Here is a 288,358-nt window from a genome sequence, read left to right as displayed (position 1 = left end):
GGCATGCAGAAAATTAGAAGAAACCCATGCAGATAAATTATTAATTCAAGCTCTACCGTTTTTTTTTTGTTTTTATTTTTTTTTAATGGTATGTCTACTGCAATCACATGGGAAAAGTAACTACATTTACATACTGTGAATAGTTTTTTTTTAGATTATGTTTTTGGGCATTTTAAGCCTTTATTTATAGAGGACAGCAGACGAAATGAAAGGGGAGAGAGGGGGGGGGGATGACATGCAGCAACGGGTCGCAGGTCGGAGTCGAACCCGGGCCCACTGCGTTGAGGAGTAAACCTCTATATATGGGCACCCGCTCTACCAACTGAGCTTTCTGGGCGCCCGTGAATCGTTTTTGAATCGAATCTTGAGCCTAAAAAAATCAATATCGAATCGTGGCATTTTCTGAATCGTGCACCCCTATTGTTTAGTCAATGAAATCTACTTGTTTTTTAAATTTGTAAAGGAAATGTCCCAGCGAGGCTCACAGGGGATACATTCAAGAATATATGCAAGTAAAGGAAAGTTAACACCAGGGTGCTAATGCTTTTGATTCTAATTGCCAGTAGATTGTCTAAGTTGCAGTTTTTTCCTGCTACACAATGATTTCCCAAACAACATATATAAAGACATGGCTTGGGACAATTGCTTTCAAGTACATAACAGTAATTGCTACTACAGTATTCATTAAAAAAAATGAGACACAGCTTTTAAGTTATAATTAGCCAGATGGGGAAATTAATTTAACATCATGGAATTTCTGATTTTAGCTTATTCTGTTTTTAAATGACAGAGTAGCTTTCTGCAGTGCCATTAAAACCCTTTAGCCCGTCGTTATTATGCTCATCCTGCAAAGGCATTTATCAAATGTATATTCAGAGGAAGTCTATATAATAATGCAGATCACGCAGCACCAAGAGACCCTGGTTTCTTTGATTACAGCTGCAGTCAGAGCATTATATTTATAGATTTCAACATAAATTCAAAAATCAAATGTCCGATGTCTAACCAACACTAATTTTTCCCATCACTGTGACTCTATTGTAAACTGTTCTTGGTAAAACTTAAATTATTTCAATTTCAAACTTTAAAAAATAAGGCACAAGACTAGAAAAAAAAACTTGACACAATGACATGCCAGCATGCATAAAAAGGAAAGGGTGTAACAAGTCTACGGAAAAACATTAAAGAAAAAACAAATCACACTCATTGACATTGATGGATCTGTGAAAAACACTAACATGTTCATGCAAGCAAATTAATTCGGTAGGTATTGAGGTTTCTCTCTGCTAACAAATCACACATCGTACAAGCCATGCCTTTTTCATGATGTTAAATTATCCTGATGCAATACAGGAAATGCATTCCCTTAATGCAATATTGATACTGATTGAATATTGAACACTAATACACCATTGTAATGGAATAAGGCACTGTTTTGGGAAGGCATTTCCTGCTTAATGTTTATTAGAAAATCTTATTCGAGCTCTTAACTCACCTTCCTGGGTAAAAGGTGTTGAGCTTAAACTAGTATTCAAAGACAAATGCTCCACAAGTTCTTTTCATCCAGTTAACCGCAAGCCATTGAAGAAGAAATTTAACAATCACCACCTTGCAAAACAATGGTACTGATACAGGGGTATAATAACTATGTACAAAAGGCAAAACTCAAATGATTGTTAACAGGAATACTCACATGTCAAATTCTGAATGCAAGATGTGGGGAAAGAAGCTACGTGTTAAAGATTTCTCTAAATAAATACCTCGACGTGAAACTCTGCCTTAATACAGATTTCACATCGTTACCCCTGAATGATGATTAATATGGAAAATACTCGCACTATTATCTGCTAAAATAAAAGATTCTGATATTAAGCAAGAACTTCAAGCAACAACTTGGATGCATCCCAAAGCTTTCCCCCTTCATCTGCTTTTCTCCACTCTTTAAATGGAAGACACTAGGGACAGTTTCTTTTCCTCACTTTCAACAAAAAGGAACCTTTGCTGTTAAAGCAGTCCTATCAAAATACTTCAATCCAATCAAGAACACAACTTAGAAAACAGCACTCTTGTATGCAGACCATAATCCACGCTGGTAGCTGCACGTGCATTTATGTGAGCTTTTAGGATGCATCCTTTAGCTGCAGCTCTATGGACAGCCATTTATTTAAAAAGGGTAAAGCTGGAGATATTCCATATTTTTCTTATTCTCAACAAATCCCTTGAAAACACAGTACCCAACAATGTGGTAGTCCCATCTCTTTAATACTTTCCAACTTCTCTTCTCTACCAGGTCTGTGGCACTCTGCTCTAACATACACTCATTTAAATAAAAAAAGGATATTCCTATAATAGCTGAGCACTGTAGTTTTTAGCAAATGTCACTCAAAACAGTGGGCTATTTTAAGCAGCAGTTGGTGCCCTATTGTATTTCCAGCAGCAGGACAGTGCATGTGGGATTGACTCAAAATAAACTACAGTGCCTGTGTTAATCGTAATAAAGGAACATTGATGTTTTTCAGTTTTTGGACAACAATAGAGCTTTATGGCACAGAAACCATACATTATGCTTTAGATACGTCGAATACTTTTTGATAGGGTCAATTCTTTTAGGTCTGATAGGTCTTTAGATGGGATCTGATAATAATTAAATATTGCCAGAGTTACCCTTTAAATGTTGCACATCAACATCCCTATAATGTCACGACTTGGGGATGTCACCCCAAAATTGCTGGGTCAGATGCAGTACAACACCCCAGGAAGGGTGGGGTACAGTGATTTGCTCTAGGACACTTCAGCAAGGCAGATGCTTACCTAACCACTGATATACCGCCTAATTTTATTTAGTTTATATAGTTTAAATATAAAACCACATCATCTTAACTGGACTAAAGCCATCACCAAGCCCAAATTTGTAAATAACTGCTTAACGTTAGATTCACTGAGGAAATAGGTCCTGTTTAAAAAGGACTTTACACCTGAAAACAACGCAACACTTTCACTAAAGTTCAGAAATGTTTAACTGTTAATGTCATGGAGAAAAACCTGTCGTGCAAGATGTTAAACAAATAAAGAAAGGCAGTTTAACATAGCTGTCATCATCAAAACGTGTGCCCTACTAACCCTTAACAGCCATCTTTCATCTTGTAACGTTAGCTAGCTAGTATGAAACGAAACCGAGTGGGATACGTAATAACGCGTCAGTCGGAGGCTTAGCATTTAACACGACAACAAAATAACGCTTTTAAATGTGACACTAAATCATTAGTTGTTTTTTTAAACTTTGACATTAATATAAAACGTCAGTGTAGAACAGCGGCCACTGAAGCCGGTGTCCAGCCGGCGTGACAGCCGCTCTGGGAAGCGTTAGCACTAGCGTGCTGCCCCATTCAGCTAGCCGTTAGCTAGTTAGCCTCGGGTAACACGCCGAGAGAGACCCTGCTGTCTGTTAACCAGCGAGCATTCATTCATTTCCCAAAATGTCTCTTCAGTGAATCCCAAGATTAATCGCCGGCTGTCAGTCAGCGTTAACGTTACTTACTGCTGTGTTTTCTTTATCGTCGGTGTGAGACCAGGCCGGTGGACAATACGCGTGTTTCTCCAGCTAGTGAGTGACAACGGGAAGGAGGAAGAGGAGGAAGCAAGGAGGAGGAAGCAAGGAGAAGGAAGCAAGGAGGAGCGGTGATTGTGTGATCTTAGAGGATAGGAGAGGGGGAGAGTTATGAATCATTAATATTTCCTGATTCCCCATGTTAAATCTTATGTATTGTTGACAGTCAATGATGATAATAATTATAGCTTTATTTATATAGCACCTTTTAAAAACAAAGTTACAAAGTGCTTTAAAAAGATAGAGGTAAATAGATAGATAGATAGATAGATAGATAGATACAACAATATACAATAATGTAACAACAAATACCATTGGTAAATCTTAAAATCAATTCTAAAACTCACAGGTAACCAGTGAAGGGCAGCAATGATTGGTGTTGTATATGATGTTGTAAAATTAGATGAAACTAAATACCTCAAAGGGCTTTTTATGAGTGCAGTATTTTACATAATAAAGACATAGATGGGAACTACATTTACTTAAAAGGACCATTTTCTGTATTTTTTTTTTTAACCTTTGTCCTAGCTTTTACCGTTTATGACATGGCATGTGTTGCTGTAAAACTTTACTCATTTCTCCAAATCTTAATGCAGTGCCGAGTAAGAAGTAAGTACATAAGTAAGACTTTAAGCCAGTGGTGGAAGAAGTATTCTGAACTCTTTTCTTAAGTAAAAGTAGCAATAGCAGTGCAAAAATACTCCATTACAAGTAAAAGTCCTGCATTCAAAATCTTACCTAAGTAAAAGCACATTTTACTTTAAAGTATTAGGTAATGTATATTACATTATTTGAATTATAATTGCTGATGCATTAATGTGTACATCGGTTTAATATTGCAGCTGCTATATGTGGAGCTAATTCCAACTATTTTATATACTGCTGGGTAGCCTAATCTATAATAATGTATCATAATATATTAGTTGAAAATGTGGATCTGCCAAGAAACTAGTAACTAAAGTTGTCAAAGAAATGAAGTGGAGTAAAAAGTACAATATTGGCTTCCAAAATGAAGTGGAGTAGAAGTATAAAGTGGCATAAAAATTGAAATACTTGGGTACAAGTACCTCAAATGTGTACTTAAGTACAGCACTTGAGTAAATCAAATTACATTCCACCACTGTGTTTAGCCTATAATTTATTCTCTTGAAATAGAAATTAGATTCTCATTGTTTTATATTATTTTTTCAGGAATATATTTAAACCTTTTGTTATTTCTAATGGCTGCACAACAATCATTTAGTGTGACTTCTCTTTATAGGTTATATAAAAGCAAGTCAAACTATAACAGATTTAGGAGCTGTTCTGGAGATTTCAATCATATCATATTTTATTCATCTGCAGAAGATCATTAAATGATCCACTCCACAGGTTAATAAAGATCACGATATACAATTAAAAGCTCCAGAACAGCTGCTAAATGGACCTTTGGTGAGATTAGGGCTGTAACACAGGGTTGTTGTCATTACTGGTTAATAAATAATTTTAAAGTTATTTTCTTGATAAATCCATTAAACGTTTGGTCAATAGCAGTTTCCTGAAGCCCAATGTGACATCTCAGAATTGCATGTTTTCTCTGACAAACAATCCAAACCCCCAAAATATTAAATTTATAATTATATAGTATATAAGACAGAGAAAAGCAGAAACTCCATACGCTAGATGCTAGATCTCAACTGAACTCTTAACAAAAATAAGGCACTGCACAAAGGGATCCAGTTCAAAGGACACTTTATGAAAACCCATTCTACACTCAGCATCATGGATCATGAATATTTTTCTCAACATTGTGTTATACACAAAGCTAGCTACTAGAAGTTAACTACACTGGGAAAAAACTACCAGTCATGATCATTCTTAAATCATCCTAAATTTAAGTTGTATGCTTCATTTGGCCAAATATGAAAATGGTGCCTAATACAAGATTCACAGTGTGGGCCAGGATAACCTCCACACGGCTCTCACCTCTGACTTCACAAGCAAACATGGAGGTGGCGGAGCTAAAGCTGCTAACAACAGCAACAGTGCTGACAAAGCCAACAGTGTTAATGGGGGTTAGCTCACAAGTTTGCTGCTATATTAATTTTCTGAATGTCGTATATAGCACCTGTAGATACTATATTTAAGTAGAATTAAATACCGGTACATCCACACATTTTACTTTCATTCTATACGCCACATTACATGCACATAACCCAATCATGGCTAGCAAGGCCTTATTATAAAGTTGCTTCTTGGACTGATCGATGCTTCAGAGTATAGTTTGATTAATGTCTGAAGTCTCCCTTTCTACGTTACTCTGGGACACCAGTGTTTCCTTCTGTATTCAAGCTCACAGGCTAACATGGCCTTCAATAAATGTACTGTGTGCATCTTACTGTGATTACGATAGCCACAAATATTTGAGTAATCAAATTTGGTTACTTGCCATACTGCCTAAATTAGAATAGATTGGATTATTGGTGTACATGTAAAAGAAGCCATTCTCTCAAAATAAATCACAAGGTCATGATCAATTCATTTACTTCACTTACGTCAATGTTATTCACCAATTCATTTTTGCTCACAACAAATCCCTCTGGTGAAAGACCTAAAGAACAAGTATAAACTGCAGTTGTTCAAGGGAGGAAAACAATTAAGGTAAAAATTAAATAAAAGTGACAAGTGTTGCTTTGTCTTTGTGTTCCATAGTGAAGTTGATCCAAAAAGTCAGTTTGTTGTCAGGCTTGAAGTAAGTCCATTGAGTAGTTATTTCAGGCAAACAGCTGCCCTCATTTACTGGACCCTGCTGCTGACTTTCGGCCAAGCTCCCTGGCTCTCTCGGTGGCGGATTCCACAGCGCTCATGGTCGCCGCCCTCATACCACCCTGTTCCAGGGTGTGAAGCCCGTAGATGGTTGTTCCACCTGGGGTGCAGACCTCAGAGCGGAGCTGAGCCGGATGCTTCCCGGACTCACGTAACAATCTCCCAGCACCCTGCAACAGATAGAATAGAGACTAAAATAATGATGGTGGGTTCAAATATTGCGCAGGCATTCAGAAAACACAGTATTCTTAGCAATATCAAAATTGCTGATGTTGCTACAGTGAAACAAAAGCACACACAGAGTAAAACTGACCAGAACAGTTTGAGATGCGATGCTGTGTGCCAGAGCACTTGGCATTCCCATTTTAACAGCTCCTTCTGCCAACGCTTCAGCAAACAGATACACCTGCAGAGGGATCACATACATCAGAGTCAAAAGGTGCACAAAGCAAGAGTGGTTTTGTCTTTATATTACTGCAAAATCAGTGTTTTAAATATTTGACAGTGCTTTTCTGACCTTCCTTTTATTTGTGTTTTTAAATCCAATGGATGGAAGGGCATTTTCAAGAAATAGACTATGGCGTTCAGTCTGCCACTTTCTTGCCATGCTGCATTCATATTCTGTAGTAATGTAATGCAGGCTTTTCTTATCAATATGCATTAAAACTTAACAATAATGTATTCTGACAATAAAAGCTGATCTAAGTTTACTGTGATTATGTAATGTGAGGAACTTTCATGTCTCTGCAAGTTGTAGTGAAATGAGTTGAAACCAGTTTGAATATGTAAGGTAGGAAAACATAAATCTAAAACACTATCCAGCATGTTTTTTTTAGTTTTTTTTTAGAAAAGGCTAGTAGTTTCTCTATTTTCTAAAACTTATTATCAATCAACATGAATGTCTTTGTTTTGCCATAGTCCTATTACAATAGTCTGCAAGCAGTTACAAAGACTTCCTTCTAAACTAGTCTATATCCACGACGTTCCACTTCCGGGATTGCTCTGGTGCCGCTGGAAATTTCGCCGGATGTCCGTTACCTTCCTATTTCTTGGTGTTGGCTTTCTAATTGCCGGTGGATTTGTGAAGAGTATGGTTAACTGCTCCTCAGATCTCTGCAGGGTAAATCCAGACAGCTAGCTAGACTATCTGTCCAATCTGAGTTTTCTGTTGCACGACTAAAACAGCTTTTGAACGTACACAAGTTCCACCAAAACAAGTTCCTTCCCGAGGCTATTTTCCAGAGGCAACGTTGCTCCATCCGGCGCTAAGCGCCGCCCAAGACAATTGTGAGTGGTTTTAAAGAAATGCCAATAAACCAGAGCATTTTTTTCTCCCATCGCGGAATGCTGTGTGGACTGGCCAGACCCTGCTATGCAGCGCTGTGGAGGGAAGGTCTGGCAACGCGAGACTACTTCTGAACAAACCATGCAATCCTGGGACACTCACGAACGCAACTCCACTCCCGCTCAGTCCAGTGTGGATGTCGATCCAGGCCTCAGGTCCCTCCTCCACCAAACCACATCGGTGCAACAAGGAGCGAAGAAGAGCTCCGTCCTCCTGTTTTGCATGGGACCCCCTTGCAAACAGGAGAGCCCCTTCCTGAACCAAACATGGGAGATTTGGCATCAGCCTGATGGCAACGGAATTCTCTGGCAGGAGCTTGAGATTAAAAGAGAAAAAAAGAAATATTACTCATCTTTAGATCACCACAGAACCACCATTTAGTTTGAAAAAACATTAAACATGGGCCCTCACCTCTTCCAATGTTGCCAGTGTTACTCCAGCTGCAACAGACACAACAATGTGTCGGTCAGTGACGTGTAGTGAGATCTCATTGAGAACTAGTGGAACCAGGTGAGGTTTGACTGCTACAAAAACCACATCTGACCCACAGACCACCTCTATGTTTGAGTGAGTGACGGCAATCCCGAGCTCCTGAAAGCCAATGGGAGGGATGTTACTGACCCACATATCCAACATGCCCACAGGTAAAGCAGAATAAACACCTCACCTTGTATTAGTGTGTAAGGTATTAATAAAATGCAGCACACAGAGGACCACTACACAGAGAGGCAGGTGTTCGGTCAAATCATTTGTGCATCACATTCTTAATTTGACATTAATTCATGTCAAATTAGTGTCAAGTAATTAACATAACAGTAAGAACTGAAGTTTCAGTTGTTAAGGCTACTTTGATTAGCTAAAAAGAAAAAGCACCCAGAGCTATACCAGCAGGCTACTGGCTGTGTTTTAGTACTGATACAAATACTTAATTTATTCTTTCAATCAAATATTAAGTAATCAAATAAGGGTTGGATCTGAATATTCGACTATTCATTCGTTGGGTAGGTATTCGATTTTCCTTCCTTCAATACTGTAAAGAAGTTGGGACAAATTCCACTTTTGGAGAAACACAACCCCACGTCACGCTGCGGCGGCCAGTCATGTAACCGGCGATCAGACTTGTCAGTCTGCTCTGAGGCGAAGTCAGAGTCCTGTACAGTATACAGGAAACATCACTCCCTCTATCGCTGCCACACGTTTTAAAACACTAAAAAACTAAACACAAGCACTGAACTGCCCAGGAGTTTCCTTCAACAACAAAGCACAGTCCCTCCGTCTCTTTTCTTTCTCTCTTTCTGCGTGTAATGAAGCTGCCTTCAAGTGCTATCAGAAAACAGTAATTGTGAAATATAGGTCTATTTGTGCTACATTGGAGGGTTAAATAACACAATAAAACTTCACACAAGTGTCACTCCCACCGCCTGCGGCGATGGCTTTTGTTGGTCTGAACGTGCCCCAAGTTCTGATCGGTCAGCTTTTCTCCATTTTATATCATTGTAAATCTAATATATTTTGATTACGGACAAGCTAATTGAAAATGTCACCCTGGGCTCTTGGTAATTGAGATGGATTGTGACGACAGCAAACTGCATATCTTTATTTTTTGGACGAATAACAAATTGTATACATCACCTTGGCATTACTTAAATTATTAGTGGCATTTTTCACTGTTTTCTGACATTTTATAGACAAATCAAGTAATCAAGAAATTAATTAATAGCAAATTAATGGATATTTTTTGTTGCAGTCCTTATTCGTTAAGTTTTATATTTGGACTGAAATATCTGGATAACGTCAGCACAATGTTGTGTTAACTAAAACATCCCTAAAAGGTGCTGTAGGTAGGATTGGGAAGATCCAGGACTTAGCCAAAAAATTTGAACATCAACAACTTATCAGTCCCTCCCCCCTTTCTGCTAAAGCCCAAAATTGTCTCCTAAGCCCCTCCCCCCACAAGGGAGAATGAATGTGTGTGCATGAGCAGTGAACGCAGTTAGACACCCCCCCCTGGCCCTGATTGGTGCATCTGAACAGGGAGCGGTGGATTTTTGCAAATCACACTACAGGCTGGAGGTGGTGCCAGAGGAGCCAGATATTTTTTTTTTTTTTTTAAATTACCTGCTACATGTATCTACTGGAACATAGGGTCAGTTTCAGCAAATATGACAGAAAGTTAGTTTTATAAGTCTTACCTATTGCACCTTTAAATATACATTTTATTGGGTGACTGATTGCTTAACATTATGCTCTGTTAACTCATGCACACAAATGCCTAATTTGAGAACATGAATTGCTAATTTCTGCAAGGGAGTTACTAATTTGTAGCCCGAAACTACTATATTATGTGCACAAACGTGACACCTGCACTCCTCCGAAGAAACAGAACAAGGTCAGCATAACAATAGATTGGTTTGCAGGTCAACCATCCATTCCCATAGAACCTGATCTTAAAAACAGTAACCATGATCCTAACCATATAACCACCATGATCCTATCCATATCTGCTCACTGTCCTGCAATCTAACCCATCCTACTGAGAACTGACAGAAAAGTAAAGGAACAGAAGTACCTGAAAGCGTCCCAGGTTCCTGGATGATGGTGCGCTCACTTTGACATTTACAGGAAGAACATTTCCTTTAATGGGAACACACAAAAGACTGTTAACTCTTTTATTTTAAGCAGCTCTGGTCTCTGTTTCAACGACTCTCTCCTGACTTACCAGACAAGATGCCCTTTGCGATGCCGAAGGCCATGTTCCCTGCACCAATAAAGCCAATCTTCAGCTGCGAGTCCATCTCAGGGTCCATTTTGATCTAAAGAAAAGGAAAGAACAGATTTGAGGGTAAACATCAACAACATGCTTAATTATAGTTTAAAAATCACCTTAAAACTTGGGGTGTGAATCACAGGACAACCTACGACACTATCATGATACGTTTCCCACACATCCATCACGATTCTGTTATATACGATAATACTGCAAGACAATTCAAGCTGCCACGATTACTATTTTGATAATTGACTTATTGTTTTAGTTATTTCTTCAAGCAAATATGCCAATGTCGGACATTTTAGAGACAAAACAATCTAAAAAATAATCAGCAGAATAATCGATGAAAAAAGCCCTAAAGACAATCAATCAATGACCCTATGTTAAATATATAAAAATATATTTTTATATATTTAAAATATATTTTTAACTGAATCAAAAAAAAAACATTGCTTAAAACTGTATCTTTTCTTTAAAATCGAGAATCGGTTATATATGTATTAGTTGTATTTAGGGGTTTTACAGAATACCAAGAATATCCCTGAAATTGAAAAAAAAACTGAACTGCCATTTAGAATATCTCCACACCTGAAAAATGTCTAAATGAGACAGGGCTGCCTCATTGTAACGTACATCATAATTTTAATGTGTGCAAATACAATTAAATAGAATAATTAAAAACAGCATTTTAACTTTGCCCAATCCATTATCCAAATGCTTACAACACTACAGCAGATATCATAAAAATTCACCAAATAAAGTATTGTGATTCAGTACTACTGTGCTGGATAACTTCCAGTAAAATGCGTAGATTTGGGACTCTTGTACCAAAACATGTGGCCAGAGACCATTGGTGCCAATGCATCAACACCATATAGCGACAGAGAGATGCTATTAGATTGTCGACTGTGTTAACATGGGCACAAGAAACCGGATTACAGTGAGAAATCAGGTTAAGGCAAGAAATTAGATAAAAGTTAAATCCTGTGTGACAGTTGGTCAGTAATCACATTTCTCCCCCTCCCCCATAACTGCTGCCACAGCGTAGCTTCCCTCTCCTGGGTCTCTTTTTTTTTTTTTAATATCATGCAACTGCATCCTTAACCCAGATAAGATACAGTCTGCCTGTAAATCAGATGTCTTTCTTGATCTTGTAACCTGATGATGTTTCTGAAAGCAGGTTACTGCTCAGAGCCGGGAGCACACTGATATGAAATGCATCTGCAGTAAACAAACAGAAGGCATCATGGTATTGGTATCTGACAGAAAATGCATCAATAAACTATTTTGAGTCGATAATTTGTTGTCCTGAAATTCCAAACATTTGTTACAGCTCGATAAATGTGAGGATTTGATGCTTTTCTTTGATATGATTGTGAATTGATTATCTTTGGGTTTTCTTTTCAACTGTTGGGTTGTCGAAGAGGCCACGCGAGGCTCTGAGAACGTGTGATGGGCATTTTTCATCCTTTCCCACATTTTGACTTAAAAAGAAGAAAAAAAAAAAAAAAACGGAGCGACGGAACGACAGCGGAGAGACTGCTACAGACCTATATATATGGCAAAAAAACAACAAAAAAACAAACAAAAAACGAACTTGTCTTCTGGTATCAGAGTAGTGTATGGCTATATGTTGAAGAAATTATTTTTAACACCCCTTTTTGAGACATCTGGTCCAAGGTAGAACTAATGCAGTTTTTATACCACAGCACTGCAACAAATCCTACCTTCATAAATGATATGTTATGTTCTGCTTTTGTTGAAATGTTTATTTTAGTAGTGGTTTATATTCAGTCTACCCATATTGATATGGACAGAATATTAGAAACATCTCTGGTAATATAGGAAAATAGAATTCAACATCACCACACAGTTGAATTAACACCTCTCTAAAACACAATAATCGTCACAGAAGTAGAATTTCTTGCAGGACTTTTGGATTTGACTGCATTAGTTTTAGTTAGGTGCATCTAGTTCATGAGGGTATATCAGAACAACCCAGAGACATGTTCACAATAGGCACACAGTTGGGTAATGAATGCATGCATCTAGACCAGTGGTTCACAAAGTGGGGTCCAGGGACCCCCAGGGGTCCTTGAGGGAGTCCCCAGCAAAACAGGGAATGTTGTATGTGGGTTTCATACACTATCTTTAATAAAACATCTAAAAAGCAAAAATCTGATTTGTGTCAGTTTAGGGGTCCTTGACATGAAAAGGTTTGGGAACCACCGACCTAGACAACTCGATGGAAGTAATGGAATCACGGTTATGATCTTATGACAAGACTACATCGCATACACGGCACGGCATCACCCCTACAATTAAACCCAGGTTCTGGGTGGAATTGTCCGGGCAGGGCTGCGGCCAGTGCAGCATTGATGCTTCTCCGTCCGAGTCCTCTGTCACTTCATCATTTCTGTCAGAGTTGACCCCAGCTCCGACCAGGGGGTGTCTGGACTCCATGATAGCTATCATCGTCTTTTCATACCGCCACCAACCTTGTATTTTGGTCGGTGCCGGGGAATTGGGTTCTCTCTTGCACTTGTAGTACGCACTTTTAAGAAGTTTCCAGCGAAACTTTAATTGGTCCACAGATCGGTGGTAGCCGGCCGCTGTCATTCTCCTGTGTGCCACCTTGAAGAGTTTGTTATTCCTCACTTTCCTCCCGTCTAAGCATTTCTTCATGTCCAGCTCCTTGAGGATTTCCAGAAATAACTCCGTCTCCTTCACGTCCCAGTTCTGTTTCTTGATACCGGAGTCGTCCATTGTTGTGGAAACGTAGCCTGACTAACGTTAGCTCGACGGCTAGCTAGTAAACGTCTGCCCAACACGAATGTTCACACGGCTAGGTTGCTAATTAAATACTAGCATGTCTAGTGTGGTAGGGGCAGAGCGGTGATGTTTCTTTCTTGCATTTTAGCATGTACTCTACAGGTCGAGGAAAGGCGTGCCGATAAAATGTTAAAAACCATGTCTTTAAAAACCACGATAGCAAAAAAAACAGCCCCGCTGCTGCATCTAGCTAGCTATAGCGACAAAATAATCCAGCACAGATTAGAAATATTAATGCACGTGTTACTTGTTGATTGGACAACCATAAAATAACACGGAGTCACACAAACGCGATGCTGTGAATAAACACCGGCTAACGTTTATAAACGTTGGTGGTAGGATATTTATTCACCTGATGTTTCAGATTTCCTGACGTCCAACGTTTAGTAAAAACTCAAACTGCAGTGGGATTTAAACTGCCTGTGCTGTCAAATCGGTAACACCCGGAGCATCCACACCAACCAGCTAAATTCCAGTGAACTATCGGTGGGTTTGTTTTCGACGTCTCTCCTGCTGCGTCAGGTGGGCGGCGCCTTCATACGTCCCCAGCCACCCATTCCACACTATGTTCCCGCACATTTACCATTCCGTTTCAGCCGTGATATAAATCTAACACACTCCATGTCCGTCCCCTGCAAAAATGCGAGCAATTCCATTGGCTGTGTCCTCGTCCTATAGGACGAAGAGATGGTGGACAAAAAAAAAATAAGAATTAAATGTCATTCCCATCAGCTGTGTGTGAGGGAGACAGCGCCAACAAGGACCTGCAAAATTAAACCGGTACATCATTTAAAAATATTTAAATGTGTGCGTTTAATCGGGCGTGTTTTTAATGGCAAGGTGTACTTTTCAGTTATTTTACTCGTATATATTGCTGTTACAAGTGAGTGTTTTGAATGTGCTGAAAATCTATTAGATTTTTAACTGGGTTTACTTATTTCCTATTTTCTTATGCACACTGAGGAAAGCATGGGTGATGAGCTCCCGGTGCTTAAAACTGATGGGAAATCTTATTCACAGTTGCGTCCTGTTAGATTTGAATTCGTTTTATTCAGAACCTGTCGTGTCTTTTCCGCATTAGTAAAATATAATTCTGTATTTTATTTTATAATGTTGTATTCTGGGTCTACAGGAGGTAGGCTACTGTGTTGGAGTGCCTGTGCAGCATTGCAGACATGCCTGGGCAAGCCTCCTCAGTGTGGTCTTCATTCAAACATGTGAATATATGAATGAATGAATTAGTTTTAATTATTGTGTCACCATGCCCACTCCGCATGGTTGTACAAGACCCCGTAATTTCATATAAACCAGATCCAGAATGCTGCATAATGTGCATATACTTTTTCAAACAATCGTTCAAACATATTGTGTTGCTGTCGCCATCTAGCGATATCCTCAAAATCTGGACATTTTAGGTTATATAGCTTAACACTTCTCCTGCAAATTACAGGTGATTTTTTTTTTTTTTTTTTTTTTTTTGAAAGAGTTCTTTTAATATTGAGATTTAGATAAAAAGTAAGCAGTTATACACTGTATGTGTCGGATATGTTTTTTTTTTTTTGGTAAAGCCAGAAAACAATCTTAATCTCTGCCATTTCTATCAAGAGTGACAGATATTTGGTTAAAATACTATTAATAGTACGTTTTTAAAATAAAACAATAAAAAAAAGCTTTAATAATGAAAACATTGTTTTTCCCAAACTGTTTGTACATATTTTAAGTGACAAAAAAAAGCTGAGTGATGATTCGTTATGTATTCTTACTGTGTTCTGTTCCAGACATGGCTCATCTCCTGATCCACCGCCTGTATTTCCTGCTGATCAGCATTCTGGCCTGTCAGTGTCCTGCAGTCAGCGGGCTGTTTGAGTGGCTGAAGGAGGCCTCGGCTCCTCCACCAGCAGCACCAGCAGCACCTCCACCAGCAGCAGCAGTTCCAGCACTTCTTGCAAAGGATGCTCAGTTTGAGATGGCTACAACAGATGAGAGGTTTTTGTCTGAGGCAAAGCAGATGGAGCTGAGCCCGTTAGACAGCTGTCATTTCAAGGTAAACTTGAAATTCAGGGTTTCTCAGTCTTTGGCCCAGAATCCACTTTTGCAAACAGGGTCAAAGACTTGTTGATTTGTGTGATTTTATATGTAAGGCTGCAACTAATAAACATTTGGTTAATCATCGATTAATCTAATAAGGTCCTCAATCAAACCTGAAGGTGATGTCTTCAAATTGCTTCTTTTGATAACCAACCGTCTGAGACACACACACACACACACACACACACACACACACACACACACACACACACACACACACACACACACACACACACACACAGTGCGTTTCACTATCTTTGTGGGGACCCGTCATTGACATAATGCATTCCCTAGCCCCTTACCCTAACCTTAACCATCACAACTAAGTGCCTAACCTTAACCCTTACCCTCACCCTAACCATAACCTAATTCTAATCCTAAAACCAAGTCTTAACCCTCAAACAGCCCTTTGAAGTTGTGGGGTCCAGCATTTTGGCCCTACAAAGCTACCTGGACCCCACAAGTATACTGTATTCCTGGTTTTTGGGCCCCACGAATATAGTTACACACACACACAGAACCTTATGTTTTTAAATATTGGAACCAGCTAATTGTTTGGGATTTTTGCTAAAATTGTGTAAAAGGTGACAAGACAACCTAAGATCTGTCATGAGATATTTTGTGATTTTTAAAAATGCAATTACAGTTTAAAAGTTAAACACTGCTGTAAAGACTTTTCCATCTTTGGACCTTTTCATGAAATGGCGGCAGTCCTCGAAGCTTTGTTTGCCATAGCAACCGTAGGCCTACGCATCCACTGGTTTGTCCTTTTTATATTTGAATGAAGCGCTGTGCTCCGTCGTAGGTGGTTGCCCAGCTGAAGGCGAGCTGTGAAAGCCTCCCAGAGGAGCAGCTTGCGAAGCTTGGAGTCGTACTGTTTAACTGCCAGGCAGAGGTTGAGGGGCGCCAGACCTACCCATGCACAGAGGAAATGGTAAAATACACAGTTAGGATTACATTTTATTTTCAAAATATTGTGTTTTTAAACTTTGTGATGCTATTTTAAATCTACTGTTGTTGTTGTTTCAGACTATAAAAGAGTGCACAGCAGACATGGATTCAGACACATGGAATGCTTACCACATAGTGAGCAACAGAGCGCGCTCTGTTTGCTACGCGACTCGCCAGCAGCTCTTCCGGCGCAGAGCAGAGCACACTGTCAACGCGCTCATCTCGACAGCCACGAGCCAGCTAGACGCAATGAAGGGCCTCAAGGTAGATTTTAGTTTTCGGTCACCTTTTTTAAATCTTCATGTGCACAGTATGCAGGTTGATTTTGCTTTGATCTGCGTTTTGTGACAGGAGGGCCAGCTGGAGCTGAAGGAACTGACCGCAGCCTCCTTGGACAAGCTGCTGGATGGTCACAGTGCTCTGCAGGAACAACAGGGGAAACTGTATGAGGGCCAGGGGCAAATGGAGAGCTCACTGAGGGACAACTTGGAGCGTCTGGGCCAGGAAAAAGCCCTCATCGCCTCTGGACAGGAACTGGTAGCCCAGCTCATTCAGGGCATTACAAAGAGAATGGGTGAGAGCTTTCATGTGTTCATGCATCTCACACTGCAAAAGTATTTTTAGCATTTAGTATATTTGGCACATAATTAGAGTCATACATTAGTTTTGATTAGGGCTGCAAATTACGATTATTTTCACTGTCGATTAATCTGTATTTTCTTGATTTTCTCGACTTTAGATCGTTTGTTCTATAAAATGTCAGAAAATAGTCGATCAGTGTTTTTCCTAGCCCACGATGACGTCCTCAAACGTCTTGTTTTGTCCACAACTCAAAGATAATCAGTATACTGTCACACAGGAGTGAAGAAACAATAAAATAGTCACATTTAAGAAGCTGGAATCCGATAATCTTTACATTAAAAAAATAACTCAAACCGATTTTAATTATCAAAATAGGTAACTTAATAGTTGACAAGGAATCGATTTAATCTTTTCAGCTCTAGTTTAGACAAGTATGGTAATGATTGAATTGTGCTTGTCTGAAGTGTCGACATACCAAAATGTGTGCCTGCATTGCTGTGTGGCTACTTTTAAATAATCAAATGTTTATAAATCTTTATCTGCATCAAAATAAGCATGATTGATTGATAGACAGACAGATTTGGTAACACTTTACTTGAAGGTATCTACATAAGACTGACATGACACTGTCATGACACATGAACCCTAACTCTAACCCTATTCCTAACTTGTCGTGACAAAAACTGAATGACACTTAAAGAAGCCTTATGTCATAAATGTTTGACTTGTTTATGTTTGACACATTCATGACAATGTCATGTCACTCTTATGTAGATACCTTCAAGTAAAGTGTAACCAATTTTTTTTTTTTTTTTTTTGTGTGTGTGAATAAACTAGTTAATTTTATTCCTCAAAGAAATAGTCTATATGACAGTTTCATGTCCTGAATGAGTTCTATTCTGCCCCTTCAAAATAAAAATCTAACAAAATACTGAGCTATAATTCCGATTTGTTGTTGGACAGAAACACTAGATATTTATCGACTGCCTTCCTGTCTTTTTTTTTTTTTTTTTTCTTTTGTATTAAGAGAATGTGAGTGAGCATCTGCAGATCCAGGGCTCGGAGGTGCAGGACAGCCACAAGGCGATTGTTAAAGACCTCGCAGATGTTAGACACCAAGCTCAGGACATCCACCAAAAGATTGGTAATCAAAACGGAGCATCACAAATCTAAATTCATCACATCTTTTTTTTTTTTTTTTTTTTTTTTTTTAAACGTTTCGTTAAAATGTCAATTTCTTGTGGCTGATCAGATCACAGTATGTTGGAGTTTCTGCAGTACCAGGACCAGACCTCGCAGTACTACACTGACCTGATGAACAAACTGGAGCGCATGAACAGGACCCTGGGAGCCACGCTGCACTACCTGGACAACATGCAGAGCCGCATCGAGGAGAGGCTCCACATGATCCAGGGCTACCTCGGTTGGGCAGGTGAGACAGAACACCCACGGTGCAGTGACCACGTTTGTCCACATTTGTCATGTTTTCTACAAAATAATTTGTTGATTTAAATAACAATTTTGGGGTCTGACATCTATGATGAACTGTAGTGGCGATTTGTCCTCAGATTGAACAAAACAAACTTAAAAACTCAAAGTCAAACAGCCACTGAGGCACCGAAGGAGTGAATCTTACGCAGCGATAAAAACGTTCATTGTCCAGGCAGAGATGGCATTTTGTGAGGTTTATTTATCCAGTTCTCGGCAAACAAACATTTTAAACAAAGGAACAATAGGCTCTGATAAAAAACCATCAGCCCTCGCCGGTGTCTACATAACTGATCACCCATATACTCACCTAAAGGATTAATAGGAACACATGTTAAATTTCATGTTAATTAAATTATCTAATCAACCAATCACATGGCAGCTGCTTCAATGCATTTAGGGGTGTGGTCCAGGTCTAGACAATCTCCTGAACTCCAAACTGAATGTCAGAATGGGAAAGAAAGGTGATCTAAGCAACTTTGAGCGTGGCATGGTTGTTGGTGCCAGACGGGCTGGTCTGAGTATTTATATATATCTGCTCAGTTACTGGGATTTTCACGCACAACCATTTCTAGGGTTTACAAAGAATGGTCTGAAAAAGGAAAAACATCCAGTATGCGGCAGTCCTGTGGGCAAAAATGCCTCGTTGATGCTAGAGGTCAGAGGAGAATGGGCCGAGTGATTCATGCTGATAGAAGATCAACTTTAACTCAAATAACCACTCGTTACAGCCAAGGTATGCAGCCAAGCATTTGTGAAGCCACAACAGGCACAACCTTGAGGCGGATGGGCTACACCAGCAGAAGACCCCACCGGGTACCACTCATCGCCACTAAAAATAGGAAAATGAGGCTACAATTTGCACGAGCTCACCAAAATTGGACAGTTGAAGACTGTAAAAATGTTGCCTGGTCTGATGAGTCTCAATTTCTGTTGAGACATTCAGATGGTAGAGTCAGAATTTGGCATAAACAGAATGAGAACATGGATCCGTCATGCCTTGTTACCACTGGGCAGGCTGGTGGTGGTGTAATGGTGTGGGGGATCCCTTTCGCCTTCAGAACTGCCTTAATTCTTTGTGGCATTGATTCAACAAGGTGCCGGAAGCATTCTTTAGAAATGTTGGCCCATATTGATAGGATAGGGTCAAACACAGTATTAGTATGGTGTTCCTAATAATCCTTTAGGTGAGTGTATGTAGACTTCACCTGGTGGCTAAGGTTGCGTGGTACTTTCAAAACAAAAGCACTAGCAGATACTTAAAATAATAAATATAAATTATTATTATAATATAAACAAGGTTATGTAGCTGTATGATTCAAGCAAAACAGAAATTAAATAAATATTTAACTATTAAATATAACCAAACAATGAATAGCTCCAACATGAACCATTAAATACACTATGCATTGAGTTGAAATGATTTGATCACCATTCCAGTAATTTTTTTTTAAAAGCAAAAAATGCCAAACATTCTCTTCCAGCATCTCAAATGTGAGGATTTTTTTTTTTTTTTATTTTTTTTTTCCTTTTGTCGTATATAATATATGAAATATCTGTTTGAGTTTTGGACTCGGCTTGTTTTGTTTGAGAAAACAAAACTTATTATGATGGCCCATTTTTTTTTTTTTTGACAATTTGTCATTTCAGACAAAACAAAAGAATAAATCAGCAGACTGACTGATGATAAAAAATAAACATCAATTGAATCTTTAATCAAATCAAAAGTAGATCTCAGTGGAATCTTAGGGTTTTATGGATTCAGTTCAAGAAAATATATTATTCATAAAAACATGTTTTTGACTTTTAGTATAATAACCAACATTGTATAAATCTAAGATTTCTAAAAGCATCTTTTCCTACAAAGTCTGCAAAAAATCAACTTTCATTAAAAAAAAAAATGTATTCAAATAATTGTTTATTGCACATGAACACCCCAGAAGTGTGGTAACGGACCCCTCCAGTCAACCATTAGGATGATCACATCAGCCAAATATCATCCTCTGTAGTCGGAGATGTCCTAAAAAAAAAAAAACACTTAAATATGGCTATGATTTTTATTTCCCTTGTGCTTCTTGTGATTACAGGTTTGAGCCTGACCGCCATGTGGACGTGTATTGCACATACGGGCTACTTCGTCATGGGTGCAGTCCTGCAGACGTTCCTGCGTTGTCCAGGTTTCTCTCGAGCCATGCTGCTGCTCGCCGTGCCTCTTAACGCAGTGGCCGAGGTCAACCAGCAGCCGGCGCTGGATCTCCCCTGCCTCAGCCTGCTGCTGCTCATTCTCTCTCTGGGTACATACGTAAAGCTGCTCCCAAGGCAAACACAATGTCTCCAGTAGTCTCATTCCTTTCTCACAATGTTTCTTTTGTTCACATCTGCAGGGCAGTGGTTTGCGAGTCATTTGTGGGTGTGCTTTCAGTCCAGAGGAAAACCAGCCGCCCCGCTGCCGCTGGCCTCATGGGCCATCGTGGAGCCACAGAAACCAGGATCATCCAGCTCATCCTCGTATCCGCCGTCCTCTACACCGCAGAAGTGAGTCTGCGGAGTTCATTACATACCGTCTATGCTGCAACTGATCATTTTTATTAGCAAACAATTGTTTTGCCTATAAAATGTCCAATAATTGTTAAAAAATGCTCTGTATAGTGGCCGGGTTGGCTCGGTTGGTGGAGCGGGTGCACGTGTGGAGGTTGACTCCTCGACGCAGCGGCCGCGGATTTGACTCCGACCTGCGTCCCTTTGCTGCGTGTCATTCACCTCTCTCCCCTTTCATGTCTTCATCTGTCCTGTGTAAATAAAGGCCTAAAAATGCCCCAAAAAATAATCTTTAAAAAAAAAAAAAAGAAATGCTCTGTATAATTTCCCTGAGCCCAAGTTGACATCAAACGTTCTTCGTTTATATGTCTAACAAAGATATTGGGTGTACAATGATACAAACATACTTGTTTGTATGGCATTTTTGCTAAGAAGTGACACAAACCATTAATCATCAAAGTAGTTGCTGATTCATTTTACATGTATCCCCTGAGTTTGATGCAGATCCTAAATTAGAAACGTCTGGAGTTGCTATCACTAAAACACAATTTTCAACAATTGTGCAGCATTATGGGAGATGGGTGCTCTTATTTCTTTAACTTCTTTTGTTTCAGAGATGAAAATGATGGCTCTATCGATCAAGACGACCTGTTGAATCAGGACAGCTTCATATCTGGTATGAAATATGAATATAAACTATTGTACCTTAACAGTAAAAAAAAAAAAAAAAAAAAATTACAAATTGGCACCTTTTTATTTCAGTTACTCATATTTGCACTCACTTATGTCTTTGCCTACAGGTAACTTTGGCGTATCAGCAGCGTCTCCCCTTCACAGGAAGCCAATCCCAGAGTCCAGGTTTACGCCAATCATTGGCACACCCAATCACTCCACTCCCAGGCTTGTACCACAGCCAGTTCTTTCAAAGGTGAGCAAATCGAGTTAAAGTCATACCATCGCTGTTAGGTGAAAACCTTTGTGTCCAAAACTGTTGTTTTTCAAGAAACGAAGAAAAAGGCTAATTTGAAAACATTGAGCTATTTACCTCAGACGAAGTCAGACAACATCGACCCGTCACAGAGTGACCAACAGCATTGATTAATGGAACAAATTAAATGACAAAATATGGAGATACAAGGTTTCTGCCTGACAGCGAAGATATGAAGGAAATTCAGTACCTCATGAACTAATAAAATTTGCCTTTACAAATGTTGCGTATTTATTTTTTTTTTTTTTTGTAGGCTCTGGTTGCCGATATCCCCCTTAGAAACCTGGGAGGTGTTTTTGATTTTGTAACCGACTCGCATGATTTCATGAACGACTCCCGAAGTGCGAGTCCTACCCCGTCAGTAGTCAGCAACAGGTCAGAGTTTTGCCTTAAACACTAACAAGCAAGTGTTACTAATTGATTAGGCCTTTTTCAACTGTTGTTCTTTACTAAAAAATAATTGACTTTTTTTTCTTGTCTCGGCAGCTCTTTATCAGGCCGTCAGCTGTGCAATGGTATCACAAAAACAGGGAAGGTCTGTAAGAAGAGAGCCGTGCTAGGACAGGACTACTGCAGAATCCATGAAGGGGGGCACACCTCCTATGTTGCTAAATGAGCACTGCATTTCTTTTTAGACTACATATGTTTTAAATATATTTTTACTGCCATGTTTAACGGTTCATTTAAGTAAACACAATTTGATTACCCATGGATCTGTCTGTATTCAAACAGAGCAACTTTTTTTGATAGTGCCTTCTCTGCAAAAATGTTTTTATCAACTCTTATTGTGATGTCATTTTAAGTTCTGCCTGCCTGTTTATTTTTAAGTTAATAAATTATTTCTTTACCATGAATCAGTCTGGACTTCTCATACCTGTCAGAAATCTCAGCCTGTGGCATACTACTTAAAGATTCAGCCAAGAAACTTAAGACATTACTGATATAAAACATTTAATTTGCTCAGTGCAAATATACTGAGTAAAAAAAAAACATTCAATGCACTATTCAAACAGCACATAACATTTTTGTTCAATAAATACAGTGAATTAAGAACTTAACCCTTAAAGAGTTAGTGAGGAAAATAAGTATTTGAACACCCTGCTATTTTGCAAGTTCTCCCACTTAGAAATCATGGAGGGGTCTGAAATTGTCATCGTAGGTGCATGTCCACTGTGAGAGACATCTAAAAAAAAAAAAAAAATCCAGAAATCACAATGTATGATTTTTTTTTAACTATTTGTATGATACAGCTGCAAATAAGTATTTGAACACCTGAGAAAATCAATGTTAATATTTGGTACAGTAGCCTTTGTTTGCAATTACAGAGGTCAAATGTTTCCTGTAGGTTTTCACACACTGCAGGAGGGATTTTGGCCCACTCCTCCACACAGATCTTCTCTAGATCAGTCAGGTTTCTGGGCTGTCGCTGAGAAACACGGAGTTTGAGCTCCCTCCAAAGATTCTCTATTGGGTTTAGGTCTGGAGACTGGCTAGGCCACGCCAGAACCTTGATATGCTTCTTACAGAGCCACTCCTTGGTTATCCTGGCTGTGTGCTTCGGGTCATTGTCATGTTGGAAGACCCAGCCTCGACCCATCTTCAATGCTCTAACTGAGGGAAGGAGGTTGTTCCCCAAAATCTCGCAATACATGGCCCCGGTCATCCTCTCCTTAATACAGTGCAGTCGCCCTGTCCCATGTGCAGAAAAACACCCCCAAAGCATGATGCTACCACCCCCATGCTTCACAGTAGGGATGGTGTTCTTGGGATGGTACTCATCATTCTTCTTCCTCCAAACACGGTTAGTGGAATTATGACCAAAAAGTTCTATTTTGGTCTCATCTGACCACATGACTTTCTCCCATGACTCCTCTGGATCATCCAAATGGTCATTGGCAAACTTAAGACGGGCCTTGACATGTGCTGGTTTAAGCAGGGGAACCGTCCGTGCCATGCATGATTTCAAACCATGACGTCTTAGTGTATTACCAACAGTAACCTTGGAAACGGTGGTCCCAGATCTTTTCAGGTCATTGACCAGCTCCTCCCGTGTAGTTCTGGGCTGATTTCTCACCTTTCTTAGGATCATTGAGACCCCACGAGGTGAGATCTTGCATGGAGCCCCAGTCCGAGGGAGATTGACAGTCATGTTTAGCTTCTTCCATTTTCTAATGATTGCTCCAACAGTGGACCTTTTTTCACCAAGCTGCTTGGCAATTTCCCCGTAGCCCCTTTCCAGCCTTGTGGAGGTGTACAATTTTGTCTCTAGTGTCTTTGGACAGCTCTTTGGTCTTGGCCATGTTAGTAGTTGGATTCTTACTGATTGTATGGGGTGGACAGGTGTCTTTATGCAGCTAACGACCTCAAACAGGGGCATCTAATTTAGGATAATAAATGGAGTGGAGGTGGACATTTTAAAGGCAGACTAACAGGTCTTTGAGGGTCAGAATTCTAGCTGATAGACAGGTGTTCAAATACTTATTTGCAGCTGTATCATACAAATAAATAGTTAAAAAATCATATATTGTGATTTCTGGATTTTTTTTTTTTAGATTATGTCTCTCACAGTGGACATGCACCTACGATGACAATTTCAGACCCCTCCATGATTTCTAAGTGGGAGAACTTGCAAAATAGCAGGGTGTTCAAATACTTATTTTCCTCACTGTAAGTGATAAATGCTGAAAAAGACTAATCCCGACAGATTGAACCCCTAATTAACTTTACTTATAATTATGAACACTGCCATAGTTAACATATTCTACATACAGGTCGGTAGACAAATTGTTTTATACTTTCTATTAAGAGAAATGTTGCAGACTTGAATTCAAAGTGATATAAACTCAGCAAAAAAAGAAACGCCCCTTTTTCAGGACACTGTATTTTAAAGATACTTTTGTAATAATCAAAAACTTTAGAGATCTTCATTGTAAAGGGTTTAAACAATGTTTTCCATGCTTGTCCAATGAACTATAAACAACTAATGGACATGCACCTGTTGAACGGTCAAAAAGACAATAACAGCTTGCAGGCGGTAGGCAATTAAGGTCACAGTTATAAGAAAATTAGGAAAGTAAAGAGACCCATCTACTGACTGTGAAAAACACCAAAAGAAAGAGGCCCAGGGTCCCTGCTAATCTGCGTGAACGTGCCTCAGGCACGGTGCAAGGAGGCATGAGGACAGCAGATGTGGCCAGGGCAATACATTGCAATGTCCCTACTGTGAGACGCCTAAGACAGCGCTACAGGGAGACAGGAAGCACAGCTGATCGTCCTCGCAGTGGCAGACCACGTGTAACAACACCTGCATAGGATCGGTACGTCCGAATGTCACGCCTGCAGGACAGGTACAGGACGGCAACAACGACCGCAAGAACTGGCCAGTCTGGTGCAGTACATGAGGAGGAGATGTACTGCAGTACTTAATGCAGCTGGTGGCCACACCAGATACTGAGGGCTACTTTTGATTTTGTTCAGTTTATGTCTTAGTTGTTAAATCTTTTAATGTTCATACAAATATTTGCATATGTTAAGTTTATTTAAAATATAAAAGCGGTTGAAAGTGACAGGACGTTTCTTGTTTTGCTGAGTATATTTAGTCTAGCTCACTGAGTGGCTGAATCTAACTGGAACACACAATTCAGCCACATCCATCTACCTTTGCACATGAGCCACCTTGTTTTCTCCCAGCCCTCTCCACCTTTGCCATCCCCACGTCCTCTTCCAACAGAGCGGGTCATAGATCGACTTTGTACCAAATTCATTGGCAGAGCGTTCACTTCCTGGCTGCGTCATAGTTGGCAACAAACCAATCACAGGTTTCCTTTAAAGCTGTTAGTTAAAACAAGAAGAATAAGTGAAGACAGGCAGCAGATGTAGTCAAAACATGCTTCTTTTCATTTTTACCAAGTATTTAAAATGTCTGCACTGCTGGAATTCACACACACACACACACACACACACACACACACACACACACACACACACACACACACACACACACACACAATTAGTCAGTCCCACCTTGTTTGAAGGGTGTGAAGGTGAAGTCCGGCAGGTAGCGGTGCAGCTTTGCATTGCTGGCTGTCTTTTTGAACTGGCCGTCTGCTTTACTGGTATCAAACTGGAGGTCAAAGGTCAAGGAAACTACAGGGAACTGATGGTTAGAAATCTGATTCAAGAGGAAGGTGCACCGTGTTGAGTCGCCTCAAATCTGGAACATGGACTTTATATTGTAAACCTCTAAAAACTTGCTGTGATGACATTGATTAACTTAGCGTGATCACAAGGATACCACCACTTCTCCTTTAAAGTCCAGTGCTTGCACAACTGCTTCTGCAGCTTCTTTGATGGACACTTCATCCTCCTCTCCAACTGGAACCAGCAGACACAACACAGGTTTTACTACGGATGTAATTCACCTTTCACTATCGATATGCTGTGTATAAGGACTTACCAGAGAGAATGATTGGATCGACCTCTGAATACTCTCTCAAAACCCACAGGAAGAGACGAGCCAGGTCCAAAGAGTAGATGAACTGTCTTCTGGGAGTGCCGGAGCCCCAGACCACCAGGGGCTTCCCCTCCTCTGATCATAAACACAAACGAGTACACAATTTATATGACTTCATGTATCCCTACTATACCCTACGAGTTCAATGCATGGGATTGGTATCAGCGCTGTTACTAATCTTATATTAAATATTGTTCTTCAGTCACAGTCATTAAATAAATGGTAACAACACAACTTAGTAAACGTAATAAGGTTTGCAGACACCTTAAAAGAATGTATGAAAGTATCTGATAGTAGTGATGTGGAGTTCTAGTCTTATTACTGATCTAAGATCACAGTGAGGTGGAAATTTTAAATTGAAAAAAGAAAAAAAAAAGAGCATTAATAGACTTACTTTGAGCAATGTAAGCTTTGTGAATGAGGCCTGGCAGCACATGACCATCCTCAATGCTGAAGTTGTCATGGGGACCAAACACATTAGTGGGAATCACAGCTGTATAGCAACTCCCATGCTGCTGGAAATACGCCCTGTGAAACATACAAACAGTTTTACAGACAATTCTTATTCTATGTGACAGTGTAAATGTACTAAACATGCAAAACCAACAACAGAGTTCCCACCTGTTATGAACATCAATCATTCTCTTTGCATAGGCATAGCCGAAGTTCGACTCATGAGGTGGACCGTTGTGGATCTTGTGCAAAGATGTAAAGTAAAGTTAGTTGCCATTTACAAATGTGCCGATACTTGCCAGCTAAGAGCACACATAGGGGCCTTTTACCATGGTCTCGTCGATAGGGTAGGTGGTTTTATCCGGAAAGATGCAGGTGGACAGGCAGGAAACAACCTTGACCGCGCCAACTTCATGTGCTGCCTGCAGCACGTTATCGTTGATGTAGACATTGTTTCTCTGGAGGGGACAGATACAGCATTCATTATTCTATTACCCAACAAGGTCTTCTTAGCCTTAACACATATCCAACAACCTTTTTCAAACATATGTGCTGATTTATTAGATTCAAGATACAAGATACTTTATTTTCATTGTATGAACACAACGAAATTACGTTGATGTCAGTCAGTCCAATTAATAAAAACAAGATAAAAACTAATAATAAAAAAAAGATAAAAGCAATATACAATTAGCATTGATAGTAGAAGCGTGACTTTCTCATACCCAAAAGTCCAGGTTGTACTTCATGTTCTTGAAAAGCCCCCCAACCATAGCAGCCAGATGAATGACGTGGGTCGGCCGATATTTTTCAAACTCTGCCCGTGTCTCCTCCATGTTCCTGAAGAAATGCCACAATAACACAGAATGCTGAAAGTGCAGAGACAGTCTCCAAATTGTGTGCATTAGTAGTAACAAATACATGTGTTTGCATGTTTGCAGTAGCTAAAGAAAGTATGCTCTCACATGAGGTTGGCATCTTTGGAGGAGAGAAATATCCATTCTTCCCCTTCCTTGGCTCCCCCCTCCTCTTTGACCACATGCTGTATAGCCCTGCCCACCAAGCCGGATCCTCCTGTCACCAACACCCTCAATGGAGGGGTGTGATCACCCTGACAGCTCATCTAGACAAAGCAAAACACAAAAAGATTTAATGGGTCACAAATATAATACAAACAAAATAAGATATGAGTGTTTGCATATGATTGTGAATCTATATTTCGTTTCACAAAGGAGCAGGTAATATGGCACTGACGGCTCCCTGATAGTGTCTACAGGTGGGTGCGTTGGGTCAGGTAAATGCCACGTCATGCAACAGTTGAGTGCAGAGGATACATATATTCTTTACAAGCCCCAAGCAAGACGTTTGATTAACTATCAAACAAAACAAACAGAGAGCAATTGAAAAGAGCCTTTGCCAGCAAACGTTATGTTGTTTACAACTTACAGAAACACTTAACTTGTATATAGACATTTTATTCGTGTGGTTGTGATTGTTTTCTGTGTAACGTTAGGTATATGAACAATGCAAAAATCAAACTCCTTGTATGTGCAAACATAACGTCAGTGGCGGCCCGAGCCGTTTGGGGGCCCTAAGCAGAATTTGATTTGGGGGGCCCCTCCCACCACACGGAGTCACCTGTGCTTGACGATTATTGACACAAATGGCCCGCTATAATGTTACATTGTAAATTAATACAGTGAGGTTAGGTATTAATACAGTGACGGATTATGAACTACTGTCTCCCTGGGCACAGATGGATAAGGACACCCCCCCCCCCCCCCCCCCCCCCCTATTTGTGCAATAGTGGGTGCAAACGGGGAGGGGGGGGGGGGGGTCTGTGGGTACTCCCCCAGAAAATTCAGAATTTGGTAGATGTGATTTCCTGTATTCTGGTGCATTTTTGAGATGGTCAGCTGGAGAAGGGCAATACCTACATTTGTTCAGATTCATAGCCTTTTGCTTTTTGACATTTTGAGGTAGTGACTTCACCTAACTACTTGGGCTTCAGGGCCCCTTGACCTCTTGGGCCCGGTAGGCTCATTCAGTAATCCATCCTTGCTCACATGCCAAAAATGTTTTGGGGCTCCCCTCTAGACTTCTGACCCCCCTGGGCTTGGTAAACCCCTGTATTAATATAGTTGTTATTTACGCCAAACCAGTCACCTTTTAACCTTAGAGGGTACTAAAATCACAGATTTATTTTAAACTTTCATATTCAAAGTGAAGCACGAAGTGTGGTTTACTGAAGTTGAATTAAAAAAATAACAAAATACAACAGGATTTCTATTTGTTGTAAACAAGTATATCAGTTTAATGACTTGTTTTTCAACAGACCTTTGAACAAATGTGCAAATGTGCATTACATGAGCAATCTTCAACTACAAAATAAAAGGGTCAATCAAGCCAAACTCACATTAGAAACCCTATATTGTTAACTAACGTAAACTATAGCTAACTTAACGTTGGTTAACTAGCTTACCTCTATTTTCGGATGACGTAGCCTATAACAACGAAATCCCAAGACCAACTTGTTTGTTGTTACCTGCTCATTAGAGATGACCACTGTCCAGAACTGGGTTGTGCAAAGCCAGCCAGACAAGCTAACGTTATTAGCCAAAGTTGATGTGCTAGCAGGTAACCGCTGTAACATTCATTCCTTTCAGCGAGTGACGCTACATAAACTAACTAAACATGAATGTGACAACTATGTCGCAAGTAAATTATATAACTTCTAATAAATTATAAGTATGCTTCCCTTCTAGAGCAGTAAAACAATGTTAACTCCGAGCTTAACAAATAACGGTAAGTAGCTGGCTCTCACCCGTTAGCTGTAAACTAGCTACATGGACAGCAAACTAGAGAGCCAGATAGAATGTAGAACTCGGATTCCGGTTATAACCTTCAAAATAAAGTTTTATTGATGAACAGCCGGGTCGTTTTCGTGCCTCAAATAGACACCCTGAAGTGCTGCAATTATTCTCAAAGTGAAAAGATATTAAACATACATGTTTTTCATACTACTATTTTTCTTACAGTATTTTGATATTTTGATAGGATTTTTTACTTTTACTTTTTTATGAATATACGCTTTCCGGTTTTTCTTTCACGCTGCAAGACCTGCAGTTTTTTATCTGCTCATACTAACAACAGTTGTTGACTGTACACAACTTCATTGTCTGTCAGGAAAATATCCAGAACAAATCTTTCAGTGGTGGACTGTAACTAGCCTAGTACATTTCTTTGATTACTGTAGGCTATGACAAATTTGAGGTACTTGTACATTTAATAATAATAATTTATACTCGTTATTCATCCCCAATGGGGAAATTACAATTTACACTCTGTTGTTGTTACACACAGGCCTGAAATACACACACACATGCTCAGGTCCTTTTACATGCACTAATGGAGAGATGTCAGAGTGAGCTGCGACTGCTGAACAGGCATCCTGAGCAGTTCGGGGGTGTTGGTTCAGTGCCTTGCTCAAGGGCACAATGGCAGTGCCCAGGAGGTGAATTGGCTCTCCAGCTACCAGTGTATTTACCAGCTACCAGTGTATTTCAGCCTGACGGGGACTTGAACCAGCAAACCTCCGGTTCCCAACCCAACGCCCTACGGACTGAGCTGCCATTACTTGAGTATTTCCATTTTATGATACTTTTATTCCTATCCATATCAGAGGCAAATATTGTACTTTTGACTCCACTACATTTATTTGATAACTTTAATCCTGATTCAGATTATTAGGGCCTATAGTCTTCGTAATACAATCAACTAATTAATTATGATGTATTATTCTATACTACTACTACACCACTTTACATTAGATCTACCTTATGCTTGAAATTAATCACTATTTATAATCCAATGACATAATATTAATCTGAAATGGGCCATTCTGCATAATAAGTAGGCGACTTTTACTTTTGGTACTTTTGATGCTAATACTTTTGCTTATAATCAAGTAACATTTTGAATGCAGCTTTTTACTTGTAACAGAAAAAATCTATTTCTATGTTTTTTACCCTATGGTATTGCTACTTTTAAAACATCTACACGCACTACCAAATTCAGACAAAACTATCTCGGTAAAAAAGGCCTATGAAATACAATTAGTTTTTTTTTTTTTTTATCATGAGCCATAAATCTCCTCATGAATGAAAACTAAAAAGTTTGGTGTACACCAAACTTTTCAGTTTTCATTCATATTTATATTCACATTATTTTTTACACTAAGAAAAGTACTACAATAAAGTTATGTAAAAAAATGTAAGTAATCAAATAAGTGTCATATTACTTAAAATTATTACTATGTTCACCGGTAATGTTTATATGCAGGTTCAAAAAATCCAAGCTATTCTATATTTATATATTATATTCAAGCTATCCTTTCTAAGGAGGTGGAGTTCATAATCCAAGCTGTATATACTGATAGAGGCACACCAACAGAGATGGCCTTTTTTACACTTTGCTCTGGCTGGTGCAATGACCTGTTCTCACCTATAAAGGTCAGCAGTTAGTAACTCTTGATGTCTGAGGGATGCCCCTTAAGAGAACAGCAGCTCACTTTAAAAAGCTGGATCATATATTGACTTATTGTAACATGAGAAAAAAATGCAGACATGAAAGCGGCTTTTTCTGCTATGTTAACAAAAGGTCGATTTTGATCTCACCGGGAACATCATCCAATAGGTCAGTTTGTCCAAATATAACAATCTTAGTACTATTTTTATTAAGATTGAGAAACTTTCAATCCATTTTAAGTTTTGATGTGGTGTTCATTCTGTTAACAAAAATGATCAGTTTAGCCAAATTACAAATACATTTGTTTTCTTTTTTTTTCTTCTTTTTATTATAACGCATTCATTCAACCAAAAATACTTATTTACTGGAATAGGATTCCAGTGCAAATGCAAACAAATAATGCAGTTCTTCAATTGGCAAAACATCACAGAAAATTAAGCTTTCATTTTAAGGATTTTGCACATTTTTTATTTGAATTGGCCCAACATCTTCTTCTGCTGGTTCTGTCTACTGAGGAGACGAGAACCTGCCGAGGAAGAGGATGGACTTGGTCTTATTGTGCCTGATGAAGAAGAGGAAGGGGTGGTCCGCTGTGAAGTGTTCCTCCCTCAACATACAGAATGCTATCATGCCTGCTGTGGCTGCAGCCGCCTCCGTCCCCTCCTCGTTCACCTCCACAAAGGCCTTGTGGGCCACCGTAGACAGAAAGAGTCCTCGATCGCCGTTCATGCCGGACAAATCGGCCTTCGCCGCACAGAACACGTCTTTCATGCCCAGTTTGTACAGAGGCTCACTCAGCTCGTAGTCTTCCTCCAGCTTGAACTTGGGCAGGTGAACCAGGACTTCTGAGTGGACGTCCATGTTTTCCCTGTTGGTCCATTCGTCCAGCTTCTCCCTTGTTAGCTCAGTCTCCAGCTGGAACACACACACACACACACACACACACACACACACACACACACACACACACACACACACACACACACACACACACACACACACACACACACACACACACACACACACACACACACACACACACACACACACACACACACACACAGTATTGTATGACATTGAGATCAAGATCTCTTTTGCGAGATCCAAAACCATGGGTAATTTCAGAGTTATTATTCTGCGTATTAGTTGATATCGATTCTAAACTTTTCCAAGAGTGCAAATGGTTCATAATGTATGCATCACAGCTTGTATTCGTAAATATGAGCACATTACCCACGTCTTAGCTTCACTCCACTGGCTGCCCGTATATTTTAGGATCCATTTTAAAATGAATTTACTTGTGTTTAAATCCCTAAATGGTCCTACCTGTCCGAGCTGCTTCACCCCTACACACCGACCTGTAGGGCTGTTCCCTCTTAGTCGATTAGTCGACTAATCACTCGTTTTGGTCTTAGTCAACTTAGATTTCTTTAGTCGATTAGTCATGTTTTATGCTTTTTTCATGCTGAATGACTTATTTCCAAGAAACGTACGAGCACATCTCTGGTAAACACAAGAATTAAAGTGGTGCTTTTGCATGACTCTTTGCAGATCTGTCGATTAAATCAACTAATCGATTAGTCGATACGATTGAATGAGTGTTAGTCGACTAAGAATTTCTTTAAATAATGCACAGCCCTACCGACCTGCTCACTCAGGTCAGCTGAACAACTGCGCCTGAGTGTCCCTAAAACGAAGCGGAAACTTAAAGGGGATCGTGCCTTTGCTGTGGCAGCTCCAAAAATATGGAATGACCTACCTCTGCCTATTAGACAGGCTTCCTCACTGTCTAATTTAAAATCTCTTCTTAAAACCCACCTTTTTTCCTTGGCCTTTCCCAACTGAGGCTGACATTTTTGTGCAAAATGTTTACTGTGATACTGTTTCATGTTTTAAATGTTAAATGTTAAATGTTTTAAATGACTTCTACTTTGTTCTGTACAGCACCTTGTGCAACGTTGGTTGCTTTTTAAAGTGCTTTATAAATACATTTTGATTGTTTGATTCTTTTACATTCCTTGCAAGCCTAGTTAGTTGCTTCTGGGCTGTGTACCTTCAGCAGAGGGTCAGAGCCGTCCGCGGACTCCTCAGGCAGCAGGATGAACATGCTGAGCTCCTCATCCACGTACGGCAGCTCCAGGACCTGCAGACCGAGCTCAGGAATGTAGTTGTAGGGCAGCTTCTTCATCTGGTACATCATCTGGACCGGCTTGGCCTCATTCTGATGTGCAAGAAACAAAAATTTAAAGATGATCCGAACACGTTAGAAAGTTTGAATTTAGTTTCTAGATGTTCAGTTCCTCATTTGTTAAATGGTGTTCCTGTATCTAGTGTTCATGTCTTTATGCTGCACACTTCACCTGGTTGACTTTAAAGGTCATCTCTTTGGTGTTTGCCACATCAAAGCGATTCATCCAGTTGCCCTTGAAGTAGATAGCATTAACCAGAGCCAATCTTGTCATAGGGGTGACTGTTCCTGGCTTCAGAAGATCTTTGATCTTATCTGAAAGGGAATACACAGACAAAGCAACCATTTAACACTGATTCACAGAAGACCCTATCAAGTGATCGCTGTCGCTGGTCCAATTAGGATTACTCACTTTCTGTCTGCTGCTCGACCCAGCTGTTGATCTCCGCTCTGCACGCCTCTGAAGCCCCGATGAAATCAACAGCCTTCAGGTCTGCCTGGTAGTGCTTCTGCGTGGCGTTGAGGAATTGCTGCAGAGAGTGGATAACGTCTTATCAATTCAGTCATTATAAAGTTATCGATTCAATAACAGGGTCTTCTGTGATGAGTGAACACCGAAAACTCACCGGGAGGAAGTTGGCGGTAGTTTCTCCGTAGAGACGGTTGGCTAGTTTCAGGATGTATGATGCAGATGGCGAGTTGATGTCAGCGTTCAGTGTCTGGAAGTCTGTGTGGACGCCTTCACCAGAGCTGAATGAGAGGGCCTGTGTGCACGTTTGGAACAACACACATTATTTTGGGATCAAAAAATTGTTACAGGTAGTGAAAAGTAAGAATATTACACTGTTCTATGAGCTATGATACCTTTACAGCTTGTAAGACTTTTGCTAGAAATTTAAAAAATGTGGTTAGTGGAGAAAAATTACCCTCAACTTACTGATACATTTGCAGGTTATATGATGCGTAATATTGTCAAGCATCTATGCTGTACATGATGTGTAGTGTTGCTTCCCATGGCTGTTACACTGTATATAAGCTTAATAATAGATATTCTCTATGTGCCTTTTAGTTGCTTGTAATTCTAATGTTCAGTCATGTCTGTTGTTTTAATATTATTAAATGTATGTGCCTGCTCTACATATTATACACTATAAGGCCAAATGTATGCAGACAGGCATGCCCCCATACTTGTGTGTACTTTTGTGCACTTTGGATCTAGGGCTGTTTTTTTAATGGTATGAGCTAGATCACTTAGTTTTAAATAAGGGGAAGCTTAATGCTAAAGTATACAATTCCAACTTTGTGTCAATGGTTTGGGGAAGGCTCTTTCCTGTTGTCCCTGCACAAAACCAGGAATATAAAGAAATTATTTTCCTAATTTGGTGTGAAATAACTGAACTGGCGTGCACGGAGCCCCGACCTCAACCCTATCCCACACCTTCGGGATGAACTACAATGCCGACTAGGAGCCAGGCCTAATCGCCCAACATCAGCGGCCGGACTCACTCATGCGCTTGTAATTAGGATCAAAACTTTGCAGCCAAGTTTTAAAGTCTGGTGGGAAGACTTGCCAGAGGAGTGGAGGCTGTTATAGCAGCAGATGAATGCTGTGTTTGCTAATGTTTCGAGTATTGAGTCGTCATTCATCATCAACCTGCTGAACCACTGCAGATGAAGGTTTGCCATTTTGGCTAAAGAGAACACATTTCTATTACAGAGGTCATTAATCAAAATAAAATACAAATAACAAAGGATTTACTATACTTCAGTAGTAAACAGGTTTTACGAACTGAAACAGTAACTCTTTGTTCAACTTCCAGTTTTTATAACCTTCTGCTTTTAAGCAACCAGTACGTTACTCGTTTCAGAGGTGCTTACTGAGGTCAAAGTACAGGTATCGTAAGACTTTGCCTGTCTGAAGACACGCCTTTCAGTCTTTGCATACAATACACACCTTAGCCAACAGCCTGAACTTCAGAGCTCACAAAATGTTTAATGGAAACAGGCCTGGTCGACTGCATTTCGTAATGTTTATTACTTTTTATGACTGGGCTAGAAGTGGAGGCGGAGGTGCATGTAATAGAGAGACAGTGTGCTGACCTGTGCCATCTGAGCAGCAGTGTCTCCTTCAGCACCCAGGTAAACCATAGCCAGGGCCGAGCTGATGCTCAGCGGGGAGACGAAGATGTTCCCGGTGGGATTTGCTTGGCTCAGAGTGCGGAACAGCTCCAAGGCAAAACCTGTGTTTGAGCTGCTGATGGCGGCCATAACTGATGATGTACGGTTTTCCTGTAATGAAGGAAATCGGTTTATAAGTCCATTTTGTAAAATACATTTTAGGACAGATTTTCATGTTAACAGAAATGCACCTAAATTATATTTCATAATTGGTGTCTAAATGAAACAAACTGTAACCTAAATACATTTTTCATCATACACAATTGACAACACCCACCAGGAAAGAGAGGCTTTACAGTCCTTCAAACTAAGGGATTAAGGGATAATTGATTGTTCACCTATTTACTTTGGTTGCACATTACCTCCTTCTCCATCCCTCTTATCTTTATTGTTAACATAAAATAAAGGCAAAATGCAAAACATTATCTGCAAAGTTTTGTTGCAAGTAATGTGTAACCTGTGAAACCCTCATACATATCTCTACCTAGAAAAAAGGAAGACTGAAATATGCTTTTAGAAAACAAATTATTCAATACATATCCATAAAGCTTCCCCTCCCCCCTTTTGTTAATGCACCAATTAAATGTAGCCCACCTGTGGTTCGGTGGTGCCATTTTACCCACAGCAGGTGATGTTGACACAATTTTTTTGGCCCTAAAATCATTTGAATGATCTATTTGCACATGCAGCCTATTGGCATTGTGGTCACCTGGGCCCAGTTTTTCAAAATAGTTAATCTGGATCAAATTGATACAGATTTGGAAATCCCATGTTTTGCTCTTTATCACCTGATCCAACTTACTTTTATGACTTTTATTTCAGGATTACCAAATCCTGTTTACCAGAGCCGTAAATGGAACCAACAGTGTAGTCTACTGGCTTAGCAAAGAACAACAGGTAGGCAAAATACTGGTGGTCACAAATAGCCATAGTTTGTTTTAATTTTAAGAAACAGAAAAGCTGTAATAAACAAAAACATTTGACATTCCTTATTTTGTTATGTTAAATAGCAAAACAAAAACAATACTATCCAATAGTCCATATATCATTAGATGTGACAACATGCATCAGTAAACCTTTATTTTATGATAAATGATTAAACCAATATTGGACCAAATAGATCCCAAACCGAGTTCCAAGTTTTGAAAAAACCCAAAGGGCAGGTTTGATCCAGATCAAATGTAAAATCGGATTACATGATCTGATCTTGTTCGGAATCCCTCTTTTGCTTTTGAAAAACCCATTTCCAAGATCTGATCCAATCCGTGATCCTAAATCCCACTGGATTACTTTTGAAAAACTGGGCTCTGGATGATCATCCAAGACACTGTGATGTGTACATCCACCTCCACCATGGTTTAACCACTAGGTTTAAGATATATTTAAAGGGAATTCCGCATTTACAGCGAGTTTATACCGGGTGATTCAAAACATGATTCAGGTATTGAACTTTTTTAACTTGACAGTTTCACAAAATCTGAACGCATTTATTAATAAAGTTGATACAAAACGGTGTGTGTACGTCTCTGACTATAGTGGCAGTTTTCACACGGTCGGACACCCGGAAATAAACACCCAGTACACACGACCATCTTTAAATAGCACATTGGCCACACTAGCTGGTGTGAAGTACGCAGAGCACCATAGATATCAGCAGGTTAAAGCTACATGATAACACAGTCCGTGTGTGTTTCAGGCCTATTAGCTAACGTTGTTACATTACCTGGTGGTCCCGCGACGACTGAGGCACGCTCTGCTCGCACGCACTTAACGTGTGGAAAAGTGAAAGCAAAACGTAAAAAAGTAAAAAAGTCCGAAAAAGTCCCCTAGAAATAGAGACACCACAAAGTGCAGGGCCAGTGGTTAAACCCAGAAGTCTACCGCTTCTCATTTATACGGAACACAAACAGTGGTGTGGGTGGGACGCGTGACTGGGCGATAAATCACTGACTGGTGACAAATACATGCCTAATGTCCAGATACTGAGGTCAGCGCTGTGGAAAAGTTTGAACAACATTTACACCAGTTCTTAAACCACTTTTAATATTGAAATTATTATTTATTGAATTAATTATTGTTTTTTTTTTTGCTATCCGATGACTGCGGATGGGTGAAGGCAGGGCCATAACCAGGGTTTTAGATCCTCCAGCAGAACCCCACCCATCTCACACATTTCTGTCTAGCCACCCACACCAAACTCTGTACAAATTTCAGAGTATTTAAAAACCACAACATTTCACATTTAATATAAGCATTTAACAGTTCAATCTTATCTCCCAACATGAGTCTAAATGTTTGATCAAAGCCTTCTCTTCACTGCCAAGTAGATTCAAAATGTTTATTGTCACACCGGTTACACAAGTACAGATATGTAAAAATGCTTATACTGGGAAGCTTTATTTGAAAAACAGTAAGGAGCTAATGTAAGGGACACATTAAAGTAACAAATATATACAATAACAATTCTAAGAGGCAATGAAAGAAAACCAGTAAATAAAAAGACAATAGGCTATAATAAAATATTGGAAATGCCAAGTCCTTTATTTAGGTGGTAGTTTTTTTTGCCCACAAACAGACATTATTTTTATTTAAATATTGGAATCATCTAAAAAGTGTTATATGTGTGAAATCCTGTCATATAAAAGCCTCGTATGTCATGTCCTGTTACACTGATATGAAAATATGTTTTAAAAAAATTGTAATAAATGATTAATACAAGTACACCTCTGCCGTCATCGTGACAATTATGAAATATTTCGCAATGTGTCATATTTTATGTTGCTCAGATACAGTGGTGGAATGAAACAGTACATTTACTCGAGTACTGTACTCAAATACAATTTTAAAATGCTTGTACTTGAGTATCAGCATTGTAGTCTATATACTTCTACTTTATTTCAGAGGAAAATATTGTACTTTTTACTCCACTACATATATCTGACATCTAGTTACACGCAATTATTTTTTTTCTTATTAATACAAAACATAATCAACACATAAATTATATACAAGTATAGATTAAGCTACTTGTGAAAATATATATATATATTATTCTGAAAAGCCTATTTTAACTTTTGAGGCTTGAAGTACATTTTTGGACTGCTAATACTTTTCTACTTCCACTTCTTACTTAAGTAAAACATCTCAGTATTTCTTCCACCACTGCTCAGATCTTAAAGCCAGATGTTTTCCAACACATTCATAATTGCAGTAACATAATCCTTCTCTTTTTGGAGCCCAGAAAAAAAGCAAGACAAGTTTGAAAAAGAGACCGATTGAGATTACATGAGCACAGTGGAATGTGATGTTTACTTTGGGGTCTTCAGGTTTCATAAACAGTCTGCCTTACTAAAAATACTATGGGTTACTTCTTGGAATACTGAGCCAAGTGAAAGGGAATCTCCAGGCATTTTATTTTTGTTCATTTTGAATTGAAAACCTTCGGAGATGAACAAATATGTACCCTATTTGAATAATTCAAATCATGTTATTGAACATCACTTTAACTTCTTGCTATACTCAACCTGACGCTTAGTGTACAGTATATAGCTGTTTCCTTTCTCTTTGGCTGAAGGTAGAACTTTGAATAAATACTTTTTATGTAAAAGGGCGTGAGCCAAGGCAGAGTAGAGGTTGTTCTTTTGAAACGTGTGTTGAAAGGTGTGTCTGTGTGATTTACTATAGAGATTATATCTTGTCTCCACCCGTCATGCAGACATACAGTATAGCCTTGACAACCACTGAAACATGATAACATTTATGATTCATACAACTCTTGGACTCCAGACCTCTCTGTTACATAACCACCATCCTATAGCCTGAGCCTTTATAGTATAGAAGCCCTCCTCCCCTATGTCTTCCTTACACAAGTACACAAAACAGTACTTTAGTATGGGAAATATAGATGATGTTTCACCCCTGTAACAAACCATGCCGTACTGCTCAATGCATCGGTGTTAAATAAGTACATTTTGCCAAACTAAATTACATTCAAGTTAAAGATGCTGTAGGTAGGATTGTGAAGATCCAGGACTTAGCCAACAAATTTGAACATCAACAACTTCTCAGTCCCTCCTCCCTTTCTGCTAAAGCCCAAAACGGTCTCCTAAGCCCCTCCCCCCACAAGGGAGAATGAATGCGTGTGCATGAGCAGTGATTGACACGCAATTAGACACCCCCCCCCTGGCCCTGATTGGTGCATCTGAACAGGGAGCTGTGGATTTTTGCAAATCACACTACAGGCTGTAGGTGGTGCCAGAGTAGCTGGATTTCTTTTTAATTACCTGCTTCATGTAGTTCTACTGGAACATAGGGTCAGTTTCAGCAAATATGACAGAAAGTTAGTTTTATAAGTCTTACCTACTGCACCTTTAAAGAAGTTTCCTAATTTAAGTCTGGAAGTCTAAAAAAGCCTAAGAATCTGACCAAGGATCTAATGTCAACACTCGATACTTGCCGCTTCACAAAAGGTGAAAAAAGAGAAACATTTACTAAAAGTTCATTTTTTCGCTACTAAATTAATTGCTCAGTTCAGGACACTTTCCCTTCTTACAGAAAGTGGAACATTAACAGTAAAAAACTTAAATAATTACAAGAATGAACAGAGAAACTCAGAGATGTCACATTTATTTCTAAGAAGGCTTAAGCCTACTAATTGTTAAGAAGAAAATGCAAATACTGAATACTGATACTGAAATGAATACAAATGAGTGAAATGTTAAAACATTTTAAAAATGCTAAATGATTGTTGTTGTTGTGTTTACTACTCCTTTTTGGTGGTCCTTGGTGGCCCAATGAACAAAGCCAATCAATGCACAATGCAAACAGAGAGGGCTAAACATATGTATTCCACTAGAGGGAGCCAGAGGGATGTGCCGTCACGGGAAGATGCCTACTCTTCTACACTTGATGCATGTGTATTATAAAACTGTCAGTGCATCATCCCACATTAAGCATGGACAAATTAAGAAAAAGGTTTTTTCCACAAGCTTGCACTACCTGGCTGGTATTACTACAGTATGTTTGAATGACGTGTCTAAGTGAGGGTTTGGTCCTCAGGGTTTTCTGCATTAGGAGTTTGAGTGAAGATTTAAAAATGAAATTAGAAGAGAACATATTGGCGGGTCAATGTATAATATTGAACTTATTAATCATTCAGTTTGACATATTTTTTGACTTGAATTAGACACTGTAATTGGTCTAAAAGGCACATTCATGCATTGCAGCTGCAGTCAAGTAAACATCATCATTCACTGTTTTGGCTATTATTTAAAATAGTCTATTATTTGATATATTATTAAAAAAAATATGTAGGAACCAAAGTTGACTTAATCCTAGAGTTGTGTTTGTATCTGCTAATGTTTAAATTTCTATATTAGTACAGTGGTTTGCTGTTAATGTACATTGTATTCACCAAAAAGTATTGGATATAATTAGGCCTTTATTGTGACAGATCTTATTTCCTTTGTTTCTATGTTTTTTGACTACTGTGATGGTGCCCTGTTCTGGTCAGATAGAAGAAAACCGTGGGTCAGTGGGTCAGTGGGAGTCACAGAGCAAAAAGATTTGTTTGACCGTAACGTAACATAATGTAGTGTAACATAAAATAAAAGTTGGAAAGTTAGAACAATAAGTTAGACATTTTCAATGTGGATTCCTTTTGGAGAGATGCGTGGGGAAATGTTTGGATGAAAATAGAAGACTTGGCTGTACAGGAAACTTATAAATTCACAAAAAGCAACGACCTGATGTGACGTCTATTCTCTGGTTCCGTGAGTGCAAACATATTAACGAAATGAGTGGAAATAAATGTTGGAACGAGTCAAGACCAATCATGCCTACTGCTAACACTCTGAAGTGGATTTGGTTTAATTTTGCCACTACAAATTATTTTATTTCTATGTTACTGTTTTTTTATATTCCACATGGTGGGGGTCTTTGTGCTAATTTGTAAATGACTGTTTGAGGAATCTTATCTGCATGAGAATAAACTTATTTTCAGATTTCGTGGGGAACTCCACTGCAATCCTCCCCAGCTTGTCCTCACACTAACACCCCTCTCTGAGTGTGGGAAACTCACATGCCAGCCTCAGTCCTTCCTCCATTTCGGAGGTGTTCTGTTCCTGCAGTTGACGTTGGCATTTCCATTAGCAGCAGGATCTTTTGTCCTGTCAACATGGTCCATCATCACAAGGCCCCAATATGTTCATTTACCCATCATACGTGAAGGGAAACTGAACGTGAAAACAGGGTTAGCCTTGAGAAAGTTAAGGGCAATGTACAACAAAAGTACATGTGCAACTAACTAGCAGCAGCAGGAAAGCTACTCAGGCTATATACTTGCACAGACAACAAATCTCAGCTGTGGGGTCAGGACCACACATGGGGTCCCCTTTAACTGAACAAGAATTTGATGGTGGCACACTTCTCTGTTGAAAATGTTCCACTTGACAGGAGAGAGGGCCTGTTGGCAGAGTATATGACATTTCATAAATCTCATCATTGATATTCAGACTTATTTACGAGTGTGAGATGAAATTGTAGCAGCTTGCCACCAGCATGCGCTTGCTGGGGTGTGTGTGTGTGTGTGTGTGTGTGTGTGTGTGTGTGTGTGTGTGTGTATTTCATTCTTTAACTCACTTTACCTTTGTCCTTCAGCAGGCAAATGAACAACACTCTAATGCCCCAGACCAGCAGTTAACAGTTATAAACTCTGGGGGACCATGGCTTAAATGGTCCCTTCGAGCAGGACAAATTACAAAACAAATAGAGGCCTGTATCCCCTAAAGCCTGCTTGCTGTGCTGCGGCAGCCGTGACACAGGAGGCCTAAGCTGGAAAAACAAAAGTCTGTATAAGGTGGTGTTGTGGAAAAAATGTAAGAGTAAACAGATGCAATGTGATCAGTTGTTTGTTCCACGACAATGTTGGATGTCGGTTTAAAGTCAAGGTTGAATAGCTTAACCTGTACTGAACAGGAGTTTATGAGGCATCAAATATAACTTGATCCCAACCCTGAGCTGTCCTTGGTAGTATTAGTTCTTGGACGAAGCCAGAGGTCACAGTTTTATCTGGTCTCTTACTCTGGCCTTACTTCACCTTTTAAAGCTAAATAAAAGGAGAAGTAATATTGTTTGGGAAAGGCGCAGAATTGCTTTCTTTTCAAAAGTGAAATAAAGAAGATCGATATCGAGATTAGTGAGTTTCAGTTTCAGTTCATTATTTTAGCTCTTCGGCCCACAACTTTACTGTTCTGATTCACTCTCACCGCGTTCCTAGCGTTGTTTTTGGCCACAGCAGGCAGCTGTTTTCAGTGAAAACGCTCTAAAAATCTATGGTACAGCAGAAAGACAAAGTTAGCAACTAGCTGGTGAACATAGTGGAGCATTTAGCTGCTAAAGAGCCATATATTCCCATCAATAGTTGGTGTGGAGAGCAAAAACAACTGATCTGAAGAACTGAGCTACTGTAGTGAATACTGGACTTCTGCCACATGGTCAGAAACATGAATCCAAATAAATGATTGGGTTGCTCATTAACAGCTGGATGTGTAAATAAGCAACTGTTTTCTAACAAGTTTACCATATCAACTTAAAAAGTAATGTTTCTACTTCCTGCAAGTGGCCAAAAGAAACCAATCGATTGTAGATTTAATAATAGAGCTTGAGTTAGGACTAGGGTTGGGTACCGAACTCAGTACTTTTTTGGGTACCGACAGAATTACGTCGGTACTACCGAGGACCAATTGACGCTAAATCAAACGGTACCAAATTTCGGTACACATGCACACGCACGCAAAGGTGCAGACGGAGTAAACTCGAGCAAACTACGTCGGCTCTGCATTTTTGTTGAAGTCACAGTGAGTCACGGCAATGCCAATAAAGTGGTTTTAAGTGTGGTTACTGTTTTTCAAGCGATATGATATTAATGGCGAGGCGAAAGCGGTCGCGGTGCTGTTGACGTTACACTTCCTCTGAGACAAGCCGGCACAACACTGGTTTCTATGCCCTGGTGACTGACTGACAGGCTGAGGTTGTAAAGCAAGGCAACTTTATTTACTACAGCACCTTTCAGAAACAAAGCAATTGAAAGTGCTTTACATAAAACATTAAAGAGCAATTAAAAACGGCGATGATGAAAATAAAACAGGCTTAAAAAGAATATACAAATACAAGAATAAAAGTTACAGTGAGTAAGAAATGAATATTCAATTTAATAGGTTGGGGTTTTATTTTTATGTTTAATTTCTTTAGAGTGTAAAATATTCTAAACATAAAACATAATGTTCTAAGTAAATAGGATAAATAGGTTTGGAATTATTTTTACAACTGAAATAATTTTTTTTTAATTACAGAGGGAAAGTACCAAATAAAGGTACCATTGGGTACCAGAACCGAATTTCAGGACATGTTTAACCTAGCTTTCCATTGGATGTAGCAAGGGTAGCTGTTTTCCCCTGCGTCTAGTTTTTATGCCAACCTAGGTTAACCACGTCCAGACTCCATCTCCTTACTTCAGCTAAAAGAGGCAGAAAAGCTCCGTAGAGCTGCATAGTCGGGTGATAATCCTCTGTTGGTTCATCACCCAGTCACATTACATGGAGTCATTTAATTAATAAAATAAATATTATTATTACATTTGTGCAGTGAAGGTGAACTGTTCACGCATGGCGGGTCAGTGAGTGCAAGTCTGTATCTGCAAGACTACAAAATGTGTGTGGGTGTCTCTATATCTGACTGAATACATAGGGTAGCATGGTGAATAGTTCATGACATAACACCAGATATCAACTTAGCTGCATGTTCACAACACTGACCTCAGCTTAATGCATGACTCTGGTGAAAGCTCCCCTTAGATGCAATTAAATAAGGTGTTACAGACGTGATACAGATTCTGGAGAGATTCAGCTGCTCAGTTTGAACCAACAGAAGCTTAACATCGTGTACCAGGTCTTTCTGTGCTTGCTCAGATTTCTCTGGCTATTTAGCTAAGCACTTAAGACATCCGACAAGGAAACTTTGTAATTACACGCTCTTATCTGCAGAATTCCATTACATGTTGCTGCTAGAGAATACACACCTTAGATGGTAACATGGGCCATCAGCAGTCAGTGCTGTAGATGTGAAATAAATTAGGATCATTCAGCAAAGCACAGATTGGTCCAAGAATAAAGTGAACACGTGTGCAGTAAGTTTCTATGATTCAGTGAGGCAGTGGCTTGCAAAGTTTAGCCCAATTTTCCTGAAATTACAAAGGTGTCATGTTGACTGTATAGTAAGCAGCCATGCTCACCTACGTGTCCTATTATAAAAAAAGAAAGGAGCTAGGTGGAGGTTGTAGTACAAAGTTTTTATCTGTCAGACAATCTTAATTTCAGCTTCATCACCGAACACCAGATATTTTCCACAACAAGGTAAACAGTAAACAGTACCTAATTATAATAAAGTGGACCTGCACGTGCTCTGTGCAGTGTGAAAGCAGGTAAATGTTAGAATAGCAAATTAAGATACGGAAAATCTATATTTTTCATCATAAAGTGATGGAAATTTGTCTTGAATATGGCTCACAAATAAAAACACACAGTACACATCAAATAAAATAATATTATGAATATTTAAAAAAAAAATACATGACTGTGCAAAAAGAAGTAAAGTGGACATGCTGTATTTGCAAAGTTCTCCACTGCTTGTTAATGTTATAGTTGAATGCCTGGTGCTGTACTTCAGGAGTCGCTCTGACAGAGGAGCGCCGGCTTCTGTTTTTTTTTAATCCTGTTTACAATATAAAGTAACAAAATACCAATTTATTCATTTAAATGCACTTGTCTAATACAGTTGTATGTAGTAATTAAACAACCAATGTGCACAGCAGCTGTTGTCTCTCTTCAACATGGAGAAACAGCTGGAGTTCCTGGTTTACCAGTCTATATATTTACCACTCCATCATCACTTGACTGTAATGAGGCAGTAGAAGAACCATAAATGTGCTGCAGATTTCTAGACGTGAGATGACGTCAGCGTACTGCATTAACCATCCCCATCCTCAATTAATGCACTTCAGGTCAAGGCTAACACGGGTGCCCTCAATTCTGTCGGCCAATGGAAGAAGCCTCTGCAGCCGACCGTGGTGGTCAGCTGGCACGCCGGCCTCATTGTGTGCCCACACAGCTGTGACCTTCTCAGGTATCGCCAAGGAATCTGCCCTCCTGATTGAGATTCCAGGTAAGATTAAGTGCAGCTTCTGAAAATCTGTGTCAAGTTTACAGTGTGTCAACCGTCAGCCTCCAAAGTCTGCATCTTTTGTTTTGCAGCTTGAGTGCAGTCGGCGCCTGGATGCGATGTCAGTGAACCTTGCAGAAATCGTGATATGATACATCTTTAAAACTCTACCGCAACCACACCGGTCGGTTTACGCAGCATATTAGGCTGAAAATACCTCGCACTAAAAGCAGCTCTTAAACTTGACCTGACTGTTTGCTGCATGTCACCCAGTGTGTCTGCTTCATGACTTACTGTCTTGGAAACTGTGTTTAAATGGCTCTATCTTACAATGTGTTAATCGCAAGAATTTCTGGATTTATGAGATATTGTCGGCTCAGTTTGTCTGACTTGACTTGTCTGCGTTTGTTTATATGTCTGTCAGCAGGATTACTGGCCTGATTTCCATGAAACTTGTTGGAAGGGTGTAGCATGGGCCAAGGAAGAACCCATTAAATTTAGAGCGGATCCAATTCACGGGGCGGATACACAAATTAAATTACATTTACTGTTAACATTGCCAGATCTGGATTCATGCAGAGATTAATCGGAGAAATGAGTTCCCAACTGGGAAAATTCACACTGCATTAAGTGAGTTAAAAGGTTTTCGATAAGTAATAAGTAAAATCCAATATTTTGAGTAAAATCCAATATTTTCTTTACTCTGCACAAAACTGAAAAGATAAAGATACAATAAGAGCAGATGAAATTGCCACCTACTTTTCAACCTAATTTGCCTTGATCCACATTAATAGTCCAATTTAAAATGTAGAGAAGTTGATACATTTTCTTGAAAAGAAAAACGCTGACTATCTATCTAACATCATTAAAAGGAAGATTTTCCTCTCAAGTTTTTTTTTTTAGTTGATGGTCTTTTGGTATGTCATGGTATTTACTGTGTGTATAAATGAATAACAGATGCTTTGTGGCTGTGTGTTAAAAGCAGACATGCTGGTCCTTGAAAGACCCAGTTTGAACCAGACTATGGGGGGGTGAAGGCAGGTGGTGTTGGTCAGGTCAACCAGCAGCTGTTTCTTTAACTGTGTTATCATTTGCTTGCTTTTTTTTGTCCTTTTAAATTTTATTTACAGATACAGAATTCACAGCTGTTCCTGTCGTTAAACAGAATGTTGCGTTTCAGGTCTGAACAACAGAGTGTCTGGCCCACTTTATCTTATCTCACAGTGACTTACGGAGCTGTTCATGGAAGCTCTAGCTTTGAGTGTTACTGTTTTTTTGTGTGACATACACAGAGTGTGACAATAGTTGTCATATTTCCTGTGCCAAACACTACTATTGTCCCAAGATAATCTAATTGAGTGTGAGCTAAATATAGCGCAAGTGGAATACAAACATTTGGCCCAGGGCGACACTTTTGGCCCAATGTAAAGTACTGTTAAACCCCCACAGCAACTGGCACGAGTGTCGCCAATTAGCACAGAGGGAGAAGGTAGAGAGACATGAGGGCGACAGAGGGGTGACGGAGACTAAGGAATGAGCTCACTAATGATAAGGTCAGGAGAACAACAAATGATGGTGATAAACACAACAGATGATAATGAGACAATCCTGCGAAAGGCTGGTGCATGGAAGGAACTCGTGTTTCATTACAAAATGTTGTTTATTGTTGCCGTAATTCCACACAGGCTCCTAATCCATTCATTGAATATAATTATTCGATTCATGAAAATATTTGGGGGATTTCAAGTTACTTAATGAGCATAATAAAAGTGAGTTTGACTGTTAGAGAGAAACTAAGTTCTTTGTGTTTGTGTAGTTAGTGTATGTATTTGTATATGTATATATTTGTATATATGTATGTATGCCCTGTGAGATGAGCCTTTGGTTTAACTATGTGCTGTTATACACGGTTTATTTGTTATTTTATTTTATTAGATGAATAGGCAAGATACATTAGCAGAAAATCTTCTCTAAATAGACTGATGCCATATATCATCGCATTTATAGTCTAAACTAATTTGCAAGGCTTGTCCCTCCGTCCTGGTTAAACAGATTAAAGACAGATCAAAGCTGCTATAATCAATATATTTATATCAACTCTGGCTCAAATGACTATGCACATGCAAAAGCTGTCGCACATAGTGATGAAGCCACAGGTAATTATCACCCGACTTTGCAGTTGCCCTCAGCTCTACAGAGCGTCTTTCAATTCTGTTTTCTGACCTGCAACTTTACTGTTTCGGGTTGACTCTAACTGCTCTCATCAGTATAGTTACAGGGTTTTCCCTATGAGGCTTAGGCGCAGCACCCAAGCCGTTTTGAGCTCCACCTGAGCCAAATGTATGTAATAAGTTTTGTCTTTAAACTTTTTGAGGGTTATTTTTTTTTTTTGTCTGCTCTTGCTTTTCCAACGTTTAAGACACAGATATGGTAACAATAATGGTCCAATAGTGGAGCATTTGGCAGCTAAAGAGATATTTCCCCAGGAGTTGGTGGAGGAATAGAGCTAAAAGGAGGGTGAATATTGGGCTTAAATGAATGCTCATGTTGCTCCATGATATCGCCAAATAAACTTACCGATAATGTGCTAACTGCATATTTACACTGCTTTCAAGTGGCCAAAAAAATCTGTTACTGCTGGTTTAAACAAAAAGTACAACAACCCCACTCTGTATCTTTGCTCCTTCAGCCCCCCTGTGTCCCCCATGCTGTATATCGCTCTCTCTCAGTCTATCATCCCTCCTCTTCCAGAGACACATGGTACTCTGGCATGCCACTCATTCCTTTATAACAAGCCACATTCTCTGGAACACTTCCTTTGCTCTGTCCCTGTTTGTGGTCCCTGGGTCCCAGAGCAGACCTCCCCCCTCCTCCTCCCACACACCCTCTCTTTCCCTCACCCGCCCCCTCTGGTGCTTATCCCTGGGAGTCTGTGACTCCCACTGCAGAGAGCCACAGGCAGCCAGAGCTTCCCAATGAGCTGTCTCTCCTGATCAGTCTGTATGCCAGTCACGCTGGATCAATTCATCCTAGCTGCCTGGTGTGTGTAGGAAGGAAAAGAGCATCCAGCACCAGGACCTAAAAACACCAACCAGTGGAGGAATAGAAGAAACCTGGAGAGCAACCTTCATCACACCCATGAGAGACATGGGAGGAAAGGAAAAGAAGATTGTGGTTATTGCAAATGTGCCCAACTACCAAGGGTGAGTCTTCTGTTGCAACTCACTGTCTTGACTGTCCCTAATTGGATTAGTTTGACATTTATGGCCTGACTATTTGTGTTATTCTTCAGAAATGCAAAGCAATCTTAAACTTGCATAATGACCATGTTTTGAATTCTAACACCTGTTTTCCCGTGGTATCACTTACACACAGAGCAGGGTGCCACTCGTCAAGTTACCTGGTACACTGATTAATCTGGCGCTCATTTATTGTACTTCACAGTTTAGGTTTGAAATATTTTTAAAAATGTCGTAATTATTTTAAATATGTTGCGTTCAAAGACAAAAACTAAACAGCCTAAGTTATTTATTTTGGCAAATAAATCTTCAAAAAATATCTCCTATATCCCACTGTCAGGGTTGTGTCACAGTGACTCATTAGCTCAACAAACTGGGAAAAAACAAGTTTTTCCCTAATAAAAAAAAAAAAGGTGAGAGAATCATTTGCTTTATTCTGGGTTACTGAGTCCAATGCTGGTTCATACACAATTTTGGTGCAAAGCAGATTGCAACTCTATCTGCTGTGGACTAAAATAAGGGCTCTGCTTTGTTCTTGGCGAGATAGAAAAGCACATTGAGTGGAAGCTCTACAGTTACACTTCTGCAGAGGTTGCAGAGTTGTTTCCAGTGTGACTGATTGGAGGGGCAGTGGGCATCGAATATTAGGGCACCAATGTGTGAGTGTGTGTATATATATATATGCATACTGTATAGCAGTGTGTGTAACAGTAGTGTGATCCAATGTGATGACCGTGCAGGGTCTGTGCATTTTCTGATAAGCCTGTAGTTAATGTAGTCATATATACGCTGTGTATGGGTTTATTTATGTGTGTGTATTGTATATGGCACATGCAGCAGAATTCCATGGTCGCCCGGGTTCGTTAACAATTTGGCCCCCTTCACAAGGGAACATCCTCTGTCCAACTATTTGCATTGGACACTTCAGAGAGCAATGGCGGTGATACGTTGATCTTAATGAGTTGGCTCAAGCCGCGTTGAAAGCTGCAACAAGCTGGCAGGCTGGAAAGAGGGAATGTTGAGTTTAGACGTGGAAAAATAACCTGTTGATCACTTGATATTATCCTGACGGGCAGTCAACGTGTTTAATTTGATGCCCATTAATTTGAGAAGTGGCTACGGGGTCACTTGAGGTCCCGCTCTAATGAGTGTGGGCTGGGAAATATGTACTTTTTTTTTTTCTTATGGAGGTTGCAGTTGAACACTATGTTCTTTAGCAGAGGCAATAAGGAGATCAACACTTGAGGCCCTTTAGCCCTTTGACCTCATACAGTACATGTTTACTGGGTTTTACTGACTTTTATATTTTAACTTTAAATTGTTGCTTACTTTTCCTGACATTTGGTTGGATGATACTGTTCTGTACTAGTCTAGGCTCTTCTTCACACACACGCGCATGCGCGCGCGCGCACACACGCACGCAGGCACCCACTGTCCTGGCCCGATACTTAAAAAAGACCCCTAATCTACTCTGTTGCTGTTTCTGTAGCAATCTCACATGTAACAAACAAAGCCTAGCAGAGTTAGCCCCTGGATTACTTACACACTTAAGTATAAGTATATACATGGACGCACACACATGTGAACACAACACAAGCAACGATGCATGCAGCAGACTATGTGGCTACCCTCGCCACTTAATGTTATCTTAGCTTGAGAGTGACTGCAATGTCTGTTTGCCTAGCAGCGGATTCACAAAGCAGAAGTTGAGACGATTCCTAGACTTTCATTTCAGAATATGCCACATAAAATGTTGACTGGGCAGAACTAGCTCACCCTGACGTACTGTGCAATATTCAAGCCTGGCATGTTATTCTACACCGGTCAGATCAAGAGGCCAACTCAGAAATAAAATTTTATTTCTATGGGCCCACTGCTGTGCCAGATAAAAATAAATAATTTATAGCGTATTTCAAATGTGGAGACACTGCCAGTTTGAATATTTATTTCATATTTTATTACATGAACATATTCGTACAGCCATTAACTCTACTTTGTAAAATTATATTTTTAGTGTGAAGACACTGGATATTTTGGAAAATACGCTTGTTGGCCATCTTACGAACACTAACAATTTGCTTTCGGTGCATTTATTGCTCTCTTATTTACATGTTTCACCTTATAAGCGAGCTTTTTTTAGAGTTGAAAGAGTAGAAAGCAAAGCTCTCCCTGCAAATAGCTGTTGATAATCAAACGCAAAAGCAAGGACAACTGCGTAAGCTAACTGCTTGTTAAACCACATTTTCTACATGTTGCAAGGCTAGCCGTTTTCCCCTGCTTCCAGTCTTTGAGCTAAGCTAGGCTAAAACAAACTCATGTTGGAAGAAACTGATTTGCATCTTGTTATCTAAGACAGTAAGTACCAGTTTTTACAAATGTTGGCGTGGCTAAATTGTTTAGATTTTGTTAGGTTCACCTTTTTGTAGGAATTTCACTCATTTCTTATATGTAAAAAGCTCTTATGTAAAAAAAGACCACCATTTTTGTACATATATTTTTACTGCACCCTTTCTGACCCCAGTACCATGCCATGCCATTTACAAGACATAAAGAAGAGTGACACAGAGGAGTGTTGTATTGAGTGTCACCTGTTGCTACCGTCTCTAATAGTGTCTCTCTTTTTAATGCTCTCCATTGTCCACAGCTTGTACCATTAGCCTGTTACAATAAACCCACAGCTATGTAAAGACTTTGATACAGCATTTGGCCACAGTCCTAAACATGGAGAAATTATTTTACAATACCAAAAACATCCTGACGGCTGTCCCCTCCAATTAGCATTATTGTCATAATCAACACTTATCGTGTATATGTTTTTCAAATTCCTTTAACCCCCATAGACAGCCAGTATAAATAGATTTAGATAGATAGTCATCACATTGATGTTTCCTCTCATCACTATGTGGTACATTTGGCATTTTAGAGGGGATTTAAACGATGCCGACCCCCCCCTTCTTTTTTTCTCCGGCTCATCTAAACATACACTAGTGGACTCACAGTCCTTAGGGGTGTCCATGATTCATTGCTACTTTAAGAGTTATGAGACACATGCGGGTCTTCCTATCAGTTACATGGAAGGATTATGATGGAGAAGACAGATAGGAACCCCCCTGCCATTTTATAGAAGGGATTACAAAGGGCCGCCAAGCAAAGTAAAGGACATACACAAACTACAGCATTGCTTGGACAGTGACACGCTCTCTACTAGCACGCATAAAACACAGCCACATACCATACACGATATCCTTATGTGGTCAAAGCAACAAAGTCAAAGAGTCAAAGTCTATTCAGCTTTAATTCATGTCTGCCTGGTAACAAGCACTGCGAAAGCTCCTGCATCCTAATGGTTTTTCATCCATGGGCAGTTTCCATTTCTGGTGATAACGTGCCCCTTGACCCTCGCCTTGTACTACGAGGCACCCAAAATAAAACTCTTTAAAGTGAATGACGCAGAAGCATCAGGGCTCCCCAGGGCTGTGAGGCATTTCAGCTCCAGCCGACAACGTCAAAACAGCCATGAGAGTTTTGAAAAGCCCTCTTTAAAACACCAAATTTAAAGTTAGTAACAGGTTGGGTGGCGGTCAGGTCGGACAACTGTTGTGTCTCACAGTTGAGTGGTGGAGGAACTACTCAGCTCCTTTACTATGTAAAACATAACTGTAAAAATACTACAAATAAAATCTGCAATCAGATCTCATGTATTACCAGTAAAATGTACTTAAATATCATAGTCATTAAGAAGAACTGTCCCTTTAAAAGTGTAATATTATGAACATGAATCAGTAATCATAAATGTGGCGATTTCTGTTCATTCAGATAAGATTAAAAGAAAGTTCTGTTCTGTTCTGTGTATGACACAGCTTCTTGTGGAACTACCATTATAGGGCTGGGACGGTTACCGCATTACCGCGGTCACATGACGCCTACCGCGGGTCTGAGCTCGTCACCGTCATCACCGCAAAAAAACATTGGCCTGCACATGTGTGCACGTTGTGTGTAATGACATGGATTCATTGAGTCTAATGACATGAATTCAATGATTCTAATGACATGGATTCAATCATTCTAACGACATGGATTGCGTCTGATGACATTGTGTCTTACATGGATTCAAGGTTTTCTCAACAAAACTTATCATCAAAAGATGGAGCAAATCCGACCTTTCGCGAGTTGGGGAGTGCAATGTTCCATGGCACATAACATTCCATTCGTGTTGACTATTAGGCCTACGTATATGCGAGAGTAGCCTACCTGTGTAATGTCTTGTCGGAGAAATGTTGCCTTTCCTACCGTGCATTACGGTAGGAAAGGCAAAGACATGTCTCCGTTCTCAGCTGAGGTATAGGCTACACATTAACGTTACAGCTGCAGTGTTTACCATTGCACATTAGCCTAGCAGCTTACAGAGTTTCCTTCCGTTTATAGCTTTTCCCGATAAAACGGCACAGTTGAATTTCAGCATGCATGCACGTTTCGTAGCCTAAAACAGAGCGGCTTATATTGAGAGAGCAACAAGTTAGCGAACTGCCGAGTCGCCCTCTCGGCTCTCTGTCTGCTCAGCTGCTAGACGGGCTGCACTCGGGCTGAAACATGTTGTAAGGTTTAAGCCGATGTTTTTTGGGGGTAACGCCATTCACTTTACTGGCAGTATTGACAATAGATAAAGCCACCGTGTCTTGTTGTTTTATTGTTCACTTTTAACTCACTTTACATCAACTTTGCTATCTCTTTTTCCTCTCGCTTTTCCTCACAGCGGCTACTCTCCGTTACCGCTCACTCTCCTTGCGCGACCACACGGGCACTGACGTCACTCACTTAAGGCACCCTGCCATTTTCGCCCGTAAGGGGGTTGCGGTATACCGCACTACCGCGGGAATTTCTTGCTTTTCAACCACGGTAAGAAAAAATCCATACCGTCCCAGCCCTACTATTAGCATGTATCAGTTTTGTAAGAAGTCTGTTCACTTAGGCACAAATACCTACTTTGTAAATGCTAGCAGCTTATGAGAGATGTGGAATTTAATGATTGAGAGAGCTTTGTTATGATGTGTAACGTGTTCTGCAGGGTACATTTGGCCTCTCAGAGAAATTAAGTTTGTTTACATAAAAAGCTACATCTGCCTTGTGGTGTAAAATCCCTTAGAGATTTTAGGACTTCTCTTCACAACTGTATACAACATTTTCAGACTTTATCTAGACATGTTCCATTGTTTTAACTTTACGAATTCTAACACTATAAAAATACCCTGTCATAAATGCGGTAATTCAAATCATTCTACCTTGTGCCATGCACATTTTAATTAACATTATTAATCAATGATGTGTAAATGTATCTGCAAAGTTGATGCACCTGCAGCCTAAACCCATTCCTTCCTATCCATAGGACAATAAATAATAAAATATGTCCTATAAAATTAAAGTACAAGATTTTGAAGTTGTGACAACTGTAAATAAATCACCAAGTGTAAAAAGGCCAACATTAACATTGACAGGTGGATCCCTGGCCACTCTTTCAGTTTTAGCACTGGAGTGAAATCCTACCCTTAGATGCTGAAGAACAGCCCTGGCTGCTACATACAGTGTGCATCAGGGGTTCATGCACTGGGCTGAAACTACAGCCACTCTCTGACCTCTGTAATTGTCAAGCAAAGGCAGGACATTTACACTCTGGAGGTATAAATATCTCCAGTGATCTTTCATGACTCCCCCAGAGGCTCAACAGGTAGAGCGCAGCAGAAAGCCAGCTGTCACCAGCAGGCGTCAGAGCGGATTTCCCCACCAAATAATCAGTCATCCCACTTGGATCAGGGATAGTGCAGATATACTGTTGCCCACTGGAGGGCTGAGGCAAAGCATATGGTGTGAACTGCTTTTTTAACAGTGCAGATAAGAGTTGGGTAATGGATTAGGCTAGATATTTTGCTTATATGAATGCAGTAATTTCTTTCTTTGAATGACCATGGTTGCATTACGCAAGAGAAAGCATTGTTGCAAACAGTGAGCAGGACTGCTTTATGGCAGTATTGGATCTACAGGAGTTTTGCAGGTATTTGATTAACTGTTAGCCAAAAAAAAAAAGCCTTCTGGATAGTTTATCTACATATTGTTTTTAAAGTTACTGTAACTTTTAAATGTTTCTGAAACTGTAATTTTTCATCTGATGATCATAAATGACCTGTAACAGCAGACGAGACTAACAGTGAAAAGAACGCTATTTGTATAGACTTTTTATTAATACCTTTGCCCGGGTCCGATTTTTCCCACAAAGTCACAAAATGATTTACGGCAAGTAGACCGGCTCTACAGAAACATATTCTGACTGGTCACAGATTTTGGTTCAACACCGGAAAAGCCTGTGTTATTGTATCCACCCAGGTAAAAGGTAGCAGGAGTTTTCTTTATATAGGCCTTATTGTATATTGTATAATGTAGAAGTTATCTGTTGTAGCTATGGCTGATACTGGGGCAGGGCCATCACAGAATAAAGGAAATTAAACAAAGAACAACTAAAAGCTTAAAGGGAAAGTGACAGACGACGGGCGAGTCAACTTCGGTCAGGCTTTCAACAGATGGAGACAATTACGGGTTTGTAAATAATTCAAATTGGCCCTTAGGTATGTAATATGTCTATTTCAATCATAAATAACTTTACAATAGGCAATGTGGTTGTATGTCAGTAGCCTATATTAAATTACATCCCCCTTCCATTTAGCGCCCGTTTCTTTTTTAAATTCCTTTTCAGTCCGTGTTTGTGTTGGCCTGTATTATCTTTTCCCCTTGTCCCCTCTGTACTTGTGTAAAGCGTCCATGGGTTTCATGAAATGCACTATATAATCTAAGTTATTATTACGTTTGTTGCTCCGACAAACTCTTAATGCTTTGGCTTGTGACACTGAGACAGTGATATTGTTACCCGGATTAGCTCATGTTCCATCCAGGCTAAGTATGCAACCAAGGGGGTAAACTTCTCCTTGGAACGCGTAGCTCCTATGGCGCCATTTTGATGCTACCAAGCCATCACCTCCCGTTAGCATTCCATTGACTGCCATTCATTTTGGCGCCACTTTGACAGTGAATAACTTTACATCTGAAGTGTTTAAAGACTCTATTTGTCCATTGTTTATTTGTAAAGAAACACGACAATGTATAAAAGGCTCCATTACCTTGTACCTCACGTTATGGCTCCGTAGCAGACGTTTTTGTAAAAATAGGCTAACGATTGTGTCATAACCACGCGACTTTCTGTCGCACAGTAGAGGAATTACCGTATAGTACAGGAGAAGCTCGCAGGCAGTTTCGACTTACAGCTGCTTAAGTGTAATTACTAATGTTAACTAGCATTTTAGTTAGCAATAATTAGCCTGTGCCTATGTTATCTCCGTACATATACCTGTGCTCTCCGTCTCTGCAAGATTGGGAATGATTGAGATTTCTCTTGGCACAGCTACCAGAAGACTTACAACTTTCAGACAGGTTGCTCACGGCACATTTACGTCGTCTCTCTCAGTTGGAGGCTGCGCAGTAACGCTCAGCGCTCACCGGAAAAGTGCTTCTAATATCCTTCACTGGTCTCCGTCCAGAGACACGGGATCTGTTGGTCCATTTTATATATGTCAATGTTTGCAACACTTGAAATGCAACAATGCGTCTGTAACTTCTTCTCTTATTGTAAATTAATGATTTTCCGTCTGATCAAAACATTCATCGCAACTATACGACCTCCCGGTAACGCTAACTCAGTCTAGCACTGTAAAGAAAAGATCTTTACAACAGCACTAAAAAAACACTACCGCTTTCCTCCAAAGCGGCCGCTAGAATCAACACAAACTGAAAGTTACAAATAGCCACTTTAGATTGAATGTTCACTTTATTTATACTTTATTGATTATAGCATTGATTATTGCGCAGATTATTTTCTTTATTAATCATTTTGTCTATAAAATGTTTGCTTGTTTTGCCTGATCAACTATCCAAAATCCAAATATATTAAATTTGCAAAGATTTAAACCTAGAAAAAGCATCACATTCTCACATTTAAGAAACTGGAACCAGCTCTTTTTTTTGGATGTTTTGTGTCATAGAAGATGTAACAGAATAATCGTCAAAATGTATGTCCTGTAGATAAACTAATTGCTTTGCTTCATATTTCACAGCTGTTGTGTTGATGGATTCATGGTTAATATAATGATATATTTTAAAGGTTGATAAACTGCTTGTTGTAATTTCAGGTCAGACAAGAAGACTCTGTGTAATGAATCTGTTTCTGGCAAGAAAAGTGTAAAAGTCCCATCATCTGCCGTACCACCACCCATACCCATGTCACCCATCGTTGAAAAGATGGAGGGGCTGAAGGCCATCCGCAACCGCAGCAACAGCCTCCGTCTGGGCCGACTGGCCTTCTACCGGCACCTGGAGAAGGTGGAGACCATGCGCTGCTTCTGGGAGCTCAAACATGTGGAGCTGGAGGGAAGAAACCAGCAGGTAACATGCACTGCCTGTATTCTCCTGGCCCTTATCACATTAAAGCAGTACAATCACTCCCTGAGAACTGGGGTTGATCAGATAAATCAGTGATTCCTGTCTATGTGAACAGAAAATAGCACGGCTTTCCCTACTTCCTTTTAACCATCCTCCTTTAGTTTGACTAGATTAAATTCCTACAAACTGATACGCATATTTTGGGTTACTTAGTTGAACTATATCAATTATTGATCAATTAACCATTGCTAGATTTTTTAGGTTCATCAGAAAGCCGGTATTTATGGGACTGAGACTGCATGAGAAAGACTGAAATAAAGCGCCGCAAACACTATTCCGGTTCTCGGCACCTGTTAGCAGGCACAACATGCCCTGACAGATGGACTACAACAAGCTCACTAGAGGGAGCTGCAGATCTTTTAATTTTTTTTTAATGTCTGTTTGAACCTCCTCAACTCACAGCCTACCACACACAAACTCATGCAGTAAACCACAGACTGACATGAATGTTTGGCGCTTGGTCAACGCACATAGATCTAGTTGCCACAAGATGGCGGCCTTGGGCCAGTTTGCTTGCTCGTTTAGAAAACCATGCCTTGCACTCTTGAGTTACTGTTAATGTCAGTCACTGTCAAGATGTTAGATGTTAATTTTTGAATTGTCCTGTTTCAGAAATGTGATACGCCTTGACACTGAAGCTGACATCACATTTACTGAGTACAAAGTGGTTTTCATTTATGGGGTTGATTACTGAGTTGATTGGGAGCTATTTAACTGCTATAAATATAAACACACGTGAAAGTCTGTATTCAAACACCTGGATGTGATTGACATCGAGGAAGACATAAGCTTAAACATGTCCATCAGTAGATGGAAAATGTACAGTACTTGTGTTTAATATAGAGTATATAAAGTTATTTAATATACAGTATGAAGTTAAATGTGTTTTTTTCATAAGCAAGTGGCCATTTTTTCCAATAAAAGCAAAGTAAACTGAAGTGTACAAGTTGCCAGGTGGTACAATTTGTTGTACTCATTGTTGGATTGCAGCTTTTCTTTAAAATTACATTTGCACAAGGCCTTATCGTAATTTCCACCTTTTTGTGACCAGTTCAGAAGTTTAATAAAAAGATATAACCTATGAAGTAAGACCTTTAACTGGCCAGAGAACATGTACACATATATGTATTGTCTCTATAGAGTCCAGCAGCTGTGCGATCTCAGTGTAGCCCCTGTAAGCCTTAACTCTAAGTGGAGAAAAGTGTTTTTTACATTATGTTGGGGATTTGGTTCATTTCTTTTTTTTTTGTCTTGTCTGTAACTATAAATCAGTGGTGCTTTCAAAGTGACCACCAGGGAGCGCTGAGGGAAATGTTCCAGTTACATGGGTGTGTCATGTGATTTTAGATCCTCAGCCTTTCATAGTACCCAGTGAATAACTCTCTCACCTTCCTCTCTATCGCTAAACTCCAACCTCAATTGCACCTTTGCTCCACCACCTGTCCTTCTATTTCCTGCTCTCCATCCTCCACCCACCTGCTGTTTGCACTCTTGACACTTTGACTACGACAAACTGTTCTACACATCAGAAACATGCAGATCAGCCACCAGATCCAACAGATTCATTAACAAACGCTGTCACTCCAGCCCTGCTCTGTGCAGAGGTTCTCCTCAGATTCCCTCAGGGGAATATTTTCTCTCCCAGGGGTCCTGCTCTGTAACCCCTTTGACCCTCTAACCCACCCCACCTGCTGCTGCTTGTTAAATCAAGCTTGCTTTGGACTGTTTCAGAATCTTGTAGAAATATTCAAACTAAAGCAACATTTTTTTTTACAAAATGCCTGCCTGAACAAACTTGAAATATGAAAGTTCTGGGAGAAGTGTGCCGTTTTCTAGATGAAGTGGCAATGACCAATAACAATTGGCACTCTCTACAGTGGGATCATGAATGAAATAATCAAATTTCAGTTTGTACATATTTCTATATAATTTCCTGAGGTTGTCAGATCACTTCAAAGAACACAAAAAATGTCTTAAAAATGGTGTCAAGGCACCAAGGTTAAAAGTCCTTCACAGTTTAAACCGACAAATTTGGCAGGTCATGGGGAGGGATCTGATCTGGTCTTATTCCACTATTCAGTATAAATCATCAACTACAGTGGCAATTCTAAGATTAAACCTTTAGTGGGGTGCATGCAAAAGGGTTAAACCACAGACAAAGGCGGGAGTTTGGCACAACCTCCACCGATTGGCCAACACTATGTTTCTGTTAACTCTTTCCTTGACTGGATTACAAGTGCATAGCGTCGGTGACAGCGACACAGGATATTAAACCTGTTTCAAGCCCTTTGAACTTGTAATTGTTTGTCTTCTGTCACTAACAGACAAGTTTGCCATCTCTAACTTGAAGCACAAAAATGTATTTAAAAAAATAATATTTAATTTTTAGGGGGGCTGAGGATAATAAAATGTATAAGTCCTCCTTTCTCTCACACAGTGTGGACATACTGTTGTAGTTCCCAGCAAAAGACAACTACTTGTCTTGTTTTCACCTGTGCAACATGTGGCCACAGAAAGGATAAACTTGGCACCACATGTTTACATGCATGCGTGATTGTCAACTCGCTGCATGCACACGATTGTGTCAGTTTGTGAGGTACAGAGAGGCAAAGCAACTGTCTGACAGATATACTTAGGAGAATGCATGCATGCATGCATGAAGTGCTGTGTCCTAAGTTAAAGGATACCGCAGGGGTCTCACTAACATGCCAGCAGCAAAAGGAGTGCATCTGATTCTGCGTAAAGCAACGACACCCTGAACCCAACACCACCTGTCCCCTTCTCGTCTCAGAGACAGCATGTTCTCTCCTTTTAGGTCCTGGGTGGCGGGTGAATGGTTGGCTGGGTGGGCAGGTGGCTTGACAGCACAGACCCCCTGTTCTTGTCCGAGTCTGTAGCGAACAAGACACTGAGTATTCAATGCACAGCCACAGTAGCCCGACTATTTCATAATGAACGCCCGCTCTCTTTCCCAATGTCTACAACTTGTTGCCCGCCACCTGAGACTCCTTCGCCACGGGCGCTAGAGGGGCTGAGATAAGACAGACAGCCTGTGCAGGTGGACATCAGGGACTGGAAGAGGAAGGTTTCCATCATGGAGAACCTCCTAAAGGATAAAGATATTTGGATATTAGGGAGTGTGTGTCTGGTGGCCACTTTCCTGTGGGGACGGCTGTGGAAATTATTCTCCACCAAGAAGAGAGGAAGGACCACAGCGTCTGCAGACACACAGGTAATATAGCGAGAGACGGTCTGTGCACCTGTGCTGCAGGTGAATTTGGGAATATGCCAAAAGTTCATTCAATCTGAATGAATAGAAGGTTGTAAATAATTTAAGAAATCAACAAATCTTTGTTTATTGTACTCATGTTGAGGATAATGGCAGAGGCTGACAAGCTGCAGGCCTGCATGAACTGGAAATTTTATACTTTAAGAAATTATCACATTTTCCTCCGTCCTAATGAGGCCTTAATGCCAAAGTGATGCAAACTAGATTGCTTCCTTTCTAGTCACTTTGACAGATTTGACCCAAGCTGTTATTGTTTGTTGCCTTCGCCAAGGAAGTAATGTTTTCCTGTTTGTTTGTCTGATAAATAGCAGGGAAATTTAAAAACCTGATTATAATGAAATTTGGCAAGTGGTTGTCTACCATGACGTGTATTTTGATGCAGATCTTAATGATGAGTCTCCCTGGACCATAAGTGTCAACAGGTTATTGTCCAGTCAGGCCTTGTCAATGTTTTTCTCTGCAATCACAATTTTTCTGGAGTTTACAGTAAGTAAGAGGAAGGGCAGAATTACAAACGTGGAAAACTATTTCTATTTCCATTAATAAAAAATAAACAGATTTAGAGGATCGGAAGCATTGGAAGATGTATAAGCTATCTGACTACTTTCTAAATCATATTTCTTTTGCTGCATTTAGACCTCCATACCTCATGGCAAAGCTCTGGCTAGTGGAGCGGAGCAGTATCTGGAGACACTGCATGTAGGTGGCTTGATTATCATATCTGACTTTGGAAAGAAGACTCTGGAATATCTGAGCCCAGCAATGCTGGTGTTATCTGTGGGTGGCCTAGTTTCTGCTTTCACTCCAAGAATAGGAGTTGTGTTCCTGGTGATGTGAAAAGGCTAACATGTTTCAGAACTGGTCTTCCCCTGGATAAAGTAGAGCATTGCTGACTGTACGGACTACAGCTGTTTTAACTGTGCAATGGCAGTAAAACTAATCAGCTGAGGTATCCCTGGCATCTGTAACCTGGAACCTTCTGTTGTTGCGTTGAACTGCTGAAGTGAACTAGCCTGACAAGCCAGACCCACATCAAGATGTTGGGTCTGGGAACTCACCATTGACAGAGCTCAATCAGAGGGGTGGGATAAGCGGTTGTTTTTCAAATTCCCTCTGCACGCAATAGGATAGTGCTACAACTTGGCAGAGCAACGAAGAAGGTAGCGAAGCTAGTTGATAGATTAAACTTTTGCCGTATCCAGTCGGCAAAACTCCGAACACATCTTCCTTTTTAAGAATGATTTCAGTGCCGTTCTTTGTTCTTTTCTCAAAGAAAAGCTTAACTCCAAGTCTTCCAGAAGACTGCTGTTCCCAGCAGCAGCAGCCATAAGCCCGCCTACCGACTCTATACACGATGCGATTGGCCTGACCAGAATTTGGTTTTCCAGCTCGCAAGCCAACAGAGTGCCTAGACCCCCCTGGCTGCAAAATAAATTTGCAGCCACTAGGGTGCGTCTAGATTTCTAGGCTAGAAGTGAACTGAACATGTTGCGTTTGCCAAAACAATGCAACAATAATCTTTGGCATCCATCTGTAGCCAGTGTGTGTGAGCTTGGGACAGTCATTGGAAAACTTAACGTCATCTGACATCTGACATGCGTCACAGACTTGTCACCAGTAGTGATGTTCACTCCACTACTCCATCCTGGCAAGCCTGTGCCCTCTATGCTACACATACCGTGTCCAGTATAAACCAGTTTATTACTTAATCCAGCAGGAAGCAAATGTAATTGACTCCTCATAAAGCGAGAGCTGTGGTGCTTTGAGCAGTTAAAGCCTGTCAGCTCGATATTTTTATTAGTCTTCTTGTCTCCGCTGACAGTGGGCTTATTACCACTAGATTTATAACTCTATTTATCGTTTCTACTACCCAACCCAGGACAGTTTAATCCAAATGTGTCTAGATGTTATCAGCACAGGCTTTAAGATAAATAAAGTTGTGATAAATAATAGATCAGACTGATCTGAGGGGATTTAAATTCAAGTTTGAACTTTGAGTTAAAGTTCCCTGTTTCTTAGCCGGCTTCTAATTAACTTTCTTTACTTTATACTCAATTTCTGATTTCTGTAGCCATGTTTCATTCATGCTAAATCCCCACCAACCTGAACCTACATGTGGTAGCATGTTCACTTGAACTTCAACTTCAGGTTCACACACAAAAAGCCAGCCTGCAGCATCCTGGGAAAAACAAAGCGACAGCGTCAGTTATATGTTAACCAGGCAGAAAACCCCACATATTTCTGTGAATCTTTGCAGGTTCATGAGAATGAGATCAGATTGTGCGCCTCTTCATTATATTCAATAGGGGTGGGAATCTCTTGGCACCTCACGATTCGATTCCGATTCAGAGGCCAACGATTTGATTCTAAACCGATTATTGATGCATCTCGATGCAGCAATGTTTTTTACGTACATTTCCATGCGTGATTTTTAAATCACGCATGGATTAGCAAACTCTGAGTTTGCTACTCAGAGTTTGCTAATCACTTCCTAGACAAAGCAGCTAGACAAAGCTTAGATTTGGACATATATTTGTCACACACAAGTTTTAATAAAATTTTTTGTCTACTGAGGTTTTTGTTTGGTAGTCGTTCCATGCTTAAGCCTTAAACATGCTTGTGAAAGTCACCTTCTCTCTCAGTAATCTTCCATGTCAGAGGCTCAGTCATGTTTAAAGGTGGAGAATTGTCTTCTTAGAACATCAAACATGAGGTGGTCAGATGTCATGTGATAAAGTAGATGAACAGCCTATATGTGTTTTGCCTAATTATTTTATCTATGTCTTATTAGATCATGTGTATATATACAAAATTTAATTATTTTTCCTTTTGGCCATTTTTGTGTGTTTTTTTCTGCACTCTTGCCTAAACTCAAAGTTGTTGTCCATTATCCCATCCTCTTTCAGTCACTCGGTTTTCTGATTTGTACTTGTCTGGAGACCGTAACTTTTAAATAAAAATCAACACATTTAAATCGATTATTAACTTATCTGAATCGAGAATCGAATCGTTCTAGAGAGAATCGCGATGCATCTAAGAATCGATTATTTTTCCCACCCCTAATATTCAATGCTCTGTTGTTTGTGTCCATGCAACAGAGACTTTAATGATTCTATTTAACTGAAATAATGTTTTTTTATGCTATGGATGGAGTTCTGCTACGGAGATAAAATGCTTGCAAGGACGGAGATCATTTTAGTCTCAAAACGCTGTTTAAAAATGAAAACGTAGTATTGTGGATGTAGCCTTGTAACTTGTGCTAATGTACGTGAGCATGACTAATGTGACAAGGACTTCTCCTGCCTCAGATTCTCACACTCACATAGCTCAGATAAAATTAGCACACAAACAAATAGAGGAGGGATGGAGGAACAGAGCCAGTAATAGTTTCATGTAAAGGATTAAAGGGTTTAAAAAGACAAAGGTCATTTAGGAGTGGATGTGTGTATTTGTGATACATCCCATTTTAAAAATACAGTATCTTGAGTCTTTTTATTTGAAGTATTTTCTGCTGAAACTGGATGTTCAGGTTTGACATTACGTGAGGAGGAAACATCACAATTACGTTTGGATTCATAAAACAGAAAAACTGGAATTTCCTGGTTTGCCAGGAGTGTTTTTAATTATAAGCATGAAAAATAGATCTTCAAAATGATTCCTATTAGCATATCAATGTTTTTTTTTTTTTTTACTTGTCTTATACTCAGGACTGTCATATTTCCCCCACTGTTGTTAAAGTAAATATTTTTTTATTTTTTATTTATTTAACTACCTAATGGTGCATGATGAGTTTTTCTATAGTTTCAGCATTTCTGCTCCAAATACATATTATATATTTTTACATAGGTTTTTGTGACTGGTCCTTACTATTAATATGTATAATGCATATTTTACTCCAGTCATCAGTAATTCCGTTAACAGCATCTCACTGTATTTTACATATATCAGTTACATAGACTTACTGTACATTGTGTGTGAACTGAAGGAAAGGGCGCTTTTTCTTGTAAAACAAGTTCAATTAGAACCAACATTTTACTTAAGCTTTAAATCCTCACATTTCCTGGCTCCATATTTCTCTCTCTCTCTGGTATGAGGCCTCCGGGGGAATGTGCTGTTTTAGCCTGGACTCTTCTGGCCTCTCGGTTGGTGTTCAATTTCAGCCGTTTGCATAACTCATTACCAGCACAGTGCTGATGCTTAGAGGCAGGGCCTACACACACACACGAGTGCAAGTGCTTGCTGGCCATTGCAGTGTCATACTTTCTGAGGTGAGTTTATGAGAGGTTAATTATCTTGGGGTCAAGGATAGGACTGCTAAACTGCCTCCAAAGGTCTTCCCTCAATCCAAAGCATTGTCAGTAGGTCACTGACAGAGAAATAGATAAACTTTTAATTATTAGGTTAAATTTACTGTCTATGTTAAAACAGCAAACATGCTTTAGAGTATTTCCACAATGTTGAAAATATAAAAGTGAGTCATTAGTGCCAATAGCCATGCTGACTATCAAACTGCTATGCTGCTAAACTGAAATGCAGAAACAGCTAATGCTAGGTTAGCTTAGCAGCATCTATGAAATTTATAAAGCAACAAGCAATTAAACAAAATTCTGCAAAAAATTTAGTCAAATAAACATGTCATCACTTAAATACTTAGCTTTGTGAAGTGAAGCAGTATCCCTCTGGTGAATAAATCCTTTAGAAGAACCCCAAAAGCAGCTAATAAAAACGTCTGTCTTGAAGAAGGCTAATGTAGCTAAATTAAGGTGACCAGATTTCTGAGACAAAATCCGGGGACATTTTCAGCTTAGAAGCGTAAATACCTCCAAAACAGGTAATGTTTTTATCTTTGTAAAGTTAAAACAGGGACACTACCCCAGGGGCGTCACTAGACCTAGAGCTGCACTGGGGCACAAGCCCCCCTAGGGGGGTCCATGGGCATGCTCCCCTGTAAGAAAATGTTGCCCATTTTAACATTTAAATGCATCAATCTGGTGCACTTTGAAAAGAAATTCAGAGGTTAGACTTGATTATTCTTATCTATGGATGGAAATATTTGTGCTGTAGCCTGAACTATTTTGCACTTCAGAATTTTAACCATGCACACACAGGTGGAATAGTTTTTTCTTCATATTTTTGCATTAATGTCACTAGGAAGCATACCAGTAGAAATATATATTCATATTTGTAAGTGGGATTGTCTGGAATCTGGCAATATAATAACCATTATGGTGGGATACTCTGGCTAAGGAATTTACAAAAATGTCTGTGCTGACATAAATAGTTTACATGAGAATACATTATAATTTTGGCCCAAAGTTGGAGACCATGTAGAAATTTGTTGCAATTTCAAAACCGGATTACTCGGGAACCACTTGTCGTGTTGAGTGAAGAGTTTGTGAGATATTTCACTGAGAGTAATGGGTGTGCAGAGATTTATGCAGAATGCAAATATGATAACATTTCATGTAAGTTCAAGGTTAATTTTCTCACAAACCATTTGTCACAGCAACTGGCGCTAATATCATTGGAAAGCATTCTGGTCGTTGATGTGATATCTGTGTTGCCAGCCAGCCAGAGATAGTCATCATTGACAGGCTGGCAACCTAATGCAGCTGGCACAAGTTTGTGATGAATAGTTTAATAAGTCCACACTCTATTAAGCGGTTTCATTTCATGTAATGACAAGTTACCAAGTAGCCTACCTCTAAGTAGCTAGCTCAAGTGAAACTGAAAGGTCATTATAGTACACTGTGTGCCGTAGTAGTAGTTAGTTGTTAGTTGTATCACTGCTAATAATGTTAGCAATAGCTATTGCAAATTGTAGATCATACACAGCCTACACATATAGGTTAAACTTAAATAATACATAACATAGATGATAAACAATAACACTTAGGCTACAAGAACACTTTTGGTTCACCTAGGAGATATTTTACTACTCATATCGATAACATGAATCAATAGCATGTTATTCGAAAGCTTGCTAAGCACTCAACGCATATCAGTTAGCAATATTGTACTACTCACACTCGTCAGAGCTAGCTGGTTGAATTCATGAGAAGCCCACTGTAGCTGTCTCGCAAAGGGCAAAGATTCTTCTTACTGCGCTGCCAGAAATATGGGCATTCTAGAACATCTCTGAGCTCTGAGCAGCGCTTGCTCTGGCTGTCTTGAGCCTGCGCGTGTAGGGTGCGTGACTATACATTTGGTCAATGTTTTCTTTCTTTTATTCCAATTTCGGGTCCGTCAGTCACAATGAAAACCGGGGACATTTCCGAGGCTCCGAGCTCCAGCCGGGGACATGTCATCGAAACCGTCTGGTCACCCTAAGGTAAATCGCCCGCGAACGTGACGGGAATCCAAAATGTCGGCACTAGCAGCGGGTCAGAGACTCAGGAGACTCAGAGAGTTTTAGTACCTATTGATGATAAACCAGTTCAAAAGCAATGGTCCGCAATGGTGCCTCTTCTGGATCTCGACCATTATTGTATGAACATTTCGGCTAATGCGGCTGCCCTCATCAATGTGCACTGTGCAGTCAAATCAGGCCCTTCCAGTTAGCGCAAACACTGGTTTATGGGTCAATGACAATACGGGTTGGTAAGATGAGAACATTTAAAAACTTTTTTAAAGGCATCCTTGAGTTTTGTTAAAATGTATATTTTGTGTTATTGTACATTTATTTCATTTGAAATAGGATTTTCAACCATTTTTTTTTACAAAGGTAGGACCAAATGGACCTAAAATGTCAAGTGGTGTAACCAGAAAGGAATGATTCATATTTAATATTTCATCCACTACATTGTTTGTGAGTGCACTCATACAAATATAACTCCTATTTCAAAATTTCACCCAAAAATAGATTTTATTAGGATTACTTCTTAATTTAAATGATATGTGTTATTGCAATATCAAGTGGTAGACGTGCTGGAAACAACATTTGTTTTCTAAATAATCTTGGACAAATTGTGTAAAAAGTCTTAAAAATTAGTTTTTACAGTGGAGTAGAGTATTACATTTTATCAAACATTAATTTACCTGCACATTATCATATTTTCAAGAACAATACTGGTTACCCCATTTAACACAAACCAGTTACACCACCTGACGTGATGCTTCTAGTCAAAAACCTTGTAAGTGACACTATCAAGCACTGCAGTCAAAGTAGTTCATTGAACTTGGCGTTTAATTTCATTTCAATGACAAATATTTAAATATATTTAAAACTCATTAGATTAAATTAAACAACTAACATCTTAACAAATTCTGTGTGTTTGTGTGTGAGAAAGAGGTAGATAGATGGGTAAAAGAGAGAGGGAGAAGCAAGTCTGTTTAGGGTTGTGCATGCCCTTTAACATATTTACAGTTAAAGAGCTCATATTATGCTTTTTGGCATGTCATAGGTTTACAAAATGAAAAAGCCCAAAGTCCCCCCCAAAGGGACTTACCATCTCCAACAGAAAACACTGTTCATAAACTGCTCCAAACAGCTCTATTGTAGTCCAGCCTTTACTTCCGTGATGAACGTGGTCACTTTGTAACACACGTTATAATGCTCGCCTAGCTGCTAGCGTGGCACGCCCTCATACTCTGCTTCTGACTGGCTAGTAGTCCTTACCTAGGTACTGCTCAGGTGCGACTCCCAAAAAAGATGGAATAGAAGTGAGATGCCTCACTCTTTAGCTAAAACAGAGAGCTCAACACAGGAGCTGCAGCAATGTGCAGTACAACAAAAAGATGGTGTTTTTTGAAAATTAATCCAGGTAAAACTATTCTGGTACAAGTATGAACCTGAAAATGAGTATAATATGAGCACTTTAACTTATTCTGGTGCCATCCATCCATCCATCCATCTTCGTCCGCTTATCCGGTGTCGGGTCGCGGGGGGAGCAGCTCCAGCAGGGGACCCCACACTTCCCTTTCCCGAGCCACATTAACCAGCTCCGACTGGGGGATCCCGAGGCGTTCCCAGGCCAGGTTGGAGATATAAACCCTCCACCTAGTCCTGGGACTTCCCCGAGGCCTCCTCCCAGCTGGACGTGCCTGGAACACCTCCCTAGGGAGGCGCCCAGGGGGCATCCTTACCAGATGCCCGAACCACCTCAACTGGCTCCTTTTGACACGAAGGAGCAGCGGCTCTACTCCGAGCTCCTCACGGATGACTGAGCTTCTTACCCTATCTCTAAGGGAGACACCAGCCACCCTCCTGAGGAAACCCATTTCGGCATTCTGGTGCATTTATCTGAATTCAATTTGATAAACCTTAAACAGCATTTTTAATATGTTTTAGGTATTTTAAAGCTGCTGTTCTTCAGTTCAACTGCCTTATTATATTTTCTTAAATTCTTAAGAAATTATTGTAACATTGTAAAGGAATGATATAGAAATTTTAATTTAAGGTTAAAACTTTTTTTTTAAACAGGCCTTGCACAATAATGATTTAGCCTAGCCTAGCCTAGCCTAGCTAAATAAGCTATCTTAATAAAGTTGTAGATAAATTACCTCCAGTTTTAAAAAAAAATACAAACAATAAACACGTACAAATAGTTGTAAATAGTAACTAACTTCATATAACCTATTCAACCAGTAACTTAACTAGTTATATTTGCCAAATGGTGTAACCAGTTACACCATTTGACATTTCAATGTAAAATCAAATTTGTCAGGCATTATAATGGACACATATATCAGCATATGGCCTTGGTGTAAATAATCAAACATCATTTTTAAACTAAATACTAATTTTTATTCAAAATAATGTTTTTTAATGTTTTACTTGGGTCATACCACTTGACATGTTAACCAAAGAACTGAACTTAACCTAAAAATGTCTTATTAACTTATATTTATCAGAGTTATTAACCTTGTGATGCAGCAGTTATGCTGATCAGGGGTCCTTTTCTCTGATGTAATTTCCTGTCATGTGGTCTTCTTGCTGATTTTAACAAAGTGGCACCTTGAATGATGGTTACACATTTCAGGAAGCTAGCATGACTGACAGGATTCCCTAAATTATTAAAATAAATATAAGCATCAATTTAAAATAAACTGTAAATACGTATAATGACCATTAATTTAGGTTAATGCCCAAGTAGTTTATGGGATCTTTTATTAAGAAATGCGCCCTTTTTAAGCAAGCTAAAAATGTTGGTACAAAGTTTTGACGGTTACACCACTTAGACATTTTTGCCATTATCTTCCAATTATTCTCTTAAAATTGATTAAAACCAAACTATGGCCTCTAAAAAAGCATCTATTGACGTAATTTGTTTGTCTGTTTTTTAAATGTAATGTATTTGTACACCTTATAACCTTATAGACACAAAAAAATGGGCGTCATGTCACTGACCCATAAACAGGTATAAACAGAGCACAAGGAACAGATCTCAAGGAAAGGTGTGGCAGTAGGCCATACAGAGATTTAGGGGTATAAATATGGATATATGGGTATATATTATACAGTAGGTCTAATAGTCACCATAACGTTGAATAAATACCTCTCTACATTGCAAGGCTGTTAATAACTGCATTAGTGTTAGCTCGGTGAACTTAATAAACTGTTTAAAAAAAAATGTATAGCCTAATTAGAACATTTTAAAAACAGTTTCACCTCTATGTCTTTAGACTTGCAAGCAGTCCTGCAGCTGCAAACAGTGAGGAGAGCAGAGTTATCTTAATCAGACCACCCTTTTTAAAGGGTGCATTGGATGTTGCAGATGTACAATATGTCATGGGTCCAGCTACGTAGCATATGTGGATGTAGCTAAAGTTAACAAATAGAGGCATCACTAAAGGAAAAACCCCATTTCCAAAGTCTAAAACACAGTGGTATAGAGTATTAAAAATGTTGAGCAGTAATGGGAAGTGGTAATTGGTTTTCTGGCTTGTTACTTGAGTGCAGAGGCAGTGAATGAGAGCAGGATGAAATGAAGCTGGAATTAATTTAAGGCCGATATGACATCAAAACAGGTGTTTATGATCTGTCACCATGTAGGCTAGCCTACAGTAGCTCTTACATGGCAAACATTGACTAGATGGTTTTGAGTATATACATGTGATTGCAGGAGGTTAGTAGGTCAGGGTTCAAGGTAACTAGAGAACAGCTGGGTGTGACCCTCCACCAAAATGTCATCCTATTGCTTCCAAATAGAGCTCAAAGTCTCCGGAAGTGTTTTTCCCCATTCAATTGTTCCATTGACGTTTCGAAAATTGCTTATATATAGAGTTTTAAGTCTGGAACCAAGCCAACCAGCTACGAGATGAATAGTGAGCATAACACATTTGATTCGACGCAAAAAAACATTTTGAAAACGGCAAAAAAAAAAAAAAAAGCAAAGGTACAAGACCGTGTACAGAAACTATCATAGACTTCAATGGTAGAAGCTCGCTCTAGCCGTTCGCTGTTTCGGTAAACGTTTCTGTGGTAACAGCGAGTTAGACCAATCAGAGACGTTGCTGTTACGCATAGGATTGTGGGTAGTGTAGTTTTTCTCCATTAAATCGCGGATAAAACATGTTTTTCTTAAAACAAGGTTGATTTCATACGGACTTCTAGCTTCTACAGGAGCAGAAACCTTCGTTTCAAAACCACGTAGCTCGGGGTCAGTCTACCTCGGATGGTTTAGACATTATGACTGATTTTCTAAATCCTTATGGAGAAAATCAATGGGATTTTTACTTCCAGAGTCGGCTGTGGGCGGGACTGTTGAGGTTCTGTGGTTAGAAGGGGAGTCCTGGGTCTGTGGTCCTTTCCTGCCATCTACTGGTAGAATGACAGAAATGCACCTTCCATCTAGCCTGCTGATTTATAGTTAATTTACTCCCAATCATATACACTTTACATTGTCACTTACAGTTTTGCAAAATAGCAGATGTTTTAATTTTTTTGCAACTTAGGTGGTCCATTACAGCAAACATCTAGTTGGCTTTAACTGTGCAGTACAGACAATACATTCCAGTACAATATATTTATAAGGCCCATCAAGCAATGATAATGTGACATATTCACCAATTAACCGTCTACATTTTTCTAAAAGGGCTTAATAAATTAACAAAACATCAAAGCAATAACACAAATAACACAAATAAGCGTACACAACTGAAAAGGGAAATTTAGAAATAAACAAATACAGACAAATATAAAAAATAATTTAAGTAAACAATGTTTGCAGAAATACATTAATGGATAATTGCAGTAATAAAACATTTATTCTTGTTTAAATTATCAGTCTCTTCATTTCAGTTTAGTTTTTTTTAGATTATTTTTTGGCCATTTTAGGCCTTTATTATTATAAGACAGCTGAAGACGTGAAAGGAAAGAGAGAGGGGGAATGACATGCAGAAGTTGGAGTAGAACTTGCAGCCGCTGCATTGAGGACTATGCCTCTATATGTGGGTGCGCGCTCTACCAGGTGAGCTACCCAGCCACCCCATTTCTGTTTTTTTCACGCACTTTTATTTATACATTCATGAACACATTTATTTCAACATTTATCTTTTATTTATCTATTTTTTTTAGTTTTGGTTTTCCATAAGGGAGGAGTGTCCTCATCAATTTGTTGAGCAGTGTAGTCTTATATGACAAAATGCGCTACATGTGAAAATTTCAAACACTAAATGGTTGCACAATAAGGCAACCACATGTGCCATATCTTGAAGTAATAGTTCAAAATAATAAACTTGATTATATAGAATATATTTACATTTGTAGGGAAACTGAAATAGAGAAAGTTCAGAGTTTATGCCTTGCTCAAGGGCACTGTAGCACGTTAAAGTCCTGCACTTGGACTGAACTTGGTCCTCTAGTTAAAGGACTGTCTCTAAAATGGATGCAGTCATGTTAATAGCTTTCGTATCAATTATTTATTGGGCCTGTTTACCTCTGTTTAACATTTTGACCACCAGTTTGTGTTGACGCTGTGACACTGAGAGACGGAGGGAGATATAAGATCCTCTGCTTGAATTATCCACTAAGACCTGCTGTTTTTTGTGTGTGTATGTGTGTGTGGGATGGATAGTCTTTCCACCAGGTCAAAGGTCACCAATTACCCTGAATCCTCTTCCAAACGCCGGTCCGGTCACGCCCAGTTGTCTTCATGTTACGTAACGCTGACAGCGGGCAGCAAACTCACAATAACCGAGGGAAGCGCACATACTTGTGTTGCTTATGTAACATATTTACAGGCTGGGCCTAATCGCCCTTACCAGCACAAACACAGATATATACACACACTTTGCTGTCATACAGAACCGCTATTCCATGAAAGGAATTTATTTATTCCCTGTCCGAGGTCATTACAGAGGGAGCTGTATGAATGTTATCACAGCAGCTGAACTGTGAAAGTACAGACTGTCATCAGCCAGTGGTGACACAAGTAGGTTTGTCAGATAGAAAAGCAGCAGGTGGAGCTACAGAGATAATGTGTAGCCTTCTTTCCATTGTCATGTACGCGCCAGACATCTGTCCTCAAGCACCAAGGAATTATACGCCATAAACCTTTTTAACCCTGCAAAAACTTCCAGTGATTCCATCAGTAACATTGCATGTTATTGATGTTATGACGCACTCATCGAACCCAAATAACTTTATTTGAATTCTAGTCATGACACAGAGGTTTCCAAAAATACCAAATCTGTCGGGGTGAATTATGGGGAAATGTGCGTAAATAGATTGTTTAAGACATGTTGAATATTTGCATTTCATGTAATTGTGTAGCTATAAAAACACAGTAGGTTTGAATATTAATTAAATACATGTCACAAGTCAGCTGTCACAGGTAAATACTGTACATTGTAAAATTGAAAAAAGCTGCTATAAAATGTAAATAAATAATAAACCAACCAAAGAAACTCTTACTGTACTATATGTCCTATTGTCTCTAAATGGAGCAGAAGTAGATCAGCATATTTGATGAAGTTGACGTATTTGCATAATTCCTGCACTTTTCGGGTTATACCCACACATTTAATGCACTTATTATAAGTAAGTAAAGTTTATTTCTAGAGCACATTTAAACACAGCTTAAGCTGACCAAAGTGCTGTACAAAAAGCACTTAGCTGCTGTATAAAAGAACATTGTAATGTAAAAAATAAAAAGTAGAAAGAAAACACAAAAGTCGGTTTGTAAGTTGCTTTGGATAAAAGCGTCAGCAAAATACATGTGATGGGAATAATAGAAACTGCTCATAAACAGATTGTCTCAGCTTAGCAGCCTGTATATGTTGTTACTCACTATGATACACAGGCTGTTAAACAGACATTATGATTGAACAGAATAGGAATATATTTAGGCTTGGTACTTTGCTTTCCAGTTGTCAATCACAAAATGTAAAGTGCATCACAGCTCACACCTTAACCAATGAGTATTTGGTACTTTATTGGCCATTTAAGAGAAACCCGCTGGTGGTGAACCTGGAGGCGACAGGATTTACAAGTTGTCAAAGACCCTTTGAATGCCATTTGAAAGCAATTATTTTTGATCTCAGTAAGGCTGTGTGGGGTGAGTCATCATGATGGTATGGTGAATCCTGGGATCCTGGGCAGGGATGCCATGCGGGTGGAAAACCCTGGGTGATTCAGGGACCCCAGAGCTGGACCAGGGCCCTGGAACATGCCAGAGATCAGAGAGCTGTCACCAAGTCTGGTGGAACCAAGATTTCTAGCATATTGCTAAGCACCCCTAGTAGTCTGTCTTATTTAGAGAGTAGACACAGGTCATGAGCTTTGACTTCTTCAACATATACAGTTCCCTAAAATGGATCACATTTTGAGTACCAATACTCTATAAGTGAATATACATCATTATAGACTTGAATAGACTGCATGTTGCGCACTGACCGCTACAAGAAATCATTCCTACCACAGGGAATACAACTTTTCATTACAACACTTCATTACTGAGTGTTAGATAAGATTCATACACATCGCAATACTGCACTATAGTGCAACTTGCAAAAGCATAGGTTTTACTTACGTCTTTATAAATACTATTTAAGTAGGTTGTACATTTGTATTCGCCACTTGTATTTACGTTTTTACATTCTTTCCTTTGTATTTTTTATTTCTACTTTTTAATAGCAGTTCTTGTATTTTATCCTATTTATTATTTCTTGTATTTTCTGTATGTGTGCTGTGTGTATTATATTTTGCTGCAGTAGCACTGAAATTTCCCAATTTCTTGATCAATAAAGTCTATCTAATCTAATGTAATCTAATGTTATTTTAAGATTCTGTAGTTTGAACATATGGTTACACTTTACTTGAAGGTATCTACATAAGAGTGACATGACACTGTCATGAACGTGTCATAAACATTATAAACAAGTCATAAACATTTATGACATAACGCTTTTAGTAAGCGTCATTTGTTTTTTGTCATGACAAGTTATGGTTAGGGTTATGGTTAGAGTTAGGGTTAGGGTTAGGGTTCATGTGTCATGACACTCTTATGTAGATACCTTCAAGTAAAGTGTTACCAAGCATATTTAGTGAAAATAGAAATGAAGCCAACACACTGTTTAATTTCTATAAAAGACATACCGAAATCAATCTTTTTCTGCAAAGTTTGTCAGAAAAGTTAAGTGCAGTAAAAAGTATAAACTGTAGCGTTTCAAAATACGGACATACACAAGTAAAATGCAGGTACTTTAAAATGTGTACTGTACTGAAGTAACTGCACTGTACTATACTGTACTCAGTTCAACACAACAGCAGCCATTAGCGTGAGACACATCTTTGTTGCATGTCACACAGTCTATTATTGTGTCTCTGGGCTAAACCTCGTTGCATTCATGTTGTCCAGATCATTACACTGGAGTGATATTGGATTACTGGACAGCCTGTGGCACTAGAATAAGCATTATGTATTGTCTCTGTCTTCCTGCTGAGTAACTATATGTGGTGAGATTGGCGAGGCCGCGGCGTCACTCTCATTCCTAAACGGTGCTTCTATACCACGCTGGCTCTCATCTTACCGTGTAACCTTTTCTGACTGGGGATTTCAGAGATTGTCCAGCAGAGTACAGTTAAACCTCCCACTGCCCTCAACACCAGACCCAGACCAATCAACCACCACCCTGCTCCTGTTTTAGTCATTCAAATATCTATATGTCTTTAATTTTGTCAGCCATCTATCACATTTTCAGACACCTAATCTAGTGGTTGTGTCAAATATGTTAGAAGAAAATAATGGATGAGGGTGAAGTGACAACATGCTAATAGGGAATGGCGTTTCCCTCACTGAGTCCATTGTTACCTATGTGGAGCCTTAATGAGTGCTTTATGACTCTTATACCACAACCCATTACTGCTATGATAAAGGAACACAGTGTTTAAAGCTGCACTAATCAATGTTTTGTATATTAACAACGGATCAAATGACTATGTGTGTAATGTGAATGGGGTTGATTGGAGAGACAATTTTCACTCGACTGCAGTTTCCATCAGCTCTACAGAGCGTCTTTCAGCTCTTTGTTCTGGTTTTCTGGCCCGCGACTTTACTGTTTTGATTCAGTCTCACCGCTCTCAAAGTTTGCGACTAGCTCATGAAAATAGCGGAGCATTTAGCAGCTACAGAGTAATACCAAAACAGAGCTTAAAGCAGAGTGACTTTTGGACTTATAAAGTCTCGCATTGCCAGACCGTCAGTGCTGCGGAGGAGGTTCTGGCTAGTCCACACAGCATTCGGGGATGGGAGAGAAACATGCTCTGGTTAATTGGCATTTCTTTAAACCAATCACAATCGTCTTGGGCGGTGCCAAGCGCCGGACAGAGTCACAGTGCAGCTGCAAAATAGCCTCTGGAAGAAACTTTTTTTGGTGGAACATGTGTACGTTCAAAAGGTGTTTTAGTCGTGCAACAGAAAACTCAGATTGGACAGATAGTCTAGCTAGCTGTCTGGATTTACCCTGCAGAGATCTGAGGAGCAGTTAACCATAGTCCTCAGAAATCCACCAGAGTTTAGAACGTCAACACAAAGGAAGCCCAAGGCAACTGACATCCGGCCGAAAAGAAAGACGTCCGGCGGAATTTCCGGCGGCACCGGAGCAATCCCGGAAGTGGAACGTCGTGGATATTGACTAGGACTTAAATGACTCCAAATGAATGATAATGTTGCATTGCATGTGCTAGATGTATGTACTTCATATGGTGATAATATGTTGTGTTTATAGCTCGTTCTACTGCCCGCAAGCAGCCAAAAAGTCAATGCTGCTTTAAGTGTGTTTGTAGTTAATTGGTCTGGTCAGTTTCCCCAAACTGGTGATGTAGCATGGATCAGTAGTACTGTTGCTATGGTTACCTGCAGTTTATTCTTTCTTGCTCTCTGTCTGTTGTTTGATGAATCCTGCCAGCCAATTAGAAATACTTGTGTCTTATTTTGTGAACCAGTTTGCAGAGCGATAAAAGGGGAAGTTCCAATGGGAAAAGCTTATTTAGTGCGATTCATCCATCAAGGTAGTGCTTTTTGATGAGATTTGCTGTTTAGAGATATTAGTTACTGTGTTATTGTGGGAGTTGTTATTGGTGTTTTAAAGGGTTAGTTTGGATTCACCAAAGTCGCACAATAACACAAACAAACTAACCGATCGAGGCAGCAGTAGACCCACAAATCCCGTGTTTTGCAAGGTAAAATTGCTGTTTTTGTCAAAGGAGTCTGGTGGCTTTGAAGAGACCATAGATGGATATAACGGCTTCAGTTCCCTGTCGGAAAGGGCTGTCTGATAGCAAGGCAAAGCGGTGAAAATATTCTAAATATAGCATACACTTCAACAAATATTGAATTTTTAGGTGTCTACAATATCTTTTGCTGCTGCCCCCACCCACAGCAGTACATTGCTTAGCTTCCTTGCCTGCTTCTCCAAACTGGGGGCAGGCTGACCGCCATCTACTGTAGCTAATACACTGACTATGGATAAGTACCTCATACAACCCCACTTCAAAATATCTGAACTATCCCTTTAAGCTCTGACAAACAAAGACGTATTAATGTTTACAAACCAGGGTAGTGTGAAAGCTCTTTCCTGATCAGTGATCTCCTTTGTCCGTTGGGTGTATTTCCACAGTATGTATGTACTATATTTGCACTTACATAATGTCCTCTTTCATTCTCACCTTAGCTGGTAAACAGGCACCGGGGGATACAAGAGTTAAACCTGACAGCTGACGAGCTGTCTGTACTGGGAACAGTGCGAGGGACAGGCTATAGGTCAGGTTTTTCCGGTGCTGACAGATGAGTGATAGTATATAGGCACCGGCGCTTTGTCACCCTGCCCACTCCAGATATCACTGTACTGAGACGTGGAAAAGTTTGAGGCCAATATGCACGCTCAGACACGTCTCAATAAGTGTCAATCGTTTGTGTCTGTTCCTGAATATGAACTTCCGCGTCCATGTGTATATCTGTGTCAGACCATCCTCTTTAATTCTCAGTAACAACACGTGCCATAAGTTTCCTCTCCCACAATGCTCTTCTCCTCTGTATCAACAGTTCTCAGGTGTCAGTGGTCACCACCTGCATTGGTGGTGACCACCTGTTTCCTGTTTTCTTCCGTTGTCTTGTCCCTCCATGTTGCACGGACAGTGAATCTATATTGGGAACTTCGCAGGCTCTTTCCAACTCCAAATTAAATCACTATTATTCTAATTTCTGTAACTAAACTTGTTCCTCTTTGTAAAATGTTAAAGTGAAAACCTTCTGTGTTAAAGTCACCTTTTTCACAAAAAACATTTATTATAGAAACAAACTTTTTGTTTGTAATTCAAAAATTGGGCAGGATCTAACAATTCATTCTAAAGACATGCATGAACAATCAGTAGAATTTTAAATAAGCAACAATAGTAACAAGAAACAGATAATTAACAGTATTTAAACAAAATACAGATGTATATTTTCCTTTACATCAATGTTTAGTATTCATATGTAAACCTAAATAAAATAAAAACAAAATATATATAACTTGGATGCTTGCTTAGGCTATAAATATTGTATATTGGTCCATATACTTGTTTATTTAAATAACTAAATAATAAGATAAGATAAAATAATAATTTAGGAACTACCTTCTAATTCATTTTTGAGTGTGGTGATCTATTTTAAAAGGTTTTGACATGTAATAAGTGATATAATAAATATCCTGAGAAGAATTACCGGAATGCATTTTTTCCAACATTAAAATTGCAATTGAAGTTATTTGAAGTAAATAACTATTTTTTACTAAGTCTTGACCTTAGGAATGATTGGCAATTATGCAATGTTCTGCTGACACATCAACAAATCAGTTGTGAGAACCGTGTGGCATTTGAGGAGGTTCAGAAATACCCACAATGCTTTCGTCTCTAACAGAGGTTCAAGTGCACGCTTGCACCTGTCCCCCCTCTTCATATTATGGAACAATGTGAAAACCATATACTCCATATAGAATCTTAACATAAGATCAATGTTTTGCGCAATATACTGTATACTCAGACTACATCTGCTCCTTAAACTTTGCACAAGTTCTTAATCATGAGTTTTGGTTTTCCTCTGTCCTTTTTTTTTATTGGCTGAACATTTTATTTGTTTGTCTTACTTTTTATGGCGTCATATTTCAGTCCCAGATTCTTGGGATTCTGACACCTGACTGAAGGGCTTTTGAAGAGTCTCAAATGTCACATAGCGACCCTCTCCAGCATCTCCCCCTAACTCACATCAATCCCCAACTGCAAACCAGAGCCCCCAGCTCTTATCACCGACCACTCAGTCCCTGACGTCCACGGGGGGCTGCACTTTAATTTGGAGGACAGCCATTTGCTATTCTTAAAACTCAACTCTGTGGTTCAGTGTTGAGGGGAGAGATCTCCGTTCTCCCTCCACTTCTTTTCTGCTGCCTGTGGCTTTGTCTGGTAATATGGTTTTTGTTGTCGTTTCCATCGAGCCTGCGTGAAAGTAAACGTGCTTGATTAGTGAGTGAAACAGGTTTTTTTTTGCTGTTTGCGAGGAGGTCTGCCGTAAATCAGTCATGAGCTCCAGCCTTGTCAACTCTTTAGCCAAAGTCTATGATCCAAATCCTCTTCATGGTCAGAAGCCTGGTGGAAGGAAGCTCTCACTTAATGGATCAGACAAGTCCCAAGCTTCTTCATCATCACCTTCCTCCCCTCATGATGCCGCCCTGCGCTGCGTGGAGAGCCGAATGGACTCACTGAGCTCTCAGATGGAGTGTTTGCTCAACATGCAGCATACCGTCTTGACCCGGCTGGATGGCTTGTCCCAGGACGTCAGGGGTATGGGTCAGGATCTGGCCTCTATGCGCAAAGATGGCCATGGGGGGAGACACCGGTCTGGGGTAGAGGCGGTGTGCAGAGAGCTGCGTGGGGCCGTGGAGAGGGCCAGCGAGCGGATGGAGAGTCAGGGACGCAGGCTGGAAGGGGTGGAGAGGCTGGTGGAGGGCACCCAGCAGGTGATCAGCTTCATTGGGGAGGTGGTGAAGAGCTCCAGGCTGGTGGAGCTGCTGTTTAAACAGCCTGGAAAGAAGGCTAAAAAGAAGGTGAGAAGGTTTAACAACATTACAAGCCAGGTTTTCCTACAAGAAGTGGCCTCAAAATCAATTTTTTTTCCCATCTTGTTTTCTGTTTTCATTTCCAACGTACAGTACTTTGAGGCAGTTGCATTGCAATGTTCTCATAGTGGTTCTATTAGTGTTTGCTGTGTCACTAATGCCAACATAGTGAGAGGTGCAATTGCATGGTGATCATAGTGCCAGATGCATTAAGTGTTGTCCGAAAGGTTGCAAATCCTCTTGAGGGAATATGTGACCTGTTTGTAGCGACATTATAAATAACTGGCTCTAAAACCTGAAGAATTGTTTTGGGAAAATACATACACTATAGGGGTGACAGAGCTTTCACCATTGCAGTCTCTCTCTCCCACCCCCACTTGTACATCTCTTATTAGCTCTGCTTTACCTCAACATGTCATTAATGTTAAGTAACTTTCCTTCGTGCTGTGACTGTCATTTGCCTCTGAGGTGTGAATGATTAGAGTCAGACTGATTATCTTATCCAAACCGTGTCTTTATCAGCGGTGGGTTGGACTGCAGCTGCACAGGCTCAGTTTAGAACTCGTCTGGCCTGTTCTGAATAGGTGACATTACTGCATTGATTGATAAGATGGAATGGCTTTCTTGTATTAAGCCACATACTTGGTGCATGTTGGAGCAATATGAAGAATGTACCGAGCACTGTTGCATAGCTTTTACTGCCATGACTTTGCAAAACATCTGCAACGACGATGTTTGCGTGTGAGATGCATTACCTTACATGTTTGAATTCTGCTGATTCAGAAGCTGTTTTTAGGAATGGGTGTGTGGTTAAACAAACAGATATATTCCACATTAACTGATAGAGAAACCGTAGCAGGGATCACCCAAACTTCTTTTCTGCCATCCTGTAAAGTGTCATGCATTGAAAACGTTGACTTCCCATATGTTATGTTTTTTTCAATCGTAACTGTAATATGTATATGTGGGAAAGGGAATAAAGCTGTTTCCTGTGTTGTGTGGCATGTCGTCTGCTACAGATGATATGTAACCTTTTCTCATTCTCCTGGAGGAGGCATCCTTCCCGCAGAACATTATACTTGAGTTACGGGGGCAACCATAGCAACACTAACAAACACTTTCACATGTACCACTAAACTGTTCCCGTCAGAAATCAGACTCGTAAATTCCTTTTGACCCCTTTTGACAAGTGGAAAATAATTGTGGGATATACAAGAGCTCAGAGTTTGGACATTTAAAACAGGTTCAAGTTTTGTTCACGTCTGTCACTTTCTAGATCCACTGTCTAATGCTTAATACTTTGTGTCTTCTTTCTACAACAAGGCAAAGGATGACAAGGAGAAAGCCAAACTGAGCCTGAAGGGCTCGAAGGCCCAGAAGAAGAGGAGACCTGCGGACACGTCAGGTAAGCTCAAACAGGAAATAACAGTTTGCCTCCGATCACCTGAGATTATGCAGAGGTGCACAGCATATTTGACGATCTGCTGGAATAGATATGGACTATAGCCTGACCAATACTGGATCTTTGAAGCCGATATAGTTATTTGGGTGTTTAAAATCTGATAATATATCGGCTGATAGTGTGTTCTTTTTCTTTTCTTTTTTGACATAAACACTTAACTTAAACAAACAAATGTGATACATACTTCTTCAAATGGGTTTTTGTTTTTTATTGTGACCAAAATACATACTGGGTGAGTGGGACATTTTACAGTGAAAATCAACTTGCCGGTGCTCTCTAGTGGACAACTTATGCAATAGCAGATTCTTAAATAACCTCAAACCTTCATTTTATTTTGGCAAGCATTGCCATCCCTAGAGCCCTTGGTGAGGTTAAGATATTGCATAAATGATATACTGTATATACGGTATATATCATGAGTGAATTTGATTCATTCCAGGGTCGTTAAGTTTCAAAAAACATTGAATACTACAGTTTGGAGGTTTTAATATAATAGCAAAAACATGTCCATACAGAGTGGCGATAATCCCTTATGGTTGTTTGCTTTGGTTTTCCCGGGTCAGACACTTCCTCGCTGAATGAGCCAGTGCTGCAGGAGCAGGTGGAAAAACTCAACAGGCAGAACACTGAGCACTCTCATGGAAAAGCAGAGGCTGACAATCAGAGGAGGGAGGAGAGAGGAAGCGGAGGACGAAGACAGGAGTCGGCGGAGCTGATCCTGGACGGATCACACACCTCTGCCGCCCAGTCAGAGGACAGGAAGGAGGCAACTAAGGAGGAAGAGGAGGAAGAGGAGGGGGATGTCTTTGAGGACTCCGAGCCCGACGATGAACAGGGGAAGGCAGAAGATGTTCGTCCTGAACAGGCTGGCAAAGTAGAGGATGATGGGAAGAAAAAGCATAAAGGAGAGGCAGAAGACGCCCTAAGTGTCAATGCAGATATCTGCAAGACCTCTCTCCTGTCACAGGAAAGGTATTTCCAGCCAATTCATGTATTTCATTTCTATACTAGTTTCAATATTATGTTTTTTTTAAAGGCAGTTATGAGTAATTGATTTGGGGGGTGGGACAAGAAAAATAAACCAAAATTGAATAAAGTAAAATATTCAAGTGCTTAATGTTGTCTTTTTAGCTCTGAGGAGGTGGGCGACGCGGCCACATGCAGCAAACGTCATGTCACAGAAGAAGACCCGGTGAAGGAGGACCTGAAAAAGAGCAGAGTGGAAGACGGTGAAGTGAAAAATGCTGATGGGCAGGTGGTGGAGGGGGGCGAGCCTCAGGCCTCCAAATCTGACGAAGGAAAGACAGAGGTGGATGAGGAAGGGAAGGAGAAAGAGTCAGCGGTGAAGGAATTTGTAATTGGTGAGACATTATGTTTTCACAGTGCATGATAAAACTGTCCAAGAAAACACTCATGTCCTTGGTTTTGTAGGGAATATGGGGGTTTTCTAACTAATGTGTAACATTCAACTTTTATTTTGAAATTTGGACCCTGGCTCAAGTTTGTCAAATACCCATATATAACTATTTCTTTGGTGTGGTTGATAGAAAACAGTGTGTAATACACTTCAACATCCACTTTGTTTTAAGGGGTCTGCTTTATTTGCTTCCATGCACATTTGTTTGATAAGATTTACATTAAAATACAAGATCTTTTCAAAAACTGTTTGGAATTGATGAAATTAGTATAACCATAAGTCTGCAGTTCAGGGATAAAGCAGATTGTATCCATAAAAGATGCATGTACATCTAGGACTCCTGACCTCAGCATTTCCAAAATCCTGGCTCTGGTCCTGGTTGTATTAGACCCAACTTGGTTGTTAGTTGGTGACATTTAACTTTTCGTTCCTCAGACTTTGAAGGTGTCATAACATCATGGCTGTTCAGGCGTCACTAACATGTCAGTCGCCATGCTGGCAGAGTAGATAATGAGACATTGGCATGCTGCTATTTTGATCCTCTTTGTTTCTGGGGAACCGAGGCCTCTTCCTCCGTCTCTGTTTCATACTCTGTGTTCTCAGCAACAGCAAATCTCTTCTTTTCATTCAAGTAGTCTATATTTCTTTATGTATCGTCAGACTCAAGCCCTCCGCCGTTGGCACCTTTCGACCACCGCATCGTGACTCCCAAACCCCATCAGATAGCCAGCTATTACACTATCAACAGAGACGAGGTCTTGGGAGGGTGAGTACCACCGAATACCTGGCTCTCAAAGAGTTTGTTTTCATTTCACTTCAACACATCGGCCCTCCCTAATGAAATGACAGAGGATTTCACAGCCTGTGAGGGGGTGCCTAATAGTTTTTTCCAAGACCTTTTTATTGCCCTCCTAAAGGGCATTAGATTGTGAGCCTCGGGGGGGGCTCTTGTGAAATAGCGGGCCTCTCTGATGTAATAGACCAGTGCTAAATCCTGCTTCTCAAGCTGGAGATTACCCCTCAGCACGCAAGCACAATTTTCAAATTGCTGACATAATGGCACAGACTGAAGGAGCCATTATGATTAATAATTATTATTTTTATAATCAAGTTTTTTTTTTTTACAATTAATCAATTATTGTTGGTCTATAAAAATTGTAGAACACAGGCGCCTGGGTAGCTCAACTGGTAGAGCACGCGCCCATATATAGATGTTTACTCCTCGGCGCAGCAGCCACAGGTTCAACTCTGACCTGCAGCCCTTTGCTGCATGTCATTCCCCCTCTCTCTCCCCTTTCATGTCTTCATCTGTCCTATGAAAATAAAGGCCTTAAATGCCCAAAGAATTAATCTTAAAAAAAATATATATATATTATATTTAATTTTTATTATAATATATATATATATATATACAGTATCTCACAAAAATGAGTACACCCCTCACATTTTAGTAAATATTTCATTATATCTTTTAATGGGACAACACTGAAGAAATTACACTTTGCTACAATGTAAAGTATTAAGTGTACAGCTTGTATAACAGTGTAAATGTGCTGTCCCCTCAAAATAACTCAACACACAGCCATTAATGTCTAAACCGGTGGCAACAAAAGTGAGTACACCCCTATGTTAAATTCCCATAGAGCCAGGCAGATTTTTATTTTTAAAGGCCAGTTATGTCATGGATCCAGGATACTATGCATCCTGATAAAGTTCCCTTGGCCTTTGGAATTAAAATAGCCCCACATCATCACATACCCTTCACCATACCTAGAGATTGGCATGGGGTACGTTCCATAAAATCATTTCTCAATGCAAATCAAACCAGCTATTAGGCTAACCGACCATAAAACCATGCCAATCTCTAGGTATGGTGAAGGGGATGTGATGATGTGGGGCTATTTTAATTCCAAAGGCCAAAGGAACTTTATCAGAATGCATTTAACATAGGGGTGTACTCACTTTTGTTAGACATTAATGGCTGTGTGTTGAGTTATTTTGAGGGGACAGCACATTTACACTGTTATACAAGCTGTACACTTAATACTTTACATTGTAGCAAAGTGTAATTTCTTCAGTGTTGTCCCATTAAAAGATATAATGAAATATTTACTAAAATGTGAGGGGAGTACTCACTTTTGTGAGATACTGTGTATATATATATATATATATATATATAAATATAGTAAAACACGTGCCCATCACCAGTTCGCAAAGCCTAAAATGACATCTTAAATTTGTATGTTTTTGTCAAACCAATAGTCCAAAATCCAATTTACTATAATGAAACAAAGAAAAGCAAATGTTTGTTTTTGAGATAGTGGAACCAACAATTATTTGAAATTTGACCATTATAATACATGAAAAAAAGAATCTGTTTATTGTTTCTGTTGATCGTGTAATGTTTAATAAATCCAAGGTGGTACTTCTTCTCGTATATATATGTGTGTTTGACTCATCTATATGTTTGCTTTTCTTTCACCAGGGGACGTTTTGGACAAGTCCACAAGTGCATAGAAAACTCGTCCGGTCTGACGTTGGCTGCCAAGATCATCAAAGCCAGGAGCCAGAAAGAGAAGGTACAGTATTGATTGGCCAATGAATACTGAATACATAACAGAATACATGTTCAGCAACGGCTTTGGGATGCCTGTTTCTCCAGACAGTCTAATGGATGGTTACGTTCAGCATTGCTAAGAACCATAAAGGATTACATTTTAAAATTAGACACAGCAACAGCCCAGAGGGCGTGGGCATGTGGCAATTTGTCAACCTCATTGTGTCTTTTTTTGCTCTGGGACATCTGAAAGTGATGTGAAAGAGGTCAGATGTCCAAGCATAGCTCTGGGGTTACATTATCATCTTGATATTCAAAAGACTCAGAGACACCCAAAAGCCCTCCAAACACACAGCTAAATCCTTGGCTAGCTCATGTTGCTGTCAGTGATCATCCGTGACAAAACTGACTGTGTTGACATTCCTATGATACTATAGTGTGCAAGTACTAAAGCATGTGATACAGTAAGACCTAAACCAAAAGTTGCCCATACTACAAAATGCACATGATGCAAGCAGATCTTTATTTCTTAAGTCGCTCTATCCTCTTTATTCCAAATTTATCTCCCGCAAAAATCAGAATCAGTATCAGATTTATTGCCAAGTAGGTTTTCACATACAAGGGATTTGCCTTGGTGCATAACAATGAACATAGTGAGAGAAAATATGTAGCAAAATGTACAATAAAAATATGAAATAATGCTCTAAAAATATGTATAATATATGTTTAAAATGAAAGAGCTGCACAGTTTTGTGCAGTAATGTGCAAAATACTTACATAAATATTAAATTAAACATTACATTACATTTATTTAGCTGACAATATTATGCAAAGTGACTTACAATAAGTGCATTCATCCATGTTAATATAACCCCAAAATTGCAAGAATTATGCAAGTACATCAAGTTAATCAAATATGCTGAACTGTTTCAAGTGCTACATTTAAAAACAATGCTAAATATTGCTAAAAATGTCTGGATCAAGTCTAATGTAGCCGGTTAATTACACTTCATAATAAATTAATTTCAGTAGCTTTTTGTGTGAAGAGCATTTCCTGGGAAGCCGCTGTAAGAAATCAGGAGCTCACACAATAATGGACTTCATTACAATTCTGGCTCGCAAAGGAGAGTAGATCAGTGAACAGTAAACAATAAAACTAACCCCTAACCCCTAACCCATTTTACACAGAAGTTACAAAGAATGGCGATACAGCTTATTTCAGGGCTTAGATCATTACATTTTGTGCATGCTCCATATCAGGGTGCTTAATTCAGATCCTTTTCGGCTTTTCACAGAAGTCTCTTACACATTTTAAAAAGGTGATGCATCGCACTGGGAACTAGTCTGATGTTACTCAGAGAGCGAGGGCTGATGTGGACTGATTTTGGGAGATTTTTTGTGCTTGGCTAACAGTTTTGTCGTTTATGGACTTCCGTACCTTTTTCCAATTTACCGGTCTCGCAGTCTCCAAAAATCACTCCACAACAATCTACTTCTATACAAGCACTTTACCACTACTATACTGACTTGTATATCTTTCTGTCTTTTGTCTGTTTGTCTCTCAGGACGTGGTGAGGAATGAGATGCAGGTGATGAACCAGCTAAACCACGCCAACCTCATCCAGCTGTATGCCGCCTTCGAGTCACGCCATGACATCATCCTGGTCATGGAATAGTAAGTCAGGGTACCTGCATGCATGCGCAGTATGTGTTCTCATTTGCCAATACAACAAAGTTACAAGGTCTTTCTTGCTGTAATTGTGTGTGTGTGTGTGTGTGTGTGTGTGTGTGTGTCCCTTTCTGCCATAGTGTGGAGGGAGGAGAGCTGTTTGACCGCATCATTGATGAGAATTACAACTTGACAGAGTTGGACACGGTGCTGTTCATACGCCAGATCTGTGAAGGGCTGCAGTACATGCATAAGATGTACATCCTGCATCTTGACCTTAAGGTAAACCTGCTTCAATTTAGAATCTTGTATAATGTACTGTATGTCATGTATATATATGACTGTGTATATCTCACAGTCAGCAATATCCCTCAGTTTTACTGTTTACATAGTAAACTGTATGTAAGTAAGTAAGTAAGTAAGTAAGTAAAAAAGGGAGGTAACAACATAAAAACATATGAAAACAAAGTAATGATAATAATCAAAACTACAAAATAAAAGGCAATCAGAAGTTAAACCTTCTAAACAATAGAAACCATTCAGGAGGCACAACACACTTTACAGGACAAAGTTCATATGGAACAGATCACTTCTTAACAGCATCTTAAAACTTTTTCTGTTATTTATATTCTCTTTGTGTATAGCTCTATCTCACTTCTTAGTGATGTTAAACTACAATAAATGCTCCACTGCAGCCTCTTACTGGGATAAAACACAATGCAACAATTGTTAAGGCTTTAAAAAAAACCATCGGAAATCTCCCTGTGGATGACAGGATTCTCTAGCGCAAACAATGCTTTCTGTCCTGTTTTAATGACTATTTCTCTCGACTATATCCATGCCAGAGGGAAGAATTAGTCTAAAAACAGTATACAAAAGCAGCAATTTAACAGAATTGTATTGTAATCCTCCCCTTTTGTTCCTTTTCAGCCGGAGAACATTCTTTGTGTCAGCAGAGCGACTAACAAGATTAAAATCATTGACTTTGGCCTGGCCAGGAGGTAAAATCTATCATCTATTTACAGTTAAAAGCTTTGTTAACTTTCACCATTCATAACAGGACTTTCTCAAGCCCAGATGTAGCTCTTAGGATTTCTGCTTGTGTGTCTCTGACAGGTATAAACCCAGGGAAAAGCTGAGGGTCAACTTTGGAACCCCTGAATTTTTAGCTCCTGAGGTCATCAACTACGAGTTTGTTTCATTCCCCACAGACATGTGGAGCCTTGGCGTCATCACTTACATGCTGTGAGTTGGATGCTCATTCACATACCTACATATGTATACCGAATATATATAAAGACACACAGTAGCATCCCTGACCTCTGTTTCCCCTCCGCGCAGGCTCAGTGGCTTGTCTCCGTTTCTAGGGGACGACGACAACGAGACACTGAACAACATCCTGGCCTGTCAGTGGAACTTTGAGGAAGAAGAGTTTGCGGACATCTCGGACGAGGCCAAAGACTTCATCACCCTTCTGCTGGTGAAGAGTAAGAGCTGGAGGATGAGCGCAGCAGAGTCCCTCAGACACCCCTGGCTGTCAGACCGGAGTCTGCACTATCGACTTAACCAGAAGGTAAAAATGTATTTACGACCGCCATAATGCGCTGTGAAAGCGAGCTGTTGTGGTCAGAGCTCTGAACACACATGATTCCTGCTACAGCAAAAGGCAGTAGCATCACGCAAAACACAACAGCTGGCCAATCAGAGCTCTTGTTGCTCCTCTGCGGGTTCATTCGTAGGTGGCACACAGCTTATTTAAGCTATCTAAGTTGAAGCAATCACAAAAATGGGAATTTTTAAATGTTAAAGCCAAGGAGAAATGATCATGAGATGGAATATGATAGGCACATTGCATCATAAACAGCAAAATGTAGAGCCTTTTTCATAAATAATTTTGAGATTGCATTTTTAAAATTCATAATTCATTTATCTATTTTGTTCTTTGGGGACATTTTTTACTTTAGATCGTGGTCCATAGAGAATTAAAAACTTAAAACTTAATGTTTTCACTTGATCAATTGATTGATTGATCGTACATGTAAAGGTTCTACACTAATTCCAGACTTCACTTAGCTCATTCAATATATATTTGAAACTGGTGTGTCAGGGATATTTTTAATTAAAATGTCTCAGTTGCAAAAAGTTATACTTATGAGCATGGAAGCTCCATAAGTGTATGTTTGGAACTGGTGTGTTAGTGGAGACACCATTCTTGACCTGCGGAGCAATGTGTGTGAGAAAGCACAGTGGCAGTTATTGTAAATACATTTTTTTTTTTTAAAGGTACTAATGGATTGGCAAACAAATCAGTGTTGCTTCAGTGCACTAATGCAGTGGCTCCTCTGTCATTTCAGAAAAACAAGTGCCACTCCACACATGCTCCTTCTCCAGAGAGCCAGACAGGTAAGATTGATATTTTCCTGTTAGTTAGTGATTCATTACTCCATCTAAAGCATTGGTTCTTCACCATCTGGCTGCTTACAAACTTAAAACCTCAAATCTGCCTTTTTTTCTGTTTCTCTCCTAGAAAAACTGTGAGGCCCTCAGCATGCCTTTTGACAATGTAGAGCCCTGGAGCTCAACACTGGACCAATGCTGCTGTACCTGTATGGCTACTGGATAACTACTCATGCATCCTCGTGTTAGCTTAGCTCAACAGCTTGTAGTTCTGACCTAAATAGTGTGATCAGGCCCGCAGGAGAAAAACAGACTTCTTTTAACGCTGCCGTCGAGGCACAAACCATCTGCAAGCATGCTTACTTTCCTGTAGAGCACAACACTTCAGACTGAACCAGTGAGGACTCACTCGCTCTATAGTGGAGTGTAGAACGACCTGCATCGCAATGGTAAATCCAAAATATTAGAGACTAAAGACTCAAATTACTTGTCACTTCTGCAACTTCCACGTGTACCACCAAAAAAAGGTAAAGGAGCAGTTCAGCATCAGACACTGTTATTCTCCCTCTGACAGTCCTGTTGTCCTGGTTTGTTGCATGCTTTGCACTTTTTGGCCTATTTCTTTAAGATTTAGCAAACAACTTTAAGCAAAATATAGACTGAATGTTACTATTTAAATATTACATTTTTGTGAATACAGATTTTTTTTTTTTTCTTTCTTTTAATTTACAAGTCTTATAAAAATGTCATTCTTTCTTGAACATAAGGTAACTAAAAATACATGTTGGTTGAAGTTGAAGTCACACCACATTTATTTATTTTGTATATAACACAACATTGTATATTCTCATTCCCCCGAAAAGTGAAAAGAGAATATCTCAATGACTGAATACTTCCTGGTTCGAGCCATATTCAGCCCACATTTCTGGTACATTTTCACTGTAGACCGGATTGCCTTCTGTATGCGGTCATGCCACTAGTTCGCCTTCACTTTGGCAGTTTGGAGTAGCCCCCCTCACCTTCCATGAAGGCATAACGAACAACAGAATACTACCTATGATTTAATCATGTTTATGACTGAAGTGGATTCTTATGTTCATTTATTTACTGGTTCAACGCCAGACTGTACTTGAAGTGTAAAGCTTTTATTCAAGATGAGATTTCTTTCAGGAGAATCAAAAAAGGATTTCATGCAGTTTCTCCATACATGACAAATAAAGAACCTTGAAGCTTGAGCACATGTATGTGTAAATGCACAGTTCAGCTTGATGGAGCGCCAACTACAGAGTGGAGACAACATCGGTCAGTGCTTTATTGTCCCGTTCTCTATAAGAATTGAAGATTGGAAGTTCGATGAATGTTTTTCACTCAGTTGTTGGCTGCTTCATTTGGAAATGGAAACGCTTTGTGATTTTGAATACTTGTTTATTTGAATTGATGATACTTTTTCAAGTTTTCTTGTTTAATGATGAGCCATAAGTAAACATAGAATATAACTAAGCAAATGAATAAAGTGCACCAGAAAACATTTGCAATGTTTCTTACAGTGTATTTCTTTGGAGATAAAACTACGTCATATGGGAATAAATACGCAAGAATATACAAAGGCGCGGTTCAAAATGTAAACATCTTTATGAAAAACTTTATAGCATACTGAGACTGTAAATATGTAGGCCTATTTACGGGTATAGTATATTAATATAGGTAGCTGCTGTTTCTTATTCCTGTCCACAAATCAGCAGAAGCTTTGAAGAAAACAAGAGAAGTTTAAATCTGCACACATGATTTTCTTTTTTTGTTGACAAAATGCAATAGACAAAGATACAGGTCAAGAACATTACCACACATAAATCAAAAATATGAATGATATATGATAATGATAAAGTGAGAATATAAAGATAAATTACATAACAAAAAATAAAATCATATGCAATTATTGTTGTTGTTTACCAAATTGAGTGACTTGAGTAAATAATTCTGTTCTATGAGAAAATGTAGGAAATTAGGTGAATGAATGAATTAATTAAAAAAAAAATCTCTTTGTGAATATAAAATTTGGCATGTATTCAAGAGCGCCATTATCTGGATTATCATAGAAACAAATAATATCTCTAAGGTTGAAAGAGAAGAACAAAAAAACGCAAGACTCCAAATCTGTCCAAAAATCTTTTGGATATTTCACAATATAAACAAAAGTGAGAAATAGTTTCCCTATTCTCTCTACAAAATGTAAGTGTCAATGTCTGTAACTTTAACAATAAGATTATTAGCAGGGTATAAATTATCTAAAATGTTGAGGTGTACTTCCATGTGCAATTATAAGACTTTGGACATGCAGAATAAAAGTGTAAAATGAAAAACATTGGCATCATATGAATTAAATGGAAGCACAAAGTGAAAATAATAATGCATGTGTCCTTTTGTAACTGTGGAGGCTTTCAGCTGTAATGAGGAGGAGCAGCTTTAGACTGAAATTGCGTTCCAGGCAACCCGTAACTCGTGTTTTCACAATGAAAGTGCCCTGGAACGACAGTCAAACCCGTAACTCGTACCAGATCGTTGTGCTCCCAGTTACAGTTTTTGACGTCACACACACATAAACAACAATGGCGACCCCTGTTGATGCTGTACAGACGCCAGTGATTAACAGTGAGAAATAGAAATAAATAGACATAAATAGGCAACGTAAAGTAATTCCGCACATTGTAATCAGAACAATACACTACAAGTTATGTTTATTAAAGGGGAACTATGCAGTTTTTTTTTAGCTTAATTTCCCTTAACTGAACAGCATCGGAGTCATTGGAATGTTTATATGACTTTTTTCGGGTCTCGCTCCCCCCTAGCGCCTGTGAGCGGAAAGACCACGCTTGCAACTATGGGCCGGCGAGCCGCCAGCCTCAGCGTCAGGAAGCATCACGTGATATCAGGTCTCGCGATGTAACGAATTGCTTTACTACACTGCACACATACACGCCCCCATCCTGTAGGGTGAGAAAACAGCAAAGAAATGGCCAAAACTGCATAACGCCACTTTAAATGAAGCCCAAAATATGTCGCCGACTAGAAATCGCTAGTATCAGCTAGGGCTAAACTAACGTCAACGTTAGGTAAACATTAGGTAAACGCTAGCTAACGCTAGCTGGAAGGGTTCGTGATGACTTTGCCTGGAACGCTACCAAGTCGTGAGTCGTGACTAGAAAGTCGTAACTTACGGGCTAAAAATTGTGTGTGGAACGCAGCATGATTCCTAAAACACTTGTCCTGGCCTGAACTTTATCCTCACACTATCATTTGGACCCTCTACAGTTTACCTACCAGCCTCGTCTGGGAGTGGACGACGCTGTCATCTATCTTCTGCAGCGAGTTCATTTGCACCTGGATGGCGGTGAGAATCACATTTTTGGATTTCTCCAGTGCATTCAACACCATCCAGCCACTGCTACTAGGTGAGAAACTGCAGATGATGGGTGTTGGTGCGTCCACAGTCTCCTGGATCACTGACTAACTAACACACAGACCACAGTTTGTCCGTTTGGACCGTGTTCTGTCTGATGTGGTGGTGAGTGGTACGGGGGCCCCACAGGGGACTGTGCTGTCTCCTTTTCTGTTTACCTTATACACCACAGACTTCCAGTACAACTCAGAGTCATGTCACCTACAGAAGTTCTCTGATGACTCTGCAGTTGTTGGGTGTATAAGGGATGGACAGGAGGGAGAGTACAGAGCGCTGGTGGACAACTTTGTGGAGTGGTGTGGTAAGAATCACCTGCTGCTGAATGTGGATAAGACCAGAGAGATGGTGATTGACTTCAGGAGGAAGGGAATGGCTCCGGGTGGAGATGTGGACATGGTTGCGGAGTACAGATACCTGGGTGTCAACATCGACAACAGGCTGAACTGGAAAATCAACAGCTCTGCTGTTTACAAGAAGGGGATGAGCAGACTCTATTTCCTGAGGAAGCTGAGATCCTTCAGCGTGTGCAGCAGAATGTTGGAGATGTTCTACCAGTCTGTTGTGGTCAGCGCTCTGTTCTCCTCCCCCATCTGCTGGGGCAGCAGCATCGGAGCCAGCGACACAAACAGACTGAACAAATTGATCAGGAAGGCTGGCTCCATTATTGGCTACAAACAGGACACTTTTGAAGCTGCGGTGAAGAGGAGGTCACTGAACAAACTGTTATCTATCATGGATAACCCCGACCACCCTCTCCACCCCACACTGGTCCAACAGAGGAGCACCTTCTCTAAGAGGCTCTGACAGCTTCGATGTCGCACGGACCGCTACAAGAAATCATTCCTACCACAGGCAATTACACTTTTTAACACTTCATCACTGAGTGTTAGATAAGACTCTTAAACATCACAACTGCACTAAGTGCACCTTACACAATAGGTTTATCTACAGCTTTATCAATACTAGTTAAACAGTTGTACATTTTTATTCTCAACTTGTATATATTTTAAATTATTTGTTCTTATATTTTATCCTATTATTATTTCATGTATATTGTATTCTATTATTTCATGTATATTCTGTATGTGTGCTGTGTGTCTGATATTTTGCTGCTGCAACACTGGAATTTCCCATTTTTTTTGGGATCAATAAAAATCTATCTATCTATATATCTATTTAATCTGTCAATCTGAGAATTGAAGAAGAATTGATGGACATTATTTATTTACATTTAATGATTTTTCTTTTTCAATCTCTGTTGTAATGGTTGTGTGAAAGGGATGATGAACGGCTAGAGAGTTTATCATCACTTCACACAGTCAGCTGCTGAGAATTTAACACCCTGAGATCCAACTATGTTCCCCTCAGTATCATTCACCTGGATAAACAATCACCTCTGTGTGCACAGGGAGAGACAAACGTAGTGGGTCAAAGTAGGAAATCTTTGAGAGGAATATGAGGGCATCTGTCATCACCTGATATGTTATTATATGGTATATTTCAGTCAGCTTCCCAACTGAGAAATACAACTTTGTTTTCATAAACACACCAGACAACTGACTACAGTTCTGGGTTTACACCAGGCATGTCCAAAGTCCGGCCCGGTGGCCAATCACGGCCCGCGGCCAGTAAAAAAAAAAAAAGATAATTGTGACAATGAAAATAAAAATTGTTATAGATCAGTGCATTTGTAGGGAAGGGACCATTGGCCCCCGAGCATCTTCACATTATCAAATCTGGCGCTCTTGGACACTCTTGGTTTACACAATCATTGCACAATTGTTGCTACTGACCCGTTTGGGAAACTCACTTTTCCGCAGTTTGTTTGTGGATTTAATCTAACTCATTGACTCTTCACAAAGGGTGGGTGAATGTGGTGGTGGTGGTGGTGGGGTGTTCCCACACACACACACAACTCATGTGAAGGATGAAGGTTTCTGCACAGCAGTAGACACACAGTGAGAGTCAAATACCTCGAAGCACACAGCGAGACACCTGCCGTCCAAACAAGAGAAGAGAAGAAGAGCCCCGAGCTGTAACAGAGCTGTGCGTTGTTCTCTTTTGATCAGACAGGGTGGATGAGCAGACTGCTGTGCTTCTCAGGAACCCAGGCACTTTTTTTTTTATACGATCATGTTTACTTTAGACTGTAATGAAATCACACCTCCCATCATGCTGCGCACTCTGGGAGGTCGAGCAGTGAGAGAGTGCTTTCACAGCGCTACTGATGCGCTCAGCTGGAGCAGATTTTGTCATACATGCTCAAATGTACAAGGATAATAAGAGAGCTGCTTTGAGTGTTTGATCGCTCCTGTTAAGATATTGTCTCATGTGATGTGAAATGAATTCCTCTATCAGGGTCCATGTATCAGATTCTGCTCCTGTTTATTTTGGCATACTGACGGTTCAATTCTAATTCTAACATGTAACAACTCAATCCCAGACTTTTCCTCTTAAATTTTTTCCTATATACAGTATTCTTTTTTGTTGTTGTTACCACAGTTAGTTGAAGCTATTATAGTTTCAGTTTGCTTGATTGCAGCAAGTGACATTTTTTTGTATTCATTATACACGCATTTTCTCATGTTTTAAGCTGACATATTTGTGGGATCTTAACTAAAATTAGGAATAAAGTTCTGTGGGTTGGAACAACGCATGTCCACCAACAAGCATTTGTAAAAGAGGAGGAAATGTTTTCTTGAGAGTGTAATGAGCAATAGTTCCTGTTACAGTGATGCTAATTAAACATGAATAATGTTTACAGAGTACCAGTTCTTACTTAAATATGAAACCAGATGTGTCACTGACACTTCCTCCTCTGTGGTGTGTGACTAGGCTGTTTACTGAACATTTACACAACAGGTTGGCAGGGAAATCATGTTATATAGTTTAAAGTGCATTATTTTGTATGGGTAGCCTACTGACAATGCTGCTGTACAAACAACTACATATTTAGAAATGTTACGGTGTATGCACACACACAACCGAATACAGAGAGAAAAGTTCTCTCAGCACACGTCAGCTTTGTTGCTTTGGGAGATTTGAGCTTAAATAAAACTGATTGACACGTCTTTGCAGACGCCTTACTGTACAAAGCTATTTGTTTGTGTAGCTGTATCAATGTTCATATATGTTGTTTTACTCTGGGTTTACAGTGACTGATGATAGAGGATACTTATTTTGGAGAGGAACTATTCAGTTGTTATTGAGACATTTGGGATCTCTGCTACTCTTCACAGCTTTGGTTCACACACTATTCGATGTGCAGAATGTCAACTATGAGTGTTTTTGCTTCATCCAGGGCCAGAATAAACTCATGTTTCACCGCTGCTGTGATTTTGGGGTTTTTGAAATTGGATTAATTTCTTTAAAAATACCCCATTTAGCTTCTACATCCTCTGACTTTGCATGCAGACTCGAAGAAGAAGAAGACATGGGCCTACTTTATTAATCCTGCAAGGGGAAATTACATATTTGCTTTTTTATTGTTTTACATTACAAAGCTAAGTCACTTATGCCTGAGAGCACACAAACACATGTTCAAATGCAAATGTTTGAGTATGCTAATAAAGAGTCAACAAGTCCAACTCACTGTGACCCTCGAGTCAGTGCAGGATAAACACTGTGATACCCAACACTAATATTCCAAGATTTGAGCAATTGAGTGCAGTACTTGAGTAAAAGTACTTAGTTACAGTCGACTACTGCTACTAACAATTAGCCATGATATAACAGGAAGCTGCCATCCTCCCTCCAATGGCGCTGTGTTTAAGGTCATGCAGCTCTCGCAGACACTCTGCCTTCTTTAGTAAGGCGGCCTCCTCTGCTGCTCCATTTGCTCTCTTCCCATTGGCTGATCTCACGGCCGCTTCCTGCTACGTACTGCACTTTGTAGTGGCGTGTAGTTTGTTTTGCGGATGCTGAGCTGCAGAGGAGGCTCGTCGGCACTCTCACTGTAAACACACAGCACAGGCAGTTTATTTTTCGGTTCTTTCGTTCACTGTGTCAGCAGACTGTATCAAACATCTAGCCGAGAAAAGATGGCCTTGTGCTCCGAGCCTAAAAATGTTAGCTCCACGGACAACGGGGAGCGGAAGGAGAGGAAGGTGGCCGTTATCACCGGCATAACCGGACAGGTAACATTCATAACCTTACGCTGTAGTATCTAGCTACACACTGTTTCTCAAAAACATCGTTACACCTTCTTTGTCGTGATTTATTTTAATGGGAGATGTTTGTTGTATGATTTAAGTGCCGGTGGCGTTTATACACCTGCTCCAGGTGCTTTAAAACCCAGTGTCACTATAGACCTTTTTCACCAGACATGTTGATATGTCATAGTAGGAAAGCACAGGTGTATTCAAAATTACTGATGGCTGCATTCCACTTAGGAGAGGCCCTGGTATTGTGCATGCTGACTCACTGAAATAGCTTACTGGGACACTTGATGGAAATGAGCCATCGTTAAGGTTATGACAAGTCAAAATGTCTTCTGTGAAAAAGGTCCATTAAATCTCCATTTGCCCTGAAACTTAATTTTTCCTGTCTTTTACCTCAGACATTTGAAGTGGGCCAATCCCTTATATTGACTTAAATTCGCTAAATTACTCTATATATAAATATATACAATACTAAACTCAGGTTAACTATAGATCATAAAATATAAACAGGTTAATGGTAGAGGTGCAACGATGAATCAATTAATTGATTAGTTGTCAACTATTAAATTAATCGCCAACTATTTTGATAATCGATTAATCAGTTTGAGTCATTTTTTAAATAAAAAAAATAAGATTTCTCTGATTCCAGCTTCTTAGATGTGAATATTTTCTAGTTTCTTCTCTCCTCTGTGACAGTAAACTGAATATCTTTGAGTTTTGGACAAAACAATTCATTTTAGGCTTTGAAAAATACTGATCCACATTTTTCACCATGTTTTGACATTTTTATAGATCAAACAACTAATCGATTAATCGAGAAAATAATCGACGGATTAATCGACTATGAAAATAATCGTTAGTTGCAGCCCTAGTTAATGGTAGGGAATAGGGCTCATTCTAGGTGGGGTAGCACATACGTGCGTTTAGTTTATTTGCACAATAATGAAGATACAAAATGCATACAAAAGAAGAGACAGAATAACAGTGCATGAGAGGAAGGCCTGAAGGCTTATTCAGAGTCCTCACCTATTTTAAACAAATTCAAAAATTAGATTAATACTCATCAAAAGTGAAACAAAACAAGCAGACAACAAACAAAACCCATAGAACCGGCACTATCTATATCAACAAAACGCGCAAGCATAATAAAGAAAACTGAAAAAAAAAAAAAAACTAGAATAAGTACATCCAACAGAAGCAATTCTAGTCCTGAGGTTCAAGATGAAATATGATATTTCTTTAACTGCGTCCTATAAAAGCTGGCAAGGTGGATTACGATTTCAGCGTCAAATGTTAATACGCTAAAAGCATGTTTCTCACTACGGTTGCAACATGTGGATTTGAAATCCAGTTTTATAATAGGCTACATAGGCCTACTTTAGATTCAGTGTGTGAAGTTTAGTCTCTGATCCACCCCGCCTACTTCCTCCTTGTCCTAAAATAAGGTGCAGGACTATTATATTGCTTATGTCCCACAGCTTCTGTCTAATATGGCATTGTGTGAACCAGCCTGGGTATCCTTTGACTTTTTTTTTTAAGGCTAAACCGGTTTAATTGTGTGCAAACCATAGACACCATTTGTCCTTTGGGCAAATTCAAAAAGTAACCTACATCAGTAACCTGTGCCGACAGCCTCACGGCACTAAATCCAACATGTATTAAAAGCAGGGTTGGGTAGTAGCATTACTAATTTGTTTTTTTTTAAGATTATTTTTTGGGCATTTGCACCTTTAATCAACAGCTTAGACATGAAAGGGGAGAGATGGGGGGAGGACATGCAGGAAACCGCCGCAGGTCGGATTCAAATCCTGGGCCTCTGTGTCAAGGAATAAACCTCTTCACATGGGCGCTCTACCAACTGAGCTACCCTGGCGCCCTGTAGCATTATTAGTATAACTACTTCTCAATAGCGTTGCTTTTTTTTTGAATCAAATAGCTTTTCTGTAGTTTAGGAGGAGTCCTTGACAGTTTGCTCATGGCCTGACCCAAAAAGACTGGATATGTGGGCCAACATGAATAGAGATAATCATCTGCCATCATCTTGCCAGTGTGTAACAGCGAATGTATCTGTGGGTGTCAGAGTAAACCGTTTGATGACATTTTTAAGTGATGATGTTTGGTATCGGTCAATCTTGGACTGTATTTGAGTTTGGTGATGTCTTTTCTGGGGAAATGTTATATTTTTTGTGCTACGGACACAATTCTGTAGCCGTTAAAAAACATTGAGGAAGCATCTAATTCCGTGTAGGATCATTAGGAAGGCAGGTAGCAGGTTGACGTCACTGTGATTTACTATTTGACTATGTGCTGCTACTATAGTGTGAAACCTTTGTCATGTTTAAGATGCTTAAATGTGCCTTTCACCCAAGATTATATCTCCAAACAAAACATCTAGACAATATGCAGAGAGGAGTGGTGGCGTGACAAAACTGGCCTTACCGGTATATATGTAAAGAGTGAATGACCTCTGTATGGATAAGTGGTTAAATGACTACCTGTTCCTCTTAAGGCTTTCTTTGTTTAGTTTCTTTGCCTGAAGGTTGTGTCATAGTTAACCCATAACTCATTTAAAAACACACCCTGCAAGTCAAACATGCCTAAGCCTTAGGCAAATTTCAGTTCCTCATTTCGGTTCCACTTAATGTGTCGACTGAAATATTTCCCTCTGTCGCTCCGAAATGGATGTAAAAATATAACACTTTCTTTGTAGTCTCCCGTTAGCTAGCTACCGTAAATGTAGGCTACTTTTAAAATGCCATATTTTCCCTCTGGGCTCACCAAAACGGACGTAAAAGCATATTAACCATTCACTGCACATGATCGCTAGTAAACATATTACATATTTGATGTCATTTTTCAGTTTTTCAAGAATCTGTTTAGGAATCGGAATCGTTTTAAAAGTACCGGTTCGGCATCGGAATCGTAAAAATCCAAACAATACCCAACCCTAGTGTTACGTTTGGACTGAGTACGAAGCATTTGTTGTAAGGAGGGTTAAGACAGCTTTTAAAAGTTATTTTCAGTTTTTAGTTTAGTCTTCTAATAACTAAATGTGAAGCAATTTAGACTTTTAAACCTATAGAGATTTTGTTTCAATATGGGATTTACAAGATTCTTGTCTTGGTATTTGTCTGACATGGTTCAATCTGATATTTTACCAATGAATGCAATTTAATTTACGTAAAAAGACTGGGATATTAGTGCATATTGTAACATTTTATATATATAAAATATTGTAACATATTGTAACTTTTTTATATATATATATATATATATATACATACACATATAAAATGTTACAATATGCACTAATATACCTTTTATGTCTTATATAATAATACATTTTATGTATTGTATTAATATATATATATTAGGAAAAGAATCTGATTAGGAATGATGGAAGATTTTAATCTATGTTGTCTGTTCTTGAATCAACACTTTTGTAATGGCATTACTAGAAATTCAGTATCACTATCCCTGTTGTTTTTAGTGCCAGTCATGTTAGGTCCAACCCTACCACTTGGGCGTTTTAAAAGTACCGGGGTGCTGCAGCTCCGCAGCACCCACGGTATCGGCGCCTATAATACCACTCAAATTACATTTTTTTTTTTTTTTTTTAATTAGTTTTTAAGTAGAAAAAAAATACTTATGTAAAGAGATATAGTAAAATAAAAAAAGTGCTTTCACCCCCCCCCCACGACAATATCATCGTCCATCGCGATGTTTTACTGTAAACATCGTCAACTGCCAATTTAGGGGACATTGCCCAACCCTACTACCAAGCTCTATTAATGCTGGTGATTGGCTGTCTAATGTTACACGTTGCAGAGGAAGGCAGGAAAAACTGTACGTTACACACAGAGACGGGGCTCACGTAGTAGGAGCTAAAAAATAAATACAAATATTTGTGCCATAATGTTGTAATTTCTTTTTGTTCTACAAAATTGGTATCGGAAAAAGTATAGTTTAGGAACTGGTATCGAAGTCACGTTATCAGTACCGGTATCGGAAATTGTTGATCAATACTCAGCACTGCCTGTCGGAGACATTTGCATCCGTGGTCCTGTGTGTGCATGTGAATAAAAGTGTGTGAACATGTATCCTTTTGTAGTAATGTGCGCAAAGAAGAGCATTGTCAGTTTCTGGGAGTTCATTTCCAAATAAGCAGCAGGGAATAAGCAGTCTTATGGGAATATTTCATGGTTTGAGGTGAAAGTTGTCAGTTGACCGTTCCCAGAATGCAGCCCTACCCCAAACTATCATAGGTCTTGGAAAGTCATTTTCAACATCTCACATTCCTTTTGTTAAGCAGCACTTTCCAACGCCCCTACTCCCTTCACCGTCTTTAGCAGAAAACAAAGAATAACAGTGTTAATTCATTTTTATACTGCCAGTCTTGGCGATACTGTAGAATACCGAGAGCTCATGCAGGAGGCAGGCAGGCAGGCAGGCATCTGGATAGACCATCTCAGAAGTCACTAGCCGCCGGGCTGTCAGGGTCACAGCGATGCAATAAATCGGCTGGCTAACTACTGTTCATAAATTTCAGGGCAGCATGTTGCTCAGTCTGAATATTTTTGACTGCTGTCTCAGTGTGAAGTATTGGGGTGAGAGGGTGTGAGTTATGGGAGACCACCTGAGTGCCAAGGCAGAGCTGGGCAGGGGCTTTGGCTGATAGTGCTGTTTTACGATCCGGGGTTATGAAGAGGACAGGTCCAGCCTCTCTGTTCGACAGTAAAACTTTATTTTGGCTTTGAGGTTCACACGTCTTTCTTCGGCTTCTCTGGTTGGGAAAACAACGCTGCACTGCGATACAGCCCTTTGAGCTGTTTGATGCCTACAAGCCTCTTTTCTTCACCCTTTTGCTGGCGTTCGATACACTCTCCCTAGCCTCCTTCCACTGACTCCTTTTGTTAGCAGCACAGGATAGAATCTGAGCCAGCAACAATAATCATAAAGCTCAGAATTCATGCAGACATCTCCTCTGTCGCTCATAATGGCTGCTGATGGCTCCTCCAAGGCTGATCCTCGTCTTGCAGTTAGACAGGAAGAGTCGCAAGTTTAGCTGCAGTTAGGACTTAACGTGGATATGGATTTGAAATCCAGTTTTATAATGCATACTGTACATTTAGTGAGCCAAGGTTACAGGAAGTCATATTGATACCAGGAAGCTCTCTTTATTTATTCCGGCGACACGGCTGAGTCGGTCCTAAAGTCGAGAGGAGAGATTCAGGCTGCACACCAATTGTTCCTACTTACTGCAGTGTGTGTAGGTGTGTGCACGTGCTTGTGCGTGTTGTGATTGCAGCATCATTAAACCATATCAGGCCTAATTGCAGACCAGTGGCGTGCTTGGCAGCTTCTCTTTGCGGTCTAATGAAAGCACATTAAAGTGATTAATTTGTAGTTTACACACAATGAGAAACGCATGTACAATGAACTACAAAAACTACACTCTTACATTTTTGCTTTAATGTTAGGCAGGTGATCTAACCCTAATTGGGTATTAAAGATCACAGAGCGGCCCTAGTGATATTATTGGTAAAGGCCCCCAATAATTCACTGTTCCACCAGCAGGGGGTACTAAACTCATAGTGCTGGGGTTTGTGCAAAGACGTCACATGCCTTGCCTTCTTCTCCTCTCTTTGTCTGAATGAAGGTATGACAGTAGCTGTGTTGATAGTCTTAATGGTTAAAAAAACTCTCAAATGACAGTAACTAGTAATCAGTAATGTATTACATTTTGGAAGTAACTTGCCCAACACTGGTCAGGGTTGTAAGGCGAATCAGCACTTGGTATAAAAGTTGTGTCCCTGTGACATGTCTTTTTAAGAGGACTTAAAAAAGGTCTTAAAAGGCATTACATTTGCTGTTAAAAAATGTGCAGATACCCTGGCTTTTCCCCACGACAGATTGTTTTTAATGGTATGGTCAGCTTTTTGTTTTCCATTTTTTGTATTTTCTGTTTCCTTTTATGTCTGCACATCTTAAAATTAGTTAACCTTCAACAATTCATTGTTTAGTTTTGTTCCATCCTGTTAAATGTTTTGGGCACAGCTAAGGCCGTAAAACCTCAACATTTTGGGTACTTTTGATATTAACCACTATATGTTTGCTGCATGTAATATCAAAAACTATCAAGCATTGTTTCCTCTATGTTGATATTACCGCGGCGGCCCGCCACGGTAAAACTTCTGCCGCCACGGGATCAGAAATGGGGCAGGCACACAACAGGGTTTCCGCAATGTACACCGCGCACCGCCGCTCCTTCAGCTGTTTATGAAAAGTCATAAAGTCGTAATTACACGACTGTATATGTATAGAGCCGTCTGCCCTACTGAACTCAAGCGAACTGTCATCCGCTCTCTCTCCCTTTTAGGGTGAGCAACTGGAACAGTGACAGGACGTCATCACTCGCGAAGTCATGGCAACCAAATAAACAGGGCGAGTACACTTGTCACTCAATCTTAGGCAAAGTGACAAACAGCGACGGAAGCCGTGACATGAAATCCGCACTCACGCGAGTCCCGTGAAATATGACCGCTACAGTTTATTGGAAAATAGCATTGTGAACACTAAATTTGATGAATGTACTGTTTATCAGACCCCAGATGAGACAAGAAGCTAACGTTAGCGAACGCTGCGGTGACTGTTCCTCTGCCTCCCCGCTGCAGGAGAACGCTGTATTCCTCCGACACGTTGTGTTAACGTTACTGTGTTGACGTTACTGTGTTAAAACCGTTTTCCAGGTTAGTGGGGGTGCATACCGCTCAAAACCAACATGAAAAACGTAGCTAGTAATGTTCACTCAGCGTTTTGTTTTGTTGTGCGTAAAATGAGCGGTGACGTTAAATCACCCTACGGTACCGTCTATTTGCTGGATGGTTTCAAGGTAACGGTCGGTAGCTAACATTAGCAGATAAGCCCGTACTTTTTGATGGTCGACACCTTATTTTGTGGAAAATAATGTTTATATTTCTTGAAGAGAGGTGTTAAGAGTACTGTTTGCGCATGCACGCACACAGCACCTTCTGATATGGATGCGTATCCATCTTGTTAATGAAACCACACGATGATGATTTGATAATGATGATGATGGGAATGTTGATTGGAGCTAATGGTAGCCCTCACAGGCACAGTTTTTGATGAGCGAACATTGTTAACATTTTTCAGACACATGGACTGATTTAGTCCAACATCAACATTAGCCTTATCCCCCCCCCCCTGTCCGTTCACCCTCTCCTGAGCTTTTTCTCTGTTTACCTAATGTCTTTTATTCTATTTGAGTTACCCCTCTCTTACCCTTTTTTGTTTTCTCTAGCTTATATTGTTCATAGAGATTGTATTTCAAAATGGGATTTTAAAGGCCTAGTTTTTTTCGGTACTGGAAAATACAGAAAATTGGGACACAAACTTGAAAAGCAATTAAAATATATTAAAACCAGTAAAACACACAAACCTTTGCATCCAAAAAGCTGCAATTGCGTGTTTTAGGCCTTAAAATGATGATGATGAGATTTAGTTTTTATATGCCTTTAATTACTGACAGGAATTGCATGTATCTTTTTGATTTTGTATTGTCGTCTTTGTGTTCCCCAAAAACATGCACTCACACAGCCAATTTTTGCGACACAATTTAATAGAATTATGACGTTAAAGAAGTTAGATTCCTTAAACATGAAAATCAAAGTCTGTTTAGCATTACATTTAAGAAATACTCTGTTCACCCCAATCTGCTCAGTAGTAGTACAAGGTTTCACACTTGTACCTGTATTAGTTGTTTACCCTCTTACCCCACTCCTTTTTTTTTTAAAGATTATTTTTGGGGGCTTTTCTGCCTTTTAATGGACAGGACAGATAGGGGAGAGAGAGGGAAGACATGCAGGAAATTGTCACAGGTTGGACTCGAACCCTGGACCTTCTGCGTCGAGACATAAACCTCTATGTACTGTATATGTGCGCCTGCTCTACCAACTGAGCCAACCCAGCCACCACGCACACGCTTTTTAACGTAAACATGCCAGCCCAGGTCATGTTTTTCAGAGAAAAGTCTTTTCAGGAAACCGGGACCTGTAGTAAGTAGCAGTGAGTGATTGGGAAGTACTACAGCAATCATAATGAGAAAAACTAATTTCATTGCATTTTGGTGAATATTTTCCAAAGAAAATTGAGTCCTGCTTCCATATAAATTGTCTTTTCAGGAAACTGTGCCCTGTGGTAAGTAGCAGTGAGCGATTGGGAAGTAGCCTACTACAACAATTAGAATGAGAGAATGAGATTTTAATTGATATTTTCCAGAAATAATAATAACTGAACTCTACTTATTGGGAAGTAATGCAATTATCATGAAAACAAGTTATTAGTGAATATTTTTTCAAGAAATAGCCAACGTTTTGCATCCCTACTGTCATTGCCGATCTACCAAAACGGTAATTTGTCGACGGTCCCTTACACAGAACCTAGTGACAGAACAGATGATGAAGCTTGTACAAATCTCAATTATAATCTCTAGCAATAATAATTGTAGTTGTTTTCTCTTGTTACTTTCTTTGACCCTGATCACGTCATTGACCTGAATTGTGTTGTCGATCTCGAACGAAGGGGAAGTTAAAATCGAATATCAACTGAATATGAAACGTCCAGCCAACTTCACCGCGCTTAAAACGAGACAGACAAGAAGAGGCATTGCAACAATGTTGACAAATATACATTGTAACCAAGGGGGTAAGCGTCTGTCAACAACCCGTAGATCCTATGGCGCCATTTTGATGCTAACAAGCACTCACCCGCCATTAGCATTCCATTGACTTTGCCATTCATTTTGACGTCACTTTCACAGCTAATAACTTTACATCTGAAGCGTTTAAAGACTTTATTTGTCCATTGTTTATTTCTAAAGAAACACGACAATGTATTAAAGGCTCCATTACCTTGTATCTCACGTTATGGCTCCGTAGCAGACGTTTTTGTAAAAATAGGCTAACGATTGTGTCATAACCACGGGACTTACTGTCGCATAGTAGAGGAATTACCGTATAGTACAGGAGAAGCTCGCAGTCAGTTTCGACTTACAGCTGTTTAAGTTGAATTACTAATGTTAACTAGCATTTTAGTTAGCAATAATTAGCCTGTGCCTATGTTATCTCCTTACATATACCTACGCTCTCCGTCTCTGCAAGACTGGGAATGATTGAGATTTCTCTTGGCACAGCTACCAGAAGACTTACAACTTTCAGACAGGTTGCTCACGTCACATTTACGTCGTCTCTCTAAGTTGGAGGCTGCACAGTAATGCTGAGTGCTCGGCGGAAAAGTGCTTCTAATATCCTTCACTGGTCTCCGTCCAGAGACACGGGATCTGTTGGTCCAGTTTATATACTGGCTATGGTTGTAATGCTGGCTGCACAGATTATACAGACACAGACTGCTACGATTGACTGACACACACACACACACACACACACACACACACACACACACACACACACACACACACACACACACACACACACACACACACACACACACACACACCTTTATTAGTTTTTCTACATGGGTTTAGTTGATGATCGGGCTATAATAAGACCACATAATCGCTGACAACCAGGACAATTTCATAGTGGTTGGTGTAAACCGGGACATTTTAGCGTCCCGACAGGCTTTTGTTGCGAATCGGGACACGCAACTCAAAATCGGGACTGTCCCGGTCAAACCGGGACATCTGGTTACCCTAGTCAAAGGCCAAAATGAGTCTTTGTGGTGTGACATTGACCTGGCAGGTGAGCTTGTGTGTGTGTGTTCCCCCCCCCCCCCCCCCCCTCCCACCAAGCACCCAGCTCCCCAAAACAGGAAACAGCGAGGTGAGGCCAGGGTTTATGGGCTAATATGGCCTCAAAGGAGCTTCTTGTTTTGAAACAGAGCTGCAGCTCTTCAGGCTTGTTTTCCATATTGGTCTGGCGTGGAACGCTTTGACCCTGGCACAGGGGCAGGAAAACATGACACCGGCCGGAGCTTTGAACGCCGTGGGGATGGGTGAGGGGCTGCCAAACACCCCCCCCCCCCCACACACACACACACACACACACACACACCTCTGGGTTAGGCAGGAACAGGTTGAGCATCAATGCCAATGGCCGCACAACCTGAGTGCTCAACCTGCAGAACTTAAAATGTAACTTTAAAAAAACATTTTGAGTAGTGCTAAGGCATAAATCCATTTTTATAAAGCAAGTAAAGCGTTTGCTAATATAGAGCCTTTAGAGGATTGTACTAGCAGTTAAACCATTTTAAACAGCCTTTATTCAGGAGGGTAAAAAGAAGCTAAAAAAAACACCTTCTGGCTTACACCTTCTTCAGGGCAGCAGCCTTGAGGTATATAGAGCAATGTAATCAAGAAAACACCTGTTTAGATATCATTTAAAGATGCTGTACATTTTCAACCTTGGCAAAATATATAGGTTGTCATGAAGATTGACTGACTTTTTTTTTTTTTTTTTTACAGACATTTTGATGTCACAATATGAGAAGCACAGGTGTAAAAAATTGAATTAATGATGGCTTAATTCCATTTAGCTACTTTAGTTTCAGTGTCACTGTCATGGCTTACTGAGACACTTTATTAATGTTATTAGTTATTAGGTCCGCGTTTATCCGCCGGTAAAACTCCCGTTGGATGACGTGCTTCAGAAGGGTTGAAAATCGGCAACATAGCAACCATAAACAACACTGGCTCTAGCCGTTTGCTGCTTCCTGTTTGATGCTGGAAGGAGCGCACCTATCGGTTGTTGACAATGTTCACATGCTTTAACGTCACCAACAAGATTTACGATAATATCAAACGCGTTTGATTTTGTTAGAACGTCGTGACAGGAAAAAGACTGACTCGGACTGAGTTTTATGACCACCGTACACCAAACGATTGAGACGACGGGAGCGCGCCCCAACTCTAGCAATACTCTCATGATTGCATTCTGATATTGGAAATTAGTCTGCGACAGTGGAATCGTTTGAGAAGTCATTTGGTGTAAGGTTTGGCATAGAGCTGGGCAATATATCGATATTATATCGATATCGTGATATGAGACTAGATATCGTCTTAGATTTTGGATATCGTAATATCGTAATATGGCATAAGTGTTGTCTTTTCCTGTTTTTAAAGGCTGCATTACAGTAAAGTTATGTCATTTTCTGAACTTACCAGACTGTTGTAACTGTTCTTTTAATTGCATTTACCCACTTAGTCGTTACATCCACATTACTGATGATTATTTATCAAAAATCTCATTGTGTAAATATTTTGTGAAAGCACCAATAGTCAACACTACAATATCGTTGCTGTATCGATATCGAGGTATTTGGTCAAAAATATCGTGATATTTGATTTTCTCCATATCGCCCAGCCCTAGTTTGGCATAACACAACTCGCTGAGAACTTAGTCTGAGAGATGCTGTTTCTTTAAACAACTACCTGAGTTTTTTTTTTTTTTACCAGCATGTAGTCATCAGTTTGGGAAGGCCAATTGCTCCATGTCAGACTTGGTCCACCTGTACAGGCTCTCCAGAAACACGCCCTAATGCTGGCCAAAACATGACAATCCTGCCCGGTGCTGAGTGCAGGTTCTTGGGTGTGTTCAGCCCCCCTAAACCCTTTCCTCCACTGCTCCCTGCCATCCACCTTGATGGTAACCTCGCAGACCTGGAGAGGACGCATGGGGCTGGCAGTATGAGAGTGTGTGTGTAAATATGTGTGCACATATGTGAGAGGGATTGAGGGATGAATGCCATGACTAGTTCGGAATGTTCCAGAGTGTTCTAGAATGTGCGGTTGGAAAGTCTGAGCCTGGAAAAAGACGAGGAGTAACATGGGTGAAGGGAACAAGACCTTGTTGACAGGGCTCGCTCTCACACACACACACACACACACACACACACACACACACACACACACATACACACACGCACACACATACACACACACACACACACACACACACACACACACACACATTAACAACACAATTAAAACTACTGATATTACATTATCTGACAACTTATTACATGTAACTCATTAATAGGCAATTAATAATGTATTAAGGGATGTAACATTTTTGACTCAATGACATAATATTAACAGACTAAAAAAGTAATAATTTTGGTTATTGCACCATAATACATGTTACATCATCTATGAATTACATTATCAGTTATTTGCATGTACAGATTTTTCATTTCTATCTATTTAGTGTTCTCCCACTGTTACATAGTTTAACTATTAGATAGCAGTTATTACATCCCCATTACATCCACAGTCCTGCCTGCTGTGTGTATCTGTAAATCTGTTACACCATACAATGAGTATGACTTTTGTTTTTCCCCTGGCCTGTAGAAAAGACTACAACAAAGTCTCTGCCCTTAGTTTGTGAATCATCTACACTTTGTGATTTGTTGAATTCAGCTTTCACAAACATGGGCAGTGAATGTTTTATCATATTTTGGTTGAGTGGCTGCGAGTCAGTTGGTACAAGTAACTCTGATCAATATGTCTGAACACACTTGTGCATGTGTGCCATTCGACAGGTTTTAAGCTGTGTTGTCTTCTGTCTTTTCAGGATGGTTCCTACCTGGCTGAGTTCCTGCTCGCTAAAGGCTATGAGGTGAGAGAGAAAGCTGGACTGCGGGCTTCACAGTACCAAGAATTTGTCCTGTGAAAGCTTAGACACACACACACACACGCACACACACATACACAGAAATGAATGCAGACACTCGTGAATGCCAACAAACACAGAGCGACATTCCCTCGATAAGCTTTATCCAACCACTGCAGTGTGTGGGAGCTCCTGAGGGATCGTGACGTAATGTGACTTCGTACATAGGCTGACTCACACCTCACCCTGATAAGACCCTTTGTGCTGCTTCAAACCTTTTAACCCCTCACCTTTTACTCCTGGGTCAGACCATTAACAGGGAAATAGTTGCTATTATACGGTGATACGAGTGAGGTCACTAACTTTCACCTGCTGTGCAATGTGTTTTTAGGAGCACAAAAAGCCAACAGCCTGTCGATGGATGCAGAGGTTAACAAGCTGTTTCTGCTACATAAATGCTTCACCACTGGTTTCACACCCATGTAAAGTGACTATCCATACAGTACAACACGCTTGCATAAACATACGCGTGGCACCAGTGCACGTTGTGTTTTCCTGACAGTAGCTGCATGACTTCATTTTCCCGCACATGTGTAGCAGCACACACACACACACACAAACACACGCCTTCATCCCAGCCTGCCTGGTCTGCTTCGCCATCTGCTGCCCACCTCAGAGACAGCAGAGAGGAAGTGGACTGGGTCCAGGTTGGGGATGCTGCATGCAGAGGGGGTGGGCTGGGGGGTGCCATTAAAGAGGAACCCACAGGCAGGCAGGAAGTCCACAGTGAATAAAGGAAGTGAGGTCAGGGCACAACGTCCTCCCACTAATGGACTCCCCTTGCATCAGGTTCTGTTATCTTTCCTGAGCAGAGCTTCCTCGCACGTCCCCCTCAGAACATGGAGTACAGATCACAGGCAGCATAAAAACACTGGAGCCACGAGACACAATACTGTTAATATCAACTGTTGCAATACAATATAATCTGACACAATAAATAAATCAAAGTAGGCCACTATATCACATTGGACATCTGGTCAAACTTAAAGCAAATACTGTCGTGAAAATCAATAAACTGTGTGCAAAAAATACATAGAAAAATACATATACATAGAATACAGTAAATATGACAAACTATAGATAAATAGTACATCTACATTCAGAGACAGACAAAGAGTGTTCATGACATCGTGATATTTATAACAAACTCCAAAATGTAAGATGAGCCCAATATGTTATGTATATGTATATATTTTATACCAAATTGATTCAGTTTAGTCATAACCTGCATCTCATTAAATTACTCACACTGACCGTAATGTGATTAAAAAAGGTATACAATCATCTTCACCAGTGGTCTTCACTATTTTTTTTCATGAGAGCCACACTGATAGGACAAAGTCAATAGGAGAGCCACTTTTACCGCAGAGTATCAAAAGTTACATCAAGTCATAAATAGCATGTCTGCTTATCTGTCATCCCTGAACATACAATATGCAATTTGTTCTACATTAGCCCATCATGGATCTAACTATCCAAGAGCACTTTTGGCGTTAAGAGCTGGAAAGACCGCCCAAACTAGCAACTCCGCAGTGAGTCAGTGTTATGGACGGAAGGGCAGAGCAAGTTTAAATATCTTTTCTAGTCTATATTTTCACCTTGTAATGCCACTGTTTTGGGTATTTTTTGAAATATAAATTATTTGTAATAGAGCAGACTTAGGGTTATGTTATAGCCCTACTTGTTTTTAATGTTTTTTATGAAATATCTGTATTGACTGCATGATCATATTACCATATTATTTACTGCCATGCAAGCCACAAATTAAAGCTTGGCGAGCCGCAGGAGGCTCGCAAGCCGCTACACCATCTTAAACCCTGGTTAAAACTGAACACATCTGATCTAAACTGGATCTTCACCAGTTACTATAACGTGCTATTCACACGTGCACGCTGCATCATGAGTCTGTAGCTGTCAGCTTTGTTTCGCATAAAAGTTAATTTCCCACTGATTATACATGTAGAATAGATTCTAGATTTGTATAATATTTACAGGTTCTCAAGTTTTATCAAAAGTTTGGAGGGGGATTACATGCATTAGGGGAGGAGCCATCCCAATATTGTGTGTGCTCTCTTCCACTGTCTCCTGTGTGCTCTCTTCTAATATATCCTGTATGCTCTCTTCTGCTGTCACTCCTAATGTCTCCCTTGGTGTCTTCTCCACTGTCTCCTCCTCTGATCGGGCAACCTTTTTAGGGGGCTTACCCTTTGGTGCCCAGAACGAAAACATATTCTTTTGCGTCTTCCCTGACATCTTTGAAACAGACAAATGCAATGATTAATGTAGGCCTATGTTTTGACAGGATATTAAACATTATTGAAATAATATCCAGGGCACTCTGCTTTAATAAATGTAGTCTTAATGGAACTAGAAAGACTATTAATACAGTATAATTTGAAATAAAATGAAAAAATACATCTTCAGTCCTTACCATACCCTCCAACATTTCCCTAAGTTTCCGATAACGTAAGCCAGCCAAACTGAGCCAAAGCTTGTGGTTGCAAAGCAGATAATAATTAAGCCACAGATTGGCTATATTACCAAATGTTCTGGCCTCTCTGGAGAAAATATAAAAATGTTTAGACGAGCTTTCTTCCAACTTACCTTCTCCGTGTGTTTGCGCGTCTATGTTGCTTACTTAGTAACTAACGTACGGTTCTCAGCTGTGAGAAATACAAGGTGTGGCGTGTGAGCGTGTGAACAGTTTGAAATGCGTGTGTCTCACGGTCAATGCGTGAGGCTTGAGAACCCTGATTTACCTTGCAATGCCTTGATGAACAAGTTTGTTATTGAAACTGTATGATAAAATAATAGTGCACACCGGCAAAATGGATCTGCATTCGGCCCTGTATGTGCGTTGGAGCTCTTCCCAGTATCGTTGATGAGAATCAAAACAGGCGTTGGTTGTTGCCACGGTGCTTCAGAGGATATTTGCATGAAAGGCAATCTTTTTCATTCCTCACGTCCTGCTTTTGGTCAACTTTTGAGTCTGAGATTCGAAGGCCAGTGCAACCATGTGCATTGAGAAATGACAATGACTGGCATCCTGTCGCTTCTCCAGTCCATATCTATTGCAGCTGCTTCACAGTAAAAGCTATGATCAGCAGTATTTTCGTCAGAGGATGCTTTTACTGTTAAGGAGCTGCACAAAGTTTGCATTAATAATATGCTAACATAAAAAACATTTATTTTAAGATGATATCAAATTATCTACAATGGTAACAGCATGGTCATGTTTGTAGTAATGTTAATGTTAAAACTGAAGTGGTCTAAATAGTTTTTGTAAAATAAAAGAAATATAGTATTATAAAGCCTGTCTCCTCCTATTACAGGTCCATGGTATTTTGCGTCGCTCCAGTTCCTTCAACACGGGTCGCATTGAGCATCTTTACAAGAACCCACAGACGCACACTGAAGGCAGTAAGTATCCAGTCTACACCACCAATGTTGCAGTTCATCCTCCAAATTCTGTATAAATACTATAAGTATAAACACAGGCAGTTTATAATTTTATATTAGAGTTGTAGGTAGTATGTATGAATTAGAGATTGGTACTTTTTAATCTTGGTAAAGAACATTTCCTCCAGACCGTAGTCAAGCCCCATGTCATACACAGACTAGAAATCACAAGATAACAGATGTAACATTAACAGTAACAGCATGCCAACTAGTAGAAAAAAAGAATCGGTTGACTGTGAGCTATCAATTGGGCTTCACATTTTCAGATCTGGCTGATGATTGAATATGTGAATCACCAATGAGGTTGAATTATTGTGGGAGTATCATGTGTTTTCCCCCCTCTTTGCCAGAAATGAAGCTCCATTATGGCGATCTGACTGACAGCACGTGCCTGGTGAAGATCATTAACCAGGTGAAGCCGACCGAGATCTACAACCTGGGCGCTCAGAGTCATGTCAAGGTAGCGTGATCCCACAAACGCATCACACTCTCATGGATCTTTACTCTGTGCAACTCACTGTGTTGCTCGATAAACATTGTAAACTTACTTCCCATTCCCTGTAATCACTGCACATGGGTTTGTTTTAAAGAGCCTCACAATGGAAAAGAGCTGATAACAGTCTTGATAACGGTGAACAGGAATTATGAATAAGGTTGTTTGACGTCCAAGTAAAATGTGTTTCCGTTTTGTGCCATGAGGCACTTGTACTTGTCGCAATAAACAGATTTACAGTGAAATAATAAAAATAGGTTTTTGAGCAGGGACTGTTTGAATATTTTCCTTATTGCTCAGTCTTTCCCCTTTAATTGTACAATGGGAACCCCTGTCAGGCCATAACAATTCCAGTGAAGATAGCATTGTCGGTAGCCTACCAGTTACAAATGGGCTCAGTATTGAACGACACGCTATCGTGCTGACGGATTCTGTTTTTGAGCTCTTAGCTGAGCTGGACCAGAGAATATTCGGTTATAGCAGATCGGTGATGCTGTTTTGTCCCTCTTGTTCTCCGTGAAGTTCGCTGGAAGTGATGTAATATAGCGCTTTATGTCAAGTGAGCACTGCGTCTGACTCCGTTTGTAAAATAGCCTTTTAATTGTTACATTGCTTGTAAGGAAATAACTGAAGTAGCAGGCAAACCAGCTTTGAAAGTGATGTATTTTCTTTCTAAATAAGTGCTGTGTGGTGGATCTAATTGATGCCGAAGTGAAGAGTGGTTCATGTGGATTTGAAAAAAAACTGATAAATATTATAACTTTAAAGTGTTTACTCAGTTTGGTCGGAGATTCAGGTCTGTTGTGTGGCTATCCTTCAACAGGGATGAAAAGCTGACTACAGAGGTCTTCTGAGCTCACTTCTTTTTAACTCCACACCTCCAATTTTTTTTCATTTTTCACACTTTGATGTGTAAAGTTCCCTTTTATTAAATTTTAAGGCAGATTAGCTAGTATGTCCAGCAGCTTTCACATCCTTTCAAGTTCTGATTCATATCATAACTAACATGAGTTGTAGCCAGTGGCTGCAAAGTAAGCAAGTTGTTCCAAAAACCTTTATGCTTTGGCTGCAGTAATGCAAGACTTGTAATTAATGTGCTTAAACATACATGTATTGCCTTAAACACGCTACTTAAAGTATCTAACACCTTTTTTTTTTGTTGCTTTTGCTGGACTTGAGTTTTCACTATTTCATCGAGAAAATGTAAATACTTTCTTGTCTATTAAACTCGTTATTTGTCAAGTCAATTTGAAACCTACAGTAGTGGATGCCAGTTCCTCCACAAATATAGCTCACTGTGTTTGAGTTCCAGTGTGTGCATATGGTAAGTACTGACTGACTGCTGCTATGATTGGTTAACAGCAGATGATGTTAAAAAAGGGACTCTCAGTTCTGGGAAGTGAGCCGCTCATGTGCCGAGGACGCTGGAGCTGATGGGACAGGAAGTTATGTTTTCTTGGATGGGTCAGTTTGTGCCACAATGTCCCTTTTGTCTCTGAGCTCCACGGTGATCCCAGGAGATCCCTCGGCGCCGACCAACCCCTCCTCTTGCTCCTCCACACCGGGATCTGACACACAGTCTCCAGGCAGCACTGATCCCCCTGGTTTGGGTGGGATTCAGAGCTAAAGGCTTAGTCAGATCATATATAATAAGGCCATTTGTAATGTGAACATGACACTGCTTTTCAGTAGGAAATTGGTACAATTTCATCATTTAGTTCAGTTTGGTTTGACGCCAGTCTTTGAATCCCTGAGTAAAACCGGAAGAGCCGGGTCAGCCCTTACATCTTTGGGGTGTAGTATACACTTTGCTAAATTGACAAATTAACTAATTACTTTGTAAATCAACAGAAAATGTACTGTATGTTGTACTGTATTATAGTTTCTATAATCTATTAATCATTTTTCTCAGTTATAATGAACAAACACAAAACATATCCTGGTTTCAGTTGGTTGGTTCAGTTGGTTTCAGTTGATGAAGTCATGTTTGTGTCCACTTGATGAATGTAATGTCCAATATTCTCTCTCCTTTGAGCTCTGGTTTTGGTCTCCACCATCTTGAGAAACATGTTTGGCTGTTTAGCTGCTACATCTTCCACTTTCTTCACCAACTAGTCTCTAACTTTAACTCTGTCATTACAGTGGGTTTATCAGAGCTTGTTTGCTGAACACATCTGACTGCTACTCCGTCGATTGAAAATTAAATGTTTTGATAATTGACTAATTAAGTCTGTTTTTCAAGCAAAAATGTGAGAAATTATCTGGTGCCAGCTTCTCCAGTGTGAGCTCTGTGACTTCATCAAAGTATAATAACGATGAGCTAAAAAAGGCTAAAAATGAATTAGATACAGTGTTAGTATAAATATTTTTAAATACTATTTGAGATGTTTGGTTCACAATAACTTTGTTCTCGTTTCTATAGGCTCTAAAGGATTAGTCATTTATTGGGGAAACGAAATTGATTATTCACTGATAAAGATAACTGTTTGCTGATGCTCTAATAGCATGAAAGTGGGACCAAGATTGAAGAAAGAGGAAAGACAGAAGGATGACAGACAGAAAGTAAAAAGAAGAGAGTGGGAGAATGAATGCGAAGGGCAGAGGCAAGCGATGACTCCTCTCTCCACATCCACATGAAAGATCATCCTGAGTCAGGCCACACACACACACACACACGTGCGCCTGCGCGCGCGCACACACACACACACACACACACACACACACACACACACACACACACACACACACACACACACACACTCACACACTCTCTCTCTCTCTGAGTGACAGATAAATCTCTGTACCTGTACGAGGTTCTCCTCTGTTTATTTGTTTCCACACCAATAAACCCGGCTCTGATAGCTCCTCACCTCATGCTGCCCACTCTGAACAGCTGAGCCGGCTGGATATCTGGCGGCAGTGGTGTGGAGCAATTTCCAGTCTGTCTCACCACAGAGGAAAAGATCATTCACACCGGCTACTCAGCATCTCTCCCTTCCTTCCCATCAGCCCTCTCCCCACTGCCGCCGTCTTACAGGGAATCCCTTCTGAATTCTTTGAGTTGTAGTATTGGTTTAAGATGGGATGTCTGTGTGGGTGCTGGTTTCCGCTGTAGAGTCATCACTGAGAACAGAGCGAAGGTTGTTTTCTAATGCTGCTGGGGCGGAGGTGGACAGGGAATAGTGGACGGACACTGGAGGGCCAGAAAGGCAGCCATCTGCAGTATCAAAAGACCAGTACACGGACAAAGCAGAAGGGATATTATGTCTTTTTTATGTGACTGTAATAGCAGAAGAGTTGATCAGTTTGATCTTTGTGCTCAGGCGTCTTTCCCTAAAGCGATATTCGAAATATGTTATGATAAGCCACAGGAAAGATGGCCAAAAGAAAACTTAAAACAGTATTTCAGTTACAAGTTATTGGTGGATTGTTTATTACAGTGCTCAGCACTAACTCAACTAGTATAAGCTGTGGGGATGGATTGTAACCAATTAGCATAATCCGAAAAGTGACTGACTGTGCACTTAAAAGCCCTCAAGATTAATCGTACAAACAGTGAACTGCTTCACTGTTTGCAAAGGAAGAGAGGAACAGTCTACAGCCACACCATTGGCTGTACTTGTGTTGTGGTGTACAGTGGTGTTTTCAGCGAAATGCTAATGTCAGCATTTTAAGTTGTACAAGACAGAACTACTTACCACCACTTAGTTACATGTTGAGCAGATAATGTTCACCATTTTACTTTAGCATGCCAACATTTGCTTAACAAAGTGAAGCTGAGGATAAAGAGAATGTTAAAGTTTGGCTAATATTTGGTCATTAACCAAAGTATAGGACAAAGTAAGGTTCGGATCTGCTGTTATCAGACAGAGGATCACCAAAGTCACTTGGCTTCATCCTCTGGGCACAACGGATATCTGTACCAATCCATCTGAATGTTGTTGAAACATTTAATTAAAAAAAACGAAACTTTCGACCTTAAGGTGGCACTACAGGGAAAGTCAGGCAATCCATCCAATCCATCTGAACTAAAGTTGTGTTTTGGCCAATCAACCAACTAACATTGTCATCCCTAGAGCCAAGCCGCTAGCATGGCTAAAAAAATTAAGCCCCGCATCCACATACAAGCTAACCTTTATCTACAGCAGGGAGAACTTTGTCCTCCTAGAACCTCTCCTCTCAGGCAGCGTTTGTCCCCAGGCTGTGTCTCTTCAACTACACTGAACAAAATTATAAATGCAACACTTTTGTTTTTGCCCCATTTTTGGTGGTTTCAGGTGTGCCTTAGGCTGGCCACAATAAAAGGCCATTCTAAAATGTGCAGTTTTACTGTATTGGGGGGGGTCCGAAAACCAGTCAGTATCTGAGTGGCCTTTTATTGTGGCCAGCCTAAGGCACACCTGTGTAATAATCATACTGTCTAATCAGCATCTTAATATGCCACACCTGTGAGGTGGATGGATTATCTCGGCAAAGGAGAAGTGCTCACTAACACAGATTTAGACAGATTTGTGAACAATATTTGAGAGAAATAGGCCTTTTGTGTGCATGGAAAAAGTCTTGGATCTTTGAGTTCAGCTCATGAAAAATGGGGGCAAAAACAAAAGTGTTGCGTTTTATAATTTTGTTCAGTTCTGATGACCTGTTGACCATTTGATAAAGCTGAGCCATTACTTATCTATTACCTAAAAATAACCATTATGTTAAGCAGTGCTAAATAGCATGTAGGAAGCAGCAAGGTTACCTTATAGAAAAGTGTGTGGGTCCCAGTTTGCTCTGCAATGTGTACAAACCAACCACAGACCTGGCTTCATCCAGAACTTCTTGTGTCTTGTTGCTTTGGTCAGAAATGTTCAGGAGTGACCGTTATGAGCGTTAGTTGGGACTCATGTGGCAGTGCAGGTTATGTGTGTAGTTTGTGGGCTTCAAAGACCAAAAGAGACTAGACTGGTCAAACTCATTTTGTGTCAGGGTCTCCAAATTGGAGAATTGAATGTGCTTTGCTTTATATAGTTTATTCTTAGCTTATAGCAGGAAGTGCTAAATATAAGAAACACCACAAACATATGAAAAAATTTAATGTCTTTTGTTTTGACTATTTAACAGGTTAAACCAAATAGAAAAAGAGAGACCAATCTCCTAAAAAAAAAAAAAAAAAAAAAAAGACATAAAAACGGTTGCAATAATTAATGAATTATGCATCTTTCTGACAACGATAACAATTGAATATTTTGGAAACTGGACTCGTGAAATATGCATGAACAACGGCCCTGAAATGGGGAAGTGCTTACATGCTGCTCACAGTAATCTGTTCTGCATCTGAGGGTTCAACACAACCCCATTGTGTTCTCCTGCTGAAGCGCTTCACAGGAAAGCCGTGAACAAAACCCCCTCAACGTCCCCCTCTCCGTGCGAGAACTCCCACCTGCAGCTGTCCCAGCAGACACACAGGGAGCCGGGCTGAATTATTAACACACCTCGCTCATGACAGGGAAAATGACATGACCGGAGGGTGGGGGGGATGAGTTTTGGGAGGTGAGAGGGTATATATATAATGAAGCGGCACTAATTTCCACTTCATTGTGTTTGATGGCTTCTGAAGACTAAAGTGCAGATTGCGTCCAGGAGACAGACTTCCTTCATCTATATCCTTCATTATCCATATCCGAATTCCTCCTCAGAAGGACTATTATCTTCTTACAGCTCTTTCTCTCTCTGCTACCCTTTGGTCTCTCCCCCATCCGGGTTTGCAGAAGCTCCCACGCCAGAGACACACACACAGGATTTAACACGCCTGTTTCCCCACAAAGCTCTGCACTGTTTGCTCCGTGTGTTGATGTGTTTATAGGCCTGAAATGGCTATTGTGCAGTCTGCCAGCAGTTTACTCTCATACTCAGGCAGTAATACCACTGCTTACTACAGTTTGTGGGCATGTTATGCAATTCTTGTAACTTGTTAGTGATTGTTTTGACTCCCTGTGAATGAACGATGGCTTCAAGCGGTTCGATTTGCACTTTGGCACACAGAGTCTTTTTCCTGATGGCAGACGTTCGTATTCAGACAAGAGGGGATGCTGAGAGTCTGCAATGATTTGTGTTGCTTGTACAGGCTCTGTATGTCTCATATTCTTTCTTCTTAAAACAAGATATTTCTGTAGTTTATCATCAAATCACATATTTTTGGAGAAGGGTGGCTTTTACACTACAGTGTCAAAAATGTTAACAACAAATCCCCTGCTTCTCAGGCTAAACAACCTTTAAAAACCCTTACCCTTATTATCTCAAGAAGGAATTGTCCCAAAGCTTAAAACAACATGGTTTTTGTTACTTCCTGAAAAGCAGACAGTTTGAAGGAATTAGTTTACATCAGAAAATTCCCCCAAAACTGATGAAGGCCATGAGATGCAGATAAAGCTAGCGCTCCCTAATAAGCCTGTAAGACTATTTAAAAAAACTATCTCTAGACTATCTCAAACATGTTTTGTTTTTTTACAGACCGTGATAATCATTTTGTAAATACCAATTCTCCAGCTTTGTAATAAACAAAACTGTTTTAGTAGTAGTGAAACAAAAATCACAAAACTCAAAATAAGACTGCTGGTCCTAACTCTGAAATATTTGAGAGGAATGGTTTTCATAGACAATAATGATCATTTAAAAAAAAAAAAAAAAAAAAAAAAAAATTCTTCATTCTCCTGCTTCTTTGGGCTATAATCCTTTCACATTATCTCAAAAAGTTCATTGATCCAAACAAGACTTTTCCTTAGTTCATAAAAGGTTTCGGAGAAACCTGGTTTTCACAGGACAGCGTCGAACTCCTTAGTGAATGATGAGCGGTCTCGTCTCTGTAACAGCCCATTGGCCGGGTTTACTCACTCTCTGATTGGTGTTTATATTATTCCCGTCCAATCAGCCCTCAATGGCACGCTTGCTGCGGTTGTGTGTATCTCATAAAGACTCGGCTGGAACGAAATTAGCGCATTCCCCACTGAAGTATGTGATTTCTGTCTCTTAGGGCTCATTAGCTGCGTGTGTGCAGTTTGTGTGTATTTAAGGTGCCATGTTTTCCATTGTTTTAAAATTGCCATTCAGGATCAGAATCCTGGTGGTTTTGGCCAAAATGGAGATGCAGCATAATCTCAGAACCCATATTTTCTCATGCGTCCCGCCTATTGAATGAGCATAAACAGGACCGTGTTGTGTTGGTGGCCTGGTTGTCGGCGGTCTAGAATAGCTCCCTGAGCAGGCCGGTCCCTGTTTTGAAAGGTTAGGCCTTCACACGAGGCAGCCTGCCTGCCCTAGATCGAAAGTGAACTTTAGCTTAAGAATAGCCTCTTTTGTGCCAAGAGAAACAAGTCTAAACTTTCCTCGTTCAGAGTCAGGGAATGTTTTGTGGTTGGTCTTTGTGGGTCAGATTCGTTGCTCCACTCATGAGTCAGTTCTTTTTCTGTTTTCCAGCAAAGTTGTAACACATGGAAACATGCAGTTCGGGGAAGGAGGAAGAGAGGTGGGAGTGTGTGTGTGTGTGGGGGGTGCTTTTTGAGGTTTGTTAAGTAAATACACTTAGTCAATAAATAGTATCACAAAGCTAAATATGATTGCATCTAAGTCTGTATCTTAAATCAAACCCCAAATATTCCAGATTGACTGTCTTGTTCATGTGACGTACAGAAGCCAAGATAAACAGTGCAGATGTAGTTTCACCTGTGATTCATAGATGGCAGCAGTGAGCCACTGTGAACAACTCCCCTAGGTATTAAACAGCAGCAGTCCCAGTCAGGTCTGGGGACTGAAAACGTACTCAGGCTGGTGTATGTATGTAATGTATGTATGTGTATATATATGTATGTATGTGTGTGTGTATGTATATGTATATATATATATGTATATGTGTATATATATATATATATATATATATATATATATATATATATATATATATATATATATATATATATATATATATATATATATATATATATTTTCAAAGATTCTATCTTTATAAAACAAAAAACAAAAAAGACAGCATATATTATCATTAATGATATAGTTACTAGAAAAATTAACTCAAGTAATCCAGGTATTTTGAATCTACGTGCTTCAAAGATGAATGGATTAGTCAATCACAACAACAGTGTTGATAATATATTAAGTTCCTGATCAAGCAAAAATGCTAAATATTCAGTGGTTCTAGCTTCTCACATGTGAGGATTTGCTGCTATTCTCGGTTTCATATCATTGTAAGTTTAAATGTAAAGGATGCATCTTTATCAAAAGTAATTTTGGTTTGAAAGACGACTATAAAAATTAGAACTGCTTTACAAGTTTAAAAGAATAATAAATAATAGTAATAGTGATAATCAATAAATTCATCTTTTGTGTTTATTTGCTGATTTCCGATCCTCAATGCTGAGGATTGGCTGTTTTACGTGACCGTAAACGGAATAGTTTAGCATTTGGACTGTTGGTCGGACAGAAGGATATTTAAAAACGTCACCTTGGACTCCGGGAACTTGCAATGAACATTTCATTTTTTTTCATTTATTCATTTTATAGACACATGTATGATCATTTTAAAAGTAAATGACAGATTAATTGCTAAGAAAAACTATCCTTACTCTACTTGATATAAAAACATCTTTAGAGTTTAAGTGATTAGCTGATTAATTAATTAAACCGTCGATTGACAGAAAATCGATCTGCAACAATTTGAACAATCGATTATTTTTCATTATTTATTTTTCACACAAAAATGCCAAACATCTTTGATTCCAGCTTCTGAAATGACAACAATTTTCTTTATTATTGTTTCTTTTTCAAGAAAATTTTCAGCAGATGAATTGATAGTGAAAACAATTGTTTCAGCTCTACAATGGTTTATCTTTGTTTGAATTAATGATAGAAGCCAGGTCTGGATGAGACCCTCTGCAGGTCAGTCTGTCACATTACAGCTCTTCTTTAAGTAGCTGGTTCAGGGTTCCAGCTCTTAAGTTAGTGCCTACTTTTCAACTTTTTCAGTCAAATGCGTAAAAAGTAGAGCAAATTCAAGAAAACAAGAGGAAGAAAAGACTGGAAAGGTAGACTGGGAAGAGCTCAAAACTGGTAAAACGGTGCTGCTGACAAAGCTATTATTGTATTTTAACTGTTTTCCTTATCTGGTTCTCAATGGTTTTTCAGCCAAGGGCCCTTTACAAGATAGAGAATATACCGGGGACCCCCTCATCTGTGTCCCTTGGAATAATTTGATTTAGCCTTTTTTTTTTTTTTTTTTTTTTTTACACTTCTATAGTTTTAGTTACGTAAAAGAACAACACAAGAGAAATGTATTAGAAATATATTAGATATCTTTAAATAATTGCACAATCTCAATGCAGAATACCCATAAACCAATGCAACTGACATCAATTCAATGCAAGTTACACTGTACCTAAACAAAAGTTACAAAGGCAAATCAAGGGCAAAGGGCTAATTTGAAGCACAGTGATTCAGTGATCCTCCCCCGTCTCTCCCCTTCTAACTTTCTTCCTCCTCCTTACTGCATGTCCTTCATTCCATTTTTACCTCCGTGGTGAGTGAGTGACTGACATGTAGCCCGTAGCGTGTTTGTCGGTACCACAACTCGCCACAATAAACACACAAAGCTGGGATCGGGTGCTTAATTAGTTTGGTGTAGTTGGTAAGGTGGGAGAGCCGAGGTGAGAAGACGGTAACCAGGGATTCCACTAAATATTTATCAAACTCATCAATCTTCCTGTTGCTATGACCTCCAGGGAGACAGCTGGCAATTATAATCAGCTTGGTAGCTTTGTACTGGATGTTCTGTAATGATTTTATCTGGAGCTCTGCTGGTTGTGTGATCAGTGAACAGGGCATGTCACGTCTTAAGAGATTCTTCATCAACTACCTCCAAGTAATCTGACTTTGAGCTGCATGAAAAAGACTTTCTTGGTAATTAGACCTAACCTGTAATTAGAGTCTTACTTTGTTTGTGGTATTTAGCTCATTATTACATTATATCTATAAATATCTCTGTCTATATTTCAAAACAATCCTCATGGAGAAGATTGACAAAAGTGAAGTTAGAACCACTGCAGTTAGCAACACCCTGTCCTGAACTGGAAACTTTTAGACTCGGAGAACCAGACGATTAGTTGAAAAGATGTAACCGACAGCCAGTGGTAGAAGAATTATTCAGCTCCTTAAGTAAAAGTACTAATACCGCTCTGTAAAAATACTCTGTTACAAGTAAAAGTCCTGCATTCAAATGTTACTTAGTAAAAGAGTAATGCACTTAAAGTATTAAAAGTAAAAGTACTCAATGCAGAAAAATCCTCACATTTTAGAAACTGGAAACGTCAAGTCAAGTGTTAATGGTCTAATCATTTCAGCTGGACCTATGTAGGCCGTTATATTGTTGAGTAGTTTAATTTATAATAAAACATCATATTTTATAAACTACATGTGTTTTGTGTGCAAAAATCTTAATGTGTTAGTAACTGAAGCTGTCAGATGAATGTAGTGGAGTAAAAAGTACAATATTTCTCTCTGAAATGTAGCGGAGTAGAAGTAGAAAGTGGCATGAAAAAAAAGACTCAAGTAAAGTACAAGTACCTCAGGTTTGATTAAATGTACTTCTACATTCCACCACTGCCGACAACAAAATATATAATGACCGCACTTACACTGTACAATTCATTTAATTAAGTTAACTTTTCTTTTATCATTGAGTTAATGCCCAGTTACAATTTAAATTACAACTTGTGATTTCAAGTTAATGTTAAACTAATTGTTCACTTACAGTAACTTAGAAAATTAAGTTGTTCACAAACATTGTTATCTTATTAGGATGCTTCACAACATGCATTGCAGTTTGGTTGTCAAGCTTTTTTTTTTTTTTTTTTTTTAATTTGAAGTTCAAAAGTAGCTGTACACTTGCCTATAATGAAGGCTTGTTATATGTATGCAAGTAATAATCATTTCTTTTTAAAATTTATATAGCACTTGTGTCTTAAAAGAGTTATATGGTCTTCGCTCTCATTCGGTGAAAGATAGTGACTTAACAAGACATTTATTTAAATGAAAATCTTCGAGATTATTACTTTTACAGAATAGCCATCACAGATATGTCTGCTCCTTCAGTTTGTTGCCTTTTGATATTAAAATGAGCACATCTGTCATCGTTTCAAAAATGTTTCCATGATATTTTAGTTTATTTCTGTACTTTGGATGATTGAGATATTCTCTACAGTACTTAATATAGCCAGTCACTGTAGGGTTTGGTTTTGTTATTGACATTGTGGCTTCACTGATGGCCTCTTATGCTTCCGCTGCAGCAGTAGTGTTGAGGCAACTGCACCCAAAGGTAACATATATACAGTTTGTGTTGCGTATAAGCTTCATGCATGTGGTATTTATTTTAGTTTAGCATCAGTTAGCGCACCTCGTTCTTCCAGAAAAGGGAAGGTAAATCACACGTGTGACAGAAATACCTGTGTGAACATAAGGTTCAGTCTAAATGAGTTTACACAATGAACATAGAGACAGCTTAGTTGACACAAAGATTTGGCAGTATTAGTATTTTTCTCTAGTGTGCATACATAGTGCTGTTTACATAGACATTATATCATGTGTACAAAGGGATTTTTGTGAGCAGACTCACTGACTGTATACATACTGTACACACAAGCAGAAAGGCTTAGTGAAGATGCGTGAAGCGATCTGGGCTTTTTTTTTTTTTTTAGTCTGTTTTCACTTGTTTGTATCAAGAGGGGGCTGCCAAACTGCACCTAGACTTTATTGTTATCTTATGAAGAAAATCAGTCATATTATCTCCTTCCTCTGTCGTCAGTGCAGCCTCTTAATTACACTGTATCCCCAAACACCCACACTTCCATAACTGACATGAGCTCATTACTCACAGTAAACACGGTTGCTAATCCGCGAACACAAGTCCTGACTGCTGCTGCCCACGCTCTGCTGTGTGCTCACACCCTCGTAGACACACACACACACACACACACACACACACACACACACACACACACACACACACACACACACACACACACACACACACAGAGACCAACACTTCCCCTGCTAATGGCATGTTTGTGTAATTCAGCCGTTTGTTTGGAGTTTTTCTTCACAGCGTGACCTGCAGTCGGATCCCGGTCTAGCTATTGTTTCTAACTGTTTCGAAAAGAAAACAATGACGTTAAACTCTAATTAGGGATGAAAGTCAGGGCCCCTGAAAAAGGGTGGCATAATTGTTATTTCACAACCTGTAAATTCCCTTTTAAGAGTGTCATAATCTGTAATCGTTTCAAAAGGCACTGGCCCCTCTGTTATTTTGGTTAAGAGTGCGCGTGGGTGCGTTCCTTGTTCTCCGCATTCAAACGTGTTTCTGTTGGGTAATTTCAGGATTGCAATCCATTTACAAAAGCCTGCTGTAATGAGCTATGATCTCACTTGTTTAGATCGCATCATGAAATGATGATCAGGGGAACAAAAGCAAGAAGAGGAGAGGTAGAGTTTGAATCGAGGGCAAAGATGAGATGAGTTACGACATCAGATGCTAATCTATATGAGTGTAATTGTTTTAGTCTTTCGTTAACTTAATGGAGGTGTTATTGTACATTGTGGAATTTATTTTGTATCTCTAGCTCCTTTGTGTGTGTGCGAAGGCTGTTGCCTTTGCCTGTGTGCTGTATTTTTTAATTGAAGCTTTAAATCAAGCTGTCATACCTTTTAGGAAGGGTTGGGCCACTCTTACCTTGTCTGCTGTCAGCCAGACAAACGGGCCTTTATTCTCCGAAATAGAGCGAGATGTTCAGGTACAAAAAACAGCGATCACAGCTGCTAAGTGGACTATTCATAGATTGTGAGCAGAGTAGGAGATGTACTCTTGTTTTGACTCCAAGACCTGAAATGACCTCCGGGGACAAGTGACAGCTTTTTAGGTAGTTGATGAAATTACTTAATTTATACTTTTAAATGATAAAAACTATACTTTCAAACCAAAGTGGGTAAACCATTTCTTCATGGAGCTTGCTTTGTGCACGGCGATATTGTCATGTTAAAATATATATATATATATATATATATATATATATATATTAGAGGTGCAACGATGAATCGATTAATCGATTAGTTGTCAACTATTAAATTAATCGCCAACTATTTTGATAATCGATTAATTGTTTCAGTCATTTTTTTATTAAAAACAATAAGATTTCTCTGATTCCAGCTTGTTAAATGTGAATATCTTCTAGTTTCTTCTCTCCTCTGTGACAGTAAACTGAATATCTTTGAGTTTTGGACAAAACAAGACATTTGAGGACGTCCTCTTAGGCTTTGGGAAACACTGATCCACATTTTTCACCATGTTTTGACATTTTTATAGATCAAACAATTAATCGGTTAATCGAGAAAATAATCGATAGATTAATCGACTATGAAAATAATCGTTAGTTGCAGCCCTTATATATATAAAACTAAAAACAGACCAAGCATACACAAAAGTACTGTAAATAGCCAGTGATGGCTAAATACTTTTGGCCATATAGTGCTTATAGGTACTAAAGTAAGATATACATAACAGTTTTATAAAGTAAATTAAAGTGAAAAAATGAGACATCAAGCCTTTCTTTAAGGCAACGTTGTTGATCGATGTCTTTGAGTGTGTGCATGTATGAATCAGGAGGGGAGTGTGTGGTCACACTGGCCCGTATACCGGCACCTTCTGTCCAGCAGTTTCCTGCCAGATGTGTGTGTGTGTGTGTGTGTGGCAGAAAAAGTGATCATTAATCAAACTATCAGCACTTGTTTCTTTCTGCCGTCCTGCCTCGGCCGTTTTGCCTCTTACTTTTTCCATCTTAGGGACGGTGGGAAATTTAAATATTCTTTGGTTAAATGGAAGTATATCAGGATCTTTCAAAGTTGTAAAAAGTGTCTACAAGAGTATCACTTCTCGCCCTCAGGCTGCTGTAGAATTCCAGTTAAAATCATGATTACTCCTCCTTATCATTAGAGCAGGTATCAGCAGCAGTGATGAGAAATGTCTTTGGCAGTGTGAGAAGTTGCAAGTGTGATGAATGGCTCCTGCTCTTGTCACTGGGAAGAATGGTTTTCAGTTTTCCGCGGTACCATCAATCATCAGTGCTGGCAGGGCAGGTTAGGTGGACGGACAGACAGGGTGAGGCTGACGGACATGTGAGACAGACGAGCACTGCACTGAACTGTCAAGAGGCCGCCAACCTCCAACTGTTGACTTAAAGCTTGTAACCTCTCGGCCTCCCTGAGCTCATCCTGCAGACAGATGCACCTATTTGTTTTTGTTTGAATCCAACCTGGTTTCATCATCATCATCACATAAATCAGCCAACGATGGCGTAATCATTTAACATAGAGAAACTGAACAAGTCATCTCTTGATTATCTTTTCAAATAATTGTAAACGTGCCCAACCGATACTAGATTTTTGAGACGATACCATAATTATATTTGAGCTCTGTGAATTAAATAATTTTTGATTATATTATATATAATATATATTATATATAATCTGATTTTTCAAAAAAAATAAATAAATAAATAAATAAATAAATTTAAAAAAAAAAAAAAATATATATATATATATATATATATATATATATTCATGTCATTTTAAATTTTAAAAACAAACCTGTCGGTGCTCTTTGTAGGACAAACTTTGTGATGGGGACACGGTCTCTAAATTAACTCAAACACTGAGGCTGAAAATTAATTCTTAACATTGGTCTTTGACATTTTGGTACCTGTCCTGGAGCATTGGATGAGAAGGGCTCTAAAGCTACTAATGGTGAGATTATTTCGTTAACTATCTCAAATATTTGTTTTGCATTTCTGTACTGCAATTTATTTTGTGCTGATATATCTGTGATAAACTAATATTGTCAAATATTGCCTTGCTTTTTTATTGGCCGGGTACTAAATCTTAACAAAATGATTCACAAGTTACTGTTTAGCCTATAAAATGCCAGAAGATAGGGCCCAATAATGCCAATGACGAGTTCCCAGAGCCCAGAGTGTTATCAAATTGCTTGTTTTGTTCACACAAACAGCCCAAAACCCAAAGTTATTCACAGAAAAACAGCAAAACCTCACATTTGAGAGGCTGGAACCAAATATTTGTTGGCATTGTTGCCTTATAAATTATTAAAGGAATTCATGTATTGTTGTTAATAACTGTTCTGTTAATTGGCCTGATCAACCAATCATTTCAGCTTTAGATATCTGTTTTGCCAAGGAAACAATGATGCTGAGTCAGGGATGAGCAGAAAAATCATTTTGAAGTCAAAAACATCTCCCAGCTGTTTTCTTTAGGATGAAACTGTGGCGGGCGCCCCTCTCAGGCATGTAAATCACTTCTGAAAGTGCCCTCTTAGCGGATGGCGCATCACAGACATGCTTAAGCTGCATTAAGTGACCCTGAGATATGAGTGATATTTGTGCGCGTGTGCAGCCGTTTGGGCCGCTTTGAGCATATGTTTGCATCCCTACGTGTGTGTGTGCACGCGTGATTTGACATCCATGTGGGATGGTGGTCATAAAGACGACGACGACGAGGGAAGGGTGGGTGTGTGGGAGGGGGGGGATTGATGATAAGTGCCATCTCACAGAGAACAGAACACTATTAGTCAGGAGATAATCTCTGTTCTCCTCCGTCTATGTGTGCAATGTAGGCGAACTCCAAAGAAAACACTCTACTGTTTTCTTTACTTTTCTCTGCTTTCCACACACACACACACACACACACACACACACACACACACACACACACACACACACACACACACACACTAAACGATTACAGAGAGTTTAGCAAGAGATGACACATGGAAGAGTGGGTGGTTTTTTTGTGAGCGTGAACTTCATTTGTGTCTGCCTCTCCACCGTGTTTGGATTTCTCGCTCTCGCTCTCTCTCTCTCTCTCTCTCTCTCTCTCTCTCTCTCTCTCTCTCTCTCTCTCTCTCTCTCTCTCTCTCTCTCTCTCTCTCTCTCTCTCTCTCTCTGCTGTAGGTGGCCTCGTCATATTCTGGGTGTCAGGGTGTAGCCGGAGCTTAGCGGCAAAGCTTGAGGGTCCCTTGACATTCCTAACTGTTCCCTCAAGCATTCCTTCCCCAAATTATGCACATAATGACGGCGGGGGAAAAGCCATAGATACACAAACACTGGCCAGGGCAGTATTCACACTTTCCCTTGACCGGCCAGTCATTTTGACAGGAACGACAATTACACACACACACACACACACACACACACACACACACACACACACACACACACACACACACACACACACACACACACACACACACACACACACACACACACACACACACACATACATACACCTGGGATTTTGATCTTCCCATGCTAAATCTTTCCTACATCTCCGTGCCACTGGTATAGTAATATCTGCTCTGGCTCAGTAATCTAAGCTGGGAGTTTATATACATGTGTGGCCAGTGCAGGCCACCACCACAGCTAAACGTTTACAATATTAGTCTCCAAGTGATGCCTGTTGTAATAAAAGTCAAGCGTCTCGCCCAATGCAGTGAAACCAATCTGTCGTGCTGATCTTATTATAGTCAAATTAAACTGTCGTGCCTTGGGCAGCGAGGCTGTAAACTGTGGAACTCGAATAAAAACACACTTCGTATTCGCCAAAACCTCCGCCGTCATCATACACAGGTGTGACACTGTCTGTGTGTTTGCGTGCTCGATGCACGGCCAGTTCAGCGTGTGGAGACACTGTGGTGGGAATATGTTGAAGTAGTTTTCAAGCATTTAACTCTTCTTTTATGTGCAAACCAAATGTGTGTGATAGGAATGTTTGGTGGTGTTTAGGGCTCGGTTTGTTTGAAATTCTTCTACACTGGTGCTAAAACATTACACAATACTTTAATAAATGCTGGAAAACAACCAGTTGTACAAGAACTGTGCCTCTATAGAATAATGTCTGACATTTATGTGGAATTTTAATTAAAGTCAGCAACTATCTAATTAAAAATAAGTAACCAAGGTTAATAAGTAGATCAGATACTTGTTTCTATCTGTTAGACATTTTTCTTTTTAGCAGGGTTAAGTGAGGTTCAATGCCCAGCCCAGCCCTTTAATGTGTGATATAATATGATCCGTGTGAATATCTTGGCCAAAATGATCTCACAATACTTTGTTATAATAATAAATACTGATAAATGAATACAAGTATGAGAATGTGTGGTAAAACCTATTAAAAACATAAAACAACCCTTTAAAAAAAACTCCAGTCATAACATTATTTTTAGTTTCATGTTTTTCATTTATCTGTTTATTTGACAGGGACAGTGCTCATTAATCAACAGCAAAGTAACCGTAAATGAACCAGAGTTAGCTCAGCAGGCTAATTTTCATCTGCCAGTTTTAAAATGGCAACCTAAAAAAATAATATTTTATTATATATTAATGTTATATTAAATACTATATTATAATGTTCAACAGTTTTTAGAGCGGTCACTTTTTTCTGTTACTGCTTAAGAAAAATATAGTTTTCATTAATTTCTGTCATTGGAAATGTGTAATAACCATATTATCATCACATATACAAATATGTCAATTAATCTATTGTTTAATAATTTAGTCCAAAAAAGTCTATAAAAAGAATATGCTCTCATCAATTAAAATGTTAATACTACTAAGTTTCGTATCTCTTTAGTGGACTGTTGCATTAAATACCTCTGAAACAGAACTCAATTCTGACTCAATTACAAGGGTGGTCAGAATAAAAGGAACACCTTATAATATAAAATATCATGTACTTGATTAAACATTAAAAGATTAACAAAGTAAACTTGTATTTCAGTGTGGTTGCATTAAATTATACAGATGTTCCTGTTGTGTTTTCCGCCCTTGTATGCTCCAAAAAAGAACAAAATGAAAATTGCATTTTGAGCATGATTCTGAATTATATTCTCTCTTTTTTTGTTTTTGAAAACAGACATACAATTACAACTCAGTAATTTAAAAAAAAGTAACCTTAAAGCTTACTGAACATTCAAATATTTGTAAAGTACAGTGTGAGCCTCCACAGCTGGTGATGCTTGCTGTTGCAGAAAAGTTGTGCAGCGTATTTTGCTGGATTGTGTCTTAACTTGCATCGTTTTGGCAGCCGGGGCCTCAGAGAGTGAGCGAGAGAACGTCTCAGAGCCAGACATTTTTCTCTCTCCGCTCTCAGATGTGTTCATTCAGTGTGTGTGTGGACCCTGCTCAGGTTTAAGAGACATGACGGCATTACCAGAGTGTCAGTCAGCACCTCACTGCCCCAGGGGAGGGACGCAGTACACACACACACACACACACACACACACACACACACACACACACACACACACACACACACACACACACACACACACACACACACACACACACACACACACACACACACATACACATACATACATACATACATACATACATACATACATACATACATACATACATACATACATACACACATACATACACACACATACAGACACACACACAGTTGTTGGCCATTGGTAACTGTATTGTTGCAGGCCGCTTTTCTGGTTGGGGTTGGTTCTTTTCTCATTTATTGACTTTGACTTGTGGGTTAAGTAAGACAATATGGCCCATCATAACCGCATGTGAAGTCTCAATGCTACTGTTCTTTATTTCTGCAGATTTATGGATCAAGCTCTGGATGTTACTGTAGCTGTTGTAATTTTAAAGATCGCTCTGTGCTTAAACCTTTTTATTCTCAACTAAATCGGCGTGACACTGATTCTGTCATTATGCTGTGCTTAGACACGTTAAGAAATTGCTTTGATGAAGAGGATTTTATGATCTTTAAAGATTCCTGGTGAGTTTTTTTAACTGCCGGCAACATGCAGAAACATCAGCTTAGTGACACAGTACTAAAAAACAGAACAATGGGTCTGGAAGGATGTTGTGGGATTTTTGTTCTTAAGAAAGTTGTTAATGGAGGCCGGGGTTTCTGGGAAGGATTTTACTTTATATGCAGTCACACAAAGAAAGATGAGAAGCCAAATATTTAAGGAATTTAAGTTATAATACTTAGATTTGTGCAATTTAAACAAAATCAAAGGATAAATTAACAAACTCAGTGATAGTCCCTAAACCTTGCAAATTGATAATGTTGGAAAAAAAGACTTCCAAACTAGGTCATAAATATTGGGAGCTCTCTGTTATCAAATAGTAGATTTATTGTTATCGATGCATCTAAAGTATTTCTAAATCCGTGTAAATTGAAGTTAAATTAATAAATAAAAAAATCTAAACTTTGAATTGCTAAGCAGGAGCAGGAGAAGTTTTCAGGAGAAGGAACTGATCTGCTCGTGCGTGAAGTGGAAGCGCGCGAGCAGATCATATCATAATACTATTTCACATTGTAATATTTTTATTTTTAATCTTTTGAATGTTTGTGTGCTGCTCCGTATCCCTGAGTGTGTGTGTAACAAGCATAGTGTGCGTACGCTGTGCACGAACCTAGGCACATTTTACTAATGCGCAGTTAAAATAACAATGAAATGCTGCGTTATTGACTTTAGACCAGGTTTTTGTTGGAGCGATCACTTTCCGCTGCCTCAAGATAGCAATACGCCAGCAATGCACCTGAATGCTAGCCTAGAAATCTAGACACACCCTAGCGGTGGCAAATGTAATTTGCAGCCAGGGTCGTCTAGCAACTCTCTGTTGGCTTGCGAGCTGGAAAAACCAAACTCTAGTCACGCCAATCACATCGTGTATAAAGTCGGTGGGCGGGCATAACATAATGACGGCAGAGTTGCGACGGTTCCGTGTGAATTCCCTGCTACTTAAAAACAAAGAAGATGGCTGCTGGCGAACAGCGGTCTTTCGAATCGCCTATGGCCGCGACTCTGGAAGACTTGGAGTTAAGCTTTTCTTTGAGAAAAGAACAAAGAACGGCACTAAAGTCATTCTTAAAAAAGGAAGAAGTGTTCAGAGTTTTGCCGACCGGATACGGCAAAAGTTTAATCTATCAACTAGCGTTGCTCTGGTTGGTTGTAGTGCTATCCTATTGCGTGTAGAGGGAATTTGAAAGACAACCGTTCATCCCACCCCTCGGATTGAGCCCTGCCAATGGTGTGTTCCCAGACCCAACATCTTGATGTGGGTCTGGCTTGTCAGGCTACCTGAACACACCTCCCTGTAAGACCAGCACGCCCATGGGCGCACAGATGGGTACCCCCAAGTGCTGCCAATCAGGTGCATGATTTAGAGATGAGATTCTGCAACCAGTGGCAATCCCATATCTCCACAGTCTGGGACCGAACTCTATTCTCCAAGATGACAACGCTCCCCCCCACAGGGCGGGGTTTATCAGAGACTACCTCCAGAAGGTGGGAGTGGAGAGGATGGAATGGCCTGCCAGCAGTCCTGACCTCAACCCCATTGAACACTTGTGGGATCAGCTTGGGCGTGCTGTTCGTGCCAGAGTGACCAACACAACCACGTTGGCTGACTTGCGACAAATGCTGGTTAAAGAATGGGATGCCATCCCACAGCAGTGTGTGACCAGGCTGGTGACCAGCATGAGGAGGAGGAGCCAGGCTGTTGTCGCTGTGTATGGTTCTTCCACATGCTACTGAGGCTCCTGTTTGTGAAATGAATAAATTGTTAAATTGCCAATATGTCTTGTTTCTTCAAACTTCAATCATCCAATCCACCAAACACCAAACGAGTCAATGGCAGAATAAGCTGTTTGGCATTGGCAGAGAAGATCTGGCAAATATTTCATGGGCGCAACCCACATACTCAGCGCTGTTGCTCATCCCAAAAATGCATGTTCCTTACAAATGCGGCACCATTTGAAAGGGAACTAAACAGGCTTTCCAACGGTATAAGATTTATTACCAAAAACCATTGTTACCACAGAGAAAAAATCTACCAAACACAAATTTCCTTACTTTTTGTGCTAAGTTTATATATGTTCTATATGTAATGCATTGTGGAACACACAAGCAACGTTGTACATTTCAAGTCACCTGTGTGGAGCCTCTCTCATTAGGTATAATTGTTTTATGTGACAAGACATTTAAAGAATCCAGAGTGTTGTCATATCTCAGACGCTGACCCCCTGGGAAAGAACATGAGTGAAAGAGCTGATGACATCAGCACCGGTACGTGTTGACTGTTCCTACATGACCGGAATGCTGCATCGATCTGTATTCCAGCTATTGCAGACGCTTTCCACACACAACGCTATGAAAACCATCAACTTCAATGAGCCAGTAATAAGCCGAGCGGCGCAGCTGCCAGAGCGGTCTTGGCAGAGCACCAGGAGTGTCATTGTGGTATGCTGTTGTTTGCTTACAAGTGTAACCGCACTGGGAGATTGTCACACAATAGCAGCTCTCATTTGTCCATGTTTGCGTCTGTTGACACTTGCTGGTGGATTGAGAGATGATACTTGACAGCTACTTGATGGGCAGGTCTCAGCAGAATTCCTCGAATGGCAGTAACGGTTGCAATGGATTTCTTATTCCTATTGCTTTCCATAAACAAATCTGTGATAGGAATAGACATGACATATTTGGCGTAATGTTTTGGCAGAGTTGGAAAAAGTACTAAAATATTGTACTCAAGTAAAAGTACCAATACTTTGATGAAAAATGACTCCAGTAAAAGTAATAAGTAGTTAATTTAAAATGTACTTTAAGTAAAAGTTACTTAGTTATATAAAAGAAAAATTGTAAAACGGGGCGGGGGGGGAATCTCTCCCATGTAGTGAAAATAGGACAAGGGGTCCTAAATCCAATTTGTTTCTAATTAAAGAAAAATCTATACAAATGTATAAACATCTATACAAATGTATACACATGTAATAACAACATAACACATGTCACACATGACATTTAAGACCCTTAGAAAGGTATAATGTGCAACCGACACAGGGGTCCGACCACTCTCTAATACATCCATGGTCCGGGTCCAACACATTGCAGTTCTTCTTCTACTTCTTTTTAATTGCGACTTGCAACCAGAGAAGAAGAAGCTGTATACGTTGGCACAAAAAAAAGAATGCCCAGGTCTGCTGTAGTGGTTCCGGGCGCGATATATATATTTTTCTTCCTTTCAGTTTTCGTTAGTCAAAGTTTTTGTTTTTTTTAACTCCGTAACGGATAGGATTTGTAATGTAGCGAAATACAATACTTCACTCAAAATGTAATCAGGTACATTTTAAAATACGACTTGAAACATACAAAATACACAACAAAACCACTCAATACAGTAACGTGAGTAAATGTATTTTGGCTTAGAAATAGCCATCTCACTGCATGTCATATCGATTCCTACTAAAATATTTAAGTCTCGTTACGTCTCTGTGTGCGAGACGATCTGCTGCCACTTGGTTGGTTTCCAAGATGCAGTAACAAAAACCCTTTGAAAGCTAATAAAAACACACCAACTCTGTCTGTGCCCAGTTTTTCCTCTATCTCGCACAGACAGGAAGTGAACACCGGGTTCTGAATATGTGAATATGCAGATGAAGTGTAAGGTATCACTGCAGAGGAAGAGATTTCATATGCAAGGCTTTGAATGGGTCTCTGTGAGCCCCTGTCGGTATCCGCTCCCACGCGGTAAATGGGTAAGGCGACCCGGGCTGGACGGGTTGTGGTCAGCCTCGCCGGGAAGGCGGAGGTCTGAGAGGAGAGAGAGCTCTGTTGCTCCGGCTGCTGTGGTGGAGCAGTGGAGTAGAGGTGAGGACAGAGAACTCTGTGAAGAGGTAAACACAGGGAGGGGGGTGGACACCAGATATGAGCGTGGACTCATGTCTGCATGAAATGGTAGTTGCCGATGTGTACCAAATCAGGTTGGTACTGCTTATTGATTTGTGCAAAAGTAAAGATAAAACACTGAAATAGGAAAGTAAAACCTTTTTTCTCATGCAAGATATTCAGGTGTTAATGTCTTTGTTGATCACATACTGTTGATGTACACTGTGGTTTGCCCAGTAATGTGCTACAAAATGACTGGGAGCTATTAAGCGTGATTTATGGTTCTGCGGTAGCTCCACGCAAAGTTTTTGCCCTAGTCTATGTAAGTGGCCTGAAGTTTATACTTGTGCGGTGGTGTGTGCGTCGAGCTGCCGTGTGTGTGTGTGTGTGTGTGTGTGTGTGTGTGTGTGTGTGTGTGTGAGTGTGAGTGTGAGTGTGAGAGAGAGAGAGAGAGAGAGAGAGAGAGAGAGAGAGAGAGAGAGAGAGAGAGAGAGAGAGAGAGAGAGAGAGAGAGAGAGAGAGAGAGAGAGAGAGAGAGAGAGAGAGAGAGAGAGAGAGAGAGAGAGAGAGAGAGAGAGAGAGAAAACCCTCTCCTTGATTTCATGTTGTTTATGGAGAAGGAGAACCAGGAAATGAGTCGGGGGGGGGGGGGGGAATGCAACGCTGCCGAGCGACGTGCGTCGCCGCAACGTGCGTCGCTGAGAGGTGCCCGTCATGCTACGGTGTAGGGTCCGGCGTAGGTTCATGTCTCCACATACCTACGTACGTAACCACCGTAGATTTTACGCAGAAGCATAAATCATGCTTCACTGTGGACTGGTGCCTCATGGGGAAAGTGCCCCCTGATGTGTGGCAGCAATTTGAGATTTTTTTGCGGGGACAATATTCTACGCCTGTCTTAAGAAAAGACAGTAGCAAGATGACAGGATCATAGTCTTTCTGTATGCACTGCAGCTGATGCACTATAGCAGTTAGATCTTCTGTGCATATAGATTATGTGCATCCAAAGAGAAAACTCCTTTTTAAGTGTTCATTGTTGTTGAATAGTTTGGACCAGCCATTTTAGGACAAATTGTGAGGGGACATTAATTGACATTGTCGTGATTTATATGTTTTTAGCCAGATTAAACCAAATGTCTGGTTAATATAAAGGATAAAAGCTAAAACTTGTATGACAGACAAACATCTAGGGTGCATGTTAGCCCTATTTTTGTAACTTGACCGGGTATGAAAGTAAGCAGAGCTCCAAGTGCGGTCCAAAATATGTTTTTTGAACAATCTTTATATTTCAGTTTATGCCACTGTCCTTTAGGTGGCATAAATACATCAATTTAAAAGGAACTATTTTATTTCCTGTAACCCTCAATCTATTATATCAACACTTTCAACTTTACCAATCCCAAGGATAGCTGCTCTATGTAATTTTGATATGGTGAACGAGGCATAGTCAGACGTTTTACTGAGAGCACATTTCAACCTTATCTGTAACTTGAGAGTAAGTTTCAAACTCCCTGCTGGTGTGTGTGAGTGTGTCTCTGTGAGTGTGTGTGTGAATATAGTGATATTTTCTGGAGCAAACAGCTGGATAGCCAGAGGTTGTGCTTGTGGTTAAGCCAGGTTGCTGGAGGATCGTGGGATAGTTCGGGTCAGCGGACTTTCTTCCTACACGTTCTCCTGTGAGCTAAACATCATCTGTCTATCAACCACTGACTGCATTAATGCATGTACTCTATCCACTTAAACACTGTCAGATTTTAGTCACACATATACCTTTTTTTTTACTGCAGTTTTAACTTTCAAACAAGCATCCTCTTCTTCAGGGATTGGATTGCAGTTGTTTAGGCTGTCCCTTCCTGGAAATATTCCTGTTACATGTTTCCTTGACATTGTCTTTCCGTTGTGGTGGGATAAGTAGTGGAAGATAAAGGAAAGCCGCTCTGCCGCCCTGCGTGGCAGAGAGAAAGCCTTTCCATTGATATCCAAAACTTCCAGCAGAGCACTTCCCCTTCCCGAAAACCCTTCCCCGCCACAGGCCTCCTTCAAAGACCTGCAACGGTCCGACCCGGCATGCCGACCCTTGCTCCGAAGTTCCCGCCCTGTTCAGAGAGGCGGGTGGAGGCAGGCTGGACTTGAACCTAAGCGATTGTCTTCTGCTATCCTTTCTGTGTGTGTGTGTGTGTGTGTGTGTGTGTATTTGTGTTTGTGTGTGTATTTGTGTTTGTGTGTGTCCACGTGGGTCTGTGAAAGTGTGAATCATAGTTTCTGCAGATGACATGTTACTGGTATTCAAGGTCATAGACAGTAAAGGCAGTATAGTGATGATCTGAGTACTCACAGAAGGAGGCGGTCGTTGTTAAAGTGATGAGAGATGAGTCATATTTAGGGCAGTGGCTTTGGAAAAGATTATGTTCAGCCCAGATGAGTGCCAGCAAAAAAGACAAAATGCAGTGTGGTAACACTTTGGTTAATATTGTAATAATATATTTTGACTTTTTTTTTTCATTCTATTTTTTTCTAACATGTAATGATAAACATGCAAACAAACATTTAGCTGCAGCGCCCATGTAGTTTGCGAAAAAGTGAAAGAAAAAGCAACAACAGAAACGGCAGTTTAAGCACAGAAAACCATCATATTCTAAATAAAAAAATCATAGACAGCATAATATGATGACAAGAGATTTCCTGAATCAAACTTTCCGTTTGCCTCGCAGGAAGCACCCCTGAGGATATAATCACAATGAAAGAAATAAAAAAAAAAAAAAGAAATGTCCTTTTTGTTCCCTTTGTCACTTGTCACTTATTATCCCAAGGGCGGAACTAAAAAAAACCACAACATAATGGTACCTGATTGGACCAGAAGAATTACCTGTTTTCTCTTGGCTTAAAATCAGCAAATATTCAGCAGGAGAAAGTCGTCATCAAGCAGGGTGGTTACGGTGTTATGCGCAGTTTGTCTGTTCAGTTGACAGGCATTGGTCATACTCATTGTCCACGTATTGTGATGTTCGGAATCAGCCACAGCGTAGCCTTGTCAGACCAGTGTCAACCCATTGGCTATCTGGAGCCATTTTAATAGAGATAGATGGCAGGTATTAAATTCCCATCACGGCCCAGGCTCTGCAACACGTTCTCCCACTAAGCACGCCGTCATATCTTCTCCCAATAAGGACAGCCTAATGTGCCATCATCTCAAGATTGATGACTGGTATTAATGTGGATTACTGGCTGTGTGTATGTGTGTTTGTTTATAAGTGCCAGGTTAATTTTAGCCTCTGTGCAAGCTCTCCTGTAATATCCGTAAGCCTCTTGCACATTCCATTGACAACACCAACACACACACACTACACACTTTTGGTTTACTGTAGCAGGGTCACTAGTGATTATAATGGCCATTATCTGTGTATGTGCAGACCCTGTGTTAAGGTTGTGATTGATCAACTTCTTTTCCCTTAACTAAGCCGCATACTTTGTGTGGTGAAAGACGCGGAGGAAGGCGTAGAGATAAGAAAGTGCTAATGTCTCTAATCCGCTCCAGATGAAAGCTGTTGTTGTGACGGGGTTGGAAAAGGATGGGAAAGGTTGGCCACTCCTACACCTACATCACACCATATTTTCTAGCTCGGCCTCATCATGCTGTCAGACAAGCCATCACCATAGTAATATGAGAGAGCAACACACACACACACACACACACACACACACACACACACACACACACACACACACACACACACACACACACACGTTATTACAAATATGCACCCATCTGATTGTGGGACAAGGGTGATTTGCCAGTTTCGTTCGCCCAGCCCTCGTCTTTCTTAGCTTGTCTTTGTTTTAGCAGTGTGCCAGTGCAGGGTGGCTCTGCAGGTTTCTCACTATATTACGTTAACATATGAAAACAATGTTGCTGGAATAAAATGTTAATCCAATGGTGTTTTTCCATTGTCACTTTTGGCCTCACCGAGCCAAACCATGCTGCGCTGATTTGCGTTTCCATTACCAGTTTAAACGCACCAAGTTGCACCCTGGATGGACAATCTCTGGAGTCGGGCCAAGGTGCGGCTAACCCGCCTCTAAGTATGTTGCGGTGACGTCTCGCTGACCGCGGCCCAACCCCTTCTCACAGTCAAACATGCGTGTTGCGAGAATTAACTCATGTCTATACAGAAGTGCAGAGTTCAGCTCTCTGTACTTTTGAAACCTTTTTTGGGGCATTTGTAGGCCTTTATTTTCACAGGACAGATGAAGACATGAAAGGGGAGAGAGGGGGAATGACATGCAGCAAAGGGTCTTTTTGAAACGTTTTAGCTGAATCTCTGTGGTTTGGGGTCATGTTGGCTTTCAGCTGTATAGGAGTCGTGTTCAGTTACTGCTGATGAAAACCTAACATTTCCTCATTTTGCTGCTTCATAATACAAGCTCTTAAATAACAAAATAATGGGGGACTTGAAGAATTTATAGGAAATTAATAAGGAATTAATTAGGAAATGTGTTTATCCACCGTTTTAAAGCCGCTCCTTTGACCACTAGTCACAGCCATTGATCAGCCAGCTATTTGTGAACATCGACTCTAGTCAAGCACATTACAGGTAAACACACACCTTCAAGTGGGCAGCCCTGTTGTAATGGAGATGCAAACCCCTGCCGTGCTTGGCTGACACACCGAATCAAACCAAGCCACCACATGTGTATGGAAAAGGGGCTTAATAGTTTACATCCATTGCAGTTGTTGGTTACTTTATCCAGGATTTGCTTGCATCTTGTCAGAAATGTGATGGCTCCCAATGACCATAGTTTTGAATCTAGGTTGGCTCATGTAAAAAATATTAGACACTACGTTGTAGTGAAGGAAAGTTTTTCCTTGTAGTTCAAATTGAATGAAAAACTTATTTAGACTTCAAGAATCTACCACTCTGGAGAACAACTTTTTTAGACTTACAGAGACACATTGGCATTAGTTTCACTTTTACCTAAACTATTAATTAAAGTATTAGTATTAAAACCAAGGATACAATGATGTGTAATGATCATTCCTTTCATTCCGTTGTACTGGTGTCACAGCAATACTTTCATTGTCTTTGTCAGTCAAATCTGCATGTATAAAAAGCTGTGTGGAAGATGTAATAAAAGAATCCCTATGGAAGACTGTTTGATGTGGTTTAAAGTTTCAGAAAAAGGTAGTAAGTTGACGTTGAGTTGCGATTTTAGCTTGTCAAAATAAAATAAAAAGTTAGTAGAGTTCTGGTATACGTGGCAAGAAATCATCTTTTTCCAGGAGAAATTGATTTGGTGATCTTTAATCCCCTAACCTGACTATAGAAATCGGGTGTCTTGTCTACTTCGGTGACTGTAAACACACTAATTGTTTCCAACCTTCCTCTGGGCAGTATCCTGCTCCGCCATGCCATGGTGCTCTTTTTCAGATCACTCCTGTTTCAGATCACTCCTTTTTTTTTTAGAGGCTTGCAACCAGGACAGCACACGCCTCGTAAACCTCACTGAAGACACTTTCAGTGACTCTGCAAGACAGACGACAAGGTATTTATAACAGAACAGGCACCATGTAACTTCCCTGGCCATAACCTGGATCCTGCTCGTTCCCCTTTCTCTACAACACACACACACACACACACACACACACGCAGCTGTTGTGCTGTTCCTGTCCAGGGGGTCCTGGGTGGGCTGGGATAGCCTGACTGGGGTTTTGAGGTGGGGCAGCAGTGCAGAGAGAGAGAGAGGGGAGGCTGTGTAAATCAGGCATAATGTTGGATCAGAATCTGGGCTGCGTTTTGGTAACATGGCTCTGTGACAGCTACCAGGGCAACCAGAGTGTGTGTTGGTATGCATTATTGTGGCTGACTGTGGTCTGTGTGTGTATTTATGAGAGTGTGTTCTTGTAGTGGTATATGCATGTGAGTCTATATATATATATATATGTATGTGTGTGTGTGTGTGTGTGTGTGTGTGTGTGTGTAACCAGAGAGAGGTAGCACCTGCAGGGGCGGTGGTCCCCAAACTTCACTTCTATTTAAAGATCATGCAAGCAATGCCAGGGCAGTGTGTGTGTGTGTGTGTGTGTGTGTGGCTTATTCTCCTCACAAGGACAGCATTCATCAAATGAGTGGTGCAGGGTGGGTTGGAGTGGGGGGGGTGCTGCCATATTTAAGTGAAGTCTGTGGGGGTGTGTGAGAGGGGAAGAGAGGATTAAGAGGGATGGGGAAGAAGGGGAATGGGGTGGAGAAGAATGTGCCAATTTGTCAAGTTTTACCTCCCACCACCCCCACTTTGTCTAATCAGAGGCGATGCTGGGTGCTGATTACAGCCAAATGGAGCAGGGGCAGCAGCTGAAGTTGGGGGGGGGGTTTAAGGTGTGTGAGGAAAGGTGGGGGGGGGGCGTAAAGGGGATCAGTTTGGTCCTGGCAGGGGGTCTCAGATGTGGGAGGTCCTTCCTCACCTTTCCTCTGAGCGCTCCCTTTGAAGGCATCTGGTCCTGGTCAGCTGATAAAGATAACAAATGTTATCTATTTGTTACCTATTTAGGATGCTGTTGTGTTTAGTTGTCTTCCAGTGTGTTGTGAAGAAAGTTGCAGTGTTTGGTCGACAGTGTGACAGAATTTTAAGTTGTAGTTTTAAAGTTTTTAGGGGATCATCAGGTCTCTCTCCTGTTATGAAATATATTTTAGAGCTTGGTCACAAATGAAAGCCAGAAAAGACATGACTTTAACCATATAAAGGGAAAAAAAGACTCAAAAATAGAAAAAAAAATTAAGCAATAGGTGCTTTCCGACCAGATAGTACTTGTACTTTTTAGAGGAAAAGTACACTTCTAAGCAGTTCTAAGAACTACTCTCCCCCAAAATCTTTTTTTCCGTTTGCATTCCCACTGGCCAAGTGGCCATAGAGACTGGTAGGAGGGGTAAGGGAGTGACGCAAGCACGGCAACGGTCTTTATAGCATCGTCACTAGACCTTAGCGCCACATACAACAACAACAAAGCAGCATGGAGGAGGCCGTCGGAATGTTCCTGTTGTGCCTTGCTGGGATCCTCACAACGGAGTTTGAACGGCGGCGTGTTGTGTGTGTGTGTGACGGCCAGTGAGCTGCAGGACACGCTTGTGGAGTTTACCTCCGAAAAGACAGTTAACCACAGGTTCCCGTTAATCTTATGATGGACATGTATTGTGATATTTAAACAAACGAACCGTCAACGGCGAAAAAAAGCCTCTTATTTACGAGAGCGGTCTGAGAGACCTCCAGCTTACAGCGGGGTCTCTGAGCATGACTGGCCGAGCGACGAGCTAGAGGCCGGGGCAGGAGCCTGCTGGCTGTCGCCTCATTTCATGGAGCTTCTCAACTCCGAAAACTTTGAAGCAAATTGTCAATTCGGCATAAATTTTCGCAAGACTGCCTATATTCGAAATCTAAACAGTTCATTTCTTGCCTAAAATGTTGTCAGAAGTGAATTTAATGATGAATAAGATGGTGAAAATTGTTAAAAATGTCCTGTTGTTGGTTGTTGCTCTGTCTGCAAGTTCCAAGTTGGCAGTGGGCGTGACTTACAGTGAGGAAAATAAGTATTTGAACACCCTGCTATTTTGCAAGTTCTCCCACTTAGAAATCATGGAGGGGTCTGAAATTGTCATCGTAGGTGCATGTCCACTGTGAGAGACATAATCTAAAAAAAAAAAATCCAGAAATCACAATGTATGATTTTTTTTTAACTATTTATTTGCATGATACAGCTGCAAATAAGTATTTGAACACCTGAGAAAATGTTAATAATGTTAATATTTGGTACAGTAGCCTTTGTTTGCAATTACAGAGGTCAAACGTTTCCTGTAGTTTTTCACCAGGTTTGCACACACTGCAGGAGGGATTTTGGCCCACTCCTCCACACAGATCTTCTCTAGATCAGTCAGGTTTCTGGGCTGTCGCTGAGAAACACGGAGTTTGAGCTCCCTCCAAAGATTCTCTATTGGGTTTAGGTCTGGAGACTGGCTAGGCCACGCCAGAACCTTGATATGCTTCTTACAGAGCCACTCCTTGGTTATCCTGGCTGTGTGCTTCGGGTCATTGTCATGTTGGAAGACCCAGCCTCGACCCATCTTCAATGCTCTGAGGGAAGGAGGTTGTTCCCCAAAATCTTGCAATACATGGCCCTGGTCATCCTCTCCTTAATACAGTGCAGTCGCCCTGTCCCATGTGCAGAAAAACACCCCCAAAGCATGATGCTACCACCCCCATGCTTTACAGTAGGGATGGTGTTCTTGGGATGGTACTCATCATTCTTCTTCCTCCAAACACGGTTAGTGGAATTATGACCAAAAAGTTCTATTTTGGTCTCATCTGACCACATGACTTTCTCCCATGACTCCTCTGGATCATCCAAATGGTCATTGGCAAACTTAAGACGGGCCTTGACATGTGCCATGCATGATTTCAAACCATGACGTCTTAGTGTATTACCAACAGTAACCTTGGAAACGGTGGTCCCAGCTCTTTTCAGGTCATTGACCAGCTCCTCCCGTGTAGTTCTGGGCTGATTTCTCACCTTTCTTAGGATCATTGAGACCCCACGAGGTGAGATCTTGCATGGAGCCCCAGTCCGAGGGAGATTGACAGTCATGTTTAGCTTCTTCCATTTTCTAATGATTGCTCCAACAGTGGACCTTTTTTCACCAAGCTGCTTGGCAATTTCCCCGTAGCCCTTTCCAGCCTTGTGGAGGTGTACAATTTTGTCTCTAGTGTCTTTGGACAGCTCTTTGGTCTTGGCCATGTTAGTAGTTGGATTCTTACTGATTGTATGGGGTGGACAGGTGTCTTTATGCAGCTAACGACCTCAAACAGGTGCATCTAATTTAGGATAATAAATGAAGTGGAGGTGGACATTTTAAAGGCAGACTAACAGGTCTTTGAAGGTCAGAATTCTAGCTGATAGACAGGTGTTCAAATACTTATTTGCAGCTGTATCATACAAATAAATAGTTAAAAAATCATATATTGTGATTTCTGGATTTTTTTTTTTAGATTATGTCTCTCACAGTGGACATGCACCTACGATGACAATTTCAGACCCCTCCATGATTTCAAAGTGGGAGAACTTGCAAAATAGCAGGGTGTTCAAATACTTATTTTCCTCACTGTATAAGTTCGACCAATCAAGTACACCTAGGAAAAGGGAAAAGACCTTGCTCTGAAGTAGGGGCTAAAAAAGTACGCTACTGCGGCCAGAGGAACTTAAAAATCCCCGAATTCTTTCTGTCGAAACACGACGAAAAAAGTATTCTAGGAACGTTTAGTTCTAAGAACTGCAAAAATCCCTCCGGTCGGAAAGCCCCTAATGACACACTGCTTAGATTATAAGAGCCTTTGTATTGAGATAATAAATTCATGGCAGATGGTTATGTGTTTATCAGTGTAAATGTGCAGTATTCACGTAATTAATTCCTTAAACCACAAACTAATAAAAACGAAATACCATCTCAAAATTCACAAACTGTGTTCTATAATTTAATTTTGTAATTCAGCGGCAAAAAAACAAACAAACAAAAAATGTGTTTACTCTCCAGAGTGGATGAACTTGAAAACGCATGTCTCTCTAGTTTTGACAGCAATTACAAAGCTTTACTTAAACAACAATTATGATGGATCACAGAATACTAGTTTGTGTGTTTTTTGTTCATGCTGGAAGATGATAAGGTGAGTTTCTTTCAAATACTGATTTAGGTAGTCTAGGGTCTCAGTGCAGTGGCCCAGGGATTACTCTTCACCTTGCTTAACAGGTAGCATTAATGACCCATGATCACATCTAGCATTATCACCATTTTATACTCGTGTAGTCGACTGACAACAGATGTAGTTGTTTTTCTATTTTACTTTAGCCTTTATTTAACCAGGTTAGCTGTAGCTGGTTGTAGTGTGACATGGCTTTATACCCCCAAAATCCACTGTTGAAATTCCTGAAGAGTGTCACTGATGACAAAGCTGTTCCTACCTGTGTATTCATGTGTGTTAATGTGTGCACGTGTGAATGCTCCAAATAGCCCCCGGGGCATGACAGCAGCCCGCTGCAGTAAGACCTGTTGCCATGTTTACACCCGTGTTTATATTTGCGAGGTCGGAGTGATTGATTGGTGGTAAATGTCTGAAGGGTAGATCACGCGATTGCGGGAAGGAGGGAATGAAGCGGTTCTTCTCTTCTTGATTGACTTTTCCAGGGAGTTCCCATTCCAGGCGCTCGTATCCAACGCTTAAGGAATGGGTACGACTGCACCTCTGCTCCCCTAAAAAACACGTTTTACACTCTTAACTGATCCGATTTCTTCCTCTCTGGCTCTTAAAATACTGGAAGATATTTCAGCAATTACGACTCTGACATTCAGCACTTCTCATTTTAATGAAGACCTTTCTGCCACCAGCAATTCATTTCCATTTAAATATTCTATTGCTAGTACCAACCACTTTTTTCACCATTCTGTAGCAGTTTACCTGACCATCAGATCTGTGACCAAGCAAATGTTGACAGGTATTTTTTGTCTACTCTCCAAATATCCCTTTTGTAGCATTATCTGTAGGTAGTCTTTGTTGTTGTGTTATACTGGGGACATAATTTCTTCCTGGCATAAGGGACACTAGCTAGTTGCTAACTTTGTTCGCCTGCGGTTTGGTGCTGTGAGTTTTTAGAGCTTTTACAGCTGCCTGCTATGGCCGTTTTTTTTCTGCCTTGAAAACTAACAAAATCATTTTGTCAGAGTATTACTTTAATAAAGTTGAAGCTTGTTGTAACATCATTTATTTGTAAGGATGAGTGCCTGGCAGTGGTACTGGAAAAACTATCAAAATGAAATTATGGAGTTTTGGACTAAAAATTGCATTGGCTCAGGCACCCCTCAAATTCCCTCCATTTTGGTGCCCTGAGAGACTGGCCACCACCTGTTCACATTAACGGCATCAAGAGAAAACGATGCAGAGAAAAAGAGGAGTAAAAGAGGTAGAGCGGAGTGCCGGGAGGCAGACAGGGACTTTCCAGACTCAACTGCATAAATCCTGAGTTTGACAGCCAATCTCCAACTCTCAGTTTACCTGCCCTGACATACGCTGCCGCAGCACGTATTTCTCCACACGTGGACTACTCCCACTCCCACGTCTCCCATCTGTCTTTCGGATCCACCTGATCTGTTTGACTTGTATTTGTTGATTGCCATAGCTGCAGCAGCCTCCACACTAACCGAGCAGAAGACGCCTGTAATTAGACACAAAAACGCAGAGATCGAGATATGATCGCAATGATGAGTGAACATCAGTGGGGGAGGGATTAGTGGGTGGCTGGATGCATGTCATGCCATGTACAAATCCCTGATTTGAAAAATGAACCTTAAATTTGCCTTCAAGTTTAAGGTATTTTGTTTATTTCTATAATCCTATTTTTTAAGCTCTCTTCAAGTAGATCAACATTTCAGTGTTCAGCCTCACATTCTGTCACTTTCTCTGCACTTTAGCTCAGCATACAGTGAATAGACACAATAAAAGAAACACCTGAGTAAATGAGGGAGAAAATCTGTTTTCAAAGCATGCTGGAGCATTTCGTTCTCTGTATGAAAGGCAGCTGCCAAGAAACACATCAGTGATAATTTGCATCCCATAGTGAAGTTAAGCTTAAATGGGACTAAACCTGTCATCTCACAAGATGAAGACACTCTTGTCACTTTCAACAAGTCTTTCAGGCCTTTGTATTCAAAGACGTGCATCTTTTTTTGTTATCGCAGCTTCCTAAGCTTCCTTCCAACTAATGTCCTTCATTTAACCCAAACTATAAAACTACTCATGTAAACCATGAGAACCTGTTGTGCTATTCTGGGAGCTCATGTTAAAGAGACGCTCCATCAATAAACTCAATGTTTGGATTTCCTTTAGGTGCACTCTGTAATTAAAGCTCTTTAGAGGCTTGCATTGTTTCCGCTTGTCACTGTGTCTATATTTAAACATCAGCCTTCAAATGTCACCTGTTGAACACAAGGATGTTACTGACGAGGGAAATCTTGGAAAGATGTGGTTATGTACTGTATGTGTTGGTATGTCGGTGGGCGGGGGGGGGATATTGTTATTGAAATCCAGTTTAAGAACACCTTGTTCCCAGTGTGAAAACACTCAAAGAGCCATCACACCTTCCAGGTGGATGATGCAATGTCATACATCCACGCCTCTGTCTCGCTCTACCTGTCACTCACTATGTCTCTGGTATTCTCCTTTAAATTGTATTGTGTCCGCGTAAGGCAAATTGGCACACTGCAAGGAAAAATTATCACTTTGTTTTTCTAACAGGTGTGTGTGTGTGTGTGTGTGTGTGTTTGTTTATGCACAGACGAGCTTGAGTGACACAATTACAACAAGACAGAACTGGAGGTGGAGAGATTTCCCCTCAAGTTTCATCACAACACATGATGATGGAGATACAGCTCTGTTTGGAGAGTGGGCTGTTAGCGTGGGCATGCATACAGCAACAGTAGCTTAGGCTACAGCAGGTAGCTGGGGAAAACACGGAATAATTGTGGAGTAATTCCATATCATGTTGCGCTACACCCATACAGTCACTGACCTCTGAATTAGAAATCACATGTCCCATATTGTAGAAAGTGAGACTCCATGTCATTTCTTATTATAAAGCAGGTCGAGGTGATATATAAATACTGTGAAAGTATCAAAACGCTCAAACCACAGAGAAATGCACACTGCCCGTATTTAGAAACTGTGCCTTTAAACGAGCTGTCAGGACTTCTGTACAGTTGTGATGTCACAACTATACTATATATCGATAGAAAGTCCCGCTACAGTGCCGTTAACGTCATTCCCCGGCTGCAATGACGGTGCAGACAGACACTATGAGAACATTTCTTGTTTTTCTTAACATTAAAACCTGTAAACACATTCTAGTAGAAACCCAAAATGCAAGTATGAACCTCAAAGTAAGCATATGTTCCTTTTTTAATGATTCGTACTGACTTTTTAACCATCATGTGGTTGACATAATAATCTATATTTTTGTAGACATTTGCCTTAATCTATTTTTGTAACATACAGTAGTAATAATTTAGACTTTCTTGGGTTGTACACTGTGAAAGCATCTTACATTTTTTCAGCAACACTAACAAAGTTATTTTGTCTTGTTAGCGCTGCAACAATTAATTGATTAATCAATTAGCTGATCAACTAAAAAGAAAAGGTATAAGCAATGATTTTGGTATTCGATTAATCTGTGAGAGGATTTGCTGCTTCTGTCTGTATGTTTGTCTTATATCATTGTCAGCTGAATATCTCTTGGTTTTTCACTGTTGGTCAGACAAAACAAGACATTTTAGGACGCTAACTTGGGCTCAGGGAAACCCTCTCAGATAAAGGTTTTGAAAATGACACCAGGATTTCCTTAAATGATTAGACACCATGTGTCTGATCTGATCTGATTGGCCATCCCAAAACTAGGATGTTGTCAGACATTTTTATGTGTTTTGATTGGCATAATAGAACAAACAGAACCAGTGTAGTTCCTGGTGCAGAGTGGTGTATGTGTTGCAGGTGATGCAAGACAAAGACAGGGTTTTTAGTTTTCATTGTGTAAACCCACAGTCTGTACTTGAACCTGGACTGAATAGTTGCACGAGTGGAGATCATAGTTTGCATTCTGTCTCCCACCAGCAGTCAATGTTGGTTTCTTTCAACCATGAAGATGATCTTTCCTGAACCTTAAACCTACATTGTGTAATTTTTTTGGGTTGATTCTTAGCAAAAACCCCTTTGTTCTTTCACGAATATATGCTCATTCATGTGTAATTACTTCCACCAACTAATCACAGTATTCTCGTAAGCATAGAATCTGCCATTCAGAATCATTCAGAATACATACGAGCGACTCGCTTGAATGACGGCAGCCATGTTGCGCCTCCATCTTTAAAATACGTTAGCCAAAGAGGGCCATACCTCCGCATTTCGCCCTCTTACACCTAGTGGCACCGTGACGAATGCAAGGGGGACATTACTCGTCAGGGAAGCGAAAAAGAGAATTAAAACGACAACGCGACAGGCAAAGCAACAAGACCAAAGTTAATATTGGAGTGGCTAGAACAGCTGCTTATAAACGATGGGGATACTAAGAGCTAATTTCGGGTCTGGCCACCGTAGGAGTTAAAACGCGCTCGGAATGGTAAGGGCTAGAAAGTAATATTCAGTTGGTTGTCATATACAATTTCACCGCTAGATGGGAGAAATTCTTACACAATGTAGCTTTAACTAAGTAGTCTTGGAAACTAAACAACCTAATTTATCGGTAGGAGATAAATCTGATCACCAACATCAATCTAAACTCCGTTTTATATATAGCCAGACTGATGCAACAGATACCATCTACTGTAGAAACACTGCACACCCCAGTAAATCAACAAATATGAGTGAATTGTTAAATAATAATCATGCAGCCTTAAATGTGCTGTCAAAGAATTAATTCTCCAGGCTTCTACTTTGTGTTACGTCTTTAGCACAGCTGCAGCTGTAGGCTATAATTTCCTATGGCTGTGAATTAGAACTAAAGGGTTTATTATTACACAAATTACAATCTTAAAACTGCTTTGCCCAAGCATTATTCACACCTTCTGATTACTGATGTGAAGAAAAACTCCATATTCTCCAAACACAGAGAGGAGCAGCGCTGCACTGAGGCTTCATGTTTGCAAGGGAAAGTGGGGTCTATGTCTTGGCTTCATGATGCAGATGAGTGACACTGTAGTGGAGTTGATGAAAGTGGAGTAATTGATCTGTCTGGCGGTGTGTGGGTTGCCAGGTCGGGTCTAAACCTCTCTCTCCTGGAGGGAATTCAGCCTGTTTGTCTTTGCCCTGTTAACACACGACTGCTCTAATTTCAGTTGGCCTGTAATGTGATGAGTAAAGGTGTAATTGACTGTGGTTTTTCCCCAACAAACCCCCACCCATGCTCATGCACACACACTCGCTCACTCTCTTTTTTTTCTTACGAGAAAGTAATGCTCACAGAGGAGTCTTTCTCCTGTAATATCTCTGTAATCTGAGCTGTGATTAAAGCTTTAGTGCGTAACTTTTTGATATTAATGAACGAGTAGCATAAACGAAACTGAGAATAACCAAAAATACATTTGGACACAAATATATACCTGTAACATAAATACTAAAAAACAAAACAGCTGACATGCCCCCAGGTTAATGGCATATTAAGGATTATCATCAGATTAATCCCTGATATATCAGCGGATGTCAATTTGTGCCATGTACACATAACAATGGGTGCTAAACACATAATTGTGGCAAAAATGACAATTTTTCATCATCTATTGCCAAACAAACAGAAAGTAATCATTTTATAATGATATCCAACAAAGAAAAACAAGCTAATGCTGTATTAATATAAAGATAATGATAATACTATGAAGCTCTCACCAGAATGTGTTCTTTACTCAATTAATCAATCAATCTATTTTTTGGACAAACCATAATCTTACATGTGTTGAATATCAGTGCATCTCCTCGTTTCAAATCACTTTAGAAATTTTGCTTCTATGCTCCTGAGTGATTGACTTGGTTTTTTTTTTTCTTTCTGAAAGCACAATAAAGCTCTTCATTCTTCCACCGCTGTGTATATATAGAGTTTAATGCCTTCATATTATCCTGTATGGAAGGCCATGCAGGTATGCAGAGGGAGGCCACGGCTGAATACATGTAGCTTATATTTATACATCTGTCAAGACGCACACCAACACTCTACTGTATGTGACACGCACACATTCACACACGCACACATTCACACACACGCGCACACACACACATTTACACATGCACAGAGGCACATTCCCCAGTTTTAAGCATGCATTTCAACAGGTCCTGTGTGAGCAGGAAAGAAATGAAACCACTAAATGCAGCACGTATATCCTGTACATTTAGAACCTTTTAAACAGATCGCTTTTTTTCTCCGTGTCGGCGGCAGACCCCCAATGCTGACAGAGCCTGGCTGACTTCCCAGAACAGAACAATATCTGCTAGGTCGACCGAGGGGCCCAGCAGTCCACACACACACACACACACACACACACACACACACACACACACACACACACACACACACACACACACAGAGCGTTGTACACAAACGTCTGGCCTTTAAACCGTCAGCGCTCAGGCCCTGCCTTACATAATGACAGAGAATGGAGGCATTAAGGCAATTTGTTTGATTTAAGTTGTCAAGGCGTCCTGGACCCTGCCCCTCTCAGCTGGTTTTGATACCCGGAGTGTGTGTGTGTGTGTGTTTGTGTGTGTGTGTGTGTGTGTGTCGCAAGCCTTTTTTTGGTGTTGGAATAACAAGAGAAGTGGAGGGACTCCCACATAGACAGCAGGACAGAGAGGGGGTGTCGGTGAAGAAGGTGCTGTAGTAGCATAAAATAAGGTTTATGAGGTCCAGGGAGAGTGAGCAGTGACAAAGAAGGAGGAGAAATGTGTAAGAGAGAAGACACACCAGCCCGATAATCGGGCGTCGGGCCGTCTGGCCTGGTCCGTGACTCGAGTCTGTTCGGTGTGTCCCGTGCCGTCGGCCGTCCGAGGAGCCGTCGGCATTCATTTGGGCCGACCCGACATGTTCAGTCGGGGACAGGGCAGTCGGGACTCACCCGGAAATGGCGAGCGGATGAGCCGCTCAAAATCTGACGAAAATCTTTTAAACTGACCTTTGTCAATCTGAAATGAAGACAGATTCAGCAACTGCATGGCCTATTTCTCTCTTAAAATGTTTTCAGAAACATGTTTCGGTGAACTATTTTAGTACAATATGAGATTGTATTCTGAACAAGCCGCCATGACAGTCTGGCTGTGAATTTCCGGAGAAAAAAGAACCACGTGACGCGTTCGTCCAATCAGCTGCCGGTTTTCATTTTCTGGGAAATAATCAGATTGTTAATGGAAACAATACAGAGCAGCGCCGCCTGCTGGTATGGAGACGTATTACGTTTCGCGCACGCGCTGAGCGTACGCTCAAGTCGGCGTCGCCTCAGTGTGTTCTGAGGCATTTTTTGGACCTCGGGACCTGACTGATCAGTCCGACTGGCTTTTCTGCCGACGGTTGGCCCGTCTGGTTGGTGTGTCAGGGCCCTAAGGATGGAAGAGGTTGAGGTAGAGCTGAAGGTGGACCTGAGAGAGCTGGAATTACATTTGTCAATTGTTGGAAAGGGAATCTGTTTTGTATGTGTGTGTGTGTGTGTGTGTGTGTGATAAAATATAAAAAAAAAACATTTTTTTAAACCCTTATCTTTTATTCAACAAAGAAGCCAAGCTTTTCAAATGTTGTCTAAACGTGTCTGATAATTATGCTTAAAGGTCCAATATGTAATATATTTACTGTAATTAATCCAAAAATGACCCCAATGCGTCATCATATATTAAGAAAACATGCTAAGTTGAAATACTATCTTTTCTGACAACAATGCTAATGCCAGTATTTTCTCCTTTTGAAATTTCCGTTCCGTGACGGAATTTCTGTTTGTGTTTTGGCCTGTGTGTTATCAACTGCCCAGTTTGACAGCCAGGCCGAGTTGCCAGATATACCTGTAGAAACGTAAACCCAGCGCGCTACAGCTGTAACGTTAGTACAGCCATGAAAGCAGCAAACAAACGAACAGGATCAACGGAGAGTCTACCCGACCTAAAAAAAAAAACAAAAAAAAAAAAACAGCATGTTGCGCATCAAACAACATCTCCACAGTAAATAATAGTATACCTTTTGTACATCCATTCAACTGGTCAACTTTAAGTACACTATTCAGTTTGTTGTGATTTCGGAGTGGACTTTATTACACAGGTATTGCCATTACTGCGTGCACCTCTTGTGTCATGTAGAAAACGTCATGTAAATGTACAGTATATTTTGGTGTATAAAGTGTCCCCTCACTTTCTCTTGTAAATGATGTAAATGAAAATGTCAGAATGCAAAGTAAAAGGGTGAGTGGAGCGTCACAGGTAATTACACCGAGCTATGGAGTGTAATTGAACCTGATCAAACCTGCTCACTGTGTGTGTGTGTGTGTGTGTGTGTGTGTGTGTGTGTGTTTGTGTCAGTGCATGTGTGTGTATGGACTTTGAGTGGAATAGAGGCCCAGTGTTCTTCGGCCCCAGCTTTAAATAAGGGGTCTTTATCTGGCTGTGTGTACAGCGCCGGTGTGGAAGCACTAAAGGGCCAAAGGGTTTCCTCCGTACAGACGGGGCTCATGCCGTTCGCTCCAGGTGTGATGACTACTAACCAGCACGGCTTTTAACCGTCACGCCTGATTTGGAGCCTGAGGCCAACCTGGCACTCAAACAAGCACACACAGTCCAAGTGTACAGTGTCGCACAGTCGTGTACGGCACATCCATTTCTAATTTAAACTTAATTTCCCCCCAAGTGTTCATTAAGTTCCCTCCCATCTTAGCCCTCAGCAGTGGAAACAGGCATTCTGGGAGTTGGAGTATTTAGTTTGAGGTATGAGCTTTCTGATCGGCTCTGATGGACTCCAGAAACAACACGTTCTCCAATTACGTTCTGCATCATTGTCGCTCCCGTCTTCTTTTATGGCAGACTTTGTGTGTATTGTGCAGTGACCTTGTGACATCTGTCAAGTTACTTACTTTGCATCATTTTGTTTTCAGGCAATAGCCTTCATTATTTACCTGTTGGTGATTTTAAAAGGGTATCTCTTAAAAGAATTTCAAAACTTGAGACCTTACAGGCAAAACAGTCACAATACTGGACCCTGATTGTCTGACATGACAATACCAGCTCCTCTTAATTTAAATATGGCTGACCTGATAATTGACAGCTTTCAATTGCAAATGCAGCAAGACTGATTTTAAAGGATTTTAGCAAACTTTTAGTGAATGGAAGCACAATTGTGATGTGTTGGATATAATTTCTGTGGAACTAGGCATAGTGGTTTTGAAAATTTGTTAGCGATACATTTTGCCATTAAAATACATCAAAACAAATTGTAACATAGTCCAAAGCAGAGCTGTTTCTAAATGTTTTGGAGCAAGTCAGTCAGTTGAAATCACATCTTCAAAAGCAATATTCTCTATCTCTGAATGCTGATCAATAAAATAACACAGCATTTAACTAGACCAGGTACATTCTGTGTACAGGCCTAATAAGTAAATATGCAAACTGTGTGGCAGTGCAAGGCCTGACTGTGGCAGTATTTATTATTTCTTGTTCTGTGATTTCACCAGGTCAAGGCTTGAATGTTTTTTGCTTAAGTTGAGTCAAAGTCAAGCCTTAAGTCCTTATTTTTAAGACCGTCCAAATCGATGTTTCCATTTTCTATAGTCTGCATGAAATAGTATGAATCCTTTACAGAATGTTTAATAATAAGTAGAGGTAATCTTCCTATCAAGATCACTTCATCTCTTTTTCTTTCTCAGATCTCCTTCGATTTGGCCGAGTACACCGCTAACGTGGACGGCGTAGGTACGCTTCGTCTCTTGGACGCCATAAAGACATGCGGTCTGACCAACAGCGTAAAATTCTACCAGGCGTCCACCAGTGAGCTGTACGGCAAAGTTCAGGAGATCCCTCAGAAGGAAACCACGCCCTTCTACCCTCGCTCACCTTACGGTAATACTCGCTCACCCATACATAACGCACTGTAGATCCATGTGGAAACACATACACTGATTAACATTTTCTACCTTGCACTATTCGTCAAACTGTTGCGTATGGCCATGTAAGGGCATACAAACACAGTTTGCTTGATACCTCTGCAGCACTTTTTCGTGTGTGTGTGGGTGTGGGTGTGTGAGTGAATAGAGGGGTGCTTCAGTGCTCAGGCAGAGTTTGAGCTCTCCACACACCCCGAGGCCAAAACGTCTGACTGAAGACTAGAGTGGCTCTCACTTTAACAAAGACACCTTTATATCCACAGCACTCACTTTCAACACACTTACACACACAGGCAGGCTATACACGTGTGCGAGCGATCAGGTTTCATGTTCTCTGTTGTCCAAATGCTCTCCTCACTGACACTTTCCCCATCTGTCAGCACTCAATCTGAGGCTGCATGGGAGGCGCATACCATTACGAGGAGGGCTGCTCCTCTATTAATTAGACTTTGGAAAGGGGAGGCAAGGGTTGCCATGGCGACCTCCCTTCACCTCAAACGTACATCCTGACCTACGGCTTAATCAACGGGCGCCTCCCTTTGCATGCTCTGGTATTCCCCTCATCACAGGAGAAGGGAGGAGGAAGATGGTGAGAGGTAAAGAGGGAGAAGTTTTTGTACAAGCCTGCTTTCGGTCAATCAGCAGGAGTCTGTGGTTCACGTTCCCGACGTTGAAATGTGATCTGCGGTACCGCTGTGTTCAACCATGACGTGTAGTGTACTATAGTTACAACACAGAATCCTTTTCTCTTTTAGGGTCTTTCTGCAGCTTCGGGAAGAGAGGATCAGTGTTTCTCTCTCTGCTTACATGGTCACTCTGTAAGATTAAACTGTGCTAATAGCTGCATGAAAGTTTAATTTGTTGATTGAGTGAATAAAAGCATCCTATGAGTGTGGAAAAAGTCTGCTTGTGCACTGCTGTAGTCCACAGAGGAACGATTGCGGAGACTGTTGGATTTTGTGTGAAGTGATGCCTCTTCACGTTTCTGGTACTAATATGCTCCTGTCACCCTGTTCCCTCTGTTTCTGTCTTTCTCCGCCTCTCTCCTCAGGTGCCGCGAAGCTCTATGCCTACTGGATCGTGGTGAACTTTCGAGAGGCCTACAACATGTTCTCTGTCAACGGGATCCTCTTTAACCACGAGAGCCCGAGGAGAGGTGAGCTCGCAGCACGGCACACATCCTGCTGTTCTATAACACAAACGTGTTATTTTTCTGTCCTGACGTAAAAAGAAATTGAGGTCTTTGTGGCACCTGGTAGTAACAGAGTAGAAGAACATCATAGAGGACAGTTTTTTTGTAAAGTTAAAATTACATTGTGAAAAAATGACATTATTAGCAACAGGCTGAACCCACAATAAAGCAGTAAAACAGAAGGTAAACCATTGTTGGATTGTGTAAAAGTATTCAATTACATGCTCTATATAAAGTCACATTCATTCACGGGTGGAGCCAGGTTTCTCATAAACACTCGACACACTCTTACACACATTCTGACACATAGTGAGTGGGTTGTGGTCACATTTTTAATATGTGCTCTGAGCCCAGAGGGTCGCAGGCGCTGGTTTAACCCGATTTACACGCCACCGCGACCCAAAATGAATACCACATGACTGCAGCCCCAGTGCTGCGCCCAGGTCAGCCGCTCAGGTGTTTATGATTTATCCCCTAATGAAGGCCTTGGCTACGACCCCAGCAGAGGTCAGGGGTCAGCCAATAAACCCTAATGGGTTACCACAGATAGATAGGTGTGGGAACCGGTGCAGTTTACAGCCAGCTCAGCAAAGATGAGGCGGTCGCCATCGAGGTCACGTAATGTAGAATTAGTTGACAGAGTCGACCTAGGAATGATGCGTAACGCGTACAAGCCGGAAGAAAGAACGTGCTGGATGACAGGAGGATTGATGGAGATAACCAAGTAGTGCTTAAACAGAAAATGAGTCTTAGACAGCTATAGTAATTGGTTGATTGGTCGGGTCGTTTATCAAAAACCTTCACACATTCTCTGGTTCCAGCTGCTTAAATTTGAAGATTTGCTGCCTTTTGTGAATTAAATATCTTTGGGGTTCTTGACAGTTGTTCAGACAAAAAAAAAAAAGACGTCACCTCGAGCTTTAGAAACTTTTCACTGTTTTCTGATGTTGTATAGACTTTACGGTAAATCAGTATCAAAATAATATAAATCAGCTAGTTAGCAATCATGAAAATAATCATTAGTTGCAGCTCTAGTGATAAACAAACATGCTGATTGAGTGGCCCTGTGAAACTGTGAAATCAGAGATGCTTGTGTCCTTTTCATTACACACACAATAAGCTTATAAGGGCAAAGCTCTCTGCTCGCTAGATAATGCGTCATTAGCCTTTTGATCCCTGGTCGGCTCTTTCTCAACTTTCTCTCTGACTTCGCTTCCATCTTTCCATTCTTTCTACACACACTCCTTTCCTCTTTCTTCCTCTCTCTTGCCTCGTTCCATGTCTTCATCCTCCTTTTTCCACAGTCAGCATTTCTGCAGCAGGCCATTGGGTTTGCTCCTGCCACTTCTATTCTCAGAGTTACGGCTGTTGTTGCTCATAAAGCAGGAACGCTGTGCTGTGATGTGGCCAGATGTCCCACTGCTGTATTGCACAACCCAGTGTGGCGCTTGTGTTGGCTGGATTGGCCAGTGTTTACCCGGGCCCCCGGGGCCCGTCGTGACCCTGCCGCTGCCGCACTGAGGGGGTGTTTGGCCGTGCACTCTGCACCCACAGGAGGGCTCTAGAGGGGAGGAGTTGATGCTTTGAGCTGCAAAACACCCCCATGGCACAGTTTGAGTTGGAATTATGTTTTAAAGTTATATGCTGCATTGGTGGATTGTTCAACAGGAAACTGAAATGGTGACTCCAGTGACGCCTCAAAAAAATAAATACATTTACCGTTGCTCATAGTGTTCTCAGTCATAAACTGAAAGTGTGTTAATGACAATTTTAGCTTGCATCATCTTTTGGGCAGTACAAAATATAACATCTCTGTATTGTAGTACATAGACATAAATGGATTAACATCAATTTAGTTTATAAAGACCTTCTAAATATTACATAATTGCATACAACATCATTGTACAGATTATATACTTTATAATGGGAGGGTACAGTGTGGTATTGGGACACAGTATAGATAATTCTAGGGGAAAAAATCAACTAAATCAAAGTTAATGAATAAATAAATAGAACTCAGCAGTTATGATGATGGTTAACCAGTTAAAGATGAAACTTGCACCAACAGAAACTAAAATTGTCTTAACGGTAAAACTACATCAATAACACTAAAATATATAACATTAAAATCAATAAATTCATACTACTGGTTGCTCTCTTTGATTACCAAGTGACTTGGTGAAATTGCTTAACAAAACACCAAAACAATGACATCAATTCAGTAGCTAGTGGAACATAATGCAGATCACTGGAACCAGAGGCATTTTCATTTCTCCTCGGCCACACCCTGAACATCTCCGTTCAGTATTTTTGTACCTACGTGCGTTAACGCACTTGTGGTAGAGAGAGATAAAGCGTTACTTATTATTACCTGCCCCTCCTGTGCTTTTACGCACCACTAGTACTCCTGGATAATTAGTCACTAATGCGGCAGGAAATCCATGATGTCAGTGTCACTGGCGCTGACATCACCACTCTCCCGCGCCCCCGTCCCACACACAGGAAAAGCTGTGATGTCATTGTCCCAGGCTGCCAGTGGCCGTGTGTGCCTCTGTTTGAGAAACAAATCAATGTTTGCCTTTATGAGAGAGTTTTTCTATTTAACAACAAACTCACTGAGTCTTGCTCCAAAGGCGACTGCCAAAGTGACCCACCAGTGACCAATCATGTCCATGGCGCAGTGTGGCGTGGTGTGATGGGTCATATAGCACGGTCTGGTGGCTGCTGGGAATGGCTGGAGAGGGAAAAGCGAAGCTTAACACCAGTTTCCCCTCAGACTTACAGTCCCTCTTTAGGATTCAACAAGGAGCTCTGTCTCTTAGAGAGCCCAGGATGACTTAATTCCAGCAGGAATGCACTTCTGGTTTCTCTTATAGTTTTCATAAACACCTGACCGTTCAACCAATAAACAGCCAATCTCCATTGTTCTGCAGCGAAAGGTCGGAATCGGACAGTCGGGGAGAAAAATATCCCGGTGGAAATCCAGCGTGAAGCAAAGCAAACAGAAGCCTGCATCTGCCGGCCGGTTCACACCGCGGCTAGCTCCTGTCTGGTTAGCTTAGTTGTTAGCCATAACAAATAGCCCTCTCCCTGACTCTGAAGAGGGGGATTAGCGTTAGCAGGGGTGCTAAATAGACTCCATATTGCTTTGACATATGAGACGCAGTGCAGTACTCCCCACTCTCTTGGCACGAATGATCAGCACTGAATCCTGTGCAAATAACCGGTTCATATATTTATTTGGTCGTCATATTCAACATACATACAGCACCTCAAAGTCCCCAAAAATCTCATTTTGACCGTAAAAGATAAAACCCAAGTTTAATTTATAGTTATTAGCAGTGTGTTGATCTAATGCTGTGCAGTAAATCAGCACAGTAATGTGTTTGTGTCCACTGTTGGTGCTACTGACCAGCTCCAGTTGTAGGCTAATCCTCTGGTTTATTTGGGGAAGTCCCATCCATCTCTCCACCCTGAGAGCTCTGTGGTTCACGCTTGGCAGTATAGAATAATATACTGTTATGTTAGGAGAGAAGACCAGTTAGCATTGGGGAAGTTAGAATAGCATTGCCAAATTCAATGCTGCCCCCTCAAATACTCACACATACAGCCGCTGAGCCGCTACATGCCTTGGATTCATCTTTCTGCTTTCGTTGAGGTTGAGCCCAAAAGGTCAGATCGCATGATAGATTTGTAAGGGGATATGTTTTCCATTTATTGGAGAGGTTATTTTCTAAGGAAATCTTCAAATAGGAATGACTCGGTCAGGGGGCGTCGAGGGGATTTGAAATGATCTCGTAAGAAGGAACTCTGCACTTTTAATTTTAGTCTTTCGTTTTGTCGGGAATGAGAAAAGGCTGTGTGAGAGCAGTCTAAATATTAGCTGAACTGTGGCCAGGTGAAGAGCGGCGTCTGACGCCCCAAAGCAGAGTTGACGACAGAGTTCTCTACTTTCCTCCACGCCTTCCACCACCTTGTGTCACGTGGCCAAAAAAGGTGCTTTCCTCCGCCTCAGCCTATTTTGGTTTTAGACCTGTCACGTGGTCGTTTAGGTATCAACCTTCACTCATCCCCATTGCCGCCCTCAAATCTGTGTTTGTTGTCCCAGGTCACCATGGTATCCAAGAATCTTGTTGACTGAGTGCGCACTTTGAGCAGCGCTAATTGTACAGCGAGTTGAGGGCTCCCTGTTGCCTCTCTCAACCTTTGCCAGTTCCTCTCAGAGGACAGTCGAACCCCAAAATGTTTCGCTGCCAGACACAATTGCATCTTTGTTTTCAATACTAGGGTGAAACACTTTGTCTCGATCGCTCTCGGTTCTGCAATGTGGAGGTGGTGCTGTCAGCGTTGGAGCTCAAGAAAAACATGCATGATCTACTCCCGTCTTTCTCCACACCCTCCCTTTCTTTCCCCACACCTTTGCACACCCTGTGCTGTCCATCCTTTTTCTTGCATCACACCCAGTGAAAAAAAGAAGTGACTTACTTTGTCTTCGCAATCCTCCCCACCCCCCAATTCCAACCCTCCTCACGTCACATTTCTTTCTCTCTGTAACTTCCCTGTCAGTTGAGTCAGCTCGGAACGAGAGCAGCAGTCTGTCAGGTGTGAATAGATGCTGTTTTGGCGGAGCTGAGCGCATGACCTCTTTTGGATGTAACGCAAATAGTATCCCTTCGTCAAGGCTCCCGAGATCAGTCAGAACGTGAATTGTGCAATAATGGTGATGGCAGACACTGACAAGTCTTTGGCCTGGGTGGAATTTAGCCAATCCCCGACCAGGGGAAGATTCCTCCTGCAGAATCACTCAGTGCTCCTGCAAGTCAGGTATTTTGTTCATAACTCAGTGCAGATAAACAAGATGGGTATGAAATGAGTACACATTGATTTTAATGTAAACATGGCTACAGGGTTGACCGAAATCCTGAAACATGTGGGGGTGGAGTTGCAAAGTAAGGGTTGCATTTTCCACTTCAAATCTACCACAAAGCCTTTCACTCCCCTAGGCCATTGGTAAAAGACAGAGAGTTATGAGATTTTCAGTTCTGGTTGAATTCCAATACAGGTGTGTAAACCCTGTGTCGAGGTAACCCAAGGGTTTCTATTGGCAATCAAAATTACGTCTTGGCTATTTTTTCTTTACCAGCTTCAGAACGTGGCAAGTTCAGACAAGCTCATGACAGAAATGACTCAACTGTCAAATATCTGGAAAATACTTGGAATGAGTCTTTTTAAACAAAAGTAAGCGGTCCACTGTCCTATTTTTAGAATGTGGCTCATTAAAGCAGTCTGGGTTACCAAATCATTCCACATTTTTATTAAGAAAGAAGGGAGAACTAAGTTACATCCTGCAAATCACCTCGGAGCAGATTTACGTGGTGATGAAAAACATATGCCAGGTCTAAAGTTGGAAAAGGAGACTTGGCTTAGGAAGGAAGTATATGTTGTACCTGTGCAAATGTAACATTAAAGATCAACGTGATAAATCTTTGACATGATTCAAACCTTGAATTTACTCCATTTTTCCAGAGCTGGTGTGCCATTCGGCTTCACCACGACCACATATTAAGTCTTCAAAATAAATGTTACAGAAGAGTGATTTGAATAAATTACACTGCGGTTGAATCTCAATTAGTAACTGCACATAAATACACTATGGATGAGTGTGAGTCAGACATCTTGAGGTCTGAGTGCGTACAGTAAGGGCTGGGCCGTCACACAGTTTGAATACAGACTTCATAAGTCACCGTTCTTTAGCAGCATGGTTCTAACAACAGAATCTGTTGAGTAACTAAGGTCAGTCAAGCCAAAATCCCCTCAAACCCACAGTCCCCTCCCTGACTCCCCCACACCAGAGCCCCCAGCTGACAGCTCCCGTCCCCATCCTGTCTGGGCCCACATGGCCTGGCTCTGGATAGGAGACATCTCCGCACATTTCTCCTCACCCTCCTCCTCCCCTTTTTTTCTCCCCATGCTTCAGCACAGCTGTGCCAACGAAGCCCGTGTCTTACGTTTTTCCTGTTACTTCTCTTGCCAAAAAATAAAAAGAAATGATGGGAAAAAAAGAGAAAAGAAACGGTTAGGTGAGAATGAAAGAGAGAGAAAGAGATTGAGTGTCCATTTCTGGCATGGGTTTTGCTGTCTGCTCAGTTTTCACGGCCCATGGTTTTATTAGACTTTCCGCCGGCCTGCGGGCAAGGTTAAACGGCCAACGCTGCCCCGTTTGGGCTTGAAACCTCCTGTTCGCCCCCTCCGGCTCCCCTCCACCCCCTCCTCCTGGCTGTCCTGCGGTGCCGCTGCCAGTAAAGGAAACACATTAACACCCGGGCCAGTAACAGAGCAGGCTTTGTCCGCAGCTAGGCATGCCGGTCCATTAGGCCCACGCTCTGGTCCACACCGCACCAATTAGAGCAGGCAGGGAGCAGAGCCATTCCAAACAGAGGTGTGAGCTTTACAAGGAGACTACAGGTGTGCTTGGGGGGGAAATAATGGACTTTATTACTGATTGGGTGTACTGTGCTACACTGTATCCCTCTGCCACCTTTTTAAGAGCCAATGCGGCTCTGCAGAGTTTTGACAACCTGTGTTTAACCTGCAAACCTGAGTTTCCCTTGGATGGAGGATCAAATCAAACATCTGCCTTCCAATTTACTGTAGTTACCAATCTGGGCTCTTGTTACATTGCCTCACCCCACTGGGTCCTAATATACAATATACTCTATAGAGCTACAACTAGTGAACGTTTAATTATTGTGTAACCTATTGATTCATCTTTTATCCAGAAATGTAAAAAAAAAAAACAATATTCACAACTGTCCATCACAAGTTTCCTGAACCCATGGTGACATAAAATGGAATGCTTGTATTATTAGTTTTTAATTTACGACATAAAATAGAGAAACAAATTAAAAACAAAAGAGAGCAAAAATAGTTTATAGCAAAAAGTGAATTGTGTGCTGAAGTTATGGACACAATGCAAGTGCAAAGACACAGTACAAAAAACAAGGCTTTATGTTGCAGTGTTTAAAGCAGCAAATACTGACATTCAAGAGAGAAACCAGACTCAAACAGTGAAAATCGAAGCTGCAAAGATATCTTGATTTTTGGTTAAATATCCCAAAACACTAATCTTCACCTCTTATAATGCAACTCCATAGCATCTTTTCATAAGACCCTCCTTGCATGGTTTAAAAACCCCATGTCTTTAAAACTGGCTTTCCATTAAAAAGCCCGAGCTAAGATAATGTAACCCTGGTGACATCACAAGGGGTGGCTTTCTCAGACTTTAGAAAGTTCCTCCTGAGCCACAGAAAACATTATACAGCTGATTCTGGCTGAGCAGTATTCATTCCCCATGACTATTTAACTGATGTAAAATCTGTGGAGTTCCCCTTTTTAAATAGTTGTCGATTACATTTCTGTCCATTGACTAATTGCTTAATCGTTTGAGCACCAGATAGGTGACGTGTTGTGTGTTCATGTGTGTGTAGCTGTGTGGTAAATATCCCTCACCCTGTGATGTGCCTGCTGATATGGATGAGAGCAAAGCTGACAATCATGCATGTGTCAGTGGCAGATGAATAATTGTTGCTTCACATTTGACTGTAGTTAGGGGGAGCAGTGGTACCTGCCAGAACAGATGACGTGCCAATTTGGAGAACGTCCCTGGGGCCAGATGAGACAATCATGCAAAGACAGGACAGGACTGACATCGGAGGGGGTTTCCATCCATCCACAATTTATCTATACTCTGTAGGCACATGCTGTTTCCTAAGAAACTTGTCAATAATATTGATTCACAGAATTCTGAATAATAGATGGATTCGGAGTTCAGACTTCATAGATTTAGGTTTACATTTTTAATCCAGAGAAAGTCCAAAGACTGCCTCGAGCCTCATTTAACACTTATTAAACTCCAGCTCAACATGACGACAGAGCAGCGTTGACTCGGGGGGAGGCCATGCTGCTACCAACACACAACATGCTGTATTTTCTCAAATAAGCGTGTCTAACCTTCTCTGGTCTGTTTTTGCTCAGCCTGCCCAGGGCTGTCGCTTTCCTATGAAATAATTACTACAAATTTGGTGCATTCGCATGATTGGGTTCATGGGATTTTCCTGTGTCTAAATGGAGGCTCTGCTCCATGTCAGGGCAACAGTGATACAGTGTTGAGACAGAGCCGCGGTATTATGGACTGGATGGGCGCAGAGCTAAAAGGCAACATTCATCTCAGACGGGATGAGTTTAAAAAAACGCATTGAGGAGCGCTTAAGAGGTCTCGAAAAGGTTCACGCAAGGTTGTGGGAGATTTATGTACAGCAGAGATGTTGCGTGGGCTAAAAATAGCCAACTCTTTGATGCAAGCTTCAAGCTTTCCTTTGAAATTAGACTTTCACATAGACCCACATATCTGCCATTTTAGCTTTTGAAAACGAGACAGAAGAGCCAAGCCAGAGTTGAACTCTAATAAGCTGTTTCAACTAAGATGGTGGCAATATTAGACACCAATATTTAGTGTTGATTTCCATCGGTATAATGCTGTGTTTGGGTTGGAGGACTGCTGCATTTATTCGCAGGCTCTCTGCGGCATCTTTCCCCCCGCAGCAGGAACAGAGAACATGACACCGGCCATCAGCGTCCGCCAAAAGCACCCAAAAACTTCTCTAACCCTTTTAGTGGCACAGAAATAGTCATTAGGAGCTCATTTCCTGCAGATAATATCGCCACGTGTGTCTGCTCGGAATGAGGAGCACCGCTGTGCGATCTGGCAGATGAATCGGCTGACGATGCGGTGATTCTGGACTGGACGCTGCGCAGGCAGAGCTAGGGTGGTCCTGTTTGGTTGTCATTTTTTGTGTGGCACTTCCCTGTAGCTTTTTTTGGTGTAGACAGACTGATGCTCTGAGATTTGTCTTGGGATCCAGCCCAGATTTGACACTGAAACAGGGAATTAGAGAGGAAAATGAGAGAGAAGGAATCTAAAATGATCTAGTGGCTGTAATGTGAGGTGGTAACGAATTGATTTGACTCAGGGTGGATTTTTGCTTTGGCTATAGAGGAGTTGGAGCAGTAGTGGAGGTTTGGAAGGCTGTCTCTCTCTCTGTCTGTGTGTGTGTGTGTGTGTCTGTGTGTCTGTGTGTGTGTGTGTGTGTGTGTGTGTGTGTGTGTGTGTGTGTGTGTGTGTGTGTGTGGAAGTTTGGTAAAGCTCTCTAAATTCTTCCATGAGGAGGCCTGGATCTCACTTATCTACTCTTTGTGTCTCGGTTTCTGACTATCTGTGTTTGTATGTGTTGGACCGAGCTAAACCTCTGTAATATTTATATCTAATGTAAACTGTGATTTGAATTCAGAAGATGCCAACAAAGCATTTTGAATGTATGTGTTTTAGGTTCAAACTTTGTGACGCGTAAGATCAGCCGTTCTGTGGCAAAGATTCACCTCGGTCAACTGGAGAGCTTCAGCCTGGGCAACCTGGACTCCAAGAGGGACTGGGGCCATGCCAAAGACTATGTGGAGGTAAAACACACACACACACACACAACCATAACCACACGCAAGCCCAGAGAAATGGACACAAACTGTGCGTGCACCGCCTCGGAGTTGAACAGGGTTCAGATGTGCACATAGCATTAACAGGGCATGTTTTCCCAGATCATTTGAGGCCGCAATATGCGATCTGCATGAAGCCTCCTATGATTCTCTGCCAAAAGAGAAACAGAGATAGAGAAAGAAAGGGGGAGCGGGAGGAGCGAGAGAGGGCTTCATGCTGTGAGGCCACAGACTGCACTCTGGTTTCCCACAACTCACCCATGTCCCAGATCCCTTCAGGCCCCCATCGCCATTCCCCGAGCGCCCGCAGAAGAAAGAGAGATATTAAGGGAACACTGCGTCCTGGGGACGATGACAGAAATATGGTGTTTGTGTTAACGTAATGGTGCCAGCAGCAAGCAGAGAAAGGAGTGGGGAGATGAAACGAACAGTGGGATCGCCACGTCCAGGAGCAGACGGACCTCAGTGTCTCTGAATGTGTATGTTTTTCCCCCCGTGCATGAGTGTGTGTGTGTGTGTGCGCACATTCCTATGTGTGTGTGATAGGTTAAGGTTGGAACACGTGTGTGTGGCTGTTGAGATGAAAGACTCGACGGGTTGCCATGTCTGACAGCAGACCCCTCACTGCGGACCGTGTTATTATTAGGAGGTGATGGTCGCGGTGGTGGCGGGGGGCACTCTTTGAGATGGGAGCGGGGGTGAGGAGGTTACGGTGAGGAACCTCAGTTTAACTGCAGATCGCAGTGTGGGGTCACTGCGTCAGAGCAGGATGGTAGTGAAGCGGTGGCTCACGCTGTTAAGGCTGGTCACAGAGGCGTACACGGCGTCAGTAAAGCAGTCACCGCCTGATACGGGAAGACTTCAGATCAGTCATATCCGATTGTAACCACACTGAATAATATTTGCCTCCTGTGGTAGGGTAACAGACTTGAATTGGGTTTGGTAAAATGAAAGCACAAAAGGTTTGTTGTTTTTGAATAAGAAACTGTTTGTGGGATGGTATTTCGCTGTCGCACGAATGGATTCACATCTGACAAAATAATGGATGGTATTTATAATAATGTATTGTTAATATCTTGATGATCTTGGAAGTAAAAGCCCATTTCATTTTTCTCAGACAAAGCACCACTTCTATAAAAGAAAGAAGGAAAAAAAAAAAGAAGTGAATTTTATAGACAGCGCAATTGCATACAAAGGAAGTTGATGGAAAAACCCAGGCGGGCATGACTAGACTCTGATTCCCAGTAAAGACATGCCCTCGTGTGAGTTGATAATGTTCCTGCATGACTCTGCTTCATGAACGTAGAGAAACAAGAGGATGAAGGTGGAAAAACTAGAGGAAAATAAAAGGTAACTGGAGTTTTAAGTTGTGAGATCAGTCTGAGCTGTCACACAGAGACTCTCCCTACACATGGACAGTGCATTGCTAGTTAGCTACAGCTAACGTCTGTACAGTCACTGTTTGGCTGTTTGTGGTTAATTAACTTGGACTGCTCAAACAGTCCAGCAGTTACTTTGGCGGGAATAAAGTGAGGCAAAGTTCTGCTTCACGCGCCGATGTGAGCACATCTTTTGTTTGATTGCCATTAAACTCTCCTTGATGAATTATGAGTGCAAATATTTGGAAACGGTGGACAATAAAAGCTACGTCCAAATCACTATACTGAGCTTCCTCATCACAACGCAAGTGCTCAAAATCACGTAAACTGTAGCGCTGACCTGTACCTCTGGCTGCTGTCTTCTTCATCCCAACTGTAGTATAGAAAACTAGTTTGAGAAATATTTATGTTGTCATCAAAAACTAAGTTTTAAATCTAATTTTAAAGTGAGGCAAAACAACATCCAGAACCTGCGGCTCTGCCCACTTAGCTACTATGTTACTCGATGGTGTTTTTTTGCCTCCAACGGCGCCTTCCAGGCAGCTAACCCTAACCCTAAACATAACCATTGTCGCGCTGCCTGGGAGGAGACGTTGGTGGCAAAAAACACCAAAGACCTACTATGTTAAACAACATGACTGGGTTTTATTCTTGTACAAGCATAATTCTTGTTGGGTCACATTCAGCATCTTGTTATGTTAGTCTAACTGGCCAGTAAGTGTACTTATGTGTTGTACGTGCAACCCTGTGCTGCTGGATGTATGTGTGTGTACACTCGCCTGTCCAGGGCACCCTGGCTTGAGACGCCCCAGGTTTCCTGTGGGGACGGCCGACATTCCAGTTCTGGTGAATCAGGCACCTCCTCGTTGTGTGTCTCCAGTTTCGGTAAGGCGGATCTCAGGAAGCCAAACAGAAGCCCAAGGTGCTTAAGGGGAACTGATGTGGAGGAGGAGGAGGAAGGGGGGGGGGGGTGAAGGCATGAGGGAAACAGATGCCTGTTTGTGAGACGTTTGTACATTATGCATAAATGAACCATCTCTCCAGCTGAAAGTTCACCCCGCCCTGCAGACCATCAAAGGCCGCGACTATCACCACGACCCCCCTCTCTCCGTCTCACTTTGAAATATCCGTCCAGCCAGCATTAGCGCTGTATTACCATGGCAAAGCCAAACAACTGGCAATTTGTAAACAGAACCATGTGTGTCTGCTTTAAGCTGACAACTGCTTTTCCTCCCTCTCTCGCTCTCTCTCTCCCTCCCTCTCCTCACCCCACCCAGGACAGGGAAATTGCTTGTAATTGGCTGTGGATGGATTGCGGGTGGCAGGAGGGGCGTGCTGTGTGTCTGCTCTAACGACGTCTGAAGGCGTGCGGCTGGCTGGGCATCGTCTCAGCCAGGTATCGGGTGTCTGTCCCAGGCCGGCAGACAGACCTGGAGCTGCCCAGCTACTCTCAATGGAGTCCTTTTATTATTATGGTATTATGGAATAGATGCCGGGAGCTGAACGCTTTAGTTTAAAATCGGCAGATGAAATAATTTAAAACCTCCTGATCTCATTTTCCTCAAAGGGGTTAAGCTTTGGACCTTTACAGTTTGGTGATGCCGTTTGAAACATTTGGCTGCGTCTGTTTTTTTGAGTGCGGTTTGCTTGGATTTGGCGATACAGAACACATTTTTAAGAAAAGGAAACCCATAGCAGTCCCTCACTAAAGACTCTGTCAGAGCAGATAAAGATGTAAGAGTCGTCCATCTTTACCAAGGACTGCACTCCTCCCTACTCCTTCCTCTCCTCTCAGCCTGTGCCCCCACCCTGAGTTGGCCCGTGGTGGGTACAGCTGTTTGGAGCCCCTTGCCTACCTCCTCCCCTTCTGGCTGCAGAGAGCCATTTCCTGTGCAGAGAAGAGGGCTGGCTGGGAGGGAGCAGAAGTCGGCCTGGTGGTTTTGGCCCTCTCTCTCCCCTTGGGCTCCATCCTGCCTCACTTTCTCTCTGTCTTTTTGTCTGTTTCCTCTCCCGCCTTGTGTTTTTTATTCTTCATGTTCCTCCCGCCTCTTAACTTTTTACTTTTTGGGCTTTTGTACTCCTGAAAAGCTGCGTCACTAGACCAGTGCTCCACCAAACTGTCGCTCCCTCTAGTCCGACTCTCGTTTGGCGAGCAGTTACCACCCAGTTACAAGATATTTCCCGCTGACATCTAATAACCAGCTCTTATATTTCCCCTGACTGGAGCTGGCGTGGCTGTTCTCGCTGCTGTAGCGGACCATAAACTGTTGCCAGATGAGATGTGGCTGACCTGCTGACACACAGTCCTGACAACCCCTCCTCCCTGCTCTTGTCTTGTTCGCATATTTATTTTCAAAATATAATTACCTGTGAAATTCTGGGCTTTGGAAGGTGTTTCCTTGCAGTCATCAGGTGTGTGTGTGTGGTGTGTGTGTGTGGTTGCCCCTGTGTGGCGTTAGCTGTCTGATTCCTGGCATTGTGGGGAGGCAGCGAGGTGACAGGACAGCCCTGATGGTGCAATTTTTCACCTCCTTTTATTTTTCTTATCCTTTTTTTTCTGCCACAGCTGCCTCTCTGTGCAGTAATGGTTACAGATGAGGCTAATTAGCCAATCACAGCGCAGATCAGGGCCAATCACAGATGATTGATGAGAGTTCTGGGCCATTCATCACATGTTTTTGGCCTGGGAGGTGACAGCGGGGGCAGGCTCCGGGACTTGGTACAGTAAACTAGACATGTACGTCTATATTTTGAACTTTCTGCTGAGGCGCTTATCCAGTGCGACTTAGCATGCGAAAGAGCCTCATTATCTTTCTAAAAGACATTTTGACAGGGCGTTAGACTAGATGGACACTGGATATTTTACTGTGGAGATCAGACATACTGTAAGACGTGCTAGTTTTTGGGGGGTGTTTGAGCCTGACAGCCTCCATGTTTTGTACATTGTTCTTTGCTAGTTAAAACAGAAAAGGAGATAATATATATATCGGAGATTCATCGTGGTATTCTACCAATTTATCCAAGTTACTATATTCAACTCAGTCCATTTTACTTACTTACTACTTAGTGGCCACACAGCCAAGGTGATATAATACCGCATAGTTCCAACTAGCGCTCCATCTAACGGTTATTTTCATTATTGATTTAGCTGTTGATTAGCTTCCGGATTAATGGATTAATCACTGGGCACACAAAATGTCAGTTTCCTGGACTCCATCGTGACGTCTTCAAACATCTTATTTTGTCAAACCAGCAGTCCAAAACCCAAGTATTTAGGTTTGAAACTTATAAAGGCTCACTAGTGCACTTTGCTGTGTTGTAGAGGGTGCTGTCCCCTTGCTGTGTTTGTACCTTGTGTGTGTGTATGTGTGTGTGTGTGTTGCATGTTGCATGCCTGGATCTTTACAGCAGTGATCTTTACAGCAGTGATTCAGGGAGCTGATAAATACCATAGCCTGCTCTGTAAGGTTTTAATAAACACAGCTGGAGTGGTAAAGAGCTAAAATGGGAGCTAATAGGGCAGAAGAGAGGGCGCGTTGGGTTTCATCACCAAAACCTCCTGACTACCACTACACCTCCCCCACCCCCTTAACCACTGCTGCCTCAACACACCCACCCTGGCATAATCATAATGACATCTCTTGAGATTTGTGTGTGTTCTCTGCAGGGGGGGGGGGATTCGAGGGGGATTTGAACGAGTGTAGATCATTTAGTGAGAGAGAGAGGCTGTGACAGAAGCTACTGTCATGTTGACTTGGCATCCCACACAAGCAGGATGAGTAAACGTCAGCAGCTGTGTGTGTTTGTGTGTGCAGGTTTTGTGACATTAATTGCAGGTGAAATTCGACCCATGGCCCTAACAGCAGCTTAATAAACTGGGGTCCCCCCCCCCGCAACCTCCTTGCCTCCCCTGTGGCTCACAGCAATAAAACGTCACTGAACCACACACACACGGCTTATTTCACCAACTTGTACATTTACAGAGCATGACGGCTGAACGTTACAAAAACATAACGGACTGATAAAGGATATGTGATCCCAGATCAGACTAGAATTGGTTCATCAAGCCTCTAAGGTGTGTCCTTTTCGAATATTGGCTCAACCATAGCCATTTCTTCCAGTGGTTCTCAAAAGGTAATTGCTTGTATTTTACGGGTTTTCCAATTAAAATGGATTGCAGTTCATGCTCGTCATCTCTCTGATTTCATGTATTGAAGGTAATTAAATACGTAAGGTGCACAGACTTTTACCGAAAAATAAAATCAGTTTAAAAAAACAAACAAAAAGGATCAGATTAGTTTAAATCTATTATGTTCTCATGCACCCAAAAGTTGCTGTGTTTTGCATCAAGAAGACGCTGACCTCTGTAGTTTACCTAAAAGAGGTCCTCTTGCAAGGAGCAGCAGAGAACATCTGGCGATATAAAGTCAAGAGAAATTGATTTTGATTCCATCGAAGGAAATAAAAACCTTCAAAAAAGACAATTCAGTGGATTAGTTACATTTTCTCATGAAAGACAATTTTAGTGGTGGCAAGCACCTGCATTTTTCAAGTTTTGTCTTTTTCTTGTTGTGCTTCATGTTTGTAGTGGCTTGATTTTAATGTAATGTTGTTTTTTCAATAAATATAATCAAGATTTTTTTATTTACATAACTGGCATATTTCCATGTTTGGTACAAACAAGTTTCTATAGTTTACAAAGTATTTCACTTGTTTTTAACATCTCAGTGTAACATCTCAACCTTTTTTAACTGGAAGATCTGGGTGTGTTATACAACTGGATAGACTCATTTGAAATGTGCTTCTTTAATTTTTCCGTTAAGTAGGTGATTATGTAAATTACTTGTTGATTTCGGCATGAAGTACTTCTTGTACATATTTGAATGTGACACACACACACACACACACACACACACACACACACACACACACACACACACACACACACACACACACACACACACACACACAACACACACACACACACACAGGTAGACAGAGAGTTGCACTTGGATAAACACACAGGAAAGAGGCGTAGGAGCTGATGAGATATGACGATAAGAATAAAGAATTGGGTGAGAGACTTAAAAATAGATCTCCAGGGAGACACTCTTGCCCCATCTTAAGTCCAAATCCTAAATCATCAGACATGGGGTGAGTATTTACTGTGGCATCGTACCAGAGGCACAGGGAGGGAGGTTCAGCGGGGGTCATAGAGCAGCTATACTGAGGGTTTTCACAGTCCAGATAATTTAGAGCTGCAGAAAGATTAATGGAGGAAGGTTGTGTAAAAGTGACTCCCTCTTGCTGCTCTAACAATAGAGGAACAGATAACCGAACAGATCCATGGCAGCAGAGATTCTAGGGTTACTGGTTTTGTGAAGAGGCCACGGTAGGGTTTGCAACTTTAGAGACTGAAACCTGACCCAGGAGGTGTCCTCATTTTTGGCTGAGATTCAGGGGTTTTCAGGGAACGTCTTTTATTTTCTTTCTTACCCCTCTGTTTCTTCCCAGTCAGTATTTGGCCGTACAGCTCGCGGTGATTGGCTGTAAGAGTTGGATCAAAGCTGATATTGGCTGGAACACTGTTTGTAAAGGAAACAACAGAAGGTCGGAAGGTTGCTGGAAGTCCTTCGGTGTTAAACGGGGAGTTCATTTTTTAAATTTGTAAAATCGATATTGCAGTGTTCCTAATGGACATATGGCAGATTTCTAACCCTAAAACTTGACCGTCCATATTTGTACCTTGATGGTTATAAAGTTTATGAGCACAGCGCCTTTAATTCATGTTTGAGCCTTAATGATGCCTTCACATGAAAAGGGTTACCAAAATAAAAACTGCAGTTTTACTTAAAGAGGAGAAAAAATAGACATGGAGCACCAAAAAGCAGAGTTTGAGATTCATTTCAAATGTACCGTTGTCATGAATGACATGGCATTTTTTTTTTTTTTTTTTTTTTTTATATAATATCCTGACAACTGGGCAGGGTGAGGGAGATTGCGATACAATTGAAAGCTCCAGAACAGCTACTAGATGGATTTTTTTTTTTGTCAAATCTCTTTCTTTAGATACTTTTCTTGTCATCCAGTCGCTGCTCTGTTGGTTCTCATTCTTAAATGCTGTGGTAAACTTCTTGAATCAAGTCTCAAACTTCATTAGCCTTGTTTTACTTGCTTTGTCTGCCAATAACAATTTCTTATTGTAGAAAAGATCTTCATTGTTATTTATTTGAACAGCGAAACAACAACTTTTAGCAGCTCTCAATTTGACAGTTAAAACAACACCAAAGCACTCTTCCTCTTCGGTCCCCCTACAGGTTGGAAGCGGAATTGTCCATTACCGCTGTCATTCGAACTACAGATCCGCTACCCGATCTGGCAAACTTACATAGTGCGGTTATAGCCGATAGAGGGCCGCAAAGCGAATGCAGAAGGTGCCATTCACCCTGTTACGAGTTGATGAACCACTGAAACGATTTTGGAAACATTATTTTAAGGTACAAAAGTATCTTTGGTGTTTTAAATCACAGACAAACAGAAATAGAAAATTTAAATAGTAAAATATAACAATCGAGATACGATGATACGAAAATACGATGAGGTGACACTATATACTATATACATATTGTTCAGTGTTTGTGATCCTTTTGGCTTACCATCCATCAAAAATGAAGCAACTAGCACTCATTATCCCTCTTTGCAGGAGTCGGCAGTGAATATGATTACATTTGACACGAGTAATGACTATGTTTTCCTGTTTCAAGGCTGGGTCACTCCATAAAACACTGGAAGTTAAGAACCTACAAAAATACTTTACCAAAATAATCTTCCCCGTCCAGTTTAAGAACGACTTTTGGAAGTTGTAATAGAAATTTATGTCAGATTCAATAAGGTTTTATTGCAGAATTGATAGCGAGTGCAAATCATTTTTAAGTGATTGGAACCAAAGATTCATAAAAAATGTATAGTCGACATGCCAGTGCCTTTTTCTGTCTGATGGAGTCGAAAACACCAAAGTGGTTCTTGCCTTTGCCTTTTAGTGAGAACTAGAGATGGTCGGTCCAGCTGGACAGCTGTGACTGCTCTGGTATGAGGGTTGTCTTTCTGTAGGAGAGAAGAAAAGCTGAAAGTCCTTCATGGTGGAAAAAAGTTGTTGGACACATTATAACCGTTACTTTGCAGTATGAGCTTTTTCCTCAATTTTTATATTCCCTAAATAGGAATATATCTTTATAATAGTGAAAACAAAGAGACACGTCCATGCCTAAGAGCTGTAATGCGACTCCAGAAAATAAGTGTGTGTGGGTTTTTTTCGGTAAAGGTCTGTGCGCCTTACGTATTTAATTACCTTGATGACGAGCATGAACTGCAATCCATTTTAATTGTAAAACCCGTAAAATACAAGCAATTACCTTTTGAGAACCACTGGAAGAAATGGCTATGGTTGAGCCAATATTCGAAAAGAACACACCTTAGAGGCTTGACGAACCAATTCTAATCTGATCTGGGATCACATATCCTTTATCAGTCTGTTATGTTTTTGTAATGTTCAGCCATCATGCTCTGTAAATGTACAAGTTGGTGAAATAAGGGGTGTGTGTGTGTGTGTGTCTCTGTGCGTCTGTCTCTGTGTGTCTGTGTGCGTCTGTCTGTGTGTGTCTGTCTGTGTGTGTACATTTGTGAGGAATGAGTGTGCAGATGTGTGTCTTAGTCTATTTGTGGTTCAGTGTGTGTCCGTGAGTGAGTTTGTGTGTGTGCGCGTGCAGCAGCTGGCTGTCTCTCTCAGAGTGACAGGCCTAAGCTCTCCCCTGCTGGGTTGAGGATGAAAGCAGATGCTCTCCTCCTCCTTCTCCTGATATGTTTTTCTCTCTCTTTTCTCCTTGCCGCCTTGTGTAACCAGAGTCCTCAGCTTTCATATGAAGCCTGCAGGGTAGTTTGCACCCCAGTGTCCTGCAGAAAGCAAAGAAACACTTATGAACATTGACAGACTGACGGTCAGCTCGACAAACGGACATACAGAAAGACAATACAGACGCTCAGATAAATGGAGCTCATTATTCATAAAAGGAAGGCAACCCCAAAGTCAAATGCAATTCAGCACTGTGTGGCAAACTCTTTTAACGTTATTGCATATTCCAAGTCATGAACAAATGGATCCAAACTAAAAAAAATGCAACCTCTTCCTCCCTAACAGGCTACAACACTACAAAGACAACATAATAAAGTGACCTAAGAAAAGGAGAAGGAAATAGAAATTACTAAAATCTATTCACATCGCAGCACAACTCTTGTAAAAAAATTGACACCATATTTCCCATAAACTCTGTTGCTTCCTGTCATAAATATTTTTTAATACTTGCCCTGCCTCAACTTGCCAACTTTTCCTTTGAGGGTATTTGTTTTGAAAACCGAGAAGAGAAAGATGAGCCAATCTTATTGAAACAGTTGTATGTTTCTGCTCATGGAAATTGACAATTGATCCCTGCTTTGAGCTGTTAAGCAATCTGTCTTCTTTTTAGTTGATTTCTCACAAAATCTGAACCAGTGTTCAGTTTTCCCTTACTTTTGCCAATAAAACAGTTTAAGTTCTGACACCAAAACCAATTTATCCCCAAATACCTCACTTTGAAGCATATGAGGATGTTTTTATATGTTTCTTCATTTAACAAAATAAGCCAAACTTTCCCCCTATATCCACAGAGCTGCTGAATGAGAACTCAAACTAGATAAATACCTAGTCTTTTTAAAAAAAAAAAAAAAAAAAAAAAAAAAAAGGATTAAAAATAGGAAATATCTGATCAAAGAATGAGTTTACAAAGCTCACAGACTAACCAAACATTCAATGACTGCTTGGAGTTTTCTATAGTTGGTATAGTCAAGCGTATTCATACCCCGTCCTAACGGTCTACAATGCAATATTCGCTAAGTAAAGGCTGAGGCCGCCAGTGATTGTGCAATATTTTTCTCAACATGAATGATTTATTGTTATAAACATGCTGCACCGTCTTAACAGCATGTTATTTATGTGGCTTATTTCAGTTGTCTTGATATAAAACGGAAAACAAAGACCACAGAGTTTATTTTCCAGTGCAGCCTCTGTGTTGTCCTGCGGTTTAGTGCTGTGTTTGACAGGTTTGGTTTGGTTGTGTTTGTGTGTGTGTGTGTGTGTGTGTGTGTGTGTGTGTGTGTGTGTGAACACGCACAGCAGAGAGTCATACCTCCCACCTGGACAGAGGGAGCACAGCAGGAGGAGAGAGGGCAGGAGAGGGTGAAGGAGCAGGGGGCTGATGGCTCCAGAGGGGGTAGGCGGTGGGAGGGCTCAGTACCCTGGTGGGGGTTTAACAGGTCGGGGCAGGAGGGAGGATGAGGTGTAAGAGAGGAGAATTCGAGGCAGAAGGGAGTCCATGGTCTTCCCAAAATATTTGTAAAGTAATAACTTAATGTTTCAAGACTGCTTCTCTTCTCTGTGCTGCTTGCATGTAGGTGAAGTTATGTCACAACCCGTACTTCATAAATACTCAAACACATGACATCAAATTCAACCTTTATGTTTCCTTTGAGAGAATAATTGATTCTGAACTCTCCCTGGTGAAAATGTTAGCTATAATTGCTTGTCAAAAAACAAGGCATATTTCAAGACAACTGGAACCTTCTTTATTTATTTGACATTACAATATTACGTGTCTGCTAAATGTTCCTTTTGTTTCTTGAATCAGCAGTTATTTTTCAGTTGGACGTTTGTTACCAGTAACAACTTGTTTCATTTATTTGCTATATCATTACTTTTTGATTGTGTGTGTGTGTGTGTGTGTGTATATATATATCTTTAAAAATATAAGCGTGCTTTTTCTACAAAAAAAAACTTGTCTTTTAAGAAAAGAAGCCAAAAGTTCTTAAATGTTAAAAGTTTTTTAAACGCAAGAAAAAGCCCTTTAAATGACCTTGTTGCTAAAAGCTTCTACAGTGGCAGTCATAAGTTTATGAACCCATGCTAAAATTGACTAAAAAGAAGAGAAAATTTTTTTATGATATTACATATTATGAAAAAATCACTTTTTCTGGGTTTTGGGGTGTTATTTTGTGTCTCTGGTGCTTCCACACACATACAAACTTTCAAAAAACCATCCATGGTGTTTTGAGTGAGATACTGGTTTCTGAATGTGTCCTGCCTTCAGTCTCCGGGTGAGCTGGGTAGGATTAGCCGGGAGACTTCTTCTAAACGAGGGCACACTTCCAACTTTGCTTTGACATGTAAGTAGTTCTATACAATTTCTTTTGTAGATTAGGGTGAAGGGTTGTAGCAGTGTTTTGCCATTAATAACAAGGTGGCTAACCGCTAGTAGCGTTAGCTTCTAGCTAGTAGCCCAGTACCTAGCTACTGCGCAGTACCTAGCTACTGCGCATGTGAGACTCCCAACAAAGATGGAATTGAATGGAAGTGTGATGCCTCACTCTGTAGCTAAAATAGAGAGCTCAGTAGCAAAAATATGGTGTTTTTTTGAAAATTAAACCATGTAAACCTATTCTGGTACAACCTCTAAATACAATTATGAACCTGAAAATGAGCATAATATGGGCGCTTATGGGCCAGTTATTTCATGGATCCAGGATACTATGCATCCTGATAAAGTGCCCTTGGCCTTTGGAATTAAAATAGCCCCACATCATACCTAGAGATTGGCATGGGGTGCTTTCCATAAAATCATCTCTCAATGCAAATCAAACCAGCTATTAGGCTAACTGAAATAAAATCATGCCAATCTCTAGGTATGGTGAAGGGTATGTGATGATTATTTTATCAGGATGCATAGTATCCTGGATCCATGAAATAACTGGCCTTTAAAAATAAAAATCTGCCTGCCTCTATGGGAATTTAACATAGAGGTGTACTTGTGTATGCCCCCTGTATTTTAAGGGAGAACATTTATTTATTTACGATACATTATTCATTCACAAAGAATTGGTGTCCTTAAAGGTTGGATTTTTCCTCATTTTTTGAATTAAGGCATTAAGATCAATTTCCAAAAGATGATTTTTTTATTCCTCTTTTTAGTCAACTTTAGCATGGGTTCATAAACTTATGAGTGCCACTGTATAATGATAAACCTGCCTTTCCAAATCAAATAGTCTAAAAATGGTAAGATTATGATTCAAATTAGGAACTCACTGATCAAAGAAGAAACTAAACGCGATTACTGACTTGCTCAGTGCTACAGACACATTTTAGTGCGTACCTTAGTGATGCCAAAAAAAGCTTTATTCAATGGAATTGAACTGAACAGAGAGAGAAGCAGCAGTAGGTAGAGTGTCCACAGCTGGTCTGTGAAGCCGAGACACTCCCTGATTGGGAAGCACAAGTGTGAGAGGCACCCTAATGCAATAATCTCTCCCAGGCCTTTGTGTGTGTGTGTGTGTGTGTGCGTGTGCGGTGTGCATGTGTCTGTACTTGTGTGTGTTTGTCATACAGAAACGGCTGAGTCTCATGTAGTGACATTCTAGGGAGTATCAGGGAGTGAAGTGAATCCTTCAGTGGTCTAGCAGACAGGACTGATGGAGTAGAGGGATGTTTAGAGGGGTTGGGGTGGGGGGTCATCTTATTTTAATTGTGTGAGGAGTCTGGTCGACTCTTTGGGACTGGAATGTGTGTGACCTTCTCTCTCGCTCCTTCACACTCCCCTCGCTCGCTCTCTGTGTGTCTCTCGCTCTGTCGAGCCGCTCGTGGGAAGATTCTCCGTCCAGACTGCAGAGTATCGAAATCGAGCCAAATATTACAAGAGCTCAGTCACAGTCTCAGCTCTTCTTACTCTCTCACAGCTCTCTCTCTCGATTACATTTTTTGTCTGACTGACTGACCCCTTTGATACTTAGCTCTCTGTGGACACACTTTGTGTGGCTGTGTTTGTGTGCATGTGCACATGTATTCACACTGCATGCATGCATGCTTATGTGGGAGCTTCAATATTACTTGGTCTATAAGGATATATAGCTCCCATTGTGCACATCTGAAAAGTATTTGTTTGCTTGTGTTTGTGTGATATATTGTTTTCAATTTATGTTTAATATATGCAGTTGTACTGCAGCTTATTTCATCCTTGATAGTTTTTTGTGCGTTTCCCCTACAAAAGGTCATCTGTGGTGTCAGGTTTACCACAGAAACATAAATAATACAAATTCTATTATGCAAAGTTATATTGATTCAAAAAGTGCCGTACAAGTGGACAAAAAAAGGTTTTATAAGATTTATTTGATTACATTATTTTACAGATAAACAGACAGCACTCCCTTCACCATCAAAGCAGTTACAGGAAGGCAGTCTTTTCTGTAGTTCCCATTACAGCGGTCTTTGTAGCTTGTGGGGTCTGGCTCTCCAAAACTTATTTCAGTAAAAAGCATTGTGTAAAAACTCAGAAATCCACCTTCAAATTTAACATGTCTGTTTGTAAAGGATGTGATGTATCGGCAAACCAACAAAAGCAGTATTTTGGGCTGTACATGTACTCCGTCTGGAATTTAAATCACCCTAGCTTCTGTAGAGAATGAATTCTGTTCACTATAAACTTTTTCAGTATATTCTAATTTGTACACTTTTTTTAATGTAACCCACACCTGTATTAATGTTTATTTGCTGTATTTTGATTTTTGTGACTTGATTTCAAATACTCATACTAACTTATTATTATCCATAAACTTCTACAACAACGATTTGATTCTGACATCTGCAAGCAACCTGTGCAAGAAATCTTTTCCTTTGTGTGCGATTAAATAAACTCTTCATAAAATAATGCAGTTGCGGCAGCGTCACAGGCAAAAAAAAAAAAAAATCCATGATTAAGTCAGTTTTGTTCCACATCCAAGTCAAGAACATTGCCTTTGTTTTTGTTGCTCTCCACTGAGAGTTTTCTACTTATGCAGAACTGCCTCATTTAGCAACCTGATTGTGTTTTTTTTTTATGAGCCGAACACAACTCCAGGTACAGAGATGGAGTTATTCAGATCCAGGCAGCATTTTCCCGCCAGGCCCACTGAGAGCTGCCTCTTGTCTATTGACCGTGGCAGAGACAGCATCCCCACCAGTCCACTTCAAACAGGCCTGATGGCTTTAATGGAATGGAAACATTTGTTGGGTCGGAGCACTGAAAGCCTGTCTTCCCTCATCGCGCAGTGCCAAATGGCTTCCTCATGTTGTCTGTTCTTTATTAGACTCATAGTTCGCACAGGCTTATGATATTAAACCGGACGTACATCCCTGTATGGCACACAAGCTCACACACAAACACACACACACAGATATTTTACACTGGCAAACACACTGGCATGCACGAACACACATGTTTGCAATATGATGTGGAGGCAATTTGAGGAAAAAGGTCAGGGTAATAAACGATACATTGTGCTGTTAATATTGTTACACACATTTTCAGACACACAAGCACACTGCATACAAACCAACAGGCTTGTGTGCACTTGGGCACATGTATAGCAAGGTTGCAGACTTGTTCATAATTGGTGAGGAAATGCTGTGCCGGGGTGTTGGTCTGATGGATGAGGAGAGAACTGACATGGCGTTCAGAGCCTCTCTCTCCACCACAATGAGGCTTTCACTTGCCGCTGCTCGTATTGAACTCTATCCTTGTTAAAACAGCCGCGATGGAGAGCCGTGTATTTGCTTTTAGAAGGTGGGACTTTCTAAGGGAGTGCCAGGGATCCCTTTTTTAATTAAGTGGCCTAGGCAAAGTGTGTGTGTGTGTGTGTGTGTGTGTGTGTGTGTGTGTGTGTATCCTGAGGGGAGGCCCTGTCTGTGACCTGCAGTGATAGCGGCAGTTTGTTTTCATTCTAAACTTTCCCCAGAGTTACTGATTTTGCACCTTATGTGACCTCAGGTTGACCCGGCCGTCACCTCTCACTGACCCCCCACTCAATGCCAGGGCCAGGCTTTTTTTTCCTTCTCTTTTCTGTGACCATGACACCTCTCTGTTTGCTTTTTCTTTTTCCTCTGGTCACGTCCTTTCCTTCCATTTTCCCTTCCCTCTCTTGGCTTTCCCTCACTCTCTACCTCTCTCTCTCTCTCTCTCTCTCTCTCTCTCTCTCTACCTCACAGTCCCCCTAGTCAGCTTCCCGTCACACATGTGCACTGAGCTGTCGCGTGCATGTACATGCCTGCATGCTCGTGAGCGTATACACTCACTCAATCAAAGTGAATGATTGCACATTTGTCTCAACAGTTGCTATAAAAAGAGCCGCCCACTAAACACGGCAGTCCTCTCATTATATCATTACCGACCCACAGCAGGCAGGCAGGCAGGCAGGCAGCCTTCTGACTTCTGTCTCCCTCTTTCTTTCTCTGTTTTCAACTCTTTCTCCCTCTTTTGTCTTCATCTGTTTGTATCTGTCTGTTTAAAGAACAGGAAAGAACAGAAGAAAAGCATGATGCGATGAAAAGAAAAAGATGTGGGTGGCGCTGTGGAGGGAGAGGTGGGGACATGCGCCGTGGTGAAGGGGAATCCCTAGCTCTCCATTCTGGAGCGGAGGCTGCGTGGCTCCAGGGGGCAGGCCAGCTGAAGTGTTTGTTTATGCCTGTGGGTCAGAGGGGAGATACGGTGGCCATGTTCAGCAGCTACATGAAAGGCTCTGAGTGCTCTAATGAGACGTAATTACTGTGCGCATGTGTTTACGAGATGGCGAAGAAGAAGGAGAATGAATAAGCACGTTTCACCCTCCCAGTGTTTACTCCCCGTCTTCACAATTCGTTCGTTTTTCACAGTGCAATAGCTTGCCTCGTTGCTCTCCAAACCAGCGCAACCTCAAAGTATAGACCTTGCAGATTGGTGACTGTCAAGGCCTGTCATGCTTGTTTTAATTCCTTGAGATGTTGAGCTGCAGACTGGTGACATGCCGCGAGGTGGGTAACATAGTCTTTCATGTGCTGGCCACGTACAGCTTTCAAAAATACACCAGATACAAATTTAGAAATCCAGATCAGAATAGAAGCTACTGTAAAGAGAGGTGTGGGATTATCTGATGAAGAGGCTGACAAAGATTAGCTTCTCCAAGCTTTTCCCAACATTTGACCTGTGACCAGTGCTCATTTACCCCAAGGCAACTTTTTTGAGTTGTGTGTTTTTTTAGAGATTTTTTATAGAGATAAGATAAGATAGAGCGATGGATGGATACTTTATTTTTTTCACAAAAACGCACTGAACAAAGAGGGTGGGAGGAATTATCCTCTGTCAATTTGTCACCGATTCCTTTTAAATTACATGCAATTATTTCAGTCGTTGATATAAAAACTATCCGTTAATGGGGCTTAAAGTGTTTTTGGACTATATGGTAGAGGTTGTTGCTACACAGACAAACTTGGATAGATCAATTGATAGTTTTGGTCTCCTCGTATTTTTGATAATAATAATGAACAGGTAGTGCCAATAATAATCTTTAAGATTTAAGATCTTTAAGATGCATCTCAGCTGAGCTCATATCCTCGAGGTTTCTGTCCTTTAGGTCATGTCCTAAAGGCCTGCGTGGGCAGACCATGATGAGCTCTTAAATGGAAATATGACTGTTGTATGTACAGGCCATTTAGAGCTTTCCACTGGCATTCACACTCTCCAACCACAGAAAACGCAAGCTGCTGCACAGCAAACACCAGCCTACGTGTACTGTACGCCTCAGTCAGTGAGAGCGCTCTCTGTGTGCTTCAGAGTGTGTGTGAGCGCACGGTCACTCGCCGCCCCCCAAAATAGCATGCGGCCTTAATTACTGCTGCAAACACAGGTGTGGAAAGCCAGGCCTCCCTCCACCCAAACCCCAGACCCACCGTCCAGCACACAGCACCCTGTGTGTTCCTGTTTGGGAGCACAGGAAGTCGTGTGTGTGTGTGTGTGTGTGTGTGTGTGTGTAGATGTGTGTCTTCATCTATTTAGTGTGTGTCTGAGAGTGAGTTTGTGCATCTGTGTGTGTGTGTGTGTGTGTGTGTGTGTGTGTGTAAAAGAGAGGGAGAGAGTTTGTGTTTGTATATGAGTGAGTCCAGACCACACCCTTTGAAGTCAGCAGTGCAGTGTTTTGGGGTTTGGGCACAGACACACAGCTCCTCCACTGGCTGGCTGGAAACCCTATACCCCACATCAATCAGATCTGCTACTCATACATTATTCATATCCCAGACGCACACACACTTTCTCATCATTTGACTTTGTCGGGTTTTTTTTGCTCTTTATATCTCCAGTTGGCAACAGAAGTAAAATAGGGTGGGTGGTGTCACTGATGGGGGTCTGCCTCCATTCAGCTTCAGTAGGTTAGAAACAAAGGTGGGGTTGTGGAGCCGTGGCGGGTTTTCTGTGTATACGTTGCAGGCCCAGATTTGTTGAGTCTTGGAAGATTCTAAATAGTTGACAAGAACCAAAATATTCCACACTTTTTAAAATGATATTTCTGTCCTAAGAAGGTAAAATAAAAATCTTAAATTTCAGGTTAAATTCTTATACAGTCAGTTACGGTAATGATCACACATGTCTAAAAGACTTTCAAAAGTGCCACAGATTGGTAGTAGACAAAGAAATGAACACAACACTTACTACAGTGGCTTATCCAGAGGTCTCAGCTGTATCACATGGCTCATCAGCGGATGAAGTTTGCTCGGTTGTCATGGAGATGACTTGGTTGTCATCACATTACCTAAGCATGGAACTTCATCCATGTGATAACAGGTAGTTGTATGTGGGGGTGGAGTCAAAACAAAATCGATTGACACATTTCCTGCTTAAGTACATGATGACAAAATCTAACATCTGATGAAGGCTGTTATATGCAGTTGAAAGCTCCAGAAAACAATTGTAAGTGGACACTGGAATTTCAGTTGTTTCCAGAATGAACGGTTTCCCTAATTGACCTACTGTACTTACCGCAGTTGTGCACGCAAACCATTTTTTTGTGCAGTGAGGGATTATAGTCTTCATTTTGGGTGCGATCACATTCAGTTTATGAATGCTTTAGATAATCTGGTTAAGCTGTTGCTTGTTACTTGCCTTACTGCTCGTATTTCTTGCCCCGTTGGATTTTGTAAGGATGGTGATATGTTTCCAAATCTCAGCATTCAGTGTGGTGAGTCCATTGTTGCCATAACTCAAAATGAACAAAACCATGAAATAAGATCTAACATGTAATATGACAGAATTATCCTTTTATGCTGTTCAGCTTTAGGGCTTAAATAAAGCACATTTCATATACAGATATTTGAAAACAAGTCAGATTTAGTTGCCATGCCTGTTTTTAGCCTCTGGAAAATGGATGGGCCCAATATGAAAAGCTATCCATCATCCTCAACCTCTGTCAGTTTCTCTCTCTCTCTCTCTGTCTGTGTACATGTCTCTCTCTCGGCCCCAAATAAGCAGTTTCCAGTCCACCGTTTTCTTCTGACGTCCCCAATGTATGTCCTGACATTCTCAGACCACAGACCAGATTCTTCCTCTTCCTCTGTTGTTCTCAGACGTCAGTCTGATGCTCAGGCATATTGAAATCAGACCTCAGAGGAACGAGTTGTTATTGACCTCCTGCTGTGCTCCAAACAGCTATCACTGCCAGGAGAAGACAGATGTAGACGGAGACGGAAAGCGACAGAGAAGCAGACAGGAGCTGTGAGAAAGAGCTCAGTTTGACATGAGAATTAGCTTTTGTAAACACACAGACCAGTCAGTGTCAGGCTACTGACACCCCAGGGTGTTACATTCTCACATCTTCAGAGACACAGAGTTTGAATCAACAGCACAAGGTTTATAATAGGATTTGAATATTTTGAGTGCAAATTGTAGACACAAGACATCTGTTTGGCTGCCCTGGACAAAGCTGTGCTTATTAAATTTTCAGAGCGTGTTTATATTCATATGAGGTCACCGATGAATTATTGATTAGGGGAAAAGTGTGATGTGGGCTTGTTCATCTATTTGTCACCGAGGAAGGGTGTTTCCTGCTTAAACAGCAGCAGATGCCTGGTCGGCTGCGCCGTCTGTCTGCGTCTTCTCTCTCACTCTCTCCACGTCTTTCTCGGTTTGTGTCTCAGCGTGTTGAAGCCAAATGGAAAGTGACCCTTGGCAGGCAATGCCATATTAAGCACAGTGGGTCACTGTCAGAGAGAAACATGCTGGCAGCTTTTGCCAAAACGCAGTTGGTGAGTTATTCAGACTGCATTTGCACTATTTTACCAAGCAGTTGTACAAGCTTTGGCAAAGTCACTCTGAGGTACGCCCAGAGTCTGAGAGAGCAGGGAAAAGCTGGGGAGTTTTAGAGCGACAAAAATATCAATTTTGACAAACGAGCCCAGGCGCTATTTTTTTAAAAATACATCTTGGACACCGAAACAAAGGGCATTGTTGATGGAGGGATTTGACCTGCTCTCACGAATGCTACAGGAATGGTTTAACACTGTTATAGTAGTTATGGGGCCCCTTTTTTCGGGTGGAGAATATTGTGTATGCTTGTGTGTATACCTCCATATTGTGTGTGTGTGTGTGTGTGTGTGGGCTAGGGCAGGATATGAGGAAACCTCTGAGCAGCTCACTGGATATTTGTTCGCATTAACTTGGATCGTTTAGTTTAAACAGAGCCTGAGCCGGGTTCAGGTCCAGTTCGCGCTGTGCATGCACCTTGTTTACTGACTTATTTTGACATTTTTTATCTTGCATCTCACCAAAATTGATTAAAGGAAAATGATTAATATGCAGTTAGTGTATGTAATCTTATATAATGAGCTTGTTGTGGAGACCACCAGTGGTTTCAGGCAGAACCAGAGCCTCTTAAATCCCCAACCCGCCCACTCCCCTCTTTCCTCTGGGCAGGGCATGGCTGAGGCTTACTGTAGCTAACACAAACTCACTCACAAGAAGCCAATAAGGCATCAATGTCCTTCCAAAGATCCACAGATGGTCCTGTGTTAGACTGTTAGTGTGTTCAGATGGGTCAGATATGAGAACCGCGGCTCCCAGGTCGTTGTATATTTACTCACGGGAGGAGAGACTCCAAGACTCGTCCCTTGTTCATATTACTAGGCATTACTCCGAGTTATGAAGAGATTATGGCCGATTGAGCACACATTATGGATAAAAACCTGACCTATTGTGTTTCATACAGCTCGCTGTGAACAGACTAGAACTTATTAACAAGTTATCCGTGTCTCATTCTTGTCTATTTTCACAACCACTGCTTACGATATCCTTTTTCCCAGCAAGAGGGGGATTTTGGTGCTGTTTTTGTAGCTTAGACTATAGTTTGCCAAAAGCGTTGGTGGCAGTTTTTAGATAGCACAATGCCCTCACCACCAGTGAGTGGCTAAACAAACCCACTATGGCTGTTATTGGTTGGAAGATCTGGACAGTCGGTGGTCTGTAATCTTAATGTCAGCAATTGCACAAATCCAGATTTGGTTGTAGATGAAAGTATACAACTATCAACCGCTATTATTGTAATGACATGTCATTTATAAACCAGCACAATAATTATTTACTCTGCTCTACAACCTTCTTCTGTACATGTTGATTATAGTCACTGAAATGATATTGAAACAACACAGTTTCAACAAAATGTGGCCCAGTTTTAGTCAACAGCTTTATGTGTTTTTACTTGTAAATAACCAAAACTAGTTCATTCGGCTGTGTTGCTATCATTTGCTCCAAATCAAAAGGAACCAAAACCTAAAAGCCTCTTCCCCATAAGTCCATCTCCATTAAATCCTTGTGCTTTGTCTAAAACCATATTACTGTAGGTGTATAGTTATTTTTCCTGTCTGCAATTAATTTTTATTTTACAGTTTCATATGTTTCTGTTTTTGTTTTTTTTTACTACAGAAAACGGGTATTGCTAGTTTGTTGATTTATAATCATGACAAAGCAAATTATGAAAAATGTATGCCAGTAAGAGCTTATTTACCATACAGCACCTTTACTCCACGGAGGTCAGAAAAAGTGGTACATCAGTGTTATTTGTCTCTTAAACCCAATATCATTAAATAACATTTTTGACAAAATGAAAATCTTTATTCTCATCACCTTATCTCTTTAAGTTGCCATTTTCTAACCATTATCAATCTAAACATCTTTGCTTAATGCAACTGTGTTCAGTTTAATTCATCAGGGCATTGCTAGAGAGTGCAACACATAAACCAGCAGGCAGACTACTTTACTGTATATGCACCTTGAGGCCGCAGAAGTACTCTTTAGTTAAAGTTTAGGGGCGATCAAGTGGGACTAGGGGTTAATTAAAACATTGCCTGAAAATTTAATAAACCTGACAAAAAATATGGTAACTACATTTCCAGATGTCAGCACAATGATTCTAATTTGCTTTTCTTCTCCTTCCATCAGTCTGTTAAAAATGTCTAAATCTGACTGACCCAACTGACAGTTGAGTCACCTGTCAGTCATTTTTTTTTTATGTTTCTTTTCCACTTGTGAATGCACTGATGGCAGCTGCTGATTGTTTGCATGTTTACCCCTCTGGGTGGAGGGATGAGCGTCCTCTGTTTAGCCCTGTTCACCTGTTCTATCCCAGCAATTAGCTCGCTGTGCTCTGAAATAAATGTTGTGAATTAGCCTGTGATGCGACCTCGACGCATTCGCTGCTGACCCCATCCATCTTCATTATGCTTCCAATTATTGGCTGAAATTGTAATTGCCATGTCTCTCAGTCCTGCATGAGAAATCCTGGCATGTCGACCATGTCCTGGCTCGGGTTATAATTCACCAGTGCGGCCTCCTCACCCGACCGCTGCCTGTCCATCCTGAGCCCACCGAGGGTAGAGTGGAAAGGTTAAAGGGGGGCGGGCGGTGAAGGGGGGGGAAGAAGAGGTCATAGCTCCGGTGAGAAGCGCTGCCAGAGTCCACTCCCAGAATGCTAAGCTGGAGTCAATCTGCCGGCCACGCTGAGAATCACGGGAAAACATGATAGACAATTAATCACAGCCAATGAGGTGGAACCAGACTGAACTGACAGCGGTTATTGATGACATGTGTTGTGTGGGCAGGAGAGTGGACATTTGTGTTGAAACTATGTGCGATTCTCTCTGCAAGCTGGTTGACCAATGACATCATGTTGACGACTGACGACATGTTGACCAACGTCTCCACTGTGATTCTCTCCAGTCTGCTCCTTAGTTACAGCACAGAAATAGAAAACAACATATCTAATAGAGTTAGAGCTGATTATTTTTGTCTGACATCGAACATCTCGTCTTACCATGTAACCTACAGTTACATCATCCTGATCCCGCTGTCTGTTATCATTCCTCTGCTCAGCTCCTTTTACAGTAGAGAGAGCAGGAGCAAAGCAACAATCTTGTATCATTCAAGGGTCACGGAAGGGTTTTAACTAAAGTAGTGAACTGGGAGCATTTTGTTCAAAGATTTCTGCAGCGCTATAACTGTTGAACTGAAATATATTTTTGTTTTGTCACGACATTATACAACAGTTTTTACGGTTTAGTACTCCTCGTGACAAGTAAACTGAACTTCATGTGTGGAATTATGTCGAGTGCTTCTTTAGGGGAGGTGTACGTCACAAATTGGCAAGTGAATGTAGTTTATGGAAAGAGATGCTACTTTTAAATGCAATGATGCAAATTCAATTTCATTCAACTCCATTGTATTGGAGTTGTGTTTCTCACTGAAGTTCTCAGTGAAGTTCTTAAAACTTTGGCAAGAAAAACTAAATTATCTACATGGCTTGATAGCACTTGTGGGAAAATATCCATTTCCCCTTAATTGGGTGAACTGATCCTTTTTAACCTACAGAGCATTTCTACTCTAAAACATTAGAAAACAACGGAAATGTTTTTTAGAACTTCAGTGAGATTTGGGGTTTATTGCGCATGTGTGATATGAAATACTCCCTGGCTTTGTTGGACAAAAAAGATCTCTCTGTCATCCCCAGTACAATAGTCTTTTATTGATAAGCATGCTGGCTAAGTGAAGACAGGTGTATATGTGTGTGTGTGCATGTGTGAAGAGAGATACAAAGAGAACCCCTCTTTCTGACCTCGTGCACAATATAAATACGTGTGTGTGTGTGTGTGTGTGTGTGTGTGTGTGTGTGTGTGTGTGTGTGTGTGTGTGTGTGTGTGTGTGTGTGTGTGTGTGTGTGTTTTGTGTTGTAGTGCAGTGTTGAGTGGCACGTCGAAGCCTCCAGCAGAATCCAGAGTGCTGAAAGGAGACCAGTGAATTGTGACAGGTTTGCAGCTCATCTCTAACTGAGAGTCTTGTGTCTGTCTGAGTATTAGCACCTCTCGGTCTACTCTGCTGCACTCCACTTTGCCACAGACAGAACTGATGACAAGTCGCCTGCAGCAAAGCATGTCGACACACATTCAACAATTACCTGAGAGCGCGCCATGCTCTGGCTGTCTTTGTTTCACCACTGTTTCAAATACTGGACAGCGTTTCATTCTCTATTGTTTATTGTCTGTTTATGGTATTTTTGTATAGCTTTTTGCAGTTGTGTCGGGCCTCATGAAAGTGAAATCTAGGAAAAACCAGATATGGACAACAACCTATACATTTGTATGCTCCACCACATGTATATACTTAATGGGTATTAGCTTTGGGGCTGCAGTATTACGCACACAACCTGGTTCTTCAATTTTTGACTCCGTGTTGTTCAAGCATGACACATCGCATCACTATGACGAGCAGTAAACAGCACATCTGTTCCCCTACAGTAAGTTGTGTCTGTCAAACGCTTGAGGCTGATGCTTGCCTGTCAGGTGTCGATGTACACGTCTGTCCTTTCTTTGGAAAAGTCAAACTGGATACCTCTAAAGTTATCTTCAGAAAAGAGTACATGGACATACAGTACGAAGGCTTATCAGGTAGAGAAACATCCCACCTGTACCTCTTTCCGGTAATGTTTTAAAGAGAATTTGCAGGATACGTTTCTAAAGAAACGTGTTTTGGTTGATACATCTGAGCTATGGTTAGGTTATGTTTTGGTGGTTTTATTGCTGCTTTCTTGAATGCAGTTGCAAGTACACTCATCCCAATTGTTTTGCATGTGACCCCTTAATATTAAGAAATAACTCTGAGACCCCTCGTCATAGCTTGCGTGTCTCTTGTTGAGGTCCCAACCTGCAGGTTGCAATGCACTGTCCCACATGTCTGACCTCCTCTAAACTATTTAACTACTTTTTTAGTTACATTGGTTTTGATATTCTGCCTTGATGATAGAGGTGTTGAAATTAATCAAATAAATGTGTGCAAGTGCATCATGATGCGGACATGGATGATGCTGTATCGATGCAGTGGCCGACCATAATTGATTATAACGCAATGACGTTGCTTGTTAATTTTCCGCCCGCAGCATAAACATTCAAATGAAAAATAACACTCTCAGTAGCCTAACCCGTTTCACACGCAGGCAGGCAGGCAGGCAGGCAGGCAGACATGCACGCAGACAGACAGACAGGCAGGCAGGCAGGCAGACATGCACGCAGACAGACAGGCAGGCAGACATGCACGCAGACAGACAGACAGACAGGCAGACAGACAGACAGGCAGACAGACATGCACGCAGACAGACAGACGGACAGACAGGCAGGCAGACAGGCAGGCAGACATGCACGCAGACAGACAGACACACAAACAAACACAGACACACGCGCAAAACGGCTGAGCCGAGACACGAGGACAGTGGAGACAATCACAAATCGAGAAGAGGAAAGAAAACACTGAGAAACATCGAGAGACACTAGAATAGTTAGCTTGGAGAAGATCTAAGTGGAGTAACGAAGCTGAAGAGGTGTACACTATGAAACTTTTCTTGTCTAACAGCAGTGGTTTAGAACAAACGTTGTGCTAGTGTGCCTGGCTAAAGTTGGAGCTAACGGACTAGCTAAAGTTGGAGCTAACGGTGGAGAGTTGCTGATTCGGAGGACGCTAATTTCGGACCGGAGAAGACGACAGCGCGTTTCCCTGCTGAAGAGGACTTTGCTGTAGCTAGTGACTGGTTTTCGTGTTTGAGCTGTGTTTCTTGGACTAACAGCTAACTGTTAGTGGGATTTCTGTGTTTGATCACTGAATATAACGTCCTGTCGGACGCATCGCACACAAGCTACCATCAGGCGTGTGTGTGTGTGTGTGTGTGTGTTATAGGTTTTGAGCAAGTTTTACATTGAAACTGCTGTAAGGAGGAATAATTTTGTGTAGCTGGAGTGTTTTAAGTGGAAACCGAAATGGGTAAAGGGGTAGTTGTGTGTAATATCATTTGAAGAAATATTGCAGTTAGCATATTTGAAGGGTGTGATTTGTGTTATATGTTGTTTTTTTTTTGTTATTCAATCTAACGGCTAAATATTATTTGTACATTTAACTTATCGTTCAGTAAACAATACCTTTTTTGTTACAGAGTTGTCTGGGGTCAGTTATTCCAATACAGCACAATAGATTAGAGCTTAGATCGGGCCAAAAAATCAAGCCCGAACCTGTCCGAGCCCGGCCCGGCCTGGCCCGGCCCGACACATTAACTGTAATTATGAGCCCGAGCCCGATTTAAACCCGACAATTTTTTAATACGTGGGCCGTTATAACTGACGTTCTCAACTACAATTCAGAATTGTTTGAACTACAGAAATCTGTTTAGAATAATACAAGGACGAAGCCTGTAAACTGCGCTGTTTGTTTAGAATGGAACGGATCGCAAGTGGATCCGAATGAAGAAACGTAAAAAAAACAAAAAAAAAAATGATGAACAACATATTGTCGTCACTGCCCACGACTTGTTTAAACTGCTTCCATACCTCCGACTTTCCTCCACACTTGCTCAAAGTTAATTCTCCTGTTTTTCTTTTTTTCTTTACATCTTCAAGCTCCCGGTGTGATGCGTGCGAGAGGAGGAGACTCCGCGCATGAAGTGCTGCATTTTGTAACTGCAGCCTAACTTTTGTACACATTTGTTACTTTTATATATATATATATATAATATTTCTGATTATGATAGCTATCTCCCCACCCAAATAGGATAATAAGGTAATGGATAAAAAAAAAAAAAATTGCTTGATCAAGGATCCGGCCCGGGCCCGGCCCGAGGATGCAGCGGAAAATAACGCCCGAGCCCGACCCGAGGTCCGGTCGGGCTCGGGCTTGGGCCGAGAATCTAAACTCTACAATAGATTTCCAGATTAAAAGTAGGGTGGTATAGGACTTATCCTTCGTGGTAGCTACCTTAAAGAAACAAACCCAAACACCTCATCATTCCAGTCTAAAGTTACTTATTGCAGCTTGGGCATTGCACTTGACAATGCAAGCTTGTCAAGTCAAATATCCTATATGGCTTTAATAGAAAAATGTTTTTGACCCATCGTGATGCATCGAGATATCAAATCTCCGACATAATACTCGTAATCGAATCGGGAGATCAGTGAAGATTCACACCTCTACTTGATGACAGATCATATCTGGATGTTATGAGTAGCTTGATGCTACTGTATGTATATGACGTATAAAGTAATATCTCATCTGTTGGTTATCACTCAGTATCTATTTTAGGGTTGTGCGACATCACAATGGAGAGCCACCATCGTGATGCCACACCCCCCACCCTGTCAGACACACACTATTCCTAGTCTCAAACTTTGCAGGCAGGCGCGTAGCTGTGGGCCCGTCCACATTGACAGCTGGCTCGCCCAATCAGAAATTCAAAGTCAATTGTGTGTTGGTGTGCAAAGCGCCGCAACAGTCATAACAACCATAGATTGCTGTTGTGGCCAACAACTGGAAACTTTATACATTGTTCGTCTGGTATTTCATCACTAAATTCACTTCTGAGACTTTTTTTATGCGAGAAATCAACTATGTAGAGCTCAAATATGTGCTGTTTTAGGAAAATTGATGGCTAATTGCAAATGCAGTGCCTGCCGGGGTCCCTGGCATGCCGGTCGGCCTGTCCACCTTCACAGACCCGCTGTGAGCTGGCTGGAGCTCTCTCAGGAGACTCGCGGACAAGAGGCGTTTAGTTCCCCGATCGTTTGTTTAAATAACACAACACACATATCCATTATAAGATTAACTGGAACCTGTGGTTTTTCGAAGTTATAATGCTCCACAAGAGATTGCGGGCGTAACGTAACAAGCTTGCTGGCCGGGTTGTCGCTCACACACACCGGCCACGGAGCAGACAGAGGAGAGGGAGAGCAGCAACCTTAGGAAATTCTTATTTTTTTTTTAATTAGTTTTTAAGTAGAAAAAAATATTTATGTAACAAGATATAGTAAAATAAAAAGTGCTTACATCGACCAACCCTAATCTATTTCTTATCTACTAAGGTGATTGTGATACATTTTTTGTCTACATATTAGAGAGCCATGGAGACAATAACACCTCTGAGGAGATCCAGTATTTGTTGTGCCAACTTACAGTATTATAGTATAAAAACGTAGTAGAAGTACAGGCCTTCTTTCTGTATTGCCTCTGAAGTACTAGAAGGACTGACTGTATGTAAGATAACATGCATACCAGAATCTCTGTGGTTACCAACCTCACGCATGACACACGTAAGAAGTGTGTCCGGTGTGTTTGTTGCTCCCCTGTGACTCCAGAGATCATGAATCATCTTTGTTTGATGGATTTTTGGAGTGCGAGTGCCTGAGAATGTGTGTTAGCATCTGTGTGTAACACAAACCACCATCTGTCGTCTCTCTGTTACTCTCTCTGTGAAAGGGTTTAAGGTTATTTAGCATATGACCCCCCCCACCCCCCATTCCAGACCATCCTCTCTCTGTCTCTTCACTTCTCCGGAGTCTTCTGCCTGCCCTCTGGTCTGAGGTGAAGACGTGTGCGTTAGTATCAGAGACCTACATGGCTGACGTCTGCCATTTGTTGCTGCATGTGCTGGCTTTCTCCTCACCGTGAAATTCCGGCTCCTGATGGAGCGTTAGGGTTATTGTGACACCACACCCCGATCCAACTTCGAGGTCAGAGGTCCCACTCACATTTCTAAAGGGACAGTAGTTTGTTTGGTCGACTCTCTCCCTACTATATCAGACTGAAGGGGGGTTGAGTTCAAGTCTTCAATATCTTGAATGGGTGTTTGACTGATAGATAGTTAAACTATTAGTACTGTCAAAAAGGATACACTGTAAACCCGAATAAGTTACCAGAACTCAAAAAATGTGAGGCAATCAGTTGCCACAATTTTTTTAAGTTGATTAACTTAAAAGTCAAAATTTTCCAGAACTTAAAAGGTTGGATGAATTGCTACATGTACCTTTTGATAACAGTTAAATTAAAAGTGCTCATTTAACTCAACTCAAATATTTGCAGTTAATATGACTTACAGTTTTCTGTTAAGGCAGCTCAATTATTTTCAGTTATTATGACTTAAAGTTTTGAGTTTACAAACCACAGGAATAAGTTCACAGAACTTTAAAAAAATAAGTACACAACCACACCAGTTTATGTTAACCAAACTCAATGTTTATTAGTTTGTGTTGTCATTGTTTTAAGTACACATTAGTCAAATATGTTGAGTTTGTTTACTTAAAAACATGTGACTCAAAACTTAAAAATTTTGTGGCAACTGATTGCCTCACTTACATTAAGTTTACCTAACTTAATATATCTAAAAGTCATGAAAGTCCGCTTTTGAACAGTTAAATTTAAAATGAAATACAAAAATAAATAAACATTTATAAATTAAAATAAATAGAATAAAAAAATAATTTTAAAATATACTTAAATAAATTGTATATAAATAAATAAATACATTTGAGAGATTTTTAAGAAGAAAAACTTCTAGCCTTCCAAATGTGTTCCTGGTCACTTAAGGAACACACCGACTTATTGGGACTTTAGCTTATTCCCCATATCCCCCAGAGTTAGATAAGTCCATACATACCCTTCTCATCTCCGTGCGTGTCTGACGCACCCACTGCTAGCTGCTGAGAAACAGCCATCTTCTAACCGTATACATACTGACAACTATTCTCAGAAAGGGTGAAGCACTGATACTTCTGCTACTTGGGCAGAGTGATTTGCACCTGAGAAGCCCCGTGGTGAGGAGCAGAGAGTTCGCCTGGAGTTCTGCAAGCAAATCACTCCACCCAAGTAGCAGTGCTTTGCCTTCTGAGAATATAGTTCCCAGTTTGTATACGGTTAGAAGATGGCTGTGTCTCATGTGACCTTGTTATTCGTACACGCTGTGACTATACAAATCACAACATGTAAATAGGAAAATGTTGGCGTTATTTTGTCACTTATTAGGAGCATAGATGGAGCCGGTTACCTCCAGGATCTGTGCTAAGCTAGGCGTGGGTGCATCAGACAGAGTTACGACACGCACGGAGATGAGAAGGGTATGTATGGACTTATCGAACTCTGGGGGATACGGGGAATAAGCCCCAATAAGTAGGCGTGTTGCTTTAAGGCCCTAGGAAATAAATATGTATTACAAATTTCTGATATTGACCAGACAACTAATCAGATAGTCAGGAAAATAATCGGAGTAATCAAAAACAATAATAAATAATACCAAAATGAAATTATTGTTTGCTACAGCTATAAAAGAAAAAAAAACACTGCTTTTGGCTTCCTGGTTAATTCCTGAGTAAGGCAACAGGGCAGCAATTTGGGTGAAATTTCAAAATTTTTTGAAGTGAAACATTTTCACTTAAAACTCTAAAATGTAAATGTTTTACATAACCAGTATCAAATGCACAGTGAAATGTGGGTCATCTTGTGCAGCCCACAATGGTTAAGAAAAACATTAAAACATACAAAACATTAGCGTTACTTTTGCATTATATTAATGAGAACAAAGGCATATTGTGTAGTTTGGGCCTATTGGCTGAACACCTGCAAAGTAGTGCAGTAACTTTTTGAGGCATTATTTAGACAAAAGGAGATAACTTTGAACTAGCCTTTTATAATGCTTTACCCTGCAGCCTTTTTTCAGATGAGTTTCTACATCATTAAGCCATTCTTGAGGGTCTGCAACCTTGGTGGTAGTTTACCACTTTCTAACCTGTTCACATCTTTAATGCAATCAGACAAATGGCAAACATAAAGTGGACTAATTGCAAAATTCACAAAGCTCATTTGAATCATTGAACCTGTTCAATGTTCCACTGGGTCAACCTATGAAATGTGTAAAAATCTATTTACCTGTTCATCATTGATTTTTTTTTAATTTTAGCCAGAGCATCTGCTGTCTTCCCAGTTTTTGATGCCTTCTGTCTGAATAAGGTCATCGGTTGAGGAAGATGGCGGTCAAGCTCAGGATAGCATGTGTTGGGCAGGTTCTGATTTGTAATCCGCTGGAACTCTGCATACAACTGCATAGAAATAACAGCAGGAGGAGAACACTTAAAAAAAACAGTCCAATTTGAAGAATCTAGCACACATTTATAAAGCAAAAATATCAGCCAAATGAGTAAGAATCACAATTTTCATTTTAAAAGAGAGAGCTGATCCATATTACCTCAGACTCTATTTTGAGACCAGGCCAGAGGTCCATGAGCTCGTTCACTGGTGGGCAGGATATCACTATGGTCTGTCGGCATAGGGGGAATGTGGTCTCCATCATCTTTCTTCAACAATATTTGCAAGCAAATACAAAGTAAAATATGATCTGTTCAGTGCCAAAGGTTAAATATCAATTAGGAAGATGATATTCGTGAACAGAAGACATTCATGAACTGTTGACTTGAATACGGCAAAAAGCATTATTTTGATCAAACAGGCAAGTAGAATAAACAAATGATATGTGTATGTGGGAGTGTGTATGATTTAGGGTTACCACACTAAAACATTGTCTGAAAAAAAAACCAATTTAAGTTACTGGTATTTAGAGGTGTGTGTGTGTGTGTGAGAGAGAGATTCATTGGATTACCTGGTATCTTTATCACATCTCCAGTTATCTTCCTTAACTTTTTGAAACTGGAACAGAGAGATGCAAAGGCATAAACTGATCTGAAACTGAACAAGTAAAAGCATTCAAAGAGTGTCGAATTATAAATACTTATAAATGTTCCCTGTTAATGATCTTTTCATTTGATCCCTAAAGTGTGAAGTTACTAAAGCCATCAAGCAAAATTAACATTACTGTAAAGAAAAGCAGCAGCACTTGAACCTTACTGCATGCTTAATCAACAATAATGCCATTTCTACAAACCAAAGCTTTACTGTTAAGGGTTTTTACTTTATTCATCTTTGTCATGAAAAGCAGCTTGCCTCCAGCAGGGTCGTTTGTTTTAAAACCGACGCAACACAAGTGGGCGAGCACAGGCAGTTGACTCGTGTTCTGTTAACAGCAATCTCCGTGTCTCAGACAGTCTGCTCACACAGAATTTAAAACGAGCGTCCCTAGAAGCTACAGGGAGCGCGGACTTGCAGTGTAGGAACTCAGTTTGACTCATTATGCTCGTTTATGCTCTTTTAATATGATATTGGACCTTAGCGGTGCACTATTGAAAGTTTCCATCAACAAAAAACTAACTATCGCATATGAGGTGTCTGTTAGTGCTTCTACTAACAACTCATTTTCTAACACCACCTTTAAGCGGGGAATGAGCGTGTGATTACTAGATTCATCCGTCGTAAAATTCTTCAGTGAGTCTGGTAGTGGTAGGTCGCTAGCTGTGCTGCTGGAGTGTGTAAGGTTAGTGGTCGCGCTAATTAGCTAGCTAGCTAGCTAGCTCTTTAGCAGCTAACCTATATCTGACAAGTTGCCAATCCCTACAAGACTTCCGTGATAAGCCAGTGGAGGGCGGGGGCTTGGAGAAGTTCTACACTCTCTGAGACAAACGCATGTAAAAATGTATAATGTATAAAAGAAGTAAAAGTGAATGAATATTAACATTCAAAACTTACAGTAAGTCCAGTGAGGCTGATTGCTGCTGCTTAGGTAGTAACTTCTGCAAGCCTACTGTCTGTTGCTTCCCGCCTTGCTGCGTTGTTCAAACTTTTCTTCTTCTGTTTTTTTCCAAAGAGCGGTAAGGAAGGTAGTATGCATATTAGCACCACCTTCTGCTTCGCAGGTTGAATCAGAGATTAACTCGGCATAAAAAATGATCCCTGCAGCTGCTCAACACTTAAATAAAAATAAAAAATATATAAGCAACATTAAATTGATGACAATAAAAATGCAAAAAATAAATACATTTTGTCCTCCACTAATGTCTAATGCATTTCAGACCATTTGCCTCAATCAAATTGTTACTGTTTTAAAAATACAAAAAATAAATAAAATAAATACATGTTGTCTTCCACTAATGTCTAATGCATTTCAGACCATTTGCTGATTGCAATTTATTTATTATGATCAATTTTACTTATTTGGTGAAGCACTTTGAGATTTTATTGTATTTTAACATGTGCTATATAAATTAAGTTTTTTTTTTAAATCACCCCTATTTGAAACAATAGAAATAACAGGACTTTATAATTCTTAGTATGTAATTACTTAATTCTATTAAGTTGCACTTAAGTTATGTTTTTAAGTTATGCTTACTTATACACAAAATAGTTCCATTTAATCAAAAATTATTAGTTAACAATACTCAAAAATGAAGAACATGTTACACCAACTTGACAAAATTAAGTTAGTATAACTTTTTCTAAAATTTTGAGTATACCCCACTTAATCTATTTAATTACTTTGAACATTCGGGTTTACAGTGTACACCTTAGTTGAGTCTAATAATATTGCTGGGATATGCAGGAACAGGTACAACATTTGCTATGTGTGACATGCATTTATACTAGCTTAGTTGGCACACAATTCAGTATGATACAAGATATAGGGATTACCGTTCAATTTGCATACAATATTTTGAAGAAAAAAAAGTTGTAATGAAAACGAACTAAATCAATGAACAATTTTTTCTTGTGGGTTTTAGTGCATATTGCAAGAAGATTAAGAATAAAAATGTTGATAAGAACATCCTCTTAAAGATGAAGAGCAAATGTCTAAACTTGGTTGGAGTAACATTCTCCAAACATCAGTTGGCCACAACATTTTAAAGCAGGAACACATAACTTACATTGTTAATGGATACAATTTATTTTCCCCTCTGGCATTTAAAGTATGTAGAAGAAAAATGTGCGCGGGGAGTTCCAATTAGATACAGTTAATATTGCAGTCCATTTTTGTATCATATTGTTCCACGGTAAATTGTTACACCCGTATACTAGTTCAAATATGTTATCCCATACTTGGGATAGGCTTGTGACCTTAGACTTAGAAAATATGTCATGTTCTTTTTTTAGTATCTTCATCCATGTGGCTTCTTTCCTTAAATACATTTTTTGGCTTTTTGCAAGAAGCACATGCCCAGATATTTAACGACTGATTTTGAGATACATGGTGAGACTTTAAGACTAGTGTAATTCTAATGAAGTAACATCTGACACACAATATATTTTATTTCTAATTTGTGGCATTTACAGTGACTGCATTGCTTGAGATTTGACCACAAACACTACAATTTAGGGTGTTGCCATTCAAAAAGTATAGACTGGCAGCCCTGGCCACTGGTATCCACAACAATGTGCAAAAACTCTGGTCAGAATTAACAAGAGTCATTCATCCTCCAGCTATCAAACCTCATCCTCCCTCTAGCAGAAATCAACTGCCAGCATAAATTCCCATGGTCAGTCTTCCGTATCAAATGGTTTGGCTGGTTGCATTAACTTTGCAGATGTAATAGTGCTTGGCAACTCCTTGTAACAGGGCAAAGCCGAAAGAAGAGTTTGGCAAAGCTGCTGCACAACCTGGCCAAACGCATCCAGGAAGACCAGAGAGAGACAACACCGTTTGTAAAGTGATTTTTCACAGCTGGTCAGGGACAGGTGTGTGTGTCTGTCGGTGTGTGTGAGTGAGTGAGTGATTGATGTTACCAGCAGGATCTCTGGCCATGGGTCAGGGTCATAAATCAGAGTATGTAATCTCCATAGCGATGAAGTTGGCTCCAGGGTCGCAAGACTGGTATCAAACTCGAAGAGTAATGTTTCTCCACTGGCCACTGACTAACCTGCCTACATTCTCTCTCTCACACACACACACGCACACACACACACACACACACACACACACACACACACACACACACACACACACACACACACACGCACACACACGCACGTGTTTCAATGATTGCGTCATTGACATGCATTCCCTAGCCCCTTACCCTAACCTTAACCATCACAACTAAATGCCTAACCTTAACCCTTACCCTCACCCTAACCATAACCTAATTCTAATCCTAATCCTAAAACCAAGTCTTAACCCTCAAACAGCCCTTTGAAGTTGTGGGGTCCAGCATTTTGGCCCCACAAAGCTGTCCGTACCCCACAAGTATACTGTATTCCCGGTTTTTGGACCCCACGGGTATAGTTAAACAAGAACACACACACACACACACACACACACACACACACACACACACACACACACACACACACAGAGAGCAGGCCATGCAGGAACATGGAAACTAATGTGACATGTTATATGAGATGGGGTCAGAGAGAGAGGGAATTCCTGGCACAGGTGGGAGAGAAAAGAGATAGCGGTCTTCTTGAATTCACTCCTTTTTAACAAGTTTGAGGATTAATAGGTGGGAAGGTCCAGCAGAGATGAGGCATAGTGTCGGATTGATAATATGTAATGTAACGACTCTTTTGAAGTATCCTCCTCGGCACATGCCACGGGTCTGAAATAGGAGGGTTAGTTCATGGCGGTGATAGCAGCCGTCCACTGAGCGGTGATTTGTGCTTGCGTCTGGTCAGATCGTGTTTGGAGGGATTCTCACAGCTCTTGTAAATCATCTCCAGACCTCCTCCTTAAAATGGAACAACATACCATTCTCTCTTTTGTCAATCCGTCTCCCTGACCTCCCTCTTTTTCTCTCCCCTGCTCTTCTGTTAATTGTCTCTCCATTCTCTCAGTCTTACTCTATTTGGGTTGTTGTTGTTTTCCCGTCTCGTCTGTCAGTGTGCCCTCCTCGCCGAGCCTTCTGTCAATGGCGAGGAGCCTCACACTCACTGACAGACAGAGAGACCGTGACGGCATCTCTGTCACAGAGTCCAGTGGCACACAGTGGCCCCAGCTCCCTCGCCGATGAGGTGATAATTGACTTAATGAGCCTCCTTACACCCTCACCCACTTACTTGTTGCTTCTTCTTCAAGGTGCTCCAGTGGTCCTGCCGTAGAAGCCTTCTGCACAGGAGCTTGATTTTAATGGCACCACTGTTACACTACATAGATTTGATTCTCAGTGTACTGAAGACAATCAACTACCTTGAATTCACTTTCAAAAATAAAGTGACAACAAGGATTGTACTTGAAAGGGTTTTGCTAGCCAAATCCCAACATATAGGTTATTTACCTATAATATTCTTGTTTACATTTTTTTTTTTTTTTTTTCAAACAGTGTGATGATCGCCATTACAAATATGTGTTGGCAGGCGTTAAGGTGCTGCAATAAAAATATGCAAGGGGCTGTGTTGGTGGAGTAACCAGAAATACATTTCCGAAAGCCCAGTTTGACTAGCATTTCCATTTATTATAAACATCAGACAACAAAACACACCTTAGAGGTTTATAACACTATAACACTATGAGGCAGGGTTTTAAAATAACGGAAAGCAGTTATTTTATCCTCATGAGGCATATGTGCACATTGTGCTGCAGTGGAAGTGAAGCCAGCTTGAACGCTTTTGCCTGACAACCCCGAAGGAAAATAAATGATAGGGCTGCATTTTTTCATGCAGTGCTAATGCTGGTCTGAACTCAGGCCTCTAGCGTCACCGAAGACGAGACAATCACTGTTCCATTTGCTCCACGTTGTCGTCACTGTCAGCAATCTCAGCCAGCATCAGAAACAGGCAACACAAGGAGCACAAGCTGCCACGGTTCTTGTGGTCTCTGTATCTCTGTAGCCACGATGTGTAGTTGCAAGATTTCAGGAATTGCACAAAAAGTCTGGTGCCTACGCAAAACGCTGACAGAAACGTATGAGGTTTTTGTTGTTCTACCCGGTGTAAAGTCCTACGCTCAGTCTTCCTCCTCCTTTTTCTCTGTCCATTGTGTTTCCCCACCACCCTTATTTTTTTGCTTCTTTCCACCCTCTCCCTGTCTTCTTTAGACTATATTTATGTGCATCCCCCTTCCCCACTCTGTGATGGATTTAGTGTTGCCATGCTCAATTTCACCGACCAGTCCATCCCCACAGCTCAGAGCCCTTCTTTATGGCCCTGCTTCATTGGTGTGGTGCACTGGTGAACTGGCTCCTCCTGAAACACGGGCCTGAGTGAGAGAAGAAAGGGCCTGCTGTGTGGGCAGGAAGTTCGAAGGAGGTGGAGCAGAGGCAATGGGCGGGGAGACGAGAGCGACCTGGGTGTTCCTTGAGCGTGAACCTCTTGGCTGTTATGCTTTCTAATTCCCCTCAATGCAGAACTGCAGGGGGGATTAGAGAAGAGAAGGAGCATGAAGGGGGCGGAGGATGATGAGGGTGAAGGAATCATGTTTTCACACTGAAGGGAAGCAGGCGGGTGGGCTGAGGGAGCGTCTCTGTGTATATCTGTGTACACCGATGGTTTTATGTCTGCTCTAAGTCTGAAGGCCCAGAGGTGGTTTGACAAAATAATGCAAGGAACAGAATTTAAGGGATACTTCCCGTATATTACAACTTAGGTCTGATTGGTTAGTCCTATCGCTAATAATAACATTGTACCTACCAAGTTAGTCACAGACGGTCACCTTGCATGGGAGCAATTTGGGGTTCAGTGTCTTGCTCAAGTGCAAAGTTCAAGGACTCTTTGACATGTGGATAGGAGGAGCTGTTGATCGAACCAACCTTGTGGTTAGTGGACCACCTGCTTTTTCATTCTGGGTGCAACAACTCTGACTGATCCGCTTGTCATTGCTTGGACTGTAAAAATGTCACTGCATTGTCAGATCTCAGCATTTTTTTAAAGTATCCTTTAAGTTACTCAAACCTACAAAGGCCAGAAACCCCACACATTATGTCACCAACATGCAAATATTGGTTTTAGTCTTGACAGTCAGTAAGGATCACCTGTTGAACAAATGAGTAAATACAGAGGATGATACGTAGGTTATGATTAGATTCATGTTCGCAAATCCCTTAAAATCCTGCAGGAACAAAAACTCTCCTTTATTACAATGGGACATCCATCCACAATTAAAAACAGTTTGCCTTGTAAATGAATGCTCTTATTCTTGCGTTAAGAGTAAATAAACTGAGGGAAAATGCCCAATTTGAATTAGATGGTGAATGGAGGGACTTTGGGGGGAAAAGAACTCTAAACTCTGCACTGCAGATAGAGCTGGGAGTGATTAAACCTGATGAAGTGGATAATAAAATAATACCTTCTTACTCATGGCACACCAGACTATTTTAGGATTTGCGGGCAGTTTTTGAACAGTTTGTAAATGATTCATTCTTCTGTTACATGTGATGTTGACAGTCCCAGTTCCATAAAAAATGTTTTAAGGCAGCTACACACCGGGCCGATAATCGGCCGTTGGACAGTCTGGCGAGGTCGGTGACTCGAGTCTGTTCGGTGTGTTCTGTGCCGTCGTCCGTCCGAGGAGCCGTCGGCCTTCATTTTGGCCGACCTGACATGCTCAGTCGGAGACAGGGCAGTCGGGACTCACCCGGAAATGGCGAGCGGAATGAGCGTGACTAAGCCTCTCAAAATCTGACGAAAATCTTTTAAACTGACCGATTTTGTCGATCTGAAATGAAGACAGATTCAGCAACTGCACGGCCTATTTCTCTCTTAAAATGTTTTCAGAAACACGTTTCGGTGAACTATTTTAGTACAATATGAGATTGTATTCTGTAGTCTGTCTTTGAATTTCTGGAGAAAACAAACCCACGTGACTCGTTCGTCCAATCAGCTGCTGGTTTTCATTTTTTGAGCGACAATACCGATTAGCGCCGCCTGCTGTTATGGAGACGTATTACGTCTCGTCGCTTTGGTGTGTTCTGAGGCACTTTTTTGACCAACTCGGGGAGACTGAACAGTCCAACTGCCTTTTCTGCCGAGGGTCGGCCGTCTGGTTGGTGTGTAACTGCCTTTAGACGATCTTGATGAGAACAACGAGCAGCGGCTGGATGATTTTATCTCCCAGGGCCCACACTGGTCTGATCAACTGTGACAACCAAATCACCCAATGTCATACAAGTAGACACACACATACATAAACACACACACACACACACACACACACAGCCTCCCGCTTATGTCTGGATCCAATATACTATCATTTAGCTCTGGGTCTGGAACAGATTCACATGAAGGGCTCAGGTCCTCTACTCTCCCCCCTTTTCAGCCTCCTCTTGTCCTACTGGGTGTGGCCCTGCTCCATCCTAGCCTTTACCCTCTGACTCTACCTCCCTGATGGCCACTACACTACTGAGCTGTAACCTCCACAACCTCCAAACACCCCATCACCTCCAAACACCCCATCATCTGGTTCTGCTTGCCCATCCCTAGTCCTCCCCAAGGCCACAGGAAATAGCTGGAGAGTTTGTGGGCCCGTTTCCCTGGGGGTGGAATTAACAGGTGCACCAGTGTTTGTTTCAACTTTCCATTACCACTGGATAATGGTAATAATAAACATGGCTAGGCCAGGTGGGGTGCTGGCTGGGGCTTCCACTTTGCTATCTCAGGTTCTGCTGGTTCCTAATGTTTGACTTACTTCATCCTTTGCTGTTCTTTAATGAAAACTCTATTTAGTATCTCAGTGAGGGATCCTAACTAACGAAACTGTACTTTTGTTCTGGTTTTTAAATACTTTCCCTAAAGAATATACTATAAACTAAAAAGGAAACGGGAAACACGCACAGTCATGGGACTCTTGCACTTACATTAGTAGAAACAAATTGTCAAAACTGAAAAAAAATCTTAAATTTTTTAAAAGAGCAAATCAGTTTAAGCCATTTTCAACAGGATTTTATTTCCTAAAACAAGCCTAAAGTTGTTGTACCTCCTGCTACAAGAATACACTGATTGCGTCTCATAGTAAATTAGGTTCTCTTATGATGAAGTTCAAAAAATGCTTCCGGTAAAACAAAGTGAAGAGGAAATTAGGAATATAATGCAAATGAGCTTTGCCAGATACCATTTAAGCGTGTGTGTGTGTGTGTGTGTGTGTGTGTGTGTGTGTGTGTGTGTGTGTGGGAGGGGGGGGACAGTTTTATTATTTTTGATAGTAAAAAATAAGTTATTTGCTCTTTTACAATAAAAAACTGAAAAGAAAAGGCCCAGATGGTATTGTGCTTTTGTGTGATCTTTTCCATGATGCAGATGTTGCCTGAGGTGCCACTGGGTGGCATACCACAGAGATGTAAAACGATAGCTCTGTTTGCATCCAAGAGCTGTTGGTGATCTCAGAAGTTGTATTTTGCCGGAGCCCCTCTCTCCTCTAATTGGCAGCCATTTTCCTCAGCTGCCATTATAGCAGGTAGACCTGCCATCTTGCTCTCATGTTACCAGGGATCCCCCTTAAGTGAGTCATCAGATTGGGTAATAGCGGGAGAGAGGCAGTTTAATGGCGTACAGGGTCGTGTTGGAGGGTCGAAGGTGGGAGGTCAAATGTTGCCATAATCCCAGGCTCCAGGTTCAGCCCATAAATAAGAGCTCAGCAGCTGGGAGGGGGGAGGGGGTAATTGATTTGAAGGGAGAGGGCATATTTCACCTGAAGAGGAAGCAGAGTTGACAACCATCCAACAAGTTTATAACCATTGTTGGATTAGCACCTCTGGTGTGGGAGTTGATTTCAAAGATTAGTGACGCTGGGAAGAATAAAAGTGTCTCCTAGAGATGCTACTGGGGATTCTGTTTTTTTGTCTTAAACATGTAATTTTTTCATTTCCATGCAGACACAAGCTGGAGCACCGGGTGCTGATTGCTTGCAGAAGGCAGGAGTAGAGTTTATCGATAGCGCTCCATTGCACTTTACGTGTACAGGTAACATGAGACTCAGTCTTGCTATGAAAACGTACAGATGAGGGTCACTGTAAAAAGGAAAGAGAAAAGAAACAATAGAAAAAGAATCTGTAGGTTTACACTGTGGAAAAGGAAGGAGGCTGTAAAGACGGACTCCGTGTGACTGTGTGTGTACTTTCGATGGAGACACGTTATGCAACCAGCCAGCTCCCTCAGGACTGACACGTCTGTGATTAGACAGATAGTTTATGTCTCATTGGCTCTTATTTCCTTACACTCCATTCATCACACAACATGATCCATTCTCAGCGCTTGCTCTCAGACAACAAATGACGTGCCGATAAGGTCAAATTCTTGTGCTTGTTTTCATTGATAAACATGTTTTGATTGGCAGAACAATCTCACAGACAGACTGAGACCTGCAGGATATCAGCGAACGAGTGACTGTTTCCTGTATAGACAGGAAGTGAGGGCTTTTATGAGGGCAGTGCATTGATTTCCTAGCATGCCAGGTCTGGGAGTGCAGAGAAAAGAGCCGCTTCCTGTTGAGAAGAATGCCATGCCAGCTATCTGACTCTCAACAATCTCACAACTGTTTTAGTGTGAGAGGTTGTCAAAGTAACCTTGGACTGTTGCCCTGTGGGCTGCTTTTTCATCGACCCGCACCCTAAGGTAGAAAATAGAGGGTGTTTGTTTAGTTCAGGGTAAAAGAAAGGGTATGCTGTCGCTGCAAACTAAGTGCTTGAGTAATAAGAGAAATAAATGGGGAATAATAACTTACTGTACTTTGTTTCACCGACACAGAACACAGCCTTCACCAGGGTGCTTTACCGGGTTGGTAAGAGAGAGAAAGATAGATGTCCACTCTCACTTCCATTATAGAAATTTCAAAATAAGACACATGTTGAAACAAACAACAGAAAACTAATTGTTTAGCTGTAACTATAACTTTAACTAACTAATGCTAATATCCCTGTTTATCTGTCTGTGATGCAAGCTTCTCAGATCACTTAAATTGTTTACGTATGTGTGTTTCTTAGATCTTAAATGCACCTTATTTCTTAGACTTAGACTTCTCTTTATTGATCCTTTTGGGATGACTCCCGCAAGGAAATTAGATTTCCAGCAGCAGATTTCAGCAGCTTACAAAACACTCTTTAAATAAAGAGGTAGAAAAAAATACAGTATAGAAAAAAAAGTCTTAAAATCTTAGACTATATTCCGTGAATAGGAGTGGTAGTTTTTACTGTATTTGTGTGATTTCATTTCTGTAATATAATTTATAATGTTTTGTCCGACATCCTTTCTAGGTTGGTCCTCTATGACTTGCTGAATACAAACATCCAGTCTCCGGACTTGCGTACCTGGGCCTTGAGTCTCTGGTCACGTCACACACGGTGTCAAAATGTTTTTCATGAAGTCTGCAGGGAAGCTTGGCTATGATAAGCCAAAATGTCCTATTAAACTTTGCAATTTCAGATCTCAGTTGTTCTTTTCACAGTATTTTCTGAATGGGTTGTTTCCAGTGTTCTGCACAACTGAGTGCAACACCATGTATGCCTTCGAACGGAGGCGGGAAGTTTACAAGTTTATCCCAATATCTTATTTTAATTGATAAAGACTCAGCCATATTGTGGTGTGTATATTAGCCTTATAGCCTTTGGTTGCATCTGTAGGCTGTGCTCTTTGCCGTTCTGTATGTCAGGCTGATGTAGGCTATGTGCCGAATATCGCTGGTTGAATAAAGACCAGACTCCTCCAGTAATCAGTTAAATTTGCCGGGTTATTTTTCACATTCAGTCGGATCGGTTACAGAGGGAGAGATGAAGAAAGTGAAGTAGCATTCCGCTACATTAGGATGTCCTGTACTAAGTTGCTTCCCCTGAGACCTTTTCCATCCTTCCTTTCCTACTTTTCCCCCTCCCTGCTCTCTTTACCTCATACTCCTCTCTCAACTCCCTCGCTCTTGCATCATCCTCTATTTCTTAACACCTCATGCCCGCCCTCTCCCCATCTCCGTCCCCTCCCCTCCTCCCTTCCACCCCACCCTCCCTCACCTTCTTATCTGCCTCCATCTTTCCCTCCCTTCATCTTTCTGTCACTCCACCCATGGTTCAGGGCTCGAACCCGTGTCCTCCTCCTCCTCCCCGACAGCTCCTCCGTGTTAGCCGGTGGTCTCTCGCGAGGTCCCGGAAGGATTGATGGTATTCTCCTCCCGATCGTCCAACAGGCCGGAATAGATAGCTGACGCAATTCTCTCTTAGGAACCAAAATAAGAAGGTAAAAAAAGTGCCACCCCTCAACAAGCACACATATACAGTATTGGTATGCATATGTGCAAAGAAGAACACTATCTGCATCATCTGTTTGGCTTTGTTCCAGCAAGAAGACAAAAAAATGACTCAGGGGGGGGGGAGTCACTCTGTATGTGGTGATTGGCTGTTTACATTCTCTGAGCTCTTCACAGCTCAGCTCGCCCCCCCCCTTCCCTTCCCTTCCCCATCCCTCGGGTCAGGGGTGAGGGGTCAGAGGTGAAAGGCGAGGTTGCGGGCTGCCTCTCCTGGAGGAGAGGAGCTTGTGCTGGAGGTCCCCTCGCCCAGCCCCTCAGTTTAGTCTGAGAGAAGAGGAGCCTCCTCCTCCTCCTCCCCTCTTGCACATCTGGCTGCCCCCAGAACACTCATTTGGAGGGAAAACAAGAATGTTTTTATTTCCCAGGAGAGAAGAAGAACTCTGGAGTGAAACCACAGAGTTAAAACACAGAGAGGCATCCTGGGCCCTCACACAGCCCGCTGCTAGGCTGTGATGGCGAGGAGTTTCTCTACTCTCTCTATTATACACTTTTAGTCTCTCTTTATTCTGTGTTCTTTCTTTATGTGTCCATGTATCTGTACTTTTTTCATTTTCATAGTCAAACCAACAGACACCGAGAATCAACCTTGTTTCCTAAAACCTGTTTATTCAGAACTAATTCGCATTAACAAACGTGTACAAATGTTTGGTAGGAAACGTAATGTTTTTTGTTTTTTTTTAAATCAACATAATGCTAAAATGTTTGTATTGACTATATCTGCAAACTGTACGTGCTCATGATGTACTTATCTGTACATTCAGACAGTACATTCACTGTTAACGTTTTCAGTTTTTTCCTACAACTTCCACTGGGCTTGGTTGTAAATATAAGGTCTGGGTAAAGAACCTCAGTACTTATTTTTGGAGTCAAAGATGTTTATTAAACAGAGTATTAAGAACTGTCAAGGACTGAATTATTTATTTAGTTTCTTTATTTATGTATTTAAAGTGGCCATATTATGCTCATTTATAGGTTCATAATTGTATTTTGAGGTTGTACCAGAATAGGTTTACATGGTTTAATTTTCAAAAAACACCATCTTTTTGTTGTACTGCACATTGCTGCAGCTCCTCTTTTCACCCTGTGTGTTGAGCTCTCTGTTTCTAGCTACAGAGTGAGACATCCTACTTCTGTACCATCTTTGTTGGGATTCGCACATGCGCAGTAGCTAGGTAAGGCTCACAATTGCTAGCTAGCTGTTTCTCTAACTGCAGTCATTACAAGGCAGGATTAGCCGGGAGACTTCTTCTAAACGAGGGTGCACTTTAGGGCTGAACGATTAATTGCATTTGCGATAATATCGCGATATGTTAAAACGCGATTTCCTAATCGCAAAGGCTGCGATTTGATGACTCGCGAGAGCAAATCAGTCTGCACTCCGCAGAGAAAGCATCAACTACCACGCTAAACAACTCTGAGTTGTAGTTTAAAACTTTTACAGCCATTTTAATAAAATGAAGGGTTTTATTCGGGCTTGAGTCTATACATGCAGTTAATGGATACAGGCACACAGAACTCAAGGCTCGGTTGGCAACGATTAGCTCTGATTAGCGGTTAGCTCCGGTTAGCGGTTAGCGGTTAGCTCCGGTTAGCGGTTAGCTCCGTTATAAAGATATGGAGTGGAGGAGCTGCCACTCAGAGGGGTAACAATCAGACTGATAAATGACGTTGGGGGAGCTTTCACAGCAGCGTGGCCGCGGTGTTTCAACGGTTTTATTAGTACAGTTAATCCCACAGCAAGAACACCAGCAACTAGCTAACGTAACGATAGCCTCTCTGAGCAAGTGCACACGGCAGCACGCAACTTCACGAGGGGGAGGGGCTGGAGGCAGCTCCTCTCTGTAGACTGTAAAAAAAAATACACTGTTTTGTGTGTGTGTGTGTGTGTGTGTGTGTGTATATACTATATTTTTACTTTTTTAACTGTGTAGTGTGTAATTGTGTGTTCATACTATACATTATTATATTATTCTTTGTTGAATAATACAGAAGACAAAGAGCTTAAAAAAATAATCTAATATCGAATCGCAATCGCAATATTTGGGAAAAAAATCGCAATTAGATTATTTTCAAAAATCGTTCAGCCCTAGCGCACTTCCAACTTTGCGTGAAATACCTGCAGAACAGGGACATGTAAGTAGTTCTTTTGTAGATTATGGTGAACCCGTGTGTGTTGTAGCAGTGTTTTGCCATTGAGAACGAGGGGGCTAACCGCTAGCATGGTTTAGCCCCCTCGTTTTGGCTAGTGACGTAGAAAACCCTGCAGATTTTGAACAGCTCACCCGGAGACTGAAGGCAGGATACATTCAGAAACCCGTAGCTCACTCTAAACAGCATGGAAAAAAGTGATTTTTTTTTTTTTCATAATATGGGCACTTTAATCTTTGATCAGAACGTTTCTAAATAAAATCACAATTTTGATAAGCCAGACTATTTTATTATAGGCTGCATGTGCGACAGCATTTAATAATTGAGAACGATGGCTTCTTTTGTTTAATTGTTTTGGTATCAAAACCTAAACTCACGTAAAATATTGGTGATAGTATAAAAAATTCCAATAATAACCAGCACTTGTTTTTCTAGCTATGTATGGGCAAGTCAGTGCAATCATGTTTAATAAAATATTGTGTTCCTGGTTAAATTTGGAAAAAGTCAATGCTGACTTGATATGTTGCAATGACTAATTTCTTTCAACAAAAACTACAATCTTTCCCTAAGCTAACAACACACGGGACCAAGGATGCGAACCCTGAGTCAAAATCCTGCAATTCATTTTTAATTTTACCATTTCCACACTTACCATTTCACCACTTAATACACTTCAGACAGAAATATAGTAGACATCTTTAGTTGTTCTGGTTACCCATCAAAAAGCGATTTGCTTTGTTTCAGCTGCAGCCAAATGCAATCAAAATCCAATTTCTTAAATTTACAAGCAGCTCCCCAACCAACTCCCTCCCTCAGAAACACGCGCTCGTCCGTGGAACTTCTCTGACGATCTTAACACATGTGCGTACAACACACACATGCACTCATGCATACACAGCTGTGCTCTATTACAGCAATGTACAGTAGCCATCTCTCCACCCCTCGCCTCGAGCCCTCTCTGTGACTGTTATTGGAAATGTAGCGCTGCTACGGGAGCAAGCTCATAGAGGATTTATATGACACAGGTGCATGCTCTGGAAAGCACTTGTGTACGCGTGTACACACACACACACACACACACACACACACACACACACACACATACACACACACACACACACACACACACACACACACACACACGCACACTCCGCACACTCCGCACATATGCACACACCAGGAGACACACAAGTGGACCAGCCCACAAAGACTAGATCTAATGTCAGCCACTTAATGTCTACACCATTCACAAGTCACAACACACTTCAGAAACACACACACACACACACACACACACACACACACACACACACACACACACACACACATATATATACACACACCGTTTGTGTCTGAACTGCTTAGAGCTGTATCCACAACAGGCTGAAAGTATCACCCAGCTCTCTTGTTTCTGCCGCCTGGTTAATATCATCTGATTCTGATTTTTGACTTTGCGTATTGAATATGACAAAAATGTCTTTAATTTTAACTCAATATATTTTCCTCTTTGCCCTCAATGTCTAGATTGCTCCTTTTGTTCTGGGAATATGCCAGGCATTTCCTCTGTGCGCTATCCCAGTTTTCCAATAAGAGGGAGGCCGGAGGTATGCGCTGGGCGGGCTGGGCTCGCTTTCTCTCTGGCGTTCCTCGATGGCCTAACGGAGGCAGGAATACCGGGGATACGGTTTCCCTCTGGAAAACAGACAAAGACATTCCAAGGAGGAACAGCTCCAGTGCTTACACAGCAATAATGTCTGCTTAAGTTTCTAGCCACGTAGACTAAACTACAGTACCTGTGGATCTCGCTGGGTTTAAGGTTTTGTAGTAGCAAATGTACCAGTTAAGATACCCCTGAGTAGTAATTTAATGCAGCATTTTCAAGAACTTGGAACGTTTTTTTAGAACCCAAAATGCCTGATGGAAGAACTGTATGTTTGGATACATCTTGCTCCCAGGGTATCACTGTTTAGACATCATTTGGATCTCAAGCTGAAAAATGTGAAACCCTTGACCTAAAGGGATTGCTGCTGTACACCCACATGTGGTAATGCAGTGTTAGACATATGTATCTCGTCAGCCCATCCTTTCTGATGTTCATCCAACTATATTGAAAAGCAAAGGGCAGGGAGGCTCCCTGTGAGCCACATGGTACTGATTTAGCCAGTTAGCGTTGATCGCATCATTTAATGAACAAGCAGGTTGTTTTACTTCTTTGTGTCACAGGGGCGAGGTGATGTTGCTTGAGGTTGTTTTAGGGTCTACATCTGGATTTGAGGACAGTGATTGTTGGCAGGAATGAGTGTTTGCAGCAGAGTATGGCACATCGTGGATTAGTGGTGAGATGAGGATTTGTACAGCAAATATGAAAGCCACTGTAATGTCTCTCCACAGTGCATCTATTTTGTTTGACTTTATAGTGCGGGATTATGCAGTTTTGAGCCTTGACAGTGCAGCAGCAGTAGCTTACATTAACAGCTCTTAGAAAACAAAAAAATTTGCTTTTTCGGATTAAAAAACCTCCGTCGTTGAGGAATTCCAAGTACACGCCCAGTAGCCTACTGTACGATTAGACGTGAAGGTGTGAATTTCCCCATTGTGGGATTAATAAAGGATTTTGAATCTTGAACTGCAGACTGCACACACAGTCCAGCGGTTAAAATGCGATCGTATGATGTGGGGTGAAAATTTGCTTCATTTTCTCTTTGAACACACCTTTTGTACCTCTACCATTTGTACCTTCAAAAGTACAATTATGTATCCCATGTGACCACATCAAAACGGCGATACTGACACAGGTTATTGTTAGAACGTAGAAGAAAAGCTTTAAAACAGTTTATTCAAGTGAGCATTTAGTCACATAGAAATCTGTTAAATTTGGAATCAATCAGTGATCGGTAGCTAAACAGCAGTGAATTCCATGTTAGGCTAGAGCTGTAACAATATAGTCAGATGCACATTTGTTTTTAAAACTACACAGAGGCTTTCTATTTCTGAATGATTAGGTATTTGAAGGTTATTTTGGTATGTTCCGAATTGCTCTGGCACTGCAGTGTGCCGTGTTTAAACAACGGCAGTGGAAACACAGAACTCGTCTGTCTCGTTTTGGTTTTATAACCACAAAATAACTTGCACATTACACAGATACAATCAACATTTTCACTTTTTGTTTCAGTCAAAATCCTACAGTGAAGTTCATATTTTAACAGCCAAAAAAAGCCCACCTCTTCATGTGCTTGCTATTGAGAATAGGAAATACATACAATCCCACTTTGTCAAGATAGAAACTGAAGGAATAGTTGTTGTTGCCTTTGCTTCTGCGTTCAAACAAACGATCTTCAGATTCCACTGCAGCATCCACTGGAAGCTCCAGAAGGATGTGGTGTCCCAAGTTTGATTATTAATACTAATACAGTATATGTTTACATTCGGTCAGAATGATCCTCTGCCAAGTGCAGGCATGCAAGTCAACTGTAGAATCAACAGCGAAGGGGCCCCATGTACCAAGGCTCAGTCTTTACCGCAGCGGCCCAGGGTTCGATTCCGAACTGCTGCCCTTTGCCGCATGTCTTTCCCCTCTCCCATCCCTGTTGCTGAGATTCAAAATCACGGCAGATTTTGACGTGTACGCTGCTGATTGAGGCACGGAAAACTATTAATTAGAGCCATTTTTAGCATGAAGACAAACGCATATTTAGCTGTCAGCTGTCACCACACCTGTATGATGTCATGACCGCAGGTGTTTCTTGGCTCCTTTTAGGTTGTGTGTGTGTGTTTATCAGATTCTTATCTGTAGATGTCTTTGTATATTTTTTTTTTTAAATAGCTCTGTGGGTGTGCACTTGAGCAAGAAAAAGACGGAAGGACATACTGTAGATGCTTATCTGTGTGGCCTAATCACTACCATGTGCTTTTATGGCCACTTGCTGTATTCGTTGAGGCCGTTGGAATCCCAGCAATTAGACTCCCTTCCATTTCACACATGGCCCCTCGTGCTCTGAACGAAGACCTGGTCCAGTTCTGTCCTTTACAGCGCCTGGGGCTTTTACTGCCTTGGAGCTGGACCTGCTCACTCCGGTGGTCCACAAGCCTGGGAACCAGCCTCTCTTCTCAGACACACACACACACACACACACACACACACACACACACACACACACACACACACACACACACACACACACACACACACACACAAACACACACACTGAGAGAGAGAAGAAAATAACTGGAGATCATATTTCCTTTGTTCAAAATTATCTCCTTTCATTTTTATTTTGGTAGAAGGCAGAGCTGCAGATTGTGAGTTTCTGTTTAATTTGGCGTGGATTATTATTTTGCCTAATTGGCTTTTAACGAGGTTTTAACTCAAGTATGTAAAGAAGCCGGTCTGGTTCTATACCACCCACCCGCAGGGTCCACTCTAGGTTAACCCCATCCAGATCTGCATCTTTACTCCCCTGTTCTGTTCTCCCCCCACCCTCCTCCCTCTCTTGAACTTTCTTCTTCTTACATTTGCTTGAATGGCATTATGACAATTGAATATAGTCTTGCCATAACAGGTTGTACAAGGTCTGTAATGTAACTATAACATTACTGCTTTTACTGTACAGTGTAATTTTAATCTAATCTATACTTCTACTCCACTACATTTTAGAGGGGTAATGTTTTTACATAGTATACTATAAATTAAAGAAAATAAATGAAAAAGACATTCTTTCTTTTGGGGGGCTGTTGAAGGTCTCCCTTTTTCACTCTTGGGAATATCCCTCTAGTCCAACCACTACATAGCACCAGTTAGCATTTGCATAAATCACTACCAAAGACTGAATAGCTGCTCATATTTCTAAGGTAAACCCACAGCTTGTACATGTCTCATTCAATAGGAGGTGCCGTTTTTAACAGTAATGGTATTGTTTCATCAGTAGCAAGTCGTGTAGAAACAAAATGCTATTTTGATTAGTTATGATATCCCAGCCCCAACTTGTTTTTAAATATTAGATTTAACTCAGATTGTTTCAAAATAAATATCATCAGCATCTCTTAATTGTATGAATATTAGCAGAGTTGTTTACTGTTTTCCAGGCAGCTCTGATTTGCTTCCCTAGATCAGTCTGAGAGCCAGATGTACTGACGTTTTTGCGCCCACTTCAGGCGTATTTGTTTCGCAACATGCACGTAAAAGCATGGCGAGGTATAATAATAATAATAATAATAAATTGAATTTGTATAGTGCTTTTCATGGACTCAAAGTCGCTTTACAGGGCAGGGAACAAAAAACGAAGCGGAACAAAAGAAAACAAAACAAGATTCAGGCACAGATGAAAAGGGAGGGGGGCGTGGGGTTACGGATAGGCAGAGGTGAAGAGATGGGTCTTGAGGTGGGACTGGAAGATGGTGAGGGACTCAGCTGCCCTGGAGAAGGCTCTGTCCCCAAAGCTGCGGAGGTTGGACTAGTGGATGGAGAGGAGACCGGCTGAGGTGGATCTGAGGGACCGTGAGGCTTGGTAGGGGGAGAGGAGGTCAGTGAGGTATGATGGGGCCAGATGGTGGAGGGCTTTGTAGGTGAGGACCAGGATTTTGTAGGTGATCCGGTGGGAGATGGGAAGCCAGTGGAGTTGTTTTAGGACTGGAGTGATGTGGTGCCAGGATTTGGTGCGGGTGATGAGTCGGGCGGCTGCGCTTTGGACCAGTTGGAGTTGGTTGATGTAGGTAGAGCTGATGCCAAGGAGAAGTGAGTTGCAGTAGTCCAGTCGCGAGGAGATGAAGGCGTGAATTAGTCTTTCAGCAGCGGGGGGTGTGAGAGAGGGTCTGAATTTGACGATGTTGCGGAGGTGAAAGGAGGTTTTAATGACTTGGCGGATGTGGGGCTCAAGGGAGAGGGTGGAATCAAAGATCACGCCAAGGTTGCGGGCCTTGGGAGATGGGGAGACAATGGTGCCGTCGATGGTGAGAGTGGGGTTATTGATTTTGCTGAGTGTGGATTTGGAGCCTATGAGGAGGAATTCTGTTTTATCGCTGTTGAGTTTGAGGAAGTTGTGTCGCATCCAGGTTTTAATAGCTGGCAGACAGGAGTTGATGTGGGTGCTGAGGTACAGTAGATCTGGGTGTCATCGGCGTAACAGTGGAAGTCCAGGTTGAAGTGGCCGAGTATCTGACCAAGGGGGAGAATGTAGAGGTATGTACAAACAGGCCGCACTGAGGTAAAAGCGCAGACTGCCTGTCTGGACTGAAAATGGCAAATTGCGCTTTTCCGTGTCATGCATATGCATTCATGGGAGGGTGAAGGGGAAAGTGGGAGTTTCCCAAAAAGAGATGGGAGGGAAGCGTTAAGTGCGCCTAATTATGTATTCCGCGGTATGTACAAAAACCGCCCGTGAAAGCACGCCTCTATTTTGCGGTGAAAATTCTCCGCCTCTTAAAAGCAGGTGTAAACCAGCCACAAGTGGGTTTCCTCGCATATACCTCCTGGTGAAATGGCAGCAGTAATATGAAGATAAGCCAAGGAGACGAGCTGAAAAGATTTTTGCCACAAGGATCATACTTTTTCAGTTGAGTGAACACGAAATCATTAAGCATTACAGATTAAGCAGCCATGCCATATTACAGTTACTGGAAGAAATCAAAGATGACATCGAATCTCCGACTCAGCGTTCACATTCCATTCCAGCAGTTGTTAAACTCCTCGCTACATTACAAATATTGGCATCAGGATCATTTCAAACAGTCATAGCATCAGCAGTGGGAATATTGCAGTCTGCACTCAGCCGTATCATAGCACCAGTACTTAACGCTTTGCTACAGCGCACTAGTCAATACATACATTTCCCCACCACTAATGCCGAAATAACACGCATCAAGCTGTTACCTCATAAACAAGCAGATCAACTTCATTTTCGCTAAATCTTTGTTTTCGCTGTTTTGACTGACTTGGTGGATGAGCCATGATAGAAAGATGCACGCAATTTATGGTATAGTGGGCGGAGAAAGGCGCTGATTACCCGATGAACTGCAGGTTTGGTAAATACAACGTGAGTTGAAGTATCACAGCGTGCGCTTTCTTCGGGTTGGCCATGGCGCTGATAACGCTGCATTCGCAAATGTACGTACATCTGGCCCAGAGTTTGGGAGAGTTGACTGTACATGATCCTGATGATTGTGAAGGCAATGGAGGCTGCAAGTGCCAGTTATGAGTTGTAATGGAAAAGTCGTAGTCAAGGGTGATTTACAGTAAAACAAAAACAAAACATATCTGAGGAATACAGGGGAAAGCTCAGCGTTGGTGTTTTTGGCGTCCCTTTGTGTATAATAAACTGAGTATGACACAAACAGATGACCAGAGCCTTTTATCAGAGTTTACTGATACAAAAAGAGGAATTGTTGTTGTTGCATGAGTGCCTCACTCAAGCGGTCGCCTCCCTCTGAGCCTAAACTGTTATCTTATCAAAACAAAGGATTCTTTGAATATGTAGATGCAGGGAAACACCCTCAGGCAATTGTGTGTGTGTGATAGGAAGGAAAATATTTCCCACTAAGTCCCAGTGAGTGTGCCTGGGGGAAATTCAAAACACCCGTGTCGTTTGTTCTGTACAGTGCTCCCTGCCAACTGTCGCTAGCGTACAGAAAGTGCTTTTGTTTCTCGTGAATTTTGTGTGCACGTTTTGCATCCACAGATAGGAATGTTCCATTTTGCAAGTGGATGTAGCCCTTTGAGGTTTTTGTACAATAACATGTGGTGTAGAGACAGAAAGAGTATGTGTTTTACTTTTGGGAAAGAAAGTGAATGAGAATGACAGATTTTTTTTTTCATATTACACTACATACCTCAAATCACACTGGCTCTATTGTTCAGGCTGGTTGCAAAGATGAATCGTTTAACCCTGTCCTACTACACCGCCAGATTGACTTTATAGTTTGGTCTACAGTATTTTTTAATGTGTGTGCGTGTTTATGGTGTGTGTGAGTACAGGTGCATGTTTTCATTACTCAGAATGTTTATGCATGCTCATACAGTTGAAACGTTGGAAATTCATGGCTGTAGATGCCAAGGCCTTTGGCCAGCAGCAGCAGATGAAATATTAAGTGGTTCCACTGATTTATGCAGCATTACTGAGAGTTTGACAGAAGTTTTACTCAACCGTGATGAGGAAACAATGAGGTTCCTGGATAAAGTTTGCTAGTATACACATGCACTGCACACATGTTCACCCACCTGTTTACTGCCCAGCCAATCACCTTTCTTTTGGCTGTGTTACACTGAATTTGAAATCAGACTTCTTAAATGTTTGAGCTTGTTCCCAAACCTTAATCATACCTCAACAGGAGCCTCCTTTAGAGCAAAGATTACCACCTGAACTATCCTAGCTACACAATTGTTCTTATTAATTAATTCAGCCCCGTTCCCCTATGAGTTACAATGTTGAAAGATTCTGCAGCGCATGGTGTACGTCCAGTGCCAGCCTTCAGTAAGATGCAGGAAGTAGTGTTCTTTTCTTATGTGGTGATGCAAAGAATGTGGAGCGTGTAGTAGTGCATGGGCTTGTAGCAGGAGAGGACCTTCATGTCCCGTCGCAGACCAATAATTCATTTTAAACCGTGATCTTTCCCAAAATGTATCAAGTGTTTTAGTGTCCCAACCCTAACCACACTGTAGTCGCCATGCACTGATATTGTAGAAATAACTAAATAGTAATTTCAAAGGTTGTTGTATTGAACGCTCAAAAACGTAATTAAACGTTTTGCAGGATCGTCCGATGTCAACACTCTGTCGATAGGTTTAACGTCATTCACTTTTATTTCACCAAATGTTTAGCACTGCAACAAAAAAATCCATCTGGCTTTAAAAAAAACAAACAATGAATGGATTGTAACAACGCTTAGATCTATTTTAGGCTTGTTCAGCCTTCCAAGGCATAACATAACAGCACAACATAGAACGTCATCCAACATTTTGGAACTACTGCCTGTAAACATACAGGGGTCGCTTTCTTTTTCTGTTCACTTTGTTGCAAACAAAAAGGTTTGTTGTCCTGTAATTCTCTCACTCTCAGCCCTCAACTCCATCCGGCTTTCTCAGGAGGAAGTGGGCTGTCCTCTGAGATGAAGACTTCCTTTAGTGACTCCCACTGCAGCTCCACAGGAAAGGCTAGAGCAGAAGTGTAAGGGCAGAGTTAGTGCACCCTCAGGCACCATCACTGCGATGGATCCATTTAGTTTGGCAGGGGGGAGGGCAAAATGAGATGATTTGGTGAAGGAAACTGAGAGGGAGAACGTGTGAGAGATGGATAAGGGGAAGAGAGGGAGGATGTGATAAGAAGGGAGGGAAGAGATGGATGGGCATATTCTTTTGTATGTTCTCAGTGACCATTGACCAGGGCTCAGGTCTGCTAATTGTTGATGAGTTAATTTCACTGTATCTCAAAGGCATCTGATACATGTCAGGGGCTTATAAGTACAAAATTATTTACTTCAATTCACCTAAAATGTATGCAGGTGTAGCCTTGCATCTCTCTTTTCCTTTGATGTTATTGTATATATCTTATTTTTTTGGTCACTGGTGGTTAGGGGTGGAAGAAAATCTTTGATTCACATAAGAGTTGAGACTCTTATCTTCCGATTCTAAATCGATTCACAGATTCCAAAAATAGATTTTTAATAAAGTTCTGCGGACGGAACAAAAAAGGAAGACCTCCGATTTTGCAGTTAATCTTCAGAGAAGGCAAGTGTTTTGGGCGCATTATGGAACTAATAATTCAATAATTAGCTTTGCAAGACGAAAGTGTTGAATTGCCTTAAATGATATCAATGTTTCAAATATTTTGTCCACCGTTACTGAAATAAACTGTGCTGTTTTAACACCTCTCTTTCACAATCTGAGCAACGACAACAAAAACACTGAACATTCTAAGTTCCATATATGTAAAAACTAAAAAGTCAGTGTATGTTTGCAGCCTGGGTGTCACCAGTGCGTCACAGGTCCTCTCCGTCAGCTGTAGCGGTTACAAGTTAACTCTACACCGCTACTGTTCCATTTTAACTTTCCGTGTGTATTTCACAGGGTAACAGTGCAGACTTTTAAAACCTCTCTCGAGAACCTTTGACGCACAGATTGCCATATGTGAAGAATTTGCAAAGGTCAGCATGAACCACTGAAAATGGCCCAACTTCACCGCTGCTTTATTATCATTGTACCCCACTGGGCGTCTGACTGTGGAACGATATGGAACGACAGCCACAAGACTGCAGAGTCCCTGCTGAAAAGCTCCAATACAAACACAACCTCTCTCTCTCTCTCTCTCCCCCCCCCCATCTCTCTCTCTCCCTCTCTCTCATAGCCAGGGGTGAGGCATCTGTTTCCTATGCTCAACATGTTGGAGGCACTGCATTCACATACACACACTCTACTGTTTACACTGTTCCTGTTTTATCTTACACATTGGACACATTACAGGAACATTTAAAAAACGCACACCTCTGATGAGCTCAGAGATTGCGTGCGTCTGTGTGTGTGTGTGGAGCGACCATGTGCAATGTTTTGATGACACTGGCTGGTAATCGCTTGTCCTTTACAGTGTCATTTGGCCCTGAATCTGTGTGTTAATGTCCGGATGTTATCGCCTCAGTATCAGCAGGGACGCCGCTCTCATCTGATCTGGTTTCCCTGCTGATAACACTGGCGAGTGTGTGTATGGTAGCGGAGTTATGTTTATTGAGCTCTGTGCTCATCGTGTAATGCCCGAGTGTCACAGCCTTATCTGTGTGTTTTGCTGCATGTTGTATGTATCAGTGTCCATTTTGTCATTGAATTGTGGCAGTACATTTTTGTTGACAAGCAATACGATGCATTAGACGGTTAAGTGAAGTTAGTGAGAACATAGTCTCGCATTGCCAGACCTTCCTCTGGCAATGGCAAAGGTCTGGCTAGTCTACACAGCATTCCGGGATAGGAGTTAGACATGCTATGGCTTATTGCCATTTCTTTAAACCAATCACAATGTTCTTGGGCTGCGCTAAGCGCCGGACGGAGCAACGGTGCCTCTGCAAAATAGCCTCGGGAAGGAACTTGTTTTGGTGGAACGTGCACGTAGGGTGGCAAACTCTGGAATTAAAATGTCTGTTGAGTGTGTGATGAGAATTTTACTCAACAAAAGATCAATATAATTTGATTGTCAGTTCTACTTTGGAGGATGTTTCCCGAATCGACTGGAGTTTAAAATGCCAACACAAAAAAAGCGGAAGCTGAGCGACATCTGGCCGAAAATGAGGGACATCCGGCGGAAACTCCGGCGGCACCGGAACAATCCTGTATTTTTTTATTAACCTTTATTTTACCAGGAAATAATCCCATTTAGATTCAGAATCTCTTTTTGAGGGAGTCCTGGCCAAGACAGCGGTATAATAGTTCCATATTTAAAATATACAGTGAAAAACAGACAACATAAAACTGTAAATGAAACGCCGTCGAAATAGACTAGTGAGAACGTATCAGAGAAAATAATTCATTTATATTTATTTGAATTCTTACCTGACAAAATTATAGCATGGGAAACTACAAGGAAAATCAAATGACCATAATAAAGCCTCTTAGACAAAAATGAACATGACGATTGATCGATTTTAACTTTAGAGGAAAACCTTTATTTTTTTTTTATGTCAATTACTAAAATCCTACTAAAAAACTAAAATAAAACTCTGCTACAAAATCAACGCATGTGTTTACTTTCAGTCTTCATTTGTCTAAAACAGTAACTGTTGTCACTATGGCACTTCATGTATGTGTGTCAGTTATACTTGATATTACTTCTTGATATCAAACATTCAGATTAGATTGTATTGCTCATTTCCCAGGTGTGGCTTACTCATCTTGATGTTAGCTCTAAACTTTATACTGCAGTTTCCTGGCCTCCTTCTCTGTAACCTTCCACGTCACAATGTTTCCCATCCAATTTTCCATTTTTTTTTGTATCCTTGTAGTCCTCACTTTCGTTCTGATTTCTGTATTAGACGGTGATGTTTTAATGACGTTATAGAAGCTGGTGGATGAGGCTGGTAGCGTACAGCAGGTGATCGCAGATAGCTGACTTGAAAATAAATTCCCACAGGAAACTTGTGTGTGTGCCAGTGTGTTTCAGGAAAAGGTGAGTGTGTTTGTGTGTTTCATGGCTCCCTTTGCTCCTGCTGCCGTGGTCAGATAACGTTAATGAATCAATAGTCACTTGAAAGAGAGATAAAGAGGACAGAGGATGGAGCGGGATTTTATCTGTTTTTAAAATATTATGTTGTGCCCTACCTCATGTTTTGTGAAAATGATGAATGTGCCGTTTCCCAGATGTCCCCAAAGACCCTCTCTCTCTCTCTCTCTCTCTCTCTCTCTCTCTCTCTCTCTCTCTCTCTCTCTCTCTCTCTCTCTCTCTCTCTCTCTCTCTCTCTCTCTCTCTCTCTCTCTCTGTCACCCAGTACTTTATCAGTGTTGTCTCAGCATATGAAGATAAGGCAAACCACTCGTCAGACAGAGTTGATGTTGGACGTTTCTGTAAAACCCATATTATTTTCAATTCTAACATTTTTTAACCTCCTTTGCCATTTCTTCTTTCATTCTTTCTATACCAACATACGACAACTTCAGTAAGGAAACGGTGTGATTCAGTTTAGGCAACCACTTTGTTAAAGTTAGAAAAAAGGTTGGTTTAAGACTAAAAACACATGCTGGTTTTTTACTTAAAGCCTTTCTATGTGCCCATTCGCCGCCATTACTGACACCCGCAGAAATAGTTTCTATCTCGCTGCAAAAAGGGACACACTACTTCCTTCAGTGGCACTCAACATTGACATTGGACATGAATAGTGTGCTGCAGAATCTTACAATATGAAGTTAATTCCAAGGGAGACTAGGCTGACATAAAGCATCCACCTTCTCTCTGCCAGACGGCTTAACCTGGACAGTGTATAGCATCAATCTCTTGACTACGTCTGTCCCGCCCTAGTCTATATCCTTGACGTTCCACCTCCGGGATTGCTCCGTTGCCGCCGGAAAATCCGCCGGATTTCACTCATTTAGGCCGGATAGCTGTTGCCTTGGGCTTCCTTTGTTTCGGCATTTTAAACCGCCGATTTATGAGGACTATGGTTAACTGCTCCTCAGATCTCTGCAGGGTAAATCCAGACAGCTAGCTCAATCTGAGTTTTCTGTTGCACGACTAAAAAAACTTTTAACACGTTCCACCAAAACAAGTTCCTTCCGAGCCTATTTTGCAGCGGCACCACAGCTTTTCTCCGGCGCTTACCAGCACCCAAGACGATTGTGATTGGTTTAAAGAAATGCCATTAAACCAGAGCACGTTTTCCTCCCATCTCGAATGCTATGTGGAGTAGCCAGACCCTCCTACAGTGCTTTGGAGGAGGGTCGGGCCGGCAAAGCGAAACAAGAATTATTGGCTACAATATGACATTGAGTTGAATCGGGATGGGTTGAGGATGTAAAAAAATGTAATACCTGTAGGAAACTCAACTGAACATGATGGAAACTGCTCTCTAAATGGCCTGAGAACCTTTTTGCTATACTAAAAATTTAAAATGTATCCCAGATTTAAAGAAAATGGCTATTATCTAGAGTCATCTAGCAATCATTGATTGCAGTGTAAGATCTGCCCTCCAAACTGTTGGTGTCAAATGATTACTGCCCTGCAGCCCCTCCCAGACTGCCTAATCAATCCAACATGGCTCTCGTTTGGACGGCAGCATCCCGGAGGGCCCGTGGCCCCTGCACCTCCATAAATACACTAACAGCTTTCTTAAATATGTGACAAAATACCGTTAAAAGTTTACAGGCTGGGCGTCTGTGTGCACCCTGCTTACACCAGGGAAGGAGTTACTCTTCCACCTGCAGTGGAGATTTGAGGAGCAGGGGAGAGGATGTAGTTGCATTTAAAACTCAAACTGGGCTGCTTTAGTGGTTCACACACACACATATGTGTACCTCATACACACACCTGCTCTTGATTGCCCAATTTGTAAGCGATGTAGTGGCCGCAGGGGACTCAGGGGAGCAGAGAAACAGTAAACAGGCTGATAGCATCTCGTATGAGATCACTGCGCCTGGAACCATGTTCTAAGCAGAGAGACTAAGCCCAACACACACACACACACACACACACACACACACACACACACACACACACACACAGCTGTGAAGAGGAAAGCAGACTTTGTTCTGAGTGATAGAGGAACAGCAGTGGAGCGTTTATGAGCCTTTACAGTGTAAACGGAGTCGTCTTCTGGCAGTGCTGCTCCTGGTTTCAGCCTTGAGGTCCAAGGGGTCAAAGTTTAAACCTAACCTGTTGTAGAAATCTGGAAATTCAATTCTCAAAGCTAGCTTGGACTGACACCTGGACAGTCTACTTGCTGCCCCCTTTACTGTCTTCCCTGCTTCTGGTTTGTCACTTAAACCCTCTAAAAAGAGTGACTCTCCTGACTGAATCTCTGACTCTCTCTTTCCTTTCTTCCTTTTGGTTTTCATGATTACACCTCGTTCATCTGGTCTGTCCGATTCCAGTTTCCCATGGCGATATCTGTTTTCAGATTTCGTGGAAAGACTATAAATATTACAACTCCCACAGTTTAAACTAAATCTATCTCCTGCTATCAGACTTTATGTTGCAGCCAATCACATTACACCATCACTGATAACGAAACATATGTACAATTAGCTTCCTGTGTTGTGTATGGTGTTATCTCCATTTCACACATGCTCTGGGCTTGATTTCAGGGTGGGGGTTACTATCCTCCCTGTTGGGGAAAAAAAAAAAAAAAAAAAAATGACACAGCCCTTCTTCTGTCCCCCTTGCATTAAGGTCGCTGCTTTATATTGTTTAAATTTCGACAATTTGTACATTTAGTAGCGGCTAGCTGATTATCGGCACTGGCCGATTATCGGGCTGTTATTTGGTTTACAGATTATCTGGATCGCCGTTTCATTTGCCTGATAACCGATAAAGTAAATTAATTAAATAGTGCGCTACTTTGGCTCTTCTACAGCTCTGTGTCTGTCATTTTGCTTCGGTTTCACTCACCACTGCATCTGACTTAATGTCCCGCCCACAAAGCTATCGGACTCTTTTACTGTGTAGTTTGTTGAAAGTTTGTAATGTATTAAATAATTGCTTAAAGCATTTAAACAAAGATTCGTGTTGGAGTTTATAACTTTTCCAAAATCTTAATTTTGACGTTTTTACTGGAATTGCATATTGGTTCCATATATCAGCTATCGGTTTTATTAACTACTAATAATCGGTATCGGTCTTGAAAAACCAGTATCGGTCGATCCCTAATTCACATGACTGCCGGTCCTCCAAGACCGCCGCCACCTTTTTTTTTCATAAATAAGAGCGATGATAAGATAAATTAGCCAACCAGCTTTGACTTTGTGAAGGCATCTTGTCAACTAACTTTGTATCTTTCTGCAGCGTTTGAGAGGGGGTCATTATGATGGTCCCACTTATAGGCATGACTTGTTGGTAGCAAGGGAGGGTACATCATCTGACATACTGTAGTTTACGGAGTTGAATTCAGAATTGATTTATAAAAAATGGATTCATCATTACAGCTGGCTATCAGTTCTTGGGATAACCCAATACAAAGTAGTATCAGAACTTCTTCAGTCAAACGAAACCTGCATTAGTTTTTTTGTTTTGTTCCCATATCTAGGAAAAAAACCCCCAATTTGTATGGTTTTGCTTGCAGCTAATCAACGCAGGCATTCTTTGATTTATTGCGTCGTGTGATTGGTCTTGCCTCGCATTTGGCATCAGTTTAGAATGCCAACTATGGTGGTTCAGACTTGGCCTCGAGTGTCTCCAACAGCCATAAGGACGTTACAACAGCCCGAACAGCACTAACGATCAAAGCGGTATCGATCGTCTTGACAATGACCCCACAGATGGCTGGGTTTCCCTACCGTTTAGTCAGAACTGAAGAAGTGAGACGAAATGTCTTCAAGTCACCTTTACCAAGTCTAGTTAGCCTTTATTTTAACTTTCCTTGGAGTCCTAGGACATGTTTTCCAAGTATTTGTTTTGTCCAACCAATAGTCCAAAGCCCCCCAAAAAAAATCTATTTAGAATGATATAAAAAACGCAAATCATCACATTCGAGAGGTCGGAACCAATGAACGTTTAACGTTAACATTGATGAATTACTTTTTACACAATTGTGATTAATGTTGACAAAATTGCCAATTGACAAATTGATTAAGCAACCAATTGTTTCACCACTAATAAAATCGAGACGTTGATGCCCTATTCCCCGTCCATTCCTGTCGGGGTCCACCACTCCCCTTTGGAAATCAGTTTCACATCGTCTGTGCTCGTCCTCTATCATCCTGCAGATTTTTTCCTCTGTAGGAAGTAAGTGCTGTGATATTCCATGCAGCAGGCAGTTTGTGGTGAGCGATATAGAAGTAAAGCTACCCAGTCAGTGGGTCCGTTATGTCGGGAAGCAGCGATCACGTCGCTCTCCTCCCCCTGCTGATGTTTGTTTTTCTTCCTGCCTGTTCAAAGAGGGCAAAATAAATAAAGTGCTTTTCTGGCCCAGCATCACTCGTCCCTCTGCTATTGATACCCTCTTTCTGACAGCCGAGGATGTGTGTGTACATATTGCATGTGTGATATTGGGTTACACTACGTGAAATAAAGTACAGAAAATCTGAAGCGACTATTTTCAACGCCTTTCACATTCTCTCTAGCCCCCTGCCTATTCATAACCCAGCTATGACAGATTAGCATGTATCTACTATATTTAACTTAACTTTTAGCTTAACTGGTGTGTGCGTGTGTGTGTGTTCCGGTCCCCCCTTTCCCCCCCATAAATGGTAAAACACTCACGGCAAATGAGAGGGCTCCTTTGAGAAATGTTTCTCATGTTCTCACGGTGTAAAAATGACGCTATCGCAGAGCTCCAAGAATCAGCAGCTCTGTCCACGTTACAAGGAGCTGGGCCCAACCTGTGTGTGTGTGTGTGTGTGTGTGTGTGTGTGTGTGCATGGGTGTGTGTGTTAACATTAAATAGTGAATGACAGTCTTTATGAGACCCCTTCCCTTCCTCTGGTGAAAACATGGAAAGGTTGTTTACTGAGGACTCACTGTTCATACAGCCAGAGGTCAAAGTCATGTGTGTGTGTGTGTGTGTGTGTGTGTGTGTGTGTGTGTGTACTTCCCCGTGCATGTGGCTATGTTTAGATGCACAACTACTACACTGATAATATCAAAGGAATGGCTGCAGGCTTGAGAGAATTTTGTTTTCCTTTTTATGACGCTTTTTTTTTTTTCTTTTTTTTTTTTTTTTGCTCCGTCAGAATATATCCGTCTACATGTTAATGTGATCTGTAAGATATTGATGTGGTACATCACAAAAGCAAGGTGTTAAACTCTAAGGCTGGAGCTGTCATGTAGGTGTCTTAGCCAAAAAAACATCCCTAATATTTTCATCAGCAGCAACAGTGGTTTGTTTGGAGAAGAACTGTGTTGGAAGCCAAGTTGTCTGATGAAAACATCTATTAGAATTAAAGAAATCATCCCCAGAAAATCCAACCACATGGCAGAGTGATTGCTTATTATTTAAAGATATCACCAAAATATCGAAGAAAGGGATTTGCACTTGTCTCATCAGTATGTGTCTCAGTGACGCTAATAAAGCTTTAGCATACAGTATTTTACCAACATCTGGTGACAAGCATCACCCATATGAACATGTACCACCAAGTCAGTATTGGTTTGTGTATTCCTTTATTTTATTTTAATTGATTCTATTCTTTTAGACTAAAATCATAATTTCCGTCTTCATCACATTTGAAGTGTATTCATAAACAACAGTTTAAAGCCTGCAGAAGTCTAGTAAACTTAGCTTTCTTCTTGCTGCATAAACAAAGCTCAGTTGTTACGGTTGAATGCTTAGAGAGATTTTCTGCTGTTGACAGACGTTCCAAAGAGTGCTCCTTCTGTTTGTTTTACTTATACCCTAAACAACCCTATCAAGTACACTTGTGTCATTACAATTACGTTTTTTCCCCTTCTAGCTGCAACCAAATCTAATTTTCTGGCTTTTAGGATCAAGCTCGTTGTGTATGACTACTTAAAGACCCCGTGCACCCACACAGAGGGCTGGTACGACCTCTGCTCAGGTTGGAGTTGGGCAGCGTTAGGATTTATGTGAGGTCACCAGAATCTATGTACTCATATGAATGAATGATTGAAAAAAAATTGATGGACAATAGGTGTGCAAGAGCTTTAAAGCTTTAGTGCATAACTTTTTGATATTAAAGGTGCAGTAGGTAAGACTTATAAAACTAACTTTCTGTCATATTTGCTGAAACTGACCCTATGTTCCAGTAGAACTACATGAAGCAGGTAATTTAAAAATAAAATCTAGCTCTGGCACCACCTACAACTTGTAGTGAGATTTGCAAAAATCCACCGCTCCCTGTTCAGATGCACCAATCAGGGCCGGGGGGGGGGGGGGGTCTAACTGTGTGTCAATCACTGCTCATGCACACGCATTCATTCTCCCTTGTGGGGGGAGGGGCTTAGGAGACCGTTTTGGGCTTTAGCGAAAAGGGGGGAGGGACTGAGAAGTTGTCAATGTTCAAATTCAAAGTCCTGGATCTTCACAATCCTACCTACAGCACCTTTAATGAACGTCCGTTACATTCAAGCCATTGCCAAATGAGTTGCTACAAAGCTTATTAAGACTAACAGCTCCACACAACTGGAGCCACTCTCTGGGGCGGTGTGCGATCACGGAAGGCTTGTATCATGTGGACGCACCGACAGTGACTATAGCTTTAATACATCTGTAACTTTTTTTTTTTTGTTAAGTTTTTGTATGAAAAATGTATTAGTTTGTTATGAGTATTAAAAAGGGTTGATAGTTGAATAAAACAATCCTTACAATCTGCGTGAGAATCAGAAGTTAATAACATGATTTTTAAGTCAGACCTTGTAGTTAATTTAACAAATAACAATTAATTCGTCTGCCCAACATTTCTGTGCAGCATGTCTGGCTAGAATGTGGGTTGCCAGATCCAAGTGGTGAGCTGAGGCTTTGGTGTAGCTCTCTGTACTGATATGAAAGTACCAGACTTGGCAACCTCACTGTGATTACAAGACTCTGTAAAGTTACTGCTCCCAGCTGATGTTCGCCAAGAAATAGTTCCAGCATGTAACTCCCCCTAAAACCAACCATAAAACCATAAATTGTCATTTTGAATATTTGTTTACAGATTAAATAACCGAGATACATTGTGTTAATAATTAGTGAGCCTTAAATACTGTACGCTTTGTCCTGGGCTAAGTTAGGTTGATGGGAGTGATTGAGTAAAAAGCTTTAACATGTTGGTGTGTTCCTCTAAGTTGTCTTTCCTTTGGACACAGTCTTGATTTAAAAGACGTTGGGGACTCACCAGACTCAGCACTGTGTGAATGCAATGTTTTGGACTCTCTGTGATCGACTGCAACCTCCCTCATCTATCAGACTGTGTGACCTCTTCAGGGTAATGGGCTGTTGACTGCGAAAGAGCATCCTCTGAGGTTAACCACTGCTGTGAGGCTCGCCCAGCAGAACATGGTCAGAGTGAAACAGACAGTGCCGAGGTGCGGCCATCTCTGCGTCATCCCCGTCCATGTTACAGCAGCGTGTGCATGTGTCTCTGTGTGCGTATGGGGTGAAGTCAGCCTGTAAATATAGCCTTGTCTTTGACTCGACGTCCAGACAGTCTGTGTCTGACAAGGAGAAACGCTGCAGTCTCTGACTTTTTTGGTCAAAACACAACAGGAGAGAGAGAGAGGAGGAGGAGAGGAGGAGGAGGAGTGTGTTTGTGTGGGTGAAGAGGAGGGGGTTTAATAATTTCAGCCATCTCTAAAAATAGGGGGCTCAGTAACAGAAAAAAATCCGTGCTGCTAAAAATCACAGCTCCATAGCAGCCATTTGGATGATGTGTGCTCCCTGAGGTGGAGCCTGGGAAAGTTAGCTGTGTGTGTGTGTGTGTGTGTGTGTGTGTGTGTGTGTGTGTTATAAAGCAGTCATGTTTGGGCTGCTATAGCCCAATTTGTCCTGGTACGGTCTGGTTAGGTCTGGTCTGGTTCGAGGTCCTGCCCTTTACTGACTCATTACAAGACCATCAGGGATCGTGAGATGCCAGCGGAAGTATAAATAAAAAAGCCTAGTCCTTAAATGAGAAAATAGACTGTAGTCAAACATAATTGAGTAAAGTTGCATAAAATATGTTGGAAAGGAAAACTCATTCGATGAAAGGAACTTCAGGAATGTGAGCCCACCAGTCTCCATTTCAGTGCTTTTAATCCATTTTCCCACTCTATATCTGGTCCCTCTGGCTGTCTGTTGAAAGGGTGTAGGCCTTTATTGTGCTCAACTGCATTCATTTAAATGCTATTTTTACCAGCTGGTTTATCTGTACTGAGTTGTAATGGGTGGCAGGACTTAGTCACTGAGCCTCAGACTGAATGTCTCGGCAGGCCCAATTTGAGAAACATATGAGTTTTGTGTTATTAGGTTGTTATGGCCATTACGAGTATAGTCACAGAAAATACTGTTTAATGCAACATCATTTCAGGAAATAGTCTTGATGTTTCTGTATCAAACGACCTGCTGCACATACTTTATTGACATTTTAACTCTAGCTAACTCAGTTTATGGTTTGTGTGATTCTGTGTAATTAGCTTTTCTATTGTGAAGAGAGATGTACAGTGAATACATTTCCAGTTGGAACAAACTATTATTTTGTAATGAATATAAATGTTTTGTTTTTAAAATGTTATTGTCAATGTATCATCAACATTTGGCTCCACATATTTATATAGTCTAGTGCTCATGTCATACATCCCCCAGTAGCCTACAGTTATGCAGTATAACCACAGTATTTTCATTGTCTTAGAAAAATTGTATTATTTAAATGTATGAAAATATGGAAATACGTATAAAAAGTTTTGATTGTTTGGCTGTAGTGTTCCAAATATCACATAGTAGCTAAATATTTATATAGATAAAGAAATATTTCTTACTAAAAATATTTCAAGACTTTTTAGTCATACTTCAATTCTGTTATTTTTCTCTTCAACATATAATTACCATTCAAGTAGCCTTTATTAGGTACACCAGGTGCTTTTGTTAGGAATTATTTCCGGTTTAATATGCTGCAACGTCTTTGAAATTTGAGTTTCTGTGGTCCACCAAAAGTAGGCCCAAGTACATAGATTTGACACCAATATAAGACCTTAGTTTGGTAAATATAAACACGTTTTAAACTTCTTCTTTTTTTTCATTTAATAAAATATGCCAAACTGTATGTCACTGTTCTGATTTTACCTAAAAATTAAAGTCCAAAGTTAGACAAATTTCCAGATTTAGATCTGGAAATATTTAATCAAAGAATAAAGTTCCCATCAATCTTGATGCTTAAAGTGTCAAGTTTTAAATGCACTTTGATGCTCAAAACAGACACATTTCGCTCAGTTTTCAAATAGTATTAAGGTTAAATACCCAGCCACAGAGAAAAGAAGTTAATATTGCAAACCTTTATGAAACTACCTCTCCTCTCTGTCCCAGCTGTGCTATGTCAAAATGTTTGTACTGATATGGATTGTGTGACAGTGTTGTGCTGGCAGCGCTGTGCAGTTCTTACGTGTTGTTGTGCTGTTTAGAGAGGCAGGTAGGACTCAAATCACCTGGTTAATAAGATGCCACTTAACATATTGTAGAGTGAAACCACTTGTCAGAGCCCAGAGGGGTGTGTGTGTGTGTGTGTGTAGGGTGTGTGTGTTTGTAGGGTGTGTTTATGAAAAGGTGTGTGCTTTTTGTACTACGGCACGTACGCTCAAAGAACAAAAGGATCCTTTGAGAGCAGAATTTCAGAGGAAGCTGTCAGACGTGTCCATTCTTCTCTAAGCCGGTGTTTGGGATAATCCTGCACTGTTATGGAATGCTGTTTAACACACAGACAGACACACTCACAATGTGTTGCCATTCACTCACATGTAACTTCATACACCCTCTGTTCGCTCAGGTGACACAACCCACAACCCACTCGTTAAATGCTTGAATTTATCTTTGCAAATTTCAAATTGTTCATCTCAGGATAAGTTACCATCCATGGCCGTTACCACCAACAAGGAGGTTATGTTTTCAGTTTGTCTGTTTGTCAGCAGGATTACCGAAAAAACTTCTGGCCCAATTTTAATGAAAGGTGGTGGAAGAGTGTAGCATGAGCCAAGGAAGTAAAACCCATTCAATTTTGGAGCGGATCCGAATCGCGAGGCGGATACACAAATTATTGTTCACAATAGGGCATTTGTCCTTAGCGGAGGTCCATGCTCTCCGTTTTAGTATAGCTAAACATAGTACAGGTGTTTTCATTGACATATTTTACTGTTGTGAGACTACTACCACTTTAGACAAATCTTGATTGTGGACAGAAGTAAACAAGCCACTGTTACTGCGGCTTCACTTCACTGGTAAACTTGCGTATATCGCTGTTAATGATTGACTGTTGTTATATCACACATATCTGCTTCTTCTGTCAGTGTAAATGCGTTCCGTTGTTCACTGCCAATTTTGGGAAACTGTTTTGCCTTTTTCATCCCATCATGCAAGACCGGCGTTTTTATGTACAGTATATCCCCTTCGGACCACATTATTGTTTTTAGGAATGACAGAGCCGAAGCTGGGCGATAAATACGTGTTTTCAAGTCTTTTTCAAGGTCTAATCCATTGCAGCATCTTTTTATGATGGTTTGTTCATTGTGCTCTGGAAGTAGTATACGAAATGCAGTTACATGACAAGTAGAAAGTATTATAGTATTTCTCCTTAGTCAAGTATAAGGATAAGATTGGCTTCAACCATTGGCTAAGTTTTAAGAACTAAAACTGGAGTCAAGATGGAGATCTGTGTATGGGAAGCGGGAGTGACCCATGGTGTTTGTCATCCTCTGAATTGTTGTGATGCAAGCTGTAATTAGAACTTTGGAGTTAAATATAGGCATATGTAAACATCTACAGTAGTAGGAGGTTATCTGGCCTCAGTGCTGTATCAGTTTTGGGGCCTATGTCATTCTGGAGTCGTAATTTCAATATTATTTGCCTAATCTCAGTACATGATGGCTGTAGATGATTGCCAGTGTATCCGGGAAGTAGTGGCCTTGATGGATGTGGGTCTGAAAAGACCAGCTGATAACACAGACTCATGACGTACATGAGCGAAACCATGTTGGAGCCCAACTGTGACGTCCCACCCTGATGCATGAATGTCTTGTATCATAGCTGTGAGCGCAGGTCATTAATCTCATTATCAGTGGTATGAGGTTGGGCTGGCAGGCCGGAGCTGCGTCTGCTCCAATCGAAGGCTTCTCTCTGGCCCACGCCAAAATAAGAACACTTTTCTTCTTATTTTTCAGGCTTCAACATTCTTGTCTGGCAGCTATGCAAGCATGTTGTGGAACAGAGCTGAGAACCTCTTAAGCTACTAATGATCTGGAAAAGCCGCTCCGGTCGAGGTCTGTAGCGTGGAAGAGTCTCCCAAACTCTCCAGTGATATACCATTAGGGCCCATGTTAAATTCTGTGAGAATACACTGCCTGTTGGCAAAGCCGCAATCATTCAGACAGACTCATGTCATGTGGCTTTAAGTGATTAGAAATTAAAGGCATATATATAGTTTATTTGAAATTTACAATACTCTGTCTGTATTTGTGCAGGAATTTGAATGAATCCCTGCAGTAGTGCATTTGTGGTTTCATGTAAATGGGTGAGGCATAAAGTGTGCTTTGTGTATATGCCCGTGTGCCCCATGTGGGTAGGTACATACGTACGTGTGTGTGTGTGTGTGTGTGTGTGTGTGTGTGTGTGTGTGTGACCCTGGGGGTTAATGGCATTAGCAGGCCGTGATTGGGCCTGATGGCTTTCTGCGACCATAATAGCGGCTCCATTAAGTGTTTACCGTGAGCCATTCCACATGTCAGCTGTACTCAAGAAGCCAGAGACAGAGGACCGAGGGGGGCGTAACAATCTGGGACGCTGGGAGGGCGGCAAGAGACACAGAGGAGGGGAAGGGGAGGATGGAGGGGGTCAGCTGGCCGCAGAGAAGGGAGGTCCAGATAAGTCGTCACTTTAGCTGGTGTTTAGTGTGGTTTGTTCCTCTTCCCATCCACTTTGCTGAAATGTCTTTGAGCAAGACACTTATTTATTTAGGTGTAATAGTATCTAGGACAAATTAATCTACGCTACAGGGATTGATACATTATTTTCATTATGACAATCTATTCATAAGCAATAAAGAGTTCATGGCCTGAAACAGCATTTTTGCAGCCTTTGGTATCACAGTGCTGAGAGTGAGCACTATGTGACCTATACATAACTATTCTGAGTCAGCAGACTGCCTTTGGTTTGTACCAGGGATTTTCCCGCAGCCTAGTAGCTTTGGTTGTGCTTTATCTGTCCTCTATCTGACAGGGGCATATGGAAAAGATTAAATATAATACACTTTCAGGAAAAAAGAAGTGGCAGCCACCACAGCTGAATGCTAAAGTTATGAAAACTCCTACTGTATTAAAGTGACCGTTTTCACCAGAAATGCGCATCCTAAAGAATTTACTGATTTGTGAAGTACTGCTGCTTTTTTCTATTTGATGTAGTGATTATTATGTTTTTGCTACAAGTTTAGTTTTATTTTGATAGGTACAGTACCATTGAGGAGACATAAAAGCTTATAGACAAGTTAGCAGCAGGTTTCCTTGACTGACAGCAGTTTCAGCTGATGCCTTTCAGCTAGGAATGGGTTTCAATAGAATGTTATCATATTCATTCATTTAAAACCCTATTCTCTCTATTTGAATTTATTTTTAAGTCATTATGTTTTTAGGATTACATTGTTTAATCTATGTTATATATTTTAAATATCTGACGGATGGAGATGCTTCATCACATTGGTGTAAAAATCTGTCCTGCTCATTGGTTTGCAATATAAACAGTATGGCACATTTCTAAAGTGTATTGTCGTACTTCCCAATCCTTCCCAATCCTACTTAAATAATAAGAAATGTGTTAGACTTTGCAACAAAGCTTAACAAGTCTGGGTATTTTACCAACTTGTAACCAGATCTGAAAATGTCACAGACGTTACATACATGCATGTTTTTCGACAGTCTCTGAACGAGAAATAGAGCATTTGAACTTTGGTCACCCCTTCTCCCTTGTGTGTGTCAGAATATAATTCAGGTAAAGGGGTTGCGGGTGGTTGGAGGGGTCAGTGTCTGTCTCTGAGCTGGTCGAGTACGGAGTGTGATGGGGGTCATCCTGTGGCCATGTGAACAGGAAGGTACGGGTTCAGTGTGAAGGGCTGAGCCTTTGAGCTGTTTATCAGATATCTAATGAAGCAGAGCAATGCTGAGAGAGGCAGGAGGGGCAGCAGAGGAGAGAAGTGAAATGGGGGTACAAGGAGAAAGAGAGAAGGGTGGGGTGATGTAAAAGAGTTTGAGAAAAAAATTAGTTCAATGTGGGAAAACCCGCAGTGAAGCCAGCACTCTCCCCTAAGCTGTTATCCCTGAACGGGGAAGAGAAGAATGAACCACAGTCTCCCATGATTTCACTCTATTCCCACTACAACGAGCAGACACATACACATCATATTATTTATCACATTTCCTGGTTAAAAAAAATCAGCAGAGGCTATATCACTCAGCTCCTGCTGTAAACATTTTCTCTGGCTGCGAGAGAAGCCGAGCTGCGTTCCCAACTCCCATCATCGCAGTCCAGTTTACTACAGGCCACACATTCATCAGCGTGGTCAGCAGGAAAAGGGAAAGAGCCTGCTTCATTACAAGTTCAAATAATCAGCCAGTCAAGATGATCAAAACAGTTTTACAGTGTAGATGTCGGTGTTTGATATTTCACCGTTTCTAGTAATAATTAATCCAGCTCACATTGAGAAGGGAAAGGTTGGATTATTTTAAAATGGCAGAATGTGAATTAATTCTCAGGCGAGATCTATGGTCGGTATTGTTTGTTTTCTTAAATACTATATTGTATGTCAGGCTGTAAGTAGCAATGATTTTTTTTTTTTTTTGTTTGATCTAGAAAACGGCCTAACAATTGTTTAAAAAAAAAAAAAAAAAAAAATTACCATCACAATTTCTATAAATTGTTTGTTTTGTTTGACCAAAAGTCCAAAACTCAGATATTCCTTTTACAATCATATATAACAGAACCACAGCAAAGCTGAAATGTCTTTTGACTTAAATTTGCCATTTTGCTTGAAAACCCAATTAATTGTGGTTGATTTTCTCTCCGCTTCTCCGTGTTTTAATGTCCATCAATAACCTGCATAAAAAAAGTATAGAAATAAAGTTGACTTATTGTAAATCTGTCAGTGCATTAACCAGCTAATTGATGTTTATGTTTAGGATTAGTAACATGCATTTTTACTTATGGTGAAATTCGGCTTTCCTTTATCATTTATGGTAAAGGAAATGAAATACTTTCCATGTATGTTTTTTGTACCCTTCTTTTTCCTTAAAGGTTCCCTGTGCAGTTGTAGACCTCTTGTAGCACTCTGAGGCTGTTTTTTCTATGAGTGCGTCCCAGTTTTGATTATTTCATGCCTGCGCACATGCAAGGATGCACATTGACTTAACAAACAAAAAATGTGGAAACAATTGGAAACACAGACTCTGATGGCGCTCTGGTCGTGGAAACATGCTTCGATTCGTTTGTCCTGCTGTCAATCATACACTGAGATGCAATTATTGGCTCATGTAGCAGTGTGAGAATCTGTTGTGTTCATCAGGGCCGGAGGGTGAGAGGTCAGGCTCAGGGGAGCCTTCAGCGTTGAGCGGTCAGTTGACCCTGAACGATCCTCAGATAGGATGGCCTCGCCTCCCCAAGGAGGAACATTCCATCACTGTGTGTGTGTGTGTGTGTGTGTGTGTGTGTGTGTGTTTCAGAGCTAGGCATGTGCTTATACAAAGCCACAATCTGCACATACAGTACTTTAGTATCACAACTTACCTTGACCCTTCAGTCTTTTCTGATTGGCCCTGAGTAAGATATCATTGCCATAACATTTAAAAAAAAAAAAAAAATAAAAAATCAATATTCATTGTCCCCAAAAGAATAATTCCTAATGATTTGGATGACCCACCCTGACCTGTCCTCTGTTCATCCTCTGCCATTGTCACAGGTCAAAATGTTGTGCCTATACACAAGAAATTTCAAAATATTTTTAGAAGATTGCCATTAAGTATAACCTAACGTATTCCTGCTCCCCAGAGGATGAACATTTCCCATTTTGGACACAAAAAGCCTCCTTTAGCAACACCAACACGTCAAATGTAAAAGTTGTACGCAACATGTCTAACGGCCATAGTGCCATTAAAACTTATATAAATATTTACCAGAAGATCAATCTGAAGCAGATTCACATTAAATTTGCTGTTGATAATCATGGCTGTCATAGCATATATTGTTATATTTTTAAGGCATCCTGACATTTCCTCTAGCACCACTTTATGGCAAAAATGTTTACTTATGCAAACGAAATATTTAAATCTAGTAGGTAGATTTATATATATACCGAGTATTGTATACTGAGAACATTTATTCTCTAAAATGAATAAAAGAGTGTTTCCGTCGCATGCTTTTTTGTGGGGTGTAATGAACATTGAAGCTTATGGGAACTCAGGTTTTTAGTCTTTTCTTTGTGTGTTTCTGCAAAAGACACACCTATGAGTACTACTGCAGAGGGAACACAGAATCTGCTAAATGTGCAGAGGGAGACAGCCAGTCTCTGCTCTGTCCAACTGTATCACATAAAACATCCTGATGTGGCTGAATGGAACACACATACACACACACACACACACACACACACACACACACACACACACACACACACACACACACACACACACACACACACACACACCATTCAATACAAATCCAAGTAGAGCACATAAACTGTGCTGCTGTGATCCTCAGATAGCGAGACAGACAAAGTGTTTAAGTTACCTCTGTAAAGACAGAGAGGAAACCCACTCCACACCTATCCACCTTTCTGCTGTGGAGAACAGACAGTGTGCGGTTGGACACATTTACAATAGGCCAGAGCAGCTAGTGGTTAACAGTGTGACTAAAACGTCACTGCACAAGTAGTTTTCCATACAGCAGAAGAGGTCAAAGTTGTCACTTACCTTCATGAAGTATAGGAGTTTTGATGTTAATCTACAGTAAACGTCTGTAAAGCACCTGTTGCATTTATCTCTTCATCAAATCAGCTCACTAAATCTATTTAGTGTTTTACCATTCCTCTTCCAAATATTTTAAACTGAACCATGCACAAAAACGTCATTTCTTTATGTAGACATTTTTTTGTGCACCAACGAGTCGCCAATGTCAGTTACTGAGACTACAAGAAGCTGTAACTGTGGCACAACAAAATCATTAGGACTGAGGCATCGACAGGAAGTCTTACTGTATGTCTGCATTGAGTTTTCAGTATGAAGTTTCATGATTTATGAATTATGGTCTCTAATTTAGTATATTGAAGGTGTAACAGTGAGGAGTCGCAGAACATGTTGACATTTATGACTGTAAATGGCAACACAAATCTACTAAAAAAATAAACTTAGCTTTTAACATACTTTGGTTTCTTTTTTTGCTCAAACAGTATGCCAAGAATCCGAAGCACAAATACATAAGAACTTACAATACACAGAATCAATAAAATGTCTGTCTGCCTGTCTGGCTGCCTGTCTGTCTGCCTGCCTGCCTGTCTGTCTGTTCCCTTCGAGTCTCTACTAATCAGGCTAGACGTTCCAGAGGTCAGTGGCTCTGACCTGCTGGCTCTGGTTCACCATAAATATTATGGAACCACGCACAGACGCCCTTGTTGGCTGTTTAATATAGTGCTGGGTCCATGAAGGGACTCAGACTATCAGCTTTCACTGGGGTATATAGGCTAATGATAATACTGGCTGCACCGTGTAGTTAGAAATACAAGTCAGAACTAGATGCTGCTGTACTTTTATTTCTGTAAGTTTATCATCTCCTTAACAATTCTACAGTGTGAATTTCCCCATTGTGGGATTAATAAAGGATTTTGAATCTTGAATAACTTGTGGTGTAATGTATCGGTTGGGCCATGTCAGTTGTGTTTGCGTGCATAGGTGCATGTGGATTCATGGCCACGTGTGTGCTTTTGTGTGTGCCAGCAGCACAGTGGGCCTGTGGGAGCGCTCTGTCCTCCTTTCCCACGATATTTGTCCCATGAGCCCCTGCAGTGACGTCAGGACAGAGGTACGGGCGAATGCCCCGCTCAGAGGTCGCAGGTTCACTTCCTGTCTGTCAGGACTAAGTTGGGCACGGTCCAGTGTGGAGCGCTGAACTGTCTTTATGATCTCTCAGTGGTTTAACCTCTCTGTCCCTGTCTCGCTGTTTCTTTCAGGCTATGTGGCTGATGCTGCAACAGGAGGAGCCAGAGGATTTCGTCATAGCGACGGGGGAGGTGCACAGTGTGAGGGAGTTTGTGGAGAAGGCCTTCAAACGTGTGGGGAAGACCATTGTGTGAGTACACACAGATACACATTTGGTACACAATCAGGCATTTCCATACATGTTTTGGTGATTTTACATGTCTGTATCATGAATAAGCCCCCATGTCACTTTTCCATGAAAGTCACAACAATCACAGGACGTACCTTCTGACATTTTTATAACACTTTTCCAGTCAGATTTGAATGCCATCACTTTAAAGTGCCCATATTATGAAAAAAACACTTTCTGGGATTTGGGGTGTTATTTTGTGTCTCTGGTGCTTCCACACACATAGAAACTTGGAAAAAAAAAACATCCATGCAGGTTTCTGAATGTATCCTGCCTTCAGTCTCCGGGTGAGCTGGTCAAAATCAGCAGGGCCGTCTACGTCATCGACCGAAACATTTTGTGTGTGCTAACCACTTTAGCTAATACCACATCAGCTAGCTGTTTCTCCAACTTCAGTCAGTACAAGGCAGGATTAGCCGGGAGACTTCTAAACGAGGGCACACTTCCAACTTTGCGTAGAATACCTGCAGGCGAGGGACATGTAAGTAGTTCTATAGTGTTGTAGCAGTGTTTTGCCATTGAGAACGAGGTAGCTAACCGCTAGCAGCGCTAGCTTCTAGCTAGTAGTCCTTACCTAGGTACTACGCATGTGCGACTCCCAACCAAGATGGAACCGAAGTGAGATGCCTCACTCTGTAGCTAAAACAGAGAGCTCAACACACGGGGTGAAAAGAGGAGCTGCAGCAATGTGCAGTACAACAAAAAGATGGTGTTTTTTGAAAATTAAACCATGTAAACCTATTCTGGTACAACCTCTAAATACAATTATGAACCTGAAAATGAGCATAATATGAGCACTTTAACGTAAAGATCACAGCATGAACTCATAGAGATACTCAATACACAGTTTTTTCTTCTTAGGAGCCCTGAAATAAATAATGTCGATGAGCCAATTTGTAGAGACGATGAGATGAGACAAGGCTATACAAATGTATCTATTGTTATACCTTGAAATCAGGTACAAAAGACAAAAACACCTCAGAAAAGCACAGTAATCATCAGACTATCAGCTAATTCCTAGTTTTTCACTTTCATCCAGCTAACCAAGCAAAACATTTTAAATATACACAGCAAAATGCCTCTAACATAGAAATTCCATTTCTAACTTTTTTTTAATCATCCATTTTGTGTGTGATCGATCTGGTGTTGGTGAGTAGGAGGCTTGGCATTGTCATTCTGTGTGGTAGTTCCCTTAGCTGCGCTAGCAGAGTTCAAAAATGATTTTTTTGTTGGAGTGAGAAGCAGCAGGATGGTCATCCATTAAGCAATGGAGATCCAGAACCAGTTTTTCATTTTCAAAATAAGTTAGCAAATTCTTTCACTCATGCATTCTGAATATCACACATTGCACATTGCAGCTCTCTCTGTAGTGGTTCATGTTTGAAAAGAGCCATGACAGGGGGCGCCTGGGTAGCTCACCTGGTAGAGGGTGCGTCCATATACAGAGGTTCAGTCCTTGACTGAGCGGTCGCGGGTTCAATTCCGACCTGCAGCCCTTTGCTGCATGTCGTTAGAAGAAGTCTTCCGTTTCATGTCTAAGGCTGTCCTATCTAATAAAGGCCTAAACATGTCACAAAAAAAGAAGAAAAAAAGAGAACATTCCTGGATAGATGAAGCCAGCAATGTCACAGGTTCTACTGTATGTCTGAAAGAAGCTATATTGTGTAAACTTGAATGCCACATCTCAGTCCCCTCCTCTGTCTCACCTCTTATTCACCTCCCTCTTGTGTCCTGGAACACTCTGACATGTTGGTGAAGCTGTGTGTTGATTTCAGAAAAAAAGACAGGTGACATGTTTTGTCTGCACGAGTCGTTAAAGAAACAAACTGCACAAGAAGTAATCAGGGAGATGAAGGAACAGACAGCTGAACCTTCCAGCAGCTGTGGGAAAATGTTTCCTTTATGCTAAGATTTGTGTCTCTCCAGGTGGGAGGGAAAGGATGAGCAGGAGGTTGGCCGCTGCCAAGAGACAGGAGTAGTACATGTGAACGTGGACCCAAAATACTTCCGTCCCACTGAAGTGGTAAGTCAGATTTCTCCCTGTCTGTCTTTGTGTGTTCTGTCTTCTGGCCTGAATTTGGTTTTGCTCTTCTCTTTTGCTTAACATTTAAGAATTAATATCTTCTTCATGGAACAGTATTTTTCCAAGGCACATATTATAAGGATTGAAATGAACTTTTATTTACTTGATTTAGCGTTAATGGCTCCAGACTTTAGCTGAAGGAACTTAATGTGCACACACATTAACACATTAGCTGATACTTTATCCATTCACTAGCTTTATAAAAAACGAGTAAGTGGATCAAGATTATTTTTTAAATATGCTCCTTTATTTTAACATAACAAGCATTAGCTATAAAATAGTTGTTTTCAGGGTGCCCTGGTGGTTTAAGATGCAAGCTACAGTACTGTATGTAACAACAACCTCCAATTTTTATTTTTGTGTTATTTTTTATATTGTCATACTATGGCAAAAATGCCATTCAAATGTTCATGGGTGAGGAGGAGTAATAAACATGACCCTCTCTCACTTTGAGCTCTTTCTTTTTAAGCTAGCAAATGGCCTGAACACCTACAGTCTCTGGCCACAGCTACAGCTGGGTTGACAGTAGTTGTCCTAATCATGGGTGTTTATGTTTGTTGTTGTTGATATTGCCTTGAGTGAGCCCATAAGTGACAGACCATCATGATCTTCAAACTTTGTACTTTCATTTGTACGGTTGACTTTAGAGATGTGTCGGAAACAAAAGGGTTTTTCCTCTTGACTTCAGCCCAAGCTAACTTGTCACTTAATGATAACTTAGAGGACCATACTGGCGGTTTTGCATGTTTTAGCCAATTAACTACAAATGTTATACTTCATGATTGCCAACTATTTGTTTCCCAGAAGCATTTGTTTCAGTTTATTTCTGATTTATTGCTTGCTGTGCAGTTTATCATGCAGGAATGCAGACCATATCAACAAACTACACTCACTGCTGCAGAATAAAGGCGATCTACTATGATAAAATGAATTCATGTAGTTCTGTGTAATTCATGACACAGCGCAGCAGATATTTCCTCTTCTATATGACCTTAACATGAATGTAACATGTTTTTTTCTGCATGTATCTGATCGCCGGTCATTGTGTCTGGGACCATACACTTATCAGATGTAATGGGTCCAGTTGACAGCCTCTGGCTGCTTATTGTATGCTTTTAAACAGCTGGAAACAAGCCAGTCCGCCTCCTGAAGAGTAATGTAGGCTGCATCCTGCCAGTTGGTGCTGAATGGGTGCTCATATTCAGGCAAGCAACGATGAAAATGTAACTTTAATAGCGAGGCCGTTTTTGGGCGTGTTGGATTGACTCACTCAGCTGGTGAGACAATTCTGCTGCATTAGAAACCGCTTTGAAAGCACAAAGTATATGTGTCTCTTTGTATCAGCTTGTGCATAGACAAGTGTGCGTGTACCTGTGTTTATAACAGCTGTGAGCATCCAAACCAAAAAATGAGCAGTCATTTTTTCTCTCCATCTCTCTTTAAGTGTCTTTGATATTTGGGAGGTCTTTCTCTCATCGCTGTGGCCCAGGGGTATTGTGGCTGCTCCCCTTGGGACGGTGTAGGGTTACCCAGGGGTGTTGTGGCCGAGATTAGCTGTCAGGTTCTCAGTTTAAAGCTAGGAGCGCCCCTCTGCTGAGCTTTGGCCTGGCGAGATTAAAGCTGAGATCCAGTTGAGTGATGGCGGAGGATTAGCAAGGAAGCCCTGCTGAAGGCCTGCTGAGGCGATGGAAGCACCGGTCACACACCTGAGCCTATATTCTTTGTGCTTGTCGGCTCATTCATTCAAGGTCTTAACCCTGAAACCGCACTGAAAACCACTCCAGACACTGGTCAAATCAGCCAACGGTGACCTATCGGCAAAGGAACAGTTCAGTGTCTTTCACAAGAGCTTTTGTGATACATGGACAAATGGACAATAGATCCTTTAGTGTTGATGCCTACCTACCCTATCAGGCAACCCAGTCCATCAATAAAGCTAACACTAGTTGCAACATCTGCTTACAGACTTTGTCAGCTAAAGGAATTTGTGAAGGCAGCATTGAAAGGTTTCAAGATCCAGCCAGAACAACACAAAGTAGTTTCTGTGAAGGTACTTTGGTAAATTTGAGAGATGCCAAATGTCCAATTTGAACAATATTTTATAGATTAATAGACCAGAAAAATAGAAATTCCTGTATATTGTCATACAATCCAATCCTATAGCTCTGCTGGCATTAAGTGGTTGTAAGAACCAAGCCTTGTCTACTGCACACCATATAGAGATATTGAAAATAAAATAAATTACTTCTGCACAGTCACTGCAGCACTTATTAAACGTACAATATTGCGGTCACTGACCTTCAGCATTAGGGCTGCAACTAACGATTATTTTCATTATCAACTAATCTGCAGATTATTTTTTAAATTGTCTATAAAATGTAAGAAAATAGCCAAAAATGTTCACCCCAGTTTCTCAAAGTCCAAGGCTGTTTCCTTTAAATGTGATGTTTTTGTCAGTCCAAAACCCAAAGATAATCAGTTTAATATGATATAAAACAGAAAAGCAGGAAATCTCCACATTTGAGAGGCTGCCAAGTTTGCATAAAAAAATTACGACTATCGATTTATAAATAGTTTGATTAGTCGACTAATAAAAACACAGCTCTCTTCATCAGGGATCACAAGTTCCGACTGCCCAAGGTGACGTCTTATTATTTTGACCGACCAACAGTCCACAACCCAAAGATATTCAATTTTCTGTGGTATAAAACGGAAAAAAAGCAGAAAATTCTAACATTTCAGAACCTAGAAATGTTTTTTGGATTAAAGGTTTCAATTTTTAAAGCTGTTCTTCTGTCTGTCAATCGCTTCCTCTATTCTTCGGGTCTGAGGTTGCATTTCACTTTCCAGTTCAAAAGTAGAATATCCAGCGGTTTCTATTACTTGGAACATGTGTAGCTCAGAGGGAACCGAGGGGAAAGACGGCAGGGATAACGAGAGGGAAACAGTTCACTTACAGAGGGGATTTTTCTTCTCTTTCTCACTGTCTCTTTATTTCTGTGGGGTTAAAGGGACTGAGGAGTGTTTAACCTCTGACCCCTTCAGACAGGAAGTGACTGACACCGGGCTCACAGCTCAGCATTGTGGCTCTCCTGAAGTGGAAATACCTGTCATCAAGTGTGTGTCTCTGTGTCTGTGTGTCTGTGTATGCGCGCGCGCAATAACAATCTAGCTGACACAATCTGTTTCGGTAGTGTTTGCTATTTAGGTGCAAGAAAATTTGGATCCAGGTGCAAGAAAATTTGGATCCATGTGGGGCCTGTGTGCAGATGTGTGTGTGTGTGTGTGTGTGTGTGTGCATGTGTGGCTGTACCTAAGAGGAGTGAGTCTTCAGGCTGTGTGCGCTAATATATATGTAATTCATCATTATCCCTGTCAGTGTGTGTGTCTGACATGGGCTCATTTATCTCCCCTGCCCCTTGGGACAGGGGCGATCAACCAGGGCGGCGTGAGAGCGGGTTAAATATGCAGGTGTGCTTCACATGTGGTTTGTGTGTGTGCGTGTGTGTCTGTAATCGTTCACTTGCATGTGTTTATTTGGAATATAATGCCTTAAGGCTGCAGAGGTGGTGGCGAGTTTGTCTGTGCTCATGGAAGCTGTTTACTTCATATTCAACATGCTGGTTAAAAATTAAGAAAAAAAGCTACCACCATTTTTTCACAGATAGTCACATGTAAAAGCAAAAGACGTGTGGTTTGAAGCTGTCAGGGGTGTAATGAGTTACCCATCAGCTAAGTTTCAAACTGATCCAACTGTCATGGCTGCCGTTTGTTTCCATTGTATTTGTTGTGCAGTGCTTTCAATCACACTTGTCAGCCTGTGGGATCCTGCCAACATTGAGGCTTGGCTCTGAGCAGCCTCTACCTGAGCTCTTTGCAAAGGTGTGTCATGTATTATGCTCTAATAGTTAGGATTACTTTTGGTTGCCAGGCAATAAACAGTGCTGTGGTCGTGGATATTTCTAGTGTGATCAGAGGGTTTCCTCTGTCTGGTTCTCACGGTTGTGTTTAGACCTTGTTAGGAGATTTACAAGGCTGGAAATGATCACTGACTGTGTGTGTAAACGTAGTATATGGAGGTAACTACAGAGATGCTAAAATTGACAATAGGTGTGTGAATTAGTACAGTATAATATATGAATTAGGTGGCGTAATCTTGTGCGTGTGCGTTTTTCCGGCATATTTATAACATGGGAAGACGGTTACAGAATATGCCAGAAAGAAGGGTTATTTGGTATTGCACACACATAAAGTTGGGGGTTTATGAGTGTCGGATCAAATTTGTTGCGACGGAGGCCAGATTTTTACTCCCTAGTGTGGATCACACACCACAAATACTGAATCCTACACCTCCTATTTCAAAGTCTGACACTGTGAGCCCCTACTCAGACAAAGGTAGAGTCAACTGCACATCTCCCCCCCCCCCAACCCCCCAACCCTCTCCCATTGGGTCTTTCCTGCCTTTAGTAATGTGCGTTGCAACTCACTCACCTTAAAACTCCTTCACCACTCTGTCCTTGAAACACATGCTTTCATTAGCTAGCACTTCTTTACAAATCATACACTGAGGCCATGGTGAGTCTCTTGAGCCAGTCCAAATAAACACAGCTCAATATACTGTTCATCATATTTCTTTTTCTATTAGCTCCTGTAGTTTCAAGCTGCATTTGAAAATCACTACATTTTGTAGCTTAATCGCCTCCTCGAGCTATTTCACGTCTTCTGCTGCTAATGTTGACGTGTTGGTGCGTCGCCAAAATCAGCCGGCCTAACTACATAAACCAAGCTCAGTTTACAAACTTCTGCTGTAATGCAACTTTGTATTGTCTTTTTTTGGACCATCCCTGTCTAGTAAACACCAATGGCTTTCAAATTCCATATCCCCAGTTTTTTTAATGTAGGCTCTATGTAAAGAAAATTGAAGTCTCAAAAGCTGTGGCTATTTTCTGGACCTGAGGAAGCTCCACCAGTGCCACCGTGGCCTGTAAACTGATGTTTTGTAATGTGTAAAATAATTAGAGAGCCCCTTTTTAATTAAAAAATGTTACATTATCAAAGATATATCCTTACTGCAGTTTACTTTTTATGAACCCTGAGTTGATAATTTCCACTTACACTCATAAATACTCCATCACAAGGGGACTCTTCTCATAAACACAAGAAGGCATTTAACAGATGTTCTAATACAAAATATAAAATGGCATTTAAGTTGTAATGTTATAACTAATGTTGGTTCTTTTTCAATATCATTCCAGTTTCCTTTCATCGGACAGTTACCTAACAACTTGTTGTCATGTGATTGATAATAGCTGCAGAAGTTTCTCTCTTTTTCTTTGTTTAAACATCAATGAATCTGAAATATTTATTGCGGATCCCAATTTGTCTCCCTTAGCACTGGAGTGTTCATGTGTGCTTTGGACTGGGACGATTATGTTTGTGCACACTGCACGTATTTGCGTTGGTGTGTGTCTATGTGCATGTACGCACTTGTGCCCGTCCTTGCTAATGCAGCCCGGTTGTCATACTTCCAAGTTCATGTATCGCTGCGGGGGATAAACTGCTATGAGTTGAGTGACAGCGCTGTGTTTTCTGTCCAACCTCTCGTGCAGAGGAGGAGGAGAAGTGGTGATGAATGGGAAGTTGTCTCTCAATCTGTCTTTATCTCCATCTATCCCATTGGTGTTTCGCAGAACTCCTACACTGTCATTTTCCCAGGACACCTCCTCACCCTTTTGGCCCTTTTTGCACTTCTGTCTGTGTCACGGTCACAGTGATGTAATGAACATTAGTCGGCAACACAGGAATGCCCTTCCAGGCGAGATTACTCCTGTAAGTTAAAGCAGACAGACAGTTGCCCCCATTATTACCTACCACCTACTCACTCTGCTGTAGAGACCAGAATCAGAGTCCTCATCTTGACATCAGGCAGACAGGACTGATGATCGAAATCAACTCTGAGTTTTGTAGGACTGCAAGTAATAATATGCTACTTGTTTTGATAATTTATTATTGAAGTTTAATCAAAACAGTATAGTAATGGGATTACAAGTTTGTTAGGAGTGAGGGAAAAATGAGTCAATCATTCCAGATAATCAAACCAGAGTAAATCCAGCTAAATTGTACCTTTATTTTATTTACTTTATCTATAAGATTTTGTAGTGACAAAAGCATGCTCCCAGCATGACATGTCATTAGTTTTAGCATAGTGCATTGCTCCCCTGTGTTCCACGGCCACGCTATCTTTATCACTACAATCTAGAAGTCATCTTTGTTTGTGACCGATTGGAGAGATTTCCGTCTACGAGCTATCAGTCTCTTGGCAGCTGTAAGGCGGGCTAGGCAGAGGCACCTCTGCTTGAGTTCCAAGTTAAAGCCATTTATTTTTATCTGATCTTTTTTCAATCGATAATCTTCCTTAATCAGATAATATTATTTAGAATATGTATGTAAATCGGAGGAAATGCACATTATAAGTTCCCAGGGCCCAAAGTGACATGAGAAGCTTGATAAATGACTTTTGGTTTAATCGTTTGTCAAAATTGTCATTTCATTTTATGCTCTAATTAATCAATTATCTCAGCACAAGACTCATCATTCATCACACTGACATCACAAGTTGGAGCATATTTTTCTCTTTGGTGTATTTTGATTGACAGAGAGGAATCACCATCAGAAGTTCCCATCAAAAAAGCAAGTTAGGCTTTGTTAGAGTCTCGTACCAGCGTTCCCTGCATTGCAGTCACGTACACGTGACGGATCAACCTTTTGTTTTGCAAGTTCATTCCAGTGCAACACAAACAAAAAGGCAGAAGTGCTACCTACCACCGCTGCTACAGCGCCAGCCTGTAGTCTCGGGAGTGTCGAGTGCATGCTGTATACACATAAACAGACACACTATAATAAACAGTTTGTCATTCCATGGTAAGGATTATCTTTGTGTTCATTCAAATAGAAGAAAGACACTAATCAAATAAATCCTGCTCTTATCTTTGCTCTGACCCCGAGCAACATCCTGACACTGCATCAGACCATGTTCTCGCTGGTTAGTGGAGCCATTGTTTGTTATTCATTGGTAGGAAGAGTTTTCTGAATGCTAAATTTCACATTTGTTCACTCTGGATAAGAGCAATAACTCAAATATACCAGATGGACAGAACATGAAAGATTTGTTACATCATAGCAGAAACTGGCATGAAAGGATATGTAGCAACATGTAGGTTGCATTCACACCTGTGAGAGTTTAACAGAGCAGTTACCAGGTCTGTTTTTATTTTTTATTTTAGTCAGACTGCAGGTAAGAATCAAAAGCTTCCACATCAACCCCTAAATATAGCCCTGTTGACAAACCACACCTCTGCATCTGTCAACCGTCTGTCCATGTGCGTATGCGAAGTCTTGATTCTAAACTTCCTTCTTGCGTCAGATGGCTATCATTCCAGTACTGAGGTGTGCATAACGAATTCACCAAAAGCACACTCTGCTGCATACTCTCATACGTCGTCATTCCTGTCGTTGGACAATGAGCTCAGACAATGGATCCAGTGATCCAGGAGAATAAAGACGGCCGGTGTTGTGGTAACCTTTTATGACTGTTGGCAAGCAGAGTCAATCCACCTGTTGAGGTCATCAACATGACAAAGACATAGGTGACTGATCTGGTTACTAAATAATGTTTTGCATTGTCAAGCTTTATTGAGTTTAAAAGACAAGTCCACCAACGCCACAGTTAGATATCATCAGTATGTGATGTTGAATGCATTCCATGTGGCTTTGTGATGAAGTGTTGTGACCTGCCTCCACTATTTCAGTTAGTGATCTCATGAGTCTCACAGAGCGTCCTTTGATTGCTCCCACAGACAGGGCCTGAACTGAGCAGAGGTTTGACATAGTTAGCGAGAAAATTTGTTTGCAAGCAGTGGTTTGTTGAAAACTCCAATCAGATCCGTCACAGAGTGGCTACAAGGCCCTGACATGTATGTGCACAAACCACATTATCATGCAATAAGCTAGTCTAGTTCATGTTGAAGATGCATGGCACAATGGCATACAGGTACAGTTAGAAATGCTATGCATTGTGATAAAATATTAAAACAAAAGTAACAAACATGAACATTCTTTTTTTTCCAGGTCTCAAATATGTACTGTTTGTAATGTACAGCCACTATAACAGTATCAAACACACCCAAAACAGAAATATGCACACTTTAAATAGCATTATGAATACCTTAAGTAGCATTACAAGGCTCAGTCCTATATTTTTAATATATATTATATAAGACGGAAACTGCCTCAAAAATGACAAATGATAACCTGTGACCATGACAACATCCTTCTTCCTTCGTTTTACAGTGGATTTCTCCCTGTGTGGTTGTTGAATATTATTGTAAAATGATTAAAAGCTACAGAAAAAAAGCTATTTTCTGTCTGATTCTGAGGGACAGAGCTACACCTGATATGCAGCACTTATATTTTGCAAGGCTGAATTGTAGCTGCACTTTAAATATTTTTCTCCAGATATCTCCAAGACAAAGAAAAACACAATGTATTGTACTTGTATATCACTTTGTCAAAGTGTGTTTGAGAACATTTTTCCTTAAACCCTTTTCAACCTGGACCATTGTTACAATCGCATGTTGTACAGCCAGGCATTGTTCAAACCCACAAAACTTTGCTTTAACTTCTAGTCAATGTCTCGAGGACTCGAGGGATATATAACGTGTCAGACGAAACTGTGGGAAAATGTGTAGTGTGTACAAAATCACATGACAGCTTGAAAGATTCCAAATGATGTTATGGTGCAGCCATGAAAACATGGTGGTTTAAATAATTCATTTAGTGTAAGCATCATATAGTTTCAATGAAGTGTTACAACAAGCAGAGACATAATATATGTGTGATGTTGTCATACAATGTGGAAAAGGTCTCTATTTTCTAACGTCAAGGCTGCTTAAAAAAGAAATTTAGAGGGGAAAATCAGAGTTCAAGAGTTTAAAGCTACGCAATATATTTAACAAGTCTGCTCGGTGGTACCAAGCTGAACAAATGGGCATTATTGTGGAACCCCCACACCCCCATTATCTCTGAATATTCACTACAGATGGAGTTTAATTTCAGAAAACCCAACCATAGCTTTATCATTCAGTTTTAAAACAAGATAACCTACTTTCTATAAAATAAAAAAATGAATGTGTTACATTGCAGCTGTAGGAGTTGAAACAGCGTGCATCTAAAACATTTCATTGGTTTTATTACTACTCTTCTCTCTCTTGCTATACAAGCAAAGGTGGAGAAGTTACAGGCTGGCAAAGTAGTGATGAGACTCTCACCAACATGACTATAAGATAATCAACAAATGACAACCAGGGACCTTAAGGCAAGGGTATGCTCAAGAAGAACTAGTTTGTACAAGGTGTTGTCAGTCTACGTTGGGAAGCAAAAGTTTTTGTAACCGTTCCGAATGGCAACAGTCCAAAGTGAAAAGCCGTCCATGGTGCGGTGAAGAATCAGTCAGAGGGAAGATCAAACCGTGGCCGTGGATGCCAAAAGGGGTTGGAGGAGGGGTTTACGGACACTGTTTGACCATGCGACAAGCACTTTGGTGAAGCATAGTGACATCTTTAGAGTCAGTAGGGTCTCTTTTTTAGCAGCAGAAATGAGGTGCTTGGTTCTCAGACCTTGTTGAAGAAACAGAGCTGGTGTTGGGTTTCATTTGACTCCATGCAGGCGGTCCAGACATCATAAATCCACTCCCAGGATCCTTGTAGTGCTGTCTCCACACACAATGAGTATTACAGTTTCTCTGATTGGAAGAGGATGAGACAAGCTCCATTTGAGTTGCTGTCAAGTGTCTATGTTTTTCAGCAGACATCATATAACCCTTCTTAAATCCACACCAGTTACTGCTTTTACTTTCTGAACGTTCTAGTACAAAATAACACTAGTGGTAGACACAGACGCAGTAAGGTTGCAGCAACCGCAGTGTCAGATCCCGCTGTGGAGCAAATTCTTTATCCTAACAATGAGAAAAACAGGTATGGCCCCACACACATGTGTGTGCTGCTGACATAATGGCTCCTGGCAGGCAGTAACTCATAGTCTTCTGTCCCTGTGCCCCAGAGAAGAGTTTTAACAGTTGGCCTGTTTTGTTGCGTAATATCTGCTATTTAATGAAGCCTGAAATATGGTGGCTATTTTAGAGTTTCCTAGTATTAGGTTGTAATTCTTTTCAGGCATCAAGTTGAGAGGTTTTTAAAAGCACAAGAGGCTCTTGAGTCCATCAGCTGTTTCATATTCATCTTCTTTAAGGAAAATTTTAGATTTTCATTCTTGTGGCCATTATTCCTTTGGGTTATTGTAGCATTTTAACCACCAGGTTGATTATAAAGCTGCAAAATTATGGCGCAACTGCAAGACAAAGCTCTACAATGAAGAGCACTTCCCCCTAAAAGTCGATGTCTACAGGGCAACACAGGCAACAAAAAACAAAACCGATCTATCATGTCTCAAAATGACATACCTGTCAACCTCACTGTAATATAAAAACAGGGAGAAAAGTGATGGAAAATGTGTGGAAAGGAGCAATGACGTGCTGCCCCTTTTCCCCCTCTTGTTTCTGCTCACTGTTCTGCTCTCCAAAGGTCAGCTTTATACTTCACTCCCAAACCATGCCACCACTCATGTACTGCTTCCTGTAGTGTTGTCTAGTGTAATTGGCACTTACCCTGACAAAGTTGTCAAGAGTCCTGAAGAAGAGGAAGTGTACTATGAACTTGAACCATGGATGGGCCGCAAACGGTCCAATCTGACATATCAGAATTCAACTTGGAAAATTCAGCCCAAAAAGAGGGAAATCAAAGTCAGAAGTACAGATGACAGTTAGTTATCCCAATCAGTCCCTCAAACGTACATTGCTTTGCGGAGATTTTCCTTTGTTCAACAGTTCTGTTACAATATAGTCTAGGTAATTGAGTTTAATGATGAATCAACATGCTCAGCGTCACTGTATATAGCTGGGTACTTAATCCAATAAACAGAAATCCAAAAAGCCATCGTTAATGTAGGTAAATTTTGGACAAACGCCCTTCCAGTGTCAATAGTTTGCATGCTGAAGAAAAACATTAATCAATTAAGTCAATTGGAGTACGTTTCTGTTGATGTTTTCTAGGTAATTGATTTTAAATGAGGACTTGTTTAAAACTTGCCTGAAAGCTCATGTGGTGATGCTGCTTGTAGCCCTTCCTTTTATTTTTAGAGTAGACATTTGGGAACACTTTGAAACGAGAAGTTTAGTGATGCCCTTTGCACTCGCTCCTAAAGCTGTTTCTAGCAATCAGAATGAGTAACTATGATGTCTTCATACCCAGAAGGAAAGATGGACAAAAGTAACACCATGGTCATGAATAAAATGGAATTTCCCTTTTAAGGGACTTTTTTTTCCCGCTTTTATTACAAGGCTGTCACAAAATTCATCAGTCGGAGTCAATGACCTGCCAAGATAGTGATCATATGTTGAACTGGACCCATAGATCTGACTTCAGTAAGCCTGTGGACTGAGGTATTCACCTTTTATCATGCAGTTAAATATGGATTTGGACAATGTGGGCCTGACTGGTCGGTATGGGGGAGGAATGAGCAGCTATTATTATCCTGCTTTATGTCTCTGGCAGTGTAGTGGTGTCAGTCAGAGGCCGGCGGTGGAAGCCAGGGGCCGGTTTGGACTGCTGGCTCTTTCTGAGGTGCTTCATCTCGGGGCCGAGGCAGCAAGACCTCTAACTGAACCGCAGCCGTTTGGATGGAGAAGTGCTGAGGCAGCAAACTCAGCCCATTTCACTGGGTGGAGTTCCTATACTGTACTATAGGTCTTAAAACAAGAAGAAGTGGCGGTCGGACTCGGCCGTGAGCCAGCGTATGACTTTATTATCATGCACAACATCGTCCCAAAGCTCAGATCACACATCACTGTCAATTATGTTGTTTTATTCCACACTTGTTTCTCAGCCGCAGTAGTTAGCACCAGCATCTGTCATCAATTTGTGCGATTTATGTGTCAGAAATTAGTCTGTGTTTTAAAAGCAGCTTGTGTCTGTTATTTACCGTGTCGTATTGGGCGTTGGCGAACAGACTGAGCTCCAGGATTCCTCAGATTCTTTTTAGTAGAAGCCAGTGATAAGGGGAAATGTGAGGTTAGGAGAGGCCTTAGTGTTCTGACAGCAGTTTGCAGCGTTGATGGATAGAGGTGAATGTTTGAACACCAGACAGACATAAAGGAGCAAATGCTTTTATGAGCAATAAGATTTATCCATTGAACAAGCTTTGTCGAGGTCCGCCGGCTGAATTTATGGCACTTGACACACGAATCGGCTATCAGTGCTGAGTCTGGATGTTTGGCAGAGGTCCACGGTACTTTCACACAAAGGAAGCATGAAATATTAGCATTATTCTAAAAGGTTTCCGTATATTAGGGAGGAATTGGGTGTCCTTTTCCAAGATGGTTCACAGTAAAACCGTTCCCTTTTTCCCTTACCTGGAATTCTGCTGTCTGGAAAGATTGCTGACAGCCAGGCGCTCTGCTGCTCCGGATGGAAAACAATAGGGAACGATAAAAGACAAGGTAGCAGAAGTGGTCTCACCTTTTTACTCGTATTTGAAATTTGTCAGTGTCCGTTAGCTTGTCAGCCAGTTTCCATAGATATTTTGATACGATTTTTTTGTGACTCAAGACCCAAAACAACTTTGATTGATAGTTTCATTGATAGATTGATAGTTTTTTGTTTTTTTTAAAGATTATTTTTTGGGGGCTTTTTCCCTTTACTACAAGTGACAGTGGATAGACACGAAAGGGGGATAGAGATGGGGGATGACACGCCGCAAAGGGCAGCAGGTCGGATCCGAACCCGCGCCGCTGCAGGACTCTGCCAACATGGGGCGAACGCTCTTACTGGGTGAGCTAGAGGCCGCCCCGATTGATTGCTAGGGATATTCAATCAGTCTTTGTCCATAAATACTGAATATCTGATTCAGTATTCTGATATTTATATTTTTCAATCCAATTATTTGTTTGACTGCTGAATTTTTCTGCATTTGTAAAGTATGCCCCACATCACAGCTCTCCTGTAATGGTTTGTATAAAAAAAACAGCACTGGAGACAGAGAGGAATGTTAATCTGGATCTGTTGTGACAGGAAGGTTTGGACAGAAGTTGGACATCCTCTCCCCCTCGCATCAATGATGTATTCAAGTTGCAGTTTTAAACCAACAGCAGTTCTTTCAGGTGTAGTGCACAAAGGAAATGGTGACTGAAATAGAAGTAAAGCATCAGGTGTTATTAGCCTAACCCAAATCAGTTCATCTCACCATGCAAGGCTGTGGCTCAGGTGGTAAGAGCTGTCGCCTACCAATCGGAAGGTTGGTGGTTAGGGTTAGGGTGAGTGTGAATGTTTATCTGATGAGCAGGTGGCACCTTGTACGGCAGCCTCGGCCACAGTGTGTGAATATGTGTCAATGAGGTGAATGGTTCCTGCACTATGTAAAAGCGCTTTGAGTAGTCGTTAACGACTAGAAAGGCGCTATATAAATACAGTCCAATTACGCCATCTTTTTTGATATTCATTAACTCTTCTCTTTGTTACTGCTTTGCTCATGCTACTCAATGGTTCAGCTGCTCACAAGACTGGGAAGTAGAACTTGCTTATACGTCTGCACGTAAATGAACATACACACGTTGTTTGTAGACGTTTTATTCTCTGCCCGAACCCGATTGAATCGGGTCAGGTTCGTGCTAATTTCCCTCTTTTTTTTTTTGTTGAGCTGGAATGCTTTGTGCTATAATCAAATACCTACTGTTAAGCAGACTTTGATAATCCACATTTGACTATTGTCTAAAAAAGAAAATCATGTCAATGAAAGCAGTTGCCTCAAACAGTCCCGAGACTCCCGACTTTCGCCTCTCATTAATGATCAGAAATGTTATACAATCTCTATTTAATATGGCATCTGACAGTGTTTGAGCTGTGCTGAACATTCGAGAAGGTGCATGTCGGAGATCGTGTCACAAATGTCTGTTACTGCACTGAAAAGACTTTAGTTGGCTTCAGGGTGAAATACATTTCTTAATATTATTATTTTTTATTCAGGTTCTGCCACGGTTCGGGCTTGGACAGAAATTATGCAGGTTCATGTAGGGTCAGGCCTGATTTTTTTTTGGGCCCGATCATAGCTCTAGTTTGCATGGCTGTTTCTTTTATACTTCAAAATCGACATAAAAAAAAATCTACTTTTACCTCAACTTATTTCCTGTCTTTTGTTATCCATTCAGCCACTGAGCCATGAAGTATGCCATGGAGTAAAAGTGCAGGGTTTGATGTGTACTCATGGTAATGGCAGCTTCCCTCTACTGTTTGGCAGGTTTGTTCGTCATGTCTGTACTCACATTTCCATAGACCTGCTTATCTGATGAGGGTCACTTCCTCTCTGATTGTTAACACCAACTATCACTCTCTCCTCATGAAACCATTCTTTCTTTCTCTCCCTCCCTGTTCAGTTCAGTTCAATGATGCTTTGATGATTAACCTGACATTTTGGTTAAAAAAAAAATAAATACGTAAAATCTACAATAAGTAGATTAAGAAAAAAAATGTTACAGAACTTTCGATAAGTGGGCTATAAATCTCACTAAGTCTAGTTTGTGTGTGTGTGTGTGTGTGTGTGTGTGTGTGTGTGTAAATGACCACCTGTCAGTTTCAGTGACATTAAGCTCTTGCTCCCTTGTTTGATTGAGAGTCAAACTGTAATTAAAAGGGATCATGCACTTGAGGCACAAAGACTTGATCAAAAGCAGATTTGTGTTGAGGGAGAGCACACTCATGCACAGTTCACCATCGTGCTCATGTTAGGGTTGGGTGCGGTTTTCTTTAGTATAGAAGCTATGATTTAAAGCACCGCTCTGCTGTCAGCCATGTGTATATCATACTAAGTGGCTTGTTTGGCTCTTATTCTTTTTCTCCCAATCGGCCACATGTATAGAGTTGCAAAGTGGATGGAGCCGCTGGGGACAGAAGTCATTTTCACCACTGTTAATTCCCATTTTAACGTTTTATTTTTAATGATATCAGGGCTCACACAGGACTCCCCTCGTTGCTATAGGTTTATGTTATATGGCCACCATTTTTAATTATTTTAGCTTGGTTTATGAGCTGTAGTGGAATGTAACTCTGCATTGAGTACTTTTGTTTTTTATACTTTTAAGTACATTTTACTGATAATACTTACATACTTTTACTTAAGTAACACTTTCAATGCGGGACTTTTACTTGTAACAGAATATTTTTACAGTGTGGTATTAGTACTTTTACTTAAGTAAAGGATCTTAATACTTCTTCCACCAGTGTTTATGAGAAATCATGTTTGTTTCTTCTGAGCAAATCAGAGGCTTGAATCAGAGCTGGAGCAAATATTCAAACATTTTGTTGTTGCATTTGTAAACAAAACGCAGCCATAGTTGATGAATTCAACCAGAAGTTAACCAGAACCCCCAAAGATGAGCTGATTTAACCTGCTGAATGTTTTTATCAGGTTTCCACAAAACTAAGCTAGTGCTCAATGTTAGCGGCATACACACCGGAATTTTACATTCCTCCAAAATGCTCCTTCATCTTTTGATGTATTATAAAAGAACTAAATATTTTCTAACACAGCTGCTCATCATTTGTTCTGGAAAGTTTTGTGTCCTAAATGTTGGCAAGGCTCAGAATGTTATACTTAATGTTATATGTTCCAGGTACTTTAAAGGGTTGGTGACTGGTCAAGCATATGTGTTGTCACATGACAAAAAAGTCGACTACAACAAACACAACCCCGGACCTGTGGCAGAAATGGGAATCCAGCAGGCAGCCAAACAGATTACAGAAACATATAGCGTTACAAAGTGTGCCTCGGATTTGTGTTGGCCCCAGCAGTGCGCTGGATTCTTTTACGGCATATAAACTCGTATCTTGTGTTTATCCGATATCCACGCCACTTTTTTAGTTTTTCTACAGCACATACAAATTATTAAGTCAGTCCAGCTGTTGTCTTTCTCATAAAGTATATTCTAAATGTCCCATTTAAAAAAAAAAAAAAAAAATACAGAAACGCAATTAACAACCTTGCACCAAAGGCAGGATCTTAGGGATCTAAGTTCACATTTTGAGAAGCCTCAGGCAACAGGCTAAGTTCCTGCAGTGGAAAAGCGCTAATTGTGCAGAATATGATCAGGACTTTTACTTCAGGAACCCTGGATGCCAAAAATATCTCCTCCTACTTTGCATTATTATTGTTAAATGGTTGGTTTCCTTTGCAGGAGGTCATCACCGGCTCAGCGTTACCTCCCAGTAACCCGATCCTCTGCAGCACTAAAATACAGACTTTAACTGGAGTGTAACAGAGACACGGCAACACAATGACACAAAGAGGCCAACATGTTTTTAACCATGTCCAATTCTTTGTGTGAGTGGTCCCTGAGATCAGAGAACTGTCTGTCAAGGGGATACTAAAACAGGAGAGGGAGGAGAGTGTGGGAGAGAAGACGGAGGGTTTCCTACAGCTCCCTCTCCACGCGTGAACTGATGTGAATCTAGGTGACGGGACGCTTTAACCCCTGGGAAAGGATCTGTAAGGGGGAAAAAGGGACAGAGAGGACTGAAAAATGGGATTGACCCCTAACCCTCAGAGTCTGTAATGTGATCCTGGTATCTCTTTTGTGGAAAGGAGAGGGGTGGGGAGGAGGCCAGCAGGGGAAAGGGAAGGTAGCAGCTACGCCGCGCTGCTGATTAGAACTTCCTGTGGTCAGCCACAGTGCTGCAACTTGGGAACACACATATGCAGGCGCACACAGAAAGGTACATTTTCAGACGTACAGTACATTGAAATATGTGTAAAACATTTAAACTTTTACATTTTGAAAATAGATTTAACTTTGCAATCAGAATCACAACATATCGGATCTGACTGCAAACAAAAACCTTCTACAAACCTGTCAAATGCCGTGTAATCTAGAGAAATTTGCAAATATCTAACAAAAAAGCTAAACCAATAAGGGCAGCCATGAACAGTATCTGACCGTTTAAACTGGTAAACGACTTGATATAAGCAATTCAACTTTAGAAATTCTAAATAAAGGTTCTCGAATCTAGTTTTTGCCTTTTAATTCAGCTCTAGGACTGCACAATATGCGGAAAATATGCGATATGCAGTAAAAGTTGTTGAATATCGCTACAACGATATTACTTTTAATTATTTAATTTAATAATGTATTAATTAAACAGATATTAAAGTGGACTCAGTTCTGCAGTTCTGTTGCTTTCAGTATTCTTCTAAAATACAACACATGCTTGTTGAATAAAAAAATAAAAAAATCCAACATTATTTTATTGAACAAATTGAACATTGAGTTGAATACAAAAGGCACCACTAAAAAAGAATCACATAACATTACTGATAATTTTCTTTCAACTAACACAAAAAAATCGGTTTTGTGTCTATCGCGATATGCCTCATCTTTTCGCAATGTGTATATTGCGCCAGTTGATATAAAAACGATATATTGTGCAGCCCTATTCAGCTCAATTTAGGAGTTAAAAAGGCATGGATTATTTTGGTTGCTTTACACCTGATTAACCAGGAATAAGAAGTGTAAACCCTCTCCATGCATTTGGAGTGACTAGTGCAGCGATTGGCACAGCTGGGAAGTGAACCTGGGTCTCCGCTGTGGCAGCTGCGTGTTTTGTCCCGGGGTGCACATGGCAGTAAACCTGAACACATTCTATTACATTAAATAAGGCCCAAGAAATTTCTATAATTAAGTGTCATTTTCCTAATATTAGTGCAGAAACCTCCCCTGCATTCACTGAGTTGTCTTATCAAATCTGAGTTCTGCCAGTCAAATCAGTAAGAGACGTCCAGTTTGGAAGATACCATGATGGAAACCGCAGCTTTGATTTCTAACCTGCGGCCACTTAGTAGGGTTTCATCTACATATAAATAGTTTATTTTCTCTCTTGACCTTTATTGTTTTAGCCCATTAAGATCACAAGAAAATATGAAAATGAGAGGGTGCTTATGTACAGAGAACGCTGATTCTAAAAGAGAGCCGAGCGTCACTGATATCAACGGCATGCAAAACAGCCTGGGGATGTCGCGTCATCACTAACCTATAAGGATTTGAATATGTCAAGGGGAGGAGCACATGATTTATTTATTTTTGGGATGCAAATCTCTCCTCTTTCGGTCTTTCCCTAGTCTGCAAAAAATCCCCCACATCTGACATTGAGGACAGGGAGGTTTACTTGTTCCTGTTGCACCCTACGGTGAAAATAGTCTGTCTATTAATGTCTCTTGATTCAAGAACATTGACAACTGAAATTCTAGTCTAAATCTATTTGCATAGTTTTTAATCTTATTTTCACAAAATGAGATGTCAGTAGTAGACAAAACTGTTTGATTACTACAAACAGACTGCATCCCAGCAGCTCTTGTAAATGTTTGTAAAATCTCGAGGTGTCTGTTTGCTTAGATTCTAATTTACCTAATTGTCTCACTCTTCAGGTAACAAATAACTTCATAAAATTTTACTAGTGTGAGTGGAGAGGTTGGGCTCTCGCTGGCAGAAACTTGGCTCTACAGTGATTTATTGTTTAATTGAGCTGACTCGTTAAAGTTAGCTGTAATTGATGCCATAAAAAGCCTGGCCGCCAGCCAAACACTGGGTTGTGTAACACCACAAGTTTAGGCTTTGCAACCTACTATACCTGTAAATATTAGACTACTCCGAGCAGAGCTGTGTTTTGTGATGGCTTCATTGTGTTTGAAGCTCGGTCTGACGCTGCTGGAATTAACTGAAATAAGAGTGCTGGGCTCCTTAACCCAAGCACTTTGTGCAGGAGCTTTGCTTGTAGGAGAAAGAGAGATTGTGGATTCTGTGTGTGTGTGTGTGTGTGTGTGTGTGTGTGTGTGTGTGTGTGTGTGTGTGTGTGTGTGTGTGTGTGTGTGTGTGTGTGTGTGTGTGTGTGTGTGTGTGTGTGTGTGTGTGTGTGTGTGTGTGTGTGTCTGGCAGTTTGGTATTTCCTGAAGGAGTTTCCTCCTACCGTCAGAGCGGAACCACCCTGGGCCCCTCAGCAGTCCAACCCACAGACTGACCCGGTACTGCTCCCAGAGAGAAACAGAGAGACATGGCAGCAGTGTGGAGCCACGTTAGATATGAAGGTGTACGAATATAAAGGAGCATTGATGAAAGAAGGTGACAAACAGTGGAGTAGGTTGTTATTAAGGCAGGAACGCGTGGTCTCTCGCCAAGCGAAGGCAGTGTCTCCAATTCTGCTTCAGGCTGTAGGCAGCTATCCAACGGTCTGAGAGTCTGGTTATTTCTGTGATGCCTGTATTTGCATACTTTGCAGTTATTTGTACCATGATGTCAGCGCTGTGATGGATAGGTGTATCTTCAGCACCTTTATAGTAATCCGCTGGCCGCGGTCTGCCCCCGAGATAGTGAGGGAGCGCCGAGGATTGTGGGCCTGGATTCCTGTGCTATCAGCCAGCCTTACTCGACGCTAGGCCTGACGAGAGAAACCTGCCAGACGAGGTGGAAAGAGAAGGGGAAGAGAGGGAGAGAGCCTTGTTGACAAGGTGAGGGAGAAAAGGGTGAGCTATGTCAGCCTGTCTTTGCCCCCTGAGTCCCAGCTGGGCTTGATTACCCAGAGTTCTCCACTGAGCAGCTTTGGGGAACATGGCCGTCAAACTGTCAAGAGAGGAGGATCTGGCCAGGTTCTTAGACCTCAAGCCTCGGGCTGAACTGGGACCAGCACTCGCCTACACTGTATGATATTTATATAAATGATGTTGTTTTCTGTTTTGAATGTTGGGCTGTAATGTGAGGATTATAAGAAGGAGAATAGAAATCAATCAATCTGCCAAAAGTGCCTAAAGTTATCTCAGGCTCTGTATATTTTGAACATCAGTGTTTGGAATACATTTCCCATAAAGCCTCCTGCTTTCTACCCCAGTAAGAATTTGTTCTTCTTGTCGCCCTGATGTATCAATTTATGGCTAAAATATGGAAGTGGGAGTGTCCATTTTTGGCAAATTATGTGAAGTAAATGCATGAAAATTGAAAGTACTGTGTCACGTTGTTCCAAAACTCCAGTAAGTCCAATACTGCTGGGAATAAGTCCTGCTCATAGATGTGCAACCAGGAATAGAAACCTTAGTTAAAATGGTATGGAAAAATGTGATGGGTGACAGAGTTATGTTGTTTCATGGTACATCATCATTTCGCCCAACCCTGCACTTTTCAGGAGAAGAGTGAACAACAAACGTGCAGTCATCACATTTATGTCTCTTAAAAAACAATTCAGCAAACCAATGTGATTGCAAATATTACATGTTTTTATTTTGTATTTCCAAATAAATTCCTATCTGATTGATGGCAATTATTCCTTGAGCACTAACTGAATAAAGTGATTGGGCAACGTGTCCTGTTTGCAGTCTTCACAGTAGTTAGCCAGAAAGAAAAGTTTGAACATGAGAAGGCTACTAAATCCAGCGTTCTGCCATGAGCAAAGTTTACAGAAATACAGTCCTGCATTGAATTCATGAAAGCATTATTGATTTACTGCTGTGCTATTTACTGAAGCATCAGTCAGGTAGGCAGGTCTTGGCAGCAAGTGTCCTTTTAAACCATAAACCTTATTTCAGACTGTGCCAGTGTTGAATTTATTAGTATTGAAATGACTATTTGATGACATTTTTGGTATGCAGGATACTGTGATATTTGTCAGTCTGAGAAACCACAACTTAAATACATGAAATCATGTCTACTTGAGATGATGTCATCCCTCTGGTGTCTCTTGTCTTCATTGTGATCAGCAACAGAAGCAGAAAACGTAAGCGGAGCTAACAGCCGAGAGTTTGAGAATGACAGGAAAGGGAGGAAGGAAGGAAAGGAAAGGAGGAAAGTGAGTGTCGGATGGAGGTGTAGCACTGGCGAGTCGCTGAGATTGTAATGTGTGTCTCTGCAAGAGTGTGTGTGTCACATAGAGCAGTGTGTTTATAAATCACAGAGTCAGGCAGTGTGTGTCTTGCAGGGCCGGTGTTTCCTGCAGTGTAATCTGAGTCTCTGGTGGAATGTGTGAACCACATCCGACTCCACTCCACTCGAGCCCCCGACTCACTCAATATCCCACAGTAAACAACCCGGCTCTGCCAGGGTTTATGGAACGGGACAGGTAGAGTCGCCATACCTTCCCCAAAAATAACAGAATACAGGAAATGCTTCAAAATAAAAGCCCATTGGGTCGAGTGCTCAGGGAATGTCTGTCCTAGGAGGTGATATCGAACTGTGACTTTCTTTCACTGTGTTTTCTGCAAAGAACCCTCCACCTCTTTGCCTTTTTCTCTCTCTCTCTCTCTCTCTCTCTCTCTCTCTCTCTCTCTCTCTCTCTCTCTCTCTCTCTCTCTCTCTCTCTCTCTCTCTGTGTGTGTGTGGGGGGGGGTTTAGACTAAGAGGTTAATTGTAGTGTGACCTCTTTAATGTCTTTCCCTGGCTTGTTATCTTGATTGGGTAATTAATTCTGGGGCTGCTCTCTTCAGCTGCCCCACTATTCACACACTCATATGTCTCTCTTTCACACACACACACACACACACACACACACTTTCGAACCCTCCTGAACTCAGGAGCCCCCACATTCCTGTAACCCTAAGGCTGCTCCGTCGCATTACTTTTTCTCTCTCTCCCCTTTCCCTCTCTCCCACTCTCTCACTCTTGCTCAATTTATTTCTCTTTCTCACTCAATCATTCTCGGAGCTCGCTCGTCCGTCATATTGTGGCCCCCCCCCACCTCCCTCCTTAACTGCTTCTTTCAACTCGAGTGGTGGAAGAAGCATTCACATCTTTTACTTACGCAAAAGGAGCAGTACCAGAATGAAAAAAAAACACTCTATATCAAGTAAAGTCATGCATTAAAAATTTATTTAAAGGAAAACTACAGTATATTACAACTTGGGTCTTACTTTTATAGCTCCAGTCGTTGGTTCTATCGGTTACAATAACACTGCACACAGGCGGTCAGGCAATCAGACGACAACAGTCTAGTTAGATTATCTTTTCTTTATTTCTGTAAAAGAAATTGAACGCTCCCACAATGTTGCTAATAATCTTTTATTGCACAATAAAACATTAAGTGTGCACAGTGACAATTACAGAGGTTCAACCGGTAAATCCGTCTGTAACCTGCAATTATTGTTTACAAGGAACAATTCAGGTGATAATTGTACCTTTTGACTTTTGTTCTCTCTTCCACACAAGTTGTTGTGTGATCATCTGGCAGCTCTTGTTCTTTGCCCCGTCTGACCTATTTTTTTTAGCCATTTTAGCCAAGTTATTATAGGCAGAAGAACCGATGGCCAGATCAACAAAAATAAAACCCAAGTTGTGATATGCTATAGTGTTCCTTTAAAGTTCTATTATCAACCACATGTTCTTACAGTACCAAACGTTTCAGTAATGTTGTGCAGAATGTCTCTTTTTTAGTATTATGTTATTATAAGTACTGTATGTTATAGCGAGCTAGAAGTCACAGGTAGGAAGGACTACATTAGGACATTACTCGTGGCCTAAGTGTGGACACTTTGTGTTCTACATTGTGCACCATAATCTTTTCACTAACGCCATTAACATGAGCACACATAAAAGGCTGGGAGACTTTTTTCATACACCTGCCCCTCCAGGATGATAAGCAAAATCTTAAGGGTGCATTTGGTCGAGGTAGTTTAATCTAGCACAGTTGTTAATAAAAAAATTTAAATCATGCGTTTTGTATGAAAAATCTTTATCTGCTGGGCAACTGTAGTGGAGTCAAAAGTATGATGTTTACCTGTGTAATGAAGTGAAGTAGAGCATATAAATAGCATAAAATGGAAATACTCAAGTAAAGTACAAGTACCTCAAGATTGTACTTATGCACAGTACTTGATTGTGTTACCATTGTGTCCATTTCCACTTCTGCTCTCTTTGCGACTCTTTGGATTTTGGAGCATGCTGTGTTTGCGGGACGGAGCGACCACTTCCTCTGAGCGGCAGACAGCTCGCTGTTTTTCTCCCGGCTTTATCACTCTATCACCAGCCAACAGACATAGAAAGGAAGAGTTAGTGTGAGAGAGAGCGGGTGAAGAAGTCTCTTCTACACACTCTGGCTCTCCCTGTTTGGGCACGATGAGAACGGCAGATTATTGGGGCTGATAAGATGAGGAATGCTGCTCAGAGAGGAAACGCCGTTTGGGAGGAGATGTAGCCTATAGAAGACTGTTCCCTCCTACTCCCCATATGTCATCCAACCCCCCCGACAGCAACACCAGGCTTTTCCTCTCCTTCTGTCTCCCTCCACGCTGGTGTGGCAGGATAGAGACGGCAAGGGGAAGAAGGGAAGGGAGCAGGGATTGAAATCCATTGACCCAGGACCGATGGGCATGCCCATTCAAGCCGCCCTCTTTCTCCTGCTTGCTCTCCTTTTTACCTGCTGCGTTTACTCCATTTCTATGTAATAATGAGATGCTAAATTGTTTAGCAGTAGTTTTCACTGGAACCATTTTAAGAAATTGTCCCGAGTAAAATTCTTTGAGAGAAGTCTGTAGATTATCCAGAATACCCAGAGAACTGTCTCTGGAAAAAGATGTTACTGTTGAGTTTGATCATTTTTTACCACATTGTGTTGAGGTGAAGAAGAAAAAAATCCTGCGGTCAGATATCTCAAAAAGAAATCCCAAACTTTCCAATGGCTAAATACAGCTAGAGGAAATTAAAATATTTTTCAAAGGTTTGGTTGAAAAGGAAAGTTTCTGTGAAGCTAAATATTAACAATTGTTTTTGATTGTTTTGATATTAATATAAAACAAGATAGAAGATAAGTCAGAAGAAAAAAGCTGCAACCCCTGAATTTTTTTTTAAATACCATCAACAAAAATAGCCGATAGAAAAGATTTGCTAAGAGGTCTGTTCAGTTCGGTGCTTATCAAATCTGTGGTATTGGTATTTTACCAACTTGGAAACAAATCCAAAATGGAAATGGCTTTGATCATGTTTTTCACCACACTGCTTGATCCAAGCTGTGTGAGTGTTTAGCATCGCAAAGCATTGCTCCGAGCGACCCCGACTGAATGCAGAGAATGAGCGATGGCTGTGAGAGTCAGAGAGGAGGGAGGAGTTTGTTATGTACGTTAGCATGTTCTGAAGGCAGCTGAAGTGAAAAAGAGCGAGAGACTAATAAATAGTGTGTTGGGAGCTGAAGGTTGCAGACAGCAGATTTTGTGTTGGACCACCTCGTCTAACCCCGACACTGCCGAAAGCCAAGGCCTGAATTAGACCACATATATCACATCCACTGTGTGTGTGTGTGTGTGTGTGTGTGTGTGTGTGTGTGTGTGTGAGCTGCACTGTGTGTCTGTCCTTCAACCATAACTCCCCTCTGTATCCATCTCCCTCTATTAGTCACCTTTACCAAAACAGCTCCTAAAATGGGGGTTTGGTATGTAACCTATGTAGTATGTATGTAATCTGTGTTTGTGTTTTTATGGGGGCTGATGGGTGACCGAATGTAGATTGTGTTTGTGTGATAGAGGCCAAGGCTATAGCACAGGGGGGCATCCAGTTTTCCTATGCAATGAGGGATTACACCAAATTTTAGGTGCCCGGACTTTCATTTAAATAATCTAGAGACACTGTTGTCTTGCTGAAAATCTGGTCGCCTGTAAGGCTGCACAATATGAGGAAAATATCTAATTGCGATTATTTTGACTGATATTGCGCTTGCGATATGATTCACGATATTGGAGGGAATGATCGTTTTTGCATCATTATTCTCATTTTCATTGAAAATTATTAACGTAAGAAATTAAAATAATTAATTTTAAATAAAATAAAATAATTTTTGCGAGGATCTTAACCAAACAAAGATTTTTTTCTTTAGTCTGTAGGATACCATTTGTAGGCCGGGACGTCTCTGCAGCACCACAATACTTCATTCAGAATGGTTTGACACATATTTTGCCTTTAACAAATATTGCGTCCCCCCGCGATTTGGATATTGCACTAGTCCATATTGCGATTTCGATATAATTGCGATTAATTGTGCAGCCCTAGTCGCCTGACTACTTTGTGTTTCTTTCCCTGTCTGACTTTGTTGAAGTGATGGCCAAAATCTTGGTTACATACAGTACAGATAGCATAGATCAGGGGTGGCCAACCTGTGGCTCTTGAGCCGTATGCGGCTCTTTGCCTGCTCCTGTGAGGCTCTTACTGTGTGGCTGGGGGCTGTGTCATTGGTTGATTGTTGTTTTTAACTTTTCTGAAACATACAGTATTTCAGATAAGTAAAAAAAAAACACATTTGAATGCATCTGCCAATACATTTGCCAATTATTTTAAAATGGAAAATAATACAGCAGAGTTTTGAGGACAGATTCTGCAACCTGAGGAAAAACAGCGGCCACAGATCACCTTCCTCGTTAACCCTTTCACTGCTGAATCCGATTGTTTGAAAGCTCCTTTAGTGACAAACGAGTGAGAGAGTTGCTTCGAGTGGCCACAACCGAGTTCAAGCAAGACCTGAAAAGGATTGTGGATAACAAAGACTGTCAGGTTTCCCACTGAGTCAATCTAAGTGAGAAAAAACTATGAAAACTGCTATGTATTATGACTGTCATTAGATCTGGAAGACACTGTTGCTGTTGTAGTGTGGACGTGCATGTGTTGTGTGGCTTTTTGCTATGGTGCGTTTTTTTTTGTGGCTCTTTATACCTAACTGGTTGGCCACCCCTGGCATAGATGGTCCCTGAAAATCTGACAAATCATGTAGTAAGTCTAGCAGAAAAAAAGCTTTGAGTTTCGAGAAAAGTCAGAACTTTTTTTTTTTTTTTTTTTTTTTTTAGAAAAAGAAGATCATTTTAGTTGGGAGAATTATGTTATTCAGCTTTTCTGTTAATCCTGTTAATCATCTTGCTATTTTGCTATTCCTTTGGGGCGGTTGTCCCTACCATACAGCAGGAACACCACTGCATTCTTTTCTCCTGAATTCATACTAATACATGAAGAGACAAGTTTGTAAACTGTAGAGAAAGTTGAAATTTACTAATCCAGATACTAAAGTTTTAGAGAAAAAGTGGCATATTTTTGGAGTTTGTGCTTTGTGTAATTGAGCACTCCTGTTGATTATAATAACATTTTACCCATCAGCTACAGCTTTACAAGGGTGCACTGCAACCTTAGCAATCACACAGGGTTTCAAACAGGTCCAGTTTATTCCAGTGATCTAAACCAGTGATTCTCAGTGAGGCCCGGGGACCCTGGAGGTCTGTGTTACAAAGACAAAATTATGTCTCCTCAAAAAATATATTTGTTGTGTCTTTAAAAAGCACCCTCTGAAGTGAAGTTGTGCAAGAACACAAGTACAATATACCATTATGTCCATTACCACCACATGCAGACCTTAGTCAGTGGAGACTCATAGTTTCATCAAAAATAGGAATGAACATTTATGCAATACATTGAGTAACCATACCAAAACTAAGAGACATTAAACACAATTTTCATTTGTGGTTTGCCTGTTTTGCCATGCCCTCTGCACCCTCTTCTACATAAAGCTGCATCTAGCAATGTTAGCATTGTTTCTGGTGAGAAAGTTTTTCACAGGAGTGATGGCCCAAACTCCAAAAAAATATGGAGCCAGATTGTTTCTCCAAAAAAAAAAAAAAAAAAAAAAAACTGAGTTCAAGAAGCTGTTCAACAATCATCATCTACCTAAACACCGCGGCTGGGTGTCAAAGCCCAGACAGGCCCCCTCAGTGCTTTATAGAGATTACACAACAGTTAAGATAAGACTGGATGACATTTTCCTCTCCCTCTCACTTATTCTCTCCCTCTCTCTCTTTTTCTTTTTGTAGCATGATTGTAACAAATGTTGTTTAAAGATTGTTTAAAGAAGGGAAATTATGTGCCGCTTTGATGTCTCCTGAAATATGAAACAACCAGAGGCTGATAGAAAATCACTCCTCACACGCACACAAAACCAAACTATATTATACAAACGCGCAAACAGACTAAACACACTTTTCACTTTTCACTGGAAATGACTTAACTTCACAGTTTCAGTTTGACCTCAGTGGAAGTGAACAGTCACCTTAGCCCCCCCCCACTCCCCCCCCCCCTTTCTCTCTCTCTATATCTCCCTCCCTCCATCTCTCGCTCTCTCAGTCTGCAGCTTTCTGCTGACTCCAGGAATTATGATCTGTTTCCCGTCCGCAGGAATAATAGAATACAGGAGGGGGGGGGGGCTCGGCTCGGCTCAGCAACAGCTTAGTGGAACAGTAGTGAGGAGTCCAGCTCCACTGTGGTTACACTCTGTGTGTGTGTGTGTGTGTGTGTGTGTCTGCAAATGCGTTTACATCCAGATGTGTGAATGTGCGATATTTTCCTCTTCATTTCTATAAACTTCACACATTAAAAGATTATCCTTGGACGTGGACACACACACACACACACACACACAGAAACACACATTTAGACCTCAATTAACGGCCATAAATCGACGCCCTCCTCCCGTTATCTTGACAGTAAACGCCTCGCGTATACAACCACGTGGTGGGCTGCGGATCTCTCTCGCTGCCAGAGCCTTCTGGGCACTTAACACTATCGGCAGTTAGATCCAGCCGCTCGAGTGTGTTTGGAGTGTGTGTGGAGTGTGTCCTCAGCCGCGTAAATATTTATCACACGGCTCCCCCAGGAATTTTAATGAGCACTGATGGAGAGCAATCAACACAGCAGAGCCCAGAGGCGAGAGAGGAGACGAGGAGATGAAGTGTAGTGACAGTTTGTGATGGGATGTTTCGGCTTTTTAATATCACGAGTGGCTTTCGCCATCTTCCTGTGGAGATTCACACTTTCCTGCTTTTCTGCTAATTGCTTCTTGTTGTTTTGTGTGTGTGTTGTGTGGTGTCCTGCGTCAGTCTGTCTGTAAATCGAGATGTTTAGCCTTTAAAGATTTGAGGATGCCATACATGTCTGTGGTGTGTGTTTATGTGTGGTGTGGTGTAGTGTACATACTCATCAGTGTGACAGGGCCACCCTTCAGAGGTCACTCAACACATTGTGTGCAGGCCAAGCTGCATGGGGAGTCAGGGAAGGAAACCTGAGCTATAACTCACACAGCGTTCTCTCTCTCGCTCTCTCTGTCTGTCTCTCTCTCTCTCTCTCTCTCTCTCTCTCTCTCTCTCCCTCTACCTCTGTCTCTACCTCTCTCTCGCTCTCTCTCTCTCTCGCTCTCTCTCTCTCTCTCTCTCTTTTATATATATATATATATATATATATATATATATATATATATATATATATATATATATATATAAACACACACACACACACAGGACCTGACCTATGGCTGAGAGTGCCTAATAATTGTCTTGGATTCCTAAAGACACAGCATCTGGTGCGTTATTAGCTTAATGAAAGAATTAACATACAATCAGTGATTTGTGTTGCTAAAGTCTGTAAACACACAGGAACACAAACAGTAAACCTTTTCAACCTCCATCATCATAAATCAAAATCAAACACACAGAACCTCATTTAAAATTCTATTGAGATGCCAGGATTTCTTAAGATGTAATAAACCAGGCTAAATGTAGAATGTAGAATTTGATGGAACGGATAACATGAAGTCTCGGGTTTACATATTTCACTCGGTGTAAACATCATACAGTGTCAATCAAGAGCTGGAACAAGCTGATGCAGAGTAACTGTGATGCTGTCATGCAAACAATACCATTATTTTTAAAGCAACTGAAGGGGTAATATAAGAGAAAGAAACTGAATTTTAAGATGTTAAAAATGTAAAACATTGCCTATATCGATTGTAACATTGAACTCTCTCTCAGTTCAACCCAGTGAGCTTCATTACATTGATATAGTTCCAAAGCAATCCAAAAATATAAATACAAATGCAATATGATGCATTAATAAAATAAATGTAACTGTAAATCAGTCACTACATTTATCACAGAAGTCTCTATCTCTTTTTCAATTAGCACAAAAAGACAAAATGGTGATTACAATATAATCTGTTGATCAAAATATGTATAAATCTATCTTATGTACGTTACCTTGTAGTATACTGATTCCCAACCTTTTTGGCTGGTGACCCTTGAAGCGAAGAAATGTCTACTCTCGACCCTTTATCACTTGTTGCATAATGTGTAAATATATTATAATAGTGGCTATTAGCTGTGGGATGTTACGTCTCAGATTGTTTGATTTGAAGAGGTTTGAAGCCCTGAAGAATTTTCAAAGAGAAAAGCAAATTTTTTAGAAAAGTTTTGTTAAAAACACAGTTTTGTCTTCGTCTTTTCTGTCTAGTTAATCGTCAACTTAATAAACTCAGTTAGTTTAATCGTCAAAGAAACACTGTTCTGATGTCGCGTTTTTGAAATGCACTTCCTGTCTGATTGTACAAATACATTCAGTCAAATTCAAATTAGTTATTTGCATTATCATTAAGCATATTTTGTCAAAGCATATTGTACAAGGTTTGCACTAAGTAGAATAATTCTGGATTTTAAATAACATAGACAACCATTTGTATGCACATTACCACATAAGTCTCTTATTTCCTCCCTCCAGCTGAAACTGGGGGCCTTTTCTGCTTTTAAAGTAAGTCGAGGCGATGCTGGTGGAGGTGCCTTAGAAATTGGCCAGTGACAGATTTGTGACTCTGAGCCTGAACAACTAGGAGTGATGAAGCCTTTTCTTTTTTTTGCTGGGAGTGTGTCCCGACCTGCACACACTTATATCAGCTCACACACCTGGCCGCGCGGTCAACACAGCTGCTTCCATGTTCCTGCAGAAAGGCAGCAGCGACGGGGCTCTGGAGGGAGAGTGGATTTTTCCTCTTTGTGTCCCCATCGCTGTCGTAATGGCAAGTCATGCTGGGTATAAAAAGCTCAGGTTCAGGGTTGAGTTCTTCCATCAAAACCCCAGCGAAGTGAAAGGTCAGAGCATCTGGGTCTGGTCGGAACATCTGGGTCTGCTGGGGGACATGGAGTCCGTGGGCTCCAGACTCTCACAGCATTCTCGGCCGCTTTATCTGAGATTCTTTGACGTCTCTGTATTCACAGCGTCGTGTCCACTACTGTACAAATACCAGAGACGCTACTGGACTTCCAAAACCACATCATAGTCTCCCAGCATGCACTCCTCAGAGAGAGAGGGAGAGAGAAGAGAGTTGTTTTCTTGAGAACCTTTGATGTGTCTCCCATAAGTGTGTGGGTTTCCAGTCGGAAGAAAACGAAATAAAATTAGGGACATTTAGCAGTTTTTCTTCCTTTCATCACATACAAGTACTGTGTGTGTGTGTCTGTCTGTCTGTCTGTCTGTCTGTCTGTCTCTGTGTGTGTGTACGCAGCTACATGTTTGTGTGCGTGCCCCTATGTGTTTGGAGGTCAGCCCCGGTGTGCCGTGTGATTTATGGAAAGGCCTTATATTGATACCAGAATTCCTTTGCGTTAAATGCCTTCTCTGAGTGCCTTTTACTGCCTGTGTGCTTCATGAACCATGATCACACTCTATTCGTCTCTCACTGTTACATTTCAAAAGATTATTTTTTATGGCGTCTTGTCTTTAATAGGGTGGAGAGTGTCAGGAAAAAGCCAAGAGGGAGAGATGGGGAATGATAGGTCATGCAGTTAGCGAGTTATGCCCTCTCTCTCAGCTAGCTTTTGATAAAACAAAATATTCAAAAAGTACTCCAAACCAAATGAGAAAATAAGTTCTTAGCATTGTCTGATCTGGTGCCACATATTGCCAAGATGACATTCTTTGTCCATGCCTTCCAAGACAATTACAAATGGCAGTTACAGAGATGATTTACATTGATTGTTTATTTATGTTTTAGCACAAAACCTATTTGATTAGAGTTAGGGTATAGTCTATATCCATGAAGCTCCACTTCCGGGATTTCTCTCGTTCTGCCAGAAATTCCGCCGGATGTCACTCTTTTTGGATGTTTCGTTACCTTCCACTTTCTTTTTAGTTGTGATTCTAAACTCCGGTGGATTTCTGAGGACTATGGTTAACTGCTCCTCAGATCTCTGCAGGGTAAATCCAGACAGCTAGCTAGACTATCTGTCCAATCTGCGTTTTCTGTTGCACGACTAAAACAACTTTTTAACGTACACGTTCCACCAAAACAAGTTCCTTCCCGAGGCTATTTTGCAGCGGCACCGTGGCTCCGCTCGGCGCTTAGCACCGCCCATGACGATTATGACTGGTTGGTAGAAATGCCAATAAACCAGAGCATGTTTTTCTATTTTCACCCGTCCTCAGCCAACCGTTATCTCGCTGTTAAGTAAATGAAGTCAGGCGATTTTTCCGCTCTGAGTTGAATTTTTTTTTTTTTTTTTTTACTTAAGGTGTTCAGGTTATCCGGCAAAAAAATGAGAGGCGCTCAGCAATGCAAAAGCAGTATGTAAAACACTTTACTCTCATTGAAAACAGTAACAAAAAGCCGCCCCAGGATGCTAAAACACACTGTCTGATCGCGGCCTCACATGTTTTCCAGTATTATTACAATGTCACGCTACTTTTGCCTTTCCTTTTGAGTGAAAAAAGTCATATTCCTCATGGCAACAAGAGGTCCTTTTCCAGATAGCGTAAACATAGGTATTTTTTTTGCACTCAACAAATTATCAGTGCCATTGTATTCCCTGTCAGAGTATTTTTTAAAGCAATTATTGATTTATCTGGTCTAGGGAGGTGTTCACATTTTTTACTAAAGAGGTAGATATTTTAGATTTATCTTAAAATATGGACTTAAAATGAACATGTTTCAACTTCCCAATATCACCAGGAGAAAACCCAGGCCACTAGCATGACTATAGCTCTCATTTGTCCCAGTTACTGTAGATGATAAGCCACTGCAGTATTACCACAACTTGAATAGCCATAAAAAGTGCCCTGGTTGATTTATCAGTTCAACCAATTAGCAAGTGAAAAAAGGTTCATTGGAAAATAGTAAAATGTACACAATTCTCTACATGACAACAGTAGTAGTAGTAGTAGTAGTAGTAGGTTCCCAGTCGGAAACTATATGTCTACGGCATAGACTGTATAAAACAGGTCTATGGTCGGAAATGTCAACTCTGAAAGATATAACGTTATTTGCTCTATGAAAGACATTGACAAAGACGAAAACTAAAGACATTTATTCGATCATTTTATTTTATTTTAGTTAGTTTTGCAAACGGAGATTATAGTTTTAGTTAGTTAGTTTTTATTTTTATTTCAGTTTACGACAATGTTTTTTCCTACCTAGTTTTCTTTATTTTGTTCGTTTTCGTTAACGATTATAACCTTGTTTCCCACTCTTAATTCCTACTCGTGATACACATCAGAGCTCAGAGACTGTGATGCTCGCTCACAGGCCTGTAACATAGTCTCAGATGGTGAGTTGGCGTAGTTCATATTGTCATTTAATCTCTAAAAATGTCTAATGCTCGCAGAGTGAGGGGCACATTTTGTCACGGCTAATCTTCGGCTTACTTCTACCAGTTGTTGTTATTATCACTGCTGCATATTTTCAGACATGGGCAGAGCACTGCTTTAAACAGGATGTACCAAAACGTTGGGTTTGGTTCCAAATCGGATCCATATGAAGATTATATTGTGCCCCCATCTGTTAGTAGTTCGTGTTGAATTATTTGCTACATGCTCTGTTTGGGGTGAGTTCACTTGGCCGCATAACGCTCTTGTTAGCAGTTTGGAAGCAGCTTTTATTCCACTGAGCCGCACTCTGCAGACGGATCTACGAGGGTGAGAATGTCTGTCACCTGCAGAAATCCTGGTTGAGAAAGACCAGGCGCGGGATTAACTTCCTAGATGCTGAACTGTGTGGTTGTCTGCTAAGACGGCAGACTTAGCAGACAAGAGTCTGATTTCAACAGATGTTCTCCTGCCAAGCTGAGATGGAGATTTCAGAGGCCAGGCATGACGATGATGATGACGAAGATGATGATGATGATAATACAAGGCACGTCTCTGCGTAATTCCTGTTAGCCCTGGGTATCATTTGAAATGTTTCGATATTGGTGCAAATACAGTACCAGAGTTTCGGTAAAGAATTTAAAATTTTTGGAATATCTTAGTTTAAGGAATTATACATTTAATAAAGTACGCCCGACATCTTGGTGTTTAATGTCTTTGCATAAATAACATCAAAAATGATATCTGATCAAGAATACGTAACAAAAAGACCAATTTGACGGAGGATCTGGTGTTAACTTTCGATACGTGACACTCAAAAAGTATAGAGGTTCAATGCTCCACGCTACTTTGTGGGTCCAGGTCTCTCAATGATTTGTAGCTGGTCAGCAAAGAGAGCAGTCAGCTGGATTTTTACCAGTGGTGAAGTCACAAAAACGTGATTAATGTACAGGTAAAAACAATGATCATCTTTCATGCGGTGAAACTTTGCTACATTAATAATTGGTAATGATTTTCTGTGTCTGTTTTAGCACAGGGTTTACTAAAATGAGGGTTCTCGTGTCTTGATCCCTCAGCCAATAAGCCAATTTATGCTTTCCACATTCGCGTGGCCACAAAGGGTCCTTGTGACGTAAATATCGTCATCTGCCCATGACCGTGAGAGTCGGTGTGGACCAGCGTGCAGCCAAGTTTGTAGTCTGGTTGTGTAATCTTGTACAAAACAGCATGATGGCACACAGCTAGAATAATAACTTCTCCATCTCCAAACACAAGATGTGTCGAGAAAACACTCTTTTTATTGGTTGCCCATGCAAATTCACTGGTTAAAGCTTGGCAAAGGTGTGGTCGGGTTAGTTCAGTCGGTAGAGCAGGCGCACATATATAGAGGTTTACTCCTTGACGCAGCAGCTGCGGGTTCGACGCCGACCTGCGGCCCTTCGCTGCATGTCATTCCCCCCTCTCTCTCCCCTTTCATGTCTTCATCTGTCAAGTGAAAATAAAGTCCTAAAAATGCCCAAAAAAATAATCTCAACTAGAAACAGGAAACACATTCTTGAGTCACTCTGGCTTCAGTTGAAGTGAAGGAAAGACTGATGGCACCTTGACTCGGTGCGCCGACAGTTTTGTTGTCATTACTTAAAATTCCTCATGGCGGTGACAGAAACCACGCACTACAGCTTTAATCAATGAGACACTGCATCACAGCTTTGAGTTTGTTACAGTTCATGGGATTAACATATGCACACAGACACTAAACAAAAGTCAAAACTTTCTCTGACAGACTCGTATCACATAAGACCCGCCCTCTTGGCATTTAGTAACCAATCAACAAGGGACATAAAGAAAACGTGGGACACACAAATCTTAAAACAGGTTTAGTTTCTAACAAAAAATAGTCTCAGTAACACTTCAGACCAGCTTCAGTGTTCGTGACGAGAACACTTGATGTTTCTTTTATGCCAGCTACGAAATATTCTCCATTACAAACCCTAATCAATATAATTATGAGGCAAGTGGATTATTTAATGTAATTGTGGAGTAAGTCACCCTATAATAATTAGATTCAGCTCCATGATAAATTATGTCTCATTGCTGTAGGTAATTAGTCTGAAAATGTTTCCAGTTATGGTTTCAGAGCCAAAAATGGATGTGAGTAATGTACAGAGCTGCTCACATGAGAAAGAGCTGTTTGTGCTGCCGTTACAGACGGAGGAGAAAATGGGCTTTCATCTGCTGCTGGGCTGCCTGTATGTGCACCATGTGAAGTTAAAAATAAAAGGACCCAGAATTGAACCGCGTTTTCAAACTGAGCAGCGTCCCAGCCTGAATCGGCCTGTACTTGTTCACTATGTGTGTGTTCAGTGTTCTTGCCTTTGTGTGTAATCAGAAGAGTGTGATTAAGCGCCATGGAGCCTCTCTTGAGATGTGGGTCCCTGCTCTCTAAAGGGCTGAACTATGCCAGTGCTGCTGTGAGCGTTCCTCTGTAATAAGATCACCCAGAAAAGACATTTTCAAGAGGTTCAACGTCAGATAAAAAACACTGCTGGGCCCCCGGATAGCTCAGCTGGTAGAGCGGGCGCCCATATATAGAGGTTTACTCCTCGATGCAGCGGCCCAGGGTTCGACTCTGACCTGCAACCCTTTGCTGCATGTCATTCCCCCCTCTCTCTCTCTCCCCTTTCATGTCTTCAGCTGTCAAATTAAAGGCCGAAAATGCCCATTTTTATATTTGGCCGACTGTGTACTTCTGGTCTCGGGCTGTTTTTCATGGTTTTGGTTAAGCATCTTAGTTCCAATCCATAGCATCCAATATTTTAGACAAAAATGTGCTTCCACTTTCTGGCAGTAGTTTGGGGAAGATAGTTAAAACAGGTTGGTGTGTAAGAACCATCCAACACCTTTTGGGATAACCCGGGTCTTCATTTGTAGTACAGCTTCGATTTCCACCTGTTAATAGCATCACTGAAACAATAGTCGGATGGATTGGATAAGGCCGTATCATGTTTTCTATTATTTTCCCCATAATAACTCAGTTTACATTCTTTCATTTACTTTGTGAGAGAAGCCACAGTGGTAAGGTCTGCCTTGTTTCAATAGTGAATGAGACTATTTCATTTCATTTATTGTTCATTTAATAGGGACAAATACAGTCCTGCTTATAGAATTGCACAACAAATATCCACTGCAGTGTATCACAGCATTTATAGCTGCTGCTAATTTCCAATACCCGTTTCTAGAAGGGCTTTTAAATTAACAAATATAAAAGATGTTCAGACAACAAACATACATTCTCTTGAATTTATAGAAACAGAAGTATGACTCTCCGGTAAACTAATATATACTATTCCATGCAGTTGCCATATTTAGGTTCTTTGGTTCACCATGATGGAGAGTGACAGTGAAGATTTTCAATGGAGATGGCTTTACTAAATGTTTGTTAATGAAAAGGACAAGATAACTGCTGTTTTTAACTTTCTCTGCCGGCAAAGTTCTTCCAGTTTCCACGTGGTATCTCCTTAGCCACCGTTTCCCCATCATGTAGTTGCATTTTTCAGTTACTGTGTGGCTACATGCATATACTCTGTAGCTACACTGTAATCCCTTAAAGCATTACTATAAATCAACGTTAATGCTCTTGTGGCTAAATTGAAGGAAATCCCTGCATCCAGCATCCAAAATATTGTGGAAAGCTTTCCCAGAAGTGTGTAGGCTATTATAGCACTGCCCAGTGGGTTCTCAGCAATCACATGTTGGTGAAATGCGTGGGTGTCCACATACTTTTGGCCATACAGTGTGTGAGACCAGCACATATTTTTTGAGAAAGCTCTAAAAGCAAAATAGAAGTCTTTGTTAACCTTTAAACAAAGGATTTTCTTGGAGGATTCATTCATTCTGGAATTAGCTGCAGGATTAAGAACCATAATCACCACAGTATCAGTTAATTGAAAAAAGGAGATTCTTCAGTATCAGGTTTCACTACAACGCTTTATTAGACCCCTGGAGGCCAACATATGTGATTCTGATACAAACATAATACAGATGATGCCTGAGAGAACGAAAAAAAAATCCCCCCAAAAGTTAAGATGGAAATAGAAGTGGGAGAAAGAGAGAGCCAGAGAGAGAAAGAAAGGGAGCTTTATAAACATAGAGGACGTTTTTTTTTCTGTCTCTTTGGTGGTCTCAAGCAGGGTCTCGCTGGATCTTGAACCCGGTGCAAAACACAACAGGGGGGGAAATGAGTAAGGGGTTGAGGAGGTAGGAAGGGTGAGTGGGGGGTCCTGGGCTGGGGGTTACACCACCAGAGTCCCACAATTCATCATCCTCTGGCACCGACGGGGGCTGTCTGGACAGATCGGTGGTGGGGAGCCGAGAGGGGGGATTGATGGCCAGCAAGACTCTGTGACCTCCCTTTTTCCCCGAGAGAGGAGATAGAATGTGTGTGTGTGTGTGTGTGTGTGTGTGTGTGTATATGTGTGTGTGTGTGTGTGTATATCACCCTCCATCCCTTGCATCCTGTTGAAGACGTCAAGTTTGGACATTGAGTTGAATCCAGTATGTCTTCATGTGAGGACGACACATCAGCTGGCTGCAGGGTTCTCCTCATCAGATCAGACATGACTGATGATTTGTTTGTTTTTCTTCCCCCTCTCTCTTTTTCCCTCTCCCTGTCTCTCTCACTCTCTCTCTCTCTCTCTCTCTTCTTTCTTTTTTTAACAGGACTTCCTGCAAGGCGACAGCACCAAAGCATATCAGAGGTTGGGTTGGAAGCCAAAGGTTACTTTTGAGGTGCGTGTCACATCCGATAGAGCTGGACGACGTGGTTGAAGTCAATATGGGCACATGAATGAGTATATTTTGCCACACAAGTACAGACATGGAATGATTTGATGAGACATAATTTAGCCACAAGCGGGACAAGATGAAATACCAAAGAATATTTTTGAAGGATTTCTAGCAGATGAAGAAAACAATGGACTCTGCTGGAGATATAAGTGTCTGAATCTGTATTTCTATATGTATCTACATATGTAGAAGGTGGGTGGGTTAAGCAGATTATGTGGGTGGGCTAGTGAGATGAAGGATATTTCTTGTGTAGTGAGTGAGTGTCTCCTAGTTTTGTGACCAGACTACAGAGGTCCATGTAATCCGCACAAGAAGCAACTGAAAACCAACAAATTAGCACCAAATGCAAGTACAGGCCTACTTGTATGTCTTAGACAGTAATCTGATATGAACCTACTGTATGTTATATGGGAAGGAATATGAAATTTCTTCCTTTATTGGAAAAGTTTTTAACCAGAACTTCATGATGGACAGCATGGACTTTAATAAAAATAACAAACCAAAATATGTTCCAATATATTTCAAGACATGGCAAAGTTATGCAAAGCCACATATGAACTGTGTTGAACTGTATTTTAGTTTTTTTTAATGATCTCTATTTACTATTTGCTTGTAAGCCTTAATATAGACGACATAATTAAGTAAAACAATAACATGATATGTTCATATACTGTTGCGGCCAAAGGGATAACATTTTTGGGTATATATGATGCCCCTTTGATACTGGTGCCAAAATTATATTTTTCTGCGAAACATAAACATAGTTTTCTTTAAAACAAACAATCAAAAAGTGTGGCCAGAATAGCTCAGTTGGTAGAGCAGGCGCACGTATATAGAGGTTTATGCCTCGACGCAGAGGGTCCAGGGTTCGAGTCCAACCTGTGACAATTTCCTGCATGTCTTCCCTCTCTCGCTCTCTCTCCCCCCTTTCATAGCTGTCCTATCCATTGGAGGCAGAAATACCCCAAAATATCATCTTTAAAAAAAATTTAAATAAAAAAGTTCTTAAATGTTAAAAAGTTGTATTAACACAAGCAGCAAAAACAAGAGAAAAAAAGTATACAATTGCCAACATTTTGAATGAAATCAGGAAATAAGTGATCAAAGAAAAAGCAAATAAGACTCAGAATGTGACCTAACTCTCAATGCCAGTTTTCGGTAGGCCTACTTCACAGTTTTCCATATTCTGTGCACTGGACATGTTTTGGTCGGTGTCTAAAAAAACAAGGAGGTTTCATCATCATTCGTCATTCTAAAAAGTACATTTCGGCAGAAAGTCAACAAATGATTATATTGAATTATTGCTGATACTGAACATTGTTGGCATCGTCATTAATGGCAGGCCTACTATAAACCACAATGTAAATATATTTAAAGAAAGCATTTTAATTACAATCAGTTGCTTTACTGTGTTTTTATTAAGAGATGTATGTCATTAAAGATGAATTGTCAACCTTTTCAAAGTTAGGAAACTAAATGTTAACGTTGTCCCTCTGCAGGAGCTGGTGAAGGAGATGGTGGATGCGGACGTCGAGCTAATGAAGAAAAACCCAAACGCCTGAGTCCGAATCAGTCAATCCACCCGGGACGGGAACATTTTAGCACTCCTGTGTTCAGTGAAAGGAACACATATTTTATCTTTATGATTTTGACCAAATGAATTGGGTCCTTTCTTCTTTGTTGAGGTTTAACTTAACTTTGTATTGCCTTTGTGTCTTTTGTCTATTTCTAACATCATGTTATTTTTTGTTTTGTTATCACATAGCAGAGATGCCTTTTATATTTCCACACTGATCATGTCATTATTTATATAGATGGCAAGTTTGAAGGGTTTATGTATGTCTTTTGTTTTTATTTTGAATTGTGGTTGAATTGATTTAGATGTCAAAGTTGACGTTCTTTCTGTCAGTGGAGGAAATGGTAGAATATATAAATAAATATAATAATGAAGATTTGATAATTTAATGGAAAATAGAAATCAACGGGGTTAATTAATGGTCTGACATATAAATGAACAAATAAACTGTTTGCTACAATAAAGACTGGTCTATTTATATATTGTCCTAATCTTTGTCTGAGGCTACGCGAAACTGTGATAAATGATGTAAGATGGAGGTTTAGGGGACTTCCGGTTTGGCGATGTAGGTGTGAGACGCAGAGCAGGGGGGCTGTCACTGCCCGATGTGAGTCGAGTGCAGATGTGAGTCGCGCATGCGTCACTTTGCGACAAGTAGTCTACAAGATAACGAGTATGACTTCTGTAATGTCAATACAGTAAAATGGACCAACAACGAAGTTCGTTCACTGCTGGCTACAAGTTAGCAACCAAACACAACAAAGGCTGTCACTTGAATGGCGTTTTGAGCTAACGTTAGCAATCAAACAATCACAGATAGCTAAAACGTTTTTGAAATGATTTCCATCTTCTGTTATTGTATGTAAAGAGAAAAATGTATTTTATGGATTTCACAAATTTCATTATGACGTTAACCGTTTTAATCTGAGCATGCGCAACTCACGTCTGCACTCGACCACAGCCGGTCTGACTCGACTAACATCGGGTATGACCAAGGGGGTAAGCTTCTCCTCGGACCGCGAACCTCCTATGGCGCCGTTTTAATGCTACAAAGCCATCACCTCCCGTTAGCATTCCATTGACTGCCATTCATTTTGGCGTCACTTTGACAGTGAATAACTTTACATCTGAAGCGTTTAAAGACTCTATTTGTCTATTGTTTATTTCTAAAGAGACACGACAATGTATAAAAGGCTCCATTACCTTGTATCTCACGTTATGGCTCCGTAGCAGACGTTTTTGTAAAAATAGGCTAACGATTTTGTCATAACCACATGACTTACTGTCGCATAGTAGAGGAATTACCGTATAGTACAGGAGAAGCACGCAGGCAGTTTCATCTCACATTAGCTGTTTAAGTGTAATTACTAATGTTAACTATCATTTTAGTGATCAATAATTAGCCTGTGCCTATGTTATCTCCTTACATATACCTACGCTCTCCGTCTCTGCAATATTCTGAATGATTGAGATTTCTCTTGGCACAGCTACCAGAAAACTTACAACTTTCAGACACGTTGCTCACGGCACATTTACGTCGTCTCTCTCAGTTGGAGGCTGCGCAGTAACCCTAGCCATCACCGGAAAAGTGCTTCTAATATCCTTCACTGGTCTCCGTCCAGAGGCAACGGGATCTGTTGGTCCATTCTTATATACAGTCTATGGTTGTGAGATGAAGCTTACCCTCTTGTGCACGACTCACATCTGCACTCAACACACATCGGGCAGTGACAGGGGCTTCCGATTGACAAATTACGAATCCCACTATGGCCACGCCAAGACCCGCCCTACGAAGCAGCTCGATTGGTTGGGGATAGGCATTTGACCTCGAGTGGTTAAGGTTAGGATAGCCGATTGATCAAGGGATAGGACCTGTATAAATGGGGTTACGTTACCTTGTGTAAGCATGGACGCCTGGCCAATAAATGCTATTGAAGGGCGGGTCTTGGCGTGGCCATAGTGGGATTCGTAATATCGCCTCCCGATTAACTCTCTTAATCACCCAAATAACTGATGACTTTCCACCAAAATTTTATCAATGTGTAGGAGTTGGAGTTACTGGTCTTTCGAGGTGACAAAATGAGTAAGCAGCAGAGACAACCGAGCACACAATCTAATGTTAGCTAAACTAGCAAGTTAGCTTCTATGGCCGCGGCAGCTAACGCTACTACTATCGCTGACAAATCTGAAAATGGCCATTCTGGAGACTCTCTCTTAATGCCACAAATGATTGCTGAACTAGCTAAACAACGTACTGGTCTTAAGGAAGACATGGCCACACTAATCCAAGAATCAATGAAGCCCCTGCAAGCCTCAGTGGATGGACTGTGTGATACAGTCACCTCTTTTCAAGGCCGTCTTACCGCAACAGAAACCTTGGCAGGCGACAAATTTGAACGGCTGTTCGCAGCGGAAGCCACCATCAAATCGCTCCAGACCCTTAACACGTCTCTGTCCGACCGCCTTGAAAATCTGGAAAATAGGTCTCGCAGAGCTTATCTGCGCATCCTGAATATACCTGAAGGTAGCGAAGATGGCCAAGACAAGACCCCACTACGTTTGTATCCAGGCTGCTGAAAGATGCCATGGGAGTGGACGTGTTTGCAAATCTTCCAGAACTTGACCGAGCACACCGCGCACTAGGTCCGAAGCATGCAGAGGGACGACCTCCAAGACCTGTGCTTCCATCGGTACCGAGAGAAAGACCTCGCCTTGAAATGGTCCAGACCACACCAAGTGAAATATGATGGAATTACATTGAGGATATATCCGGACCTCAGTACCACCCTCGCAAAGATGATGTATGACTGGCTGCGGCTCATAGCTCAGATTGCACGCAACAGGTATGTGTGTGTATGAGTCTTTAATTTATTTATTTTTTTACTTCTTTTCTTCTAATCCTCTTTCCCACCCCATTGTTTGCACTGACTAAATGGGACGTTAACGTAGTCTGCAACCGGACAGCAGCTCTTCCAAGAGATCGCCAACACAGAGGAGCATCTCGCTGCAGTCTGCGGGAAGGCGGGGCTTGACATCAAGCCCCGCCCACATCCAAGTCAGTCTTTTTTATTTTTTATTTACGTCATTCCCCATACGCTCTGTCGGTACACGATCCGTTCTGCACATGCGCAAGATAATACTGTTTTACGTATCCATACGACCTGCACGATCTGTTCCACGCTAGCCTATGGCTAGCCTCCACCGGGAAGCTAACGTTAGTTTAGCTAACAGCTAATTCGGCTAACCGCTAGCTGACAGCTAGATTCAGTCTAAAATAACGTTAACTCAAACGTAATGGGAAAAGCAGGCTACAGCTAAATTAAGACTTCACAGTAATAACAATAAAGACAAGTATTGAGTGATTGTATTTTAAATGAGCACAAGTAAAGTAGAACTGACGTAACAGCTGTTATATATGTTAGGTGTTTGTTATATATGTCAACGTTTATTTTCAAGTTTTATTTTGAGGGTCTTTTAAAGTTATTACATGCTGTCTCAGCTAGCAGTTAGCCGAATTAGCTGTTAGCTAAACTAACGTTAGCTTGGCTGTCGACCGGAAGCGTGGAACAGATCGTGCAGTGTCGTAAATCCTCGTACAACCGCGCATGCGCGAACATTTTGCGCATGTGCAGAACGGATCGTGCAGGCAGAACGGATCGTGTACCGACACGCTTGAACGGACCAAGACCGTTCTCTTAATACATCCATGACCAAGACAGCCTGGTAGAATTTTTTTACTATGAAGAAAATGATTTGGATAAATGACATGTTTTTTATTTTGAATCTTTTAATTTTATTTGAAAATTTTATATCTATAAATGTAAATGATCTGAAAGAAAACCGAATAGGCTAGTCACCAATTTAAAAATGACATGAAATTATATTTTAAAACCTTAAAAAAGGACTGACAAATAAGAAAGCCATCCGGAATCTGAACATTTACAATGCCTTACAACCTCTTTAATGTAAATTTAATGCGCCCCTTTTTCGTGTATGTATGTATGCATTTAATATTTTCAATGTGTTTATGGAGCTGTACTTGAATAATAAAGTTTTTTGAAGACAAAAAAAAAAAAAAAAGACAGCCTGGTAGCGAAGCTGATAGAGCCTCTTGATTCACATTAGATAGAAACTGATGATGTAGGCTAAACAAACGATATTTCATGCAACAGTGAAGTTTTCATGTAGTTACTACTGATTTCTGATTTTGAAATGATATCCAAATTTGAAAAATGGGTCATTTTAAACCTTGTTAATATTGATGACAATGTGTTCAAACGGAAAACGAGCCATATTTCATTTAATTTAGCCCTCAAAAGTATAATGGTGTGTTGTTTCGTTATGGACTTTCATATTAACAGCAAGAATTCAGTCACAACCAAATGTACAAAGGGGCGATTTTGCTTTAACAATTAACAAGTGAACCAGAAGCATACAGGTGAAACTCGAAAAATTAGAATATTGTGCAAAAGTTCATTTATTTCAGTAATTCAACTTAAAAGGTAAAACTAATTATATAGACTTATTACATGCAAAGCGAGATATTTCAAGCCTGTATTTGTTATCATTTTGATGACTATGGCTTACAGTTTATGAAAACCCTCAGAAAATTTGAATATTGTGAAAAGGTTCAATATTTTAGGCTCAAAGTGTCCCACTCTAATCAGCTAATTAATCCAAACACCTGCAAAGGGTTCCTGAGCCTTTAAATGGTCTCTCAGTCTGGTTCAGTAGAACTCACAATCATGCGAGATGCTCCTCGGATATTACCTGCACAGTAACACACCTAATCTAAGTATTTCAAAAGGTCGAACACACACACAGATGTTTAGATACAGTAAAATCGCTACGTGATTACCGTTATATCCGAGGGTTGAAGTTGCATTTTAACGGGGCAGTGCAAGTTGCTGCTGTGGTTTAGCTGAAGCTAACGCAGCCTGAGCTTTCACGTTACAATATAAAAGGTGTTGACCGTTGACTTAGCTAGCACGCAAACAGTTCATTTACATGTCTACGAGCATGTTAGCAAACTACACCAAAAGACAAATACTGAGGAATATTGATAGAAAGCAGGGGAAACTAGTAGGCTACTTCCATACTTTTTAGCATTGGCTAATTAGCAACCTGCCTTCCATCAGATGTAGC

At 40.9% G+C, this 288,358-nt stretch overlaps 7 protein-coding genes and 5 long non-coding RNA genes across 27 annotated transcripts in view; 4 read left to right on the top strand and 8 right to left on the bottom strand.

Annotated features, from left to right (window-relative positions):
* The window catches only part of eef1db (eukaryotic translation elongation factor 1 delta b (guanine nucleotide exchange protein)), a 12,986-nt gene extending 9,306 nt beyond the window's left edge, over window positions 1-3,680 (bottom strand). Inside the window, exons 1-3 of one of the 7 annotated variants that reach the window (XM_031282412.2) lie at window positions 3,539-3,655; window positions 1,694-1,703; window positions 1,496-1,555 (exon numbers count right to left, since the gene is read on the bottom strand). The gene's annotated coding sequence lies outside the window, so the exon portion shown is untranslated. The other 6 variants (XM_036007162.1, XM_031282415.2, XM_036007161.1 and 3 more) reach the window with 6 other exon arrangements.
* Window positions 3,681-6,108: 2,428 nt separating this feature from the next.
* Window positions 6,109-13,934, bottom strand: pycr3 (pyrroline-5-carboxylate reductase 3). 4 transcript variants are annotated; one of them, XM_031282422.2, is made up of 7 exons: window positions 12,847-13,934; window positions 10,477-10,570; window positions 10,327-10,391; window positions 8,169-8,348; window positions 7,860-8,072; window positions 6,726-6,818; window positions 6,109-6,582 (listed from the first exon to the last, which is right to left on the bottom strand). In XM_031282422.2, the coding sequence occupies exons 1-7, from the start codon at window positions 13,291-13,293 to the stop codon at window positions 6,379-6,381; spliced, it is 1,296 nt and encodes a 431-aa protein (XP_031138282.1). In that variant the 5' UTR covers window positions 13,294-13,934; the 3' UTR covers window positions 6,109-6,378. The 4 variants fall into 4 exon arrangements, with proteins under 4 accessions (XP_031138282.1, XP_031138283.1, XP_031138284.1 ...); XM_031282423.2 differs by having other exon boundaries at window positions 13,712-13,895; XM_031282424.2 differs by having other exon boundaries at window positions 13,026-13,266.
* Window positions 13,935-13,986: 52 nt separating this feature from the next.
* Window positions 13,987-22,848, top strand: bmb (brambleberry). 2 transcript variants are annotated; one of them, XM_031282416.2, is made up of 13 exons: window positions 13,987-14,139; window positions 15,138-15,403; window positions 16,253-16,381; window positions 16,477-16,662; window positions 16,750-16,972; window positions 18,008-18,124; window positions 18,233-18,412; window positions 20,556-20,762; window positions 20,853-21,003; window positions 21,621-21,682; window positions 21,807-21,934; window positions 22,248-22,369; window positions 22,481-22,848. In XM_031282416.2, the coding sequence occupies exons 2-13, from the start codon at window positions 15,140-15,142 to the stop codon at window positions 22,608-22,610; spliced, it is 1,899 nt and encodes a 632-aa protein (XP_031138276.1). In that variant the 5' UTR covers window positions 13,987-14,139; window positions 15,138-15,139; the 3' UTR covers window positions 22,611-22,848. The 2 variants fall into 2 exon arrangements, with proteins under 2 accessions (XP_031138276.1, XP_035863056.1); XM_036007163.1 differs by lacking the exon at window positions 13,987-14,139 and adding an exon at window positions 14,225-14,242.
* On the bottom strand, window positions 17,229-40,588 carry LOC116038209. Its single transcript, XR_004102052.1, has 3 exons — window positions 40,578-40,588; window positions 40,393-40,400; window positions 17,229-17,308 (listed from the first exon to the last, which is right to left on the bottom strand). It is a non-coding gene; the product is annotated as an uncharacterized LOC116038209 (long non-coding RNA).
* On the bottom strand, window positions 24,667-29,847 carry LOC116038194 (GDP-L-fucose synthase). 3 transcript variants are annotated; one of them, XR_004898755.1, is made up of 11 exons: window positions 29,443-29,838; window positions 27,926-28,083; window positions 27,686-27,800; window positions 27,290-27,418; window positions 27,129-27,202; window positions 26,902-27,035; window positions 26,451-26,582; window positions 26,289-26,368; window positions 26,018-26,117; window positions 25,591-25,825; window positions 24,667-24,834 (listed from the first exon to the last, which is right to left on the bottom strand). XR_004898755.1 is itself a non-coding variant. In XM_031282429.1 (10 exons), exons 2-10 carry the CDS (start codon window positions 28,081-28,083, stop codon window positions 25,770-25,772), a joined length of 978 nt encoding a protein of 325 aa, XP_031138289.1. In that variant the 5' UTR covers window positions 29,785-29,847; the 3' UTR covers window positions 25,575-25,769. The 3 variants fall into 3 exon arrangements, 2 of the variants coding, with proteins under 2 accessions (XP_031138289.1, XP_031138288.1); XM_031282429.1 differs by lacking the exon at window positions 24,667-24,834 and having other exon boundaries at window positions 25,575-25,825; window positions 29,785-29,847; XM_031282428.2 differs by lacking the exon at window positions 24,667-24,834 and having other exon boundaries at window positions 25,575-25,825.
* serpinb1 (serpin peptidase inhibitor, clade B (ovalbumin), member 1) lies at window positions 31,407-37,818 on the bottom strand. 2 transcript variants are annotated; one of them, XR_004898754.1, is made up of 8 exons: window positions 37,577-37,818; window positions 35,776-35,964; window positions 34,302-34,439; window positions 34,088-34,205; window positions 33,848-33,990; window positions 33,541-33,708; window positions 31,567-32,402; window positions 31,407-31,529 (listed from the first exon to the last, which is right to left on the bottom strand). XR_004898754.1 is itself a non-coding variant. In XM_036007164.1 (7 exons), the coding sequence occupies exons 1-7, from the start codon at window positions 37,742-37,744 to the stop codon at window positions 31,995-31,997; spliced, it is 1,332 nt and encodes a 443-aa protein (XP_035863057.1). In that variant the 5' UTR covers window positions 37,745-37,818; the 3' UTR covers window positions 31,410-31,994. The 2 variants fall into 2 exon arrangements, 1 of the variants encoding a protein (XP_035863057.1); XM_036007164.1 differs by having other exon boundaries at window positions 31,410-32,402.
* Window positions 40,589-49,008: 8,420 nt separating the features above from the next.
* Window positions 49,009-91,697, top strand: mylk4b (myosin light chain kinase family, member 4b). 3 transcript variants are annotated; one of them, XM_031282410.2, is made up of 14 exons: window positions 49,009-49,271; window positions 57,536-57,788; window positions 81,991-82,072; window positions 82,693-83,101; window positions 83,261-83,490; window positions 84,207-84,312; window positions 86,032-86,125; window positions 87,669-87,778; window positions 87,913-88,054; window positions 88,703-88,773; window positions 88,889-89,017; window positions 89,114-89,345; window positions 90,127-90,175; window positions 90,300-91,697. In XM_031282410.2, exons 1-14 carry the CDS (start codon window positions 49,207-49,209, stop codon window positions 90,308-90,310), a joined length of 1,983 nt encoding a protein of 660 aa, XP_031138270.1. In that variant the 5' UTR covers window positions 49,009-49,206; the 3' UTR covers window positions 90,311-91,697. The 3 variants fall into 3 exon arrangements, with proteins under 3 accessions (XP_031138270.1, XP_031138271.1, XP_031138269.1); XM_031282411.2 differs by lacking the exons at window positions 49,009-49,271; window positions 57,536-57,788 and adding an exon at window positions 60,828-61,077; XM_031282409.2 differs by lacking the exons at window positions 49,009-49,271; window positions 57,536-57,788 and adding an exon at window positions 79,894-80,655.
* On the bottom strand, window positions 60,719-65,343 carry LOC118496237. The gene is made up of 3 exons (XR_004898761.1): window positions 65,171-65,343; window positions 63,238-63,313; window positions 60,719-60,951 (listed from the first exon to the last, which is right to left on the bottom strand). It is a non-coding gene; the product is annotated as an uncharacterized LOC118496237 (long non-coding RNA).
* A 5,794-nt stretch (window positions 91,698-97,491) lies between the features above and the next one.
* On the top strand, window positions 97,492-283,691 carry gmds (GDP-mannose 4,6-dehydratase). The gene is made up of 11 exons (XM_031282365.1): window positions 97,492-97,762; window positions 110,395-110,439; window positions 113,826-113,913; window positions 114,303-114,412; window positions 156,710-156,902; window positions 157,998-158,102; window positions 167,524-167,651; window positions 242,001-242,119; window positions 244,085-244,181; window positions 281,512-281,580; window positions 283,137-283,691. Exons 1-11 carry the CDS (start codon window positions 97,667-97,669, stop codon window positions 283,197-283,199), a joined length of 1,113 nt encoding a protein of 370 aa, XP_031138225.1. The 5' UTR covers window positions 97,492-97,666; the 3' UTR covers window positions 283,200-283,691.
* LOC118496236 lies at window positions 207,520-217,913 on the bottom strand. The gene is made up of 3 exons (XR_004898760.1): window positions 217,853-217,913; window positions 210,360-210,362; window positions 207,520-207,529 (listed from the first exon to the last, which is right to left on the bottom strand). It is a non-coding gene; the product is annotated as an uncharacterized LOC118496236 (long non-coding RNA).
* On the top strand, window positions 217,966-240,738 carry LOC118496238. Its single transcript, XR_004898762.1, has 5 exons — window positions 217,966-218,250; window positions 220,930-220,944; window positions 225,173-225,183; window positions 229,656-229,666; window positions 240,728-240,738. It is a non-coding gene; the product is annotated as an uncharacterized LOC118496238 (long non-coding RNA).
* LOC116038157 lies at window positions 222,574-225,848 on the bottom strand. The gene is made up of 3 exons (XR_004102039.1): window positions 225,717-225,848; window positions 222,969-222,974; window positions 222,574-222,584 (listed from the first exon to the last, which is right to left on the bottom strand). It is a non-coding gene; the product is annotated as an uncharacterized LOC116038157 (long non-coding RNA).
* Window positions 283,692-288,358: the final 4,667 nt, after the last annotated feature.

This window comes from Sander lucioperca, chromosome 11, assembly GCF_008315115.2.
Source record: "Sander lucioperca isolate FBNREF2018 chromosome 11, SLUC_FBN_1.2, whole genome shotgun sequence".
NCBI lineage: Eukaryota > Metazoa > Chordata > Actinopteri > Perciformes > Percidae > Sander > Sander lucioperca.
Note: the sequence above shows the minus strand (reverse complement) of the source record. Positions and strands in the feature narration are given on the sequence as shown.

Coding starts and splice junctions, on each gene's coding strand:
- pycr3 (XM_031282422.2), bottom strand. CDS start 13,293: ATGGACGACTCCGGTATCAAGAAACAGAACTGGGACGTGAAGGAGACG. Junction 10,571..12,846: donor CCCAGAACCTGGGTTTAATT/GTAGGGGTGATG, acceptor CCTTTTCTTTAG/ATCAAAATGGACCCTGAGAT. Junction 10,392..10,476: donor CGCAAAGGGCATCTTGTCTG/GTAAGTCAGGAG, acceptor TTCCCATTAAAG/GAAATGTTCTTCCTGTAAAT.
- bmb (XM_031282416.2), top strand. CDS start 15,140: ATGGCTCATCTCCTGATCCACCGCCTGTATTTCCTGCTGATCAGCATT. Junction 15,404..16,252: donor TAGACAGCTGTCATTTCAAG/GTAAACTTGAAA, acceptor GCTCCGTCGTAG/GTGGTTGCCCAGCTGAAGGC. Junction 18,125..18,232: donor GGACATCCACCAAAAGATTG/GTAATCAAAACG, acceptor GTGGCTGATCAG/ATCACAGTATGTTGGAGTTT.
- LOC116038194 (XM_031282428.2), bottom strand. CDS start 29,613: ATGTTACAGCGGTTACCTGCTAGCACATCAACTTTGGCTAATAACGTT. Junction 27,036..27,128: donor ATGATTGATGTTCATAACAG/GTGGGAACTCTG, acceptor TATGTTTCACAG/GGCGTATTTCCAGCAGCATG. Junction 26,369..26,450: donor CGATCCAATCATTCTCTCTG/GTAAGTCCTTAT, acceptor TGCTGGTTCCAG/TTGGAGAGGAGGATGAAGTG.
- serpinb1 (XM_036007164.1), bottom strand. CDS start 37,744: ATGAGAAGCGGTAGACTTCTGGGTTTAACCACTGGCCCTGCACTTTGT. Junction 34,440..35,775: donor CTGCTGCTCAGATGGCACAG/GTCAGCACACTG, acceptor ACGTGCACACAG/GCCCTCTCATTCAGCTCTGG. Junction 34,206..34,301: donor CTACCGCCAACTTCCTCCCG/GTGAGTTTTCGG, acceptor CACTCTCTGCAG/CAATTCCTCAACGCCACGCA.
- mylk4b (XM_031282409.2), top strand. CDS start 80,131: ATGAGCTCCAGCCTTGTCAACTCTTTAGCCAAAGTCTATGATCCAAAT. Junction 86,126..87,668: donor CCAGGAGCCAGAAAGAGAAG/GTACAGTATTGA, acceptor TTTGTCTCTCAG/GACGTGGTGAGGAATGAGAT. Junction 89,018..89,113: donor GGCGTCATCACTTACATGCT/GTGAGTTGGATG, acceptor CCCTCCGCGCAG/GCTCAGTGGCTTGTCTCCGT.
- gmds (XM_031282365.1), top strand. CDS start 97,667: ATGGCCTTGTGCTCCGAGCCTAAAAATGTTAGCTCCACGGACAACGGG. Junction 110,440..113,825: donor TGCTCGCTAAAGGCTATGAG/GTGAGAGAGAAA, acceptor CTCCTATTACAG/GTCCATGGTATTTTGCGTCG. Junction 156,903..157,997: donor CTACCCTCGCTCACCTTACG/GTAATACTCGCT, acceptor CTCTCTCCTCAG/GTGCCGCGAAGCTCTATGCC.